The 219,517-nt window shown below is 39.6% G+C and overlaps 2 protein-coding genes and 2 long non-coding RNA genes across 11 annotated transcripts; 1 reads left to right on the forward strand and 3 right to left on the reverse strand.

The window, feature by feature from the left end:
- Positions 1-22,347: 22,347 nt before the first annotated feature.
- On the forward strand, positions 22,348-139,306 carry LOC108706772 (protein Shroom3-like). Of its 8 annotated transcripts, XM_041579713.1 has the most exons (12): positions 80,177-80,580; positions 83,819-83,849; positions 84,511-84,659; positions 96,286-96,491; positions 98,677-98,808; positions 105,283-108,415; positions 116,494-116,561; positions 117,004-117,831; positions 118,818-119,288; positions 123,828-123,978; positions 137,293-137,565; positions 137,958-139,306. In XM_041579713.1, exons 5-12 carry the CDS (start codon positions 98,750-98,752, stop codon positions 138,303-138,305), a joined length of 5,331 nt encoding a protein of 1,776 aa, XP_041435647.1. In that variant the 5' UTR covers positions 80,177-80,580; positions 83,819-83,849; positions 84,511-84,659; positions 96,286-96,491; positions 98,677-98,749; the 3' UTR covers positions 138,306-139,306. The 8 variants fall into 8 exon arrangements, with proteins under 8 accessions (XP_041435651.1, XP_018098951.1, XP_041435647.1 ...); XM_041579714.1 differs by lacking the exon at positions 96,286-96,491; XM_041579716.1 differs by lacking the exons at positions 83,819-83,849; positions 84,511-84,659.
- On the reverse strand, positions 138,231-148,608 carry LOC121399324. The gene is made up of 3 exons (XR_005964915.1): positions 148,571-148,608; positions 147,623-147,766; positions 138,231-138,362 (listed from the first exon to the last, which is right to left on the reverse strand). It is a non-coding gene; the product is annotated as an uncharacterized LOC121399324 (long non-coding RNA).
- A 7,687-nt stretch (positions 148,609-156,295) lies between these two features.
- On the reverse strand, positions 156,296-161,011 carry LOC121399325. The gene is made up of 3 exons (XR_005964916.1): positions 160,721-161,011; positions 158,450-158,566; positions 156,296-158,182 (listed from the first exon to the last, which is right to left on the reverse strand). It is a non-coding gene; the product is annotated as an uncharacterized LOC121399325 (long non-coding RNA).
- Positions 161,012-209,100: 48,089 nt separating this feature from the next.
- On the reverse strand, positions 209,101-212,532 carry sowahb.S (sosondowah ankyrin repeat domain family member B S homeolog). Its single transcript, XM_018243464.2, has one exon. The coding sequence runs from the start codon at positions 212,151-212,153 to the stop codon at positions 209,706-209,708; it is 2,448 nt and encodes an 815-aa protein (XP_018098953.1). The 5' UTR covers positions 212,154-212,532; the 3' UTR covers positions 209,101-209,705.
- Positions 212,533-219,517: the final 6,985 nt, after the last annotated feature.

Raw genomic sequence — 219,517 nt, forward strand, 5'->3', positions numbered from 1 at the left:
AACATAGAGTGCAGTTAAGGCTAAAAATAAACCTATTTGCACAGGCCATTAAACCAGAATGGTAGGCCTAGTATTACATTGTTTATAGAAGTACTTTCATAACAATAGTAGCCAGAGAGATATATTCACTGCAGAACTAGCCAGAGCTAGAAACACCAGTACCAAATCTATGCACAAAAGGTACTGTGAAAAATGAACTCCACCTTTTGGGGTAAAAATGATACAGTCTAATGCATACATGAAATATGCTCCTACGGTGTCTATGGATATAGAGAATGTTGTTCCGGCTTTACTAAAATCTCTGTGCGTGACGCTGACTTTTTGTGTTAAGTGACTGTGAACAGTGCTTTCTTTTAGACTAAAACATATTAATTGTTGCAGGCATAACAGGAACAAACCACGGTGCAGGTCTTTGTGGGGCAGCCTGGGGAGCAGGTCTGGGCCAGCGGGGACCCATGAGGGGCGGGGCCCACCAGGTTTTTTCCCGGTGTCCAGCCGGCCCAGTCCGACCCTAGTTGGATGAAATTAGAGGGGGAAAAATCACTTGAAAGACTACAAGAATTACTATTACATTGTTGGTACTTTAAATAATCTGCTTTATAGAGCCAAACGACACAGGAGATTTTTTAGAATTGTGTCAAATCAACAGACCGCATCCTACAAGTCAGATGTAGTGGCATGGGTCAAAAAGGAATGGGACTGATAGTCTGATGTGTAAACTAGATAAAAGATTTGCCTTCTGACACGACAAGCCTGATGGAAGGGAATAGTACATTCTGCGCCTTCATCCGACAACATAAAATGTGATGGTGTCGGAAACAATTTCTTACTAAAATACATTGATACATTGATACAGCTGTGGGGATCAGATTTTGTTGGGATACTACAAAATATTGTGCTGTTGCATGATAAGATTTTGTGGGTCAGATAATATCTGACCCATAAAATCTGACCCAAATTTCCCATGTACTTACGCACATAGACTTTGTCTTTCAAACAATGTTGTGTTAGAAAACATTTTCCCACTTGATGTTAAAAGATGGGGAGCATAAAGCAGTGGCCTCTGTTAGCATACTGCTGAGCAATGAAATGTGGTCTGATCACCTGGTGGGTCAGCCAATTACACCACAGTGTGCTTAAATGGGTCATTAACAACAACCAGTTTTCTAAAACAAACTTTCTCATCAATCTAAACCTGTGCTTTATTTTATATTTTTTATTTACATATTAGATTATTCAGCAATAGCCTCAACATCACAGTGGTAATTATGTTTATCTCAAGAGTAACTAAATCTATGTGTTCTCCATATTGGAAATTTACAAGGAGAGATTCTCTAGCCTAGCCAAGCAGGTTTGGAAAGTTACTGTTCTTATAATAAGTAACTAAAAATAATTACAGCACACAGCATTGTTCCAACTTATACCTGTAAGGCCCGAGGGCCCTGAGGTAGTAAGGACCAAGGAGGAGGTAGCAAAAGTCCGAGTTCGCAGTACAAAGGGAGTAGGCAATAGAATAGTCGTAAACAGGCAGTAGAATCAGTTCAGGCAGATGAGGTTCAAATACAAAGGTTCAAGCAAGGTCGGTACACAAGATATTCAACAGGAAGCACACCCAGGAATCAGCAAGTGAAAACCTATAATTGGGCATTGAGGACAGTCTGAAGTTGCTTTAAATAGGCCTGGGTTTGGCGCCAAATTTGGACGCCCTGACGTCATGATGCGGACGCCGACGCACTGACGCCGACGTCCTGACGCCGGCGCACATTCTGACGCCGGCGTCCGTTCCGACGCCGGCGACCAATCCGGGAGCGGGAAGACGCTGACGTCATAATGTTGTGCCCAGCAGGATCCAGGCGGTCGCCATCTTGGACGCCATCTTGGGAAGAATCACCGATTTCCATTACAATACCCTTACATCATCACTTGTAACAAATGCCAGACAAACTAGAGTGGACAAACATTGACAAACCCATAATCCTGTAGTTGTACAGGATAAAGCATTAGGCTACTGAATTTGAGAACTGTAGTTCAAAATACAGTCCCCTATTTTACATTTTCTGGGTGCCAGAAAATAACGGTGTAACACCAGGCAACTAATTTATGCAATATATACACGTATATTGGTGGGACCAAAAAATAACTGGAGTAAAATGAGGAACAACTAAAAATCAGGGGATATAAAATAGAGGTTTTACTGTAAATATATTAAATTATCACATTAGTTATTACATATATATGTACTATGAACTAACACAAATTATTTGTTCTCCTTATTCACATGAGCTTGCTCCCTATAGAAATATATATATTACTTTCATTTTAATGCAGTTGTCGCCTATAGGGAACTTGAGCATTATGCCACTAAATTAAAGGGGAAATATTGTGAAAATGAAAATTTAATATAAACTTCATCATACTGAAATAAGAAACAAATCAATTAAATATTCTGCATCATATTCAAATCAATTAAATATTCTGAAATAATCAAGTTTATCTTTACTAACCCTTTTTCAGCATTTGTTTTTTTTTTCATTCTGTTTTCTTGCAGCAATTGGGTGTCAGATATTTATTGACCGTTAGATCCAACATATTTTATAGGGGGGCTTCCTTTCCTAACAGATGAATTAAAACTCACTCAAATAACTGATTCCAATACAAGTATGGGATCCGTTATCAGGAAACCCGCTATCCAGAAAGCTCCAAATTACAGAAAGGCAGTCTCCCATAAACTTCATTATAATCAAATAATCCAAATTTTTAAAAATGATTTCCCTTTTCTCTGTAAAAATAGAATAGTACCTTGTACTTGATCCAATCTAAGATATAATTAATTCTTATTGGATGTAAAACTGGTTTATATGGTTTATTTAATGTTTATATGATTTTCTAGCAGACAAGGTATGAAGATCCAAATTACAGAAAGATCCATTATCCGAAAAACCCCAGGACCCAAGCATTTTGGATAACAGGTCCCATATGTGTACAAACAAAATCTTATGAAATAACTGCCTTTTGCACAAATTCTGCATGTAGAGAGACAGGATTTCTGGTGATTTTAATAGAGTGAGCTCTAATGCATCTTCTAGGGCAGGCTAAAGGAGCCCCCCTATAAGATATATTGGAGCTAACTGTCAATGAATATCTGACACCCAACTATAAAGAGAGAATGAAGAGAAACAGATGCTGAGAGAGGAGAAGTGAAGATGAATTTGATTGTTTCAGAAACAGTACAGAAAATAACACCTAACAAAATGATTGCAGATATCCAGCATTTAGCATAGTCAGGCCCGGATTTGTGGGAAGGCCACCTAGGCCCGGGCCTAGGGTGGCAGGATTTTAGGGGGGCGGCATGCTGCCCAACCACACCTATATTGGTTCAAAAACACTGGGGATGCGCAGGAGATACAATCTCCATGAAAATTTGCATGAATAAAGGGTAGGGGACAGGGGGGACAAACGGCAGTGGGCCTAGGGGCGCCCGCTATGTAAATCCGTCCCTGAGCATAGTTGAATTGTTTCCAAAATAGGGAATTTTATAAATTTCTGCCCATTTGACTGCTTGTCTCCTGCTCTCTGATGGTGGTTGCCTACAGGTCCTACAGGGCAGGGTGTTAAAGCTCAGCAGCAATACTAATTTCCCCCCCTCCCCCCAAAAAAAAACAAGCACCAGAGGCCACCCCTTCAGAATAGAAAAAAATAACTTTTATTTGAAGCGGCGTAGGTGGTTCTTCACAGTGAGGACAGTGAGGTTGTGGAATGCACTGCTGGGTGATGTTGTAATGCCTTTAAAGAGTGGCTTGGATGATTTCTTGGACAGACATAATATCAAAGGCTATTGTGATACTAAGCTCTATAGTTAGTATAGGTATGGGTATATATAATTTATGTAAAAGTAGGGAGGGGTGTGTATATGTATGCTGGGTTTTCATTTGGAGGGGTTGAACTTGATGGACTTTGTATTTTTTCAACCCGATTTTACTATGCAACTATTACTATTGCTAAGAGGACTTAGCAGAAGCATTTGTATTTGAAACTCTTAATGCTTTGCTTTTTATCTTCTCCTGCACCCTTGGAACTCTTGTTTTGGTCACTTTGGCAAGACTGTCCTACTACTCCAGAACTTTTCTTACTTTAGTTAAAGAGAGTGCAGTTTGTTTTTCTATGCTAATCGGAGGATATGTGATATATCGGACATCATTACCTACTGTCTCATTTTGTCTGTATGTCACATTGATAAGTACATGTATATATGGTGCAGCAGAATATATTGGTTCTTTATGACTGAATATAGAGGTGAAATTTCATGGGCCCAGGCACATGGCCCACTCCACCTATGCACTAACCACCTCATGTGCTGGACCCTCCACTCAGTGCATGAACTCAGGTTCACCTGGTATGCCTGTTTGAGGGCATGACAAATAATCCCCTGCTAATGCATCAAACCTGGAGATGGCTCATTTACAAACGAAAGTGCAGTGTGCAATTCTGGTCATAATTCACCATGTTTTTTAACCACAATAACCATGTCATTAAATGTGGCATAACTGTGGAGTAAGCAGATCCCATGGTCTCAGTGGAACCTTCGGAACAGGACCACAGGGTTGCCTTCCTCTACTCATGCAGGCAGCAGGAGGGGAGGTTTCGGGCAGGAGCAGCTATGCATGCCAGACCTCTCTGAAGAGGGGGTGACATGCTGTTAGCCACTGGCCCAGAGTTTTCCAGTTTTGGGATTGCATCATTTCAAGGGAATATATTTATCGACTTTAGAGGCATATAAGTCTTGGTAGTACTTGGCAAAGGAGTTAGCTATTTGGGAGGGGTTCGTGACCATGACACCTGAGGGGGAGACAATTTTGGGGATAGTATTGGTTGGGGTTTGGGACCTGGAAAGATAAGCTAGGATTTTCCCATTCTTTTCCCCCTTGTCGAAAGTTTTCTGGGTAGCATATAACAGCCTCTTTTGGGTCGTTTTGATTCTAGCTTCTTCTACGGCAGTTTGTGCCACTCTGAGGGCACCGAGAGTGTCAGGCCCCACTTTTTCTATGTAGTTTCTTTCTGCCTCAGCTGACACCCTCTGCCTCTCTTCCAACTCCCTTGCTGCCTCCACTCTAGCCCCTCTAATTGCTGTGGTAAGTGCACCCCTCATTGTGGCTTTACAAGCCTCCCACACAATACCTGAGGATGCAGTACCGTTATTAAGTTCCCAATATTCTGTAATAGCAACCTTGTTTGCTTCTGCAACAGTTGGCTGTGAAAGCCACAATGGGCTGAGTCGCCAAAGGCGTTCGCCAGGTCCTGGGGTGAAGTTGAGCTGGACCAATAAGGGTGAGTGGTCAGATATCGCTCTAGGCAAGTATTCTACCGTGGCTACCAAGGGTAATAGATCTGCTGTGGCCAGGGCCAGATCAATGCGGGAAAGGGTGTTGTAAGTGGCCGAAAAACATGAGTACTCTCGTTTATCTGGGTTTTTTCAGCGCCAGACGTCAGTGAGGTTCATAGCCTGGACCCAGCGAGAAAATTTTGGTGTAGTGTGAGGACCCGGGGTCAGTCTGTCTATTAGAGGGTTTACTAAGGCATTGAAATCTCCCATAAGGAGCATTGGTGATGGTGGAAAATTTGCTATCTTTCCCATTATGATATCCAGTAGGGTCCTATCAAATGGTGGGGGCATATAGATATTAACTAAGGTTATATTTTGGTTTGCTATTGTGCATGCCATAAGTACGTATAGGCCATAGTGGTCAGTAACTAAGTCTATCAGCTCAAATTGCAGCCCTTTGCGGACCAGTATGGAGGCTCCCCGGGCGTGCGAGGAAAAGGGGGAATGGTAGGTGTGAGCCACCCATTGCCTCTTAAGTGCCATGAGTCTTTGGCCCACCAGATGTGTTTCTTGCAAGAAGAGGACATCAGGGACCTGTTTTTTTATATAGTCAAACATTAAGGCTCTCTTGAACTTAGAGTTCAGGCCCCTGATGTTCCAAGAAAGGCACCTAAGTGGGCCCCCCATGAGTGTCGATTTGGGGCATTGTTGGAGGGGTGGAGAAACTTAGTATACACATCAACATAAACATCATAACACAGTTTTGGAGGTAAGTATGCAGCAACCATGACAACAAATATACATTAAATCTACGTTAAATCTATAACATCCCATAATTCCCATCCCACCCGACCTGACCTGAAAACTTGGCAGGTTTTTTTCCCATAACATTGTAAACAGGGGTGTGGTTACCCGTGGGCAGTTAACTTTGGGGTATGTAACACAGGAATGCGGTTCAAGTCTCCATAGTACCTGGGTTGACACAGTTTGGTAACAAAAAAAAAATCTGTATTAATGCAGCAGCAGTGCTAATCTCAAAAAAAAAAAAAGTACAAAAATTAAAGAAAAAAACAGGAGGGTGCATCTCAGGACAGCCTCTCGCCTTTCCCCTTTGCATTTAGAGGAGGGGAATGTCCAGTTGTTTTCCCAGGCTACTTACCGGTAAACATATCTGTTTCACCTTATTGTCGTTATTAGTTCAGAGAGGGTCTAAAGTGTCTCCTCATAGTAGGTGGTTGCCCCTTCCTCTTGGGGAATATAGCTAGGTTGCCCTTGATGAAACAGCAGCCCACCTACGGTAAGAGTTGATCCCCCCTCCCCTTGTTTCTCATGTCTTAAAGTGCCTATTATATATAGCCATAAATTGGACAGAAGCAACTATGCGGGTCCTGGGTCTCATGCCATATAGGCTCAGCAGGTAGTTCCATATTGGCTATTGGTATAGGCTGCGGGGAATGTATCCTGGGCTGTGGATCCTGAGAAAGACATAATAGGGTGTCTAAATGAGGGCTAGTCTCACCTGCTGCTGCACTGGATCCCATCGTTTCAGTTGGGGCGGTTGGGGTTGGCGTCGGGGGGTGGTGGGTCTTGACCATCAAGCCAGTCACTTGCCTCTTGTGGTGATGTGAAGAATATGGCTCTGTCTCCAGCTTGAATTCTCAGCTTGGCTGGGTACAACATGCCATACTTTAGATTGGCTTCCCGTAGTCGGCGCTTAACAGCTGTGAACGTGCCCCGTTGCCTCTGGAGTTCCGCAGAGTAATCCGGGAAGATGGATATTTTTTTCCCTTCCATCATGATGTCTGGTCTTTGTCGGTTGGCTTGTAGTATGGCATCCCGGTCCCTGTAGTTTAGGAATCTAATTAGGAAGGCTCTGGGAGGCATTCCTGGTGGGGGGCTCCTGCCTGGGACTCTGTGTGCACGCTCAACTGCGTAGAAGGGCGAGAAGGGGACCGAGGGGAAGGAGTCCTTTAGCCACTTCTCTGCAAAGGTCAATGGATCATTGCCTTCCACTCTTTCTGGGAGCCCCACGATGCGTAAGTTGTTGCACCGCTGGCGGTTTTCATAATCATCTAGCTTGTCAGTGCAGGCTTTGAGTTTGGTTTCCAGACGCTGAATCGCTGGGGGAAGTGGGTTACAAGTATCTTCCAGAGTCGAGATTCTGTTTTCAGTTTCACGTACCCGCTCACGGATATTCTGTAGGTCAGCCCTAAGCAGCGAAAGGTTGATTTTTACTTCTTCTAATTTGGTGGAGAGAGATGTCCTACAGTCTGTTATTGCATCCAACAGCAATTGTGTTGCTGCCTCTGGCTGCGGTGGCGGTGGTGAGGTGTTTGTAGTTGCTGTCTGACTGTCCTTCTGTTGGGCGCCCGCCTGAGTAGGTTGCCGCGCAAATTGCTCAAGTTTAGATGCTGCATCAGTCTTTGGTTTTTGTGTTTTGGTGCCACCCATCGTGTGGGGGTTAAGGATGGCAGGCTGGGTGCTGTTATGACTGGAGTGGGATCCACAGGGATGGTTAATGGGCTGTAGTACTTGGAGTTCTTGTAGGTGTAAGCTACATTCCTGGCATTCTCAAGGTTGCTGTGCTTCCTGCCAGAGTCCTAATTTCTTTCGGGGAGGTATTACAGGTTGTGTGCTATACCTTCCTTCTGCTTAGTAGTATAGGGGCGGAGAGATTTAATGTCAGGGGGAGCTTTGGGTCCCCTTGTTGCCCAGCTTGTCCGGGGGTAGGCAGTGTTGGGGCCTTGTAGGGTTGTGAGGCCCAAGGTACTTTCCTTGCCTGCCTAGTGCTGCCTGTTGAGGCAGATGGCAGTGGGGATGATGGCCCTTTAAGGGTATCTTGGGGCTGGAGGTCACTCACCCCTTCTCTGCCTCCTCCTCTCCACCTGCATGGTTTGCGCGGCAGGGTGCGCCTGAGGCCGCAGTTCCGTTCCGCCGTGGTCCAGGGGGCAGGCCCAAATTGAGCCCCCGGCTTCAGCGCGGTTCTAGGCCGCACCTCGCGCTCCGGCTCTATATGCAGTAGGGAGCCGGGGATTTTTACGAGTGGGAGCGGACGGTCTTCGTTCCTTACGGAGCCAGGTGGGGGTAAGTTTGCACACTTTTGGGGCGACTAGCTGGGGAAGACTGCAGCGCTAGCTCAGGAGCTCTGCAGCAACACCTCCTCGCTGCTGCCCGGTCGGCCACGCCCCCCAAGGGAATATATTTATAATGACATTTGCATGATTTGCTGGGTGCAAGTCTGATGCACCTTTTGACACAGCCTACAAAGGGAACCCTGAAATTACCTCCACCTTGAAGGTGGCAGTAGCTACAAATAGATGCACCTGTGCCCCTAATTAACAAGCAGTTTCAACATGTATTGGTAAGATAGGATATCCCTATTTTTTTTGGGGGCCCTAAAATATATTTGCTGTGGGGCCCAGTAACATAATGTTATGCTACTGCACTTGTGTGCAACTCATCTGATGCGACAAATACAATGGTGTTGAACGCAACTATAAGGAAAAGCATAGAGTATCTTTGATAACTTTAATAAATGGCGATCGTGTAATATCTATTTTCACATAACAGCAACTGTGGCTATGGTTCTAAATAAGTCCTGTGATTTGATTCTTTTTTGTTTTTGTAGGAAGATTAAAAAACTTCCCTTGTGTCTGTCTTTGTATACGTTTTACTCAAAACACTTGAAAATATGGGGGCGTGGTCTGATGGTGCACTGACTGAGACGCGTTTTGTGGAGCTCCGACACACTTTTATTCTAAGCTCTCTTTATACCTGCTACAACTCGCCCAAATGAGGAGAAATCAAAAAGCCCCACCTGTCAGCAATACCCCAAAGACTTCAGCTGCTAAACGGAACCGGGACATCGAGGAGTTTTTCGAGAGACCTAATGAAGAAGCTGAGAGGTCCGGTGATTCCAATTTGGCAGATGACGAAGATCAGCGCTCCGCTAACGACATACCTAACCTCGCCTCTGATACCCCAGCTCTCCGGACGCTTTTGGCTGATCTACCTAATAAAGCCGATTTGGCTCAGCTTTTGCAAGATATCCAGTCGTCAATAAAGCAAGAGGTAACTGGCCTGCAGACGGAATTGGCCAAAATGGCGGGCAAGCTCACTGCCCTTGAAACTGCGCAGTCGGGCCTACTTGATAAAACAGACCATCTGTCTGCAAGAGCCACCAACCAAGAGCGGCAGATTTATATGCTAAAGAGGGCTACGGAAGATTTAGAAAACCGTAATAGGCGATGCAACATCAGAATTAGAGGGCTTTCAGAAAAGGCTGATCTCCCGGAGGCCCGCCATTCCGTCGAAGGCCTTTTCCGACAACTGTTAGGCCTGGGCGCGGAGGAACCAATCCCAATCGAAAGGTTCCACAGAGTAATGTTCGGGAGACAAGGGAAACCCAGAGATTTACTTTGTTGCCTGCATCGTTTTGCCCAAAAAGAGGAAATTCTGCGCTGAGCGAGGGAAGCGGGAGATCTGACCATCGGGGGTGACAAGATCGAGCTCTACCAGGATTTGGCTCATTCTATGATTATACAACGCAGATTCCTGAAAGAAATAGTAGAAGCCCTTCGATCTCAAAAAGTTGTTTACCGCTGGGCCTTTCCATTTGCCTTGGCGGCCAGACACTATGGCACGTGGTTATATCTACGTGAACCCTCCGACGCAAGCCGCTTCTGCTCTGCACTCGACATCGCAACTCCGGACCTCTCCGCGTGGGCCCATTATGTCTACGGTCAGGAGGATTTCGAACCTGATGGCTGAACGGAACGAGCCAGCTTCCAGTATCGGTTGCTCACCTGGGACCCGAGTGATCTACCTCAGGTACCCTGTGAACTCGATGGATGGCCAATTTTGGTAATATCCTCTTCTGCTCTGATTCTCTCTTGAGCTCGACATATCTGGTTTTTGTTTTGTTTTTGTTTGTTTTTACCATTTGGGCGTATATCCCCTAGTCTTTTGGGTCTCAAGTTATTTGTACCCTGCTAATAGTTATCCCCTTGCCCTCCGGCCTCTTTTACCACTTCATATGGAACTACTACAGTATTACCGCTTTGCAGCCCTTATTGTGACAGATGCTCTCCAGGGCAACCTGACTATGTCCATCAATCAAGGTTATCACCATACATTGAGCCCCTCGTGGTGGGTCTTTTTCCTAATTTTTGTCTATGCACTCCCTCTGCAGTCGCCCGGGCGACATTCCGTTTGAAAGCCGTTGCTTTGAACCCGGTCTCAGCTGTGATTTGGAACTCTTATATGGGTAGTGCAATATCTACTGCTTACTTAAGGGTTTTCTTTGCCTGGCTGGAGCCATCGCACTAGGTGCAGAATACTTTGGTCATACATATAAATGTGGTCACAAGGACTGCCTTAACAGTTTTATGCTCTTTTTACTCACTTTAGTGTTATATTCCACAGGTAATATCTCTGAGCAGTCTCTCTATGCCTGCGTCTGAGGTCACACGCAATGCCTTTATGACTCTATGTTCTCTATGTATAATCATCTGTTATGCCTGCTAGGAACTGCCAAGTAATGGTTTCTTTTTTTTTTTTTTTTTTTAATTTTTTATCACTTTGTTCAGTTTTACGGGCGGATTAGAGGTTCCTCATTTGTCAGGTTACCAGGGCGTATAAGGCCCCAGTGAACATATGTATTGTCTTGTCTCTCTGTTTTGTCTTTTCCTCTTCTCTAGAATTGGTTAAGGTATAAATGTTGGCAGTTACATTGTGTCGGAGCAACACGTTGGTCGGTTTGCTCTTAGACACTCCCCTCTTCCACGCTCCACAGTTTTCCCTACTACCCGGGGGTTACAGTTTGTAGTATCCCCGCTAGTAAGAGCGTATTACCCTCTTAGGGGGAAACTTTTTCCCTCTTCTCACCTATATATTTTTCTTGATTTTCTTCATACTCCCCTCTCCTCCTCTTCTGTTCTTCCACTTTACTGTACACACTTTCTCTCCTACCTCTTACTTCCCTTCTTCTACCCTCTCTTCTTACTCCTCCCTTCCTCCCCCCCCTTTTTTTTTTTTTTTTCTCTTGTTTCTTTGCTTCCCTCCCTTGTTCCCATATCTCTCTTTCCCTCCCCCTCTCCTCTTTCCACACTTTTTCTTGGGTCTACCATCAGTATTTTATATAATGCAGTCACGACAGCAGCAAGTAGCTAAATTGGGTAATTCCCAGGTAAAAGTGGTCAGCATAAATGCAAACGGTCTCAATTCTCCCAAAAAACGTATTCTACTCAGTGCAGAACTACGACGGTTAAAAACTCAGGTAGCTTTTATCCAAGAAACCCATTTCAAAGTGTCTTCGGCCCCCCCGCTGGTCCAACAAATACTTTCCGGAGATATATAGTAGTGTTCCCCAAAAAAATAAAACTAAGGGGGTGGCTATCCTCTTTGGAAGGAACTTCAATTTTAAGGTCCTATCCACTAAAAAGGACCCCAATGGAAGGTTTGTTTTTGTTAAAGGTACCCTAGGTACTCAGAAAATCACCTTTGCCAACATTTACTTGCCTAATGACCATCAAGACGTAGCATTCCACTGCATCTCAGAGGTTCTACTGGGCTTCACGGAAGGCCTTTTAATCGTGGGTGGGGATCTGAATGTTCCTCTTGCTCCACTCATAGATTGTTCCTCAGGCAAATCCAGTGTACCTGTGAGTGTCACTCGTAATATTGTTAAAGAGTTACACCGTCTGCAGGTAGTTGACTCATGGCGTCTTGTCAAACCCACAGGAAAGGACTATACCTTTTATTCCGCCAGACACAACCTTTATACTAGAATTGATTATTTGTTCCTGTCCCATCACCATCTTGGCGCTTTGGGCAATGCTGAAATTTACACACGCACATGATCTGACCATGCTCCTCTGTCAGTGACGGTCTCTTTGAACACGGATTTCTCTAGGGATGGCACTTGGAGGTTGAACGAATCTGGGCTAAAAGACAAGGCGTTCCTAGACGAACTTAAGGCAGCTATTACAAATTACTTTACGGAGAATGTGACAGACGATGTTAACCCTATCACGATCTGGGAGGCACATAAATGCTACATTAGGGGCATTCTTATCCAATTAGGCTCTAGGAGGAAACAGGCACATAAGGCCAAACATGAGAAGTTGTTACTTGAAATTCGGAAATTGGAAACTGCCCATAAGAGTACCTCTGATGTAGCAATTCTGACAAAATTAGTAGAGCTACGCACAGAATTGACAAACCATCATGACCTTTTCACAGAAAAAGTTATAACGAGAATGAGGCATCGCTTTTATGAACACGGGGACAAATCTGGCAGATTACTTGCACGCCTCCTGCGTTCGCAAGTCTCCAGGAATTACATCCACAGCATTCAACCCAAGACGGGTGGTGCTTTACATCACAGCCCTCTTATAGCTCAGGAATTCCATAGGTACTATTCTGATCTTTATCAGCTCAAATCCCCAACAGTAGTTGATGGAATCCCCCACACTGACGCCATAGATACATTTCTTGATTCAGTTACTCTCCCCAGCTTAAATTCAGATCAGCAGTCAGCTCTAGACGCAGATATCACGGCTGATGAAGTTTCCCAAGCGATTAAATCATCCCCGTCAGGCAAAAGCCCGGGCCCTGATGGTTACACTATAAGTTATTATAAAACATGCTCGGATCTCCTTATCCCCCATCTAACTAAAGCATTTAACGCCCTGCAAACTGACGCCCATCTTTCCTATACTTCTCTAGAAGCACACATTTCACTGTTATTGAAATCTAACAAAAACCCGGAAGACCCTGGCAGCTACAGGCCTATCTCCCGCAAAAATAGTCGCTCTCAGAATACAAAAAGTACTAAACCCATTGATCGGTCTTGACCAAACTGGCTTTATCCCTGGTAGAGAATCCAGAGACAACACCAACAAAGTAATTAATATACTTCATTATGCAAAGCATACCAATACCCCCCTCATGCTCCTGTCCACCGATGCCGAAAAGGCCTTTGATAGGGTCAACTGGACATACATGTTTAGGTGCCTTACAAAATTTGGCCTGGGTGAACGCATTAGCAAATGGATACAGTCTCTATATGATGGACCTGTAGCCAGAGTCAGAGTAAATGGGGTGCTTTCCGATTACATACACATTAAGAATGGCACCAGGCAGGGATGCCCTCTTTCGCCCACTCTATTCGCCCTCGCACTGGAACCTCTTCTCATACATGTTAGGTCTCACTTAGATATTTCTGGTGTTGCGATTAGGGGCAAACAACAGAAAAAAGCAGTTTACGCGGACGACCTGCTTTTCTTCATAACAAATCCGATAATATCAATCCCCAATTTAAATAATCTACTGGACACGTATAGTAAGTTAAGCAATTTCAAGATAAACTTCTCCAAGTCCGTAGCACTAAATATTTCTATCCACCCTCAAACGATTCAGGGACTTTCTCAGAATTTCCCGTACAGCTGGGCACACCAACAGCTTACTTATTTAGGCATTACGATCACAAAAGATTATGATGATTGGGTGGAGATCAATTGTAAGAAACTACACAACACATTAGCTAAAGATTTCCGGACTTGGTCTAAGCAGCCTCTGTCCTGGGTGGGTCGAATTATTGTTGTCAAGATGAATGTCATGCCTCGCTTGCTCTATCTGTTTCAATGTGTCCCGCTTCTCTACCCTGGCAATTGGTTCAGGACCTTTCAATCCTCTATTATTAAATTTATATGGAATAACAAACCCCCTAGACTCAAATCTGCTCTCCTACATAGGAAAAAAATTGATGGCGGCCTGGCCCTCCCAGACTGCACACGTTATCTTAGAGCGTCTATACTCAACAGGATACTTGATTGGTCCTACCATGTGGACAATAAGGGGTGGGTTGAAATTGAACAACAATCTACGGGCACACACCTGCTGCACTTACCTTGGATTGATAAGCTACATCGGAGGATATTGCACCCTCACACCCACTACTTAAAAACACTTTGAAGACATGGGACCAAATAAAATGTAGCTCCAAAATTACATCCTTCCCTTCACCTCTCATGCCGATCACGAACAATCCGGCGTTCCCTGCCGCACTTAGGCCTAAAGCGTTTCGCGAGTGGTTGGTAGACGGCCATCTACAATTTATTCATGTGTTGGAGAAAGGGCAACTTGCTAGCTTGGACCTTCTTAAGCAAGCCAGACCTAGTGCAATCCTCCAAGATTATAAATATTGTCAAATTAAACACTTTTTTGCCTACTTGGGGGGCAACAAAGTAATGGGGAGACGGCTAACCCCGTTTGAAAAATTATGTATACTGGAGATCCCTCCGACACACACGATATCGCTTATATATGACATGCTGGGGCCTGTGTTGGCAAAGAAGCAACTGACATTTATAAAGGCGTGGGAAAGAGATCTTGGTTTGGACATCTCTGAAGACTTGCATAGGCGGGGCATAGCTAATCTGATGTTCAGCTCTAGATGTTGCAAAATTCAAGAGTTAAATTATAAAATTCTGTGTAGGTGGTACTATACACCGATTAAATTGAATCACATTTACCCCGCTGTCAGTAATTTGTGTTGGAGGTGTAAAGTTAATGTCGGCTCTCTTATACATATTTTCTGGGAATGCCCCGACCTTGCCGTATATTGGGCCACAATTCTACGGCTCTGCTCTATTATCCTAGGGAGACAGTTACCCAATTCCCCTGCTCGTATACTATTATTTTGGGAACTGGAGAATGAAGAGGGATCCCCAGATATTTCTTTAGAGCGACATCTACTAAATGCTGCCAAGGTACTCATCCCTAGACTTTGGAAATCCACCGTCCGTCCATCTGTTAAAGGGATTCTGTCATCGGAAAACATGTTTTTTTCAAAACGCACCAGTTAATAGTGCTGCTCCAGCAGACTTTTGCACTGAAATCCATTTCTCAAAAGAGCAAACAGATTTTTTTATATTCAATTATGAAATCTGACATGGGGCTAGACATTTTGTCAATTTCCCAGCTGCCCCAGGTCATGTGACTTGTGCCTGCACTTCAGGAGAGAAATGCTTTCTGGCAGGCTGCTGTTTTTCCTTCTCAATGTAACTGAATGTGTCTCAGTGGGACATGGGTTTTTACTATTGAGTGTTGTTCTTAGATCTACCAGGCAGCTGTTATCTTGTGTTAGGGAGCTGTTATCTGGTTACCTTCCCATTGTTCTTTTGTTTGGCTACTGGGGGGAAAGGGAGGGGGGGTGATATTACTCCAACTTGCAGTACAGCAGTAAAGAGTGATTGAAGTTTATCAGAGCACAAGTCACATGACTTGGGGCAGCTGGGAAATTGACAAAATGTCTAGCCCCATGTCAGATTTCAAAATTGAATATATAAAAATCTGTTTGCTTTTTTGATAAATGGATTTCAGTGCAGAATTCTGCTGGATTAGCACTATTAACTGACTCATTTTGAAAAAAAATTTTTTCCCATGACAGTATCCCTTTAAGGATTGGGCTATGAAAGTCAATGAAATTGCCAAATTCGAGGAACTATCCACCTTCTCTAGCAAGCAACACTTAAAATATAGGGACGTATGGTTGAGATGGTTACTATTTAGGGATACAGATGATTATGTACAACTCTTTACACCCTGAGAAGGACGTTTCTGATGCATCTGTAGGCCTGATTGATACCCTCGAATTAGGCCCTCTCTAGGTTGGGGGGATTTGTTATATATTTCTAGATGTACGTTTCTGGCGATATCTCCTGCGGGAGAACTTTGTTGTACTATCCTAACATGATGTAATGCATTAACATATTTACGTTCTGTGTGATATGGATACTATGGCTCGGACCCTCCCTCCTCCCCTTTCCCATTCTTTCTTTCTGTACCCCTTCTAAACTTTTGAAACCAATAAAAACATATTTTAAAAAAAAACTCTTGAAAATATGGGTGTGACTCCATGTAATGTGGCTGTATGCTGTGTCATTGTGAATAAACATGAATTAGTATGGTGGCCTGTCAGTTTGTGGAAACTCTATATCTCATTGTGTTGGCTTATATAGTTGCAAAAAACCACACACTAAAGGAGAAAGAAGAACCAAGAATAACCTACAATAAGACTGCAGATATCCACTAATACATTATTTTTAGTAACACCATCCAGAGGAACACAGTGACGCTATGCCTGATCTCACTTCCAGGAAAAGGATTTCAATTAAGTAGATGCCTTATTCTTCAAGAGTCCTCATTAGATCTTTGATAAATCTACCTCTTTTTTAACAAGGAGTTAATTACGCCTGGGAGAGCAGTGTGCAAAATGCAATGCAAAACAGGGCACAGTCCATCATTTCTTTTGTGGATGTGCTTTCCTTGCTACTTGAATTGCCACAGGTCATTTTCAGAGCACAATTATCCACAGTAACCCCATAAATAAAGCACTATCTGTGTTTGGCCCATCTCATCTGCCCACCCCATATGCGCTTCTGAATGGTGTGCAAGTCAGGGAGCGGACATAGGTGCAACACGGCACTGCCCTCTGGCAATGAATCGTGTCATCACCAGCAGAATAACAAGCACTGGCACCCACACCAAGTAAGTCTTGTAAATCTGCCCCCACCCCAAAGCGCTTAAACTGCATGAAACCACATTGGTGGTCATAATCCTACTTGGTTAAAATGTTTTTACTAGACTTAAGATATACAACAAAAAAAACCTTATCTGGAAAACCCTAAAGCATTTCAGATAATAGATTCCATACCTGGGATGAATTTTTTTTTTTATCACTGAGCCCCCCCAAACCCACCAATACAGCAAGTGGCCTTAGAAAACAGTGCAATGTCTATTTTACCCTCATATTACACTTTTTTTGTGGTCCCACCATATATACACAGACCTTATACAATGATAGTTACAATATCAATAACCCTGTATTTGCTTCTTTGCTAAATTGTTATCCAACCAATTTTTGAATCTGCCACTACAACCACTTGAGGGAGTGAATTCCACAGCTTTGCACAACTTTCACTGTAAAAAATGTCTCTAATTATTAATAAACACATAAACTGTTTAATGCCAGACTCCAGTTGCATGCACTGTAGATATTTGGGTCACCAAGTTCTCAGCATTTGATTGTTGGTGCCCCACCTGCTATTGCTACTACTTGCCACATATATGGGTTAGTTGCAACAGTAATCATAATATTTTCATAGAAAACAGGATCACAATTAATTTAAGATCTTTATTGTGAACCTTGAAATTGGGTGTTGGTCCAGCTTGGCTGTGCTATTGATATTTACCTGTTTAAATCTTAATGAAGCTGCAGTTTTCAAATATTTTTAACCATTTAATGTTATTTTAGCACTAAAATGCTTGCTTTATTTTATTTACTGCATACTAAGATGGGGATGTGCCATTTTCTTCTGAAAAGCTTTATCCCATTTGTTCTTAGTTTAAATGTACATCCTTGTGCATGCCATCTCTCAGACTATAGTCCTCAAAATGTTTGAACCTGAATGAGTGGCCTTTGTCCAAAACATCCCTATATTTTTCTAGTCATATTCAGCTCTAAAATAGCACAGCAATCAACTGTCCCGACATTTGCTCAGATAGGCACATATTATATAAGAGATGGTTTTGCGTAAATCATGGACAAATTTGACTGGGGCTTGGACAAAATGTCAGAATTTTTTATTTCACATTTTTGATAGGAATAAGTAATTTGCCTGAGCACATGGCATCACAATAAACCCCCTAGTCTGCCAGTACCAGCACTAGATTGTAAAACAATTTGGGGGTGATGGTGACCTACAAAAGGGCAGGGGTCATGGATCCTTATTGGTCTCATCCACTGCAGGTTCTTACTAATTAAACCCTGTAAGTTTTTGAAGCAGAAGAGTGCTGGCTTGGGTAATGGGCTTAGCAAACTGAATCATCTTGGCATCACCTCAGTGTTTCTACCTTTTGTTCTGCTTTAATTTGTTTGACTATGTATAGTTTCCCTATAAGTTCTATACATGTGTGATAGAAGAAACAATCAGAGAGAAGTTTTACTTTACACAAAACAAAAAGACCACAAAGAAAGTAGAGCAAGTAGGCGTCTGTGACTATATTTGTTCTAATAAAGCATGTACAGTTTGCATTGGAAAACATTTTATATAAAGAAGAGTCTATAAGGCATTTCTGTGTCTTTATTTTTAAATTATAACATTAGGTAGCTAAAACATTAATTGTTAAATATAGATGTTACGCTGTCATTTAGAAAGCATTTCTAGCTTTTCAAATTACTCACAGTTTGGCCTTAGTCCCAGAGGAGAAAACAATTCTTAATTCATTGAGGAATCTTCCTCTAACCATTCAAACCCAAATATTTTGCAGATAGGCTTGCCTAGCATTTTTGTACATGCCCCAAGCACATTAACTGCTTTATTAGCTGAAGAAGCAAATTGTTGCCTTTTTTGGCCACAAATAAACAAGCTACTGTGGACCATCCATGTGCCATGGTCAATTACTATGCCCCTGCCTGCTCTCTCCCCTATTCGTTCCTGTGTAAATAACAACCATTAATGTTATATTGTTACTGCATGACAATCTAACTAGGTACTGATATGTTTATGGAGGCAGCAAGTTTCAGTTATGTTAAAACTTGACATACAGAACAATATCAATATAGAGTGATCTGTGATATTGTGGGTATATTTAATGCAAATGTCCTCCTTCCATGCATGTTGCCTAGGGGTTGAGTGCCTTTTAAGCACTCTTTACCTATTGTCAATAACTGCATCCAACCCAGAAGTTCCTTAGATCATATAGTCTATCGTGCTGGTACTTACAGCATGTGCATTCCATAATTTAGAGTGTCCTATACATAGCACACAAATAGTTCTGAAAAATAATGTACAGCTAAGGTAAAATATTAGTATAGACAGTGACCCTCTTTTTTGGGCTGAATTAAATTGTGGGTCTCATGTGATCTGGCTCCAAGGGCTGTGGGGTCTGCCCCTTTATAGTTATACCACTAGTGTTATAAGTAAGTCATAGTTCCATGACCTGTGTAAAAGCATAGGCTTGCCAAGCAATAAACTACCTTGAAATTCCATGACCTATAAAACAGCACACTCACCAGTGAGCAAAGTGCTTTTTTTATAGGACATGGGACTTCAAAGTGGCTCTTTCTAGTGACTTCTGATTTAAGTGAACAATATACTATATATAAAATGATTTAAAAAAAGAACAGGACTTATTTTCAAAAGTTAGAAGTTTTATTTCAACATTTCAGTTTCACATTGGAACCTTCTCCAGGAATTCCAATATGTAACTGAAATGTTGAAATAAAACTTCTCCATTAACTTTTGAAAATAAGTCCTGTTGGTGTGGTTAAATAATTATAATTGTGTACTATGTAACCAGCACACAGGCAGTATTATTTGTTTTCCGAAATATTATAGTACATTTCTGATTAAAAAGTTGATTGGAGAGGGGAAATATATATAAAAAAGTGCAGAAAATGAAAGGCTACTCAGCTAAAATGATCTCAAATGCTTTTAAAAGGCAACCAAAACCTGAAAGACGTGGAAGAAAACGGAACAATACCCCCCCGCGCGCAAAGTCCCATTGTTGATGTGCTGAAGAGGTTACAATTTGCCAAAGAACACATTGCCTGGCCTAAAGATAAATGGCGCCAGGGATCATGGACCATTTTCAGTACATCAAAATACTTGAAGAAGTCATGTTGCCTTATGCCAAAGAGGAAATGCCATTGAAATGGGTTTTTCAAGAAGACACTGACCCCAAACACACCAGTAAACGAGCAACATCTTGGTTCCGGACCAACAAGATTGACCATATGGAGTGGTCAGCCCAATCCCCAGACCTTAATCCAATAGAAAACTTTTGGGGTGACATGCGGTTTCTGAGGCATAACCAAGAAATGCAGAAGAATTGTGGAATGTAACAGGTGACAGAAGTTGGTCAGAAACACAGATGTGCAGCAGTTCTCAGAAACAGTGGTTATACTAAATATTAGTTCAGTGATTCAAAGGGAAGCAAAATCTTGAAACATTTATAAAGTTTATATAAAGTGAATTTTTGAGTTTGTAAAGAAGAATGCAGACACTGCTATTTTTTGGAACAGCCTAATATCCCCCTTTCTTTGCTTTCTGTAAATGAATAGCACAAATTTGATAATGCAAATGCATTTGCGTGTATGGAAATTAAAGGTATTATAAGGATTTTGAGCTTTATTCACTTTTTTTTAAACACACTGCTATTATTCTGAACACAAATGTATAATACAGCAACATTTACTTCCCAAATGTGCATGTGAACCATATCCATATTAGTTGGTAACATAAAAGCAGACTGATAATTTTCTTTTTCTACATATGCATTGTGAATGAGCAATTATGGTACTCCCATTAGGTGAAAGCCTCAATCAGAGACAGCTACAATTTTTACAGTATATGATGTTTGGTTATTCTTCAGGGCAAAAAAATAGCAACATAGTAAAAAAGCAAATAATTTAGAGGGAACACTGTTTGGCCTTTGTCTCCCTTTTCACTCTCACAGTATTGAATATTACAGATAATACATTTTGGTTAGTAGTTATGGATTGTATGTACAGGTGTGGGATCCGTTTTTCTGAAATCCATTATCCAGAAAGTTCCTAATTACAGGAAGGTAATCGTAGGCTGGAACTCCAAGGTGACTTCTAATATCCTAATATTTTACAGTAGGGGGTACTTTATTATAATACACATGTTTCAGTGAGTCGTGACAGAAATTATATCACTAAGCACCAATTATAATTGATGACATAACTAAGCACCATTTATGAATATAATTTACATGATATTGTGGTATAGTATAGTAAATAAAGTACCCCCTATTGTAAAATATAAGAATATCAGAAGTCACTGAGGAGTGTCATGATCATATGAAAGCACAAGGCCAAAGGCCATGGAACGCTGATATAATATAGTGAAGAAAGTACCCCCTATTGTAAAATATAAGGCTATTAGAAGTCACCGAGGAGTTCTTGCTTTTATACAGGTCATGGAACTCCGAGGTTACTTCTAAATTATTCATATTTTACAACAAGGGGTACTTTATTCATTATAATACACAAGTTTTAGTGAGTCATGTGACAAAAATGACATCACTACTCAACTGATGACATCACTAGTCATCGTTATTAAGGATATAATTTACAAGATATTCATGGCTTTTGTGTATTATAAGGATATGAATTACAGGATATTCATGGTCTTGTGTATTATATAGTGAATAAAGTACCCCCTCCATTATAAGGATATTATAAGTTACCGAGAAGTTTCATGACTATATACAACACGGGGCCGAAGGTCGAGTGTTTTTATACAGGTCATGGAACTCAGAGGTAACTTCTAATATCCTTATATTTTACAACTAGGGTTACTTTATTTATTATAATACACAAGTTTCAGTGAGTCAAGTGACAGATATGACATCAGAACTCACCGATAAGATATTCATAGCTTTTGTGTATTATAAGGCTATAATGGCTGTATTTTCATTTCTATATGTTCAACTTATGGACTCTATACTACTAATACTTATTATTTTATACATATGTTGTGCTTTTTATAAACAATATAAATATTTTTGGCAATACTTTCTCTTTAAAAGATTACATGCGTGACTCTTAACAAGAACTTGATAACTTTCAGATCTGCAGGTAAAAGGTTAAATACCTCTGCCCTGTAGCTACAACTGCACAGAAGAGACACATGCACTGGGGCTGCTCACAGTACTTTGGTGTTTCTGTAACATGGGAAAATTAAACACAATGCATTAAACCCTTTAAACACTGTTAGATATACAGTATTTCATAACCTGTTTGCAAACCCAGTTCTCTTTGACTGGAACAGAATATTGTTGTAGGATTCCATCTGATTTCTTTAAGTATGCTTCCCTTTACGTCATGGTTTCAGCAGTAGCCAAGGCAAAGCTGTCTGAGGATTGGCTGGTAGCTAAGCAGTAATTTGAACTGCCTTTTGTACTGTGCTGATCCTGCCTGATTTGCTGCTACTGGTTCAGTGCTGGAGGTGCTCTGGTGCTAGACACCTGCACCTTGTATCTGTGTGTTCTCTCGTCATTGATGTTTGTTTAATGGGGCAGTACTTTTCCTCCAGTACATGCTGTGGAATGGCAGACTGATAATGAATGAGAAAGGTTGCTGACTGTGATGCAGGAGAAGCTTGAGAGATACTCGTGGCAACGCTTCTTCTAAAGTAAGACATCTGACTGTTATGGCTATACCTGAAGGATAGAGGAGTGATGCTGGGGTTTAGTGAGAGAAATGCAGGAGCCTTTTAGAACACTGCATAATCAGTTTGGGACATGCCAGATATAACAGCAAATGTTGAATCTTCATATTCAGGCCATGATGCATGTTTTTGAGTTTTATTTAACTGCAGATTGGCATATGTATTTAAATGACAATTGACATATAAAAATGTTGTTTTTAATGTTGAAGGGAGAAAAGAGATACATTTTGTACTAGAACAGGTCCAATAGACTTTTGGGTAGATGTGCTGCCTTACATAGGTAATCGAGTAGGTCATTCATATATTACCTTTAGACATTGTATTATCTTAATTAGTAGGCTGGTATATTGAAACAATTCTTGTCTACCAGTAAATTTATTTTTCTTGTGTGTCTCCCTTTAAATGGAGGTGGGAGCCTCCCTAATGATAAAGAGGGCAATATTAGAGGGCCCACCTTTAATATGGATAGGGCATGGTGATATAAGTTGAAAACATGCAGAATTGAATTGTTGTACTGTGTTGTGAAATGAATGACATTTTGAGAAACCCAGCCCTAATTTGGTCATGATAGATATACATAATGCATTTAGTCAAACTGACTTTGTCAATTGTGTTTTTTCCCATAAATAAGAAATGAATGCTTTATTCCTCTCTCTCTCTCTCTCTCTCTCTCTCTCTCTCTCTCTCTCTCTCTCTCTCGGGACTGTACCTGACAGTGCCTATACTGTATCCTTGCTGCAGTGGGTTACCTGTGAGGATTGTGTGTCACAGCTTGTTCTTAGTTGGAGGAGTGCCTGTGTTTTTACAACCCTTATTAGACTGGTAATTGCAGTCGCTTTGGGCATTCCCCCAGTGTAAGCAACATCTTCATAATATAGCTCCTTGTCTTTCATATTCAATATGATTTGTAATATGTCTTGTGTAATCTGCTTTGTAGATCTATACTCAACATTACTTAGTGGCTGTGTACATTACTATATTTTAAGTGATCATCACAATATTTAAAGGGGTGGTTCACCTTTAAGTTAACTTTTAGTAATTATAGAATGGCCAATTCCAAGAAACTTTTCAATTGGTCTTCACTATTGTTTATAGTTTTTTAATTATTTGTCTGTTTGTTCTCTAACTCATTCCAGCTTTCGAAATGGGGGTCACTGAGCCTATCTAAAAACAAATGCTCTGTAAATTTAAAAATGTATTGTAATTGCTACTTTTTATTACTCGTCTTTCTATTCATGTCCTCTTCTATCCGTATTACAGTCTCTCATTCAATTCAGTACATGGTTGCTAGGGTAATTTGCTGATCCTGCAAACTGGAAAGATGCTAAAAAACCCCTCAAATAATAGAAAATGAATTGCAAATTGTTTTAAAATATCACTCACTACATCAAACTAAAAGTTAACTGAAAGGGGATACAGGGAATAATGGATTTTAAAACTTGTGATTATGTGTTTTGAAGCACATAAATTTATTATGTATGGACAGAATAAAATCAAGGGAACAACTGGTCAATAGCTCTGTGATGTTATTGATCACTGTAGACTTGTCTTCTTGAGGATATGTTCAGGATTTAGCCTTCTAGTGCATCACATGATCCTAAATCTGTCCAATAGCCCTACAAATTTCCTTCAGTAATCATAATTTTTTAATTATATTGATTCTTTAAAACATATGTTGTACCCTGTTTAAAGAGAAACCACTAGTTTAACAGGTTTGCTCTTTAAAGATTTTTAGGTTTATAACATCCCTGCAGACCATAGGTCATTTCTTGAGGGAAATGAATATCCAAGTATTGTAAGACTGGTATCCCAGAGTTCACCTTAGTATAGTATACAATATATGCTGGCTCTAGACTTAATTGATATTTATTGACACACAAGTGAATTTCAAGCATAGAAGAATGCTAAAGCTACTCCAACACCCAAGTACATATATTTATCTAGTTAATAATCTAGAAAAGCTATGTTTGCCAGCATGAACTTAAAATTATGGCAAGAGTAATGGACTATCATCCATTTTCAACTCTACCATGGTACTTGGTATTAAATGAATATCCCTCTAAGTTCTCTGTGACTTCACAATGTTACAAAAAATTAACTAGAAATGTTTAGTCTTTGGTCCTATTGCTAATGTTGAACAATAGCTCCCAAAATCTTTGTGACTTTCTATACAGGAACGTAATTGGCTTATGATAATTGGTACTTATGTCAAGTATGTAAACAGGTATGGGACCTGTTATTCAAAGTGCTGGGGACCTGGGGCTTTCTGTATCTTTCCGTAATTTGAGTCTTCATACCTTAAATAGAAAATCATGTAAACATTAAATAAACCCAATAGGCTGGTTTTGCTTCCAATAAGGATGAATTATATCTTAATTTGGATAAGGATTTCATTTTTAAAATGATGGATAATTTCGATTATTTTGATAAAATTGAGTATATATGAGACAGGATTTCCATAATTCATAGCTTTACGGATAACAGGTTTCTGGATAACGGATCCCATACCTGTACTCTTTAGAAAGTGTGGAATACTATAATAATAATTCCAGGATTTTTCATGACAACATACTTATATGCCTGATTATAAGGATGCAGCAGTCTTTTCATTGAGACTCCAGCAGAAATAATTGGGTTCTGCAATGACATCTTAATTTTAACTACTTCTAATTGCTTCTTGCTTCAACTTGTCTGACACATGGGTTATGCCTGACCACTCTCTTCTTGAGAAAGCTTCATTAAAGCAAAATGGTCCTTCAGGCTTCTGGGAGCTCAAGATTGTGAAGGGTGTCCACCCTTTTTACCATCTTTTGTGGGGCAAGGTTTTGCAGGTTAGGGTTGGGTGCGCCCACATATCGCTAGCACACAATAATGGATGATAGAGCTTATGCGGCTTGATATATTGGCATATGTGGCCAGACCATTCAAGAACGTTAACATATTGGGGAATTGAGGTCTGGAGGTTTGTAGTGCTTGCTGTTTGTCAACTTTGTAGGAACTTGGATATTTAAAGTAAATGGTCAGTGATTTTCAAATGTATGTATTTAAAAAGCTATTGCTTGGGTTATTGTGATGCAAAACAAAATAATAACACTATTGTTGGTGGTAGTTCTTTTAATTTTTAAGGGTGTTATTGTATTTTTAAAAAGTTTGCAGAATCTGAGCACTATTCTAATAAAAGCCCCCTGGGAGGCATTTTCTTGTACAGCTATAGGGCTTGTTATCCAGAATGCTCAGGACCTTTTTCTGTAAATTGGATCTTCATACCTTAAGTCTACTAGAAAATCATTTAAATATTAAATAAACCCAATAGCCTGGGGTTGCCTCCGGTTAGAATGCATTATCTTTTTTTGGATCAAGTACAAGATACTGTTTTATTACTACAGAGAAAAAGGAAATTTTTTCAAATAAAATCTGATAATTTGGAGTCTATGGGAGAGGGCTATTCCGTAACTCTGAGCTTTCTGGATAACGGGTTTCCGGATAACGGGGTTCTGGATAGCGCATCCCATACCTGCACTATTCTGCTTTTCCACATACCATTTCATCATACTAATACACACTTTATAAGTTTTATTTGCTATATTAATCAGGGATGCACCACAGGATTTGGTTTGGGATTCAGCCATATCCTAGCACTTGTTGTTGGATTCTATTAGTTTGAATTTTATGCATTCAGCTGAACCAGACTGGAACCTTTAATGTAAGTTTAATATTGTATACAACTGAATGAAATCATAATTTATTCATGGGCTATGCAATTTCAAAAAAAAAAAAAAAAATTTACCATGCAAATTAGGGTTCAGATTCATTTCAGTGACAAATCTTTTGTGGAGAATTTGGTATTTGGGTGAAATTAAAAAGGAGTGGATGTGAGATCAGTATCTCTGCATGCAATTAGCCTTGCAGAACTACACAATTGTGTAGTCACAGTTAGTGCTGCAAAATGCCTCAACCAAGACAAGAAATATGGAAACTTTCAATCATTGTATCATTTTTGTAGATAGTGTTGCCACTTGACTCAACTAGGATATATATCCTATTGTCCTATGAAAAGTCAAAAATTACCAGCCAAAATTATTTTTTTCAACATTAGTTTGATAGACACAGCTTATAAATAAAGTATTTCTCCTCTTCCACGCCTCTTCCACTAAACTGCATTTCCAATACCTGCTGTTTAATTACCTTACCAAGCAATAAGCAAATGACTTTGAACCATTGGATGAGTTTATGCTGAGATACTATCTTCAAGTTTTTTAACTTTGACCTACAAAATCCACTGTCTCTCCATACAGCTGTAGAGTCTGTGTAGACTGACTTTATAGGAACATTAACTCCAACAGGGAAATGGTAGAACTGTGCAAGGACTTTATTAGCCATTTAATAATTAACTGTTTTCATATTACCAGAGAACAACCATTTCTAGGGAACTGGCAGTATAAATGCACTCGGCATGGGAAACTGTTGAACTTATTTAAGAAATGATAAAGTGTGAATTAGCAAAATCATTATGTATACAAAAAAAATATTTTACTGGCTGGTCTTTTCTTGGCAAAATGTCAACAGAGAAATTTGTACATTTTACTTTTTCTGAAAATTTTATTTTCAGGCAGTATGCGTTATGCACAGAGAAGCATTTATGGAATACTACACATTATGCACAAAATATTCTCTTTAGAATACTGTAACTGCTGAAGAAAAATATTCCTAACCAATGGCCAGTGATTCATGGGATGGGCAGTATAGGGAGAGTGTCACAGTTTGTCTGGGTCAAGTTTGCAAATTCATAAGTCACCTCCCCCCTAGGAGACTGGGTTAAGAACTAGGATCACAGGGAAGTACCTTGTAAATTGGCAAACCTCAAGGTTTTAGAGTTGATGTGGTACAAAATGTATTAAATATATATCACTATATGTTTGCAATGCATGTATTATAAGTAGCCGTTTTTAAGAACTTTGGTACTCATTAGCTAAGACAAATTGCAAACCAAAATGTATAAATCATCCCTAGTGCTATACAGCCACCAATTAGACAAATGCTTTCAGTGTTGCAATAGCATTAGAGACAAAACAAACTGATGATGATAGGTTGCTATGGGTTACATTGCAAAGGTGTTGCTAAATCAACAGGAGTGATCCCATGTCCTATAGAACTTGCAGTCTAGGTGCGGTGCTTGAAAGTGCAGAGAGATTAAGGGGCATATTCAAGATGGGGATCCTTAAAGGAACAATAACACCATAAAATGAAAGTATTTTAAAGTAATGAAAATATAATGTACTGGTGCCCCACACTGGTAAAACTGGTGTGTTTGCTTTAGAAACACTACTATAGTTTATGTATATAGCTGCTGTGTAGCCATGGGGGTAGCCATTCAAAGCTGAAAAAGGAGAAGAGGTACAGGATGCACAGCAAATAACAGATAAAATGGGATTTTTCACAACTTATTTCTTATCTACCGTGTATCCTGTGCTTGAATGGCTGTCCCATGGCTACACAGCAGCTTGTTTATATAAATTATAGTAGTGTTTCTGAAGCAAACACACTGGTTTTATCAGTGCAGTGCACCAGTGCATTATATTGTCATTACTGTAGAACACTTTTGTTTTTTGTTATTACTGTTCCCATATACACCCCCCATGACCCATGTCCCCCAACATAGCAACCACAGCCATTTATCAGTAAAGATGGCATGCTCTGTGCTGCTGTCAGTTACCTGCATTGACACATTTAACAAAGCAGATGAATGTGTCAGTTTGTCAGAATGTGATTGACTACTTTTAACAGGTGAACACAATTCTGTGTAATGGGATGTTAGAGCTTATTTGCTGAAAGATCTAACTGCCCTCTAAATTGATATCCCCCAATGTATTGTAAATTTCAAGCGACTAAAAAATAACTAGTCTTCCATATAATTAGTCTATGGATTAAATTTATGAATTCATTCACTTTAAGATGTGGAGTTTTGTTTTAGTCGATATATAGCATACTTTGGTAAAATAACACTGATTAATTACCGTAAGTTATGAGTTTGTTAAGTCAGCATATGAGCACGGAGTAATTCGTTTAATTTGATACACATTTAGATTCCTACTCATTGATAGATATGATAATTATGAATAAATAGTTTGATACATAATTAGATTTTTATTCACTGGTAGATATGATAATTCTTTAAATAATATGTTTTGACATTTATGTAGTTTTGAGTTTTGGTATGGCACTTTGTATTAGGTTAACGAATTATCTTGGAGGCAAATAGATATTATAAGGCATCAAACATATAATAATAATAGGTCTGATTGATACTGGCATAATATTATTGAGTCCATTTGATTAATAACTAACTGTCTGAGCCTTATCACTATTGGTTGCTATACACGCTTGCAACAGTGATGTCGAGACATCGTGAATTGCTTTGAAGTACTAAGGTGCGCCTAAGCGATGTCGAGATTTTTACATCAGTAGCGCTGGGGTGGTTTTTGGACATACTGATGAATCAGAGTTATATCATATAGAGAAATTGTATGATGTAGGGATGTAGTTAGATTGGAAGTTTTGGATAATTAACATGATGCGCTGGATCAATATGATGTGCTTGACCCATAGGTTAACTGAAAAATTTGGGAAGTTATTTTCTTATCTTTTTCTTTTCCTTCCTCTTACTTATGTTTATTTGTACATTGAAAATGTGTCTGTGGGGGGATTTCAATACTGTATGATATGATATGAATTTTATATTTATATTTTTATTCATATTTGATATCTCGGCTTCACTATATTAATAGGCACCATTTGAAATAAGATATCGTTTTTGATGTGGCACCAATCATTTATTAAGAGTAATATCGTTCTAGTTTTTGTTAAAGATAGTGGTTTAATATGAAGACAGGAATTGCTAAACTAGTTCATTACTGCAATAATATTTTAAATTTGATTGTTTTTTAGGATTAAACTAGCATTAATTTTACTGTTATCCAGCATTTCACTGTGATTTAAAATGATTTAAAATGATTTAAAAGGATAAGAGCAACTGTTTCATCTCAGCTAAAATAATTTAAGTTTTAGGGTTAACGTTCAGGATCACTGACTTTGCACGTCATATCCCTTTTACCTGTTTAAATTCTGTTCACGGCTGGTTTCAATTATGCCTATGAGTAAGTATCCTCGGATACGAAACGCATAAGGTTTCATTGTTTTAGCTGTTTTTTGAATAAAGGCTTTTAATCACATCGACTGGCCCATGGAGTGCGTGTTCTTCGCTATCTACATTGAGTTACGCCCCCAGCTACGGGTTCGGGGCACTGCACCCGGGCCACCTAACATCTTCGGTGAGTTTCCACCTATACAAGATTGCTGTGGATATATATGATTTGAATGCTATAAACTGGTCAAAGCTACACCCCGCTACGATAGACCCAGGGTTTCTACACCTGGGTCCTACTCTGCGCTGGGTGAGCCGTTAACTTTACTATACATTTTGGGGACTGAGCCAATGTTTTCTCTCTGTATATGGACTAAAATAATTTGCATTAAGCAATGCTGATATTTAGAATAAAGGTTAGTATACGCTCTAATTAAAATATAATGTACATTGTTGCAAGAAAAATTACTTAATATTTATTTCCGTTTATTACAGTTTTATTTACCATTTTGTAGGAGAAATCATTCTTATGGAAACATGTTGTCTTTTGTTCTTCCCAGTTCAGCCGGTAGAACTTTAGGGGTCATCTGTTTGAAATCAAGTATCTACTTGGGTTACGAAACCTGGTGCAAACTTGGCAGTTTTTATTACATAACACCACTTGGTCACCAGTTGTAACACAAAGCTCGAGATTATGATTTTGTCAATACTACAGAAGAGTGTTGCCATGTAACCTGTTACTATGTAAATTTTAGATATCGGAAACTTTGGAAAGGAATTCTCATGTTTAAATAAATATATAAGGGTGTTACATATAATTCTTTCACATGGGAACAAGAAGTTCTTTAGTAATAGTTTAGCTTTAAGCACTAAACTACAACCCTACAGGCAAAACACAGTTTGAGTTAGTTCCAAAACTCAGTCCATACAAGGTAAGGCGAGATCTGTTCTGAAGTTGTCAGCACACTGTTGTACACAACCTGAGAAAGCCTCTAGCTCTAACAAGGTGGTGGTAATGTACTGGTCAAAAATTGCCCTGGCCAGAACCCATATCAACCAAACTGTCCTAGAGCTTTCAAATCTAGATTTCTGAATTACCAGTAGAGTGGATCTGTTTGAAAGCCATCATTCCCATTCAGGGCTGCTATTATAAATCCACTTACTTCTGTACAGCTAGGCCCTGTTTTGACTCTGTTGACGTGTTGCTTTTGGTGTTTATGTAGTTGTTCTGTTCTCTAAGGCAGTGGTGGGTATGTGTCTGATTATGCAAGTGCGTTGGTGTATGTTTACCTTACATTACAATGTGCTTATACACAAGGAATATGTTTTTTTTTGTTTTACTATATGCAAGCATCCATTTAGATAATTACCTGCAGATATGCCTGACTGGATCCCACCTTATGTTGTCCAACTGATGAAATAATAGTAAAAAAGAATTTGTTAATAAATGCAAGAACTAGATTTATTGAGCTGTCCATCACCAGGCGTGCAACTAAGATATGGTATGATGGTGTCATTATTAAAGAATTTCATTCTCCTGCAACTGCCTGCATGATTCAATGGATGAGAATTGCTAAATGATAAATGTGCTCACCTTTAGCCTGAAAACTCATTGGTTGTTCTTTCAAATAACAATTAACCGTGCAATATTTCTCATGGGTTATCAAGGCACCTATGAGTTTCCATGAGTATTCAGTTGATTATGTAGACACTTACATGCATGGAAAAAAATAGCACCGCCTGAACAAGCTTATGATGCAGTGATTAGCTGATTGCTATGCCATTCCTTCAGCGTCCTGTCCAGATTTCACTGAAAATAGGCAGTTTTTACCCGAATTTCCCTACCAAAGACCAGGCTGTCTCAGTGAGAACCAGGCAGGTGGGAACCCTAGGCTGCAGTAACCTTGGGCTGGTACATCATTTCTAGCCTACTTCCTTTTTAAGCTTTAGATCTCCTTTAGGTTTTTTCCTGCAAAGCGTTCTTCTTAGGGCTTCACACTGGAAGGGGATAGATCTTGGTTAAGACTAATGCCACATCCTAATACTATACACACACACACCTGTCAAACTCCCCAACTTTTTTTTTCAGGAGATTCCAGATTTTGTGGTCTGTCCCCTGGTCTCCCATCACTCCCCATACACATTACACATTCTGAAGACTTCTAATGATTTCCAGTGAAAATTTGATGTAGTGATAAAATCAAGGGCCAATTTTGCCCTGACACTGGTATATATTACAAAGGGCTTATCCTCATTGAAGATTTTTATCACCACCACTGTTATCATTTCACAGAGGTAAAACTGAATGCACTATGGTTACCTCTTCAAGGGTAAATAAGCCCAAAAAGCAAAGGAAAGGAATTTGTACATTTGGGTACAAGTTGTAGGGCCAAATTACAGGGGCACTATATGTGTATCTCTAAATACATAATATATGTGTTAACTTTCCCATGTGGGTTGATCTACATTGGAGAGACTACCCAGATGGTCAAGTCATGCATATCTCAACATAAGTCCTCAATAAATCTGGAAAATATAAATTTGCTAGCATCAAAAAGATTTTTGGAGATGGGCCATAATTAGGGATGCACTGAATCCACTATTTTGGATTCGGCCGAACCCCCGAATCCTTCATGAAGGATTCGGCAGAATACCAAACCAAATCTAAATTTGCATATGCAAATTAGGGGTGGGAAAGGGAAAATTTTTTTACTTACTTGTTTTGTGACAAAAAGTCATGCGATTTCCCTCCTGCTACTAATTTGCATATGCAAATTAGGATTAGGATTCGATTCGGACAGAAGTATTAGGCCGAATCCGAATCCTGCTGAAAAAGGCAGAATCCTGGCCAAATCCCGAACCGAATCCTGGATTCGTTGCATCCCTAGCCATAATGCAGACCAATTGAAATATATTTTTCTAGAAGGAATCCCACCCCTCAAATATGGAGGAGACCGTGAACTCAAATTTAAACAGAGGATCGATAAATAAATTAAAATTATTGTTGCACAATGGATTAAATAAAGACTGTGATTTGTATTTATTTTGGATAGAATTATTAGTATAAATATTCCAATATGTTTGCAAATAAGATAAGAAACTTTATTTAAAGTAAACCTGTCACCCAGACACAAAAAGCTGCATAATAAAAGTCCTTTTCAAATTAAACATGAAATCCAATTTCTATTTTTTTATTAAAGCATTCCTAGCTGTTAGCTCATAGCTGAGGCGGGGAAGACAATCACTTTCCATTCAGCACTTCCTAAATGTCACTGCTCTTCACACATTCCCCCATTCTCTTAACCGTTTAATTGTGTAGCCAGGGCATAGGGATTGACACCGGGTCCCCCATCCTGGTGCACAAACAAGATTCTGAGATGATGCAAAGCTTGCCTTAATAACAGTGTCCACAAAATGGCTGCCTATTTGCTATATTTAGGACATCCCAGACTGAAGGAACAAGATTCAAATAATTTATAAAGTGTAATTAAAGTTAATTGTGCTTGACTAATGTGATAAAAAAGAGGGAAAAAGAGGCTTCAGACTGTCGTCGGCTTGAAGAATATCCCAGTTATTATAAACCACAGCTCTGATTTGTCTGGACACATCAGAAAACTGAGTAGATAACACCAGTCTCTGTATGTCCTGCCTTCTAGACTCTAGTGCCCCGGAACTTACGCCTAGCACAATACAAAGCTTTTTTTAGTAACCTTTTAGGGTATCCCCTCGCTAGAAATCTGTTCTCCATTTCACTCAGTTGTAATTCCATATTTTCAACCGAGGAGTTATTCCTTAACACCCAGCAAACTTGAGACATTGGCAATGACAATTTGGTAGTTCATGGATTAAAGAGTAGTTATGGATAATGGCATAATAAGAAGTAATGAGCATGGCTTCATGAAGGACTGATTTTATCAAACTAATTTAATTGTTGAAGTTAGTAACTTTGACAGTGGAGTTGCACTAGATTTGATTTATTATATTTTGTCAAAGCTTCAACTGGCTAAAGAATTGTGTACAGAGGGTGGTTGTCAATGGTACAATGGTGCAAAAAAGTATCAGTTATCAATTAATATCAATTAATCATTTGAGGGATGGAATTTTGTTAGCAATATACTGATGTTGACACAAAAATATGTAGCCCAATTAATTCTATCCAGGATGTGGTATTCTTGGCAAATTCTTGAAAGAGAATGACCTAGGCGTACTTGTAAACTTGGCTGCAGCAAACACTGCCAGGCAGCAGCTGCATGTGCAAACAACGTTTTGAACTGTATTAAAAGGGTATAGATTTACAGAAGGAGAAGGTCATTCTTCCCATTGGCAAAACCCAATCTGTAATATGCAGTAGTGCAGTTTTGGTCTCCAATGCTTCAATTGGATATTATTGAATTAGAGAGAGTCCACAGAAGGCTAAATAAGCTGGTAAAGTATATGGAATATTTTAGTTATGAAGAATGTCTTGCCAAGTTGGGAATGTTTAGACTAGAGAAGAGGCACTTAAGGGTAGATTTAATAACTATGTTTAAATATATAAGGGTTACCCTACAACAAACTGACTAATGCTTTATTTACCAATAGGTCCTTCCAGCAGCTTCTGGGTCATACATTCAGATTAGAGAAGGTTGAGGATTGAATTAAGAATTGAATTAAGTAAACAAAAGTGTGTAAGATTCAGTGAAAATTGTCGTATTCTAGTGATGAAACGGTTTTTCGACAGAAAGTGTAACAACCATAAAACTACACTATACTGGAAAAGGCTCAAACAGACTCTGTATACTTTCAGATCAAAGGTTCTATTATTATAGCAGCCAAATTTTCTAGATTACATGATAAAGATGCAAGAGCCATTGTGACAATACTGGGGAGTTTACTGACTCTTATTAACTCTAATGATGATTTTAGTTTAAGGTTAAAGGCTGAAATAACATTTAACAAGGAAAATTATCGGTAAATGAATGCCATCATTACACAACATCTTGTAAGAAGAAGTCACAAGGTCTGCATAGAAGTGATAAAAAGTTGGCACATGATCACAAAAGTGGAGAGCATTATCTTGGACAGAGTAATCATAATATAAATATCTACAACCAAATTTTCAAAGGAGCTGATTTTTGACACTATTCTCCTGACAATATACCTTTAGACCAATCATTGTTTCAGCCAATGCACTGGTGTTGACCACATATAGACTGACTTTCAGAATGGTGTTGTCAGGGCCCGAAGGCTCTGTTGTAGTGTGGACCAAGGAGGAGACAACAACACCAAGTTCGCGGTACAAAAGGATTTATCAGAAGAATAGTCGTAATCAGGCAAATGGTCAATACAGGCGGCAAGGATCAGAATCGATGAAACAGGCAAGAAGTCGGTACACGGTTTGCAGAATATCAAGAAATCACACCCAGGAACTATACAAGATAGACCTATAATTGGGCAAGGACAGAAAGGGCACTTGGAATTAAATAGTCCAAAAGTTGGCGCCAAACTTGACGCATTGACGTCATGACGCCGACGCCGGCGACCAATCCTGGGGCGACACGTTTCTGACGCAGTCATATTACGACCAGGAAGAGCCGCATGGTGGAGCAGGAGGTCGCCATCTTGGATGTCCCGTGGGGTAAGTTCTTTACTTTCCATTACAGTACCCCCCTCCTTAGGGGGGGCCTCAGGACCACCGAGGCTAGGAGAAAAAGGAAAAAGTTTGTGGAACTTACGAACCAGGACAGGTGCATGAACGTCCGAGCTTTTCACCCAAGAACACTCCTCTGGACCGAACTCCTTCCACTCGATAAGATATTGAAGAGAGCCTCGGGAAATATGAGAGTCCAAGATCCTTTTGACTTCAAATTCCTTGTGATCGTCAACCAAAACAGGAGCTGGAGAGGAAGAAGAAGAGGGGCAAGACATAGCAGGTTTAAGCAGGGAAACATGAAAAACATTAGGTATCCGCAGCTCAGGAGGAAGTTGAAGACGAACAGCCACAGGGTTGATGATTTCGATGATAGGGAAGGGGCCGATGAATTTAGGACCAAGCTTGGGTGTAGGGATCTTGAGACGAATGTTGCGTGTGGAAAGAAAAACTTTATCACCAGGACTGTATGGAGGGGAAGAAATCCTTCTTTTATCAGCAAACTTTTTCTGCACCAGGGAACTCTTCTCTAAGTTTGCAGCAGTAGCATGCCAAATAGCCAACATGTGAGCAGCTTGGTCATTGGCCGCAGGCACATTGGTAAGAAGAAAATCTTGGGAAAAAGCCAAAGGATTGAGACCATAAACACAGAAGAAAGGTGACTTTTGGGAAAAAGAATGCAGAGCGTTGTTGTGGGAAAATTCAGCCCAGGGAAGAAGATCCGACCAATCATCCTGGCACAAGGACACATGACAACGAAGAAACTGTTCCAAAGCCTGATTGACCCGTTCTGCGGCTCCATTAGACTGTGGGTGGTAGGCAGAAGAAAATTGAAGGGAAATGTTAAGAGCTTTGCAAAGAGATCTCCAGAACTTGGAAATAAACTGGGAACCCCGATCAGACACAATCTCGGCAGGAAACCCATGGAGACGAAATATGTGTTTGATGAAAAGTTCAGAGAGTTCGGGAGCAGAAGGCAGTTTCCGAAGGGGCGTGAAGTGAGCCATTTTGCTGAATCTGTCGATCACCACCCAGATGACAGTGTGACCAGACGAAACAGGGAGATCGACAATGAAATCCATCGCCAAGTGAGTCCAAGGTCGAGATGGAATGGGAAGTGGCAAGAGTAAACCCTTGGGGGGGGAATGTCCGGACTTGGAAACAGCACAAGTGGAACAGGACAAAACGAAGTCTTTGACATCTTTCCTTAGGGTCGGCCACCAGACCAAACGAGACAGGAGCTCGGTTGTCTTCTTAACCCCTGGATGACCGGCCTGTTTGGAACTGTGAGCTTGGGATAAAATGTCATGACGAAATTCCGGAGGGACAAAGGCAACACCAAGAGGAGTCTCTACAGGAGCCGAAGACTGAGCAGAAAGTAACTGAGAGGCACATGAGGGAAACAAGGCAGCAATAATCTTGGTAGAGGGCACAATGGGTACAGGATCTTCGGGGCAGGAATCTTCAGGAGCAAAGCTTCTGGACAGAGCGTCAGCCTTTCTGTTTCTGGAGCCAGGACGAAAGGTGATAATAAAATTAAAACGAGAAAAGAAAAGTGCCCACCTGGCTTGTCGGGGATTGAGGCGCTTGAGGGATTGAATAAATTCAAGGTTCTTGTGGTCGGTAAAGATTGTCACCGGAATAGAAGAACCCTCAAGCAAATGTCTCCATTCTTCCAAGGCCAACTTAACGGCAAGTAGCTCCCGATTGCCTACATCATAGTTCTGCTCAGGGGAAGAAAATTTTTTGGAGAAAAAGGCACAAGGGTGGAGTTTACCGTCAGAAGAAGATCTTTGAGATAGAACTGCTCCAGCTCCTACATCAGAGGCATCGACTTCAATGAAGAAAGGTTGAAGGGGTTCAGGGTGTCTGAGAATTGGAGCAGAAGAAAAGGCTTCCTTGAGGGTCTTGAAGGCTTCGAGAGCTTGAGGAGGCCAGTGTTGAGGTTTGTTCCCTTTACGGATCAGGGCAAGGATTGGATGGATCTTGGAAGAAAAGTTTTTGATAAATTGTCTATAATAGTTGGCGAAGCCAATAAATCTCTGAACTGCCTTGACGCTGGTAGGAAGGGGCCAATCCAAAATTGCAGAAACTTTGGCGGGGTCCATCTTAAAACCTTGTGGAGAAATGATGTAGCCAAGAAAAGGAATGGAAGAAACTTCGAAGGTGCATTTTTCCAATTTGGCAAAAAGATTGTTTTTCCTCAACCTGGAAAGAACTTCACGTACTTGGCAACGATGATCAAAAAGGTTTTTGGAAAAAATAAGAATGTCGTCTAAGTACACAACCACACACTGTCCCAAAAGATCACGAAAAATGTCATTGACCAATTCTTGGAAGACCGCAGGAGCATTGCAAAGACCGAAAGGCATGACGAGATACTCGTAATGGCCATCACGAGTATTAAAAGCGGTCTTCCATTCGTCTCCCTCACGAATCCGAATAAGATTGTAGGCCCCTCGTAGATCCAGCTTAGTGAAGAAACTAGCCCCCTTGAGTTGAACAAAAAGTTCAGAGATGAGAGGAAGAGGATATCTGTTCTTTACGGTGATTTTATTTAACCCCCTGTAGTCAATGCAGGGCCGTAGACTACCGTCTTTCTTTTCAACAAAGAAGAACCCTGCTCCGGCAGGGGAGGTAGAAGGACGAATAAATCCTCTCTGAAGATTCTCCTGGATATAGGACTTCATAGCAGAAGTTTCTGAGGGAGAAAGCGGATAAGTGCGGCCTCGGGGAGGCATGGAGCCGGGTAAAAGTTCGATTGGACAATCATAGGGACGATGAGGTGGGAGAGTCTCAGCGGACTTCTTATCAAAGACATCGGAAAAGGCTTGGTACACAGGAGGGAGAGAAGAACTTGAAGATACTGAAGAAACTTTGACAACAGGAACAGCAGGTAAACAGTTGTGTATACAAAATGGACTCCAACGGGAAATTTGAGAAAAGGACCAGTCAATGACCGGATTATGAACACACATCCAAGGCAATCCCAGGACAACGGGAGTTGAAGGGCAGTCGATAAGAAGAAAAGACAGTCTTTCCAAATGCATAGTGCCCACTTTGAAGGAGAGTTCTTGAGTAGACTGTGAGATGATGGCAGAAGAAAGGGGACGATCATCAATCGCCAGGACTCGAAGAGGAGTTGCCAAGGGTTGGAGCGGAATGGTATGATTAACAGCAAAGGCACGATCCATGAAGTTGCCAGCAGCACCAGAATCGAGGAAAGCCCGAGAAGAGATCTTCTTGGAGCCGAACTGGATTTGGACAGGAAGAAGAAAGCGTTGAGCAGAGGAATGGGGAGGAGAACAAATTCCACCCAGGTAAGTCTCCCCAAGCTTACCTAGGTTTTGGAGTTTCCCGGCTTCACTGGGCATTCCTGGGCGAAGTGGGCTTTTCCCCCACAGTAGCGGCATAACCCAGCGGCCCTTCTCCGGAGCTTCTCCTGTTCGGAAAGGCGTGCCCGCCCGATCTGCATTGGTTCTTCAGGTGGTAAAGAAGAGGTAGCAGGTGCCGCAGGAGGAGGAGGAGGAGAAAGGTTGGAAGCCGGACTGGGAAGTAAGGGTCTTTGGAAGCGTGGCGCCAGGGTGGGTTGGTACCTGGAAAACTTCCTAGCACGCTCCCTGTCAAGTTCGACCTGGAACTCCCTCTGTCGGGTGTCAACCTTCACAGCCAACGCAACAAGGTCCTCCCATCGGGAAGGAATCTCACGAGAAACAAGATCGTTCTTGATGCGCATCACCAGGCCGTTGTAGAAGGCAGCATGGTATCCGTCATTATTCCACAAAGTCTCTGCCACAAGGGTTCGGAATTCGATGGCATATTCCGGAACAGAACGAGTCCCTTGCTGCAGCTGGAATAAACGAGCCGAGGCAGAAGTAGCTCGACCAGGAGCATCGAAGACTGTGCGAAGGTCCTGGATGAAGGCCTTGGCATCATCGATTACCGGATCTTCCTTCTCCCAAAGAGGAGAAGCCCACTCCAGAGCTTTCCCTTGCAGGCGGGTAATAATATAGCCCACTTTAGCTCGCTCCGAGACAAACTGACCTGGAAGCAGGGTGAATTGGATCTCACACTGGTTGATGAAACCACGGCATGATTCCGGATCACCGCTATACAGAGGAGGTGCAGGGATGCGAGGCTCGGAAACCTGGAGCGGAGTTGCAGGAACCGGCATAGGGACTGGAGCCACAGGAGATAAAGCAGATAATTTCTCCAGGATTGCTTCAAGTGCCTGGCCGAAGTGGGTGTGCTGGGCTTCATAGGTGTGCATACGGGAAGCCAATCCACGAACGGCTCTGCCGACATCAGTAGGAACTTGGGGCTCCTCAGAGGGGTCCATGGCCCAATTATACTGTCAGGGCCCGAAGGCTCTGTTGTAGTGTGGACCAAGGAGGAGACAACAACACCAAGTTCGCGGTACAAAAGGATTTATCAGAAGAATAGTCGTAATCAGGCAAATGGTCAATACAGGCGGCAAGGATCAGAATCGATGAAACAGGCAAGAAGTCGGTACACGGTTTGCAGAATATCAAGAAATCACACCTAGGAACTATACAAGATAGACCTATAATTGGGCAAGAACAGAAAGGGCACTTAGAATTAAATAGTCCAAAAGTTGGCGCCAAACTTGGCGCATTGACGTCATGACGCCGACGCCGGCGTCCACACGTTGGCGTCCTGACGCCGGCGCACATTCTGACGCTGGCGTCCATTCCGTCGCCGGCGACCAATCCTGGGGCGACACGTTTCTGACGCAGTCATATTACGACCAGGAAGAGCCGCATGGTGGAGCAGGAGGTCGCCATCTTGGATGTCCCGTGGGGTAAGTTCTTTACTTTCCATTACAGGTGTACATTTATGGGGAATGGTGCACTGGACACCTGCCATAAGTCTTCGCTTCCTTGGGCGACAAACATCCCTTGTTTCCTTCTCACTGGCAACATTAAAATCAGTGCAAATTTTGCCAAAGTTGCTTTGCCTCATTTTCTTTATTTTTATTTCTGTAGGGCAAAATTAATTTTTATTATATGGATAAGATATCATTCTAATCATCTGAAAAACCAAAGTGACAGCTCCCACTGAAATCCAGATAGGTAATAGAACATAACAATTATAGTGAAATCAAATAGCTATTATGGAAAGGTCCTATGATATAAAAATACAAAATAGAATATACAAAAAATATAAAATGTTAGCAATGTAATAATATTGTATAAAAAATTAAGGTATTACAAAAACTATTTATTGAATGCTTGTGATAATATTGGATAACACTTAGGGGCCCTTTTAAGATAGCTTGTGCTTTTATTTTATTTTTTTTTGCAAAATGAATAGGATCGGCCTGCATAGAAAGATAAGTAATAAGTTCAATACAATTGGCTGGATACAGTCACAAAAGGGAGGCAAATAATTTAAAAACTTAAGTTAAACTTAAGTTAGGGACAATGTAGTGGATCAGAGGCCCAGACTAAAGGACACTCATAATGAAATTTATGGCTAAATTATTGTTTACTATTTTGGATAAACTTGAAATTACAGCAGGAACGTGTTTTCATATAAATGTAACCGAAGTTTGGGCTATTTGGAGTCACATACAAACACATACAAAAAAAATAGACTTGAAAACCCAAACAGTACATCCTGGTTGTAGCTTCTATGTGTCCTGCTCCATTTGAACTGTTCCCAACACATAAAATAGATAACTGAGACAAGTAATTTATCCACTTCACTCAAAAGTGCAAAGAGTAAAGTTTTTACAGCAAATTCCTAACATAAAACATGGAAGATAAACAGCATTTCTTCCCTTGAAAAATTACCCTTTGCAACTATTCTTGAGAGAGCTTTAGATCCTTTAGCAGTTCACATAATTTGGATCAGTCCAAGCATTTGATCAAATTGGTAATGTTTCATACTTTTTGCTGTATTGCCATATTTCACATTTTTATTTGGAAAAATTCAAAATAAAGAGAAATAAAAAAAAAATTGGTAATGTTTTTTCCATGAGACTGGAAGGAGCTGTACCCTTTAGCCATATTCCAGTGATAGCATATCTGCACTATTATGGCGGAAGTCACTGGGATGACTGGATTACATGAAAAAGCATGCCCAGGGAATTGTCTCAGAGACTGGATAGCCCAAAGTATCTAAAGAATGTTAATGGCATGCTTGAGTGGAGAGCTTCAGAGCCAAGTACGGCCAGAAACTTTCACTGACATCTCTTGTGAACCATGGAGTTTCATGGCAACAGCCTCTCAAGAATGATTTTTATTAATAAAAAGAGGTGCTCATGAATAAGCCTTTTGGCCACAGATTCCTTTCACACAGTGATGAGCATTAAACACAGTCTACTTTTTTTATATTCCTTTTTTTTACAGTAAGTTTAGGTGACAGAAGCTATACTGTATTTGTATTTTTTATGTTCTTTCTTCTTAACCTGAGTGTCATAAAAAATCCTATGATCTGTAAGTTTACAGATTTAAGTAGAGAATAATGACATGCATTTCATTTTACAAAGTATCAAAATACAATAAGTGACTCAAAATCTTTGGAGGCACTTGAAAATATAATTGTGGGCCTTACAAATAAATTGTGTGCAGTTGGGTCTAACAGGTGTATTGAGCCACTTGTATCGTAAGCAATCTGACAAAGTGACCATTGTGATCTCAATTGTACTTGCAGGCAATGTTGCATTGACCAACAACCAGCAAATAGCCTATATCTCCCTGCTATTTAATGTGTGGCTCAAATGCATATAGTTCATATTGAAAATGGACCATGTTCAGGAGGGCTTTGGGATGAAATTAATTATCTGATCCCAAATTATAAAGGCAAGAACAACTGCTTTCTAGGATAAGAGTCAATCGGTAGTCTGCAAGCTTTATGGAATTTGGGGGGCCCGGCAAAAATAGACATTTAATATTAATATATCATCATAGGGAATATTGTAAAATTTAGGGATACTAAGGAGCTACAATATGACAACAGACAACAATGTGAGTTTCCCAATAATGAAACAAAAAAAAATTCCAACAATTATTAGGACATGAGAGACATGGAAGCCTAATGCGTTTTGTGCCTAATGGGGCACTTACTCATAGCTACAATATGAATGCAAAGGTGCAAAGCTGCAGCCAGTGTTCTTTTATATTAGTCAAGGCCCTCCAACTGGCAGTGTGTGGGCCACATGCAACCCACAGACCCACTGTCTGTGTATTACAATTGATAGTGACAGCAGAAGATTCACACAGCTGTGTGAGTCTTCCTGCTGACAGTTTGCAGTGACAGGAATATATAAAAGGGGAAAGTAATAGGGAAAGAAATAAGGACAAAAGAAAACTGTTAAAGGGAAAAGAAATGCAGGTGGCAGATTTGGGAGTTGAACAATGTATGAAATAGCAGGAGAGTAGTAATTGGAGAGGTGTGTCCTATATGTACACCTGTGGTGATGGAAAGAGAAATGTGGCAGGAGGAGGAGAGAGGGTGGTAAAGAAAAAGGTAAAAACTAGTGGTATACTATAGACCTAATGCTCTAAAAAGTTTATTGTTTATTTGTGTATTCAGTTCTTAATTTTTGCGTTTAAAGCAAACATAGAAAAACAGTTATTAAAGATTAAAAATAAGATATTTAAACTAACTTTTAATGAACTATTAGTGCATTTTGAGATCAGATGCATCTCTGTTAGTTCTCACAGAATACTAAAGAATAAGTTGTTGCGGTCCCATATTAGCATAGATATCATAAGTAATTTAGTCGGCTATCAACTTTCTGAGAACACCATTCCTCTGTGAAGTTATTTGCCTGGAGCTAGAGAGCTAAATTGCTGGAACCTTAAGCAATAGGAATATCATTTAACAAGGACAAGGAACAAGTGAAGGGAGGCTTCTTTGTTTGCAGAGGTGATAAGGAATTATACATTCTCCACTCGGGTACACTTACACGGAAAGGTTAACATTCCTGAATATAGAAAGGTAAGGTCAATAAATAGGTATTGCATTGAGGCTGATGTTGCTATAAGAAACCAATGATTAAATGATGAATAATGTACACCTGTTGTTAAATATAAGGATAGCACAAGCCACTGAGGACCATATAAGGCGTGATCGTAAAAAGCAAGAGGCCAAAGGCTGAATGCTTTTATGCAGCACAGGTCATGGAAATCAAAAGTTATTTTTCATATCCTAATAATTTACAGTAAGGGGTACATTATTTATTAAAGTACATATGTTTCGGTCACGGTCATGTAACACAAATGACATCAGTAAACACTACATACATGAATAGAAGCGGCCGCGATCCGACAGGATTTTTTTTTTCAGATGCCGATTGGGAAAGCTTGTCGCAGGGCCCTACACACGGGCCGATAAGCTGCCGACTCGGTCTGTCAGCAGCTTTTATCGGCCCATGTATGGCCAGCTTTAGCTCTCGCATTAACAGATTCTTTAAGAAGTGTTATTCCATTTACTCCCTTTGCACCTGACTTGCACATTAGTATTACCACACCAGAAAGGGAGCCATGTACTGTACAGCTCCCCACAGGATCATTTTCCCCGTTCTTCCCAGTTGGGGATTCTAATACACCAACCATTTTCTGTCTCTTTTCTATGTAGATAGCACCAGGAAGCACAGCATACTCAGTGAGGAGTAGGGATGGGCGAATTTTTTCGCCTTGTTTCGCCGCAGAATTGACGCCCATAGACTTGTATGGCATTGTGCGACAAAAAAAAAGACGCACATCAAAGATAATTCGCTGCCCGACAAGATTTTTTATGGGCGTCGCCCGGTGGCGAATTTTTGGCAAAACAAATTCGTCCATCCCTAGTAAGGAGCAATACTTTCTGCGCCATTCTCAGGGCACAAGCAGCAAGTTCCATCAGGATAAGGATGCAAAGAACAAAAACATGTGCCTTTGTGTGAAAGATTAGGTTTATCACCTATTTGGGGTAAAACTTTATTAATTTTTTCTGGCTGCCTTATAGTGAATTTCATGTGAAGCCTCTGCCCCTGCAAGAATGGACTGCAATGTTAATGAATTACTTATGTTATGTTTTCCAAATGTTTAAAGACAGGGCATTGTTTAAAAATGATAAAATTACAGCATTACTTGAACTGCGCTGTTAATGCCTTATTTACTTTGCATGTATGTAAAACTTCACCTTTTGCTGATAAACATCTTATGCAAAAACAACTCTCTGGCTAGAAATTAATTTTTTTTTCCAACCATACCACTCACTACTATATCTAGTTTTCTGTTTGATCAGTAAAACCGTTATCTGATGGTCACTTTGTTTGTAAAAGCTATGAAAAACTTTAGTTATAAATGTGATGGTTACTAAACTTTGACATTCAGCTGCAACACTGATATTTCTAGCATCCAAGGTACACCGTAAAGCTCAATGGTTAAAATGGTGGGTCACCCTATGTTCATGTGCATTATATGTGCGGCTGCTATTTTCAGGTGAGAAATAAGATAAGGGGATAGAATCTGAAGCAATGCTGTGATTATTAGTGTTTTTCAGCAGTCACTGTGTTGGGTATGTTCCCCTCATTAGGCCATGTTTGCTGCCTGCGCTTACTAAGTAGGTTGTGTTTGGGTTTTAATGTTGAAATGTGATAGTGAAACTGTGAATATAATGTGTAGCATAAATCTGGTGAAAGTTATTTTCTGTTCAGATTAGAAATATTGTGATTCTTAAAACAGACATATTTGAATTATTATAATATTCCAACAAGCATTACTTCTGTAACACACAGGTTCCACTTGGTCCTGTATCTAAATCCAGATTTACTCAGGTCCCATAGCTTCTTCATGATGTCCTGCCATTGACCCTAGTCTCCAGTCATAGGAGGTCACCACATTTTACTAGGGTGAGCTGTAGTTCAGGGCATGCACCATGTCACTTGTAAGTCTTTGTAAAGCAGTAGTCACTTATTGTACCAAATTACTGCATAAGATGCATCTCAACCCCCCTCCCTACCAGAGCCTGAACTGTGGCCTCCCAAACTCATTCACTTAGATCTCTGACCCAAATTTGAACTGTGGCTCTAGAGGTGAAAGGTAATGTCATTTTACCTTAAAGTGGTTGTATAGCAACTGCTCAGTTGCATAACTGGAGCAGAAGAACAAGGAGCTCATTCCACACAAAACTGCTTACAGCCAGTAGTATCTGCTGCACATAACAATGCATTGCTTTTCTAACAATCTATTCTACACAGTTTAGGTACATAACTGATAATGCTGGCAGGGTAATGTAATATATTCTGTTTGGGGCAGCGACCACATTTAACTTTACATTCTGGATATTGAAACTTAATTCATTGTTTAGCTTAGCTATCCTAGTAATAAGACTCAAGAAATATAGTATATACACGGATACATATATAAATGGATACACATATACGGAACCCAATTTTACTGTCCTTGAGCAGATCCTCCTATTAAAGGAAAACTATACCCCCAAAATGAATACTTAAGCAACAGTTTACATCATATTAAGTGGCATATTAAAGAATCTAACCAAACTGGAACATATATTTAAGTAAATATTGCCCTTTTACATCTCTTGCCTTGAACCACCATTTTGTGATTGTATGTGTGCTGCCTCAAAGATCACATGACCAGAAATACTACAACTCTAACTGTAACAGGAAGAAGTGTGGAAGCAAAAGACACAACTCTGTCTGTTAAAGGACCAGTAACATCAAATAATTAAATTGTTTTAAAGTAATACAAATATAATGCAGTGTTGCCCTGCACTAGTAAAACTGCTGTGTTTGCTTCAGAAACATTACTATTGTTTATATAAATAAACTGCTGTGTAGCCATGGGGGCAGCTATTCAAAGGAGAAAAGGCTCAAGTTACACAGCAGATAGCAGATAAGCTCTGTAGAACATAATGCTATCTGATATCCATTATGTATCCTGTGCCATATAGCCGTTTTTCAATTTCCAACATTGCTACTCAGAAGTTTGTTTATATGAACTATAGTAGTGTTTCTGATCAGTTTTACCAGTGCAGGGCAACACTACATGATATTTTCATTACTTTAAAACACAGTTCAGTTTTTGGTGTTACTGTTCCTTTAATTGGCTCATGTGACCTAAGAACTATAGTTTGTTTGGTATGTTTGTGTGTACAGTGAATTGTACGATCCCAGGGGGTGGCCCTTATTTTTTAAAATGGCAATTTTCTATTTATGATTACCCAATGGCACATACCACTAGAAAGTATATTATTATGAAAATGGTTTGTTTACATGAAGCAGGTTTTTACATATGAGCTCTTTTTTTATGTAATATCTTTTTATAGAGACCTACATTGTTTGGGGGTCAAAGTTTTCTTTTAAGTGCCAAGGGGCATATCATTGACCTAGTTAAACAGTTCATGGCCAGATCCAGTTAGTTATTCAGATAGGTGTCTGAATTATGACAGCAAGTGGGAAAGATAACTGCATTTTTAAGGTTCGAATCGTAAATTCAAATTTTTTTTCGCTAAAAACTCACAATCACAAATTCGAATTTTAAATCACGTAATATAATTTGAATTTCAATGTGAGATTTATCACACCTCGACCATGTAAATTGTTCTAATTCGAATATTCACCAGCTAAAACCTGCTGAGTTTATTTACACGTCAGTGGCAGAGGTCCGTTGAACCATCTGAAGATGTTTATTGCCTTCCTGACATTTTAAATTTTTTCCCATTCAAGTTGTGAGTACATTTGAATTTATTTTTTTATTTTTTTTAAAAAATCAGATAACTTCAAAATTTGACCTTTGGTAAATCTGCCCCTTAATGTTAGCTCATTTGGACCAAATATACCTGTCCATTGCATTTCTAAAAACTTATACTAAGGTCTTCTAGACAGAAGTGGCTTACCCTTTGTTCAAGGGAAAAATATACTATATATTATATGACTGAATGTGCAAGCTTTCAAATAGCCTTGTCCAACAGGAGTGGCAGTGGCTTCTAAGAGAATATTTTATAAAAATACTTATTTGCATGAGATATTTTTCAAAAATAATGTGACCCTGAATAATTGGTATAATGAATATTCAAACCTCTATGTATAAAACTTTGGTCAGCACTGCCATATATATCACGTTTAAGTTAAGGAACCATAAATTAAACATTGGGAATACATTTTTATATATGTGTATCTTAATGACACAGGACAATTTGATCACTACTTGCAGGTTGCCTGTTGTTAGGAATAGAATGTATATCTTATGTATACTATATTGTTTAACATGTTATTTTTTAAAAAGGACAACCCTACAAAGGGGAGCTGTATTGCTGAGTTGCTTATGGAAACCTTCAAACATCACCAAATATGTATTGTGTTTATACTGTAGAATGATTTATACATGCATAGGTGTATCTAATGTTATATTGTTAAATAATGGTGGGAGTTGGTGAAGACACAGTTACTTGTCCAGCCCATTTGATAATTATAGTATGTAATAATTTGACAACTATGGCTTACATTGAGAAGAAAACAAAAACGGCAGCTAACCATACATAAAAGTAATTTTGCATTCCTTTGCTTGATCCCCTTTCTATTGATTTCTCACAGCATTAGCTGAAAATCCATCTACTTGTTGAGCTCAAGAGGCTTCTCATGGCAGCTTAAGTGCACTATGTGAATGACCTCTATTAATGCCTTATATACAACTCACCCAAGGGCAAGTCAGCCCAAAAACAAAGATTTGCCTAATTAAAAAAATCACAATGTTAAGCAACTTTCCAATATATACTTATTAAAATGACCAGTTCTTGTAAAGTTACTTGTAAAAGCAATAGCTATTGAAGGTAGCATTTGCTTAACTCCTGATAAAAACTATAGTTTGTATACTGCAACGGTGGCGCTTACAATTATGTTTTTTTAATTAGGCAGAAAAATATTTTTGGGGTTGACATTCTCTTTTAGTTATTGTGCAGCAGAACATGGCTTTATGGAGACTTCTACAATCATATCAAATAAAGCTTATCCAAGGAACTGCATTTGCCAAAGAGGACAGTAACCATTTTTTACCAAATATTCCTCTGTTTACATTGAATTTACAGGATCCATAGGTAGTTAATTCTTGCCTAAAGTAGAAGTCCACTTTTCCAAAACCATTCCCTACGATGACAGCTATTTATGGTGAAAAATAATCAAGGCTGTGAGGGCTACTCACCCTGATTGATCTCCTGGTTTGACCCTTGCCTGCCTGACTCCGTTTGTACTCTGCCTGCCCCGACCCGGCCTGATCTGACTACGCTTCTGTCTACGCCTTGTACCGTGACCGTGTGCCCAAAAGACTTTGCATTACCGTTGTGCCCCTTTGCTCGTTCAGAATCCTTCGCTTGGCACCTCTATTATCTGATTAGCCGAGGGCTCCTCCCGAGGTGAAAGGCGGCTGTTAAAGGCGGAAGCAAGAGCCGAGAACAGGGTGCTTAGCATTGGTTCTGAATTAAGGGTGCCGACCATGACATTATAACGAGCCAGAAGGACGAAGTTCACGCTGCTGCTACTTCCACCACTGAAGCGCTCCTCACTACTCTGCTACAGCGCTTGGAGGATCATGAGCGAAAGCAAGGCTTCCATAACCTGACTCGCAGACTGGACACTTCGCAGCAATTGCCAAGTCCAGTAGTGTCTCCTCTTGTTGCTGTCCCTGAGGGTTCTCCTACTGTGATGGGTAATATGCATAAATCCCATGAACCCAAAATTTCTTTCCCCGAAAAATTTAGTGGGGATAAAACAACATTTTTTGTCTTTCAGGAGGCATGCAAATTATACCTTAGCTTTTTTACTCTCTCCTTCACTACTGGGGAGGAAAGGTGAGGTTTGTAATGACCCTGTTACAGGGTGACCCACAAATTTGGGCCCTTAGATTACCCTCCTCTGACCCTGCCCGATTTTTCCCTTGAAACCTTCTTTAACACCATGGCGATACTTTACGATAACCTGGATCGTGCATCATCGGCCGATACCGCGATTCATAAATTACATCAGGGAAAACGGGATGCAGAGGTGTATTGCACTGAGTTCCGCCAGTGGGCAGTAGAAACTGGTTGGAATGACATGGCTCTTTGTAGCCAATTCCGGATAGGGCTCTCTGATACTGTCAAGGACAGCTTAGTAAACTACCCTCTGTCTACTAATTTGGATGATCTAATGTCTCTAGCCATCCAAGTAGATAGGAGACAAAGGGAGAGAAGGGGTGAGAAGGGTACTTCTTTTCTTACTGGGTTTACTAATACTAAACCATCTAACCCCTCTGTGCCTCTACCTCAGGAGGAACCCATGCAGTTGGGTATAACTCATCTAACTCCCGCAGACGGTCTCAGGGTCTGTGTATCTACTGTGGGGAAAAGGGTAATTTTCTTAAACAGTGTTCTAAGAGGTCGGGAAACTTCAAAGTCTAAATGGAGAAGGGGAGCTCCATTTGGGTCGAGAAGTTTCCTCTGCCCAATTGTCTCTAGGATCATGGTACCTGTTAATTTAACCTGGCCTGTGGGCTCTGTTAAGGTTTTCGCTTTTGTGGGTTCTGGGGCGGCGGGGAATTTTGTGGATGCTGCCTTCGCAGTAAGGTTTAATATTCCTCTAACTCCTTTAATTCCTCCCATGAGAATCTTAGCCGTTGACAAAAGTCTTTTGGGGTCAGGTCTGGTAACCAGGAAAACTGTGGCCTTGTCTATGTGCATTAACAACCTGCACTCTGAGGAGTTATCTTTCTTTGTTATCGAAGGTTCTTCTTCTCCTCTCATTTTCTGTTTACCTTCGTTACAGGTACATAACCCACATATTGATTGGGTAACTGGGGGAATTCTTCAATGGGGTCAAAAATGTAAGGGCTCTTGCATAAGTGTTCCTCAATTGGTGGTCACGTCTCTAGAGGGGTTACCCGCGGCTTATTCTGATTTTTCTGACGTATTTTCTAAAAGAGCTGCAGAAACCTTACCCCCACATAGGCGCTATGACTGCCCAATTGACCTCATTCCTGGGTCTACTCCACCCTAGAGGGAGAACTTATCCTCTTTCTTTGCCCGAAGCCCAAGCAATGAAAGAGTACATCAAAGAAAACCTCGAAAGAGGTTTCATTAGGCCTTCTAGTTCCCATGCTGGTGCTGGGTTCTTTTTCATGCAAGGAGGATGGAGATCTTCGCCCATGTATCTTAATAAAATTACCATCAAAAATTGTTATCCCCTTCCGCTGATTTCTGAACTATTTGATCAGGGCAGGAATGCTACTGTTTATTCCAAACTTGACCTTAGAGGTGCATATAACCTCATCTGTATCAGGGAAGAGAATGAGTGGAAATGGCCTTTATCACCAGGGATGGCCACTACGAATATTTAGTGATGCCATTTGGTCTTTGCAACACCCCGCAGTGTTCCAGGAATTCGTCAATGATATCTTCCAGGACCTGCTGGGGTTATTCGTAGTAGTATATCTTGATGATTTTCTAATTTTTTCCTCTAACTTGAGTGACCATCAAAAACATGTCCGGGAGGTGTTGCTTAGGTTAAGAAAGAATAATTTATTTACGAAGCTTGAGAAATGCACCTTTGAGGTTTCAATATCTCTGGTAAGGGTCTTGAAATGGATCCTGGGAATGTTAAGGCTGTACTGGATTGGGCTCAGCCTCTTTCTTTACGTGCAACTCAAAGATTCTTAGGCTTTGCTAATTATTATTGTCAATTCATAAAAAACTTCTCTTTGGTGGTGTCTCCAATCACGGATCTAACCAAAAAGGGTGCAGATCCAAGTATGTGGCCTCCCGAGGCTATTCATGCTTTTGAATTTCTTAAAAAATAATTTGTGTCTGCCCCCATTCTCCGTCACCCTGATACTACTCTTCCTTTTATTGTAGAGGTTGATGCCTCAGAGGTTGGGGCAGGGGCGGTCCTTTCTCAAAGGCATCCGATAACCAACAAGGTGCATCCATGTGCATTCTTCTCTAGGAAATTTTCATCTGCCGAAGCCAATTATGACATTGGAAATAGAGAATTGTTGGCTATAAAATGGGCCTTTGAGGAATGGCGACACTTGTTGCAGGAGGCTAAACATACTATAACGGTCTTTACTGACCACAAGAATTTATTATACATCGAGTCTGCATGGGGTTCTAGGTATGTTCTGCCCCAGTGAACTCAACTATAAAACCATGTCCCAGTATGGCCTTAGCTGGGGGCATTTTGGGCATTATTTTGACACAAAGCATATTTAATTTGGAAAGCCAATAAAGAAAAATGACTGTTTTAGGCCTGAAATTTTTCCATCAGTCTTGTATAAATGTCAAGTCAGAGTCTGGAGACTTAGGGTCCTGTTTATAAAACCTCAAATTATTCTGGTTGAGTTTGTAAAGAGGAAAAACTCAAATTCTTTGAGGGAAAAAAACCTAAAATTTTTCAAGATTAATTATGCTCTGAAGCTTCTAAAATTTAGAAAATACTCCAGCTAAAACCTGTCGACATAATGTAGAAGTCAGTGGCAGATGGTCCCTTTTAACAATTGGAACATATTTTTTACCTTCAGGATTCTCAATAGTTTCAGGCTATTTGCTGTGATTTTTGTTTGATTATCCAATAAAGTCGAGTTTTCAGAAAGACGTGATTTTGTCGCACCAAGTTTTACTGGTAAATTAAGGGGATTTTTTAATAAAGTGAGAAAGTCGAGTTTTAGTAAGTAACCCCCATAATTACCCAGTACAAAAACTTTCTTCAAATTTGGGCAAAAATACACTCCGCTATGATAATTTTGTGGGAAGGAGGTTAAGGTGGTTACAGGGTTAGAATGCTCCTCAGATACACAATACAGACACTTTAAATATGGACAACAAAGTAAGATGATGGAGATGATCCACAACCTCTGCATGTGCAAATAATACAAAATAATAATGTGTTTAGGGTGATTGCCTGTGATTTTTGCATGTTCCAATGAGCTCTAGACATTGCAGTATAGTTCATTATGCAGCTGAAGGGCATTGCAAGTGCACTGCTAAGGATCATGTAAGCTAGGCACTCACATGTTATTCTACAAGCAAACGTGATAATTTGAATACAGTTGTGGAACTTGTTATCCAGAATGCTAGGGGCCTGGGGATCTTTCCGTAATTTGGATCTTCATACCTTAAATCTACTAGAAAATCATGAAAGCATTAAGTAAAACCAATAGGCTGGCTCTGCCTCCAATAAGGATTAATTATATCTTAGTTTGTATCATGTACAAGGTACTGCTTTAATATTACAGAGAAAAATAAAACAATTTTGGATTAAATGGAATCTATGGGAGACGGCCTTTCCATAGGTCAGAGCTTTCTGGAACGGGCTTCCAGATAATGGATACCATACCTGTACAAAATCTTTCTACCAAATATTAGGCAAAGCACATTTATGTGTAGATATCAGCTCTTGTCATTATATATGGTCTGTTTGATAACTACTGAAAATCGAATTCATTGCTAAGTGGGAATGTACCAGTTACATTATATCAGGTTATTTTCAAAGACTGGATACTGTATGTGCTACTTTTCTGAGCGACTGAATTTTCACACTGCTCCAAATTTATTTTTATTTTTTTGCTGCAGTACAAGCTTTAAATTGTGGCAGTGAAACACCAGCTATACATTTTCTTGTCCCTGTGCCCTCTACATTCCTAATTTTATTGGACACATCACAAATTCAACAGCCTTTCTACTTGATTATCTCTTACTCCCTCTGTCTGCTACTACAAAAGGAGTAGGACTCCTATTCAGCATAGTGAGGGACAGGAAAGGAATAAAGTTGATGCATTAGCTGTGCAGAGTCATGCTTTGCTGCAAAGCGAATGGTTTGCCAGTTCTGCCTCTTTGTGTAAATGATTAGAAGCTGGGGCTCATCTGGGTTCAACTAAAAAGAAATGCTTTTGTGACACCTAACACATCTAATTATCCAATTGTTGCCATAATGTAAGTGTTTGCATGCATTTTTCTGACATTTTATGAAGGGAAATGGATTGTTAAGGGAAAAAAGCATTTATTGTAAGGTAATTGTGTTCCTTTGACTCACTCAGTCAAAGCCACATTCCTGCAGTCGCTTGTAGCAAAAGTATGGCAAGCCAAGCTACTGTACTGGAAAGTCAGGACTCTTCAGAAGTTACATTTTTTAAATGTTTTAAAAACACAGCTGTCTGGTTTACTTTAGCAAACAAACAACTTAAATATCAGAAAGAGAGGCATACAGATTTTCATACTTTGCTTATTAAATTGGAATGGAACTCACTGAACATAGTCTAACATAGTCTAGCATAGTCCCAAACCATGGGTTAAGAGACACCTGGGTTGGGTACAACAGGTAATACATTTTGGGAGAATAGGGAATTTGCAGTTCCACTACGTGCATCTTGGGAAGTAATGTACATTAAATTTATCCTGCCATACACTTTGGGAAATTGTGAATCAAAATTGCATTTTCATGTGTTCTAGGATGTATTATACTTACATGGCACTTATCCTGCCATGTGTTCTGGGGTATTATACAGTATGTGGAATTGGCTCTGGGATACCACAAAAAATTATTTTTAGAAAATGTGTGTTTGTTTAGCATCCTAAAACATCACCCTCTGCCTATGTTTGGGGGTGTGAAATTATGATGACAGGTACACAGGGGCGATCCGGGCCCCTGCGCCGCCTGAGGCAGCAGCAGTTGCTGCTGCCCCCCCCCCCTGGAAATTCGCTCTTAAAGTACCAGGAGCAGCATTTTTGCTGCCCCTGGTACCTAGTGGGGCGCTGCTGCCTGAGGCGACAGCCTCAACTTGCCTCATTGGCGAAGCACCCCTGCAGGTACAAAGTTTGCTCCAGGGACAGTAATCAGTCACTTTCTTAAAGTGATACCGACACTAAAATACTACTCTTCAAAATATTAATGTACATTAAGGGCCATATTTAGCAAAATCCAAATTTTTCTGACTATTTAAAAAAATAAATGAAATAAACTAGAATCCACGATTGGACCTTATTTATTTTTAAAAAAGCACAATTTATTCCGATCGGGGACATATACAAAAAAAATGAACGAAAAACCAAATCATACAATCTTTTCTGAGTTTTTTCCTCAAATCGCTCAATTTTTTTGGGGATTTTTGCCCAAAAAGTCCTAAATAGTCGGATTTTCAAGCTAATTCCAGAGCAGACTACAGAAACTTCCAAATAGGATAGGGACCTCTCCTACTGACCTATATACAACCTCGGCAGGTCTGAGATGCTGGATTTTTGGATTCAGACTTTTTCCATCCTTGGGGTATAATAAATCTCAAAAAATTCAAGTTTTTTTTCCACAAAAAATTCAGATTTTATAGTAAAATGTTTTTGAGTTTTTGGCATTCGGACTTTGATAAATAACCCCCTAAAGGTAGCCTATTGGATCATTTTTCACTGATAGGGCTGCTATTAATTATAAACCTGACTGTTTTGCCAACCTCACTGTCCCCTCCCAGCCTGTTAGTTAGAGTTTCTAATGATAACAGATTACTGCTACACAAGTATGGCAGCCCCTTTAGAGTAATATTGGGGTACAGATAGGTAATGTAAACGCATCAATACTTTAATGGCAAAATAATAAATAGCATACAAAGACTTGTTGCTATAGTTTGGCCCAGAGCAAACTGTACCTGATCTTGTGTCAGATGGGAGGAAATGTTTTGTACCCATTTGCTGACATAAGGTCAAATTGTAAAATAAATGCAATTACATTTACCCCGGGGAAAACTCTTCTCCCGCTGATGACAAAGCTTCCCATCTGACATTGCCCTAAGATACCAGGGGTCTAATGCAATCATATGTAAAAACTCTAATAAATGTTTTATTTTGCTAGGGATATAAAGCAATACGTTAATCTAATACCACTTTTGTCCTACTGAATAATTGCAGTGAAACAACATAACTAATATCTTATGCAAACCAGTGGATTTATCAGTTTGTTGCTGTTTTACATTTAGTACAGTTTAAATGTTATCTGTTGTAATCTTTACTTTTCATGATGTAAGTGTGTATAACATTTACTAGACAAAAGTCACAAATGTCATAGGTCATCACGGGTGATTCTAGGGTTAAAGCTGCCTGAGTTGCGCCCCCCCCTTGCCACCTGCACTTACCTATACATTGCTGGCAGAGAGCACAATTGCCCTCTCTGCACTAGAACAGCAGAATTTCCTTTGTAATCACCAGGAATCCACCTTTTCTGGAAAAAAATACCAGCTTTCCTATATATTTATTTTTCCCTATTAATAACAATAAATACCGGCAACCCTACTTGTGGCAGACTGAAAGGCAAACCATCTGTTCTCAGCATTTGTTAACTAATGTATACAGGTATATTTCATTAATATAGTGCTACTCGTACATAAAGCATTTAAACTAATATGATTTTCGGGTCGGAACCATTTGATCAAATAGAAGACATTCACATGAATTGGAAATTGGACCTTTGATAAATAGGCCTCCCACAGTAGAGGGCTCAAGGGTGGACTCAATAAAGTACATTTAAGATATATAGAAATATTACAATGAAAGTGTTAGGAAACAAAAGAGGAAGGAGGTTCCTGTCACTTAGAGCTTACATCTAAATAATTTATACAATCTCTTGGTAACAGCTTCAACAAATAATGAAAATATTTCAAGCTTCCAGAATATATTTTTGATTTTCTTTGCTTTTAGTATATCATATCTCTTTGTTGTCCCAATGTAATTTTGTAATGCGCAGTATTAAATTATTAAACACTTATATACACCTTACACTACTGTAACTTTTTTCAATCTATCCCTACAGTTACCAACTTTTTTGGAAAAAACAATACCGGCCATCCTATATTTAGATCTTCCCTATTTATAACATTTGCATCAAGGATAGAATACGAATGAAACTTCGAATTTTCCTCCGAAAAAACTTGTCAGGAAGGCTATTAACATCTTCAAATGGGTCCTCTGCCATAGCATATTCGAATTAAAGCTGTTTCCATGGTTGAGGTGTGATAAATCTCATATTTGAATTTGTGAGTTTTGACACACAAAAAATTTGAAAATTCGAATTTACCATCTGCCCCAAGAGCTGAAATTCAGCTCAATTAGTGCAAAGAACGCTATTGCACTCATTGCACTAGCCCTTTGACCCTCTCCAAAACTGATTTTTAAGCATGAGCGGGAGGGGGGGCGGCATCTGGGTGTCAGGAACAGGACCGCCCCTCTGCATGTCCTGTCTCTCCAGCATCGCGTATAAAATAGTGGCGCCCATAGCCAACACGTGGGCAGCAGTTGGTGCGATGACGTCACTTGCCTGGCATGAAATTCAAAGATAAAATCTTTCCAGGTCACGGGTTCAATACCCGATTATAGGATTTGTTTGGTGCATTCCTAGATGCTTTATAATTCATGATATATTGATTACTGGACTTTTGACCCTGCCAGAACCTTGACCTTGCTTCTAATCTGCCTGCCTATTAGACTTTCGCCTGGATTTGGACTACGATTTTGCCTGACCACTATTTGTACCACAAACTTGAACTTTGACCCCTGGGCTTCCTCCTTGGTCCTGACTACTCCCACTGGGAGCCGATAGGCGGCAGCAGCAGCCCCAGAATCGCCCCAGGAGCGAATTGTGTTTACTTGGAGGAAATTAGCCAAAATTACAATTCGCAGCAACATCACCAATTTGCTCAGAAGAAGAAGCAAAAATCTGCTAATTTATAAATGTGCAAACGTTTCTATTCTTTACTTTTTATACCAAAGTCTACTTCACCAGATTCAGGCTGGCAAACCTGAAAAATAAAGATAGAGCAACCACTTTTAAATTGCAATCAACATCACCCTTTCCATGCTAATATCATCCATGGTTAAACTTTTGTAGCCAAAATTCTCTAGAGAATTTTCTCTATTACTATTGTATGGGGAAATATACTGAAATTAACTGAACTTCTGATTTTTAGTAAATATGGAGATGTGTTGTGAAAATATACACTTTAGTAAATGTGCCTCTATGGGAGGAGGAAGATACTGAAAGTAAAAAGTAGACAGAAAATATGTGTTCCAAAAGACCTGGGAAAAGTTTTAAAATTATTTGGTTGGCATTAAATTTCTTTGTAGCGTAAATTACTTAGCCGGCACACTGTTTCGTCAAACTTTTTTCACCCATCCATGGCAAATGTAATTCATTTATCAGATGTACAGATACCTCATTATAAACACAGCACTGGTTCTTAAGGCCCTTTGTAAAAGAATAAGGTGGAATGTGTTGTATGTCTGTGAAGTCACACAATGTTTGCTTTATGTCTGTGTACCTAAACCTGGATAAACCCACGTTTGTGCATTAGTGATAATCCTCCCTAGATTGTTGCGTGCCAAGATAACACGTAAGTTTTGAAAAACCAATAACTGACTCCTTAGGAAAGTATCTGTTTTCTCCCTATCTTCACAAGAACAACTTCACTTATTTTGCACCTATTGTTCAAGATTGCAGAATGAATGTTGTATACATACCACTTATAACTTGCATGTAATTTATTTAATTGGGTTATTCACCATTCAATTAATTTTTTGTATAATAAAGAGAATGTTATTCTGAGACAATTTGCAACTGGTTTTCATTTTTTATTATTTGTGGTTTTTGAGTTATTTAGCTTTTTATTCAGCAGCTCTTGAATTTGCAATTACAGCAATCTGGTTTCTAGGGTCCAAATTACCCTAGAAACCATGAATTGATTTGAATAATAGACTGGAATATGAATAGGAGAGGCCTGAATAGAAAGATGAGTAATAAAAAGTAGCAATAACATTTTTTTAGATGGGGTCAGTGAAAGATGGAAAGAGTTTTAAGAAGAATGCAAACATTTAAAAAAATGATATAAAAAATAAATATTAATTTTTTTAAAAAAGTTTCTTAGAATAAGCCATTCTATAATATACTAAAAGTTAACTTTTAGGTGAACCACTCCTTTAAAATTATCAAGATTTTCAGCCTTATTATAAATGAAAAGAACTATGTGATACAAAAACAAGAGTTTTTTTGTAAAAATATTTTAGAGCTTGAGAATTAAGTGTGATTTATTTTTCTTTAAATGTAAATATTGAAAATCTGCCTCTCGGTGACTGCTAATAGTGGAGGGTGGATAGGCATGGCTTTGCAGATTGCATTGTATGGGGCTCACAAAACAAGAACATGGATAAGGCTGCAAGGGCCATGTCATTAATACCATCTGGTCTAGATTTGCATAAGGCACATGGAAAACCACAAAGTGAAAACTGGAAAGCAGAACAGAAATGTGTCTTTGCTAACACTGTAATCGCTGTATGTTAATACATTCATTTTAAATCATTTATTTTTAAATGCATAACTACTGTAGACCATCCAAAACAATGTCTACAGAGGCATTTTAGGTTATAATGTCTATAGGGGAAAAACTTTTAATGGAAGAGTTATGTTTGTATTAACTTTTAGTATGATGTAACATAGACATTAATATTCTACAACATTTAGCTTTTGGGCATGTACATTTTTTCAGGGTTTTTGAATAATTTGCTTATTATTCTACCTCTGTCTGGTAGCCAGGGTTAGCAACACCCAGCAACCAGATAGAAGACTCAATCTGAGCTTGACTTTTTATTATTATTATTTTTTATTATTATGCTTTATCTAAAGCATGCTAAAAATATTTATAAAATATCAGTAAAATTAAGCTGCTCTCTATTCATTTTAATTAGACTTTTAAAAGTATATTTAGCAAAGGATTATTACTCTAATTACACTCTTTGACAAATATACCCCTATAAATTAATCCTAATGCAAAAGCATATCACAGGGACAATCCTCTTTTTAGGAAATATAGGCATATGAAGTGCATTTTCCAGGAGTGTGCTGCCAACTAAGAATATGTCACATGTCCCTAAGTACACCCAAGGAGCCACAGATAAAGTCTTTCAATTATACGATTACTTTCAATTATATACAAATTAATTCATCATAATCAAAGTAAAAAATAGTAAAGAATCGTATCAGTTTGAATACTGAACATTTTGCTTTTGTAAAGGTATGTAAATTAAATAGTGTTTTCATTTCCATTGTGCCTGGTTTGCTTCTTGTACATATTTTCTGAAGCCTCCTGGGCCAGTTTTTCCTAAATTTTTCTAAGATGCTGCCAGTCTTGCTTTTCAGGTTAACAGTTATATGCCAGTACCAGTGGGACATTTAACAAAACCTGCTGTGACTAAATAATGTCAATGACACTAGCATACCATTGTAAATGCCTTATTTTAGCTGGAGGCTGCTTTTTAAAGTACCAGTGAACTCAGGGCAAATATTATATTGGTGGGCAGGTAAACCATACTGACGAACAATTAAAAAGGTCCCCTAGGAACTGTGACAACCAGGAGCCACAGTTACTAGAATATATTGACACTGAACGCCTCCACTGCTTTTTCCTTTAGTTTATATTGAAATATCTGAGACAGTGAAGCTATGTTTTCACATGCATTTAAGATTGTCTTGCAAAATAATTTTGTCCCTAATATTGCAATGGATCTTTCTGCTATCGAATAAAATGCTATAATCTGCAGTTTGTCTTTTTCTTTCTAATGTTGTTGGGGTGATTAAAAAAAAAAAATGCGAAATTGCCTTTACTTAGCAGATGGCAACTCCAGAGACATAAAACAACATTTGCTGTGACGGATGATGGCAATTCATTTTCACCTGTTATCAGGTTTCTATGTGCATTCCTCACTTCAGCTCCAGTTACAGGAGGGTGCATATTTACATAGCTAAGCTTCCCTATCAGTAAATAAGCATTTATTTCAGTGAAAGTTGGAGCAAAGTGACATAATGGTTTATAAAGGATAACATCAGATAAAAGTTATAATGGGTGTGGGAAAATAACTTTTTTCCCCTGGACTATATGACTCATTTGTGGATAACATAGTAATGGCAAAGTACAAGTTTCTTGGAAGGTGTTGATGTACAGCATAAGATTGTAAAAAAATTTATACTGACTGAAATCTTTAGTTCTGTAACTCCTTTTTCTTCATGAGCCCACATGCAGGCAGATATTGTCTGCTCATTCTGCCACTCTTGACCAAGTCAAAGTCTGTAGGCCCATGAAATGGTTCAGCTTTATTCTTTTAAGGGGGGGTTGCAAAGGTAAACATTCAGCTGAATAAGCCAGTCACTGGCACAATGTATATCCAAATCATATTTAGTAGTCACTCCTATACTGAGTAACATTCCCATAAATGCTGCTTTAGGCTAGGGCCAGACGAGGGGGATCTCGGGCTATGCTTTTTCTGCAGGCCCAAATACATTGCCTTGGGCTCAAAATGCAAAAACTTGCGTTTTGGCACCAAAATTCACTACATCTGTCTGCACCCAAGAAGAGGCAATCTATTCAGGTGCAGGCACAATTGAGAGCAGAGCAGCAGTGGAGGAGCAGATCCTCGACTTGTGCTTCTTCGCAGGCCAAGATTGACCTCCTCCGGCCCTAGCCTTAAGCAACTTATGTGAGTGAGAATATCATTGAGCATGTAATTAACATCTGCAAAGGTTTGCTTTGGTCCATAGCAACCAATCATCAGTTCGCTTTTACTTCTGGAATGAAGTTAGGCAAATCAAGATGAATTACTGGAATTACTAGTCATAGTTTTTCCCATTCTGTTACTTCACTTCTATACATTTCTTTAAAAAAAGATATGTCTACAAAAATATATAGGTGGGTTTTGTGCTAGTCTTTTAAATGTTTGCAAACCTGTTTGGGGTGTGATATTGTATTTCTTAAACTCTGAACATATCCATTATGCTAAACTGGGCCCCGCATACAAATCAGATTTCTGAACCTGGATGCCTTGTGATTTAATTTATTTTTATTTGTAAAAAAATAATATGAAAACAATTTTTTTTTTACAATAAATGTCTTTGAAACACAGGTTAGTTAGTTTACTGTACATTATTCTTTTTTTGTCTCCTTAGCTAAAGCAAACATATATCTTGGCAAAGGACATGCCATTTTCTTGGTATTTATACAATGCTTAGATAAATGTGAAACATTCAAGGCTTTATAACTGATTATGGCCCACAGCAGATGGAATCTGTGATATAATTACAGTCTGTAAACACAATTTCCCCTCTTTTATATCAAGGGCTTGGCAACAGCAGCTGGTTCCTAGCAACTACTGTGTTTAGGTGAGACATGTTTATGCTACTTCAAATAAATGGAGATTTAGAGAGTTCCGTGGTGAAGTATATTTAGTTTTAAAGAGGAGATTGTTTTAAAAGTCTTTAATAATTTTTGAAGCAGAAATGCAGCTCAATATAGCTTAAGTTTACAAGTTTTGCATACCTAATAAAACATCATTTACTTCTAAATGTAAATTACATTCAGAGCAGAAATGTGAAATGTAACATTAGGTGGATTCTAAGCCACAGAACATTCGTGCTTAAATCTATAGGAATTGCCCCACTTGCACTGGCCGACGTTGTAAAGCCAACAGAACCCAAATTTGTGGCTTGCTGATGAGGAACCTGATTGAGCTGCACCAACGAGCCGTGGAAAGGGAGAAACCTTTTGTGCTAATATCAATTTCGCCAGAGTGTCATGTCTAGCTGGTCCCATCCCAGGGTTCACCGCAAGGCGCTGTTGAAATTGTTCAACGCGGCGCCACCACACCAATCCATCGTATATGTGGAAGGCCTCCCGAATCCCGCCCAAGTAACAAACACTTGGGTCAAACACTTTTCAGGATTTGTTTCCCCAATGACCCCTGCCAGTATGCAAAAGGTTCTGAGCCAGTTGCTGAATGTCTTACTGTACCTCTTATCCCTCTCCTCTTCCTCCTTTTTTTCATCTTTTCTTATAATCCTCTTTCTCTTCCACCATCTCCTTTATGGGCAGCAGGGAGAAACCTCCACAAACTCACCTTTCTAGATCTTTTCTTAAATCTCTTCCTTCAAGAACATATTTAGTGGGCCTGCAAACAAGATGTAAGCATATTCTCATTCTAAGATAGCACCCTTCTGTTCTCATTCGCAGGTTTGCTCCTGTCACTCGCCTCCCCCATAGTCGCCTGCTATGGCTGTGGTTCTGCTTCTCCACCCCTTGCTGTGCCCTCCATCTACCCTCCAAACTAGCTAGGAAACCCCTCCAAGAGGGCCTCCCAGCGTACCTGTTCCTGGCCCACCCAGGGCCGTGGGGGCTGAGTTGCTGTGCACCTGATTGCCTTTCATCCACCGTGGCCTCAGTCAGCGCCCCATTCTGCCTTGTGCACTCTAGCCCATTGTCGTGCGAGATAAGACTGTTCCCCTGCCCCTCCTCTCTGTTTCCAGCTCCCTGGCCCTGCATGTAGAGACACATCAGCATCATGCAACAGCCTGACCCCAATCCCTCCCAGGATGCTAGTATGAGGCCGTGTTTCCTCCATGACACCAATCAACCAGTACTCGGCCTTGCTCCTGTCATGGACCCCGATTCATGACACCTGCTCTTGCTGTCATCTCTTGTAGAGAGCCTAGACCATGGCTCCCTGCTGTGGGTCCATAACTGCTCCTGCCTCCCAGGGAACTCTGCTCAACGATCTGCCTACTGGGACCCTGGTATACCTTTGGCCATCCCCAAACCTTTCCCCAGAGCACACCCAGGATCTGCTCCTCCTTGCCCTTCTATGGGGGGTCCCCTTGTCCAGGGGACCTGCCGGGCCTTGACAGACATGGGCCTGAGTGCATCCATCCCAGGCCCCGGCTGCTGTACCTGCTTGTGTCCCCTATGCACCCCCCCCCTCTGCACTCCTGGCTTGCCTGGGTAGCCTGGTTCCCTCTTGTCCCTGACATGGTGCCTAGCTCCGCCCCCCGGTCGCCTCCTGGTTCCCCATCCAACCCAGGCCCTAACTTGCCTTGAGCGCCCACATGCCAATCCCCTTGTTGCCGGTCCCAGGGCTACTCCATTCCTGCCCTACCTCTCCTCCTCCATCTGTGCTCCTCCTCGCTCCTGGCTCTGCCACCTCCCTGCAAATGCGCTCCGCCTGCGCCAGGCATTTCCAAAGTCAGGCCTGCGGACCAATTGGGGCCCGTTTTCAAATTTACACCAGCCCTCAGCCTCCATCATGAAATTAATAATAATGTGGCCCCCCAGCACTGTGCAATCAGGAATCTAGTAGCCTTAGCAGCAGGTGTGGACTGAAAATTAAAATAGGCCCTGGCATTTCAGCTACACAGAGGCCCAATCAGCCCCCACCAGCCTACTAAATACTGACTTTCTATGTCACCTTATAGCAGCCCCTCTGGCATTTGCCCAACCCACAGATTGCCAGTCCAGGCCTGCATAGCAGTAATATTTGGGCACATTAGTGAAAATATCTGGCACTTGGTCTATGCTGCTGCCTGTGTGGTGAAGGTGTTAGCAATAGACAAACAGACTCCATTTCCTAAACAGACTCCAAACAGACTCCACTTCCTAAACGCCGTGTACGTGACCATCTCCAGGAGTGAATGATCCTGATCACAAGCTAGCTACATCGGAATGAATGACAGGCTGAATGGTCGGCCCTCACACATTTTCACCTCACTAAATCTGGCCTTTGTTGCAAAAAGTTTGGACACCCCTGGCCTATGCCTCCTGCAGCAGGGAGAGCTGTGGCTCAGCCGTTCCAATTGATACAATTCTTGTTAATATTCCAAAGACATTGCTAAGAAATGTATCAACTAATGCAGCCACTAAATGTTTCCAATTGTAACAGTTCACTCCTGGATTACTGGACTGCCATATTGAGACACCCGAGACATGAACATTAAACTTCAATTTCTGGTGAACAATCTGAAAACAACTAAAATGAAAAAAGTGTTTGTAAGGTGAACAAGCCTATTAAAGGGATTCTTTATCAAGCCACAAAACACTAATCTAATACAGTATAAGTAATTCTAAAACACTGTTTGTGCCTGATGCCTGAGTGGCCATTTTAAGACCATTTATTAGAGAAAAATATTTTCATGAGTTTATACACCCATTTTCAACATTGAATTTAAGAATATGGCTTGTAATGCACATTATTTTTGCCTATTATTTTAATAAGGATATATGCATGTTTTTACTATTTCTTGGACAAATGGCAAAAATGGAAATTGAATGCATTGTTACATTATATTTTGCTGCATTCTAAGAACAAATAAAACAAACCAGCAATCCCCTGAGAGGCCCTCTGGGTACTATGTGGACTCTTACTTTGTTTTAATTGTCATTGCAAAAAGCAGAAAAACAATGTGACTTCTGTAATTTTCAGAATTCGCCCTGCTTAGAGCAAGAACAGAAAATAACTAATATTGGAAAACGATGTATACATAAATATAGTTTTTCTCTCTCTTACATATTATTTAACATGGAAACAAACAACGATCAAATAGATCATCTAAACATATTGTATATAGAATTTTGGCCATGCCCCTGGGAACTCAACTATTCTGGGTTGTGCCTTGAAACTGCCCTTGCTCAGTGTGTAAATGAAAAATGGGAAAAATTGTGCCTGACGCATCAAAGTAGGCTTCTTGCTTATTTGCATTTTATACTTGATAATAGTCTTCCAAATATATATATTTGCATCCATACTTTTTTTAAGTGCCAAAATCACCCATATGACATGCTTGGGCCATCATATTAGATGCTGGGTTGTTGCAAGCAGGTACTGTTAGGTTTGCCACCTTTGCTTCCTCAAAGGTCAGGGCAGGTGATGTTAGGGACAGAGCTGGTGAAATCAGGGGATTTGAAGATGACAGCTGGTAATTGGCTGAATTCCATCTCATTAAAGGCAGAGTCCTGCTGAATTTAAGACCTTTCAGTTTCTAGTATATTCATCCAAAATTATCCCAGATAAAGCATAATAAACTCTCAATAGTTACAGAACACATGTGTGATTATCAACTAAATATGAGGTTGTCAACATCTTCAGACTATTGTACCCTATATGTGTCCTAAGCACACTAAACCTCAAAGAATTTTGTCAGGGTCTGTTTTTTTCCCTCTATTGGAAACAACAGGGCAGGTACCAGACAGCTACAGTGATACACTTGTAGCATGCTCGTCTGCCAAATATATGGTCCCTGCCCCGTCTGTTTGTTTGGGATGCTTTGAGTCAGTCTCCTGCTGCTTCATTCTTTTGCTTAGGAGTCTAGTTTTTTTTTTTTTTTAAATCTAGGTTTTTCTTTTCTTGTGTGTGCTGCATGCCTGTAGCAGCCAGCTGCCCTTGGTCTTGTAGCTTTGACACTGAAGCGTTGTTGTCTGCATGAGACAGTACATTACAGCTCTCCCTAGCTTACACTTGTGCCAAATACGCTCCCATAACTTCATTCTTGGAGAGTTTCTGAGTCTCTAGGGAGATAAAACATGGGTGACATTTGCTCTTGCCTGAACAATTTCAGAGGGCATTCAGTTTGCTTTGTTAATGCTGTTACCAAAGGTGGGCAAAGGGGCATGAGAAATTTTACCAACAACCCATAAATGCAGCATCAGAACTTTGCTTTCTGTAATTGCACAGTCAGTGTACAGAATTAATTTTCTTTATATTTAATTAGGGAAGCCTTGTTGTTTGTAACTCAGCAAATTGCAGGCAGTACTCCGTGTAATCATAGAACAGGAAATTATATCTTGGATAGTCCTGAGGAAAATGCAGAAACATACCGTTGAGTCCTGTCACCAAAAATGTGTTTTTTAAAAATGCATTTTATACAACAATGGTGAGATCAGCAACAAATCAGTCAGGTGCAATGTGAATGGACAGATTGTCCATTTCATTGTATCCTCCCAGTAATGGAGCCATATGCAGTTCCACCTAAAATCAGGCAAATGCTTTTTAGGCAATGGCAATAATACATATAGTTTGAGTGCTTTGTCCCTGTAGCATAAGTAGCGTCATGGGTGGGGACAAACGGCTTTAAATAGTCCCCATCCTCTTGTAAAAAAGTCACTTGCAAGTACAAGTTCACTTCATTATCTAGTGAATGTTGCTTGGGAATGCTGCCTGTTGTGCTTTACTGTTGGTTTTATTGAATGTATTGAATGTAATTATTGAATGAATATTAGTAGAATAAAGATATCCAATTTATGGAAAGGCCCCTTATTTGGAACATGCCAGGTTCAGATATTCAGCGTCATTGATCCCACACCTGTAAAACCCTAGTGGGGGGGGGGAGATTTGGTGGAAGAAATGCATGAAAACATGTACTCAAGGAAAATGATGTTGCTCATGGTGGTGCAGTAACACATTTATTTCTAGAAGCAAATGTGCATCGAAGGAAGAGTTTGTATACACAATAAGCAATACCCTCTATGTTATGAACTTTAAAGGGAAAGAAAACCTAAACATGAATATCTTGTATATTAATGCCAGGGTCGGAATAATTATGTGCCAAGACGATAGCATTTCATATGTATGTTTGATGTTGGTAATACTAAACTTAGCACTTTGTTAGCAAATATGGTCTTTTGTGCCTTTACAATCACAGCTAGGGTTGCCACCTTTACAGGAAAAAAAATACCGGCCTTCCTATATATTTTTTTTCCCCTATTAATAACATTGGGATCAACCATCATTTTTAACATTTTCTCAGAGCTCAGCATTGTGCTGGTGGAATTGTATGCAGTTACCCATGTACCACATCTAATGCTAGTCTGGTCCATAGATATTAGAAGAATATACTGTGTGTGTGTATATATATATATATATATATATATATATATATATATATATATATATATATATATATATATATATATATATATATATATATATATATATATGAGGGTTAAGGTTTTGCTAACCTAGATTCTTTGGTTTAATTTTTCCTATGTGAATGTATTCTGTTGGCAGTTCAGTGACTGGCCTGTAGATGTCACTATAAAAAAGAGTAAAGGTTTTTCATGCCCCAGTGAAAGTGTTAGCCAGCTAGGCTGGGTCCTTAGCAAGCTAGGCTGGGTTCTTTTTCCCATAGGGGAGGGGGAGTAGTTCCCTAGAGGTTATAAAAAGGGATGTTGCCATGTGTTCTGTCTCTGTCCAGTGCACCCATTGGAAGTGGGTTGTGCTGCTTGGGCTGAGGTGGAAGTAGGCCTCAGTATAGAAGTTAATGAGTATCAGGAACTATAATAGGTCACTCTAGGAGTGACAGATAGTTTCAGGAAAGTTAGTGAGCAGCTAAGGCTCCAATGAGGAGTTAGTGAAGGGTTAGTACCCTGTGGTGACATTGCCGCCAGGTTAGGGACTGAAGTGGTTAGGTTCAGAGATAGAGAGATCCTTGGAGTGTAAAACCAGCTGTGAGGTCGCCTTCAATGGACCACCAAAGGCAGGCAAGGTGGCTCAATTCACAAAGCTGACTAACAAAGGATCAGACAGTATCTGTGAGTAATACATTTGTGTAAATGACCTGCTGCCACTACTTGCTTTGTGAAGCGTACCACCAGTTCAATAAATGTTCTGCTGTTTTAAAGACCCACTGGCACCCAAAGTTTATTTGATCAAGAGTAAATACTGTATGTGCTTATAACAGTGTGGTAATCCCTTCCTCCATACCATAAGCGAGAGCCCCACCTGAGGATAAAGAGTCTTATTATATCATGCCTACCGGGAGTTGCTGGGAGTTGGACCCCTTGCCCGGGTACCGAAACCAGTGCATAGTAACCCAAGGGAAGGTTTAGGAAGACCCTGACCCACCCACCTGTTACATATATATATATATATATATATATATATAGTGAATAAAGTTCTTGTAAATTATAATGATATTATAAGTTACCGAGGAGTTTCATGACCATATAAAAAGACAAGGCCGAAGGGCGAGTGCTTTTATTCAGGTCATGGAACTCCAAGGTAACTTCTAATATCCTCATATTTTGCAACAGGGCATACTTTATTTATTATAATACACACATTTCAGTGATTCATGTGACAGAAATGACATCACTACTCACAGTTTATAACTGATGACATCAGAACTCACCGTTTAAAAGGATATAATTTACAAGATATTCATGGCTCTTGTGTATTATATAGTGAATAAAGTACCCCCTTTTGTAAAATATAAGGATATTATAAGTTACCGAGGAGTTTCATGACCATATAAAAACACGAGGCCGAAGGCCGAGTGTTTTTATACAGGTCATGGAACTCCAAGGTAACTTCTAATATCCTCATATTTTACAACTGGGGGTACTTTATTTATTATAGTACACAAGTTTCAGTGAGTCATGTGACAGAAATGACATCAGAACTCACCATTTATAACTGATGACATCAGAACTCACCGTTTATAAGGATATAATTTACAAGATATTCATAGTGTTTGTGTATTATATAGTGAATAAAGTACCCCCTATTGTAAATTATAAGGATATTATAAGTTACCGAGGAGTTTCATGACCATATCCGAAGGCCGAGTGTTTTTATACAGGTCATGGAACTCCGAGGCAACTTCTAATATCCTCATATTTTGCAACTGGGGGTACTTTATTTATTATAATACACAAATTTAAGTGAGTCATGTGACAGAAATGACATCAGAACTCACTGTTTATAACTGATGACATCAGAACTCACCGTTTATAAGGATATAATTTACAAGATATTCATGGCTTTTGTGTATTATAAGGATATAAATTACAGTCTGTCCCATAGGGAATTTGCTGATCTGTAGATTATATATATAATATACAAGAGCCATTAATATAGTTGGAAGCCAATCAGTTTCCACTTCGGGCGACTTTAGAAAATGAAGCGCTCCGAGTTCCATCCCGCAGGCGATTTAAATTTTAGCCAGTGGGGAGGCAGTTCGGGGACGTTAGTCGCCCAGAAGAAGTGGAGATTTGTCGCCGGGCGACTAATCTCCCAGAGTCTGCCTGTGTGCCCTGACCCTAATACAAAGTTAACAAATAGCTTCACTTCTGGAAGACTACTCCTTTAGAAGCAGGCTAAGCAGGTTCTTATGTTGAGCAAATCAAGCAATAGAAGCCTGTTTATATTAGATTGTTTGGTTTACTGGTATCTTTCAACCCACTCTACCTCATCACTCTGTATATCTATATAAATTACCGCTCCCTGGTGCTCCGATACATACAGTATATCATCCGATACATACCAAATATTTTCATTGTTTCCTTCGCCCTACGAGTTTGATCTCTCCTCTGCCATTATCTGAAGCATTATCTTTTTTTTTCCCTGCTGATTCCACTGCTGTGTCTTTTTTATTCTTACAATGGTGCTTTATTAATCAAACATATCCTCTATCTTACTTAACACATAATTTAATACTCTTGCGCTTCTGGAACTGTAATTGACCCATTATGTGTCTTGTAACCTGGCTTCATAGCTGTAATGAAACTTCAGAGAATAAAATCTGATTAATTTCTGATCAGACAATTAGAATTACTTTAATAGTCTCATAAGTACCTGCATGGTGACCCACAAAGTAGAGTATATACTATGCAGGATGTTTATTTCTGCATATTATATTGAACACATTTAAATAGACTTCAGTTGTTACTCTCTCAATTATCATGTCATGGCAAATAACCATTCTGTGGCTAATCAAATCCTGTTTATCACACATCCTATGCCTTTCACTCATTTAATCTTTTCTTAAATTCTGTCATGGTCATGGTAAGTGTAGGACTTGTGTTCAGCATAGTATATCCATGCAGAGCTTGTTCCACGCAAAATGGTCCGTAATATAGATACAGTTCCATACAGCAACTCAGTGAAGGCACGCTCTGAAATTATTGCCTGCTGGAAAAGAATTTTTAATTGGGATACAGATACATAGATGCTAATGAATGGACCCAACAACATATTAAGCTAATTATTCTTATTCATAATAATTAAGAAATAGATACCAGTACACTCCATTCAGAAAACAGAAAAAATGGTTATTTTAAAAGAAACACCTTCACCATGCATATAACACACCCAAAACCTGCAAATCTCAGCAACATCTGGCAGGCAAAATCAACAAGCAGGTTGTGCTACACTGACACAGTATGCTGTTACTGTTCTTATATTGCTATGGTCTAACTGCAGACCCACAGAGACAGTGTCTTCCAAGATGTTTTTATTCTCAGTGCTGCAAGAGGCCCTGTACATTGTGGCATATGGAATACGTTATCTAAAAAGTTCTGAATTACAGGAAGCCATCTCCCATAGACTCAATTTTAAGCAAATAATTAAAAATGTTAAATATATTTCCTTGTTTTGTATTGCAGAAGGAAAGAAAGTGTTCCTCTATATATATATATATATATATATATATATATATATATATATATATATATATATATATATATATATATATATAGATATATAGATATATTGCAGCAGGAAATATGCAATTAAGAATGTGTTCTTGTTTGTGGCATTCTGCTTCAACGGAAAAAAGTTTGTTGATGTTTTATTTTCTATGAATGGATGGGGGGGTGGCAAAATGAATAAAGGAATGTAAAGCATCATTTAATTTGGTGAGAAAATATCTCTCGCACAAGTTATTCTGCCTCATTATGTTCCACAGTGCCCCTCAACAGGAGGAAACATAAATTCTAGCAAGTGGTGCCTCTGTTCTCTTTGATGAATAAGAAATGCAGAAATGTTAGTACACTAAATTAAATTTTATTGGTTGCTGGAGTCAAACACAGCCTCCCTTGTAGCTTAATTTGCTGGCCGGGTGCTGGGTTTTCTCTTTTGCAATCACTAGAATCTTTGTTGGTTTCTTAGGGTGTGAAAAGTCAGTGCAGCAGTGAATGATAGTATGTCACTCTCCTACTGATGTATTTGGTATTTTTTCACAGCTATACCCTACTAACTCAGTGATCTAGAAATAAACTACTGGTTGGTTAGTTTCAATGTATGTGATGCTACATGCATGAGAATAACATGTTGTGACTTTATGCCTATAAGGGCACAAAAATCGTAGATTAATTCATTCATTCATTGGGAGAATTTTATCCTAATAATTGCAAGTCACTACAAGATATACAGTGTGTCTAGTTATTTACCATAATAAAATAATACATTTTACCAACTAAATCACACACATATAAAGGATGATTCACCCTTGAGCTGCCCATTATTATAATATTGTGCATTGAAAAATGAAATGCAAAGCTTGAAGCATTTATTTGTGAATCCATTTATGGTGCAGGTTATTTTTTTTTGTATCACGATTAGGCTCACTTTAATTTTATTCATATGTATATATAAACCTTTATGTATATATAAACCTTTTGAGTCATGTAAAACACATATACAGTTATGGGATCCGTTATCTGGAAACCCGTTATCTAGAAAGCTCCGAATTACAGATAGGCCGGCTCCCATAGACTCCATATTATGCAAGTAATCCAAATTTTTCAAAATGATTTCCTTTTTCTCTGTAATAATAAAGCAGTACCTTATATTTGTTCCAAACTAGCAAAACCAGCCTATTTGGGTTAATTTAATGTTTAAATTATTTTCTAGTAGACTTAAGGTATGAAGATTCAAAATACAGAAAGTTATCCGGAAAACTCCAGGTCCCGAGCAATATGGATAACAGATCCCATACCTGTATCTGGTTTCCATTCTTGAGTTTAATGAGCCAAGCATGGACTAAACCTCTTTTGAGAAGTTGCATTGGTTGATTCAGGAATACTATGGCTCATTGTTGTACAAGTCTCAGACCTACATCAGTGACCACCAAATCTGTCTTCAGACTTCTTACCAACAATGCACATCTTCAGTTTCCCAATACCAGATCAGTCAGCAGCACAGGTGGATATGTCAGGCCGTAATACTGTGGCAGCCACCTATGGTTCTGTGATATTATCTTTAAAACATGCACGTACAGGCAAATTTATAAAGGTATGTAAAAATAAGCAATGTCACATTAAACCATCTAAAATCATGTATATTTTGACGTGTAATGTTTTTTTTTTGCAAAGGCTGTTTCACAGAAATATTCTTTATTGACTTTAGGGGGTTACACCAGGTCTAGCATGGTTTAAAATGTTCCATCATCCATTGGCCACACCAGGTACCAGCAGTAGAACTATAAGGGGACTTCGGACCAGGTTTATTAGGTTGTTAGCTATCACTTTTCTAGCATGCTTTTCCCCTGCATTATTTCAAAGTGTGCAGTGGATTCCCAAGCACATTCTACAATGGTGAACAGCAGAGAAAACCTATCCCCAGGGAGCACCTTGCTCTTAAGTCTACAGAATTCTTGCCATTCACTGATCTCTCTAAAAAATGTCCCAGTAATCAACTGTAGAAGTTTTATTGTGTGACTCTGAGGTGCTGATCTGGGTTGTAAGGATGGCATAACTGACTGCACTGTTCAGTTCCTCCATGTTTTCTTGTTTTACACATGTGACTCTGCTTTTCCATGTAACAATATGATCTTTATATGACTGGACTGTTTCAATCTCTGCCCCAATCTCCTTGGCAGAGGCTATCAGAGCCTCAGTGTCCATGTTCAGTTCATATAATGCTGGTCTGTAAGTAAAAGCTATTCTAAACTCTCCTGCAAGGAGCAGCCTTCCTTAACTCATTTTATATCCTTTATAACAGTTTTGTACCACATTTGCACTTAAAGGGAACCTGTTGCTTTAAAATGTTATCCCCAACCAAAGGTGCAGGCTAATAGAGCCCGCATTCCAGTAGTTAGCCTACCCGCACCGGCAGGGAGCTTCCAGTGCGAGCAGCCATGTCTGGTCACTTGCATGCACATGACGTCATAATGAGAAATTCGGGCCAGCTTTTCATTATGTGCATGCGAGTGACAGGGAGCTCCCTCCTGGCGTAGGGAGCTCCCTCCTGGCGTAGCTTTGGCGGGGGGCATTTTTTTTTTAAAGAAAACTACTGCTATCCCCAAACGGAATGCAGCTCTATAAGCCCGCACCTTTGATTGAGGATAACATTTTTACCTAACAGGTGCCCTTTAAGTAAATTAAATCTTTGTGCAATCTTTCTGGGTTTCAGCACCACACATTATGTATTAACATTATACTACAGGGTTAGATGCCCCAGGGTTCCTTGCTATCAGATTCTGGCACAGAGGAGTGCAATTCCACAGGCTCCTTATTGCAGCAAGAGTGGTTTGAGATCCAGTTCCATCTTGCAGGGACTGTGGATTCAACAAACAGGTTAATAACAGTGGTTGTGAATTTGCAAGAAGGAAACAATACTGGCTGCTCAGCAGGCAAGGAAGTCATGTCTAAAACATCTACAGGCCAGACATTTCATACATCAATGGGGAACATATAATGTTTCACAATTCAACAATCGAGTATGCAATTTCTTATAGGTTTGAATATCAAACTTGTACGAATAAGTGCCCAAACAGCAATTATCTATGCCATCTATAGTATATAAAGGGCATTTATCTCTAAATTCAATTTCTAATCCTACTCTCATTTATAATTAGGATCCATAAACTTAATGGCTGTACATTTATTTTTATAATATACAAGTTTCAGTCATAATATCACTAAGGATTGTTTTAAGGAAATATTTTATATCAATGGATATATATTTATATTAATGGCTCTTGTGTATATTATAGCAATACTGTGAACAAGACATTTAAAATAGTTATTACTATAACTTGTGCGCCACCCTTATTTATCCAAGATTAACAGATGATGAAGCTATTTTTATAGCCATGTTGGATCCCAAGGCAATATCAAAATGCTTGATAAACTAATTTTAAAGAAGAACAGGTGGTTGTAATGAAATAACTAAACAGATAAGTAGTAGGATTTTTTATTTTTTATATATATGGATGCAGCACCACTTACTGTACCTAAAAGAGGATACAGTAGACTAACATCAAGTCAGTCGAGTCAAGCTTTATAAAAAAAACTTTCCATTTCCAACAGGCTTGTTAAAAAATAGACTATCTACAGCAGGTATCCCCAACCTTTTGAACCCGTGAGCAACATTCAGAAGTAAAATGAGTTGGGGAGCAACACGAGCATGAAAAATGTCCTTGGGGTGCCAAATAAGTGCTGTGACTGGCCATTTGGTAGCCCCTGTGTAGATTGTCAACCTATATTGAGATTCTGTTTGGCAGTACATCTGGTTTTTATGAAACCAAAACTTGCCTCCAATCAGGAATTCAAAAATAAGCACCTGCTTTTAGGCCACTGGGAGCAACATCCAAGGGTTTGGAGAGCAACATGTTGCTCACGAGCTACTGGTTGGGGATCACTGGATTCTGGCAATCTTACAATAAGGAGAGTCAATGTGCTTTTTAATGGTTTGTACATTTCCTTTTGCACATCTAAAGAGAAGCAGAGGAGATGCCATCACTCTTTTTGCTCAGGTCTAGGTTTTTGTTCAGCTTTGTTAAATTATCTCTGTGAACCACAGAAGCAACCCATTGGACCACAGTCCACCAATTCAGTTTTGCAGTGTTTCTGACTGTGACAAATCCAAATGTGTTGTGTGGAGCTGTATTTATACAATAGCTGCCCAAAACATATTACAAATACTTATAAAGCGATGTGAGACTCCTTAGTAACATAAACAAATCTGCTTTTGTATAGTGTTCATTTGATCCTAATGTTACTCTGATCCCTCCGAGAACAAAGTGACTTTATGCTCTTTTTCTTATTTCATTTTCATTAACATTCACAATTTTTTGTGTTGTTTCAATTTTGTAATAATATTGTTGGGGATTCCAAGCTGATGTATCCAAGGGGCACAATAACAGTCCATTCACTCTGTAGTCAGTGCGTGGCATTAGGTCCTAATAATAAATGAGACCAAGATTAGAAACTGAGTTTAGAGTTACACCTGTACCTGAAGGTACAGTTGCGGCCTATTATTCAAAATGCACTAATGTGGAGCACCATGCCTTACGGCAACTTACTTCTAAACATTAAACAAACCAAAATAATTGTTTTCTTTATCAGCAAGGATTAATGCTTTCTTAGTTAAAGATGTATTTGCCCTTGTTTAAGAAAGGGTATTTGCCCTATTTCTAGAACTTTTCAATGTGTTATTAATTGCTTTAAATTGTTGAATTACTCCTTCTGCCTTTCTAGCTTTCAAATGGTTTTCACTGACTCCGGCAACCAAGAAAATACTTTCTGTCAGGCTACAGTTTTATTGTTATATTTATCTTTCTATCCAGGCTCTGATTTTTTTCTGTGCAAGCACCCTAGGTTCACCCCATAATACTGCCACCCTCGGCACAGGCCCACAGGTGATTATATAGAAATATGGCACTGAGATGCACATTGTCAAAGAATATCACTATCAACATGAAACCTAACCATTTTAACATCAAGAATGACTCAATAAGGAGAATAGTTTGTTCAACTTTAATACTACTGGGCCCTAATTTACACAGAACACTATAATATTCCCTGTGTTTATTTCATCTCACACAAAGTTTTGGGAGCAGACTCTTTTGTCAGGTCATCTGACAAAGGGAGGGACCATATGTTTCCCTACCAGCGATTTTCAGCTGGTGTGAAGGAAACAGGATGTCACCCACATTTGCCAAAATGTATTACAGGAGACAAAATGTCCTGCGTCCCATTGCTTCAAAATATTCAAGAAGGGAGGGTGAGAGTCAACTAAATATTCTGCACGTTATGCTACACAGTTAGACAATTAGGACATATGCACAACACAGTCACTCCATTAAATAATCCCTAGGTATAGGTTAGGCTATAGTATATATTGTAAAGCTTGCTATACATGCCAAGATATAATCATACAAAAGTACGTTTTGTGTAATTTTCAGGCCACGTGTGGGCTCCGAATGATTATCCCGATAATTTTTGTTGTTTTAGTTGTTTAGTTGTTCGGACAGTTTAGAAAATTTATGTTGGATAATGATAATATCTTTGCATGTATTACCTATCTAATGATATTAATGGGTGATCGTTACTACTATTTCCAGACAACTTTTGTACGATTGTTGCCTGTCTATTAATGTCCAAAGCATTGTCAGATTTGTTATTTTTCAGACTTTAATCATACATTACATGCATTATCAGCTGACTGAATGCCAATACTATTAGCAACGGCTAGATCTCCAAAAAACAAGTCTGATTGCCTATTATATCTAAGAAGCAATATACTGAGAATATAGTGGCTGGTTTAGATTGCACCATAATGCAATTTGCTTGTAGTTTTTCAAGTGCACTTAGGAGATTAAAGTTTGTGTTGCATGTGTTGAAAGCCCTATGCTGTTATTGTTCCTATTCAATTGTGACTGTAAAAATGCCATCCCTATCCATTGTCCCAAGTGCATTACACTTCTGGAGAGTTCTATGGTATCAAATGTGAGAGGTTTGATAGCTGTATTTAAGGGAAAATCCCAGTCAGCCCCTTCATGAGTAACAAGTTTTATAATAACATAGCATAGACAGACTTTTGGACCCTGGTTATAGAACAACTCACACATCCCTCAGCCAGCCAAACTAGTTGTGGCAGCTTTGAGTCTAGAGTGCCAATGCTGACCTGCCGTTGACACACATATTTAATTTAATATAATTATTATCCTTTATTTAAAGTGCTCTAACATATTACGTAGCATTTGTCTTTTCCCATAAATACATAGTAGATACTAGCTTTCTTTTTCATCTGAGCTGTTATATTGCTTCCCCTGGACTAGGCAATCTTCATTTCAGCTGCAATATACATTAATTACATTTTTTCTTACAAATGGGCTAAGCGATTTTTGTCCAGTGGGTAACAATTGAGGAAGCTGACCCAGCAGTAGCAGTAGAGCCTGGGGGACAGGGAGGCCTGGACCGTGGGGTATGCTTCCTTTATCTTTGAATATAAATCCCTGTGATAGAGGAATTTATACATAAGCAGCTTGGGGGACTCTGAGGTGAAGGGGGCTGGTAGGGTTTTCTTTTCTACCTCACAAGATTTTTTTGCAGGGGTGGCCCGGTACATGGTAGTTATGCCACTGATTATATGCATTGTTGGACTGAATTGCAAAAGCTAAAGATGCAAAGATCCGCTCATTTGGCGACATCGGCAAATGAGCCGATCTTTCGCCGATATGCCACTAACGGGCATTGGTTATATCAGGGGTTATCTGAACGTTCGGCCCTATGGCCGAACGATCGGATTACGATGAGAGCGCAGTGTCTGATCAACCAAAGACGATCTCCGCCGGACGAAAAATGTAGGAACTCTCTACACACGGCTCGAAAATCGTACGAACCCTCCATTCGTACGATAGGATCTTTGCGTCTATGGCCACCTTAAGGCTAGGGCCAGATGGGGCAGAAATCAGCTGGCTGACTGCTAGCCAAATCCTTTTCTCTATTTGCGTTTATGAATTTTCTGCACCAAAATGCAAGAGAAGGGGAGTGGAGAATTTGTATTGTGCAGCCCCTAGCCTAATGGCAGATGGGGCTGAAAATCAGTCTGCTGAAATACACAGGCAAAGAATCAGCCCCTACGCTGGCATTAGCATCCTCTTCTTCCTGAACCCGGAACAATTGTGTCGGCCCACTTTTCAGCCCTGTCTGGCATTAGCCAAATGCTAGAAATCTCCAAATTCTTTATTAGAAAAACATTCACAAATGCTGCACTAACTCAAAATATGTCTGTATAACAGTAACAAGCAAAACAAAGCACTGACTGCTTTGATTTAAGCCCATATAGCTTTTTGTGCAGTCTGATTTATGTCTACTGGGTTAGTAAAAGTTTTTGCCCATTTCAGATGCCCTCTGCAAATTGTCATGTTGATTGACACATGTTAAATGCAAAACACCAGGATGAAGGGGAGGATCTTCATATCTAATCAGTTGTAGAAGGAGGTGGGGCTCGTTATTTTCTCACAAAGTTTGGCATATAAAGCATTTGGCTTTCACAGAAGGAAGGAACACTGGAGATGCTGAACTTTTTCTTCATGAAACAACAGCATATTCTGACTGGCAGCCAGAAGCCAGTAACAATATCAACAAACCAAGCATAAAACAGAAAGAAGCACACAAAAACAAAATGTTATATTTTAAATGCTTATGTGACACTTTTCAGTTCTGCTTTAAATCTTTCATTACACGTTAAGATCAGCTTTTTTGGCAAGGTTGGCAAATAACCAGATCATTACCTGATTTGGCCTCCAATATAGTGACCAATTGGGGATTGACCCATGAGCCAATGATCGAATCATTATAGGGGCCTATGGGGACTTTCAGGAGAGGCCCACATAGGGTTGCCAACTTTGCCAGTTTCTAAAACCGAACAAAGGGGGTGGGCAGATAGAATTTAGGGTGGGCATGATAACATCAGAGATGGGCACAATGATGTCAGTGGAGTTGGGTTGGGTTGGGTTATTGCATCACTTGCCGCATCATAATCCTAGCTGGATTTCTGTTCAGTTTTCTTATTGTTTTAAGCCGTACAGAAAGTTTTGAGCGGACAGCCCTTTAAAAAACTGAGCTGTCCAGTTCAAAGCCATATGGGTGGCAACTCTATCTCTATTCTGCCTGATGAGTAAGCCCAATCCTTTAATTACATTTATGGGATCTATTATACAGAAATAAGTTATCTAAAAAGCTCGGAAATACAGCAATGCTAATTTAGAAAAACAAATATTTTACTGCACTTGTTAATTAATAAGCTATGTTAAGGTGAGTATCTTAGTATTTAAACGTTTTTTAGTTATTGGCCAGATTATTGTTCGGGTTTTACAAGGCAGAAAACCAAAGGCAGAAATTTGAAACCTGACCAAGTTGGGGTCAAAACCAACAGGTGGCAACCCTAGGCCCACATCAATGTGGACCATAAGGGCCTTGCCTTGTCTGCCAGAATTGGAGGGCCTAGGGTTAGGGCTGCCATCAGGGGATACAGGGGGTACTGAAGTTTGGGGTGTTATACTATGGCTCCCTGGATGAAAAGAGTGTTTTGTGGGTCATAAAAGGTCTGGACCTTGTGGGTTTGGGTTGATTTTAGGTGGAGCTAACATAATTTGACAATGACCAGGTACAGATCAGAGACATGCCTTTTCACTGTGCCTCCATTTTATTTATTGGCTAATAATTGGGGCCCCATGGGGTGGACCATACTATATTTGTAGTATGGGTACTGCAGTCCAATACCAGCCAGAAAGCTGCAGTTTGTGTAATTTGTAATGGTACACAGAGTATTTGGTCTTGGTGCCATCACCCAGAAAGCCAATAATAACTGGTAGCATTATCAGTAATCTGCCTTTGTGTATTTTGATTACAAACTAAAATGTATAATATGAAACTTTATTTAATTAGCACTGTGCATTGTTGTAATCAAGCTGCCCAAGTATATAAGTAAGGCAATAATGGCTAAACTTCCCAGTAACAGTTTAACAACAATGTTTTACTGTTGGAAAATCCTAGCCACACATTGTAATCTGACCTTCCTTAGTGTATTTGTCTTGGAGGGATTTTTAGAGTGTTTTTGTTTGTGTTGTTTGTTTTTTTTCTTTTAACATGTGAGCATCTTGATAGATGTGAACTTTTTACCCTTATAGAGGGACTTAATGGCATCTGCTGTGGAATCTAGACAGTTCTACACATACAGTAAAGAATCACATTTGCTTGGATTTATTCGAATAAAAGTACAATTTCCTTCACACTCCGGAATGCAGTGAGCATAGAAATAGCTCTAGATGAAAATCATGTGTACTATAACAACCGGAAGGGGGAGGGAAGCCCATGACTTTTGAGTGCCAGAATCCATTTTGCAACTTTACAAGGGCTTGCATCCCCATTGTAATGCAAATGTAGCCCTCTGAGACTTGCAGCCAATCGTGAGCCACCTCCTTGTGGGATTACCTGGTTTAGCTAGAGTGATGTGGGAGAGGGGGAGGAGGAAAGATCATTCATTTGTGACAAAGTGCTGGGGATTTTTTAACTGCCTTGCAGTTCGAAATGTAGAGAGGGTCCAGTCTTGCCACAACAAGTGCCTGGGACATGCATATTCGGGGGAATTGTAAAAGCTTGCCAGCCAGCTCATATTGGAGGGAGCCTTGGACAGAAGGGTGCTGCTGTGCTGTGGACTGCCCAAGCTGTGTGCACAGAGGGTTGTCTGGGAACTTTTGTTGTTTAGGAATCTAAAGCTCGCGTCGCTGTACTGTAGGCAAGACTGAGATCTCCTCTGTTCTGCCTGCTGCAGCTCTCATGCACATCATGACTTCTGATCTTAGGGTATTGGCAATAGAATGAACTGGATTGGCAAATGGCATTAATTAACACTCACCTTTGGCACTGGGATGGTAAGAACTGCTTCCATATGTGCTTCTTTCCATGCCTCATACAGTTTGCCTATTCTGTGATATTTGGTTTTGAGTTGTAATGTTTTATGCAGCATAAGAACAAGTCTGTTTAACAACCTAACTCCTGAGGGTGAATTCTTGCCAGTGTAGTTTTAGTGAGTTCTCACTAGTTTTTTGGGATATTTAACTTTAGGCACAAGCGTACTGATGCAAGTGATAAGACGCTGGCACTCTGCATGCCTACTCCTGTTGCATTGTATGTGTCCACCACATGGACAATGTTTAAAGAAACAATAGTTAAAGTACAGCATGTTCCTTAGTGAATAGTTAGTGAATATCCATAGCCTTTGTCCTATCCATAAAGTACAGCAAGAGGCAGACTGTATGTTAAATAAAGGTGTCACATTATGTCTGCTATTTTGTTGGTATTGTTGTTAAGTTATTTGATGCCGGTATTATGAAATAGTTGTGGAGATGCCTCTTGCTTTGTAATTGTAGTCATCTCATTTGTTACTGTACATGGGTAACTGAGACTTAAAGGTTTTCTTATTAACCAGAGCTAGAGCTAAAAAAGGGGAGGCTGGGGCCTCCTACTATGGGAAGGGATGGCTCTTTTAGAACTCTTCCTGAGCTCTTCCTGATATTCCCCAGTAATTCATACAGCTGAAGGGCTGCAGGTAGGGCCGATTAGATATATACACTGAACAATGTTTTATATATCTTTTTAGTAGTATATTACTAAGCAGTTAGGTGCTGTGCAGTAGAATAATTAATAGAACAGGGGTTCTTAAAAAATCAATACAAAGTACAGTTACATTAAATATGAAGTTCTCATAAAGTTTGCCTATTCTGTGATATTTGGTGTACATCATTCTAACTTTTTCCCACCAAGGGCCCCCTTTGATGCAAATGTCCTTTCTGCCCTAACCTACAACTGGTCCTGTTGATATCTGTTAAGTGCTCTGTATTCCAGGTTTAGCAACTGTGCTGTGCACCCAAGCATGTCTAATATATACATGTGTATTATGTAAATGCCTGTAGCTTGTATATTCAAGGTTTTATGCTTCAGAATGCAAATGTAAACTGTAAATGTGAATGTATTATATGTCAACATTTTAGTCTATATATATATATATATATATAATATATATATTGTTGGGGTTTCACTCCAGGTTCTGGGGCCAGGTTCTGTTTACTCCCAGAAATTCTATGCATCCTCTCAAAGCTTTGCTGCTGCAATATACAAGCAATACTCTAAAAAGCAGTTAATAGCATGCAGATGCAGAGTGCAAAGGGAGCCCTGCATTTACACCTGGTTAATGACAGCTGCAAAAGACATAGTTCCTTTGCATTTTACCCCTAATTATATTCTGGAGTGAAGTATTGTATTAGACCAGCAGCTGGATAATTACAGGTTGTTGTTGTTGTTGTTGATCAATTAAAAGGTTTTTGACTCCTCAGGAATGCCCCCATATCTTCCATGTCGTTCAGATGTGCAAGCTAGAGAGTGCCATTAATGAAGGGTACAAGGTGTAGGAGGGCCCTGTACTTACTGCCTACCTATGGTAGTTAATTGCTGTGCTCTGCACCTCAAACCGACTATTGCCATGCCCATGGGGGTATGTTCTTAATGCATAGGCTCTGGCATTCATGTCCATGGTTATGCTAAATGAGCCCTACTGACTATTGTAAAGTAATCCTATCCACCAGCAAAAAATAGGATTATGCAAAAGTTAAATATACATTTTAAAATATATACAATTTCCGAAGTCGACCTGAAGTTCGTGAGGCAACTTTGGCCGCAGAAGAGGCGATTAGTCGCTAGGCGACTTAATCTCCCCGAATCTGCCCATGTTCTAGCTCTCTTACAGCTAGGGGCCCATTTACTTAGCTCGAGTGAAGGAATAGAATAAAAAAACTTTGACTACTTCGACCATCAAATTAGATACTACGACCTTCGACTTCGAATTGAAAGATTCAAACTAAAAATCGTTCGAATATTCGACCATTCAATAGTCGAAGTATTGTCTCTTTAAAAAAAACTTCGACCCTCTAGTTCTCCACCTAAAACCTACCGAGGTGCCATGTTAGCCTATGGGGAAGGTCCCCATAGGCTTTGTAACAATTTTTAGGTCGAAGAAAAATCGTTTGATCGATGGATTAAAATCCTTCAAATCGAACGATTCAAAAGATTTGATCTATTTGCGGTAAATAGTCGAAGGATTTACATTCGGCAGTCAAATATCGAGGGTTAATTTACCCTCGATATTCGACCCTATGAGTTGTAGCATTTCTGGTTAGGTGATCTCTGAGAGAGCACAGAGACCATCACAAAATGGTGGCTCAAGGCAAGAGATGTAAAAGGGCGAAGATTTACTTAAATAAATAGTGAATAAAGTACCCCCTCTTGTAAAATATAAGGATATTATAAGTTACAGAGGAGTTTCATAACCATATAAAAACACGAGGCCGAAGGCCGAGTGTTTTTATACGGGTCATGGAACTCCGAGGTAACTTCTAATATCCTCATATTTTGCAACTGGGGGTACTTTATTTATTATAATACACAAGTTTCAGTGAGTCATGTGACAGAAATGACATCAGAACTCACCGTTTATAACTGATGACATCAGAACTCACCGTTTATAAGGATATAATTTACAAGATATTCATAGTGTTTGTGTATTATATATTCTTATATATAAAGATTCTTTAATATACCACTTAATATGATGTAAACTATCTGTTGCTTAAGGGTTCATTTTGGGGGTATAGTTTTCCTTTAATTTCCTATCATTAACAAATAATAATATTTGAATTAACCTGTAGATTATTTGAGTAGTTACAGATAAAAATGGAGTGGCTGATTTTTTAAAAGCAATACATGTTAACTGCCTATAGTGTTGGCATTCCATTTTTTGAAAGGAATAGAGTTTACAATTACAAAATTCTGAATGACAAGTTCTCCATCTGAGGAGCGGTGACAGATGGACCACAATTCCAAATACTTTTTTTTAATAACATGTTTTTATTTGGGTTTATCACATAACAAATTACATTTCGATGATACATTTCCATTTTTCAAAAAAAATGATCTTTAAATAGTTGTTCTATAACATATGTCTATATATTAAAACTTCAGCTCAAAGTCAGGGACCTTATAAAGAATGTTGTGGATATTATTGCCAGTTTCCTGTTGATTTGATTACTTTCCAGTCTTTCTTGTTCCTGTTGCCAGGCTTCGATATATTGGCATGACTCCATAACAAGTGAGTTTCCCTTAATGATTCTGTCATACTATGTCGTTTGTCTAAATGTGTAGACTGTTAAATGTCTGATGTGCTGTGTGAGCAATGTTATGTACGTTAACCAGGTTTTAAAGAATTTTGTCATGTTCTGTTCTTTTCTGAAAGTGGCTTCCAGCCAATCCATGTGAAATAAATGATGTAGTTTTTGTTTGACTAGTGATATAGTTAGAGGGTCAGGAGTTAAGATGGCCATAGAGGCAGGGGTGCTTCGCCAATGAGGCAATTTGAGGCTGTCGCCTCAGGCGGCAGCGCCCCACTAGGTACCAGGGGCAGCAAAAATGTTGCTCCTGGTACTTTAAGAGTGAATTTCCAGGGGAGGTGGGGCAGCTGCTGCTGCCTCAGGCAGCGGAGGGGCCAGGATCGCCCCTGCATAGAGGCAAAGAATCATCGTACGATCGGACTTCCCCATCTCCCAACCTGCCACTAACTATTCCGAACAAATAAAGTAGAAAAGAACCAGTGGATCCGTTTGAGTGCCAGTTAGCCCTGCTTTTTCCACATATTTGATGCATACTTTCAGCCCCGTGTGCCATTGGCCTAAGTCATCATAATATATGTCAAAACTGTAACAATTTTTCCAGCATTCTATATTTTTATCTAATCTGAGGGTTTTTCTATATAGGAAACTTCACTGCCCAGGGGCCCCAGTAATCGGGTTATGCACCTGAAGTCTGAGCAGTTGCATCTTGGTCTGGCTCATTGTGGTATAAGTGAATGGGTGACAGTTTCCCTGTGAACAGCCTGATCTCATTATGGGCAGCTTTAGATAAGGTATGGAATTTATTATCCAGAAACCCATTATTATGCAGAAACCCATGGAGATACAGGAATACCATATTCCATAGAGTCCTCTTTAAAGCAAACAGTTCTTATTTTTTATATAATTTCCTTCTATGTGTGTAAAAATGAAACAGTAGATTTTGACTAAGCTGCATAAATGTTGGCAAACAATCCTATTGTTTTTTTATAATGTTCCAAGAATAAGGAAAGCACCAGTCCAGGGGGGGGGTGCCAAATGTTACTTACCTAATATTCCAGGTGCTCCTCTTAGCAGAAAACTGCACCGACCCAGGGCACTTGCAAGCGAGTGATCCGCTTCCTTCCTTCTTCTTTCTTCAAAATCCAGCAGCCAACACAGTAGAGTGGAAAAAGTTGGTTTTTAACTGTACTGCATAAGGAAAGAATGAAAGGGGAGCGTCGCTCTCTAGCAAGTGCCTAAAGTTTCAGGTAAGCCATTACAATCCTTTGGGGGAGCTCTAACATATGGCATCTTTTTGGATTGGAGTTTCCTTCTCCTTTAAAGTTTTTTTTTAGTACCCAAGGTATAGTGTTCCTTCTTATGTATTACCTCTTTTTCAAAAAATCACTGGGTCCCAAGCATTGCAAATAATAGACATCATTCCTCTAATACATATTATATCCATATAAAGTAGTTACGTGTTACATCACGTCATTCTTTTACTTACAGTTCTCTTTTGGTTATATAATAATTAACACAAATACCTTTCAGTGTTGGTATACTATGGAAATAAAAACATGAAAGCAACTATTGTAAAACAAGTCAACCTTGCACAAAACAAGCCTCTGAGACTCAGAGTGGTGTTTTGTTAACTGCTGCAGTTGCACTTGGGGTTAATGGCATTGTCTGCAAAATCTAGCTGTCAGTTGGTAGTTCCAGAAGCATTTGTCTGAGGGTGGCCATATGATCAGTTTAGTTTTTAAGGTCTTTATAAAAGAGATGTTAAGCCTTTCAATGTAGAAAATCCCCTGTGACCCAGCAGGGATTCCACTGTACATGTTCTGAAAAGGAATTTAGTTTTCCTCTTCACAGAGTGGAGACCAAGGACAACCAAAATGTGTCACAGGTGGTATATTTTTGTTACAAACTGTTGGCACAGCTCTCAACAATTGCTATAGATTTTAAAAACTCATCCAGAAATGGCACCAAGCATATAAATGTAAATGAATGGTAGTGATGCGTGCTGCCCAGCGTTCCCAGTAAGCCATCAAATGACGCTGTAGCGGGTTGAGCATTCGGTTGGCATACAAGTTTTTAAAATGGAGGCAGATACTAAAACGTATTTCCACGGTTTATAGTATTTAATTGGAAGACTATCTGAAAATCAAAAATCCAAGTCTAACATCTATAGCATACATATATGCACATTGTAACACAAAAATGACAGGTAGCATGATTTTAAATAGCATTGACTTCACAATCATATGAAGATACTACAATTTTTTTGTAAAATGATTACAAATATTAAATGTAGAGTATAATGACATCTGCATCAAATTTGTAATATAGACAAAAGCATAGCAACAACAGCCACCATGAGGGTCATTTGTTGCCATATTCATTCCAGGCTAAGCTGTGGATATCCTTAAGGATAAAGTTACTAGATGAAAATTCAGGTGTTCTTAATTGGTTGCAGCTTGTAGTGCCCTTTTATCTGACTCCCTGATTTTGCACATGAGGGGTCCCTGTTCTGAAAGTGATTTTTGGCCTGAAGGATTGATTGGGAAGAACCTGCTGAGTTGTGGTGGATACATTTATTTACAGCCTGAATTACAATATGAATCATAGTAAAATCACATAGAAGTATAGGGCTGTAGTGCAGAAATCTTATTGGGGTACTAGTTTAGAAAAAAAACACTTGGGTGGCTGGGCCAAAATGCACCTCAGTCTCAGCTGTTACTATTTGGAAATAGACCTGGCCATCAGCTCAAGGTTTCAAGGGATGCATTCTAACAGCTTCTCTTAGATCTAAAACTAGCCCTTTCAGCACTGACTTATGTTATAGTGTCTCACCAATTGCTATAAGAATGTACATTCTGCATTACTGTGTTCTTTCCACAGTGGGATTTTTTCTTTAATAAGTTATTTCTAATGTCAATTTTACTACTTTAACTCTCCAACCATTTTTCAGATAATCCTTCCTCTGGTTCTCATTTTCATTCCGAGTAGCGTTTGCTTTTTGCTGTGCAGATGGTTGACTTGCATGTTAGCATGCAGGCTATAACATTACATACCGTACATTTTTGTTGAACGGTTACAGACTCTGTTCATCTTTTAGAAATACTTAAAATGCTAGGGCAGCATAAAAAAAATTGATAATTTATAGTTCAGCAGTTCCTATGCCATAACATGTGACAGTGTCTTGTAAATCGAACTATTGTGTCTGGTGGGAGATCATGTGCTCACTAGGTGAAGATGCTGTTAAGCAAGGGATGTGTTTCTTGTTGCCACTTGTTCGTAAATCTGTCCATAGTAGTTTATGTTTGCCCTGGTCCTATAACATGGTTTATAAACTCTGAAAGTTGGTTTCATTTATAGTACCCTATTAAAGAGACGATTAAAGAAGGATTGCCATGAAAGAGGAAGAATGTAACAATGCTCTTATTTAGATAACCAACAATAGGCATAGCATGTTAGTGATGACATATATTACAGCTAATCTTTCTGCCTCTACTCTTAATGAAGTCAAACTACTTTGTGGCTCCTATGGACTATTATGCTATTGAGTTGACTTCTTTACTGGTTGCATTGTTTGTAAAGAGAGGCTTGGGGTTCCCTTTGTGCTAGAATTGTGAACATGGTGTGTGTGGTTTGCACAATTTAAAGATTTGTCTAATGAGGTATAGCAACAGTCATATGCTATATTTTATCTGCACATCACTATTATACTGCACTGCTTTTGTGTTAGTTCATTAGTTAGTTAGTGTTACACAATGTGACTAATAATATGTAACTACTTCCTTTAGTTATATTTTTACAGGTTTGTAGAGTCATATTTAAAGCTGTTTCTATGTAAAATTAAAGCTGTGCTGTATGTAAGTCAGTAACAGGGGCATAACAACAGAGGAAGCAGACCCATTGGATGTAGAGGGGTCCATGAGGGTAGGGGGCCTTGTAAGGGACTTAAGAAGGAGCAATTTTAATATATCTTATTAGTACTTATTAGTATTAGGGGACCTATATTAAATTTTCTGTGGGCCCCAGTAACATCTAGCTACAATATAGCTACTTAAAAGTAACATGGGGTGCAGGTATGCATTCCCCAGACCATCAGCAAAAGGGGAAAACTAAAAAAAATTAGTAAGTGCCCCTAAAATCCCACTTAAACAAGTATAACATAAAATATAAGCATATATTATCACATAATTTTTGTTAATAAATATTCATTTTATGTTACACCTTTGTTTATGAATTTAGACGTGGCTAATTATTTTCCTTTGTTTCTGTGTAAAACTGGCCATACAGTATGTAGGTGATATTGCCTGCCAACTCAACATATTCAGACCAAGTTAGACGCTTATTGGCCCATGTGCAGTGTCAAAACAATGTTCTCCCTAATATATATTTTCTCCCATAAGCCCATAATGGGTTCTGATGATTGGCTGATTTCAAATGCTAAATTGGGACATGACCAGGCAAAGCAACAGCAGGATCTATCCCCTAGGCATTGTCCAGAAACAGTTTAAGTATTCCATTTCACTAGGAATGACTGTCCTTACAAGAATAGAGAAAGTGTCATATTGTCCTCGCTACATTCTGGTTCGGTAGGACGTGCCTGGGTCAAACAATAAACTGGAACATAGATAAAGAAATGTTACCAGCAAGTGATCTGCCCATTTTGCATATAGAGAAATTGGTTTAAGAAATTATTGGAAAAAAATCTGGTGTATAAAACAGTGTAGCTGATTTACAAATATAGATGCAGAACTGCACATATGCACTAACACACAGTAACCACTGTTTTTTTAAATGTATTTTAAGCACCAATATTAGTAAATCAGCCCCAGTATCATATTTAGGATTGCAATCTAGTTCACTGTGTGCAAGAAGGAGTGGTGTTATAAGCAGGCGCTGTTTCAATTCACTAAGTTTTGGTTAGTTTCATTGTCATGAGATTGTTTTTTTTTTGTTTTTTTAGAACTTGGGGGTGCGGTTCCTGGGCCTTCCGCCAGGCCCACAGATATCGGCTTTCTACTTTAAATGCAAACTGTAATGTTTGAAAGAGGACGATCGGTGCTTGTTCTTTGTAAAACTAAAAGGTTCCTTTGTATATTTTATGTTGCTAGAAAATGAATATAAGTTGTGGATGCAGAAGCAACAGCACAGTGGATCTGGGGCACTGAGTTTCGTTGTGACCAAGGTATCAGCATTGTGCTTGTATATTTGCCTAATGTTTGTGTGGGTTGACAGTGTTATATCCTGGCACTAGAAAGGATAATGAGGTTTTGTGCCTGGTTCAACTGCATTTGTCCTGTGCTACCGTGAGTCATGTGATTGCATATCAGTATACTGATGGGCTCTGATCCAACCAAAAGTATAACCAAAGACCAAAGCCTGATCAGAAATCATTTTATTTTTTATATGTGTAACACCTATTTGGGCCACTCAGGGTTAATTCACCAGCTAGAACACTAGAGCATGGGTTACACGCGACTTACACCCAGGGCAGGGCCTTCGCTAAGTGGAAGTGTTCCCTCTATGGTGTAGTGCAACTACATCCCCCCCCAGGCTACTGTGCACACAAAAACAACTTGGGCGCCAGGAGGTTCTTAACAATCAGGAACAGTTTATTATGCCAAAAAGGGCAAATGACCACAGGTTTTAGTACTCACGCAGGAGTTGAGGAAAACAGTATATTGAGAGTTCACACAGATCAAAGGCAGGCTCACACAGAGAGTACACAGGCAATTGCAGTACAAACCTTTCCCTCCTGGAAGTTGTCAGGCAATCAGCTTCTACCCTACAGTCCCTCTTCACTGAGGTCCTCTGGGAAGCTACTCCCTTACTGCAAATCCTTGTTGGAGCTTCAGCTGCTCTTTCTCTCTATCCTCTCTGCCTTTCTCTCCTAGAGAGACTATGACAAGTCTGCCCTAGTATATCTGTTCCTCATTCACGGGGTTACCTGGTCCCCGACTTGGACACATGCCTTTTTCTGGGCCTATTGCACTCAGTCCCCCTGAGCACATCCAGCTGGAATCACATCCAGAGGCAAAAGAGGAAGAGGCCACTCCCTGCACACACTATATAGGATTGAGTCAGAGCAGTGTCATCAATTCTCTCAGCCTATCACTGTAAAGGTTATTCTGTAACAGGGATTCTACCCAATAACCCAAGGAAATGGTGAAAATATTAACTCTATAGGGCCTGTATCCCTATAGGGCCCTACATTTGCATATCAGTTATTAATTTAACTTCCAATAACTTGAATTCCTTAGCAGCCTAAAATGAAAAGTGCATGGAAATGAATACTGATAAGCCAGCAGTGAACAAACATATTACACCCATGTTCATGTCAGATTTTGACCAGTATGTCACAAGCTCTCCCAAGTTAAGTCTGTTACACGTCAGTTTCACGAAGTCCTGTCTGACACCATTGGTTTAGGAACTTGTCACAGAACTGTAGGAGTATGTTCTGACGGATGCCTGCCAAGGTGGCAACTTTTGTGATTTGTGTTAGATGATGTGTAAAAATTAACAGAGACAATGAAAAGAATTCCTCATTTGAAAACAAAAGGCTGATTAGAAAAAAAAAGAAGTTACCAGTATCTTCAATGGTGAAATGGTTTGTCTGCGATTATAGCAGTATTGAGTAGGGAAAAATAACAGGAGCTGAGACCTGGTGCTGAGACTGCTTATACATACCTCTCAACATTTTGTAAGTAAAAAGAGAGACAAAAAATTTCGCACGTAGCGAAGTGGAATTTTCTGACCCCGCCCCTTTCTGTGGCCACACCTTCTAATTACCATGTTCATTTTACAAAATTTGGCAGGTTATGAAAGTTTGAAAATAATTCTCCTTATCAAAACTGTTTTTTTTTGTCTCAAAATTATTACAAAGTATCAAATTTGCACCTGTTAGCTGTTCTGTGCTCTCTGCTAAAAGCCAATTAAATGAGGAACTTTGTTTCTTTTTCTGGCTGTTCAGTGCAGAGGAAATAGGGACTTTCCAGTACAAATGAGGGACTGAGCTGTCAAAAGAGGGACTGTCCCTCCGAAAAAGGGACAGTTGGGAGGTATGGTTTATTTCTTTTTATTTTTCATGGAGCATCATCATTTGGCATGTCCTAACATCTGCCAGATCCATGATCCAAACAGAATTTTGAAAAATTAAGTATTCATGTAACCACATAGTTGTATAGGACTGCAGACAGGAAATCTGCCTAAGGATATAAGGTCTGTGGATCCATCTGCAAAGTATAGCACTGAAAAAATACAAGTGAAAAGGAAAAAAGAGAAATAAATAGGAGGAAAATAAAAACATCAGGGGCACATGAATTTGGAATAAACGTCGTTGTAAAAAGCCATCAAATAGTTGGATGAGTCAAGGCAAATTCCATGCTGTAATTTAAAGTCTGTCGCTTCTGAAATGGAATATTCCCCTTGGATTTCAGAATCTTAAAACTGCCTCAAGTAACTTTACTTATGGATCATTGTACTTCCCTAACTCACCCATTGTTCTTAGTTCCCATAGAGACAACGTAGCTGCATGCCTCTCTCAGAATCTCTCCTGCCTAGGAAGCTGAACTTTTCACAGCTGGAGCACTCTTCAGCATTTTCTGCTTTGTTGGAGTTTCACCGGTTTATTGTTGGCCAACAAATAACTGGAGTTTCACCTGAGGAGTTAGGCTTCGTTTCAAATACACAATGGGAGGAAAATGACCCTTTGCAGAGGCATTCTCTGTTCTCTTAAATACCACACACAGTTCTAAAACTGTAAATTCCTCTGAGGTGTTTTTTTTTGTGACTCTCTTATCCATTGCAATGTGGAATCTGAACATTTCTATCAAAGCAGTTGTCTGTGACAATAAAAATGGAACTGTGTATTGTATCTAAAGCAGAGCATTTTTCATTTTCACATGCAGCTTTCTGTAGGTTTGCGCACACACAACACTTATAACATATATGTCTGTAAGTGATCAGAATTGAAGGTACTTGGGGGCTCTTTTTGGTATTGTGAATGAAGCCTATCTAATATCAAACTCTGACTATAACCTGTAGCTTATCCTTTTTCTGTCCACACCAACCAGACATTTTTGGAAGTTCCTGTGGTACCTTTAGCCACAATTATGGCATACCTCCCAACTGTCCCGTTTTTAGAGGGACAGTCCCTCTTTTGACAGCTCAACCCACAGTCGTTTGTACTGGAAAGTCCCGTTTTTCTCTGCCCTGCCAGAAAAAGAAACAAAGTTTTATCTTAATTGGCTTTTGGCAGTGAGTCTAGAACATAAGATAATTTTGAGATAAGCAAATAAGTAATTGTAACAATATAAGGTAACAGGTCCCTTGGGAAAAGTTAGATTCGCAGCTTAAAGGGCAAATCACCTTTATTAGCAAAACTGTAATAACTGAAAAAAAACACAGAAATATGTTCAAATGTTCATAACCTGCCAAATTCTGTAAAATGAATTCTCTTTTTATTTCCAAAATGTTGGAAGGTATGATGATGGGATTTTCAGCTATTATCAAGAACCATAAACTGTATAAGAGGGAGTTAATTCTCATCCATTAAAGTTTGTTGAAGGGAGACAAATGCATTCATGTGATACATGTTCCCTTTCAAGCTTGAGCTAGTAGGAACAGCAGCCCTGCACAGATTCTGATCTCTAAAGCACCATCAGAATGGACTGTGTGATCCACTGACTAACAAATACTGAAGGCTAATCCCATTAAAAATATCATATACAACCCCAGGGGTTGTTCCTCTCTGCATAGAGCACCTGATCCAAAATCTGGCTCTCTATTTAGGGTTAGTTCACTCGAGAAGATTCAGGGAGATTTTGTCGCCTGGCGACTAATCGCCTCGTCTTCTGAGCGACAATCTCCCCGAACTGCTTCAGTGGGTTTTCCCATAGGCTATAATGAAAAGTCGCCTTCGCTAAAGCATACGCAGTGATGCGTTTTCCGAAGTTGCCTCCATTGCAGTTTGGGGAGATTGTTGCTCAGAAGACGAGGCGATTAGTCGCCTGGCGACAAAATCTCTGCGAATCTCCTCGTGTATACTAACCCTTAGAGAGCAGCGTCAGAAAATGCAGCTAAGCGCTGACTTTACCACATGCCTTTTGGGTATACTTCTGCTCAAGTTTGGGGCAAGAAGGGGTGAATGAGGGGACACCTAGATGCCTCCTCTGCCCTCCCATTTTGAATTGTGGCCTAAAGTAGACCGTGCTTGATTCAAAATGCAGGCCACCAGTCCCTGAGCTCCAAAACAAAGTGCAGAGGCCTGCTGCTATTTGCAAATGTCTCCATCAAGTGGCAAAGTGCAAAAAACAGTCAATTTGTTTCCTTTTTTGCACTTTGTACACTGTTGGGGACATTGTAAACGGAGACATGCATATCATGGAATAAAGTATGTGTGCAAGTCAGCCAAAAGCACGAAGATGAGCACGTTTATGCCTGGTGTAAAAGGGAAATAATGCAACATTCTGCTTTTTTTAAACTGTCGGAAAATCCAACTTTGTATTACAAATTGAAAATTGAGTATTATTAGACAACTGCAGGCTGCTTAAAGGAAAACTAAACCCCCCCACGTTCAAAAGTCCCCACTGCCCCCCTCCGCTGGCCCCCTCCCTGCCTCCCCCGCTAAGTGTTACCCCATAATTGTGTCTCCTGTATAAAAACTGACCACACATGCAGAGTCAGCACAGCAGAGCTCACGGGCACCATCTTCCAGCGCTTCTGTATTTTTCAGATCTTCTTCCTTCCCCTTGCCAAGTGCACAAACAGTTGGGCAGTCATGTATGTCCATCTTAAAAGATGTGCTCTGTATAAGGCTAGGGCCAGATCATGGTGATCAAGAATCTGCCCCCCCCCCCCCTTAATTCGGAAGCATAGGGGTAAATTTATCAAAGAGAGAAATTCCGCAGCTCTCCATTCATATCTATGGAATTTTGAAAGGCGTATTTATCAATGGGTGAAAGTGAAAGAGTGAATGGAGAGTGGCGGAATTTCACTCTAGTGGCGGAACTTCACTATTAACTTCACTCTTTGATAAATATACCCCATTGTCTTTGCTCAGGTGCAGGAAGACAACGCAGTTTTTGGCGCCGAAATGTGACAGTTTGAGCCGAAATCCACAGTACCTGAGGAAAAGAAAGGGAAATAAGGCAGCGTAGGAATTCTGCTTGTAAGATAAGCTTATCCAATAAATATGGCTTTATTTAAACTACTATCTCATACTATTAGAATGCTTCTAGTAGTCAAACTATGAGCCAATTAACAGTACTCTGTTTTGGCCTAAAGAAGATAAATGGGTAGATGAGGTAAAAAGGTTAGAGAACAAGGGGAGACATTGCAAGTTGGCTCATTTAGAATTCCTAAAAGATAGATGAAGGGAGCTTGAGAAAACATGGTGAGAGTGGCTGACATTGAAGAGTTAGGGGAAGATTGAAAGTACATTAGTTATAAGGTTCATACTGCAATTTAGAAGTTAAAATGTGAAAAGATGGATGTTATTGAACACCACGTATCATTTTCATAAGTGATTAATGTAATCTATAGCTGAGGCATCACACAACCCTGACATAGTGTGGCCAAAGTTAAAATCTTAAAACAGAACAAACATCTGAAACATTACAGGGATAAGCACGGTTGTTTAACCTGCTGTTTTAAATGGACAGCTTTAGTCAGTAGAGCTCATCTGCAATTTATGTTAATAAGCAGGGCCCTATTTAGAGACAGAAAATACAGAATGGAACAGAATACAGGCCTCTGAAAGCATTGTTAGGATGCTGGTAGATGTAGCTCAACATCAATTGGTGGGCTACAGTTTGCGCATCCCTAATGTAAATAAAAATATCAGTTATAAGTTGTCATTTATAAATTCAAGAAGGAACCTTTTTTTGGCCAAAAGCATCTCTAAAGCTAGGGCCCTAAAAACAAATGCCCTTGCTAGCTATGGTCCTGATCAAAAAACAAATATGTGTTTGCAAAGTTAATATTGGTTTATATTTTGAAAAAAAAATGCTTTTTTTAATATATATATTTTATTTATATGGTTGGACCCTTACTTTTCTTCCCTTTGCACTAGTTATATTGCTGTGTTGCTTCTCAGCAGTTTATTATTTCGCACCAGAATTGCTTTTAATTTTGGCTTATAAACATGTTAAAGTGCACCCCAAGTAATTGTAGTGTCCGTAGTTGTTTTTTCTTCTATATGTACTCACTTATCTTGTAATCGCATTAATTTGCTACTTAAGTCACAGCTCCTGGAGTAGCAGTCTGTTTGATAATTGAAAGAGATCATTATGGCAGTTGTTTTAGATCTACACGTGTGCCTATAAGATCACAGCTCATGGGTGGCTCAGACAGCAGCTAGTGTCTGCTATTTCTGGGCACTTTGAGGGGCAGATATATCAAGAGTCAAAGTGAAAATTCAAATGAAAAGAAAATCGAATTTTGAGCAAATTTTTATGTACTTTGACTAAGGAATAGTCCAAATTCAATTTGAATTTGAGAAAAAAATGAAAACTCGAATATCGAAATTTATCATGTACTGTCTCTTTACAAATTCGACTTCGACCATTCGCCACCTAAAACCTGCCAAATTGCTGTTTTAGCCTATGAGGGACCTCCTAGAACCTACTTATTGCCAATTGGTGGACTTTGAAAAATCTTAAGGTTTTTTTGGAAAAACTTCAAATCGAATTCGATCGATTGAGTTGTTATTTTAATTTGTGCGATTCGAATCTGAATGAAAATGACCTATTCACCCGAAAAAAAACGGGTTTTTTTTTGAAAAAATTCGGTTGGTCTTATTTTATTCGCCTTTCGAAGTTATGGGAGTTCCCATTACTTCGAAATTCGACCCTTGATAAATCTGCCCCTAAGAATGCTGCTTTATATAATCATGTACTGATGTATTATGTCAGCCCTATATTCTCTTTTACCATCACAAGAAGCAAATGTGAACCTAGATCAGTCTGTTGACAGACTCACTTGGTTCCAATCCTTTATGTATTTGTTTAAGATCATTCCAAGATATTTGTAGTCTGCTGATAAGCATAATTTTAACCCTTGCTTTAGAGATTTAGTTTGAAGTACAGTAAAAATATTGCAGAGTGCCTGAAAAATTAGCATGTCCCAAATAGTCTGGAGGCCCATGCCTTGTTCAAACATTAGGAATTTGCTCACTTTACGTTTACTTATCACTTCAGTGGGCTTGGTACGTAACACCTTATTAATAGCAGAGTAGGCACTTAGTCAGTGCATCCTATACTGTGTTTAGCCTATTGAATGAATAATGAATAAAATAAGATGTGTGGTACTGGAGAAATGCACTTGTGAGCATTTCAACAATATAAATCCTCCATTGTAAAGTGGGGATTATGTCTGCCTTCCAAACAAGGTGTTCTTTGTTTATTTTCCCTCACAATTCTGCAGGACAACAGCCAACAGAACAACAGTTTATTCAAAATAAGTGCTAATCCTTTGCTGATGTTTGACTGGCAAGTGTGTACAGGTACAAAAACCAGCGCATGTGGACTTTGTGACTAAGGGAAATAATAACAAGTCTGCATTGATGTTCCAGTGCTTACTAGGCCTCTGTATTGCTTAGGAGGTGGTTATCAACAGCAAAGGCGTAACAGGTAAAAGCAATATCATAACAAGCGAATGTTTTGAAAATATTTTCTTGTGACAACAAAAAAGACTTTGTATTGCACCTGACTAATGACTATTAAAGTGAAGTGCTGATAACATTAAATAGATTGTGTTGCAACTGCTTCTATCTGATCTGGAGCAAATAAAGTAATTTGTGCATAAAAAAAATCTAAATTATTGACCTAAAGTGCCATTAATTCCTGATTTTGTGCCTAGAAAATGGTATTGACCTAAAGTGCCATTAATTCCTGATTTTGTGCCTAGAAAATGGTATCAACCAGGATAACAATCCTTCTCCTATATAGAGCAAACATGGCCCCAGTAATGAATAATTACTAGAACAATGGTACCTTGTATTACCTGATTCTGGGTTTGTCTGGTCAGTACAAACTTTTGCAGTGTTAGGGCAGAGGCACACTTAGTCGCCCGGCGACAAGTAGCCTCTTCTTCGGGCAACTAATCTCACTAAACTGGCTTCCCACTGGCTAAAATCTAAATCGCCAGTGGGATGGCACATGGAGCACTTCGTTTTCCGAGGTAGCCTGAAGTTGCCTCACAAGGAATTTCTAAATCTCCCTGAATCTCCACGTGTGTCTCAGATTCGGGGTGATTAGTCGCCCATCGACAAATCTTCTCTTCTTCAGGGCGACTAATCTCCCCGAACTGCCTCCCGCTGGCTAGAATGTAAATCACTGGCCGGATAGCAATCGGTGTGCTTCGTTCTCCGAAGTCGCCCGAAGTTGCCTCATGAGGAAACTTATGATGACTTCGGAAAACGAAGAGCTCCGCGTGCCTTCAGCTGGCGATTCAGATTCTAGGCAGCAGCAGTTCGGGGAGATTAGTCGCCCCGAAGAAGAGGCAATTTATCGGCAGGTGACTAAATCTCCCTTAATCTTCGCGTCTGCCTTTACCCTAAAAGTGTGTTCATGTAAACTCAGCAGAAGTTATAATGAAATGAGCAAAGGACCACTGGATGTAGCTTAAATGTTTTCCCAGGCCTCTGCTATTCCCAGGTAATCCATGTCTGGGGCTAATGCAGTGTTTGTATTATTGCATACATTTATTTCTGCAAGGATTTGATGCTAACTCCATAATCAGCTGTTGCACAGAAGCTGACTTACATTTTTTTTTTAAAGAATGCAATAATAGATTCCCTTTAACTGGCAAGGAATTATAAACTTAATGCCGACTTTCTCTCTCTATCTGGGCCCTATACTGTTCCTGCTATGGGGCCCTCTTATTCTTGTTTTGCCTTGTTCTGCAAATGGTCTGCTTTAAAATGGACAAACTAAGATGATTATTTATCAAAATCCAAATTTATCTCATTATTTTCTGAAATATACTCTGACCATATCGGCATAGGTTATTTTCCCCTTATTTATCAATACATTTTCCTGAAAAGTTTCAGTTCGGGAAAAAACTCTTGAAAATCATCCGAAAATTCGAATTGTACATATTTTTTCATATTTTCCACTTGAAAAATCCATTTTTTTTCAGGATTTTGCCTAAAAACCACAAAATCTTTGGTTTTTTGCATGAAAACCCAGAGCAGATAAGGATATCTTTGGGACTTCTCCCATTGACTTTTATACAACCTCGGCAGGTCTGAGATGCCAGATTTTTACATCCTCTGGGTATAATAAATCACGGAAAGTTTTTTTTTTCACTAAAAATTTGGATTTCAAAGTAATAAAACTTGCATTTTTGGATTTTTTGGCATTGGACTTAAATAATAAATAACCCCCTTATTGTGCAATGAACGATAGCCCTAGAAAAAATCTAGGAGCCCAAAAAACCTCACCCTGTCCAGTTCTGAGCTAATGCTGTAAGATGTTTGATACTGCAGAATCTTTTATGATACTGCAATTTTTTTAAAGGAAGTACAAGTATAGGGCCCATAATCCACAATAATCCGGATAAACGGTCTTTCCATAAGGAATTGGATTGTTTTAATTATATCTTAGTTGGGATCCAGTACAAGCTACTGTTTTATTATTACATGGAAAAAGATAATGTTTTAACATTTAAATTATTTTATTATATTGGAGTCTATGGGAAATTACTTTCCCATAATTTGGAGCTTTCTGGTTTGCAGATAATAAATCCCATACTTGTACAGAATATTATAATCATACTCTGTAAAGTATGAACTGATTTTCCATTTCATTTTAGAGAGAGCAAACCAATAACTCATGCGCATTCTTGGCATTCTACCAAACTACTGGAGTCTCAAGCCGATCCCAGCATGATGCAGATATCACAGGGGACGATCAGATCTCCATGGCACCAAGCCTACCACTCAAGGTAAGACATGGCCTGTGAGAGTTAAATGATTTATAGGCATATATTTACACCATACATCGAAAGAAAGTGCAGCACTTTTTATTTAAAATAATACTTTGTTTTTCCTGTGTAGGGGTCTGGGTCCCAAGTCCTGAATATAAACAGAATATCTTGATGCTATATAAATAACATTTAATAATAAATACTTTGAAAGGTTCTAAAGAAACCGTTGGCTCTTAGACAGAACAAGCTGATCTTGTGTATCCTATACATGAAGGATGGGGACTCCACAGCTAGCAAAACACCCTTCTTGGTTGGCAACTGCTTCCCTGCAGATGTTTGTAACAGGGAACTTCTGCCATGATTGCATGGCAACCTTACCCACCCCCTAGCCAGGTCTAAGAATAAGGATAGGAAAGGAAGGAATAGCAACAGCATGGCTGCCTAGAATTGCAGAAATGTTTAAGGAGCCACCACATGTAATGCAAATACCAAGTCTGCATTGCTTGAGAATGCTGATCTCTACAATCCCAACCTAAATAGAAGTTCCTTTTTAGAGGCTCCTAAACCTTTGGAAATATTATATATTGAAAGTACACATAAGTCAGGACCCCACTGGACCTATTACTGTCCCCATGCCTTTCCAATACGCTCTTGTGCCCCTGCCTTCATTGTTGACTCCTAGAATAATTGTTTACTGGCTTTTTAAAATAAAACAGTGACTTATTTAACTAACAGATTGAGAGGCGAAGGGGAAGGCAACAAGAACATCCTACTAACCATTACGCAAGTGAGCAATCCTTTTCTTCCCTTCTTTCTTCAAAATCCAATGGCCGATACATGTGCAGTAGAAACAAAAGGCTGGCTTTTAGGGCTATTCCACACGGGGAGATAGCCACGCGTTTGCGGTCGCGGCGACAAAGCGCCGCGCCAGTCGCCGCGACCGGCGCAGGCGACAGTTTTGTATGGGCGCCTATGTAAAAACGCCTGTGCTAACCACACGAGGCGATGCGCTTTTCAACAGTCGCCTGAAAATGCCTGGCGAGGCAAAACTGTCGCCTGCGCCGGTCGCGGCGACTGGCGCGGCGCTTTGTCACCGGGACCGCAAACGCGTGGCTATCTCCCCGTGTGGACTAGCCCTTAAAGGGCACCTGTTTTCAAAATATATTATCCCCAACCAAAGGTGTGGGCTAATAGAGCCCGCACACCACTTGGGGTAACAGTAGGGTATTTTTTTAAATTGGCCCCCGCCAGCGTTAGTACACCCTCCCGATGCGAGCTGGGAGCTCCCTCCTGGTGCAGGTGGCCTAAAAAAAAAAACTACTGTTACCAGAGTGCAGGCTCTATTGGCCCACATCTTTGGTTGGGGATAATATATTATAAAATATATTATTATATATAGGTTGGTGCATTGTTATGCTAACAGGAGCACTAGCCTGGGATATCTGGCAAGGCATTACAATCCTTGGGGGATTCCCTACTATTTAAATGATAGAACAGAAAAGTTCATATGACCAGAAAAAAAGCCAGTGTACCAAATACGGGCACCATATTTAGAATTACTGGATAGGAGTATGCATGTCAGTGCAAAAAAATATTTAAAGTGTTTTTGCTGTTACTTGTTTATATTAGAAGCACATAATGCCTAATGTTGCTATGCACTGGATTTCAAAACACAATGTATTTTCGGCTTATGACTTTTAATTGTGAATTTCCCAGTACAGGCAGTAGTGACATTCAGTTAGTACTTAGTCATGCTGTTATTCATATATTTGTTTTATTGCACAGCTATAAATATTCCAGTTTTGCAGCTTGTACTTAGGTTAAGAATATTCTGGTAATCTTAAATGCCTTTTCACAATAGAACGGGAAGAAATCATAACATATGTTTAAAAAAAAAATTTTTTGTATCTAAGAGAAGAATTTGTGCAGATGTCTGTATGGGTGAGCAGTAGACAACTCACATTGCACATTGCTGAACTGGCCATGCCAAAAACCTTACATCATTTGCAATCCTCTAAGGGTGAGGAGTTCAGTTTGGGTTTTCAAGTTCCATTGCTCATTCAGAATGCACAGCACACACTCACTGTTTTGCTTTGCAATGGAGTCAAAGGCGTTTTATCTTTCACTTAAGGCCACAATCTTGTTTCTACAAGGGTGCCACAGCAACAAGTAAGAAGCATGGCAAATGCACACCCTAAGAAAATAAATGAGGTGCCAATCCACTGGAATCAGCCCACAAACAATCCCAAATCCATTAAACAAAAGAATCCAAGGGATTGCACTCTCCAAATATAAAAATACAAGTTTTTATTAAACAATCACATCATTTAAAAGGTCCAGCATGTTTCAACTACAAAAGGTGGCACTTTTTTTACATTTTTCCCATGATGAAGACCACCTTTTGCAGTTGAAATGCATTGGGCTTTTTTATGATGTGATTATTTAATAAAGACTTTTATATTTTTATTTGTGGAGTGTGTAATTCCTTTGCTTCTTTTGTTTACAGCATCCAATATGGCTGCAACTAGGCTGCAAAGTGTCAGCTGAGACACTAGCTGTAGATTGCAACAAGTGGTGGTATCCATGTGACATTCACAAGTCAGTTGGTAGAAGTGTTTCAGAATGCTTGACTGCACACTCGTGCTTCAGGGCAGAGACACATGTGGAGATTCGGGGCGATTAGTCTTCCTGCCGGCTAGAATCTGAATCACCTGCAGGATGGCACTCAGAGCACTTTGTTTCAAGTTTCACAAGGAAACTTCGGGCGACTTTGGAAAAGTCGGCGATTTAGATTCTAGCCGGCAGTTGGAGAACATTAGTCGAAGAATAGGCGATTTGTCGCCGGGCGACTAAATCTCTCCAAATATCCACGTGTGCCCTCATGGAGCAGCAGGAGCAACTTTGGGTGACAAATCTCCCAGTATGAATGTCTTTTCCTTGAGCCTGTCTCCATTGTCCCAACAGATTGCTATCAGAACCAATACCTGGTTAAAATCGTATAAACGTCTGGGTTTTCATGGCACGCAGCATTGCCTTACCTGTGTATAGCATGTTTAACTTTACTTATATTTTTTCTATTTAATACTGACAACGCCTGGTATTCTTTCTTGTGCATATTTCTTTGATTAATGTGTATCCCCTTTGTGATTTAAGTCCTTCTGGATATTCCTAACCACAATATACATGTTGCAATGGAGCATAGGCATAAAATTTTTTATAGAATGTTTCAAATTCTAAAGGGTGACCGCCTACAGTCATGTAATAACTGCAGGCAGTGAGACCACATACAAGACCCCCCACCCAATTACTATGCTTGTGTGAAATATAATTCAGCCATTGTCATAAAGGTTTCACTTGGCATTTTCTCTGGCATTTGTTTCCAATGCTAAAATAAATGCCAGGTGATACGTTATCGTGACACCTTTATGTAAAGTAGATAAAACTGAATGCAAATCAGTGAGAACATTCTGTGTAAACATACATGGCATGGAATGGGATTATGCTTAACTATATATTGTTCTGTTTTGCCCTTTGTGTAAAGGACGTATTTAGAGGGACTCTTTTTCTCACTGATCAATTTTCCTTATATTATTTAGTATTATATTGACAACTTTAAATATTTATGATTAGATCCAGAATCCTGCTACTAGGTGAAACATTTTGTGAAAACTAGAGAGAATTCAACACTATGCACCGGCTGCCTAGTCACGGTATATGACGATATATAACAGAAACAGAAACAATGCAAGTGCCCATAAACAAGGATGACTAAATTCCACTGCTGTTCCCTTTTACTTCCTAAATTACCTAGGCACCATGTACCACCGACATTTTGCCTCAGCAGATAAATTTGCTAAACTGTAAAGATCGGCTTCAATTCATTAGGATCACAAGAGGGTGTGTAGAAACCATAGAACAGCGAAGTATAGTTGCAATCGGCCAATCTAATTGCAACTATAGTGCAATGATACAATCCATCTGCTGGGTTGCATTGTATTGATATAATGACATGCTAAGGTGCAACAGGACAATACTGGAGATAGTATCAGTGGCGATGTCGCCCATAGCAAACAATCAGCAATTAGATTAGAACCCCTCGCAGTCAGATTCTCAAGCAGTTGGCTAGACTACAATGGCATCATGTCAGCTTACTAAAGGATGGGCAGTGAGTTGAATATGTACTTAATCAAATCTGAATCATGAAGGCTGCTCCATTAAGCGTTAAACTACACAGGAGATTTTGTAGGATGGTGCTAGATCGACAGTCTGGGACATAAAAATGTTGCACTGGGAGGCCTAATTATTAAAATACGAATTTGTGAATTTTTGTGAGTTTTTCATTCCAATAAACTCAAAACTTGAATGTTAAAATTTTTTTCAAAATTTGAATGTAAAAAAATTCAATTAAACACCATAGAATAAAACTCAAATGCATCAAATTTGCACTCTACTCTAATTTTTAATGGGTCTACGAACTCTTAAAAACAAAATAAGAAAAACTTGAATTTAAAAAAAACACATTTTGCCTATTGAATTCACAAGCTTTTAGATGACAAATTTTTATATTACATTTTTTCTTTTTTTTACTTAATAAATATTGAACATTCCAGTGTTGGAAACCATAATTTGAATTCATTAGTTCATTTGTAGTTTTCATTTGAATAACAGTTTCTTACTATAGAAAGCTGGCAATGTGTCTTAGGGTAGGGGCACACGGCGCGATTTCGCCGCGATTCTGCGCTGGGCGAGTTGTCGCTGCGTTTTTTAAGCCGAAATAGCTTTGCTAACTTTGGCGCTGGCGTCAATGCAAATCGCGGCAAAATCGCTGCGCTAATTCACACGCGGCGATTCTTTTTCTACTGTCGCCCGGAAACGCCCAGCGAGGCAACTTCGGGCGACAATAGAAAAAGAATCGCCGCGTGTGAATTAGCGCAGCGATTTCGCCGCGATTTGCATTGACGCCAGCGCCAAAGTTAGCAAAACTATTTCGGCTTAAAAAACGCAGCGACAACTCGCCCAGCGCAGAATCGCGGTGAAATCGCGCCGTGTGCCCCTACCCTTACAATAAAGTTGCCAATGCTAACTGACCAGCTTCAGGTTTAACAAAGACTATAAGCACATAGCTGAAAGAGAGATGCATATCTGCTCAGTGCCCCTGCTCCAGTGATTTGAATCTGATCAGCCTGTGTGTACACACACACAGCGGAGATAAAGCAGAGGTCAGTCTAAATACGTGAAAGGAGGCATCTCTTCAGCTTCAGCTCCACTGTGTGTGAGTGCATGCAGGCTGTTCAGATTCTAATCAATGAAGCATGGTCACTGAGCAGATCTGCTTCTCTCAGCCTGCAAAAAATTACGCAGACTGACAACAGCCGGAGCTTCGGCTTGTGTGCCCATAGCCTTAGGGGGGGTTTTTGACAATACAGCATGGCAACTTGACTTGGCTTGATGAAAATTCCAGTTGGTTGGTGGCTGCAACTTGTGTCCCTTTTTTTACTGGAACATAAACCCGATGAACATATGCATATTTGAAGGATTTCTGTGGTAGATAAGCAATGAAGATTTGATAAGCTATAGGTACATGCTTTTGAATTCTCACTATATATTTTGCCCTCTATTAATAACGTGCTTAATAATTTGCTTATAAGCATACTGTCTAGGCATTCTATAAAATACAGGTTCAGAAATTTGTAATACATAGAGTTCAAGTGTATATACATGTAAGGATAACCACATCACCCCCTTATTATTTTTTTTTCTTAACTCCCCTTTCTTTTTTTTGTACCCCTGAAAATCGAAAATAAAGAAATTTTAAAAAAAAAACATATGCATGTTGAGCCGGAAAATATAATTTAACAGACTCCATGTTGCTTAAGTCTTGCTTTGTAGTAACAGTGTTTATGTCATTTAAAAATCTACAAAGCATCAATGGAATGTGAAGTTATTTCTTTGAATATACTCAATACTAGAACTTATTTTACATTTAACCAAATGACATCTGCAATAGCCATCCCAAAATAGCATTTTTTTCTTTCATTCTTTTTTTTTGCTTTTCAGTCATGTCTGTTTAGATTTCTCACAGCAAACTAAATGTCTGTAATGCTGAGAGTTTCCAGGAAGATTGCCAGGGAAAATGTTCAGCTCCATAAAAAGAAAAGAATTAAAAAGCACACAACTTTGTATTCTTTAATTTAACCTCTTATATTCTCAGCTATACAGTTGTGTCATTTTAGTTTTTATTTGTGGTCCCTACATTGCTTATTTTTTTCCTCTGAAAGTGCTGTATGAATAACAGGATGAACATAGCAGCCGCAAACAATTACTAGTAGTATGTGGAAATGACAGCTGCAGTAAGCACAGAATGGTCCCAAATAGGGCTTTACATCCGTTCTTCCCATAACCTAAACAGTTCATCTGCAAGTTTATTTATAAGCTCACATGAACCTTTCCTGCTAACCGAAAGACTTTATTCTGTTTTCCCTTTTCATGCAGTTCGTCCACAAGCGATCTCTCCGGCTACAATCATGAGTTCTTAAGAAGGAGTCCAGACCAATACAGCTCGAGAGGAAGCATGGAAAGTTTGGATCAGGCTTCTGCTGCATATCATCACTGCCAGCTTTCACCAGCAAAGTCCACCAATTGCATAGACCAGCTTGTTCACCTCCACAACAAAAGAGATTCTGCTTATAGCTCATTCTCAACTAACGCTAGCATCCCAGAGTACCATAGCTCTCCTTTTAGCAAGGAACGTTCCTATTCTATGGAAAGTATGCACTCTCGTAGCAGTGTGCAAGAAGGCATTAAGCACGCAGACATTAAATACATAAAGACAGTCTATGATGTACAGCGTGGAATCTCAGAAGAGTATGAAGTGAATTCCTCTTCAGTAAAGAATCCGAATTACAGTAGACAGACCGCATACAATAGGCACAGTATTGGTCCTCATGGGAGTTTGGAACAGAGCAGAATTTTTTCTGAGAGTAATGGCTTTGAAAGAGCAGCACCTATGCCTCCGTCTCGAAGCGACAGTTATGCAGTAACAAGACATCACGAAAGGCCCAACTCTTGGTCCAGCCTTGATCAGAACAGGAACTTTAGAATTCCTCCAAAATCAGCAGGATTAAATTCTACCAATACCACCTCTTATGCTGTTCAGCAGCCAAAACAAATGCATGGGGATGGACATTTGCACACTGTACTGGAGAGGAGCCCAGAAAGTAGCCCACTAGTAAAACCCAAGCAGATTTATTCTGAAGCACCACAACCAGGGCAGCCTATGCTTCCTACAGGAATCTACCCTGTACCAGCCCCAGAACCACACTTTGCTCATGCTCCTCAACCTCCAAAAAATAATAATGGAAGAATGTATCCAGCACTAGCCAAAGAGGGGTCCTATAGGGCCAAATCTTCAGAAAATGTTCTGTCCTACTCTGAGCCTAATAAAAATGAAAATGACACCCAACATTTGAGAAGTAAGTCTGTAGATCATTATCCCATGAACCACTCGATTAAAGAAAGAGAGAAAAAGCAGGAAGGTCTCACGGGCTTTTCACACTATAAGCTTCATTTTTCTGCTGGGCCTGAAATTTCCACCAGCTCTTTAACAAATGACAGAAATGATCAACACCCTTTAAGACTGAGCCATATAGATATTAATGGACAACAAAAAAATGGCACAAAGATGGCAGAGAAAAATCATACTTCAGTTCATACTGATGCTCAAAACAAAGATAAAGGGCAGGAATTCTCAGTGTATGCTCATGCATTTCAAAATGAGTGGAGTGATACCAAAACAAAACAAGATATGCTTTCTACAGATATCATGGATTTACACCAAAATTCACTCAGTAACAATGCCCATGGAGAGAATAATTATCACAATCACTTTAACATTGCTTCCTCCTCACATAGTAAAATGGATGAGAGAAACAATCGACAGGCTGATCACAAAATTAAACTGGAGAGTCTGAGCTTTACAGTACATGTTGATGATGGTGATGGCCCCAGTAGTGATCCACTGAAATTTTATGAGTCACCTGCCCCTTCTCAGAACAAAAGCTATGATTTTACAAGAAGAAGACTAAGTTCAAGTAGCTCCCAGAGTAGCAAGACAGATGGCAACAAACTGTCTTCTGTTTTTGATAAAGTTTGCAAGATTGAGCAGCGGGAGCATGAAACCCAGAGATCCCAATTTCTGTGTGGAAACATTAGTCAGACAGGGTTTAGTACTAGGGGACAGAATAACAAAAGTTCTTTAACCATGGTTGAAGAAATTAGAAACAAGTTTATTTCCGAGGATCAGACTCATCCTAATGAATGGCGCAGACTTTCAAGCTCACATAGCATTGAAAAAGCTACAGGTATGCATCAGTTAACAAGACAAGGTAGTATGTATGGCATAAAAACTGGGGATGCTCAAAAGCAAATGCCAGAGAGGCAAGCTGAAAAAATGCATTCATATAATCAAGAACAAAACATTTTGCAAACTGTGCCAGATGACGATAGAAGAATCTTTGATTCACAAACAATGCCAAATAAAGCAGATGATTGGCAATGTGCTGCACAAGACACTCTGGGATATAACAGGGCTTACAGGAATAGTGTGAAAGATGCTCAGTGTAAAGTTCTAGAAGCCACATCTTACAGGCGTAAAGGTTTAGAAATCAGCCCACCTCACTATAAAAAACCAGAGAAGAACGCAAGACCTGCTTCAGCTACCTTTAGAAAAAAATCTTCATCATTGTTTCCTCATGCTCCAAAAGAGCGCCACAGTGTCACCCCTACAGATAACTGTGCTGGTATCCAAGAAAGCCAAAGTGTTTCCTTCCCATCCCGTATTGGAGCCAAGAGACAGATAACAGCTGAGCAGAAAAAGAGATCCTACTCAGAGCCAGAAAAGATGAATGAAGTTGGTGTTTCTGAAAGTGAATCAGCACCCTTGATTGTAACAAGAAAGGAACCAACTGCTAGATTTTCAGAAAACTCTGTGGCAGACAGAAGAAGAGTTTTTGAGAGGGATGGAAAGGCATGTTCAACTACCAACTTATCAAAGCCACAGCTGAAACAGCTCCAACAGAATGCCCTTGCAGAATATATAGAGCGTAAGACAGGCCGAAGACCATCCTCCCAGGAGACAATGCTATTAAAAGAAAGGTCACAAAGTACCTACTTCTCAGGGAGTATAATGGACAACCAGAGTATGACCTCCACATCTAGTATGAATTCTCTTCATGAACGCAGTCTGTCCTACCAGCACAAAGAACCGCTTTCTAAAACTGGACGTGTCTCTTCTACTCTTCCTCCTGGTTTAACAGGCTTCTTTGACCTTAGCAGCTTTGAGAATAACACTGAATATCCAGAGAATAGGAGTCGTAGCATCTCCTTTGCCCATCAGTTAAGGTCTGAACTGCTACTTGATAACGCATCCAAGGTGGAATTTGGCAAAGGCAGGCAAACTAACACGCCACAGAAAGTCGCACTGCAATCAAATGATGTTGGGGGTATGACAAGTAGTAGACCACCTGGTATATCTGCTTCTGCTGAGGATTTGCTGGACAGATTACCACAGGCACCTGCCCTGCATGTGAGATCAAGGTCATCTCCTGCTAATGATAAGAAAAGTAGGGTAAGTTTTTAAAAAAAAAATATTATTTAACTCTTTGTATTAATTTGATTACAGCTGTACTAGATAAAACAGCATATGCTGGGACCTCCAGAGGTTGTTGGACCTCTGGAGGGCTTCAGATTTCCCATTCCAATTGGATTGTGACCTTCACTATGCTGCATGTGTTCCAAAACACTCTTACAAATGAATGTCATGCTTGTCATGCTGCAGTTGTTGTTGTATTATATTTCCTAAAAGGCTGCAGTGAAGGAAATTATGATTTGAGTTGTAGGTTATCAGATGTAGAGCTATGGATTGCTAAATTTTATGTAATTCTTTTTTTTTCCTTTGGGGAGGGTTGCACAAGTAGTATATGTTACTGGAAAGCAGCTTCCTGAAATGGTAGGGCATAAAGGGATGTTATCCCATGTACTGTACATCTCACAGTGCCCATAGACTTAATGTCTTCCCCTTCTCTGGAGATTGACCAGTTGAATAGGTGGCATTCTGAATGACTAAATCCATTACTAAAGTAGCATCTCTCATTCTTTACCCTCACATTCTGTTCCACAATCATTTTTATTTATGTATGTATTCGTTGTATGTAGTGATGCTTACTAGCAGCTCAAAACACTTCAAGATAATACAATAAGATCCCGTTAACATTCGGCATATAGCTTGCTCTATATGGCACGATCTGCATTTATCACAGTTTTGACTTTACAACAAACGTGTATTCAGACCTTATCAGTGAAATTAGCCTAACTCCCTAAACTGTTTTTTAAATGTCTTGCCAGCCTAAGTCTCAGCAGAATGAAGCCAACAGCAATGTTGAAGAAGGTCATCTTTGTTTCAAACCTTGCTTTTAAGTCCAGCAGTTAGTGGGTGCCCCATTTAACAATTTTAAAGATATGTGAAAACATTGCTGTATCAGTAATTTCTGTATAGTTCCAAAATATCCAGGACAGCAATTAGTTATTTTAACCCCAAATCTCTCTATAACTTATCTTAAGGGCAGTGACTCACAGTGTTTTACTGCACAGAATAAACCATGGGTGAGAAACCGTCAGAAATACCTTGTCATTGCTCACAATTGCTCACGCATTCAAATTGCATAATCGTGCAAAAATACATTGACAGACATTTTACATTGTTATGCAATTCGGTTCACCTACCTTTGGCAATTTACATTAAAAATGATTATACTGCCTAAGGTCTAGATAATGAATTTGTGCCCAATTTACAGTTGTGCTTGGTAGAGATCCCTTGCCATGCTTATTCTTAAGTACTGTCTCTTGCATATTTCATTTGAGTTATATTTTATAGATTATGTGAAGGCTCAGCCTGAGAGTTTGAATGACCTCTTGTGTAAAATCAGGAAAAAAAAGACAAAGATATACAGTATCTTACCTAAGTTAGACTAATACTGAGTTTCTGTTTTGAATACAGGTTGCTTATTCACCCTAAATGGGAATTAAAATCTATAACAAAGCTTTTGGGGGTACAGAAGGTTATGAATTCGTAGAGATGGGTTACTATGCTCTCACTAAAGGCTACATAGAATCCCTTCCTATGGGATAGTGATCGAATACAAGTTAAAAAAGAGAATTAGAAATAAATCAGCAAGCTAGGCATTCCAGTAGGGAAGCTAGGAGTATTAGTTCTGCAACAACTGAACATCCAATAACATCAACCATAGCCAAAACTATTCCTGAAATGTATATGCTGTGCTATGTGATTTGTATCAGTTTTCACATGCATTGCTGTAGAGTTATTACCATTTTTGGCTGCTGAACAACAAGCTGCTTGCTCTCTCCCTCACTTCCATACGCTTCATTTAATCACCCTCTGCAATGAATCAGAGTGTTCTTATCCTGTATGGTCAAACACTTTATGATGTCAGTAACCACTGCCCTCACTTGTGGTGTGTATTCAAATAGTATGGGCTTTTTTCCATATCCTCATTGCACTAGAATTATTATAATTAACACACATTTATAAGGACCAGCATATTCTGTAGCACTGTGCAGTATAAACTACAGATTACCACAGAAATACCAATAACCAGTTAAAGAGGGCTCTGCTCAATCGAACTTTGAATTGCAGTTTACCACATCTTTGATGTAAGTGGAAACTTGTCCAAATGCACTTTTTTCAATATAAATTAATTTTTAATATACACTCTAGTTTCAGTGTATGCACAGTATATGCATCACAGCCAGCACTACCTGCATCCAATAGATAATCTGGGACATGATACTGAATCCTTTTGGATGCTTTGAATCCAATAAATCCTATTGATAAACAGGTGTTTTTTTTCTTTTAATTCTCTTTGCTTCTTCTTGTAGAAATTATACTTTGTTCTAGGTTTTTCATCAATAATTGCAATGTGTTTACTTTTCTTGGCGGGAATAGCAGGTCTGGGTGGGCAGAAGAACTGGGCTGCAGTTTACCTTCATGGTAATAAAGGCAGGAGCTGACCCTTTATTCAACTTGAGAAGAGATTGGCTGATGAGTGGATTCGTCTAATTTAGCCACCTATGTATATAGCTAATTCACCCATAATCAATGGGCCCAGCAAATGCACGCCTATGGAATTGACTTGTTTTTGTCCACATTAAAACCATTGAGTAAAGCAGTTACATTGTTTGGATTATATGCTTTGCCTTACCTTTTGGTCAGGGAATTGTTTTCCTAGACTAGATAGTCAGTGTCTGTCAGAGAATCTACTCTGCTGATTTGTTAGGGAATTCAGTGATAGATCACATGTCACAGGTGCATAATCCATTATACTTCCCTTGAGATCCATCTGTCTCCAAATAACAACTGTGCTTGTGTGCAACAGTTCTCACAATACCAATTATCTACTGCAGAAAGTGACTGTAGACGATCTTGTGTGTCTCATTGATACTACGATTTCTGTGAAAAATGTGTGAAGACTAAATAGGGACAGATCTCCTGGTGGATATTAAGATAGCCATAGACATGGCAATTACGATATTTCCTGGAAAACTATCTTTCTAAGAAAGATCATTTGTTTCAATACACACATGTAGAGCTGAGTAGTCAGATAAACAGGTAGAAACAATAGAATTCTACCTGTATCTGATGATTCAGCACTAACTGTGGGCAATGCTCGGGTGCCTTCAAAGGCACCCAATTAAAATTTTCTGTGCTAATTTGCCTCCATTAGACATGTAATTAGCTGGGTGACAGAAATCAGGCTCTCTTCTGGATCTTTTGATGTTTGTTGCTCTAATCTCTTCCAGTATAAGCTGCTTTTATCATAATTGCTGTTCAAGCTTACTTATCCAAGGTTATAGGAAGGCTTGCAGGATACGGATGTTCCTGTAATATGTCCTCCACCTTGAGATATGGCATAGAAAGAAGGACTTCACCAGTCATCTAATTTTGAATAATGACAGCATCCAATTTCTTGAGTTTATAATGACTGCAATACGTTTGTATTTAGTCTATGTAAATGATCAAAACATTCTCCACAGAAAGCTCTAGCATAAGCACACTCTCTACTGGAGCACTAAAGGTGACGGAACATCATTATTTATAGATGTTGCATTCACTAAGGTAACAATATGGCAGCTTTGACTTCTATCTGTAAATGCAGTCATGCAATGAAAAAGAAACAGGTCTCATGTGGATCATTTTACCATTGTTGCAGCTTCATGTGGTAACTCCTCCACGGTGTGTTTGATATACTGTATGTGGCCACCAGGGAGCATGCGCTGAGTTTCATCAATAAGTTCTGTGACCCAGGTAGAACATGAATCACCTAAAAATAGAGGATACACTAATTAGGGGTAGATCTATTCTGCAGCTTTCCCTCAACAGCGTGTCTTAAAGGCTTTCTGATATCATTAATCCATTTACTTAAGAGAGAAGCTGTAAATTGCTAAAAGAGCTCAGTTTGTTTGATGTTGTGGGAGCGCCTGAGAATAAAAGCTGTTAAGGCACAACACTATTATTTCACTCACCTATCACATTGAAGAGCAGCTTCTGCAGAATTCTGTGTTGGGCCTGTTTATATCATAAAAAATAAATATGTAAGGCAGTCAGTCAGCTTTCTTCTTCTGTCTTTATGTTAATATGGCAAGGAAAAATGCACAAGGGTTTTCATCCCTTTTCTGTCAACCTTATTTTTGTATCATAATTTAGTGGTCATTGTGCAGAAAGCATAGGTGACTAAGAACATTCCTGTCAAATAGCATGTTAAATTATTATGATGTTGTGGGCAGGTTAAATAAGATGCAAGGTCATTCTCCCAAGATAATGCTAGACAGTAGACTACCAGTTTATTCACCAGCAGTGTGTCATCTCACACATATTGTTTATCTACTTTCTGACTATAAGGACAGTATTACATGCTGTTTATGCAGTTCTGCTTTCACTCTACTGTGAATGCACAGCACTTAGTGATAAGTAGTGATGGGCGAATTTATTCGCCAGGCGCGAACTCGCGGCGAATTTGCGCGATTCGCGCTGAGCGAATAAATTCGCGAAACACCCGCGAAAATTCTCGGTAAAAATTCGCCGGCGTCAAAAATTTTTTTTTGAAAAACGGACGCTGGCGTCAAAAACGGGCGCCGGCATTGGAAAAACGGGCGCCGGCGTGAAAAACGAGACGCCGGCGCCGTTTCGCTAATTTTTCACCGTTTCGCGAATTTCGCGTGAAATTCGCAGATTTTTCGGCGAAACGGCGCAAATTCGCCCATCACTAGTGATAAGCAATTCCTGGGACTTGTGAAGGAGACTCACTAGTAAATTATGCCAGACAGGTGCTTTTTCTGAAAAAAAGAGTGCTGACTTGGGATCTGAATGAAGAGATTATACTCACTTGGGGGTGCCTAACAACCCCCAAGCAAAACTTTTAAGGGGTTCTTAACCCAAAAATCAAATCTAGCATAACGAAAGTAAATTTACAATATCTTTCATCTACTCTCCACTGCTTGTCTCAACTACATGTGCCATTGAAACAGCAATGAAATGTTGTAGTGGTCTGCCACACTTCCTGACTCCTTATTTACAGGTCAGTTATTTATTGAACATTATTACGGGGAATAGCTGACTACTGCAACAGCTATTTCAGCAATGTCCTTTAGATTGTAAGCCCTTTGCAGGCAGGGCTCTCATTGCCTACTCATTTAGTTTGTGACATAGTAACATAGTAAGTAAGGTTGAAAAAAGACACATGTCCATCAAGTTCAACCTTTTTTTTTTGTTTTTTTAATCTGCCTAGCTGCTAGTTGATCCAGAGGAATGCAAAAAAAACCCATCTGAAGCCTCTCCAATTTTGCCTCAGAGGGGGAAAAATACCTTCCTGACTCCAATATGGGAATCGGACTAGTCATATATCTTAAGTGCCTCTTCTCCAGTGTGAACATCCCCAATTTGGCCAGTCTTCCCTCATAGCTAAGACTTTACCAGCTTAGTTGCCCTTCTCTGTACCCTCTCTAATACAATAATGTCCTTTTTGAGTGATGGAGACCAAAACTGTACGCATATTCCAGATGGAGCCTTACAAGTGCTCTATACAGTGGAAGAATGACCCCCTCCTCCCGTGACTCTATTCCCCTTTTAATACAGCTCAATACCTTATTTGCCCTTGATGCTGCTGACTGGCATTGCTTGCTACAGCCCAGTTTATTATCTACAAGGACTCCAAGGTCCTTTTCCATAATGGATTTGCCTAGTGCAGTCCCATTAAGGGTATAAGTGTCTTGGATATTCTTACATCCCTGGTGCATTACTTTACAACATTGAATCTCATTTGCCACTTAGCTGCCCAGATTGCCAGTTTGTGAAGATTGTGTTGCAAGGATGCCACATCCTGGATGGAATTAATTGGGGTGGATATTTTGTGTCATCTACAAACACTGATACATTACTTACAATACTCTCCCCTAAGTCATTAATGAACAAGTTAAATAAAAGTGGACCCAATACCGAGCCCTAAGTTTGGTTGTATGAAAATTGTTGTTAAACACATGCAATATTATTATTGATATTTAATTTGCTTTGTGTGTATAAAAAGTTATTCCTGCTCACACAACGTACTGCTACAAAACGCATCGTACAAGTCGGATGCAGTTGCATGAGTCAAAATATAATGGGAATGATACAAAAACCTGATGTGTAAACTACACAGAACATTTTCCATCTGACACAACATGTTGAAAATCTTAAAAAAAGCATCCAATGGCAGACAAAACTGCTACAAGCAAGGTAAGTTTTCTGTGGAAGTGCACATTTGCAATAAATGTGTAAAGTTCACCTTACTTGTAGCAGTTCTGTGTTCCATTTGGATTCTTTTTTCTGTTGTGATTTGAGGTTGTCTAACTTCTACCATTGAGAAGCAGACTTACCTACTCAAATAAGGCAAGGGTGTTCGAGAGCTGGTTGTGTTGTAAAGTTGAAAATCTGACCCATAAAATCTGATAAAAATCTTCTGTGAAGTTTTACACTTAAGGTGGCCATACACGGAGAGATCTGCTCGTTTGGCGATGTCTCTTTGAGGTGGGCAATATCGGTCTGATCAGATCGTGGGCCCTAGGGCCCAATGATCGGATCCTAACGGTGGCTTTACGGGCGGTCGGATCGCGGGACCGCATCAACGAACAGATGCGGCCGCGATCCGACGGGATTTTTAGTCCCATTCGATCAAGATCTGGCCAACTTTTGGCCAGATCTCGATCGGGGAAGCCCGTTGGGGCCCCCATACACAGGCCAATAAGCTGCCGACTCGGTCTGTCGGCAGCTTTTATCGGCCCGTGTATGGCCACCTTTAGAGACTGGATCTCAATCAGCTGGACCTGGTGGAATGTAGCAAAACCCATCATCTTGGTCTTTTATCTAATCACAAACATGTCCAGATTATTATAAGGTTTTCTTAAAGTGGACCCGTCACCCAGACACAAAAATCTGTAAAACATGAAATCCAATTTCTATTTTTTATTAAAGCATTCATAGCTGTTGTAAACTCATTTAAACATCTCAGCTGTCAATCAAATATTGTCTGCCCCGCCTCTATGCCTAGGCATAGAGGCGGGGCAGACAATTGCTTTCACTTTCCATTCAGCACTTCCTAGATGTCACTGCTCTCCCCACATTCCCCCGTTCTCTTCACCGTTTAATTGTGTAACCAGGGCACGGGGATGGACATCAGGTCCCTCATTCTGGTGCACAAACAAGATTCTGAGATGATGGAAGACTTGTCTTAATAACAGTGTCCACAAAAAGGCTCCTGCCTGCTTGCTATAATTATGAGTTTCCACTCTGAAGGAAACAAGATTCAAATAATTGATATAGTGTAATTAAAGTTCATTTTGCTTGACTAATGTGATAAAATAGGATTTTGAATAATTTTTTTGGGTGACGGGTCCACTTTAAGCAAACATAAGTTTCAGAAAGGAGTTTTTAATGGAATTAAAATCCAGAATCCAGAACTTCATAAACAAAGACTTTGGAAAATGTTCCTTAACTTGCTATTATGTCATTAAATATATAATTTACCAAAACTGTAATATCAATACTGTTTGTATGCTATTTAATATCTCCACAGGCATCAAAATTAAAAAATAACTGTGCTCGGATCTGTTAGCGTATTTCATGCATTTAATTTTCCCATGCAGGTTAAGGTGCAGTAAATGTAGTAGAAATCTTTTTGCCTTTAATCACAGTTTATCAACAGCTTAATGAAGAACTGGTGTATGAACTTATAAAATATACGTAAAATATACTTTCTAAAATCAACATTAGGGGGTTATTTATTAAAGTCAGATGTTCTTCTGAATGTACTTTTAAAGGGCCAAAACACCATTTTTTTGTGGAAAAAAACTTGAATTTTTCGGAATTTATTAAACCCCCATGGTGATAAAAGTCCAAATAAAAAATAGAAGTCAATGGCAGATGTCCTGAAGATATCCTGATTTGTGTTTGGTTTCTGAAAATGTCACTGTATTCGGGTGTCAAATCTGAAAAAAATTGTGGTATTCAGAGATTTTTTTCCCGCACAAGAAATTTTTGGGAAAATGTATTGCTAAATAAGGTGGAACCTCCTTAGTTTTTTTTTTTTTTCATTTTAGGAATTTATGTCAAGGCAGGATGTCAGCAACAAAACTTCATATGCCTCAGCTTGCAATAAAGGAATCAGGTATGTGTACATGTATGTATGATGTATGTATATAACCATTTATCCATCTGTCTTACTTGCAATTAATTATACAATATATATATATATATATATATATATATATATATATATATATATATATAAGATCAAAATGTCTCTACACTGCTGGTTTACAGATCTGTGCTGTGGCTGTAATAGGCAGTGACGGTGTGTCAATGGACCACCCTGTCCCAAGTTTATATAAGAAATGCTCTATCCACTCACATAGACACTGACCCAGATGAAGTATATTTTCTTCCCCTTATTAGATTATCCCAACAGTGCTTAATGTCAGAGAGTTAATATGGGTTGTGGTGGCAGGAAGCATGAATATTCTATTGAGAATGTATTAATTACAATCAATAATATCAAGATAGATTTTCTGATTATTAGTACATGTAAGTCTTATTTTACTTATTTTTAGTTTTAGATCTGTAAAAAGCAATCATTTCGAACAACCGTCCTTTAATGACAGTGGTGAAGACTCAGTTCCAGAAAATTCTTCAGCTATTCAGAAATCAGCTCAATTAGAAAACCAGAGAAATACCAATACTCAAAACATTAGTCCAAGTGGAAAATACAGCTTTAATTCTGAAGCAAAGCAGGCACAATTAGCCTTGCGAATTCATTCAGATCCTCCTAAGCTGGCACAGAGCTCACTGGATCATGTTACACTTGACTATATTACTGCTGAAGAGTATCTATATTCTGGGAAACGTGGAAAGGAAAGTGCTTCTCCATTTGACAATAAGGAAATAAATCACCAGGAATGGTATTTACCTGTAAATAGTTCATCTGAAGATCTTAATGATACAGAAAGATGTGCAAAATATACATCAGCACAAAGGCTCGAGCCTTTTGAAACTAAAAGTGCCAATTCAATTATTGAAAATGTCCAACAAAATAAATCTTCAGGACCCACAGCTGGACCAACATTTTCCACTAGTTGGAAAAACAATGCCATGTGGAGCAGCAGTTCATCTGAGGTAGAGATTCACCATGGCAAAATTTCTCTCCGTATATCCGAGTCCTGCCTACAGCCTCAGTCACCTATGACTGGTCAAGAGGATGAGGGTGACGATGAGGTTTTTGTCAAAGAGCAGGATACAGAATCATTTTCTGGGACCTTCATTCCTCCATCTCCTCCCCCCTTTCCACCTCCAAGCCTAGAGGATGCACTGTTGAAAGAAAGAATGGAGAAATACCCATTTGCTGCCAACATTACGCAAGTAAAAGAGAAAAGCAATAAAAGGTAACATACATAGTAGTAGCTGCCTGTTTCCGGGCCCTCAAACAACAGTGGCACATGCAAACAATTTTGCATAATTGAATTCTCACATCATTTTTAAAATATGTGAACAAATATTTTATGGTCCACATGGTCTTAAATCTATATGACTCTATAGCAAGGGTTGTAAATGCTTTCAGCATTTGTATGTCTGTATGTTTTTAATTTGTATGGTTTTAATGGACTGAGATGGCAACTTAAAATAGATAACAACTATATTTTGTAAGGATGCAACATATGATGTGTTTGCTTTTAAATGCACTCTTAACACTGCAACAATGTATCCATACATCTGTTAAGTCTGTGTTCAGTATCTAAACTGATCTGCAGTAGAACCCCCATTTTACATTTTTCAGGGGAGCAAAATTGTGTAAAAATGTAAAATCAGGGAAATGCATTATGAATTATATATTGGTTGGACCAGAAAAAACTGTTTTAGGCTATGTTATTGAGTTTTTATTATTCTGTCTTGTGCTTTCATTCCCCCAATTTAATTCCACAGCTTTATTCCTAAGCTTTTTACAAAGTATTTTCATTAAACTGCTAATCATATGCTCTCTGGATGTCACCTATTTATTCTCTGCAACATCCATTATAAGATAATTTCTTAGCTTTTACTAGCTGAGCTACTTATGTCAATACAATTCAATACAAAAAAAATACCATTATCTTTTTTTTGCACATATTCAGTCAACATATTCTTCACTTTATTCAGATTATATATATAAAAAGATAAGCTATAACTGGCACAGGTAAAGAGGACCTTGTTCACTAGAGCCTACAATATGAAAGAATAATAGGAACCAGTCTGTTGTAGGTTAGAAATATTAGCTACCCCCAGGGATTTATGGTTTTGTTCACCTGTTTTTTCATAACTACTACAGTTTGTCTATTAGATCAATTATTGTACTGTAAAGGAAATAAAACAAATAACAGTATTTTTTTTGCAGACATCTTCGGTCTGCATCAGAACATACAGCAAGAACAGAAAGCAGTGGTTCTTACTTGTTAAATTCGGGAATCACCAAAAGGGACATTGAAGGGCCACTACTTAAACTTTCCTCTATTGTACCAGCACCTGAACCGTTGGCTTCTCCAGTTGATGCAGCTAAACCTACTGATGAATATGTAACCCAACCCCATGGGGCAGACATCAGTATTTTCCAAAATTCAGAGAGGAATTTCAACCCCGCTGATCATAGCACCTTACCACATGTTAACTCAGATCTGATGTTTCTGGAAGATGCCAAATCACATGAGCTGGCAAAGGAGATTGTGACCAAGGATAAATCCCTTGCGAATATTCTAGATCCTGACTCCAGGATGAAAACTACTATGGATTTAATGGAAGGCTTGTTTACCAAGAGCAGCAGTGCACTAAAGGAAAAGAATCAGAAGCGAAAAGCAAAAACGTGTGAAAAGTAAGTGATTTAGTGGTGACATATGTTAAAGTGCTATCTTTCCACAGTACCCCATGAATAAAATAATTCAAATAATTATTGATAGGCCTATTGTAAACAACTTTTAAATTAACGTTTATTATTTATGATTTTTAAATCTTAAATGTATCTTTCCTATCCCACCTCTTTTCTACATTGAAACTGAAAATGCTATCTGGGTTTTGATGTTCACTGACCCCCTAAAATGAAAGTGTCATAATCAATCCCTTTTAATTGTATTTGTATATTATATTGTGTATCTCTATCTAGTTGTTCATATTCCATTCTGCCTTCCAAACTACTGTCTGGTTGCTAAGATCATTAAGCCCTAGCAACCAGATAACAATCTAAATTCAAAATGGCTTTTTTCTTTGCAAACTGCTTTAATGCCACTGTCTACTGCTCACAAAAATAATTACCTCTTTTTAGTACATAAAAGTTCTTTATTGGTTTCCAATAAGTACAAAAGTAAGGAATAACAATATATTAAAATCATTGTTAACCTAATCTCTAGATAAATATTGGATACAAGCAGAAGTTAACTAACACACTGTCTGGCTGACACACCTTGCATTTTTCAAGCAAATGCCTCAACAAAGGGAAGACATGGGAAGGGCTGTTTGCCAGATTTCTTTAAACTAGATACTGTATTTAATATTTATATTTTGTAAATTTATAATTTACAGAGTCATCTGATGAGGTGCAGGATCTGGGGCCTTTATTTAACACTTTTGATAATTCAGTCACTTTAGTACTGAACCAAATGAACTGATTAATCTTACAGTTCAAGCATTGCACACATAAGTGCAGTAACTATAGAATGATGCAGTGCAGATTTTGCAACTGGGCCCCCAATATTTACACTACTGTTTTCTCCTAACCTCCACACTTTGTATCTCCAAAAAAATTTCTTCAGCCAAACTTTGTGTGTATGGCCACTTTATAGTTCAGTTTTCTTTACCTGCTAATAGGGGAAAATCCTCAGTCCCTGTCCCACACACAAACAAAAAAGATGGTCAGTTTTATCAAGAGTTATTTTATATTCTGGATCTCTGGGAAAAGAGCTGAATATGGGGGAAGACATATAAACTCCTTGCAGATAATGCGTTTGATGGAATTGAACCTAATAAAAGTATACGGTTAATTAAAGAACTTTCAGTCCGTCAGGACAGCAATGCAACAGTATTCTATGAGATGTACTTGCTTGCTAAACAGCAGAAAATGTAAATTTTCTTAATCCCATTGTCACACTGACAGTTGCGAATAGATGTGACCTTAAACACATCCTGGCAACACTTTTATCGTCTCGTGCCTCCACTTTTGGGACAATGTGCTATGGCTTAAATATTAACATTCACATAACACATAATCCATACACTTGAAAATGTCACTGAGTTAGATAAATAAAACAATATAGCAGTTAGAAAGTGGAGAAGTGCACTGATAAGGAAACAATTGTATACCTTGTATGCAGTGTAAAAATAGAAGGCTCTTTCCTTTACAGGCACGAATCAGAACTTGGCCAATTCAGTCAGTAAGAGGGGACTTATTGAAAATATAAAAATACTGCCATACAGCTTGTCCTGTTGGGGCATGCTGCCTGAATATCAAATTTAGATGCAACATCCACTCTAGAGGTCATAAACTGATGTTCATGTAGGACTGGCCCAGAAGAAAAATTCCAGTGGGTCCCTTCTCACCCAGCCATTTGCCTTTATATACAGTACCATGGATATTCCCTCCAGAAAAAAATGCAGAAAGTTGAACTATGATCTAAGGTTTCCTGATGCGCCCCTGTACCCTAGTTTGACAATGCACACTTGTATCATTGCTTTCTCTTTGATGGAAAATAAGTGGGATATAAACTGTAGTTTAATGAAAGAATTTTTCAAACATGGATGTTTTTTCACCATATACTTTTATATATTTATATACTCTGGCCTGTACTCATCCACTATCCAGACTAGTTGGTGCTATTTAAAGTGACCCTGCACCCCAAAACATGTTGTTGTTTTTTTTTTTGTATAACCAAAAAAATGGCATTTTAAGTAACTATCGATGAAACTTTTGTAATTGCTATTGATAGTAGTCTCTCTGTTGTTGTTTATATTCTCTGCTCTTCTGGTTCTGAAAGTAGGAGGACTGTTACATTATTTCATGAGTCGGAACCAGAGAACAGAAAGGGAATAACATGCACTGCTTTCAAAATCAATGTAATTACATTATATTGCTTTGTAAAGATATATATCAGCAAATATTTTTGAGAAAGGCCTCAAGGGGGCCGAAACATCAGTCAGTAGCTTGTATTATTAAAAAAATTTACTTTTAAGTCCTGAGAGTGCGGACTCTATTCGAAGTTTGTGTTATATTTACTTGATTCTGCACCCAGGCACATTATTTTGTTTTTACGAGAGTGCCGGCATCTCCTTGGACAACAAATATTTTTGGGTAGATTAGCCTTTAAATTTCAAACTAAAGCTTTACTTCATATTTTTCATATTAGTATTTTTCAACTTTTCATTGTAGTTTCTGACTTAAAGGGAGCCTTTTATGAAAATGTAATATAAGCTTTATCTAATGAAAATAAGAATACTTAATATAATCAATTGAAAAATTTTGTACAGTTTATAAAATCAAGTTACTCCTCACTATCCCAGCCACTCTTCATGCAGTAGGAGGGGAGATTAAAACAAATATATTGGTGTTTGTGCTCCCTTTGTATAGGCAATGTATTAGAGCTGTCAAAATTATTGAAATGAATAAAGCCGCATGTAAAGAGACTCTAAAGAGAGAGCTTGATAGCATAGAGTAACTTGAACAGGTTAATAAGGTTTTTTTGTGTGTTCTTTGTCCTCTTACCTTAAAGAAACACATAAGGATTATGTTACCTACTGATATTCTGGGGCATTTTGATGGGTTTTTGTGAGTTTTCTCACTGTGTTAAATCTTTGTCATCTTTACAATGCAGAGACTTGAAGCTTTCTTGATGTTATTTTACATAATTGCCAATATTGGCAACTTGATAGTCTCTTAACTCCTTTGCAGAGACAAAAGACCCAGGAAGGTAACTGTAGACAGGACGCAAGAGGCAGACGTGTGATTAGGAGATTGGGTGAATATCAGGAGAATCTTTGGCACTGCAGTCTAATATTAAAATGGCATTCCGTTTTGCAGTAGCTTCAGCATAAATGTTCATACACGTAGTTCTTTTAGGGGTACAGTGATGGGTATAGAGTTGCTTCATGGATCTGGTTGCAAGGGACTATTACTAATAATTCAGGGCATTTGCAGAATCTAGAAATGTATGTTCACGTAATGCATCCCAAATCTCTAAACCAATATCTATGTCTGAATAAGATCAATAATTCAGCAATGGCTGCCTCCTTTTGTGCTGCATGTGCTCGTTTTCCATGCAGTCTTTTAACAATCCCAATGGCTGACCAACTGCTGTCTCTCTCCAGCAATCCAAGTTTGAGAGAAGACTCATGGGGGTCATTTATATACACTGGGCAAATTTTCACTAGGGCAGTAACACATGGCAACCAATCAGATGTTTGCTTTCATTGTTCAACCTGCAGCTAGCTGAAAAAAGCTAATCACTAGTCCCTATGGGTTACTGCCCAGGTGCAAATTTGCCCAGTGTTTATAAATGATCCCCACTGAAACTTGTGTATTATAATAAATAATGTACCCCCTGTTGTCATTTTGGAGTTCAATGACCTGTATAAAAGCTCTCAGCCTTGAGTATTTATAAGGTCAAGGAACTCCACAGTGACTTACACGCGACGATTCGTTTTCCGAAGTCGCCCAAACTTTCCTCGTGAGGTAACTGCGGGCGGCTTCGGAAAACAAACCGCCGCGTGTGATTAGTGCCAGCGTTTTTTCAATTTAAAGTGTGGACTTACCCTAAGCGTATTTTTACAATAGATATTTAATCCATTATCCAGAACCTGTTATTCAATTAAGCAAATGTTTTTTTAAAATAATTTCCTTTTTCTCAATAATGATAAAACATTACCAGATACTTGTTGTTAACAAATACATGTTGGTGCCAAAACAATCCCATTGGGTTTATGTTTATGTTACCCTTTTTAAATAATAGAGAATAGAATAGATAATAGAATAGAAATATAGAATTGCTGAGGGTGCCTTTCTAAACACTTCTGTAATTCACAATTTTTTTCTGTTTCAGAGCTATTAAGCTGTTTAAAAACAGCTAATATAATGAATCTTTTAACTACAGAGACATGCTGGTCAGTTGTTCTTACTGTTCAGTTCATAAGGCAAACAGAGAACTGTTCTGATGTTGCTCAGGAAAGAAATAAGAAACATCAGATGACCTTTCCTATCTCTTTCCTGAGCAGAGCAATATAAAACAAAGTCTACAAACTTTTTTTATATATATAATATTTGTGTTAAAAAGGACTGATTATAACCACAATGCATAGAGAGACTATCTGCCTTGTAAGCTAGAAAAGGTAGGTAATTTGTAATTTTTTTTTTGCACTGGTTGTTGTTTAGGAAAGAAGACAAAAGAGAAACTCCTGATAATACAAGCAGCTGCTCTCTGTATTACTCTATGTCAGCACCCAAAGCAGAGCTCCTGAGAAAGATGGAAAACATGCACACTCAAACAGGGGAGGAGGAACAGTTTGATTTGAATGAAAAAAAGGTAAATGAAATGCAATAAATTGTAGGATTAGCTTTCTCTTGTACACAGATATGCTATAAGTGTGTAATTACACTGGTTCTCTCTCACTAATTTATTGAAAATTTTTAATCTTTTTAATATTTCCTTTATTTTGTCCAATGAGCACTGCTGATGGTATATGGGGGAACTGTATACCAGCCTTGAAACTTTGCTGTCAGTGTTAAAGGAGAACTAAACCCTAAAAATGTAAATAGCTAAAAATGCCATATTTTATATAATGACCAGCCTAAATTGTATATTGCACCTGCCTAAAGTTTCAGCTTCTCAATAGCAGCAATGATCCAGGACTTCAAACTTCACAGGGGGTCACCATCTTGGAAAATTGTCTGCAACACGTGATCAGTGGACTCTGAGCAGCTGTTGAGAAGCTAAGTTTAGGGGCTGTCGCAAATTATCAAGCAGAAAATAAGGTTTGCCTGTAATATAAACTGATGTTACAGTGCAGATTATTAAATTCTGATGCTAGTTGCAATGGTTTCTGTGCTGCCATGAAGTTATTATCTGTATTAATTACTAAATAGCTTTATATTATGTAATTCATATTTTATGTGTACTGTATACTTTGAGTCAGTTCCTAAGCTCAGTAACTGATAACAGTACAAAGCATGTGCAGTGAATCAGCAGAAAAGAAGATGGGGAGCTACATGGGCATCTTTGGAGACACAGATCTTTACTTCTAAAGGGCTGTGGTTGCCTAGGACTGGTATGAAAATATAATGTACAACATTTCTATCCTATTTCTTTAGTTAGGCTTTATTTCTCCTTTAAGGTTGGGTGCAATCAAAATACCTTTGTTAGTGTTCTCTAGTAGATTTTGATTAGCTGTCAAATATGCACAGGGTCACACAGGCATCTAAAGGTGGCCATATTCGGACCAATAAAATCTGCCAACTCATTCCTTCTGGACCAAGTTGGCAGCTTATTATCCTATGTATGGGGCCTGTTGACAGGCTTGCCTGGCCAAAATCAGGCAGATATCAGGTTTGATTTTCTGGGATAAGGACCGCATGGGCTTGTTCATTGGCTCATCTCCTATTTGTCTCCATTCACCTTCATAAAGATCCGATCATCAGCCCGGTATCACCCAGCTCAAGGCCATATCAGGAAAACATCCATTCCTGTGGTGACCTCTCTAAAAAAGCAGATCGTCAATTGTATCACCACCTTGAGCAGGGGTGTTTCTGGGGCTGCCACCACCTGATGCAGCACCCCTGATGCCACTCCTTTACCTGCTCTGTGCTTAAACTGTGGCATACAAATGGGTCACCGAGGGCTGCAACTCAATTGTGCTCTCTGCACTAGCAGAGTTTTCATTTAACTTTTTAAAAAAATGACAATTCTGCACTTGGGTTTACCAGAGGTGGCCTTTTGCCACCTGTAGTAGATGGCTGCTCACTCAGGAGTAGCCCTGAACTTAAGTAACCAATTAGATTAGATCTAGCTTGCTTCAGTTAGATAAGACACAAGGCAAATAAACAGCATTGCAGTTGTGGCAGTTTATCTTAAACAAACAATAACATGTGTTTGCTTCAGAGACTCTACTGTAGCTAATATATACAGCAGATAACAGATAAGCTTTCTAGTATATGAGGCATATGGGATTCTTCAGAACTTATCTGTGATCTACTGTGCATCCTGTGCTTGAATGGCTGCCCCCATGGCTACACATCAGCTCGTTTATATAAACTACCATAGAGTTATTGATGCAAAGACACCAATTTTACCAGTGCAGGGCAACCATACATTATATTGTCATACCTATAAAACACTTACTGTTCCTTTAACTCAATGGGCTGGAGCATTAATTGTGGTTTAGGCTGTGGCTTAGATTCTTTTAAGGTGCTATAATTAATCTACATTTTCTTTGTGCAAAACTCAGCTATGCAAATCGCCATGTTTTTGCACACAGAGGGTATTAACAAAAACAGTGTGTGCTGCAATTTGTGAGCAACTTACCAATAAGGATGCTAATTCATGTTCATGTCATATTTTATTCTTAGCCATTATGGATGCAGGTGACTTTATGCCAGAACATAGTGGAAGAAACTGGGATTAGCATTAGTTGACTTTGTAGGTGCAGCACCCAAAGGGAGCACAAGAATTAACACCTCCTCATGTTGCTATGAACTTTTACATTTAAGCAGAGCAGGCTGAAGTGGCATATTGGCGCTAGGTTCAAGTAGCAAGTATCCTATTTGAATAGTGTTTGCATGCTCGCAGTTTTGCAATTACATTAGTAAATGAGCCTTCTGCTGTGAAATGCCATAATAACAAGCCAGTCCCACACATTTTCGTTAAGGAGTTACAGTTCACTATGATATAATTTTTGTTCCCCCTTATAAAAATATCCCTATGAATTTCAGAAATAAAGTTAATAGCTTATACTACATTCCACTTTGCAAGAGTTGGAGCGAACTTTGATTAGAGGAAAGAAAAGGCCTGCGACTCAAATGAAGTAAGGGTTCGGTACTGTATGCCTGGGAAAAAAGAAATAGATCTGAGTGATTAGGGCCGTGCTGTTAATTGCATTGGCATGTTCCCTTGTAGTCTGCATGAAGAAACATTAGCATAGTCATTATGAGAAGAAGATAGCAAGGGACTCATTATGTGCAATCAAAGGCCACTTTTGTATGTGCACAAAGGCATTATGCCTACTCTCTTTTTGGAATGATAGCAATAGTGATTACTGAAAGCAGAACAAGTTTCTGGAGGGCAGATATGAAGCCTTCCAGTCACTAATCATATATGAAAGACAATGCGCAATCTCTTTTTGTTTCCCAGAATCAGATTTTTCTTTTTCATTTTAAAGTGATTTCAGGAAAAATTCACTGACGTCTTTCCCTTGTGGAGGGAAGCCAGTTAAAAGGTCATGATGTCCTAGCTTCTATTAATGGAAAAGAGATGGCAGTCCATTGTTAGAAGCCAATCGCAGACCTTGTTAGCAATCCAAAACCATTAGATACAGTTTGTTACATCACTGCAACAGTTTTGTTTTTTAATAAACAATGTAATTGGAATAGTTATTTTACTTATGAAATACCAAAGTTGATACAGATTTTTCTTAGTAATATGTATAAACTATTGTAGACTGGCCGGTTTCAGAGTGAAGGGATGCAGTCAGTCAGGTACTTAAGACATGAGGCTAATGCAGACGTATTGGATCTTGGCCTGCAGATAAAACGTAGACAAAAAGTACAAACGCAGGACGAGAATCCCCTCCTAGGACCGCATCCTGCACCCAGATACTGGAACACAAGGATCCACTGCACGTGCCTGCAGCCGGGCCAATGCAATGTATCCAGCTGCAGGCACATCAATAAGTGTCGGAGCCGATTCTCGGCCTACATTTGGCTTCAGTTAAGATTCACTACATCTGACATTAATTAGCTAGAGATGCAGATTCACAGGGGCTTACTTATAAACATTGGGTAAATTTGCACATGGGCACTATAAACAATATATGTTTATAAAAATGTTTGTATTTCCAAAGTTTAAGGGGGCCCTAAAACATGGGGCCAAGTTAAGCATAGAAAAGGTGCAAAGCGAATTGTTGTATAGAAGAAACACATGTTAGAATAATCATTAGATAAAAATGTGTGCTAATAATGTGCCAAAAACTACTACATGGCCCCTTGACTATTATTAATTGATGGACACTTCACTGCATTATTTGTGATTTAGAGAAACATTCACAGCTCAGCCACTATAATATGTTATGTCCTTTGGTGGCAGGCATTGCCTTATGCCTATTCTACAGTACTTAAAATAAAAAAAATCTCTGTAACCCTGCATTAGGTTTGTTCACTAATATAAACATATAAATAAAATATAATGTACTGAAATCTCTGCATTTCTATACTAGGGGGCAGATTTACTAAGCTCCAGTGAATAATTTGAATGGAAAAATATTCGAATTTCGAAGTATTTTATTTGGTACTTCGACCATCGAATTGGTCAAATTCCATCAAATTCAATCGAATTGAATGATTCGAAGTAAAACCCGTTTGACTGTTCGACCATTCGATAATCGAAGTACTGTCTCTTTAAAAAATACTTTGACTTCATACTTTGCCACTTTAAACCTACCGGTGCAATGTTAGCCTATGGGGACCTTCCCCAGCACTTTTCTACGTTTTTTTTGATCAAATAAAAATCCTTCGATCGATCACTTAAAATCGTTTTGAACGATTTTTATTCGATCGTTCGTTCAAAGCTTTTGCTCTAAAATCCTTTGAATTTGATATTCGAATTCAAAGGATTTTACTTCAAGGGTCAAATTCGAGGGTTTTTTAACCCTCGAAATTCGACCCTTGAAAAATCTGCCCCTAGGTGTAATGCCAATGTTATTAATAGGGAAATAAAGATAACAGAAATTCTATTTCTCCATAAAAGTTTGAACTGCGTCATCTTATAGTGTGTCGTTCAGTCCCTTTTACATGAGGCATACACACACAGTTAGTAGCATATTACTCTTTATTCAGATATTACAGTGCACAAGTGGGTTGTCCCTTTTAAGGTACTTTACTGGTATACTCTAAAATCATTTTGCACTGTAATGTCTTTTTAAAAGCTCAATATGCTACAGTACATATGGCTCAAAGGGCAGAATTGCAAGTGCGGAGGGTCACAATATTTCTGCCCATATACTTAGCACTTGTGCCCCTGGACATGGCTGGTACTGCTGCACTCTAAAAGACACAAGGGAGTTTGCAACTTAATGCATGCCCTAGACAAGGATGCTTTGCACCTTGGGCATTGTGTCTGCTTACATTTGGAAAAGTATTTCACATACAAAAGTCACGGAAAACAAAGCATGTGTTTTTTTTCTGTTTGCTTTCCACAGTTTTACATGCTGTGGCCTGTTGCTAAGAAGAAAACCTTTTTCCAAAACATCCATTTGCATAATCTAAGGGGCAGATTTTGGTTCTAATAGAAAATTCTAATTTTTTATATGGTCAAAACTCTTAAATTCGAATTGTGAATTTTCCAAACATGATTCGAGTTTTAATTAGAATTTCAAGATTTGCCATACTCAGATTCGACTAATTGCCACCTAAGACCTGAAGAGTTCATGTATTAGTCAATGGGAGAGGTCCAGGGACCAATTTGGACATGTTAGTAGCCTTTTCGAGTTGGTAAAATTTGTACGAGTTTTAGATATTACATTTTTTATTAAATAACCCCCCAATCGAATTTTGAGTAATTCGAAAATAGACCTTTGATAAATGTACCTCTAAATGTTGCTGAAGTCTAAAAAAAATATCAATTGGAGAGGTGTAAATAGAAGTTATTATACCCCACAACATAATCTTCTATTGGGCCACTACTGGGTCAGCTTCTTCTGATGTTAAAATATTGCATATGTAATTATTACCCTCCAGTTCTACTATAATAACATAGTATCTAATGTATACAAATGGAAAGGAAATAGAGAGGGGCCTTTCATTCTTTCTGCTATAAAACTTATTTTGTGTACCTGCAATGCTGATGGGGATTTTGGCAACTATTTAGCTGTGGCTTCCATCATCCTTACCAACCAAGGGGTTAGAAGCAGTCTGTATGACACAAGTTAAAATATATGCTCCCATTGTGCAATTATTATGGTAATAGTGTTGATGCATGTCCTTTTATTTACATATGTACATACATAAACTGTTCATCTTTGTTCCCACAAGAGGTTCTCAATTTACTTTGTGGGCAAGTTATTATAAACCTGGCTGGGCCTGCTTTTTGATTACACTTGGCTTGTCTGGGCATTTTTCATGCTTCCAATTTTATTAATATGTTTGATCTTAAAAGGGAACGGCACCGGGGGTGTGGCCTAACACTGCATGGGGTGAGACCTGTTCTGTGAGAGCTCCTGACTCGGGCCCAATAACGTGGCAAATCAACGGAGAAGCAGAGCCAAGACTGGGCTGGAAAGATAGCAATAGCCTCTTCGATACACGAAGATGGGAAAATCCTTAAAGAAAAAAGGCTCCCCTACCAAATTAACAGCCTTTTATGGGTCGAAAAACAAGGGAAGGGACGCCCGGAGCAGACACCAAGATGGCGACGAGAAAGATGTTTCGCGACCATCCTCTCCAGCATCCTCGCTGGCACAATCACAATACGGGGAAAATAGCCCGTCCCAAACGCAAGAAAGTCTCACAACGGCTACGCTAAAAAACCTTCTACACTCGCTGCGGAAAGATATTCAAAGCGACTTACAGAAATCCATGGCAGAGCTGCGTACAGAATTAAAGGAAATTGGAGCCAGAACTGCGCACCTCGAAAACAAAATGGAGGAGATGGTCGACTCGCACAACGAGGTTATCGATCTTACCTCGGTCTTAGAAGAGGAGTTAGCAGCCATGAAACAGAAGCTAGCGGACATAGAAGACAGATCACGGCGCAATAATGTTAGACTTAGAGGAATCCCAGAGACGGTTCCCACCAAAGACCTAACTGCGTATATACAAGCGTTCATGGCAGCGATCCTCCCTGAAGCGCCGGAATCAGCTCTAATCCTAGATAGGGCCCACAGATTGCCGAAAGCGAAAAATGCACCAGCTCCTGCTCCAAGAGACGTGATCGTGCGGATACACTTCTACCACATCAAGGATCAACTACTCAGAGAACACCGCACCAAGCAAGATTTACCGGATACCTATAAAGATATTTCCCTTTTCGCGGATCTCTCAACGGCAACGATAAAGAGAAGAAAAGAGTTTGCCCATATCACTGCAGCACTACGAGACCACAAAATTATATATAGATGGGGCTTTCCCACGAAGCTGATCGTCACCAGAGACGGAGCCATAACAGTTCTTCAGACACCGGAGGACGGCCTGAAAGTTTTACCAGCATGGGGTATTCGATTGGAACCTTACAGTCCCAATTCTCCGGTGAAAAAGAGGCACAGAATGGAAACGGAATGGATGACACCTAAAGCCCATATGAGACGCTCTCCATAACCCGAGACAGTCTAAGTATAATCCTCTTTCTTTGTGTTTACTTATACTACTTAGCAAGCTCTACTACCGTGTGTAATTTGGGGCAAGCAGGGCCTGGTCCGGAGCCCCGTGGATGCGATCTGCACCCCAGAGGAAAAGTTTTCTTTTTGTTCTTTATACCAACTCACCTCCCCCACAACTCTGTGAGACTGGCTGTTCAGAGTACTGTCTTTTTGTTCATATTTTTTTTTTTCTTTTTTCTTATCTAACTTTTGGACGATCTGTATTTTACGCACGGTTTCACAGTTAGATTCCCATACATTTGGGAAAGATGAGGAAATGGTTGTTCCCCATACATGTACATAGTTGGCACAAAGCCCAAAAATTGCTGACCCCCAGTTTTATCCCCATGAACGTACGGCACAATGATACTGATTGTATTTGTTTATATTTGCGAGCACTATGCTCTACTACCTCTATGAGAGTGACAGATGTGAGCCCCAGGGATCTCGCCAATGGTCACCAGCACCGTTACCTAAGAAACAATGGCGCTTAAATGTATATCAATCAACGCCAAAGGCTTGAACTCCCCTTTTAAAAGATCTAAGCTATTACAGGAGGCTCATCACAGTAAAGGTGATGTGGTCTGGGTGCAAGAAACTCACTTTAATCGAGATGCACAGCCCACCCTAGGGAATAAACAATTTCAACAAGTATATACAGCATCAGCACAAGAAAAAAATAGAGGAGTGGCCTTCCTATTTAGCAATCGCACTGGATTTGAGTTGGAGAACCAATGGCGAGATCCGCAGGGTAGATACCTCATAGTGATGGGACTAATCAGAGGTGAATGTTACACATTTGTCAATATATATGCCCCAAATAAGGGACAATGTAAATTCATTGCTATGGTGCTACGAAAGGTGGACCTGATCAAAAAGGGTAGTACTGTTATAGCAGGGGACTATAATCTAGTCCAAAACAACGAACTAGATCTACGAAGGAGAAAAACCAATAATGTTAAAGTCAGGAACACTATGTTTGAAACCCCACTGGCCAAGCTAATAGCAACTCACTCTTACTATGACCCATGGAGAGTAAAATTCCCGAAACAGAAAGATTTTCGTACTTCTCTCATGTACATCTAATGTATTCTAGGATAGATTTTTTTCTAGTAGACCAATATACCTTATAAAAGGTTACAGAGACCACCATAGGACCCATTACATGGTCTGACCACGCACCGATTACCTTAACAATTACAACCTTTCAGCAACCACGATCGTTCCTGTTGTGGCGCCCGAATGAAGCACTGCTGACACAACAACATAACAAAACGCTGATTCAATCAGCAATAACTACCTTTTTTGAAAATAACCTAGCGACACAAACTTCTCCTTTTACTAACTGTCAAGCTCATAAAGCTACCATCAGGGGTCTGTACATTCAGATGGCCTCTAGAAGCAAAAGGCAACAAACAGCTAGAAAAACCAATTTGGAACAGCAACTACGAACACTACAAACGGAGAACAAGCATGCTCCCTCAAAAAAGATCACTAAACAAATAGCATCAATTAGAGAGGAATTGCACCTCATGGATTTACAGAGAATGGAAATAGGCCTTAGGAAACTAAAAATAAGGTACTACTACAAAAGAAACAAAATAGGCGATCTCCTGGCAAGACAAGTTAAAAATATTAGGGTAAGAACCCAAATACAATCTTTATATGATGAGCAAAGGCAGATATTATACAATCCAAAACAAATAGCAGACTGTTTTGCCAGGTTCTACCAAAAGCTGTATAATTTAAACAGGGACCCTACCACCCCGCAACCCTCCAAACAAAACATAGAAGAATTTCTTCGTCAGACGAAGGTACCAAAATTAAGGGAAAACCAGTCTGCACTGCTAAATGCACAAATCACAGCAGTTGAAGTGGATAAAGCTATTAAACAGCTCAAGCCTCACAAGGCCCCCGGTCCTGATGGCTATACAGCAATGTATTATAAGACATACTCAACCTTGCTTATCCCACAACTTGTGCAATTATTCAATCATGCTGCAAAGCAACAGCAATTCCCAGCGGAAATGCTAGAGGCGCACATCTCACTAATCCACAAAGAAGGAAAAGACCCTAAACAGTGTGCGAATTACAGACCTATCTCCCTACTAAATCTGGACGTGAAACTTTATGCCATTATATTAGCCACCAGACTACAAGACATACTTAGTGACATCATTGATCTCGATCAGGTTGGATTTGTGAAAGGTAGGCAGTCCTTAGATGGCACCAGAAGGTTTATTGATCTTATTCAGATAATCAAAAGAAAGAAAATCCCAGCCCTAGTAATATCCCTGGACGCAGAGAAAGCCTTTGACAGGGTACATCATGGCTTTCTAGAACGGGCATTAAAAACATATGGCATAGAAGGTTGGGGTCTGAAGGCTATTCTGGCACTATACTCTAATCCTATAGCGAGAATAAAAATGGGAGGTTTTCTTTCGGACAGATTCTCGCTCTCCAATGGCACACGTCAGGGTTGCCCCATGTCCCAACTAGTGTTCAATTTAATAATGGAAACCATGGCACAAACAATAAGGGAGGAGCAGGGAATACGAGGCATAGCGGTGGCGCAAAAACTGCACAAGATCGGCCTATATGCGGACGATGTTATTATAGTAATTACTAACCCAGAGGAAGGTATAGATGTGCTACAAGGCATTTTGGAGGGATTCGGAAAGGTGTCCTTCTACAAGATTAATGTAAGCAAAACCCAGGCTATGAGTATCAACATACCAGAAAACATACAGCAGAAACTACAAGCCACATATAAGTTTGATTGGAAACAGAATCAGCTGAATATCTAGGAATTTACCTTACGAAATCACCAGATCACTTATATAAGGCAAATTATCTAGGTCTACTCAACAAAGTCAAAAAAGTGATAGAAACTTGGAAACTTAGCATGGTCTCTTGGTTTGGTCGCATAGCGATTGTGAAGATGATGGTCCTCCCCATAATTCTATATACAATGAGAACTGTCCCGATACTGGTCCCAAAAGCATTTTTTCGGGACATCCAAAAAATCATTACCTGCTTTGTTTGGGCGAATAAGAAACCCAGAATAGCAAATCACCTCATGACTCGATCCAACAACATAGGAGGACTGGCAGTCCCGGACATAGAACGTTATTATAAAGCCAACATCTTGGCGCAAACCTGTACTTGGCACCTGCAGCCACAAAATAAAAGATGGTTGGAACTGGAACAGCACTGTGTTGCCCCCCAATCCTTACAACAAATCCTGTGGTCACAATCGCCAGAGCGAGTCGTTAAAACACTTTTCTTGGACACGGTGAAAGCCAGCCTGCAAATTTGGTCGGATAACGCAGGCCCGGAAGGTAGAATACCTTTCCCGTCCCTTAATGCACCAATAAGAATGTTGGAGTTGCACACTACAGCCAAGCTTAAGACTTGGGAAGACATTGGCTTACCTCACTTAAAGATCAATATGATGGAGGTCGATTGAAGGCTTTTGAACAATTACAACAGGAGTACAATGTACATAAATCAGATTTCTATAAATACCTACAAATCAGGCATTTACTCTCAAAGTTTCCTAACCCATATGATAGGGAACGAACCTCCTTGGAGATCCTATGTAACAAAAATCCAGCGGCGCCTAAAGGTATTGCAAGATGCTATGACCTAATAACTACAAGGTCAATACAGGGAAAGTTCCCGGCAATATTAAGATGGGAGAAGGACCTCCAACAAACCTTTCCGATGGAAGAATGGTTAGGGGCCATCAGAAGGATGAAAACACACACCAGCTGCGCGGACCACCGAGAAAACTATTTTAAAATACTACACAGATGGTACTATACTCCAGACAGACTCACACAGATGTATCCGGGTACCAGCAATCTCTGTTGGAGAGACTGTAAAAACAAAGGATCAATGATACACATATGGTGGGGTTGCACAGTACTAAATAACTTTTGGACCAAGGTATATCACACGATCACAGAAGTATTAAATATAACAGTCACAAGAGCACCAACAACGGCCCTTCTTGGATTAGACACAAACATAAATGATAGGATATCAGAGAAACTGCTAACTCATATTTTTATAGCTGCTCGGAGACTAATAGCTAGATTCTGGAAACAAAAGGAATCCCCAACAGATGAACAGTTAATAGCAGAGATAAATTCCAATATACAATATGAGAGAGCAGCACTGACGGCTATGAATCATCCTCTCAGTGATAGTCAAAAATGGCAACAATGGACTCTATTCTACGATAGGACAACCAAAGGTTAACTAAATCCAACACATGGCAGCAGACAGAGTTGAGGGGTTATTAGAGAAGCAATGAAAGTGTAATCGAGCATAGATATAAGATATACAAATACCAGGTTAATCAATGGTTTGACCGAAGCCGCAATGGTTTATGCCCAAGTTCATTACTCCCCCGTTCTCCCCTCCCCCCACCCTATCCCCTATACAACGTGGCTATACATAGGCAGCTTATCTGAGGTACTATTGACGAAAAATGATGTGTATCTTACATGTTATGCAGTGACCTCTCAGATGCATATTAACAATTCTGTTACTACACTGTACATGAAAAGTATGTACCACTAATATCTGCTTTTTTCAATAAAGTCAAACTTTGAGTGAAAAAAAGGGAACGCCACCAAAAACTGTTTTGTTTTATTTTGCATGAAGAAAGCTATAATCCAAAGCGGCTTTTTAGTGTACACTGATTAGAAACTAATTAGAAATTCAGCACTTTCAGTGGTCTTAAAGGTATATGTGTAAAAGCAATTGCAAAGAAAAGCAGTGTTTGGGGGTTTTTTTTGTTCTTTAGAAACAATGTAGCAGAAGTTGGTTCTCCTTCATATTTGTTAATCATCTGGAATGATTGGAATAGTTATTTTACTTGTGAAATACCAAAGCTGATACGGATTTTTCTTAGTAAGACAAAATATTGTAGACTGGCTGGTTTGCACCATGAGGGGATGGGATCAGGTACTTAAGCCCTGAGGCTAAAGCAGAAGTAGTGGATCCTTGTGCATGTGCCTTTATCCGTGTGCAGGCCCAAGATCCTAGTACAGGTATGGACCTGTTATCCAGAATGCTCGGGACTTGGGGTTTTCCACATAATGGATCTTTCTGTAATTTGGATCTTCATACCTTAAATGTACTAGAAAATCATGTAAACGCTAGATAAACCCAATAGGCTGGTTATTAAGTTGATTTGTTTGGATCAAGTACAAGGTACTGTTTTATTATTACAGAGAAAAAGGAAACCATTTTTAAAAATGTGGATTTTATAATGGAGTGTATGTGAGACAGCCTGCTGTAATTCAGAGCTTTCTGGATAATGGATTTCCAGACAACCGGTCTCATACCTGTAGTATCAAATGCAGGCCAAGAATTTGCTCCTAGAGTCTCGACCTGCACCCAGATACAAGCACGCCAAAAATGAGTTCGCAATTTGGCAGCAAAATCCACCGCATATGCCTACACTAGGGCCAATTCAATGTATCCACCTCAAGAAGTGTAGGAGTGGATTCTCGGCATGCATTTGTCTGCCATTGGCCTGAGGCCTCAGCTAGAAAAGCAGATTCACATGGGGCTTATTTATAAATACTGGGCAAATTTGCACTTGGGCACTAAACCACAGCAACCATTCATAGCTATAGCAATCAGTGATTATCGTTTATTGGTGTTATACTGAAATTATAGATTAGTAGGGATGCACCGAAATCAGGATTTGGTTGAGGATTCGGCCAGGATTCGGCCTTTTTCAGCAGGATTCGGCCAAATCCTTCTGCCCGGCCGAGCCGAATCCAAATCCTAATTTGCATATGCAAATTAGGGGTGGGGAGGGAAATCTCGTGACTTTTTTCACAAAACAAGGAAGTAAATAAAGTTTTCCCCTTGAAGGATTCGGGGGTTTGGCCGCATCCAAAATAGTGGATTCGGTGCATCCCTATAGCTTAGTCCCTACAGGAACAGAATCTTACAGTCAAAGGTCCCTATAACATTGAAGAAAGAAAGAACTTACACTCGCACACCCTGGCCGTCCAGACAAACACGAATCCCAGGTGCTCGGTGATAGAGGAACTTGGCAACCTCTCTCTCTCAACCTCTGTTTCTGCCCTATAACATTGACACACACTAGTGTCAGTTTCTTCCAGAACCTGCCTGTGTGTTTTTGGACTGGAGGAAACCCAAACATTGTCATTTCCACTGAGAAGTCGAATCTATCAACTAATAACTAATTTATTTTACTGTATAACACCATATCTGTCTTATGCCCTCAGGCAGAGCTAATTGCCAGCCTTACATGCAAACTTGAAGTTCTGAAAGATGCCAAGGAAAACCTGCTGGATGATCTAAAGCTGAACAACATCCTTGGAGAGGAAGTTGAGGCCCTAATTGAGACCCGTTGCAAGCCCAATGAATTTGACAAGTACAAGATGTTCATTGGCGATCTAGATAAAGTGGTGAATTTATTGCTCTCACTCTCAGGACGTCTGGCCAGGGTAGAAAATGAACTAAGCAGCTTGGGGGAAGATGCCAGTGCTGATGAGAGGGTATTCATGCATTTTTTACCTTTCTGTTTTTAACATTGTTGTGCTTTGTATGCTAAATGAAAGGTCATCATTCTGCAAGTACCATGGTTCGTTCTTCCTATCCTTGCTTACTTGTAAATACTGTGGTATAAAAAGCCTAAGACTTTATTCATGTGAACCACAGAAAGCCTAACTCTTAGATACAGAAGATCCATACCTCTGTAGTTTGATCCTCTGTTACAAATATAAAAGGAATCACCATTATAATGTAAAATAAAATTGTTGATTTATAAAAGTAAGGACAATCAAGAGTACTAGAAAATACATTTCAAACCATCAAAATCATATTATTTGAGGTCACTGTGCCATCAGAATCATACAGTTGCTGATGTATTTCTTGGTTTTTATTGCAGAACACCTGGAATGAGAAGAAAAAGCAGCTATGTGGCCAGCACGAAGACGCCTGTGAGCTGAAGGAGAACCTTGACCGACGTGAGAAGTTGGTGATGGACATCTTAGGAAACTACCTCACAGGAGAACAGTTTGCAGACTACCAGCATTTTGTCAACATGAAATCAGCTTTATTGATTGAACAACGGGAACTGGACGATAACATTAAGCTTGGCCAAGAGCAACTGAGGTGCCTAACAGAAAGTTTACCAAGTGACTACTTTATTAGCATGAAAGTGTCTTTGCCAGAGGAAAGGACAGATTCTCTGGGGAACAAAAGTTTACCTCCACCACTGACCTCTTCACTTTAATGTTTTCCAATACCAGCTCAGGCAAATCTCTCAGAATACAGATACTCTTTCCGTTCTCTGTAAAAAAAAATGGTGCAAATTGATCAGCAGGTGTTGTGAAAACATAGCCTTGCAGCCATTAAATCTACTCCAAATGACTGTGAAAGGAATACAGTTAAGACATTTTACGGCTGGTGCAACCACTGATTTGTTTTGTCATGTATGTTTTAAAGGGCAAATGAATTTGGTGATTATGAAAAAATTCTAACTGAAAGTTTGGCAATTGTTGAAGTGATATCTGAAAGAAATTGATTCATCTGTCTTAGAATGTATCAATGCCTTCCCCCAGTACAGTTCGTAACAATGAAGCATAAATGCCTTTATGACGTGTCTACAGCTATTATTTATAAAGTTCCCTTTTGCTTTTGTAAGAAAATCATGTACATCTTGTATATATTCTAACCTTTAATTTCTGTAGAAAATGACTTTTAATAAGGTTAAAAAAGGAAAAAAACTGATTTAACAAATCTAAAAGCAATGTCACACTTGGCGTTAGCATACGTTTGTGCACCGTGTGTGTTCACAGTCTGATGCCTTTCAGTGAATACACACGATGGGGGCGAATGGGAGTAAAGGATGTCAAGTGTGGCACTACTCCAAGGCTCTAGTCTGTTAGTCAATAAACATCCTATATTGCAGTAAGTTTACATGGACAAGAAAAATGGACAAAAAAAGATTTTTTAAATCAAAGGGTGTGATTTGAAGCCAGCCTTGTCCTGTATCCTTATGAAGGAAATACTTTGCGTAGCAAAAATGTAATGTCATGTCTAAGCTGTCCACTTGTGTTTACTCTTGCCTTCATGCAGACACAAAACACTGCATGCAAATTCTGTTATAAGAGGTCACAAATTATGGACAGTGAAGTCTATACTGTAAGTGAATTTTCAAAGTACTTGTGTGTTTGTCACCAATGCACTGGGCACAATAAAATAACTTTGACGTGTTATTTAATACAAAGAAAAGCACTTCATTTTCTTAAAAAGGCTGTCTTCTTTTATCCTTAAGTGTTTTTTAAATTGTAGCTGTAGCTTACTTTAGGTAAGTTTAGGTTTTACCACAAAAGGTGCCATGTGCCATATACAGTGTAGTGTCTAACTATTTTAGTTTATTCTTTACTGGGGAAAACGATATTGAATAGCATAGTTGTCCATGTGGCCCTGGCCTATGTGAATTGTACCCATGGTGCAAGTGACCCAATTCGCTTGAGAGAAATCTCCCCTCCCTGGCCACAATCCACTCTGTAATGGGAGTTCACAAGGGGAGGGAGAGGGTGGGAAGACAGGTAGGGACTGCGTTGTGTGACAGGCCCTTATGAACATTTACCTTGCGGGGGGAGGGGTGCAATGAGTTTTGCCACTGTATGGTGCTATTGCATATTACAGTATATAACCACCTTACCACATTAATCATTAAATATATATTCACATCATATTTGCGTACAGAAATAACCAAAGCAAGAAGTATTAACCAACTTAAGTTGCTGAACAAGTTAGACTAATTGATCTTTGTCCTGGCGACCAACAATCGGATCATACAGAGAGGACTACATTATGTTTTCTTTGCAATTAGGGTTGCTACCTGGCCAGTATTTTTTTATATCTCTTTATTTATATATTTTCATATACAGCATACTGTACCTGGCCACCCGGTAAAGTACCAGACAGGGCCAGTGCTGGTATTACAAATATACCGACTATGTACTTGCTGGTGAATTTGTAAACCTTATTTGTTCTTCCTCCAGCCTGCCTCATCCACCCAAATTTTGCTCCCTACTGCCCCTCCATCCCGCCCATTACCTCTTTCAACCTCCTTTTTTCCCAGATTCTACCTCCCCTTTGGCAGCTGCTCCCTAGCTCTGCACCAGTTTACCTTATAGTCCCACTCCCGTTGCATGATATGCCCAACTCTTTTTGGTCCCACTCCCACGTCTAAGGCATAGGCCAGTGAGGTGACAAACAAGAGGTAGCAATCTGATTTGAATACACACCCAACCACAGGCCAATTACAAAACTAAGTTGATAAAAAATAGATACATTTGATCTGCATCCAGCACACCCACACTCCCTTATCCTTCTATTTATTAAACCAAATGATTCCCTCTTCTTATACTGAGCTGCTTTTATAATCTCTATTCTAAAACCAATGCTCTCAAGCATTTTTTATCAAGATGAATACAAATGGCATAAAATGCATTGTGGGAATGTAATATTGGTAGCTAACACAAAAATCTTTCGCAATTCAAATAAATGTTTGCAAAGTGAAAGATGTTTGAACACTTTGCCACTCACACGGCAGTGGATAGCGATTGTGAATGTTATAGTTTGCGATAGTGTGTAGTGAATGTAATAAAAGTTCTTAATGAAGAAATTGTTACATTTGCTCCAAAGTTTATGCCACCTTCAAGAAGATGTTAATGGTCGCTATACTCAATTAAGATTTACAATGCAATAAAAGCCTAATAGAGAATATGACATAACGATATGCAAATTTTTATGCACAAATTTGTTTCGTTACATTTTCCCTAAAACCCCCAAAACCCCTAGATCCTTCTAAATTAAGGAACCCCCCAACACACTGCCATTTAGGGGCCGATTCACTAAGGGTCGAATTTCGAAGTTAAAAATACTTCGAAATTCGACCCTCGGATTGAAATCCTTCGACTTCGAATATCGAAGTCGAAGGATTTAGCGCTGATCCTGCGATCGATCGATCGAAGGATTTTCCGTTCGATCGAACGATTAAATCCTTCGAATCGAACGATTCGAAGGATTTTAATCCAACGATCGAAGGAAAATCCTTCGATCAAAAAATCACAGGCAAGCCTATGGGGACCTTCCCCATAGGCTAACATTGACTTCGGTAGCTTTTAGCTGCCGAAGTAGGGGGTCGAAGTTTTTTTTAAAGGGGAAGTACTTCGACTATCGAATGGTCGAATAGTCGAACGATTTTTCGTTCGATTCGTTCGATTTCGTTCGACTTCGAACGAATTTAACCAATTCGATGGTCGAAGTACCCAAAAAATACTTCGAAATTCGAAGTATTTTTCATTCGAATCCTTCACTCGAGCTTAGTGAATCAGCCCCTTAGTGTATAATTTGCTTTAATATTATATCTGCCAAAGTGCATAACCTTGCATTTATCAACATTGAACCTCATTTTCCAGTTTGCTGCCCAGTTTTCTAATCTAGTCAAATCAAGTGGCAAACATCCTGCATGGAACCTATAGTTCTGCACAATTTTGTATCATCGGCAAAAAAAGAAACAGTGCTTTCTATACCCACCTCCAGGTCATTAATAATTAAATTGAAAAAGCAAAGGACTAATTACAGAGCCCTGTCCACTGGCAACACTAGTCAATTTAGAAAAAAATCCATTTACCACCACTCTGTAAGGCCACTCACCACTGTACGGATGGGATGTCCGGTTCTGTGTGTCCCTGCAGGCAAGTAGTTGGTCGCAGTCGCCGGCAGAGATGCGCCCGTGCGTTCGTGCATGAGCGTGCGTCTTGATGTGCGTGTGCCTTGTCGCGCCTGCGTCTTGTCACGCACACTTATGTCGTGTGCATCGCCCTGCGTCACTGCGCATGCGAGTTGACGCTGGGCCTATATTAACACAGTTGACACACAAACAAGTTGCTAAGTTATCTTAGTTTATATCCAAGAGACCCCAGCATTGTTTATACTTGGGGGTCTGTTTACTAAAGTGCGGTAAATTTGAATTTAAGTTTCGGCGTTATTATTGTTGAGAATATTTTTCCGCCAGAATATTCGCAAATGTTTGCGAATTTTCTGGCGACAAATTAAGTTTTTGCGAATATTTATGCTATAAAATAGTCTTGTTTTATGGTGGTTATTATGGCAATTTTTACTGTGACATTTAGGGCCAGAAATGCATCTTCAAAACTCAAAAACTTTATCGACTGATGATTATACCATCCAATAACATTACCAGAGTTACACGAATCAAACATGTATGCATCTTATAAACCCTTCTGCCAACAGAATCATATGAACAAGAAATCATACCAGTCAATCTCTTTGCTTCATAGAAATGCACAGTTTAATGTAGCCAATCAAACCAAAAAAGCGTAGAGGCTGACGAATCCTTGGACTGTGAAGCCGCTGCCAATAATACGCTTCTGAGCTGAAACTGCTGCTGTTGCAACGGATAGAAGCAGAAGCCAAAACATCCTGTCAGCAATAGCTACAGATCTCTCTCCTGTTAGCAAATAATGATGGGTAAAAAAAAAGTATTATGGGATATTTCCTGCCCCTTGAGAATTTTCTGGCGAAATAAAATGTAGTAAAAAATGTAGTAATACCTACTACATAGGTGGCGGTAAAATTTTGCGTTATTTTCAGTGAATGCGATAACTGGTGAAAACATTTTTGTGCAAGAAAATTCGCAAATTTATATTTACCGCAGGTTAGCAAGCTGACGAAAACATATTTGGCGACAAATTTGTCTATATTTTGTGTGCATATTTTTAGCACACTTTAGTAAACGGACCCCATGATTTCCTGTTGTTGACCCAGCTATTCGTGATTTTGCTTGAACTCTGCCTGCATCTGACCTCGGCCTGACTTTACCACGAACCTGAGCTGCCTGCCTTTGACCCGGATCTGCCTGACCTCGTCCATCCTTTAACCTTATTACTTCGTCCGGACTCTCCGGCCTCTTTTCACGCCGCATTCTACCTGTCTCACCTTCAGGTTAGTCTGTCACTGGTGGAAGCTGCTTGTGAGCCCTCCTCACATCTTGATCCGTATAAAGCCTTACACATTCTTTGTAATCTATCCTTTAGTCAATTCGCTATCCAAGTACATATACTATGTTCCAGGCCAATATTCCTTTATTTAATCATTAACCTTCTGTGTGGTACTGTATCAAAATCCAAGTAGATCACATACACTGCCATTGCAGAGCTGAGGTTGATGCTCATCTCCTCATAAAAGAAAATTAAATTAGTCCGGCAAGATCTATTACGCATAAAACCATGCTGGCATAAATGAAGTGAAGTATTTTATCAATTAGTACCAGGGCCGCTCCTGCCTTGAGGCAAGGTGAGATTCTTGCCTCAGGCAGCAGCAAGCGACCAGTTGCAAGGGGCGGCAAAAAGCCTCTTGTAACTTAAAGAGCCAGATTTCTGGGTTTTAACATGGAAATTCGGCTCCGCTCGTTCAAAGAGAGCAATTGCGCTCAATGCACTAGCAATACTGCCCCCTTTTGACCCCCTCCAACGCTGATTTTTAAGTACAGAGTGGGAGGGGGGGCGGCATCTGGGCTGCTGCCTCAGGCGGCAGCAGCCCTGGAATCGGTGCTGCTTATTATCCCTTCGAAAAGCTTTCCTACCACTGATCAGACAAACTGGCCTATAGTTTTGAGGGTGAGAACAGGATCCCTTTTTTAATAGTGGAACTACATTAGCAATTAACCAGTCTTTCAGCACCACCAATCCATTAATTACCAATTAATTAATTAATTTACAATTGATTCACTGCCTAAAGTGCATAGGTGTAAAAAAATTTATTAATTGAGATACTTAAAGCGTAAGTGCATTAGTCCAACATAGGACTTAGAAAAATATGTGAAGAATAAATATATGAACCAAATTAATTAACGATAAATCAATTACCTAGCAACTCAACCCAATATAAAAGTAGGAAAATTAATATAAAAGAAGGTGGAGTTGTCCCAAAACTTTCTACTTATTGCAATTACTATCCCTGGGACACCACAAAGCAAAGAAAGGCAGGAAAACCAGGACTGTGGTCTCGATTTTTAAATCTGGCCCTATCTATTGAAAAACTGTTTAGACCTCACAAAACCACAAATCCTGGCCCCTTGAGAATCCCAGTGCGGGATACAATAGAAAGGTATGAGAAAAGAGTGGGGTTTGAGTGCCGATTTCCACCAAACAACCTCCCCCCCTTGACCAATTCTAATAATTAGATAAAAAAGCTTGAAGCTAAGGTTTTAAAAAAAGTATTTTTTAAAAAGCTTTTAAATAGCAGAGTTCGTCAACGCACGTTTCGTAAGTAAGGCTTTCTCAAGGCGAATATCGGGCGTTCTTCATCATGCGCTGTATCATTATGAAGATGTATTACGAGCGACAGCCCTATAGTTCAACTGTCGCGAGATTTAACCTGTGACATCACACCCGGAAGTTATTTAAGTGTATGTACCGGAACGCCCGACATTCGCCTTAAGAAAGCCTTACTTGCGAAACGCGCGTTGGCGAATTTTTAATGAATTGATATATTCACTATTTATATTTTTAAGATCACGTAATCATACAGTTAAGGTGTAATCTCTTTCAATTATATGTATTAAAGGAAAACTATACCCCCAAAATGAATACTTAAGCAACAGATTTATATCAAATTGAATGACATATTAAAGAATCGTACCAAACTGGAATATATATTTACATAAATATTGCCCTTTTACATCATCTTGCCTTGAACCGCCATTTCGTGACTCTATCTGTGCTGCCTCAGAGATCACCTGACCAGAAATACTACAACACTAACTGTAACAGGAAGAAGTGAGGAAGCAAAAGGCAGAACTCTGTCTGTTAATTGGCTCATATGACCTTACATGTTTGTATGTGTGCACAGTGAATCGTACGATCTCAGGGGGCGACCCTTATTTTTTAAAATGGCAATTTTCTATTTATGATTACTCAATGGCACATACTACTAAAAAAGTATATTATTATGATAATGGTTCATTTACATGAAGCAGGGTTTTACACATGAGCTGTTTTACTCAGTATCTTTTAATAGAGACCTACATTGTTTGGGGTATATAGTTTTCCTTTAAGCAAGTGGATGAATTTGATTTTTAGAAATGAACCATAGAATTATTGGTTAGAAGAGGGGTTCTTTCTTTCCTTTTTCTTATTAGAATGCTGCACTGATTGAATCAGACCTCTCTATCTACCGAAGCGTTAAATTAGTATTAAGGGCATCTTCTCTTTCAATTCAGTCTTTTAACACCATGACAGACCTCAATGAATCCTGAAAAATTAAGTTAAAAGGTTTGGCAATCACAGAGCTAAGCTTGTTTAGTACCATGGGATAAATACAATCCGGACCAAGACCCTTGTTTATCTTTACATGTTCTAGTCTGTTTTGAATTTCTCTTTATTAATGAATTGGGACTATTTAGAAGGAAACCTTCATTAGTTGGTTTTCATTTGTGTAGACAGATGAAAAATAACAGTTTGGAATCTCTGCTTTATTTATGTTCTCATCAACCAACTGCCCCCCCCCCTCTAACAAGGGTCCCATCCCATCCTGCTACCCTAGCTTCCCCATAATACTCTGGCTCACCCACCTGCCTTGCCTAGTTTAAAGGGATACTGTAATGATTTTCATTGTGTCGTTTCTATTTCTAAATTACATAGCAAATAACTCACTCTACCATATAAAATGTTATTCCTGAACCAGTACATTTTTGTTGTTGTAATATTGGTGTGTTGGCAGCCATCTCATGTCATTTTGTCTGATCCTGTGCTTTCAGAAAGAGCCAGCACTTCAGGATGGAACTGCTTTCAGGCAGGATATTTTCTCTCCAACCCAAAGTAACTGAAGGAGTTTCAGTGGGACATGGATTTTTACTATTGAGTGCTACTCTCATATGTACCAAGATGCTGTTATCTTGTGTCAAGGAGCTATTATTCGGTTACCTTCCCATTCTTCTATCGTTAGACTGCTGGGGGGAAAGGGAGTGGTTATATCACTCTAACTTGTAGTATAGCAATAAAGAGTGGCCAAAGTTTATCAGTGCATGTCACATGACTGGGGGCACCTGGAAAACAAGATAAAATGTATAGCCTCATGTCAGACTTAAAAATGTAATATAAAAAAAATCTGGTTGCTCTTTTGAAAAACTGATTTCAGTGCAGATTCTGCTGGAGCAGTACTATTAACTGATATGTTTTGGAAAAAAAACATGTTTTCCCATGACAGAATTCCTTTAAACACTCCTCCAACCTCTTAGCTATTCTTTCACCTAGCACAGCAGACCCCCTTCCATTGAAGTGCAATCCATCACGACTATATAGATTATACCCCAAGGAAAAATCAGCCCAGTGCTCTAGGAACCCAAACCCTTCCTTGCTACACCAAGACTTTAGCCACACATTTAGCTCCCTAAGATCCTACTGTCTACTAAACTTGCACGTGGCACAGGCAAATTTCAAAAAGAATTACATTGGAAGCATGGGTGTCCGCAGAAAATTTTCCAGGGTGGGGCAAGGAGGCATCTGTGGGCGGGCCTGTGAGATAGGTGGGTGTGTCAGGGGGTGGAGCTATGCCACGGCGATCAGCCGATCGCCGGGTCAATCAAGGGAATCCTGCACAGTTTCCCTAATTTGAAAAACCATCCAGGAAGTTTTGACCCGGGCAACCCTTCAAAATACCGGTTGTCTGACAAGTGGCAACCCTAGTTCACACAAAGATGGCAAAGTGGCAAGTTCATGTATAAATACCCCCAGAACTCACAAACAGATGGTACAGTGGCAAGTACATGCAGTGTCGGACTGGGGTGCCTGGGGCCCACCAGGAAACCGTAACTCAAGGGCCCACACACCCCCACACAACCCTGTTAGAATAGAACTCAATAGTAAAAATCCTGCTACGACTCCTTCAGTTACATTGAGTAGGAGAAACAAGAACCTGCCAGAAAGCAGTTCCATCCTAAAGTGCTGGCTCTTTCTGAAAGCACATGACCAGGCAAAATGACCTGAGATGCACCTACACACTAATATTAAAGTTCCAAAAAAATACTTGTTGTTTCAGGAATTAAATTTTACATATTAGAGTAATGTATTTGCAGTGTAAGTAATGTTATTTAAAAATAAAAACTACACCATAAAAATCATGACAGAATCACATTCAAATGTTAGCATGACCCAGAGGGTGATATTCTAAGACAATTTGCAATTGGTCTTCATTTTTTTTTATTATTTGTGTTTTTTTTAATTTCTTAGCATTTTATTCAGCTCTCCAGTTTGGAATTTTAGCACTGATCTAGTTGCTAGGGTCTAAATTACCTTAACAACAGGCAAATAATTTGAAAATTATACAAAATGAAGACCAATTGAAACGATGCTAAGAATTGTCCATTTTATAACATAGTAGAAGTTAACTTAAAGGCAACTTTTTTTCTGTTCATCCCCACCCTAGTAAAAGTCAGTGACACACAGAACATTTTAAGAAATATTTTAATTTTTTTTTTTCTTTAGTTAGACTTAGACCAAAAGTCAGTACCTGTGATGCAGCAACAAGGGGTTCAATTGGAGGCTTCAGATTCAGTGAAGTCAGCCAGTCCTTGGTTGGTTAGTGCCAGTGCCAATTAGGAGGACAGGAAGTGCCACTGTCAAGCTGATGCTGCCTGGTGCGGTGCCTGCTGAACTGATGTAAGAAGAAGATGAGAGGAGGATATCACACCCACGATCGTTGCTTCAAGTTCCAGAATGTGCACGAAAAATCCGCACCTAAATGCGCATGTCAGGTTTGCTGGCTGCCTCCTGCCTCAATCGTACATTTAATGTGCAGCCTGCAGCCAATAGCAAATGATGACACACGCACATCACGTGACAACAGCGTCGGCGTCCTCAGTCAGCAGCAGCCTAAGCCTCAGCTTCAACCCCACAGCCGTACTGGCAGTCTCAGGCAGGCAGGCTCTAAGGGCGGAAGTGACGCGACGATCGATGGACACTACCTGGCTTCTACTGACGAGGGAGGCGGTGCGTGGGCCCACTGCCAAACAACGGAGCGGTGCACTTCTGATTTTGGTGAGGCCCACACGCCGCCTGCATGCTGCATTCCAAATACAAAGGGCATACCATTTCCTTCCATTACATCTCACACCGCACGCTGAACACAAAATAAATAATTTTTATAATGCATTCGCAGGTCATTAAGTATAAGTCCAAGGGGCCCACCGGGATTCTTCCCGGTGCCCCGGCAGGCCAGTCCGACCCTGAGTACATGCATAAATACCCCCAGAACTCACAACCAGATGGCACAGGGGCAAGTACATGTATAAATACCCCCAGAACTCACAAACAGATGGCACAGGGGCACGTACATGTATAAAAACCCCCAGAACTCACAAACAGATGGCACAGGGGCAAGTACATACATAAATACCAGCAGAACACACAAACAGATGGCACAGGGGCAAGTAATTGTATAAATACCCCCAGAACTCACAAGTACAAGGCTGCAGACTGCAATAGATAGGGCTTTCCTTCCTTAGTTTTCTCCCACGCTGCAATCTGTGCTACTGGCCAATCAGATGCTCCCTGGCTGCTCTCTCTCCCTGTCACAGCTGAAGTAATACGATCCGGCAGCACCGTGACAAGGGAGGGGGGAGCGAGCACCTAGGGAAGGAGCTAAAAGAAAACTCTGCTGCACAGAAGAAAAATCTTCGAGGGATCACGACAGAAACCACAGTAAGCTGGGGCCAATGCACGAACAGGTGGAAACTTATGTGCACAGTCCCAGGGGGGGGGGGGGCAGAAAACTGTTTGGTTATAGCGATCTGGATGAAAAATTACCCTATCCACTTTCCTAATAATTGAATCCCTATAACCACAATCTGCTTTGGCCTAGCTCTGCTCTCCTCCCCACTACTAATAGAGAAACTAGTCTCCCTGCTGTTAAGAGAGACCAGTCCCATTTAGAACTGCCAATGCAGAGTTTACACTCCCATCTTCTTCACACAATCTGGCAAATCTGTTGGGCTCTATAAACCCCGGAACACCCTCCCTTTTCCTTTTGCCCATACTAGGTTTTCTAAATGTCACCCAACTGCCTCACAATCCTTCTGCTGTTCTGTTCGCTTTTATACCACACCCATGTTATCTCAAGAACTTTTAAAACCATGTACACAATAATGGTGGCAACGCACCAAAAAAGTCATATATACCATAAACATACCCTTTAATCCATATGCTGCCTCCTCCCCTGTGGATAACATAGCACCCCCAGCACATGATTAAACCCTTCAGGGGCCCCAAATGCTCACAAACCCTACCAGGCTCACGCCCCACAGGGTACAGAGTAGGGCAGGCAGAGTATACACACCAAGGGAGCAAAGGGCAATCACAGTATGGCACACACAGGCAGCATAGGACAGGCAGAGTATGGCACAATGCACGAACAGGTGGAGCAAAGGGCATGTAGATTATGGCACACACAGGGAGCATAGGGCAGGCAGAGTATGGCACACAGAGGGATCATAGGGCAGGCAAAGTATGAAACAAATGGGGAGCATAGGGTAGTCAGAGTATGGGACACATAAGGATCATAGGGCAGGCAGAGTAAGGAACACACAGGGAGCATAGGGAAGGTAGAAGAGAGCAGGAAACAAGGAAACCTATCAGGTCTCTAAGATGAACAGTTCATACAGTGCTACAGTGACGCAGTGCTGGTGCCCCTCCAGCAGAGGTGTGAACAATGTGGGTGGTTTCAGTCTGGGTCTGAGTTGTGAACAGTACTGGGTTTTGGGGGTGGGAACGATAGAGGTGTTGCAGGTGTGAACAATGCAGGAGTTTGCTGTCTGAATTTGAGGTGTAAACAATGCAGGGGTCAATTAATCTCAGTACTGATACCTTTTAAATCTTACACATGGTAGGAAATCACAGCAGACACATTTTTATAGGGGGTGGGTCGCAGGTCTCCAGTTGGACAGCCCTGCACTAGAGCAAGCTCCACTGGAGTCCCAGGGGTTGTATTTATAGAATCTGTTCAGGTGCACTAATCAAACCCACCTCAGACTGCGGGAAATGTAACTTCAAAGTAAAGCAGCTTCTGGCAAACATGTTGTAAGCACAAAAGCACACCAAACTTTGCTATTTACTGAACAAGCTACCAAAAATTAAACCAAAATAGTTAACTATACAAACCTTTATCCAAAATAACATTTAAAAAATACTTATGCTTTTAGTTGATTTGATTACTTTTTTGCTTTCCCCATTCACTCGCCCGTTGGTAAGATTTTCTCCTCCTTTAAAGGGAAAAGGAAAGATTGTATATGAAACTGGTATATGAACAGTGAGAATGAGAAACACTATAGAAATTAGGGTTGCCACCTCACCCCTTTAAAACCAAACACATATGTAATCGACATGGCTAATTAGCCATTCATTTGGATGCATGCTGCAGACTGAACTGATTAATGTGCAGCCATGCATTATGCATCTAAATGAATGGCTAATTAGCCATGCAGGCTGTGGGTTTCATATGTGTTCAGTTTTAAAGGGGTGAGGTGGCAACCCTAATAGTATGGTATCGGTATGGTCAGGATTTGAGCGAGGAGAGATTGTATGAATTTGAAGTGACAGGGAGTTGGCAAGATGGTAAATTACACTGGAGGAAAGCAAAAGATGGTATAAGAATTGAGGTAGAAGATGTAAATATAAACACTGGGAAGAGGGGGATTAGGTACTGTATATGAACTGGAACAAAGAAAGAGGTGGTGAATTGAGGTAAAATTGGTGGGGTTGAGATGGTATATGCATTAAGGAAATGGTTGTATATAAATTGAAGGAGATGGTAAAGGACTGTGGTAGAGGGCAAGCTTTTTTTATGTTACTAAATGGCAAAAATGAGACAAGAGGTTGGAAAAGAATTGGAAAAGGACATATGCAAAAATCCAGACAAATCCGAAGCATTAATTAACTCGCGTTAAGCAATACTTTACTACTCACAAATGGGCTCATGTACCAAAGGAGACAATATGCAAACACAGGAATTTATTGCTGTCCTTCAATATAGGATGGAAACATTTACACCTAACAGACAATAGTACAAATTTAACCAATCTAATCTGTTGGCATCCACACGCCTAAGCCCATGCCATGCCATTTTTGAGGTGCTAATAGAAGAACCTATGACTTGGCTCAGCCCAGTATCTGACTTGGCCAGCCATTTGAGCAGCAATAAACCCCCAAAATCCCTCTGCATGTATGTTCAGGTTGCAGTTGTACACCCTCTGCAAAATCTGTCTGTTTACACTATATTAGCAATTCTGTAACAAATGTTTTTTTTACCATTTTTGCATAACGTGTTGGTGCAATATAAATACTCATGATACATTTTGTGCATGTAACTATTTTTGGCCTCTTTATAGGATAAGTGCAAATGACCAATTGCTATATTATTATTATTATTATTAATTAACTTAATATAGCACAAGTCTATTAAGCAGTGATTTAGTTATCGGGTGTCATTCATATCATTCCCTATCTTAGTGGAGCTTACAGTCTAATTTCCAATTCGCACAACACTCACGAGAGTTCATTTCATTAAAAGCCAATTATCCTGTCTGGCATAGGCAGAGGGTGATTTCTGTGCTTCGGGAGGCTACTTAACTCATTACTTGTTTTGATTTTACCTCTCTACTTATGTCCCGTAAACACAAGGCATGTCATAGAAGAAAAAGCAAAAATTGTGTTCTACTGTCTATGATAGCTAACTCTCTAGAATGTAATATATGTTGCAGATAGATGAGTACAAGAAGCTGTTCTAATTTTTATAATAACCCTTTGTAAGTACCCCAGTAATAAATAATCAAAATGCCAAGACATTTCGCTAGTGGCAAGATGGTTATGTGTAGTGCTTATTCCTACTGCATAATAGACTGCTGCTTTAGAGGAGAACTAAAGCTTAACTAAAGCAGTAGCTAGAAATGTTGCACATTATGTTTTGGGCTTCTGTACCAGCCCAAGGCAACCACAGCAGCAGTAAAGATCTGTGCCCCAAAGATGTCCCAGAAGCTCCCTGTCTTCTTTTCTGGTGATTCACTGCACATGCTCTGTGCTGCTGTCACTTACTGAGCTTAGGAACTGATTAGTAATTAATACAGATAATTACTATACGGCAGCACAGAAACCAATGCAAATAATTGAGAATGAGAATCCACCCATGCTGCCTGGAGCTAGGCCACATGGCTGAACAAGTCACTTTCCATGTCAAATATGGAAGCAGCAGAATCATCAGCAAGAGGAGCAAAAAAAGGCACTGCTTGAAAACTAAAATCTGAAGAGAAAGTAAATGTAGGTGGCAGAAGGGCTAAAACGTATGCAGAATGGTGAAAAGAAGAGAAGGCATAAGAAACCTCTGCTGAGCAATTCTACAATACCCACTTACTGTACATTTATGTAAATGGAAAGCATCTGTTATTGTGGATAGGCATATTAAATGGCCTTTAAGAGAAGTGTATTTTGTGCTACTAATCTATAGCATATATATATATATATATATATATATATATATATATATATATATATATATATATATATATATATAACCTGAATCAGACGCTTGCACTCTAAACCAGTCTTCCATGAACGTGGGTGCTGGGTCAAAGTATTTATGTAAAGTTCAAGAGGACCCGCACACCTTGGTTAGTGAACCAAAAATTTCTTTATTTTTCAAACTTGTGCATCCAACGTTTCGACCCACATTAGGGCCTTTATCAAGCTTGATAAAGGCCCTAATGTGGGTCGAAACGTTGGATGCACAAGTTTGAAAAATAAAGAAATTTTTGGTTCACTAACCAAGGTGTGCGGGTCCTCTTGAACTTTATATATATATATATATATATATATATATATATATATATATATATATATATATATATATATATATACAGTATATATATATATGTACAATTGTACATGTTCTTATAGCAGCATAGCATTATATAAATGACAAATTAAATGTTATAGCAATGATTAGTAATATAATAATGATCAATCAATATCACCAAGTAGGATTTCTGAACAGAGCTTGGGAAAGAAAGCCTTGGCAAGGTGAATAATAAAGGTCCAGTAATACAGTTTTATTGGATATAACATTGAGTCGTTACCAAATTAAGAAATTACCAAACTGGAGGATCTGGAATTTAATATTGCTGCCACTTTTGTATGGCATTTTTCACTCTAAAGCTCTTTGACTGACTAAATATAGCTCAGATGGTGGCTGCCCTAATGCTGTACCACTGCTCAGTTTTTCAGGGGGCTTCATACAGAAAACAAATTATCTTTTAAAGTACATTTCATTAGAGAAGATTACTCTTATCTAGCCTAGCATTTCTTCAGTGAGCATTATTGCTTGTTAAACTTAATGCTGATCTTTCACATCCAGCCACCTTACATTCTCCATTTTGGTGTGCTTAAGAGCAGGGCCCTCTTGTATTTTCATGTATTGGTTGCGTGTTTTTTTGTATGTAATCCTTATGTTCAGTGTACTGTACAGTATAAACACATTCATTGTACAGCTCTGCATAATATATTGGCTTTTTACAATTTCATGATAATAATAAAATAATAACTATACACCAAAAATGGCAGCATTTAATTATTTATGTACGGCTGTATTATGAAGTCATTTATTTAGAAACTTTCCATGTTCAAGGGAATATTTCACCTTTAATGCCTTCTCTGAATTCACCAGAAGATGGAGATGTTACATAATTTTGGTGAGGATCTTAAAATGGTTTCCCTTAGATGCTGTTGAGGCAGCTGTGTTTACAGAATATTTGTATAACTTTATTCATTCCTTATTTTCATATAAGTTAAAACATCAGAATTTACCTCAGATTTATGTATGCTTAAAATGCAAGTGGACATTATATCAGCAACAAAATGCAAAATACTGAGCAAAGATGACAAGAAATGCTCAGTGGAAAAGCATTCTCCAGAACAAGTTAAATAAAGAAATCACATATGGTATATACCTGTAAGGTGAGGCTAAATGAAGTATAAGAAGAAGTTAAACACAAATGTGCAGTCACATTTTTTTTTATATAAGACATTTGTCTTTTATAGTTTTACAAGCCAGGATTTTCATACCCTATAAAGGGCACCTATCACAAAGCTATTGGGGCCAGTGAATGACAATTGATAAACCCACTCTTTTTTAAGTGCATAAAACAGCAGTTTGCAACCAGATTTTTGCACTTGTCTAACTTGGCTGTCATGCTTGTTAACTTTAATGTGCCAACACACTTCAGTGCCCCTACCCCACACTTTGGGCATATTTTCCACTGGCATATTCCAGCTGATAAACAATTGCCTGAAAGCACCACTGCTCTAGTGATTATTGTTGGTTAAAACCAACACCAAAAATTAAAACCAACATCACTATCTATTGTGAAATTGTTATTACAAGATGGTATGTGGTGTCTCGGTTACTATCCCAGAGACACTGGTATTGCAGTGCTGCCCATCCTCTCTATGCCACTGGCTGCTACAATTGCCTAGCACTGCTAATGGGGAACTCCATGTGCCTCCACCTATAAACAGATGTTGCCTGGAAGCAGGTCTTGACTGAGATTCAAAACCCTGGCATGTCAAGTATACAGAGGACTAAGCGGCCCCCAACAGGCCAAATAAATAGTGACTGTCTATAGCAGAAGCTTTTGCCAGCATCTACACATTGCCAGTCTGGGCCTGTCTCTGAAACTTTCTCCAATGAGCTTCTCAGATGATAAGAAGTTAAACTACATATGATAAAATGACACTGTGGCTGTGGTTTCCAGATTATTTGAGTACATAAGTCTCAAGTTATGAATCCCCGAAAATTTCCCAAAGGAGCCCAATTCACATCTTGCTTTTTTTGCAAAACAGCAATATATACTGTATATTCCAGAAGCAATCATGGCTGGTTTAATGCACTTGTTGTCTACCCCAAGACGTCAATGTAAAAGTCAAATCTTGCTGTTAGTGCATTTTTTATCACACCAACAGTACATAAACTTGATACAAACTTCTTTTTTTATATATTGGTTTCTTGACAAAATGGAATTAATTCTAAATGCAGCATGGCCGTCATATCTAGAGAAGTGATTTCAGAGTAAGAAGTCTGGACCTCGTGTGGCCCGCTGTGTTATTGCAGGAGTCCACACACTGAAAACAATTGGCAACTGAATTTAGTGACCCTTTAATTTAGGCAATTACACAGGCCCGGATTTGTGGAAAGGCCACCTAGGCCCGGGCCTAGGGCGGCAGGATTTTAGGGGGGCGGCATGCTGCCCAACCACACCCACATTGGTTCAAAAAAACTGGGGATGTGCTGGAGATGCAATAATTTTTTTACATTTCCTGTGTGCCAATCCCCATTGCTCCTGTCCCCCAGGGGCGATGAACGGTAGTGGGCCTAGGGGCGCCCACTATGTAAATCCAGCCCTGCAATTACACCTATACCTGTCACAATGGGAAGGCTTTGCCACAGTCTTATCAAACGGCTTAAGGAGTCAATTACAAGACACCGGACTCAAAAATGTTATTCTATCTATTTATCAGACTCCTACAAATAAATAACATTTATTTATTTTTTTTATGCTTTTCTTTTTTTTTAATATATTTTTATTTGCATTTTAACAATTTACATAATTTGTGTGTACTGACCGGGTTATCCCGTGGGTACAGCTATTACTGTTGTAGATATTATCATTACATACATAAAATATGCATCAGAAAACATATCAAACTGATTGTCAACAAAAAGGAGAAGAAGAAATAAAAATAAATGCATCAGTGCTATTCACTAAGAAATGTGGTACTACTGGTTAGGTTTATATGGCTGCCATTTTGAATTGGTATTAATTAGTCCTAAGTTAACAGGCCTTGGGAAATATGTCGGTAGCTGAGCCAGAGAGACCAGGTTCTATTGTAAGTCTTAGTCTGTCCAGTTTCAATACTGGTGTGTTCAAATAAACTAAATTTGACCAGCTGCCCCCATGGCTACAGATCACCCGATTTACATAAAGTATAGTGTTTTTTTCTGCAAACATGCAATTTATACATGTATTTTTATACATATTTTCTATTATGGTTGCTACTATAATGACACTCTGCCAGTCAGTTGAATTGGCACATGGTTATTCATGTGAGCAGTAATGCCACGTCAAGGCTTCAACCATGTTACTGTCCATTCACACATCTATTGCAGCAAATGGCTCACCCGATGACTCGCTGCAATAGTTCCCTATCTGGCCAGGTAGAGGCTGATATAAGCCGTCATGGGACCCCTCCTCCTCAGATCAGACTGGGAGGTGTAAGGAACAAAAGTTCCCCAATGGAAAATCTACAATAACACACACACACACTTCCACACACCCACATGCTCTCACTCACTCATTCACTCACTATTTTCTATGTCCCTGTGGCAAATCCCATAGTCAGTAGGACTGGGATTCCACTACCCACTGCTTTACTAGCTATATAATTTCCCCCAGTACTTCCCTATTCAGTAAAAATTTGATTTGCCCTATCAATGAATTAAGGACACCGTTATACAGTAATTGAGGGTGAGCGTGCCCATCAGGTTAAATCAACCTAACATCTAGATGATCCAGAGGAAGGCAAAAAACCCATCTGTAGACATCTCCAATTTGCTTTAGATGGGGAAAAATTCCTTCCTGACTCCAAAACGGCAATCGGACTAATCCCTGGATCAACAGTGTACTGACTATTAACACCAGTAGCCTTTTATTATCTAAAAGACCTGGTTATGGGAGATGAGGATTATGATGGGCCTATTTATCTTGCCTAAAATATGGTTCATGGGGGAAGGGGGAGGAGCGAGTTGTGGCTAGGCAGCATTTGGGGACATACAGCTCTGCCTAGTCTATTCTTATTGCTTTGAGCCGAAACCCTGAGCCTCCCTAAACTCTATTCAAATCACATTCATACCACTGATGGGCTTAGTTTTATGTTTTAAAAAGGGGCCTACAGCTACAGCTTCATCTGCTACATTATTACTCCCTCCTACTGGGTTCAAGAGGCACAAGCCTCAGAGATTTTTCTATATTTTAATAATGATCTAAATTAAACTTGCAGCCAGTCAGAAGGTGCTCTATGTTCATCTTCTATACTGGTGCAACGAGGAACCCTATTTGCATTCACACACCATTTCATACCATTCACACGAGAGAAAATAGAAACACATGAGAGGTTAAAAGACGACAGAGAAGGAAAGATAAGAAAGACAGAATCTTAACATTAATATTCCCATATCATTTATCCCACCTATATATATCCCCCCTTTCCCAATCCCAAAAATCCAAACACACCTATCCCCATAAATTTATAATTAACTTGTTGGAACTTGTAACATATATTTAAGTTGAAAAAGAAGGTTATAGAAATACACGAGCAATGAAAATGCTAAAAAAAAAAATTGGGAAAAAATGGAAGGAGATGAGAAGAAAAGATAAGAAGGAAAGAACCATAGTGTTATTCCTATCATATTTGTATGTGAAAAAGAAAGCTAGAGAAAGAATAAGAGAAGATGAAAAAGAAGGAAACATAACATTCCTATTACCATACTTACCCCACTTACCTTATGTAACTTACCCTATATAAAGAATTTGAAAATATACTGAACGCTGATCTTGTACAGTGCACTGTATGTTCAGTATTGATGTTTTCTTCTAAAGGAAGTTCATCAAAAATCCAATAGGAAATCCAGCTTGCAGCTCTTCTTTGCTTGTGACAGCCTTCAATGATGTTTGTCTTCTTGTTCTAAGGATCCTGTGTGGTGCTGCTGTTGTTGGTTGAAGAGCCAAGCACTTGCAGTTGACAGTTGTAGATGGCAGATCTGATGTTCACAGATGGAATTAGCCATGGGTGGTATGTTGCCATCATCTCTTGCTGTACAGGCAGTTTGATGTTAGGTCACATGAGCACAGAAAATCCTTTACTCCTGCCATTTCCAGTTGGAATCCACATAGGAGAAGTCTTCCACCTTATCCGTCTTGGAAGTTTCAGTGCAGAATCTTGGTTCGGTGACTGTTAAATTATCTGCTGGAGGCTATAAAAAGAAAGAAAAAACACTTTGTTGCATTGTAATATTTAATTTCAAGCATGAACATAAGATATATGCTACAAAATGGGAACATACACTTGCACGGTGTGTACCTGAAATTTGTATTTATTTTAAAATTCTGCACTGTATGTTAAAGAAGGTTCCTTGCTACTAAGGTCCCTTGTACTAATGTTGGATGAGTTAAAAAGAGTAGCAAAGATACTCTGTTTGTAGAGAAAAGTATCTCATCACTTGGTTCAGCCATGTACTTACAATTTTGGGCTGGAAAGGGGTCTTTGCTGTTTTGTTTTCCAGCTCACTCCAGTTAATTCTGGCATAGAACGGGTGCTCCTTGATGTTTCCATTTACTCCAAGACGCTTCTTCAGAAGCTAAAGAAAAACTATAATCATTTATCTGGATACAACAGATCATATGTCAGGCATCAACCAACAGAGGGCTATCCAACTTAAGGGCTGTGGATGGACTTGTCCCAACAAGAAATGTAGTAGCCACCAAATCTGTCTATATTTAGCCATCTATATTGAAAATAAGTACAGAACTGCAAGACTGCTTTGTAGAGAGGAAGACTATTGACTTATATGACTACCAAAATATAATGTTTATTTGTAAAAATTATTTTATTGCATAGTAAACAGACATTTTCAAACACCACTCTATGGGGCAAATTCACTAAGATTCGTAGTTGCGCCAGGCATAACTTCGCCGCACTTCGCCAGGCGTAGTTTCGCCAGCGCTTCGCAAATTCACTAAAATCCGAAGTTGTGCTAAGGGGTAGCGTAAGGTTGCGAAGTTGCGCTAGTGTTGATTCGCTAAGTAAAGCGAAGTTACGCTAGTGAAGGCTAATTTGCATACGGCGCCAAATCCAAATTTCAATGGAGGAATACGTATCAGCACTACAAATGGCTAGAAAAGCTTCAAAACATCAAATAAAAATTTTATTTTGCCCTACACATGTGCCCACTGTCTAGGTAAGTTGCCATGAGTCAGGAGATGTAGGGGGGAAGGAAGGGAGCCCCAAAAAAATTTTCAATCTTTTTCAGCCTATCACCCATAATGTAGAAAACACGCCAGCATTTTTTGGGACTTAGAAAAAATTTTGACTTTTTTTGAAGCAATCCCTATCTACTCTATTGCGCTTCGCCTGGTCTGAGGTGGCGAAGGAAGTCTAGCGTAAAAGGTAGCGTTCAGTACACTGCGCGCGTTAGTGAATTTGCGTAGTTACGTCGCTAGCGAAACTTCGCCAGGCATAAGGGTGCGAAGTAACACTAGCGAAACTACGCCAGCGTTCGTTAGTGAATTTGCGCAGTAACGAAAATGCCAAACGCTAGCGAAGTAACGCTAGCGAAGTAACGCTAGCGTTCGGCGCTTCGGCGCTTAGTGAATTTGCCCCTATGTGTTCTTTGCTGAGAAATGAAAACTTCTATTTTACGGCAGTGTTCTGATAAGATGTTTTTATCCCTTTAACAACCTAACACTATTCATATGTACCTGCATTGATCACTGACATTTCCTTCCAGTACTGCTACCATGTACCTGACCCCAGATTTGAAATGTGACATAAGTAGTGCAGATGTAGTAACTAGTGTAGATGTAGTAACTACTGCAATGTAACCAACGCTGTGAATTTACAATTCTTCCGTAAATTCCAAGTGTGTTCCTATTTACCTTTGGCAGTTAGAATCAGTATCTTCTTGAACAGTTTAACAGTTAAATAATTGAACAGTTAATGGTTAAACAGTTAATTATGATGACAGATATATGTTCCAACCATGATTGCTAAAATGTAATAATGTTTTTAATTCGTGTTTGTATTAAGTATGATGATGAGACACTTAGGGGCAGATTTAAATAGGGTCGAATATCGAGGGTTTATTAACTCTCGATATTCGACTGCCGAATGTAAATCCTTCGACTTAGAATATCGAAGTTGAAGGATTTACCACAAATAGTACGATCGAATGAAAAATCGTTCGATCGAACGATTAAATCTTTCGAATCTTTCGATTCGAAAGATTTTAATCCATCTATTGAACGATTTTTCTTCGACCTAAAAAACATTAGAAAGGGGGTCGAATTTTTTTTATAGAGACAGTACTTCGATTATCGAATGGTCGAATATTCAAACGATTTTTAGTTCAAATCGTTCGATTCAAAGTCGTAGTCGAAGGTCGAAGTAGCCAATTCGATGGTCGAAGTAGCCAAAAAATCATTCGAAATTTGAAGTTTTTTTTATTCTATTCCTTCACTCAAGCTAAGTAGATGGGCCCCGTGGTGCATGTTTACACATATTGAATGTATGTATGTATAGTAAAACAACTTAAGTGGGGTTTACTAATGACGCTGATCATATGATTGTGCTGCAGCTGTTGTGTTACCACCAGTTTGCAGTTATAAAGCCGTATTCATTTTTTAAGACCTGTGAGTGCTGATCTTAAGTGTGTTATATATGTTACATCTCAGTCTGTATCATACACGTCCTATCTTACTCTATATTCCTCTATAGTGAGAATCTCATCACTTACTCAATGCTCTTCATTGGTAGATTTCCTTGAGCAGAAATCATTCTGTGCAGCGTTCCCCCACCGGCAAATTCGAGCACGAAGTAGGCATGCAGCTGGTTGGAGAGGCAAATAAAGAATTGGTGAGACATAAGAATACATGGTACAGAACTGTACAGAAAAGCAAGGCAAATGCAAATGTGAAACAGAGACTGAATAAATATCAAAGGCCATGCTGTTTCTCTACACTAAAATCATCTGTCCCTATAAAAGAGCCACAGATTTTTCCACACACACACACGAGTCAGGATCCATTATCCAGAAATCTGTTATCCAAAAAGCTCCAAATTCAGGAATGGTCATCTCCCATTTTAGACTCTATTTGAATCAAATAATTCACATTTTTAATAAATGTTTGTACTTGATGGTAACTAAGATAACATTTTCTGTATTACAGGCAAAACAATTTGATAGAGGTTAATATGTTTAAATGATTTTTTAGCAGACGTAAGGTATTGTGATCCAAATTATGGAAATCTCTCTTATCCAAAAAAAACCCAGGCCCTGATCAGTCCATCACAGGTCTCATATCTGGCCAATGTTACTAGAGACACAGCTGCATTATTATTGTATTACATGAAACTCAGTTTTGGTACAGGCTCTAAAACTGCTTGAGAAATGATACAGTCTCCCACATGTACCTGTATTTAAAATACTAGATCTAATGGATCTGGAAATACTACAGGGGCTTATTCAGAGAGCACCCAAGTAACCCAAGGACTGACTGAATAAAAGTAGCAAAGAGAAAACAATAACTAGGCGTGTAAAGCTTGGAGAGTGACAGGATTATATGTATATCAAGTGAGCACTGGATATGTTATGGGCATTACTTTGACTTAAAGGAGAACTAAACCCTAAAAATGAATATGGCTAAAAATGCCATATTTTATATACTGAACGTATTGCACCAGCCTAAAGTTTCAGCTTCTCAATAGCAGCAATAATCCAGGACTTCAAACTTGTCACAGGGGGTCACCATCTTGGAAAGTGTCTGTGACACTCACATGCTCAGTGGCTCTGAGCAGCTGTTGAGAAGCTAAGTTTAGGGGTCGTCACAAATTATCAAGCAGAAAATGAGGTTGGTCTGTAATACAAGCTGTTGTTACAGGGCTGATTATTAAATTCTGATGCTAATTGTGCTGGTTTCTGTCATGTAGTAATTATCTGTATTAATTACTAATCAGCCTTATATTGTGAGATTTCTATTCTATGTGTACTGTATATTGTGAGTGGGTCCCTAAGCTCAGTAAGTGGCAGCAGCACAAAGCATGTGCAGTGAATCAGCATTTCTAGCTACTTCTTTAGTTAGGCTTTAGTTCTCTTTTAAGGAAGAAAAAACATTAATGAAACAGATTATGTGGCAAGACAAACAGTGTTCTGTACCTTGGACTGGATTGTGGCATGTGAGTGACATAAGAAGGGGCATTTTCTGGCGATCTTCAGGAGCCGTGCCTCCTTCCTGATGCACTCATAATTGCTCTTGCTGGGATTTTTGGAAACCATCTTTATCGCCACGCAAATGATGCCAACATTACCTAAGAGTAGAGAGAAGAGATTAAATATTACAGAGTCATAACATTATGAATCAAGAATAGCACTATCATGTCTCTGTCATAGCAATTGGAGACAGGCGCCCTAGGCAGGCCCGGTGCCTGTTTAGTGTGCGCTTGCGCCTGCGCGAATTTGCGCATGCGCAGAAGCGCACAAAGCGCGAAAAATACATGGAGAAGAGGAAACCTGACTTGGGGTAGGCGGCAGAGGAGGTACGTGCCTGGCGCCCTCCCAGCTTTGCGCCCTAGGCACGTGCCTACTCTGCCTACCCCTAGTTCCGGCCCTGCTCTGACTACTTACCGTGTTGCTTGGTGTCTCCCAGTTGTAACAGTCTCAGCTAATAGTCTTTTTATCTGCAAAGGAAAAAATAGAATACTGCGGATTACTGAGACTACCTGCAACACTGCTATTTGGAACTTACAATTTGTCCTTTCTCAAGTCTCAAATGTTCTGATCTCTCTTCCATCTATGCTGACAGATTTCTATTGAGAAAAATATTTTGAGAGTTATTTACATTTGCCCATGTATTAAAAATAACTTTGCTAACATTCACCCACTTTCTGCTTTTCTTGTTCTCCTCACCTGTGGAACAAGAAATATTGTCCATATATTCAGTGCCGATTCTGGGGCTGCTGCCGCCTGAGGCAGCAGCCCAGATGCCACCCCCCTCCTCTCCCGCTCCGCGCTTAAAAATTAGCATCGGAGCGGGTTTCAGGGGGCAGTATCGCTAGTGCATTGAGCACAATAGCGCTCTTTGCACTAGCGGAGCCGAATTTCCAGGTTAAAACCCGGAAGTCCGGCTCTTAAAGTTACAAGAGGCGGCTTTTTGCCGCCCCTTGTAACAGGCCGCTCCCTGCCGCCTGAGGCAAGGGTTTCACCTTGTCTCATGGCAGAAGCGGCCCTGCATATATTGCAATATATTTAAGCTGGCCAACTACATCAAAGTCATCCCTGGACTGGCCAGTCCTACACTATCTTTTTTAATTTGCTAAAATTCTGGTATATCTTATAGGAGTTAGAATTTCTCCTGTATAAACATATATTGAATAGGAAACATTGTCATCAACCTAAACATTTTTAATTATAAATTGGGGATGCAATGGGGGATGACTGTGTAATTTACACAGAAAGGAAAAAGATATCCTCTGCACTCATCAATATCAATATATTAAAGGACATTAAGATATGTGTATAAAAAGGTACTGACAAAACGCCCTTTCCTTTAAAAAAAACAAAACAGGGATTGTTTGTCCATATATTGCAATATACTTAAGCTGAATCTATAAAACCATAAAATACACCTGTTCTTATTTACTTTTCTCTACAACCTGATCAGATGGTTAACCATTAAAGGAGACATATAGCATAAATAAAAAACCCACCCCAATCTTGTAGGTAATAATGAATAACATATGTTTCTGGTATCACTCTTGGTTACAAATTAATATTATCTATAAACAAAAATGCCCCTTTATTGGAGCTCGCCATAGATCTGCTGTGGTTCTGAATAGGGGTGGATATAACATAACAGTCCCTGCTAGAGGCACAGTAGGAGGAAAGCCAATCACAGTCACAAAGGCAAAGACAGGCTTCAGTCCCCTATCAGGTCAGCCTAGTCAGACTATGCTGATTGATTCCTATCCTACAGTGCAGTGTGCTGAGTATGCCACAGCCACAGTTATCCTCATTGCTACTATAGGCACCATTTCCTACTATACCTGCAAAGCTATCACCTGCAGTCGCTTCTCAGAGGCTATTATACTCACTGCTACTATAGACATCATCTCTCCCTACTATACCTACTATCCCACAGTCACAGCCTCTTCCCAAAGACTATTATCCCACTGCTACTGTAGGCACCATCTCTCCCTACTTTACCTGCTATCCCACACCCATATTCCCTTCCCAGAGACTATTATCCCACTGCTATTATAGACACCATCTCTCCCTACTATACCTGCTATCCCACAGCCACAATCCCTTCCAAGATGATATTGTCCCACTGTTTCTATAGGCATCATCTCTCCCTACTATATCTGCTATCCCACACTCACAGTCCCTATCCCACTGCTACCACCATCTCTCCCTACTATACCTGCTATCCCACAGCCACAATCCCTTCCAAGATGATATTGTCCCACTGTTTCTATAGGCATCATCTCTCCCTACTATATCTGCTATCCCACACTCACAGTCCCTTCCCAAAGACTGTTATCCCATTACTTCCAACTACTACTATGTGCACCATCTCTCCACAGCCACAGCCCCTTCCCAAAAATCTGCTACTATAGGCACCATCTCTGCCTTCTATACCTGCTCTCACACAGCCAAAGTCCCTTCCCAGAGGCTATTGTGCGCTTACTGCAATAGGCACCATCTCTCTTTACTATACCTGCTATCCCATACTCACAGTCCCTTCCCAGAGACTATTATCCCACTGCTATTATAGACACCATCTCTCTCTACTATACCTGCTATCCCACAGCCACAATCCCTTCCAAGATGATATTGTCCCACTGTTTCTATAGGCATCATCTCTCCCTACTATATCTGCTATCCCACACTCACAGTCCCTTCCTAGAGACTGTTATTCCACTACTACTATAGGCACCATCTCTCCTGACTATACCTACTATGCCTCCGCCACAGTCCCTTCCAAGACTATAATTCCCATTGCTACTATAGGCACCATCTCTCCCTACTATACCTGCTATCCCACAGCCACAGTCACTTCTCAGAGGCTACTGTCCGCACTACTGCAATAGGCACCATCTCTCTCTACTATATTTGCTATTCCATAGCCACAGCCTTTTCCCAGATGCTATTATCCCACTGCTACTATAGACAACATCTCTCTCTCTACTATACTTGCTATCCCTCAGCCACAGTTCCTTCCCAGAGACTATTATCCCATTACTACTATAGGCACCATCTCTCCCTACTATACTTGCTATCTCACAGCTACAGTCCCTTCCCAGAGACTATTATCCCACTGCTTCTATAGACATCATCTCTCCCTACTGTACCTGCTACCCAACAGCCACAGTCCCTTCACAGAGGCTATTGTCCAACTATTACTATAGGCACTGTCTCTCCCGACTACACCTACTAACCAACAACCACAGTCCCTATAGATATTGTCCCACTTTTACTCTAGGCACCATCTCTCCCTACTATACGTGTTATCCCTCAGCCACAGTTCCTTCCCAGAGACTATTATCCCATTACTATTATAGACACCATCTCTCCCTACTATACTTGCTATCTCACAGCCACAGTTCCTTCCCAGAGACTATTATCCCAGTGCTTCTATAGGCACCATCTCTCCCTACTATACCTGCTATCTCGCAGTCACAGTCCCTTCCCAGAGACATTGTCCGCACTTCAGCAATAGGCACAATCTCTCTCTACTCTATTTGCTATTCCACAGCCACAGCCCCTTCCCAGATGCTATTATCCCACTGCTACTATAGACACCAACTCTCTCTACTATAACTGCTGTCCCAAAGCCACAGTTCCTTCCCAAAGACTAATATCCCATTACTACTATAGGCACCATCTCTCCCGACTATACCTGCTATCCCACAGCCGCAGTCCCTTCCCAGAGGCTATTGTCCAACTGTTACTATAGGCACCGTCTCTCCCGACTACACCTGCTAACCGACAGCCACAGTCCCTTTTTAGAAGCTATTGTCCCACTTTTACTCTAGGCACCATCTCTACCTACTATACTTGCTATCTCACAGCCACAGTCCCTTCCCAGAGAATATTATCCCACTGCTTCTATAGTCACCATCTCTCCCTACTATACTTGCTATCCCTCAGCCACAGTCCCCTCCCAGAGGCTATTATTCCACTGTTACTATAGACACTATTGCTCCCTACTATACTTGCTATCTCACAGACACAGTCCCTTCCCAGAGACTATTATCCCCACTGTTACTATAGGCACCATCTCATCTACCAGTGGATTTTAGTAAGTTTTTGGGGGTCCTGGCCACCAATAGAGTTCTATAACTTGTGGGGGGGAGGGGGGGCAGGCCATCAATATTTTTTTTATAGATAATGCGCCTGCTCGCCCCTTTTGTGACATCATCGGATTCGGGCAGGCGCGGTTAAAGGAAAACTATACCCCCCAAACAATGTAGGTCTCTATTAAATGATACTGAGTAAAAAAGCTCATGTGTAAAACACTGCTTCATGTAAACGAACCATTATCATAATAATATACTTTTTTAGTAGTATGTGCCATTGGGCAATCATAAATAGAAAATTGCCATTTTAATAAATAAGGGCCGCCCCCTGAGATCGTAAGATTCACTGTGCACACATACACCCACATGTAAGGTCACATGAGCCAATTAACAGACAGAGTTCTGCCTTTTGCTTCCTCACTTCTTCCTGTTACAGTTAGTGTTGTAGTATTTCTGGTCAGGTGATCTCTGAGGCAGCACAGATAGAGTCACGAAATGGTGGTTCAAGGAAAGAGATGTAAAAGGGCAATATTTATGTAAATATATATTCCAGTTTGGTAAGATTCTTTAATATGTCATTCAATTTGATATAAACTATCTGTTGCTTAAGTATTCATTTTGGGGGTATAGTTTTCCTTTAAGGGAGGGTGGGTTATGGGCGGGTGTGAGTCGGGGAAATCCCGACCTACACATCACTAGTGTGGAACAGGCCCAGACTGACAATCTGTGTGTGTTCGGGCATTCTCCCGACTGGCCGCTCTACATTTTATTTAAGTGGGCCGCTCCTCACCTTCAACACAGCACTTATTGCCTCAGGAGCTCTTTGACTGCATCGGATGGGCACTAGGACCGCTCCTCCGTCCTATCTCCCACGTGGCTCTGCCCCTCCCACTCCTCTCACGCTGCTGCTGCTGCCATGCTATGTGAGTGTCCCTGCAGCCCATCTATTGAGTACTCTGTGCTGTAAGTAAGGCCCCGCAATGGGGAGGGGGGTACTGAGGGCTGTCCACCTTTCATTCTCAATATATTTAGGATTGTTTAGTCTTCTTGGGCTGGTCTTATCCTACCCCTTAATAAAATGATTTATGCTGGCTTAATTAAGATCTATTTCTGTCTTGTTATTACAGAATAAATGAGGTATTTTTTGCTTAAATAGGATGCTGTGAAAAATGTTTCTGGATAAAGTTTTTTTCTGGGAAATATCAGGAAAGGTTTATGCAAAAAATGAAGGAAGGACAGATGATTTATAACATTTTTATTTAGGAATGGCAGCTATTATTTATATTTAGGAATGGCAGCTATTATTGTTTGTGCCCTGGTGAACATTGCTTGTTTATACTGTATGTGTTTCAGTGTGCTGCTCATTAATATAAAGAAAATAACACCCTCCTAATCCTTACTAATTCCTTTCTATACATCTTCAACTGTGATGCTTGGGGTGGGGACCAGGGCCGGGCCGGTGGACGTGACGTGGCGCCGGTTTAGCACAAGTGCGCATTCGTTTTTCTTCTTTCGCTCTTCTGCGCATGCGCAAATTAGTACGAATGTGCGCTAGCGGAGAGAAATGTAATCGCGCGCATGCGCAGGAGCGCAGGTATCTATAAAAACCGCAAAGAGTCGGGCACTGGACTGGGGGTAGGCGACAGAGGAGGCGCGTGTCTGGCGCCCCCCCAGCTTTGCGCCCTAGGCACGTGCCTACTCTGCCTACCCCTAGTTCCGGCCCTGGTGGGGACTGAATGGATGAACCTGAGGGACAGGTGTATTTCTCCTGCAAATGTTATATGAAGGGAGTGTGACTGTGGGATAGAAAGTATAGTAGAGAGAGATGGTGCCTATAGTAACAGTGGGATAATAGTCTCTGGGAAGGGAGTGTGACTGTGGGATAGCAGGTATAGTAGGGAGAGATGGTGCCTATAGTAACAGTGGATAATAGTCTCTGGGAAGGGAGTGTGACTGTGGGATAGCAGGTATAGTAGGGAGAGATGGTGTCTATAGTAACAGTGGATAATAGTCTCTGGGAAGGGAGTGTGACTGTGGGATAGCAGGTATAGTAGGGAGAGATGGTGCCTATAGTAACAGTGGATAATAGTCTCTGGGAAGGGAGTGTGACTGTGGGATAGCAGGTATAGTAGGGAGAGATGGTGCCTATAGTAACAGTGGATAATAGTCTCTGGGAAGGGAGTGTGACTGTAGGATAGCAGGTATAGTAGGGAGAGATGGTGTCTATAGTAACAGTGTATAATAGTCTCTGGGAAGGGAGTGTGACTGTGGGATAGCAGGTATAGTAGGGAGAGATGGTGCCTATAGTAACAGTGGATAATAGTCTCTGGGAAGGGAGTGTGACTGTGGGATAGCAGGTATAGTAGGGAGAGATGGTGTCTATAGTAACAGTGGGATAATAGTCTCTGGGAAGGGAGTGTGACTGTGGGATAGCAGGTATAGTAGGGAGAGATGGTGTCTATAGTAACAGTGGGATAATAGTCTCTGGGAAGGGAGTGTGACTGTGGGAAAGCAGGTATAGTAGGGAGAGATGGTGCCTATAGTAACAGTGGGATAATAGTCTCTGGGAAGGGAGTGTGACTGTGGGAAAGCAGGTATAGTAGGGAGAGATGGTGCCTATAGTAACAGTGGATAATAGTCTCTGGGAAGGGAGTGTGACTGTGGGATAGCAGGTATAGTAGGGAGAGATGGTGTCTATAGTAACCCTATACCCTACTGTAAATGATAAGGATATTAGAAGTCACAGAGGTGTTGTTCTGTGACCATATAAAGGCACAAGGCTGCAGGATGAGTTATACAGGGAACTCTGAGTATCACTCATGTATTATAAGGGATAATGTACCCCCTACTGTAAATGATAAGGATATTAGAAGTCACTGAGGGGTTCTGTGACCATATAAAGGCACAAGGCTGCAAAATCTTTAACATATTTTTACATGAATTAAACTTAAGAAAGAAAGGCAGCTCATTTTGCACATAATTTTTTGCAGTTTTACCCCAATATATGAGTGGATGTGTACAAGATCATCACATGTTTACATGTGGGCTGCTTTGATTTTTTTTTGCCCGGGCTGCTTTTTACCCCCAGTCCGGCCCTGGTGTGAAATACAATGGAGCAGCAGGCCCTGGCAGCAGGGCAAGGAACTGTATGGGTTAATGTGCTTTGTGGCAAATGCACTGAGAGAATGGTTGTAGGCAAAACTCACAGCCAACCTGTACCTATAAGATTCAATAATGAATGTAGTTACACAGCTATACACATGTTTATAATAGTCTCTATAACTCACACACAGTTTGTCAGATCTTCTTAAACACAGTTGCCCTTACACACATTAACACTAACAGTTAATTTTACATACAGACACACACACAGACACACACACACAGTGGCAGAACTACACCAGGGCCTGCACCCCCTCGGGACCCGCCAACAGTTTGTGCACACGTGAATCCGATGTGAAATTCGCTTTTGGGGGGGGCCCAGCGAGGGGGTGTAGTTATGTCACAGCACACACATACACTGGCATTTACACAGATTCACACTCATCTGCCCTGGGAAAGAAGCTGCTTCATTAGGAGGAAATTATCTTCTAGGATTCTCTCATTCCTCCCACAGAAGAGGAAGCTTCTCACAGAGGGAAGGGACGGAGCTAAACCAGACTGCTGCTCTGAGCAGTAGAATAGGCATTGGGAGGGTCCATTATTTGAGGGGGTGCTGACCACAAGATTTAAGTCTTTTATAAGCTTATTGCAGCTTTTTTAATGGTAATTTTAAGAAATGTGTTCATATAAAAGAAGAACAAAACAATATATGTACATATGGCAAGAGAATACCCTTTATTATGGACACGTACAAGTCCAGGGAGGCGCAAGCGCCCCCCCCCCTTGACCCGATCTGTGGACACCCATGCCTGTGAGTACTGTTACAATTGGAAGACTCCTCTGTGAAGCCATGCTAGACAAAAAGCCCCCATTAAAGGTTACAATTTGCCAAATAACACATTGACTGGCCTAAAAAGAAATGGGGCAACATTTTGTGGACTGATGAAAGCAAGATTGCTATTTTAGGTTCTAGGGACCGCAGAAAGTTTGCCAGACGACCCCCAAACTCTGATTTCAAGCCACAGTACATTGTGAAGATAGTGAAGCATAGTGGCACAAGCATCATGATATGGGGATGTTTCTCATACTATGGTGTTGGGCCTATTTATCACATACCAGGGATCATGGATCAGTTTCAATACATCAAAATACTCGAAGAAGTCATGTTGCCTTAAGCCAAACAGGAAATGCTCTTGAAATTGATATTTCAACAAGACACTGACCCCAAAAAACACTAGTTTCAGACCAACAATATTTACTTTATGGAGTGGCCATTCTAATCTCCTTAATCCAATAGAAAACTGGGGTGTGGTGGGGTGACATCAAAAATGCAAAACCAAGAAATGCAGAAGAATTGTGGAATGTAACAGGAGTTAGAAGTTGGTCGACTCCATGCAACACAGATGTGCAGCAGCTTTCAGAAACAGTGCTTATGCTAGGGATGCACCGAATCCAGGATTCGGTTTGGGATTCGGCCAGGATTCTGCCTTCTACAGCAGGATTCGGATTCGGTCAAATCCTTCTGCCCGGCCGAACCGAATCCGAATTTTTCCCCTTCCCACCCATAATTTTCCATATGCTAATTAGGGTTCGGATTCGGTTCGGTATTCGGCCAAATCTTTCACAAAGGATTCGGGGGGCCAAAATAGTGGATTCGGTGCATCCCTAGCTTATACAACTAAATATTAGTTCAGTGATTCAAATGAATGCAATATCTTAAACATTTTTCAGTTTATACAGTGAATGTTTGAGTTTGTAAAGAAGAATGAAGGAATTACTATTTTTGGAACAGCCTGATATTCTCTTATTATGCTAGTATTTGAAAGCATCATGTGCAAAGAAGTAACTTGAAAAGTATGGAGAGTCTCACTGCCATCGGTAGACCCAGAGCCACAAATATATATGTAATACCATATTGTCTCCCATGGGACATACATTGTTTTAAAAAGCACTGGAAAGAGCTTCTTAGTGACCAAATGGTAAAGCTTCTGTAGAATGCATTATGAAGGCAGGTAACACATAGGGCTCAGTTAAGTAAGTGCTTTTTCCCCACTGAGTTAAAATCTATTTTTAACCATTGAGATGTCTTAAGCTGGCCATGGACGCAAAGATCAGATCATTTTCGGACCGTGTGTGGAGAGTCCCGTCGTTTTTGCCCGGCCGAGACCGGTCATTTGGTCGATTGGACAGGTTAAAAGATTTCTGTCGGCTGCCTGTAAGGAAGCCTTACCCTGGTGGTCCAGTGGCCTTCCCTGGGGGTCTAGTGGTTAGCAGGGATGCACGCCGCAGCTCTGGCTTGGACGGCCGCTGTGTGCATTCTATATCCTTCTATTCAAATAGTATAAAAGGGGAATTCAGTGTTCTGCAAACTGCCTGTTGTTAGGTTCTATTTAGAAAAGTTCCTGGGTGTTTATTCTTAGAGTATTCTATCTGATCTACTGTGTTTGATCTTGCCTGCCTTTTTGACTATTCTGATCCTTTCCAATCCTGACCCTTGCCTGCCTGCTACTCCGAACTCTCCAATCCTGACCATTTGCCTGTCCACTGACTACTCTACGCTCTCTAACCCTATATCTGGCCTGTCTGACGATTCTCTGCTTGTGCTAGCCCGGCCTGCCTGTTCCTGGTGGTGTTCTTCCTTCCAGTATTCTGGTGAGACGATCGTGCTCATTTGCTCGTCCAGAATCGTTAGCTAAGCTCCTCTCTCAATTAAGACAATACGATTAGCCGAGGTGAAAGGCGGCGGTTAAAGGCAGATGTGAGAGCCGAGACCAGGGAGCTTAGCTTGGGTTCTGGATATAGGGTGCCGAACGTGACACTGCCGATAATATATCTGCATGTATTGCCGATCGTACGATTTTCAGAGGGAGACTGTCACTAGCTTTGGTCAGAAATAACTTTCGTAGGATTGCTGTCAGGGGCAGAACATTGGCTGTTCTTTTGTACTTTATTTGAATGGTTAGTGGCAGGTCGGGAGATGGTTCGTACGATCGGATCTTTGTGTCTATGGCCAGCTTTACTCTGGGTAGGAACACCATTCAGATGGAATGCCCATCTCCCCTATTACATTAACAGTGGTCTTTTAGTAATGGAAAATAAGCGACTATCCTGCGATCCTAACACATCAGAGCCCTGCTTGGGTTCTGGATATAGAACCCAAGCAGGGCTTCCCAGATAGGAGGAGTGGGGGATGACAGATATATTGGGGCAAGATGGGAACATAAAAATAAGATGGTAAAATAGAGAAAGAATGCATCTAAAGATACAGATTTGCAGTGAAATTCAGGTTTTCACATGTGGCAAAAATGTTCACAAATATGCGGTAAAATTTCACCATGGGTTTTGTTTTGCACAGAAAAAAAAACACAAGAAAAAAAAAACAACCATTGACTTCAGTGCATTAGGTGCAAAAATCCAATGCATTTGGCATAAGAAAAAGCATTTTGCAATTTTTTTTCTGCAATTCTGAAAAATTTTTGTCGATGGGAAACGGCATTATTTTCGCATAAATAATTGTATCAATCTATCAAAGGACTTTGCCTGGACATAAGTACCTGCAATAATGTTAGAATCTAACTTTCATCAATAATGCATATAGGTTTCTCAAGAGTCAAGAAACTCATTGACTTTTTATACACTAATTACATTCAAACAAGGTGGATACTTAACCTTCACTGCCACATCAAGATGTTCATGTGTCATGTTGACTGTATATTATCAGAATTGAAAGATATGGAAAGTTTGGATCAGGGCAGTCTGTGTGTTTTCAGTTATTATCCTGATTTCTAAAGGGCACACACAATTCTTTGATGATAAATAGATTAATTTGAACAATATTCCAAAATAAAAGAATGGTGTTTTGCAGAATGTCTCAAATTTTTAAAAACTGCATAACATTTTAAAAAAATACAACCAGGGGTATGTAAACTTCTGAGAACAACTAAATCATTTTTATTTTTCATGTTACTGATACTTACCTCAAAATTTTCTGATCGAGTTTTTAAAGGGGAAAAACTTTTAGAGGGGGGGAAAAACCTTAAATGTATGAGTTTTTAGTAAAGCTGCTAAAAATTTTAATCTGAAGGTCATGTAAAAGTCAGTGGCAGATGGTCCCTTTAACAATTGGATCGTGTTTTTTGCCTTCAAGATTTTTAAAGTTTCAGGCCGTTTTGGGCAAATTATTTGAAGGTTTGTTAAGAGATCACATTCAAAATTTTCTCCTAATAAATGGCATTATGAGCAGCAATCAGCATGGCTTTATGAAGGATAGGTCATGTCAGACAAATTTGATTGCTTTTTATGATGAGGTAAGTAAGATGCTGGACAGTGGGGGGGGGCAGTAGATGTGATCTATTTGGATTTTGCCAAAGCGTTTGATACTGTGCCCCACAAACGACTGCTTTCTAAACTAATGTCTGTTGGGCTTAATGAAGTCGTTTGCACATGGATAGGAAACTGGCTACAGGATCGGATAGAGAGGGTGGTTGTAATGGTACATTCTCTACTTGGAGTAAGGTTCTTAGTGGGGTCCCTCAGGGCTCGGTATTGGGTCCTCTTTTATTTAACTTGTTCATTAATGACTTAGGGGGGGGTAGTGTAAGTAATGTATCAGTGTTTGCAGATGAAATAAAACTATCCAGCCCAATTAATTCCATCCAGGATGCGGCATCCTTGCAACAGAATCTTGACAAACTGGCAATCTGGGCAGCTAAGTGGCAAATGAGATTCAATGTTGATAAATGTAAAGTCATGCACCTGGGATGTAAAAATATCCAAGCCACTTATACCCTTAATGGGACTGCACTAGGCAAATCCATTATGGAAAAGGACCTTCGAGTCCTTGTAGATGATAAACTTGGCTGTAGCAAGCAATGTCAGTCAGCAGCATCAAGGGCAAATAAGGTATTGAGCTGTATTAAAAGTGGATTGTTTTACGGGGGGGGGATTATTCTTTCACTCTATAGAGCACTGGTTAGGCCCCATCTAGAATATGCTGTAGAGTGTTGGTCTCCATCACTCAAACAGGACATTGTTGTATTAGAGAGGGTATGGAGAAGGGCAACTAAGCTGGTAAAATACATGGGAAATCTTAGCTATGAGGAAAGACTGGCTAAATTGGGGATGTTCACGCTGGAGAAGAGGCTTTTAAGTGGTGATATGATAACTATGTATAAATATATATGGGGATCATATAATAATCTCTCTAATGCTTTATTTACCAGTAGCACTTTCCAGCTGACACAAGGTCACCCATTCCAATTAGAAGAAAAGAGGTTCCGTCTGAATATTCGGAAGGGTTTTTTTTACAGTGAGAGCTGTGAAGATGTGGAATTCTCTCCCTGAACCAATTATACTGGCAAATACATTAGATAGCTTTAAGAAGGGGTTGGATGGCTTTTTAGCAAGTGAGGGAATACAGGGTTATGGAAGTTAGCTCATGGTACAAGTTGATCCAGGGACCAGTCCGATTTTGCTATTTTGGTGTCAGAAAGGAATTTTTTCCCCCTCTGAGGCAAATTGGAGAGGCTTCAGATTGGGTTTTTTGCCTTCCTCTGGATCAACTGGCAGTTAGGCAGGTTAAAAAAAATTAAAAAGGTTGAACTTGATGGACGTGTTTCTTTTTTCAACCTAATTTACTATGTTACTATGTTTGGCGCTGGTCATCTTAATAATTCGAAAATACTGTACAATTCGAATTGTTGCAAGATTTTGTCTCAACTTTTCTCACACGGAAGATTTTCAATTTTAATCGTTAGTAAATTAAGCCAGATCATGGATGGGAGTATGGTCGAATTTGTATTACTAAAATAAGGGGGAAAATTTGAGTTTTAATAAATAGCCCTCTTAAATTAAAAAAAATAGTATAAATATTTTTTACAAGTTGATATGAGAGCATCTTTAAAAAAAACACTCACAGATATAATAACTAGGACAATATTGGAAATTTGATATTGAGAATAGGAAAAAAATTGATTTCCTGTAATAGACTCAGAAATGGTAATTAATGAAGAAGGTAATATGGTCTGATAATGGTATTACAGTTCATGAAATTGTTTATAAGAAGAAATTTAATTAAAATTCTCATGGTTTGCGGGAAAGAAGAAACATGAGATAACTAGCCCAAGCCTAGGAATGCTAATGTCTGCTTCCTTTAGATAAATAGTGGTTTGCTGGCAGTGTATTGTATGTAAGAATGGTACCATATACAGAGCTATCTGTAAAGATATTTACTGGGTATTATGGTTTTCAATAAACACTAAGGCAGCTATAACAATAAGTTATGGAACCATTGATTCTGATAAACATGAATAACCATTTAGGTTTATTGGCACAAAACCCAATTCATAATGGTTTATTTTGTTATATATAAAATGTTATCATTATTAATAATAAGCTACAGGATTCAACATCCCGGACCATTTGTTCTTTTGGTTTGCCTGGTATAACGGATAATGTAATCATTCTATGACCAGTTCAATCTATGTTTGGACATTTGGGAATCTGCCCCTTATATTCTATACTGAAATATTTCCTGTATTTCAAAGAACGGGTTAAACACTACAAAATAATATAATCATGAATGGAGTTTTTAATTACAAATACTGTAAATATTTAATGTGAGCTTTTGACCTTGACATGGATATAAAGAGGTTTAAGTGTGAATGTTTTACCCTGAAACTTGCAAATGGTGACCTTCATGGTGCTCTTTTGGTGAACCTTTTAGATTAGAAATTTCTTGATAGTCTGTCACATGCTTGTCTCCTTGTGGCATTTCCTGGAAGTAACAGGTTGACACCAACTGGGTTAAAATGCCACAAGTGCCATAGCCCTAAACAAGCACAAGTCATAGAATAACATGTTTGCAGTGTGATAAGGTCACAGCTAATCATTTGGGCAACTCCCAGTGAAATATTTAACAGCTATAGACACACAGAGTGGATTTCGGTGCAAAAATGAATACGCTCACATTTCAGTGCAGAGATCTGCTCCAAAAAAGGTAGCATAAGGCCTGTTTTAGCCCTGTGCTTATACGCAGGCCAAGAAATACAGGTATATGGTGGTTTACACTTAGGTAAATTCAGATTGCAAATGCAGAAGGTAGGGGTGCAAGATGTTGGGTCAGCATTGCAGGTTAAAGGGCCAAACTAGGCTTCTCCATTCATATAGGCTAATAACCCTTTGATAATGTCACTTCAGGGTTTATCACAATGTAACTTCCAGTTTTATGGCAGGTAGCAGCTAGAGAACTGGATTTTAGATAATGCTGCTAGAGGTAATGGTCAGTGTGGGTAAAAACATGGGTTGTGGGTTTGGGTCTGGATGAAGCAGATTATATAAGCACAAGTCTCTACCTCACGTCACTGGGCACACATTTTCTGATTTTAGGTAACAGTCCTTTACAGTTAGAGGGATTTCAACCTAGGATTTACATTATGTACCAAAAGTGGTGTTAAAAATTGATGGAACTACCTATATTATTTTTACAGAAACCAGTGATTATTAAATTGGGCCAGAAGATGAGTGTTCTTTTTATAAACAATTTAAAGAATTTCAATTTCTTTAAATGTGTAATAACCAATGGGGTAGAACCCGCATGATCCCCAAAATGTATCTTGGTTTAAGATCACAGGACAAGAGAAATAAAATCTTGTCAAACAGTGGAAATTCATTCCCTTCGAACAAAGATGAAAGGTGAAGATGCGATGCTTGAATGGGTATTTTCTTCATGCACCCAATATCTTATAATAATGTTTAACATTTTCTCAGTCCCAGTTACACAATGATTATTAAAATGGCTAAATGTTTTCTAAACTCAGGTACAGCAAGCGCTTTTGCAAATGACTCAGTGGTTTCTAGGGTGAAGATATATATTTAGATTAAACACCTATACTGAATTAATAGGGCAGAGATTTCTTGAGCACAAGGTGAAACATCAGCTTTATTTGTGATAAAATAAATGCTAATTATATTCATCTTTATGAAATATTTTTGTGCTTCAAGTACAATAAATATGCAGCATCCTGTTAAAAGTACAGTGCAAATGAAAAGGAAAGCATGATGATAGATTTCATATTGTAACTGGGTTATCTGAAACTGATGCCACAGAATTTGTATTTAAATGCCACAATCATTTAAGACTTTTATGAAATGGGTTGACATTGACAAAGCTTTGTGTTGCGAGGAGACACGTGTATATTTAAATGTTATGGGCAGACTGACCTGCATAGTGTGGGAGCTCTGTGCTGATTTTCACATTTATCTTTTTGTGGGCGATTTTGTAACTACGTGAGTGCTCCTAATACTTTTCTACTATTTTACTTCAAATGAGGAGCACACAGGATTCGATTTAAGTCTGGTAAGTGCCGGTATACATATAGAGGCAAACAAAGGCAAAAAGATTTGAATTTCAAATTCATGTGAGTTTTTTTTAACTCACATGAATTAAATTTTACTCGGAATTCAATTTGGGGAAATTTATTTAAAAAATCTAATATTTCAAACTTGGACAAATTTTACAGACCCGAAAAATCAAATCTAATTAGATTCGAATATGACCAAACTTGATTTGAGTTTTTTTTCCATTTTGGTCAATGCACCTCTCCCATTGACTTATACAGTAGTTCGGCAGGTTTTAGGTGTCAAACACTCAAATTCGAAATCTTAAAGGGCCAGAGAATGATAAATCTCGAAAATCTAATCAGAATTTTTTTAAAAAAACCCATATAGAGTTTGGATAAGTTAATGTTTGAAGAGATGGACTATCTTTCTATTTTCCTTTTCATTTGCATTGTGCACTAACAGACACAACCGAGTACTCCTCTGTGCAAGAACAGACCTTTCTAACTCCAGCTAAATCTATAATCTGAAAAACAGAAGTTAGGCCTGGCTCTTATTTGGAGTTAAACACATAGCATAAAAACTGTATAAAATAGTAAAATGTTATAGTCAACATTTATGGGCTCAGCATTTTGATGTGTTCTCTCTTTGATGTGTTTCTTCTCTTGTACTCACTCTGATCACTTACTTCTCAGTTCCAAATCATGCCCAAACTGAGATTGAAAACGCCATTTCAAGTTCATGGAGACTGAACAGCACCCACAGGCTCCAAATAAGTGTTCCCAACAGACAAGAGAATTAATAGAAACCCTGTTCATAACACAGCCAAACTCGGACAACTGAGTTACAAAGGATAACGTTACATTCACTGGGGCACTTTTCCATGAGGTAAGTTGAGAAGCTTGCCTGGGGCGGCAGAAGCCTGCAAGTTGCCCTGCATGGCAAAGAACTGCTCCTGGCAACTTCAAGAGCTGAAATTGCTCCATTGTGCTCTATTGTTATTTCCTATAATTGATGCAGTGATTGGCCAATCACCACACCATAGCCCCACCTCTGATGGCATGACCCACCCCTTGCAGCCTCACAGTTCTGCCCCCATTGCATAACGGGCCTGCCGCCTGCCCTGATTCAACATTGCCAAAAGTTGGCAACACTAGGAAGGGCCAGGAAGGGTAGGAAGGAGTTCTGGTGGCCGACCTCTTTGTTAGCAGAGAGCTGATCTGAACTGCATGTGCAGCTTCTCTGTAAGTGAGGACAGACACACCAACATCTATGTGAACAGTAACTTATTTCTTTATAGAACACAGCATAAAATGTGTGTACAGGAACTTTTCATAGAGAGCATACACAGGAAGAGGAAGAAGAAAATCACACAGGGTTACAGGTCAAACATGACATCACATTGCTAAGCAACAATAGACCCTTGGAATTGGAACAATCTCTGTTGTTTTCCAACACTCTTCAGGAACTAGGGGAAGCCGGGAGGTACATACTTGCTGTCCACTTACCTTTGCTACATAGGCATGTGCCTCTTCTGCGTACCCCCAGTTTTTGTCCTAAGTATGTTTACCAGTTTAAGTGCACAGAAGGACCCTAAGGGTCCTGGAACTCAAGCAACACAAGGCCCCTGGAGTAAAAAAAAAAACTAAAGACATATGATAATGTATAACAATAGTTCAATATTTTTAATATACGCATCAGGAATGTCCAACCTGCAACCCTCCAGTTGTTAGGGCAATTCCAAGTATCCTCCTCACACTAAAGACTGTTTGGCTTATATACAGTATAGTCTGAGGCATCACTGCATGTCTGGGCTAGCCACTGAAAGTGATTTGAGGAGGAGGTGTATGACAAATAGCAGGCTGTATCTCACTATTCCAGTTTAACAGAAAGATGTGTGATTTATCATTCTTTGCCAATATACCTTAAAAGAAAATGTGCTCCTGCTTTACAAAGTGTGATTATAACATTTTTTGTGGGGGCCAACTGACATGAACCAGATACGTCTTTAAGTTTATATATTGCAGTACCAGTTAGCAGGAATGCATAATTAATTTCAACACATTTAACAGCCTCACATTCCATTACAAAGCTTATCTGTTATGTTGTCTGCCTGTATGTTAGACTTACCAAAGGGATCATTAGAATTTACGCTAAAAATATTAAATAATCTGTTAATATATAGGTAAACGTTTACAGTAAGCATTTACCCCAGAGGGACCTGACACCTTTGGTGCTAAGTCGGGGACCAGGTAACCCCGTGAACGAGGACCAGCTAAGATAGTAAGATCTTGTTATAGTCTCTCTAGGAGAGAAAGACAGAGAGGTGTAGCAGAAAGAGCAGTTGTCGCTCCATCGAGGATTGTAGTAGGGAGTAGCTTCCCACAAGGCCTGTTTGCCTTTAGAGCAGGGAACTCAGTTGATAGGCATCTAGGTGAGCAAAGGACTACCTGTACCCTACCTGATAGATCCCAATCCCCTCACTGTGCAACGGCGGATAAACTGGGAATTGATGTACACTGACTTTGCAGAGAGAGTACGTGTGCATCACTACTCCACCTGTTTGTGCCTGTGGACTTCCGGCGGCTGCTTGGAAAGTTTCACCTCACTTCCACTCTTCACTCCAAGTGGTACCTGCTTGCTACCGCTCCTTATTTCAGCAAAAACCGGAGGATTTTTACATCGCTCCTGTTCAAGGTGCTGCACCATCACGGACCACGGCTGTGGCCCTTCAAGTGCGGACCTTCCGGATTCCTTCACCAAGCATTGCCCTGCGGCTGCGGGCATAGTGGAGGACTACACTACATTCTTCATTCCAGTAAAACCCTTTTCCGTTATTATGGCTGACCATTCCTGGGAGGGTTGGGCGGGTTGGGCGAAACCCTGACTGGGGCCCCGCTGTTCTCGGATGAGGACATTGAAGATGTAGACTTTGGCCTTAGATATATTTGGGCCGGGACATATGGAGAAAAACTCAATGTCCACTTTAACCGGATAGTTGTTCCCTACTGCGGGCATTGTACCCGTGAACTATCCACAGAGACCTGTAATTTCCACTCTTCATGCCCCTATTGTTTCCACGAGTGCTGGTTAGGTCCCTATGTACTTTATGCTGATCCTAAAAAGGGCATAAAGACCAAATCCATCGCTACAGACACAGATGGACTGTCTTCAGTGTCAGGAGACTCTGCTCCTGCACCTGTTCCCGCATATCCTCATCACCTCTCCTCAGTGCGGCCACCAAACATCCAAAGCCTGCCCACTCCTCTAAAAGCTTTGTCTATTTCACAGTCACAGGGAGTAGGCGCTAGTGGGGATGCAGCCACAAAGAGTGAGGATCCACGTGTTCCACCCAGAGGGAGGGGGAGTACTATGCGCAGGAACCCTGATGTTGTACCTAGGCCTATCACTCCTAGGCCGGCCACAAACAAGCCTGCCACGCCTAGGCCTGCTACTCCTAAGCCAACCACTGCACCAAAAGATGAGGCTTCATCCACAGTGGTTCCATCAGTGTGTTCCAATTCTCAGCAGCCTGTTGCCTGCTTGTCAAAACCCTTGCTTTCTCCAGAGGCACAAGGTTTCTGGGTCTCTCAAGGAAGGGCCGACCCTAAGAAGGCACGCACAGTGTCTAGGGTGCAACGCATCATCAATGCCCGTGTTCGTGACCGTTGGGGTTATCCAATGCCCTATGCACCTGAGTGGGTTTATGACGAAGTAGAGAAGAATTTGGAAGAATGGCTTTATGGAGAACTTTTAAAGAAAACAGATGTGGGACCCAAGGGATTGTTTCAAAGCGATCCACAGAAGCGGCAGCATGACATGGTCTTCCTCTGTGACACCCTCAGCGAATGGTGGTATGGGCGTACCATCTTAAAGCACCATGTCAAAAGTTGTGGGAAGTTTCAAGAGGACCGCTTCTTCAGCTTGTCGTCCACTCTGCCTAATGGAGGGAAGGTAGAGAAACCTCACCCTTCCTACTATTTATCCTACGAACACACCCTGGAGAAGTATGGGGTGAATGTTTGAGCTGTCCACAGTGATTCCGGCTGGACCCTGTGTGTTATTTTCAGTATTCCTCTAAGAGTGAGAATTCCTCTTAGAGATGATTTGTTTACACTTGAGGATGTCGTTTGATTGCCCCAAGTTTTGGGCCTTCTTCATTGTCCTTCAAGATTGATGCCCCAAGTTTTGGGCCTTCTTCATTGTTTTGTTCACTCATTGTTCCATTTCTGGACTTCTGAACATTGTCTGGAACTGTAAATAGTTCGGTTCATGAGACAAAGACTGCTGAGCCCCCACCAAAAACTCTTCTACCTCTAACTACTCGCTGAGTAGCACCTTTTTCTTTGCCTTACTACTCCCCAAGTGGCTCTCAGTAACTTTGTACACTTGGGTGGGGGGGGTGTGATATGGAATAAAGCTTTTGGTTATGGTGGGGTCATGTAACTCAACTGCAATGAAAATGAGTGTTCATGTGTGAAAAGAAATCTATGCTAATTTTTCTTTTCAGCCAAGCTGTGCCTGGACCTCCTGATACACTATGGATGGTTCAAGTATCGTAAGTTAAGTGCCTGAGTGTTCCTTTAAGGACCTCATGTATGTAATAAAGTTATGCAACTGATGTTATTTGCACTGAAACTTATCCAATACAGTATTGCACTTTTGCTCTTTACTGTTCTTTTCTCCACAGTACCCATTGTTACCAGGTATTCCTCAGGAGAGGATACCAGAAGAGTGATGTTCAATGGTATTGTTGGTTTGCACTTATATATTCACTTTGTTACTATTGTGTCTATATCATTTCACCATTGTCGGGAAGAAATGGATTTTTCCCCCGGGTGTATGTAGGGACCTATAGGATATCCTATCCCTATAGAGTTAATCCCTACCTTTTGTATGTAGTTCTCTTTTCCCTTGTTATTGGGCCAAGCCCTTGTAACTGGTAAAGTGTAACACCCACACCTATTGGACAAAGAGTGTAATGACACTCCCCTGCCACACTGCTATATAGTGTTGTGCAGGGAGTGTCCTCTTCCTCTTTGGCTCCTGGTGCTGCTGCTAGGTGAATCCCCATTGAGCCTGGGATCACCAGTAAGCATTTACCCCAGAGGGACCTGACACCTTTGGTGCTAAGTCGGGGACCAGGTAACTCGTGAACGAGGACCAGCTAAGATAGTAAGATCTTGTTATAGTCTCTCTAGGAGAGAAAGACAGAGAGGTGTAGCAGAAAGAGCAGTTATCGCTCCAACGAGGATTGTAGTAGGGAGTAGCTTCCCACAAGGCCTGTTTGCCTTTAGAGCAGGGAACTCAGTTGATAGGCATCTAGGTGAGCAAAGGACTACCTGTACCCTACCTGATAGATCCCGATCCCCTCACTGTGCAACGTCGGTTAAACTGGGAATTGATGTACACCTATCTGCAATATCTTTTGGGAGTCGCACCTGTCTGACTGTGAACCTTGTACTGTCCAAAGTGATTTGTAAGTAAACCTGTGGTCATTTGCCTCTGGCATAATAAATCTGTGCTCCTGTTTTACCTTTTTAAAGAACCTCCTGGCGTCCATTATTCTATATTTGCACTTATATGCCTGTGAGTTGTAGTTCAACTACAGTTTAAAGGGGAAGCTTCCATTTGGCGAAGGCTCTGCCCTGGGTGAGGATTCGCAATGTAACCCATGCTCACTACCTAGCTGGTCACCCTTAACTCCTAATTGGCAGAATAGGCCAAGAAAGCGTTACAGTATACTAAGGGGCATCAAATTCTAGGGAGAGTAGGCCCAGCATCCTCAGTGATAAGAGATAAATACAAGATGAATGAAGAACTATGTTAGTTACAGAGTAAATGGGCAATTTAAATGTTCAAATAAATCTCTGGAATGCAAAGAATGTTAAGAATTAACTATTTGCCATGCATGTTTGCTCACAGAATTTACAGAGCCAAGTGCATTGTGTATGTAGGCATTGGAAATATTAAAGGAGAACTATATCCTAAAAATGAATATGGCTAAAAATGCCATATTTTATATACTGAACTTATTGCACCAGCCTAAAGCTTCTCAATAGCGGTAATGATCCAGGACTTCACACTTGTCACAGGGGGTCACCATCTTGGAAAGTTTCTGCAACACTTACATGCTCAGTGGGCTCTGAGCAGCTGTTGAGAAGCTAAGCTTAGGGGTCATTGCAAATTGTCAAGCAGAAAATGAGATTGGCCTGTAATATAAGCTGATGCTACAAGGCTGATTATTCAATTTTGATGCTAGTTGTACTGGTTTCTGTGCTGGCATGTAGTAATTATCTGTATTAATTACTAAACATTTATATTCTATGTGTACTGTATATTGTGAGTCTGTCCCTAAGCTCAATAAGTGACAGCAGCACAGAGCATGTGCAGTGAATCACCAGAAAAAAAGATGAGGAGCTGGTTGAGTGCTGAGGACTCTTGTAATTGTCTATATGTATTTTGTGGTCACAGCCTAGTTGCACCCCCGCCTAATGGTTTTAAAAACTAGTGGTGAGCACAACTTTCCCTTGTTTGTTACACAGAACTATAAACCCAATGACAGTTACACAGAACCAGTGGCGGAACTACCGGTGAAGCAGGGGGTGCGATTGGGCCAGAGCCACTGAACGAGGTGTGAATGGAGATTGATGGAAACAATGCACAGCAGAAGAGCTGAAAGCAATGTTGTTTTCCATCTCCATTTTTGTTGTTTTAAGAAAATATTCACAAAAGTGTTTTTTTTCAACAAAAAATAAAAAGTGGTGGTTGAATTTAGGCTAATTTCTGTATGTGAATATGGAGATTGTATTGACTCAAGTTTTAAAATAATTTTTGTTCTAAAAAATCATATATCTACTTTTGTGAATTCCCCCATTGAGTAAAGTATGGTATACAGTATGGCCCTCAATACTTGAATTATAGTGCTAGGGATATGATCATGGGGCTGACCAAAAACTAACCTTAAAGTGGATTTAAATGCAATTCTATATGATAGCCTTAATAAATAATAACATGGGTACAGGAATAGAACTGCCATTACTGTCTCTACTTGCTTTTCTGTGTTTTCTGGTGGACAAAACGATATACTGCAAAAAAAATGTTTTTTCAGAAATCCTACATATCTGAAGATGCAAAAACAGTCAAATAAAGTAGCAGAACTGGCAAGCAATTCATATTTGTTATAAATATATCCCAACCATAAATTATTCCAAGTTATGCATAGCTTTGCTATAGCATTATAATGAAAAATATATATAATAAAATGTAGTTGTTAACACATTTAACAAGTTCCCAGAAAATTTTATGACTATTGGGTCGGAATAAACCCCATACCATGCCCTATATGCTGAGTACATGGTTTCAGTATTCTTTGGTTTTACAGTAGGTACATATTAATAACCTTAACTTAATAGTGTGAGCAGGCACTTCACAAATCCTTTCTAGTTACAAAAACATTGAATAACTTGAGTGCAGTTGGTTAAAGGGAATGTAAACCTTTCTAACAAATTAATGTAAAGTGTTTTTCAGTTTATGATATATTTTTATTAAGTTTCCCAGATGTTAACAAAAATAAAAACTGCTAATTTTTTTTTGCTAATTTTGATTAATTTTGTAGCAGCAGCACCTGCTGGCCAGTTCTTCCAGCCATGATACTGCCAAGAGAACAAGTGAGAAAGCCAAAATTATTGGGAGGTTTGAATATGTGCTAAAACTGAGAAAACTGTGGAGGAAAATGGATTTTATTGTCAACCTCTTTCTCCCCCCATCTATATCTTTTGTTTCCCACATTCCTTATGTGAATTTAGAAATACCAGTAGGCGCATTCTAATTTGCAAAAAAAAATAATTTATTGACAATGATATTCATTTGAAACATTCAATGCAATAGTTTATAAAAAATAATCATTTGGGCAAAGATGTGAAATGCAAATTGGCACAAGTTTCCCTTTAGTTCCATTTCTTTTTTTGAAGAAAGCAATTCAATTAATCCTGGAGACAATGGACAGATGTCAAAGAGAAATTCCCCTCATTGGCTGTGTCTTCATAATTTTGTGCCATAGCTGTGCCAGGACTTTTTGTGTTTATTTCATGTTTGCTTTCTTTCACACTAATTCTTTGAATTGGCACATCAAATGCAACCCTGTTGGAAGAGCAGAAATGTATAGTTAAGTTCAGAAAGCAAAAATAAAATGACAATGTATAATTTATCGTTTTGTTGTTGTCAGTGACAGTGTATGTAGACATTAAGGGGCATATTTATCAAATTGAAAAAACTTCTAAAATTCGAATTCAAAAACCAACCGAAATTAAGTAAAAGTTTTTTTTTTTGGTCGAATAGGTCAGTTTTAATCGAATAGGTCCATATTCGGCTGAATTCGAATCATACGCATCGAAGAAACAGCAAAATTGATCGAATTCGATTCAAAGTTTTTCCCAAAAAAACTGCGATTTTTCAAAGTCCACCAATTGACTCCGAATAGGTTCTAGGAGGTCCCCCATAGGCTAAAACAGCAATTCGGCAGGTTTTAGATGGCGAATGGTCGAAGTCGAATTTTGTAAAGAGACAGTATAAAAAAAATTCAAATTTGAATCGACTATTCCCTAGTTTCAAGTGTGAAATGCAAATTGGCACAAATTCACTTCGACCTTTGATAAATCTGCCCCTAACATTTCCTTTTACAGTGACAGAATTTAGTATTTAAACCAATTCCTATTTTTATGAAATAATAAAAAAAACAAGAGGAAAAAGAGAGAACTAGAAGAAAACCTGGACTACTTACATACAGCAGCAGACGAAAAAAAAGACAACAAAAAGTAAAGGAACTGCCACAATTGCACTTCTTGGCATTATAGCCTTCACTTTCTTCCATGTATCCTTTACTTTCTCCCACATATCCTTCACTTCTTTCCATATTTCGTTCATTTGGGACCAAAGGGATCTGCGTTGTCCTAGGAGAAAAAGGGAAAAAGTATATTAGGGACCATATAGGATGCTGAAATATAAGTACAGTATATCTTGTTAGTAGGAATATTTCCTTCATTTTGTTTAAATAACACTGCTTGTATAAGGAGTGCTTTGGTTTTATTACATAATGTATCTATTATAAAATAATTACATTTGTAATTATTACATTGTTTTGTTGTTGTCAGTGACAGTGTATGTAGACATTAAGGGGCATATTTATCAAATTGAAAAAACTTCTAAAATTCGAATTCAAAAACCAACCGAAATTAAGTAAAAGTTTTTTTTTTTGGTCGAATAGGTCAGTTTTAATCGAATAGGTCCATATTCGGCTGAATTCGAATCATACGCATCGAAGAAACAGCAAAATTGATCGAATTCGATTCAAAGTTTTTCCCAAAAAAACTGCGATTTTTCAAAGTCCACCAATTGACTCCGAATAGGTTCTAGGAGGTCCCCCATAGGCTAAAACAGCAATTCGGCAGGTTTTAGATGGCGAATGGTCGAAGTCGAATTTTGTAAAGAGACAGTATAAAAAAAATTCAAATTTGAATCGACTATTCCCTAGTTTCAAGTGTGAAATGCAAATTGGCACAAGTTTCCTTTTAGTTCCATTTCTTTTTTTGAAGAAAGCAATTCAATTAATCCTGGAGACAATGGACAGATGTCAAAGAGAAATTCCCCTCATTGGCTGTGTCTTCATAATTTTGTGCCATAGCTGTGCCAGGACTTTTTGTGTTTATTTCATGTTTGCTTTCTTTCACACTAATTCTTTGAATTGGCACATCAAATGCAACCCTGTTGGAAGAGCAGAAATGTATAGTTAAGTTCAGAAAGCAAAAATAAAATGACAATGTATAATTTATCGTTTTGTTGTTGTCAGTGACAGTGTATGTAGACATTAAGGGGCATATTTATCAAATTGAAAAAACTTCTAAAATTCGAATTCAAAAACCAACCGAAATTAAGTAAAAGTTTTTTTTTTTGGTCGAATAGGTCAGTTTTAATCGAATAGGTCCATATTCGGCTGAATTCGAATCATACGCATCGAAGAAACAACAAAATTGATCGAATTCGATTCAAAGTTTTTCCCAAAAAAACTGCGATTTTTCAAAGTCCACCAATTGACTCCGAATAGGTTCTAGGAGGTCCCCCATAGGCTAAAACAGCAATTCGGCAGGTTTTAGATGGCGAATGGTCGAAGTCGAATTTTGTAAAGAGACAGTATAAAAAAAATTTCAAATTTGAATCGACTATTCCCTAGTCGAAGTACACAAAAAATAGCTCGAAATTCTAATTTTTTTCATTCGAAAATTCACTTCGACCTTTGATAAATCTGCCCCTAACATTTCCTTTTACAGTGACAGAATTTAGTATTTAAACCAATTCCTATTTTTATGAAATAATAAAAAAAACAAGAGGAAAAAGAGAGAACTAGAAGAAAACCTGGACTACTTACATACAGCAGCAGACGAAAAAAAAGACAACAAAAAGTAAAGGAACTGCCACAATTGCACTTCTTGGCATTATAGCCTTCACTTTCTTCCATGTATCCTTTACTTTCTCCCACATATCCTTCACTTCTTTCCATATTTCGTTCATTTGGGACCAAAGGGATCTGCGTTGTCCTAGGAGAAAAAGGGAAAAAGTATATTAGGGACCATATAGGATGCTGAAATATAAGTACAGTATATCTTGTTAGTAGGAATATTTCCTTCATTTTGTTTAAATAACACTGCTTGTATAAGGAGTGCTTTGGTTTTATTACATAATGTATCTATTATAAAATAATTACATTTGTAATTATTACATTTGTGTACTATTGTGCAAAAATACTGGTTACATACCAATCAATTCTTCTTCTGATGAAAGTGGCTTAGTTTTATCTGGTAATGGATAACTCCAACAAGTACAACAAATAAAAAGTAAAATAATAAATATCCAGAAATGTGTCATTGTGGAATGCAGCACAGAAGCTCTGATATGCCTACTGGCCAGCAACCCACAACAAACTGATTTATGAGACTGAGTTTTCTTATTAAGCCAGCTATGATGCTATTATGACATCATGAGTTGGCTACCATGGAGACCATTATGACATAAGAGGTACGGACAAAACCAATGTCAAACAATTATGACTCATAGTGAGTTAGTTACCATGGATACTATTGTGACATAAGAAGTATAGCCATAACCATGGTTACTATGGATACTAAGAACATAAGAAATAACCCCTATGCTCCATGTATCTGAAGGACTCTCCCCTATTCCTTATGAACCATGGATGTATTAAAGGGCCTGATAGCATCAAATGACCACAGCACATGTCACTACTGAATATTCAAACTATTTAAGACCTGGGAAATTGGCAAATCATTGATTTGATCATTTTTAATTTTCCCAGGCCTTATGAACAGACCATATATGGGCATATGATATATGTATAAATATGAGTTGGCCCCTCCAAATGCCGTGCTTTGTTTTTATGGAATAAAATAAAAATGAGTAGTGTATAAATAGAATCTGTATTACATCTTGTGGTTTTGGTGAACATAGTTAATTACTATGCTGAGATTTCCAAGAGGGGAGTTTAAGTTAATAGTTACACACTCACACTGTGGATTTTAGTATCACAATAGCCTTAGATATTTTGCTTGTTCAAGAATCATCCAAAACACTCTGAAAAGCAGTAACAGAATCAGCCATCACTACAACCATCTACACTGTTTCAAATTAAAGTTCTTTTCCTCTAGTAACATAGTTCTAAGTTAAACCTTAAGGGGCAGATTTATCAAGGGTCGAATTCCGAAGTAATGGGAATTTTTTTGAACTCCCATATCTTCGAAATTGAAATTAAAAAAGACCAATTGAAATTTATCAAAGCCTTTTTTTGGGATGAATAGGTACGTTTTTGAACGAATTCGAATTGTACGAATCGTAGTAACATTACATTCGATCAAAATTCGATCAAATTTTTTCCAAAAAAAACCCTTCAATTTTTCAAAGTCCACCAATTGACTCCAAATCGGTTCTAGGGGGTCCCCCATAGGCTAAAACTGCAATTCGGCAGGTTTTAGGTGGTGAATGGTCGAAGTTGAATTTTTAAAGAGACAATACATGATAAATTTCCATATTCGAATTTTTTAATTTTTTTCACATTTGAATTGAACTTGGACTATTCCCTAGTGGAAGTACACAAAAATTCGCTCGAAATTCGAATTTTTTTCATTCTAATTTTCACTTCGACCCTTGATAAATTTGCCTTGATAAAGCCTGCCTAACTGCTAGTTGATGCAGAGGAAGGCTAAAAACCCCATTTGAAGCGTCTCTAATTTGCCTCAGAAGAGGAAATATTCCTTCCTGACTCCATATGGCAATCGTATCAGTCCCTGGATTAAATTGTACTATAAGCTATCTTCCATAACCTTGTATTCCCTCACTTGCTAAAAAGCCATCCAACTCCTTCTTAAAGGGGCTGTTCATCTTTGAGAAAACTTTAAGTAAGACGTGGAGAGTGATATTCTGAGACAATTTGCAATTGGTTTTAATTTTTTATTATTTAAGGTTTTTGAGTTATTTAGCTTTTTATTCAGCAACTCTTCAATTTGCATTTTAAGCAATCTGGTTGCTAGGGTGAAAATTCCCCTAGGAACCATGCATTGATTTAAATAAGAGACTGGTATATGAATAGGAGTTGGGATGAATAGAAAGATGGGGAATACCAAGTAGCAATAACAATACATTTGTAGCCTTACAGAGCCTTTTCTTTTTAGAAGGGGTCAGTGACGTTGATTTGAAAGTTGCAACGAGTCAGAAGAAAAAGGAAAATAACTCTATAAAAATAAATAATGAAAACCAATTTAAAAGTTGGTTAGAATTGGCCATTCTATAACCTACTAAAAGTTACCTTAAAGGTGAACCACCCCTTTAAAGCTATCTAATGTATCAGCCAGTATGACTAATTCAGGGAGAGAATTCCACATCTTCACAGCTCTCACTGTGAAAAACCCTTTCTGAATATTTAGACAAAACCTCTTTCTTCTAATCTGAATGGGTGCCCTCTTGTTAGCTGGAAGGATCTACTGGTAAATAAAGCATTAAAGAGGTTTTGTATGATCCCCTTATAAATTTATACATAGTTGTCATAGTAAAATTTTGTATCATCAGCAAAAATTGAAACAGTATTTTCAATGCCCTCCTCCAGGACAATCATAAACAAGTTGAAAAGCAAAGTACCAAGTACAGAGCCCAGATTTGTGGCGAGGCCTAGGGCAGCATTATTTTGGGGGCGGCATGCTGCCCAGCCGCATTGGGGAAAGCACTGGGGATCCGAAGACTGCTCCCGGTCAGCTCTCCGCCAGAGTCCAGGAGGTAGACTGTGCATGCTCGTGCGTGCTCAGGAGAGGAGGTAGATGCGCTCTTGAGGGGAGAGAGTTTCACCCTATTGCCTAGGGGCGGCTAAAACAGAAATCCGGCCCTGTGTACTACAGTAACAACACTGATCCAATTAGAAAATATTCTATTTACCACCACTCTTTTAAATCTATCTTTTAGCCAGTTTTCTATCAGGTACAAATACTATGTTCCAGGCCAATATTCCTTACTTTAACCACTAACCTTCTGTGCGGCACAGTATCAGTGCCTTTAAAAATAGGTGTTGGTTTGGGCAGTCTCTCTCTCTCTCTTTCTCTCTTAAAAGCCTATAGAACTGTAGAACCAATGCTGTGGTCTAGACACTCTCCTTTAAAAGCTAATGGTGGGGAGGACTAAGCCCTCAGTGAAACCAATGCTCAAGAAATGCTACCATTCAGGGAGGTGCCAGCTTTTAAATACTATCACCGGAGGTAAATAGTTAGGGACTGCAATATGGGGTTTACCTTGATGTGATATGGTGGCTTACCAATTTTATTATCATTACTTTGTAACTAAAAACTGCTGTTTTTGTACATACATGCATTTGCATTGATATTGGATTACTTATGAGATAGGGGACCAGGGAATGTGCAATGATCAAACCTACTAGCTTTTTCAGACTTGATATTGCACATTACCCCAGTCAATATCTGGATATTTGAAGTAACCCATAATAATAACTTGACCTAGTTGTGAAGCCGCTTCTATCTGTAAAAGTAGCTGGGCTTCATTCTTGTCACTTATACGAGGTGGTTTGTAACATGCAGCAATGATCACTTTCTTTATAACCTTTTGCCCAGTTTCAGGGGTGTAACTACAGAGGAAGCAGACCCTGCAGCTGCAGGAGGGCCCTACTTAATAAGCAAAAAATTTTAATATAAGCTTCCTCATACTGAAATTAGAAACTGTACCTCTCATTATATTCAGCGCCTCAGCGGCGACGCATCGTGCCCTGCCCAGATCGTGCACAGATTTTATTGGATACTGCAGAATTTAAGTAGCTGTGATGGACTAAGTGTGAGCAGATGGTCTGCATTTTATTTTTGTAGTAATTATGATGTATATTGCACAATGGATACTGTATACTGTAAACAGTTCTCTTTTCTTTTTAATAATCAATTGTTTCATATTCACTTCAATATAAATACTTATTGGTCTAGCTTAGTTGACTACATTCTCCAAAGAACCCATTGCCCGGAGTAATACTTACTGTGTAATACTTACTGTCACTTCTCTTGACTATAGAAAGCGAATCACATGGTCAACCTTCACAAGCGCTATTCATCAGATTTTGTAGGTCAGATTTGATCTCATCCTCCATGCAACACCACGCACCACCACACAACAGCACAATATTTTGTAGGATGCTACAAAATCTGCTCCCCCTAGGTTAGAATATAACGTTGGAACTTTTCTTCATTTACATCCGAAGTCAATATATTTCAATGAGAAAAGAAAGTCTTTCTGATACCATCTGTTTTTATCTTGTCAGATGAAGACACAACATGCATTATTCACATCTGACAGTTGTGTTGTGTCAGATGGAAAATTTTACATGCAGTTTACATGTAAAATATTATTTTATGACCCATGCAACTACATCCGACTTGTTTCACCTCTCACGAGATTTCTTCCTCTACTTCGCTCAACTCCAATCCCGGGTGCTCAGCCACCACTGCCTCATATACTGTATTGGTTCAAAAAGGATTAGGCGGCACTCCGGGTAGAATGAATTAAAAGAGTATTTATTGCACCAGTTGATAGTTCCATATCACCTAGGCAATACGGATATATCAAATGGTCCAATAAATACTCTTTTAATTCCTTCTACCTGGAGTGCCGACTAGTCCTTTTTGATCCTACAAAAGTGAAATTTGCCCAGAAAATTGTTTCAAATGTCATGTTTTTTTTTTTTCAAATTTCTCTGATTTGGTCACATCATCTTAAGACCATGAGCAGAGGGACCTCTGGGGGAGCTGCAGGGTGAATGTTAGGTGGGTTCTGGCTGTTCTGTTTGTAGGTTGTAATTGTATATAGTACCTAATTGTGCTAATTAATATGTATGAATGTAAAGCAGAACTGTGACTGTTCTGTAACTACTTCTTAAAGTTGCAAATACATTGTGGGTAACAATTTTAGTCAAAATTGGAAGCTAAATGGATAAATGGCAATACAATGACAGTGTGCCAGTATCGGTAAGGTCAAATAGCCATTCACCACAGAAGAAGAGTTATACAAATATTCAGTGATAATATATCATTGCAAAATTAGCTTGTGCTACTGTCACATTGCTAGTGCTACACATGGACACGTGTTCATGAAACCCACTGATCTCTGCAGTAAATGTTTTTGACTGGAGGTCGGCCTGGGCAAAAAGATTTTCATGCAGAGCAGCCCTACCTACTTTCAAAGGATACACTCACATTTGTGAAAATGATCGTTTGAAAACCAAAACAGACATTAAGAGCAGCACTCCAGGATAAAAAACAGCACTTTATTCCAAAAAAAAGCTAGGGACACATGGCCTGATATGTTTGAGGTACCATGCCCTTATTCGTGGGCTTAAAAAATGAGGCCACCAAATATTATATAGTAACCTGAAAGAGTGACCTTTATAGCTATTAATCAAAATGATAACATATATATATATTTCTTTTGAAACCATTTGTATAAAATAAAAAATACTAAGGTACAATATTTGTATCTAATAATATACGGTGAATGGCAGAGGGAAATAAGAACAAAATCACATTATACAGGGAGAGGTTTTAGTACCTAGTTATAGACTATGCAGTGAAAGGCAGTGGGTACTTACACAACAAGCACAGTAGTGGACGCTAACAACACCCAAGCACATTATACAGTAATATATAAGTTATAGTAGAGTACTGGGTATGTCTTTCTCTGATTTTCCTTGCCAATTTTTCCTTGAAACAAATGGAAATTTCTTATATTAGATTGGATAACCTAGTGTAGACGCAGTGGAGTAGGATTCTCAGTTTCTCATTGGAAAAGCAGCAATAACATGTTACTAACCAAGGGAATAATCAACCAATTTTTAGGACCCCCTCCATCATGCTTCAGTCTAGCTTAGGCCCTCACCAAGCCCCCTCTGCCCCTGACCCAAAGCTGGGGATTCTGCTTTTTCTGTGGTTTTCTGCTTTCTATATGGTTATAGAACTAATTATACATAATTAAAAGACCAGCAACATTAAAAAATGAAAGTGCTTCTATCTGTATTTAAATACTGTATAAGGTACTATTACTCTACAACGTTAAAAAATGCATGTATGTTTTAATTTTACGAGGAAGACATTATTTGATTTCAGTATAAGGAATACACATTTTACTTTGGAAGCCCAATTCTATGGGTTTTAGAGTGTCTAACATTCTTTCTGGGTACGGCCTTTGCAAACTTTCCTTTCCAATGTATACACACACAGGCTTTCTGTAACCTCAGAAATAATTGCTACTGTTACACTAGGGTGTGTTCAAGAACAGAATGAATAAAGTGTATGAAATGCAACTGAGCAATAAAGCAGCTAGAACACACAAGTGAACACTGCAGTAGCATACACAATAGGCTATGAATAACTTTGCATGAAGTAATGTCTCTGTTGCAAAAGGTAACAAACAAACTCAACCTGGACTTACCCTGTCAAAATACAAGTTCATTTTTAAAACTGACAGTTTTGTTTTCATTGTGGTTTATATAGTATTTGTAAACCAATGCTGACAACAGTATGTTTACAGACAGAATAAGTAAGGTCTGGTTAAGGCTAATGGCAGATGGGTTGATTTCTCCACTGGCATATATACGCCAGAGAAAGCAGATCCCCTGCTTTCTGCTTCCTAAAATGATGTCCCCAACAGGCATGGGACCAGCACATCAGCACATACACAGCAGCAGAGAAAGCGGTCCATCTGCCATTTGCTATAGCATTTGTTTTTGTGAAATGTAAGATAAAAGTGGCATGATGCTAGGTGTTGTTCATTATACATAAGCAACCCCCTTCAAATAATGCACCACCACTGCTCCTAATATAACTGCCCCTAATATCCCATCCCTGGATATTAGTAAGTGAATACAATCAATAAGGTGTATGTAAATCACCATCTCTGCCTTTACTTCCCACAGTAATTTATGGGAAACACTGTGCTTGAAACAAGAGCCAGAACTAAGGGTAGGCAGAACAGGTGCATGCCTAGGGCGCAATGCTAGGGGGGCAATGGGCACATATTTTTTCTGCCTGTTTTCCTCAAGGAATAAGAATGACCCTTATCTCAGTTGACACACTGAATCTCTCCCTTTGCTGTGGCACTGGGGAGATTCTGTGTGTGAGTCACGGGGGAAGAGGGTCCCATGCTTGCTCAATCAAGCATGTGTGTATAAATGGAGGTCTGCTTCTCAATGTTATGTGTACTTCCAGTAATACTTTGACAAGCAGTGACAGACAGAGAAGGGAATTTGAAAATTACTCATATTCCTATTATAGCATGAAATCTATAATGCTGAATGCTTCAGGCAAGTGGGTTTTTTTCATCACTTGGATCACCATACCTCGTTCTTCTAAAAAACATTTAAACATGAAATAAACTGAATAGAATTTTTTGTCACCAATATGCTTTTTAGTCGGATAAAGTATAATTTGAGAGTAATAGAAGGCCTTTTGCCATTGCCATTACAATTTTGCACCATGTGTTGATCCCTACTAGATTTATAAGAGTTGGGATATGGAAACCACGAAAAATGAAAATAAATGGGGCCACTGGGAACACAATACGTATTCAAAATGGCACAAGACAGGAGTGACCGTTCCCATTATGAGCCCCTAACAGCTAAAATAATGGAACACCCTGTAATTGAATTAGGCCATAAGAGCCTAATGCCTTTTGAGAAAATCCTGGGAAACAATTTGTCTTGCAAGGGTCTGATCTCTCATTTATATGAACTAATATGAACTAGCAAACCCAAACTATTGGAGGGGATGTGCAACCAAAGGCTCTTTCAGTCACATTTTATGGTTTTGTCACAAACTTATGGGGCAAATTTACTTACCTCCGAAGTTGCGCCAGAGTTGGCTTTGCCGAACTTCGCCAGGGCGCCGCTAATTCACTAAAATCCGAAGTTGTGCTCAGGGAGGCGAAATGTAGCGTATTTGCGATAGAGTTAATTCGTCAAGCAAAGCGAAGTTACGCTAGCGTTGCCAAATTTGCATACCGTGCCAAGTTAAAGTACAATGGATATACAGGTATATCTAGCAGCAAATACATTACACTACACAAGCCTGGGAGTGTTATTTTGCCCTACTCAATTGTACTTTGCCACTGCTCTGAATGCCTTTTAGCATTATTTTTTTTTTTTGTTTTTATGTCAAAAACCAATATAAATATCAGATACAACAAAAAAAATAAACTCTATTCTCTGGGGACAATGATATACTAAAGTATGCTTGAAATACATAGTAACATACTAAGTTAGGTTGAAAAAAGAGTTTAACCTTTTAACTCTCTTTTAACCTGCCTAACTGCTAGTTGTTCCCAAGGAAGGCAAAAACCCCCATTTGAAGCCTCCCAAAGGGAAAAAATTCCTTTCTGACTCCAAGATGGAGTCAGACTAGTCCCTGAATCAACTTGTACTATGGGCTATCTTCCACAACCCTGTATTCCCTCACTTAAAAAGCCATCCAACCCCTTCTTAAAGCTATCTAATGTATTAGCCTGTATGAGTGATTCAGGGAGAGAATTCCACATCTTCACAGCTCTCACTGTAAAAAATCCCTTCCAAATATTTAAGTGGAACCTTCTTCTAATCGGAATGGGTGACCTTGCATCAACTGGGAAGAACTACTGATAAATAAAGCATCAGAGAGATTTTTATTTAATCCCCTTATATATTTATACATAGTTATCATATCACCCCTTAAGCGCCTCTTCTCCAGCGTGAACATCCCCAATTTGGCCAATCTTTTTTCATAGTTAAGAATTTCCATACCTTTTATCAGCTTAGTTGCCCTTCTCTGTACCCTCTATTCAATAATGTCCTGGAGACCAAAACTGTATGGCATATTCTAGATGGGGCCTTACCATTGTTCTGTACAGTGGAAGAATAACCCCATTCTCCCACAAATATCCGCCCATTTTAATACAGCTCAAGACCTTGTTTGCCCTTGAAGTTCCTGACTTGCATTGTTTGCTACAGCCAAGTTTATTATCGTTGGATTTATTTTTTTTAGTTTTATGAATTTTCTAGTGCAGTCCCATTAAGGGTATAAGTGGCATGGATATTTTTACATCCCAGGTGAATTACTTTACATTTATCAACATTGAATCTCATTTGCTTAGCTGCCAGATTGCCATTTTGTCAAGATCCTGTTGCAAGGGTGCCGCATCCTGGATGGAATTAATTGGGCTGCATAGTTTTGTGTCATCTGCAAACACTGATACATTACCTACAATACCCTCCCCTAAGTCATTAATGAACAAGTGAAATTATAGTGGACCCAATACCGAGCCCTGAGGGACCCCACTAAGAACTATATTCCAAGTAGAGAATGTACCGTTAACATCCACCCTCTGTACCCTATCCTGTAGCCAGTTTCCTATCCACGTGCAAACGACTTTACTAAGCTTAACAGACCTTAGTTTAGAAAGCAGTCGTTTGTGGGGCACAGTATCAAACACTTTGGCTGGGAACTCTGACTTCTCTATTGTATACACAGAAGAAAATAACTGTTTTAGCACATTTGCCTTTTCTGTATCTGTTACAACCATACTGGTAAGAGCAACACTCTCAACCTGCATCTTTTTACAGCTCAGCTCAATGAATTATTGCATTCTATACCATTTATTGTTTCATTACAGTATGTCTCCCATTCTATCATTACTTTAAAAAAAAAGTAGGTGTCTTATTTTACACTTGCATTTGAATGTAGCCAAACACTAGAGCCAAAGTTTTCCACCAAAAACTGTAACTCAAAGTAAAAAATTGCCATACATTATAAGATTTTGCCCAACAAGAGTATCTTTACCAATATGCCACCTTGAGGTGGTATCAGGCTGAACCGATTATTTGGCCCTTGGGCCAACAATCAGATCATAACTGCTTCTATGCCAGAGGTCAACAAGCAGATTCAGACCTCGAGCCAACTGGAAAATCAAACCTTCCACAATCAACATATTGATGAATGATGTCAGGAGGGCTCGTCCAAGGGCCCCATACACTAGTAGATAAGTTGCCAGAACTAGCAGCTTAAATTTGCCCAAGTATGGCCACCTTAAGTCTACGTAAAAAATGCTGGCTAAGGATCATGGTATTTGATAAAAAGAGAACAATTTTACAAGGGAATAAATCCTGATTATGTCTGTTGCTTTCTAGTGGTCTGATTTCACTGATACATCTGTCATTGTTTTCTTTGTTTCCTTACATCTGACCTATTTTGACTGCCATCAGTAATGCTATAAATCTAGGCTGTTGCCCCTGTAAAACGACTAAGCATTTAAACAGTGAGGATGGTAAATGCGTAATCCCTATATCCAGATAACACTTCCACAATACAATGAGAAATCATAGAAAGTGCTATAAGCATTCAGAAGCAAATGCGTTTTCATGTGTAATGTTTCCAGATTTTGTATGTATGTTCTTTAATGTGAAGTAGGCATTAATGGGGAACAATATGTTTGTTGTTTTATAACTTTAGGTCTGCTTCACCAATGTAGTAACCCTAGAATTCCATGACTTCTATAAATGACAACACCCTTTGGTCTTGTGGACCTAGTCTATCATCTATATCATCCTTACATTTTAAAATACAGGTATGGGATTAGTTATCCAGAATGCTCGAGACCTGGAGTTTTCCAAAGAAGGGATCTTTCCATAATTTGGGTTTCCATACCTTAAATCTGCTAAAAATAATTTAAAGATTAAATAAAACCCAATAAGATTGTTTTGCCCCCAGTTGTCTAATTTGCATACGGCGGGAAGTTAAAGTTGAATGGACGTATATGTTGCAGCAAATACATTACTCTACACAAATGAAATAGAGTTGTTATAATGCCCTACACGTATGCCCAGTGCATAATTTATGTGCCATATGGTAGGAAATGTATGGGGGAGCCTGGGTACCCAAAACATTTTTTATGGACTTTTGTAGCCTATCACCCTGAAAAAACTAAAAGACACCAGACACGGATGCTGGCGTAAATTCGCTAGCGAAGTGGACCTACTCTAGCGCTACTTCGCACCCTTACGCCAGGCGAAGTTGCGCTATGGCAAAGGGACGTTACTACGCTAATGTTACCTCTTGTGCTAGGCTTGCCTTCACCACCTCAGACCAGACGAAGTGCAATAGAGTAGATAGGGCTTGCTTCGAAAAAAGTTGACATTCCCAAAAAACGCTGGCGTCTTTTACTATTTTAAGGGTGATAGGCTAAAAAAGATTGTACATTTTTTTGGGGGTACCCTCCTTCCCCCCTACATTTCCTAACATATGGCACCTAAACTATACAGTGGGCACATGTATAGGGCAAAATAACAAGCATCGATAGCGTAACTTCTCTTTGCTTGACGAATTAACGGTAGCGCAACTTCGCTACCTTTCGCCTCCCTGAGTGCAACTTCGGATTTTAGTGAATTAGCGGCGCCCTGGCAAAGTGCGACGAAGCCAACGCTGGCGAAACTTCGGAGGTAAGTAAATTTGCCCGAGTGAATTTGCGAAGTAACGCTCTTTTGCCAGAGTGAAACTTCATCTGGCGTAAGAGTGAGAGGTAGCGCTACAGTCTCCTTCGCTAGCGAAGTTACGCGAATTTTCGCTAATGTTAGTCACTTCGCCCTTTAGTAAATTTGCCCCTATAATTAAGAAGCTTATGTCTCTTCAAGGTCTCTTGACTAATTCTTCTTCACTTAAGTGTAAGTAAATGTCTATTCTGTTACCGGGTATGTAGCTTGCCACTATTTGTCCCTATTGGCTCATTTATACACACTGCTTGCAAATTATATCATGCTCAAAAAATGGCTGATTATGCCACATAATCTGTGACAGAACTGTTATAAACATTGGTTTGTGGTCAAGTCATTCCTTACAAGCGATTTGACTGTTTAATCTATAGCATGATTGCACCAGCAGTGATAGGTCGCAATGAAAATAAATACCCACCTCCCTTTAGTGCACAGTGTCAATAGCTACCTCTCTCCAAATATAATTAAACTTTACAGTACTAGACAGTTTAATTCTACCCATGTGTGAATGTCTGAAGAATTTGTCTACTACACAATCATGGGCTGCATTATATAACAGTGCATGGACAACATTATGACATACTGTATTGTGATTAAGCATTAATAGATAATAATGATGTCTGTGCTCCCAAGTGATATGTACTTAATGTGCCGCAAGGAAGCATAAACCGGGCATTTATATGACACAGTTCTCTGGAACTATGGCCATGGGTAGCTGTCATCATCACTCAGCAGCAAAGGAAATTTCCTGCGAGTGACAAACACCCAGTCTGTCATTGCCCATAAAGTTACCTAGAACAGCTATTTATAAAGTATGTGGTGACTAGCTGTGAATTTCCCATTCAACATTTAACTGCATATCACATCGATTAAGGAAAAATTTAATATTAATACAGTTGTACTGTGGATTTATTTGGCCATAACTGCCCATCACTGTAGTTTTACACCATGTACTTATTTTAAAATTCAAAATTAAAATATAATGTTTAACATGTAAAATGTTACAATCTGGCAGTAGAAACAAAATAAATAGCTGCATTCTATGATATTACTAGTGCCCTAATACCATGGACATGGAGTTCCATATAGCCAATCAAAAGAGAAATCATGCTGTATCTTTTCGTTACATGCAGTACATTAAGATAGAATTTATGTAGTTCAGAAAGCAAAGTAGACTTTGACCATGCAGTAAAAATTTCTGCAGGGCAATTACCATTGTTTACTAGATCTCTATCTCATGGCTATTACATCTCATTTTATTTTTATAATTGTTACTGAACCATACACAAATCTGAAAACTGATAGATCTAGTTTGACTTCTCCAAATGAAGGAATATATATTGGTTGTTCAGGCACATTGTCTGACACCAAAAATGATTCAATTGGTCTGGAAGGACCAAGTTGGTATCTTTAATCAGCCCGTTATGGCCACCTAAAGAAAGCAAATGTTAGGTGGAAAATATATATATATATATATATATATATATATATATATATATATAAATATATATATATATATATATTGATATTTTTCCTTCTTTTAATTAGATCAGTTGTGTCTTCTGAAAGAATTACTAGTGTCGTGCAAACATAACTATGAAGGGGGCACTTTTTGATTCATGTTAATTTTCCCTAACAATGAGCCCATACATTGATGAATAGCTGAAATCAAAGTTCCTTTATCTGGTGAAGCAATAAATAAGTACCTAATGACAGATTGTTTTACCTTTTATTACTTCTATCCCAATGTTGTAATTATTGTGCTTCTATAAAGGTACAAAGGGTTTATGTGCTGCTGTGTCCTATCTAGGAGCCATTCATTACATAGAGATTAACAATGAAAGGGTCTTGTATTTAACAGAACAGAGAAACATATTTTATACTGAGGACAAAACATATTATTTTCTTGTCAGTCAAATAAAATGCATCCTTGGTAGAGGATCTGCCCAACAGTCATATATTGCCAAGGAAGAAACCAGATAGAGAATTTCTATCACTCTAAATAATCAGATTAAGTACACAAATATGGTATGCCAAAATGCATCTAGCCAGGGTAAAAATCATATGGCAAGTAGAGTATGAGACAGAGATCCTCTTTATCTGTTTCACATTTCCATTATGGGGATCATCAGCCTGCCGGATTTTAAGTTTGGGGTAACAACACAAAGGCAAAAAATGCATACGTTTATGCCACAGAGACTTACGCTGACACCAATGCAAAGCTATGTTCGGGAGATTTATCTCCTGCAAGTAGAGCAGATTTCCCACAGGCTTCAATCTCCCCATGTGCCACCACATTCGGATGACCAACTGAGAGATATGTTCTTATCACACAAAAAATGGAGAGCCCCACACAAATTGACTAATGGGCACAGTATGCAGCAGGGCCCTGTACTTTTTTTTCTTCCCTATAGCAGGATTTATGTTGCATCAGCAGTGCTGCCTTGCATTTTGCACTGGATTCAGAGCAGGTGCAAGGCACAGCAAACTGAGCACTGAAGCACTTGTAGCTAGGTGATACCCCTTTTGTCTCAAAATAATGCTTAGTTGTTCAAATATCCTGAGGCCCAGCATTTACAACTGTAAAGTGTTAAAATAATAGAGTTAGACTGCCAAAAGCAACCATCTTTTCCAATGTGGCCCTGTAGCAGTGTACCATTTGGAATCCCCAGTGTCATATGCATTATCCCTGAGAAAAACCTCAGTGACACAAATCCATGTGTGCCATTGCCTGAATCTTTATGTTTTATATGGTTGCAATTATTATAGCAAGTTGCAAATACAGTTTCCACATTAATCATTTACATTTATATATGCTGACTCTCTTACATTGCCTTCAAGGAATAAGACAATATTTAAGTGAGAAATGAGGTCACTGATAGAAATTAGTAGAATGAGGAAATATTATCAAATACAAATCTGTATTCAAAACTCTTTATTTATATGGCACACAGGTAACTCTGACTGTGAACATGCTCTTCCGGAGAACATCAGTGATCAATATATAGACAATACAGTTAACAGTATTCTAAAGTGGGTATTCCTGAATAGTGTGTGTCTGACACCTCCAATGCCCTTGTTTTGCTATGGGAAGCAGAGGCAGGTGATTAATGGTGTTTTAGCCACTCTTGCTCACTATGGGGCACATTTACTATAGGGCGAATTGGCGAAAATTCGCCAGAAAAATGACTATTTGCAACAACATCGCCTATTAACTAAAAGTCAAAGAAGACAATTTGCTAGCGAAAAACATCAGAGCTAGAGAACTTTAACGCTGTCTCTCCAGGCGAATTTTCGCTCAAATGATTAATCCAAAAATGTATCAAAGTGTTAACTTTTGAAGCTCATGCCACATTTGTTTTAGAGTAGGCTTATTTTTAGGATAATAGAGGATCTTTTTTGTCTTTATTTTGCTTCCTTGGATATTTTCTATAAGTGGCCACTTCCAGCAAATTCACCAACATCACTAATAAATACATACATATGACCTTTATGTAGTCACCATATTTAAATTGACATAAGCGCAAGTATGTGAACTTTTCGTCACATGCACATAATGAGCAAGTCGCGGCATTTGCTCATTATGTGCATGCATGTGCCCCAACATGGCAACTCATACCAGGAGCTTCATCCCGTTGCTGGTGGCCAATTGCTGGCCAGGGGGGATTTTTTTGTAAAAAAAAAAACTGCTGTTACCCCCAACCAGAGTGTGGGCTCTATTAGCCCCTACCTTTTGGTTTTTTGCAGGTGCCCTTTAATAAATAAAAACTCCCCCGTGTTCTATTTATTCCTCTGAGATTTTTAAAACCATATTTATCAAGTGGTGAGTTCTAACTTTTACCGATAAATACAATTCTAAAAATCCCATAGGAATGAATAGAACGTGGGTGAGTTTGTATTTTTTAAAGGAACAGTTCAGTGTGCAAATAAAAACTGTGGAAATAGATAGGATGTGCAAAATAAAAAATGTTTCTAATATAGTTAGTTAGCCAAAAATGCAATATATAAAGGCTGGAGTGAACAGATGTCTAATAAAACAGCAAGAATCCAACCTGCTTTTCAGCTCTATAACTCTGAGCTAGTCAGCGACTTGAAGGGGGGCCACATGGTACATTTCTGTTCAGTGAGTTTGTAATTGATTCTCAGCATTCAGCTCAGATTCAAAAGCAACAGATATGACCCATGTGGCCCCCCTCAAGTCTCTGATTGGTTACTGCCTGGTAACCAGTCAGTGTAAACCAAGAGAGCTGAAAAGCAGGAAGTAGTGTTCTGACTGACATGTTATACATCAAATCACTCCAGCCTTTATACATTACATTTTTGGCTAACTAACTATATCAGAAACATTTTTTATTTTGCACAGCCTATCTATTTACCCAGTTTTTATTTTTAATCTGAACAATTCCTTTTAGTTCTAAACTCACATTTTGATAAATCTGCCCCTACATGTCTCACTATACTTAGATAAATCCAATGAAAACAGCAGCACTCCGGTATTATTGGCAAAAGTGAAAAACTTTACTTAAAATGCCTTGGGCAACGTTTTGGGCTAGGCAGGCCCTTTGTCAAGCATTGGATTTATGCAGAGTTTGCCCTGGCAGGGGGTACAGCTTCCACCCGGGGCTGCAAGGAGCCTGGTCTGCTTTTGGAGCACACTTGAACCAAATTCGTTGAAACTATACTTAGGCACCTACATAAACACTTATTTTTTATTCAAAAAATCTCATCTTTTTTAAAGGGTTGAAAAAATTGCAGTGGATATGTTAGTTAATCTGCAAAGCCCTGTTAAAGTAGTCTGTAAATTAAACAAACCTGGTGTGGTGGTGCTGTGGTTAAAATGTCAGACACTGTCAGGATGGATTTTGTACAGCATCTTCTCCTATAGTAGAATAATGTCACCCAAGCCCTGCACAAATCAGTATGTAGGAGAGTCAGACCCTGAAATAACGCTGCTGGTAACTGCTTTTCTGCTTTTGTTACTGAAACTGAAAACATAGGAGTGTGTTAGCAATAATATTTGCATTCCAAAAATAAAAATAAAAAATCAACTGCTCTTCATGGACTTATAAATAACCACAATCAATTGATATTCAGAGGGAAAATGTGTGTTATCAGGCAGAATTTTCTGAAGAGAAAACGCATATAAAATGCAAATAGACTCCATGTACAAAATGTGCTTTATATGGCCAAAATCAAACAACTGTTAAGTCTTTACTGTATCATTTAAAAAGAAAAACAGTAACATTTTTATTGTTCTATGAACAGAGAAAGAAACAGGAGTGAAGAAATTAGATACAGGTATGGGACCTGATATCCAGAATGCTTGGGACTGGGGGTATTCCAGATAATGGATCTTTCTGTAATTTGGATCTTCATACCGTAAGTCTGCTAGGAAATCATGTAAACATTAAATGAATGCAATAGGCTGGTTGTGCTTCCAATAAGGATTAATACAAAGTACTGTTTTGTTTTATGGAGAAAAAGGAAATCTTTTTTAAAATATTGAATTGTTTGGATAAAATTGAGTCTATGGGACAGCCTTTCTGTAATTCGGAAATTTTGAGGTAACCGGTTTCCAGATAACTGATCCCATATCTGTATAAATATTATAATTTCCATTGATGGATCAGTGCAACATGGTGACTGAGTGTAAGGTAAATGTCAGACAGTAATATGACCCAGTTACTAAGTAGCAGGGGTACATGCAAGGACATAGGATTGTTGTGCTGGGAAGTTCATCCATCCCTGCAGCACTTAGCTCTGTGTAGGAATGACAAGGACAAACAGTTCAAGTTGCTGGTGGGCTTCTTACTGTGGAGTCTGCCAGCACATTAAATTAATCCCGAGTTCTATCACTGCAGTGCTCCCTGAAAGCAATAGAATACTAACCACAACAAAATAAAAATGTACATAAAAACTCTGAGTTGGTTGTATGCATGTCTATGCATGATATTACCTTTAATCTCTGTGCAGTCAGGACAGCATCACGAGGTGAATATTTTACAGCAAACCTTATCTTCTCATGACCTGTCTCCTGTTAAGGCTATACAAGTATGAATTTGCAGAAAGAAAATGTTGTATTTATATATCCCTGAGTTGCACCTTGACTCTGCCAACCTGGTGTTTAACTACAGCTCCCAGAACATCTTGACAGCTCTGTGCAATACCTATAATTTTAATTCTTTATTAATGTGGCATAGTGCAATGTCATCCGGTTCTAAAAAATGTAGCTTTACCATTTGCTAGTGACCAGAAAAACACCACATCTAGCAAAAAAAAGTCAATTTACAAACTCTCAAAATATTAGCCTTTACATCATAATAAACATGATTTTAAGGTGATGTTACAGATTCTGATGCAAATAATGTTCTTATGTTCACTATGGAATACACATGGAAGATATCACAATTGGGTTTTTCAGGAAATTTTATACTGCATTGGCATTAATTTGGTCAATATTACAGACAGGCACTTAATTGTTTATCAGTGGGAGTATGTACTTTCCAAATGTTTTTAAGTGATTGAGTTTCTTCCTACGTTACCTATTTATACCTGTTTCCGTTTTACTTTTACTCAATAAACCAAAAATATTCAGCAAATTTTGCATGTGTGAGTGCGAGATTGTATTCTCTTCTGTATATTCTCTTCTCTGGCTGTATTTGGAACCCCAGATAGAGCACCACCTAATTTGCTATACAGAATCAGGATTTGTGGTATATTTTAAGGTGATCTGCCCCTTTGAAGTGAAAAAGTAGACTGTAATTTGTATTACTGTATATAATAAATATAGGTATATATTATTGAGTTATACTTTGTTTCTAATGATGCTTACTGATACATCCCTATTTAAAATATGTTCTTGTGACTATTGGTGTGCTCAGATGGAAAACCAAATTGTCAAACCACAACTGCCTTTAACTGCTTGCTGTGTCGGAGCATGGCAAACTCTCTGCTTATGGCATGAGCTGGCACTACACTGGCATCCATTCAGTTTGTGAGTTGTGGCCACGGCATCAACATGTACTATAATCAGTGTTTCCCACACTCTGCTATGCAAAGCTCTGTTATGGAATGCACAGATTTGATTACTGCTGTTTTCCACCTGAACATAGCAGCAGTTAAAATAGCCCACAAACCATAATCCTCACCCGTCTTCTAGTTTAACTGTCTGAAAGATCAGCGAGGAAAGCATGTTGCACAGAGTCTAAATTCAAACCTAGCAACCATTCCTGTTTGTTGCCAATATATGCAGCCCTGCTATACTGTATTATTGTTATCAATCCTACATTATTATTAGCTGACTGCAATTTAATGAAGAAAATCATGTTAATTTTTCCTGTAGTCATAGAAAATCACAAATATAACTTTAAAAGGTGAATTATCAAATGAATTTTCTGTGCAAAAATGAAACGCCCTCTCGCTTCAGTATATATGAGAAAATAATGCATTATGAATAGATATACAGGTATGGGGCATGTTATCCAGAATGCTCGGGACCTGGGCTTTTCTGGATAACAGATCTTTCTATAATTTGGATCTTCATACCTTAAGTCTACTAGAAAATCATGTAAACATAAAATAAACGAAATAGGCTGGTTCGGCTTCAAACCACGATTAATTATACCCTAGTTTGGATCAAGTAAAATGTATTGTTTTATTACTACAGAGAAAAATAAAGCTTTCTGGATAAAGGGTTTACCGATAACGGATCCCATACCTGTACTTGTGTATGATTATTTACCTTAGTAACTGCATCCATTTTAGAATTTAGAAATTAAAACAATAGGAGAAATTAGGTAGAAATACAGTTATTATTGAGTTAAATACATTTCTTTAGATTTTAAATCAACATTTCCACGCTACACCATAATAGATGAAAAGAAAATGTTTACTGTTTTTGAATTACATCAAGGATGCAAATGTAGTACATATCACTTGCCTATCTGATATTTCTCTGTCATGATTAATCATCTACTGTTCTAATATACATTCATTAAAAATTTTCAGTGGTTAAAGTTAAGGTGACCATACACTGCCAGATAGACATTTTCATTTGCAGTAACATTTACAAATAACTTTAAAACCACTAAACAATTTTAATGAATGTATAACGTAAGGAGGTTGCTTAGAATTGAATCTTCATTTTTTAAGCAAATGTTCATTGGTGGGTTTACATCCAATTTTCCCTTATATTCCCTTTAATTTTATCGGACTGGCATGTAATTGCTGCGTACATCATTTTAAATGAATATTTTGCATCTTAAAGGGGGTTATTTATTATAATCTGAATGCTAAAAACTCGAAAAATTCAAGGTTTTTTACTATATAATCAAAATTTTTAGTGGAAAAAAAACTTGAATTTTTCGATATTTATTATATCCAGAGGCTGCAAGAAGTTAGAATACAACAATCTGCCATCTCAGACCTGTGGAGGTTGTGTATAAGTCAAAGGGAGAGGTTCCTATCCTATTCGGAAGTTTCTGTGGTCTGCGCTGGAAATGCCCAAAATATTTCAAGCAAAAATTTGAAAAATTCTGGGTTTTCGGGGAAAAGCCAGAAAAAAAAAGGTTTTTTTTTCCCGAAAAGATTAATTTATGCTTTTTAAATAATGAACAAGGTCAAATCGTGGATTCTACTTTGGTAAGACTTTTTTTATCTAAAAAATCTGAAAGATTTGGATTTTGATAAATTACCCCCTTAGTGTAACTGATAGTTTTAAGTGGGTATTTATTCCATTTATTTAGACTTAAAAATACTTTTGTCAAAAAATAAGTGAACATGAAGGTATGCAATTAAATTAAATATGCCCTATAATGTACTGTAAGCATAGATCATTCCTTTTCTGTGTATTTATAAATAATGCTGATGCTGTGTTTAAAACCTATATCAAAGTCTCCAAAATACACTGAACCAAGGCTTTAACCAGACAAGCATCTGCTACAATTGGCCATAGACTGGCTAATCCTCGTCAGTAAGACTAAAAATATGAATGGTTAGTTAGGTGTCACCCAACATTCAGTTAGTCACAAACATGTATACAGTCTAGTAGTTTAAAACTAAACCCCCTATGGCAGTAGACAGCATAATTTATATTTAGATGAGATTATGTGCTTGCAAAGATATTGAAGCCATAATCTGGAATGCTTGGGACCTAAGCTTTTCTAGATCACTGTACCTTAATATTACTAAAAAAAATTTAACATTAAATAAATGTAATAGGATTGTTTTGCCCCAATATGGATTTATGCAGTTAAATAACTATGAAGTACAAAGTACTATTTATTACAAAAAACAATCATTTTTAAAAATTAGTTATTTCAGTTTCCAGATAAGTCATCCCATACTTGTAACATACAATAAAACCTGTACTTATGCAGCATATATCTATGGTTGCAGTGCATGATTTTTATATACAGAAATAACTGGGTGATAGCTTAATAACAGTCATGTGATGCTAATGCAGCAAGTAATATCTGCCTATGACAATTCAGTTGGATGATTACATTGCATTTAGTTTAAAAAAAACATGACTGTAGTTACTTCACCAAATATCTTAAGGGAAAAAAAGGTACCTAGTTATCTACTGCTCAGCTTATGAGCAGTAGATAACAACTCCCATCACCCACGGCAAATTAAAGGTAAGCTAAAAATTGTAGAAATACCCGCTATATGCTTCACAAGAGAAGGAAAATGGCAAGTGCAGAATTTGCACTCTTACACACAATAAAACAAGTCTGCTTTTTACATTAAAAATGAACAAATGATGTATCTGTGCATATCAGTGCATGGCCTTGTAAATAAATATGTATCTGCATATGTTAAAATGAGGGCACTGATCCCATGTCTATATAAGATGGGTGTTTGCCACCTTTCAGTCACTATAGATCTCCCTTTCCCTCAAGAAAGACTGATTGTTTTCTTTCCATCTCTGATGCTGGGTCTTACGGAATGCAGCCAGAGAAGATTTTCTGGTAAGCTGGCTAGATGTTTTATTACGTATACTTAAATTCTGAGCAGCGTGTAAGGCACGAGATGCAAATATCGTTTTCCCTTTCGGTGCGCCAAGAAGCTGCCACACTTCTCCAGAGGTTGCAGTATTCAGGTACTGCCAAGCCTTCTTTCCACTGTTATCCCTCGCTTTCACATTCACTTTAAGTTTTTCAACCAGCATAACAGCAACTTTATGATGCCCATGAATAGCAGCAATGTGTAAAGGGGTGTATCCATTACTGGATTTCACATTCACATCCAGTTCTATTCCAGCCTTTTTGGCACCAAAAACAACCTTGTTAAATAAATCAATACACCCGTGCTTTGCAAACCAGTGCAAAGCAGTGTAGCCAGTGATAAAATCTTTGTGCAAAGCTAAGTGAGGATCTATGCTGAACATGCCATAAACTTGAATCCATAGCCCAGTGGCTGTTTTAACAATCCATTCATGTTCTTTCGGATCCAAGGGTACCACAGAAGATTTCTGACTTGCAGATTTTTTAAGGTCAAAATTACTGTTGGCTTTCGGTATACACTGTGCTTGTGAATTCGGTTCCCAGAGGTTATTATTTATAAGGAAGCTGCTAGAGTTTACAAACTTGGCTGTAAGAAGTCTGTCTGTATCAGGCTGGACACATGATACAGAAACATTGCCTGATTTCTTGTAATGGGAAGACCGCCTTCTCTTTCTGTAATCCCTGTCAAGCAATTCCTCATCAGATGATGAAAAAGCCTCCAGAAAACATGAGCTTGTTTTGTTTGGTGGTACATTTCTTGCTAATTCAAATAAAACAGGTGCCTGATCTGTAAGGAAAGATTTTGCAGTATATATAGATTTGTTAGTGTCAATGCTCAAACATGCCACATTTCCATGCTCAACAAGAGTGTCTTTCATACCTGTGCTATCCTCCTCTTGCAGGCTATTATACAGATCATTTTTGCCATTAAAATCCATGTTTAAGTGACAATTAAATAAATGCTCAGATTCTTTTTCAGCACAAAGCATAGGCCTTTCCTTATGTGAGTCACTAGAGAAATCATCATCTTCCCTGGGTTCTGTGTCACAATCACCACCCTCACCACTGTCACTCTCTTCACTTCCACAGGTCTCCTGGTCAACAAAGTCGTCCAGATCCTGTAGGGAAAGCTGGCACCTAATACTTCTAAACACAGGGATCTGGCACATACACATACCATACATATCATTCCCAGAAAGAGGAGGGGAGGGGTAGGAAACTGCTGCCTGATCATCTGGAGTTATATCAGCCTCATGCAAGAGCTGAAGGGAGGTGCGAGGTTGTGTGGGATGTGGGTACCTGGAAGAAGGAGAATCTGGCAAATAAAAGCCATTTGTCATGTGTTCCCTGTGCAAATCACTATTGTGTGCTTGGGCACTGAGGACTCGGCGCTGCTCTGGTTGTGGGAATTCCCAATTGTGGATGGGTTGGGGTGCTAGGAGTTCAGTGCAAGGAGGGCACCCTTCCCTTTGTACTTTTAAATCTGTGCAGGTTACACTCACACAAGCAGCATTTGCAGCTTCACAGAAGCCCTGTCTCCCAGGTGGCTGCCCCTTGCTGTTTAGACTACTCCTAGTCCCAGTCAGGGAAAGGCTGGAATTATAGGTCTTGGCAAACGGACCAGGGCTTTCTGGCGAGGAGAAGGACGAGGAGAGGTTGTTAGAGGACAAGGAGTGGGTGGGTGGTCGGAAGGTGAGCACCGGGGATCTGGAGGTGAAGCTGGACTGCCGGGTACGAGTGCAGAGAGGCGAGACTGGGCGACTGTCTGCTATTGGCGGATCCTCGGGGTAAGAGCGTTTTGTATTCCATTGTGAAGGACTGACCCGCGTCTTCTCGCCGATAGATTCACCCACGTCCCAGGAGTGAGAGCGAGAGATTCCTGAAGGAACCGCTTCACTATAGTCAAGGATCACGTCACCCCTTCGCCATGTATTCGTTTGTTGCAGCCGCTCCTCTCCTAGTGGAGGTGCCAGGTAGTCTTGTCCGTGCCCTGTCGGAAGCACAACTTGATCTCTTTCCACCTCGATCCCCACATCTTCTGCTGCTGGTACTGGCGGCTGAATCTCCTCTCCCAGCAGGTCCCGATACCTGTTCCTGAGCACCACGTACTTGACACTGCCCTCCTGCCTGACAACAGCCACTGAGTTGACGTAACGCTTGAACTTGTCCCTCCGCTTCTGCAGCGCCGTATCCGTCGCCTGTGGGTCCCTCAAGAAGCGCTTGAAGTGCACCAATAGGGAAGCATTGACCACTTTGCCCCCTCTCTGGCACAGAAAGTCCAGCACCTCTTCCTGGCTCAGCTCTTTGGCCATCCTCAGGACTCACGCATGGTGCTCCAAACCCACGTCCATAACTTTTAGTTCCCTACCTTCAGTAAGTCGCACATTAGTCACAGTTTCACCTGTACTGCCGGCCCCTCCTATCCAGCAGATAAACCGGGAGAATATGGCTTTTCGCCTCCGCTACCTCACCACCCATCAGGCTTCTACCCTCCGGCCCACGGCAACCAATTCCCTCCCCTAAGTACCACCAGCCAATCAGGGAAGCGGGGCGGGGCCGAAAGAAGGCGTGCGACGAAATTCCTGAGTGCAAGGTGCACAATTGGTAGGAAGGTGCAGCTTGTACTGACACCCAATTAGCTGGGCTGCTTCCCTGCATGCTTTTTTTTTTTTCAAATTATTGCAGTTGTTGCTACAAAAATTGCAGAGTTGGCTAAGGGTGTTTCAATAGCTGCTGTATAGAGGAAGCACCTGTCAACCAACTGTTTTCAGAAACACTACTATAGTTCATATAAATATGCTGCTGTGTAGCCATGGTCAGCTATTCAAAGGAGAAAAGGCTCAAGCTACAGTTAGCAGATAAGCTCTGTAGAACATAATGTCATCTGTTATACAATATTTATCCTGTGCCATATAGCCTTTTTTCAATTTCCGCCATTGCTATACAGCAGCTAGTTAATATGAACTAGAATAGTGTTTCTGAAGCAAACAAATCAGTTTTACCAGTGCAGGGCAACAATACATGATGGTTTCATTACTTTAAAACACTTTAACTTTTTGATGTTACTGTTCCTTTAAAAAAATATATATGACCCCCAAAATTAATACGTAAGCAACAGATAGTTTATATCAAATAAAGTGGCATATTAAATAATCTTACCAAAAACTGCAGCTCTAACTGTAAAAGGAAGTGTGGAATTGGCTCATGTGACCTAACATGTATGGTTTGTTTGTGTGCACTGTGAATCCTAGGATCCCAGGAGGCGGCCCTTATTTTTTAAAATGATACCCAATGACACATAATACTAAACAAGTATATTGTTATTAAAATGGTTATTTAGATGAAGCAGGGTTATACATATGAGCTGTTTAATGCAATATAATTTTTATAGAGACCTACATTGTTTGGGGGGTATCGTTTTCCTTTAAAGGGGACATTTTGCATAACCTTCATATTCAGATATATGATTAATCTTTCCTCAAACAATGTAATGATGCAGAAAAATATACGTTTTGAATGCATTTTACCTGCTAAAATGAGATGGGAGTGTCTGTTGATTTTCTTACAGGAAATGGTCACAGCACTAATTGACAAGCTGAGCTCTGCTGTAGCTTGGAAACCCCGTTCCATCTCTCTGCCATCTCCCTTCCATCTCTCTGACATCTCTGTTGTCTCCCTTCCCTCCGTGCTGTGCTTGTCTCCCTCCATGTCGCCCTTGCCTCCGTGCTTGTCTCCCTCCATGCTTGTCTCCATCCGTGCTTGTCTCCCGTCCCACCATGCTTGTCTCCCTTCCCTCAGTTCTTGTCTCCCTTTCCTCCATGCTTGACTCCCTCTGTGTCTTCCTTTCCTCCGTATCTCCCTTCACTCTGTGCTTGTCTCCCTCTGTGCCTCCCTTGTGACAAGAGTGTCTGCTCGTCAGGGCAGCCATCAGGGGGGGACAGGGGGGGAGAGTTGTAGGGGGCCCAGAGGATAAGGGGGGCCCGATCACGCCACACTTACTTGATTAGCCTTGCCCCCCATCTTTCTGAGAGCTGCTGACTTCGGGAAGGTATGGACGTTTAAGAGGCCCTGGCCACCAATTTTCTTATAATTTGTGTGGGGGGCCCTGGCTACCAATTTTGGCCACAATTTTTTTTTTCTCATGTGGGGTCCTAGCCACCAATATTTTTTAATGGGGGGCCCTGGCCCCAAATGTTTTTTTTAAGGGGGGCCCTGACCACCAATATCTTTTTATTTTTTATTAGCATGTGGGAACCCTAGCCATCAAGATTTTTTTGTTTTTTTACTGTGTGGTGGGGGGTGGACCTGTGGGGTGGGGAGGGCGGTGGGGCTTGCGGTGGGCGCATCCCAGGAAATTTTGTTGTATGGGGCCCTGCGATTTCTGATGGCGGTCCTTCTGCTCGTGCACAGGCAAGCTGGGCAGAGAGACAGGCGCAAGCTGGGTAGAGACGAGAACCACTCAGTTCAGGACTGAGAGCGGAGGGCGGAGGACTGATGGCAGAGTTCGTATGGCTGACGGCTGAGAAGGGAAGGTAGAGGACGGCGGTATGACTGCAGATTTGGAGGATGAGTGATGGTAAAAGCACCCAATGCTGCATTCCTAAACCGTAGGACATCGCATGGAGGACAGGTATTTTGCCGGAGGATGTCCTAAAATGCATTCCGTGAGCAGATAGCGGGCGGGTCCGGGTTGAGCTCTTTCTCCTGCTCGCCACCTTCAGCTGCTGACTTCGGGCTTTATAGCCACACACCTCTATGCCCTGCCCCTTTTGTGATGTCATCGTCGGAGCAGGGGGGCACGGGTGGGAAGTCGGGCTCGGTAGGAGGGAGGGCGGGTGCGGGAAAACCCGACCCGCACGTCACTACTAAGGAAGTAGAAAAGACCAAGTGTTGTCCTGGGAAACAAGGAGTTTGTGTCACAAACAGGATGGCAATGATATACATGTGCAGCAGTTACTACTTTATATTCTATTTATAGAAAAGCGGTTGTTAGGTTTGTGTGGAAACCAAATTATGGGTACAAGTCATTTGTGTAATATGTTTTCTTCCTTGCCCCCCCCCTGGAAAATTTTCTGTGGACGCCCATGGATAACAGGTATAGTAGGGAGAGCTGGTACCCATAGTAGCAGTGGGATAATAGTCTTTGGGAAGGGAGTGTGGCTTTGAGATAGCAGGCACAGTAAGGAGAAATGATGCCTATAGTAGCAGTGGGATAATAGTCTCTGGGAAGGGACTGTGGCTTTTGGATAGCAGGTACAGTAAGGAGAGACAGTGCCTATAGTAGCAGTGGCATAATAGTCTCTGGGAATGGACTGGGGCTGTAGGATACCAGGTATAATAGTAGGGAGATGTGAAGCCTATACTAGTAGTTAAATAATAGTGTCTAGGAAGGGACTGTGGCTGTGGCATAGCAGGTACAGTAAGGAGAAATGATGCCTATAGTAGCAGTGGGATAATAGTCTCTGGGAAGGGAGTGTGGCTGTGGGATAGCACTGTAGGCTGCCATTAAAGTATTCCAGTCCGGCCCACCATTTGGGCCCCTCCCATGTAGGCTACCATGAAAACTAAAGGCACTTCACAGGAGCCATGCAAAGACTATTCTAATGATTATTCTTTTCATGTTCAAGCCTGGAGATGACCCCTTTCCCTTGGATGAAAATGGGAAATGTATTTACCATAAAACAGACATTAGAGGCACACAGTGTCTGAAAACCGGGAAAAAAACCCTTAATGGGCCCCCGCCGGGCAAGACTCCTCTCCCGATCAGTTTGTTCAAACAAAAAAGTTTTCTTTAGGCGCCTCGCAGCGCCATCTGCGCATGGGCGCAGCGCCATTTATACAGGAGCGCCGAGTGGCACCTTTCAAGCCTGAGTAGGGTCACGTGATTGGTGAGGCTGTGGAGAGATTACATTTCCCAGCGGGCTTCGCAGCAAGAGACCAGTCAGCGAGATGCGCACGCAGCTGGAACTGCTTCTGGGCTGGAGTTCGAGTTGCCGGAGTAAAGTGAGAAGAGCCCTGTGGCAGATGCAACGGCACATAACATTCTGCTTGGTGCAGGGGGAGAAACCAGCCATGACCCGTACCTCTAACCCCCTGACAAGTCATGGAAGCGATAAGGAAGGAGCTGTCCCGGTCCTACCACGGTAGGGGGTCGAAGGGGGCCCTGGACAGTGGTCCCGGTGGGCCCCCTGTCCGTCCCTGGAGACCCTGCTTGTGGGCTTATCCCAACCCACTGTCAGTCAGTGTCCAGCTTTGATATGTCATCATATTTCCCTTGGCCCAGCATGGGGTTGCAATAGAAGGATCCTATGATAATGGTCAATACAGGATTCCCAATGGTGGAGCCTCTTGCATTAAGTGGACAGATGGCCCTGCAGAGCTGGGGAAGAACCATGAATAAAATAAGCTCCTCACTTGCGTAGACATGGAGCTTAACTACATTGGCTGCCTTATAAGTTTCACTGGTGCACTGTTCACTTCAAGTTAAGAATCCATCCCTGATGTTGCTGCACTACAACTCCTAGAAAACTTTAATCCCTGATTTTGCACAGGAGCATGCTGGTAGTTGTAGTCCAGTAAAATTCATTCATAGCATGCCTGAAGCAGGGACCTAAGTAGTCCCCAAAAAAAATGTCATTATCTACTCAGGAGCCAAGAGGGAGCAGCAGGAGGAGGAAGAATGTCAGGAGGAGCTGCAGGAAGAGGAGAAGAAGGAGCAGCAGGAAGAGGAAGAACATTAGGAGGAGCTGCAGGAGGAGGAGGAACATCAGGAAGAAAAATGTCAGGAGGAGCTGAAGAAAGAGAAGAAGAAGAAGGAGCAGCAGTAAGAGGAAAAACTTGAAGAGGAGAAGAATGAGGAGGAAGAACAGGAGGAGCTGTAGGAAGAGCAGAAGAAGGAGCAGCAGGATGAAAAAAAAGAACATCAGGGGGAGCTGCAGGATGAGCAGAAGAAGGAGCAACAGGAGGAGGAAGAACATCAGGAGGAGCTGCAGGAAGAGGAGAAGAAGGAGCAGCAGTAAGAGGAAGAACGTCAGGAGGAGCTGCAGGAAAAGGAGAAGAAGGAGCAGCAGTAATAGGAAGAACACCAGGAGGAGCTGCAAGAAGAGTAGAAGAAAGAGCAGTAGGAGGAGGAAGAACATCAGTAGGAGCAGAAGATAGAAGAGAAAGATTTTCCTGCTGGAGAAGAGCCACTGCTAACCCTGAAAAGTAGTTACCAAGGGATTCCATTGGATTTGGGTAATATATCCATGTACTGGCTTTCTCTTTTCAACATGTCAGCTCAAATTAAATTTTTTGTCCTTTAAGTCAATTTATTCTTATTGAACAATTTCTAAGATTTTTATTTTCAGGGTTCCACCAGAAAGCTCTTCAGGTGTTGTTGTCGACCCACCCCTGCTCCTTGATTCGCTTCCTGTCATCCTACCCATCTTCCCAACTCCAGTTCCAACCACCCGCTGACCCCCACTTACCCATGCACCCACACTAGCACTTATACATGGACCCTCCCTTCCACATACATATAAAGCCATAAACCGATTGCTATTTGGAGTCAGGAAGGAATTTTTTCCCTTCAGTGCAGATTGGCCCCAAGCACTTTAGGGTTTTTGTCTTTCTCTGGATCAGTGACCGTTAGGGATACCCAACTCAAATTGGCTTTAAAGTGAATAAATTCTGTGCCCACCAACAGGTTACCCCACAAATATGACTCTGTGTTTTCCTTCAATCTCTATCTTGAATATTGAGGGGAGAAAATGGATAAAGGGAGTATCGAACTGTGTGATTTAATACTACGGATGGGAGCTGCTCAAATGGGCAGGTGCAGGGCAAGGTGGGATAAAACTGGGTGGTGGTGCTGATAAAGAGGTTTCATTTATGATCTGGATGGTTTAATATCTCTGCAGGGGGTTGTAAGAATGAGTTCTGCTTTGGGTATTCATTGGTTAAATGACATACATGGGGTTAATATCTGTGCAGAGGGCTGTTAGAGTGGGTTCTCATATGCAAATCCATTGGTTAATATGTATGTGATGGAGCTGATAGACCCAGGTTTAATATCTCTCAGGGGGTTCTTCTATGAGGTTCTTCTATGGATATTCAATGGTTTATTTGTACATGATGGGGCTGAAAGAAACAGGGAGCCATAGACACAGATATTATAACACCCTGTCTACTATATTTTACTACAATATTATTTAATTCCACGGGCCACAAAGCAAAAGCATTATTTGGGTCCTGAGTGTGTTACAAGCACCATACGGAATGGTTTCTCCAAAAATACAACATCTGTGTATCTGGGTAGTGCTTGGAACACCAGGCTGATCAAGCTTAATAAAAGGACGAAAAGGGTCTGAAACATTATTGACCAGGTTTTGCCATGTAAACTTCAACAAAGGCATTTTTAACCTATTTTGGTGCTGTATAAAGAAATTTCTCTGAATTGAATACTGGTGGAGGATGGACCACTGACAGTACATGCACCAACATTCACTAAAGCTGGGAGATCGGAGCTACGGTAACTCAAAAGTCATTTACATGTGAATCTGTCCTGAAATTATATTAGAGGTATGGGACCAATTATCCAGAATGCTTGGGGCCTGGGGTATTCCAAATAATGGACCTTTCTGTAATTTGGATAGAAGTCTACTTGAAAATCATGTAAACAATAAATAAACCCAATAGGCTGGTTTTCATTCCAGTAAGGATTAATTACATCTTAGTTTGGATCACGTACAAGGCACTGTTTTATTCAGGGCCGTTTCAGGCTGTTATGCTGTCTGAAGCAGCGTCCGAAATGTCGCTTCCGCCCTGCCTGTCACGCTTACCTTATGATTGCTGATGGGGGTCCGAGGTGGACCACATCGCTAGCGCAGACAGCGAAATTGCGCTCTCTGCGCTAGAAAAGCTGAATTTCTGATTTAATGACTGGAAATTCGACTCTTAAAGTTACCAGGAGTGGCTTTTTGCCACCCTGGGGAGCTGCCTTCTGCTCACCTTGCCTCATGGCAGAAACACCCCTGGTTTTATTATTACAGAGAAAAAATTAAGTCTATAGGAAATTGCCTTTCTGTAAGTCAGAGCTTTCTGGATAACAGGTTTCCTGATAATGGATTCAATACCTTTATAGCATTGTTCTGTATATGCATTGTATAATCCTCAGTGATCCAAAACAGTTCATCACATAATCCAGTGATCCCTGTATTTTGTCACAGGACTCCATTGAGTTCTCTGCATCGTTCCCAGTGCATCAGCACCTTCAGAAATCACAGGCCCCAATACACTGATCTGAAATTCTGCAGCCAAATTTATCCCAGCACAAACACAGTGTCCCCATATACATCACAGTAAAAACAAAATGCCCCCATATGTAATGGGCACATCCCACATGTTATTTGTCTACCCAATATGAACACAAGTGGCTAGTTCCAGTGGTTTTTGGCCATGCTCCTTGTATGTGCTACACAAATATCCCCCAGCAGTTGGCAAGCCCGGATATGTGGAAAGACCACAAATGCCCAGGCCTAAGGCGGCAGACGGCATGCTATCCAACCACACCCGCATTGGTTCGGAAGCACTGGGGATTCACAATAGACACAATAGTTTTTAAAATTTCCTGGGCACCAATTCCCAGTACTCCAGACACTATGCTAAATATTTGCGCATGTACACAAAGGAAAGG

This window comes from Xenopus laevis, chromosome 1S (assembly GCF_017654675.1).
Source record: "Xenopus laevis strain J_2021 chromosome 1S, Xenopus_laevis_v10.1, whole genome shotgun sequence".
Classification (NCBI taxonomy): domain Eukaryota; kingdom Metazoa; phylum Chordata; class Amphibia; order Anura; family Pipidae; genus Xenopus; species Xenopus laevis.

Coding starts and splice junctions, on each gene's coding strand:
- sowahb.S (XM_018243464.2), bottom strand. CDS start 212,153: ATGGCCAAAGAGCTGAGCCAGGAAGAGGTGCTGGACTTTCTGTGCCAG.
- LOC108706772 (XM_041579717.1), top strand. CDS start 98,750: ATGATGCAGATATCACAGGGGACGATCAGATCTCCATGGCACCAAGCC. Junction 119,289..123,827: donor AAAGCAAAAACGTGTGAAAA/GTAAGTGATTTA, acceptor GTTGTTGTTTAG/GAAAGAAGACAAAAGAGAAA. Junction 123,979..137,292: donor TTGATTTGAATGAAAAAAAG/GTAAATGAAATG, acceptor TTATGCCCTCAG/GCAGAGCTAATTGCCAGCCT.